Source organism: Canis aureus, chromosome 11, assembly GCF_053574225.1.
Source record: "Canis aureus isolate CA01 chromosome 11, VMU_Caureus_v.1.0, whole genome shotgun sequence".
In the NCBI taxonomy this organism is placed as follows: domain Eukaryota; kingdom Metazoa; phylum Chordata; class Mammalia; order Carnivora; family Canidae; genus Canis; species Canis aureus.
This window is the reverse complement of record NC_135621.1, coordinates 63,948,715-64,151,105: the sequence shown is the minus strand read 5'-3', so window position 1 is coordinate 64,151,105 and position 202,391 is coordinate 63,948,715. Positions and strand designations below refer to the sequence as shown.

At 37.3% G+C, this 202,391-nt stretch overlaps 4 protein-coding genes, 2 long non-coding RNA genes and 2 pseudogenes across 24 annotated transcripts; 3 read left to right on the top strand and 5 right to left on the bottom strand.

The window, feature by feature from the left end:
• Nucleotides 1–1,420: 1,420 nt before the first annotated feature.
• Nucleotides 1,421–33,513, bottom strand: C11H2orf74 (chromosome 11 C2orf74 homolog). 4 transcript variants are annotated; one of them, XM_077915541.1, is made up of 5 exons: nucleotides 3,621–3,781; nucleotides 3,332–3,547; nucleotides 2,964–3,077; nucleotides 2,690–2,867; nucleotides 1,421–1,921 (listed from the first exon to the last, which is right to left on the bottom strand). In XM_077915541.1, the coding sequence occupies exons 2-5, from the start codon at nucleotides 3,424–3,426 to the stop codon at nucleotides 1,745–1,747; spliced, it is 564 nt and encodes a 187-aa protein (XP_077771667.1). In that variant the 5' UTR covers nucleotides 3,427–3,547; nucleotides 3,621–3,781; the 3' UTR covers nucleotides 1,421–1,744. The 4 variants fall into 4 exon arrangements, with proteins under 4 accessions (XP_077771667.1, XP_077771666.1, XP_077771668.1 ...); XM_077915540.1 differs by having other exon boundaries at nucleotides 3,332–3,525; nucleotides 3,621–3,780; XM_077915543.1 differs by lacking the exon at nucleotides 1,421–1,921 and adding an exon at nucleotides 1,975–2,419 and having other exon boundaries at nucleotides 3,332–3,525; nucleotides 3,621–3,783.
• Nucleotides 4,014–38,914, top strand: LOC144324224 (uncharacterized). The gene is made up of 2 exons (XR_013389741.1): nucleotides 4,014–4,497; nucleotides 37,927–38,914. It is a non-coding gene; the product is annotated as an uncharacterized LOC144324224 (long non-coding RNA).
• LOC144324468 (U6 spliceosomal RNA) lies at nucleotides 17,144–17,243 on the bottom strand (annotated as a pseudogene).
• On the bottom strand, nucleotides 38,513–96,123 carry SANBR (SANT and BTB domain regulator of CSR). 5 transcript variants are annotated; one of them, XM_077915516.1, is made up of 21 exons: nucleotides 95,988–96,123; nucleotides 88,795–88,953; nucleotides 84,138–84,324; nucleotides 83,233–83,326; nucleotides 81,059–81,297; nucleotides 77,240–77,298; nucleotides 74,872–75,032; nucleotides 72,109–72,195; nucleotides 71,888–71,998; nucleotides 69,687–69,810; nucleotides 65,523–65,675; nucleotides 58,952–59,097; nucleotides 58,080–58,179; nucleotides 56,818–56,850; nucleotides 55,846–55,945; nucleotides 46,028–46,119; nucleotides 44,362–44,390; nucleotides 44,210–44,283; nucleotides 43,452–43,540; nucleotides 41,472–41,563; nucleotides 38,513–40,366 (listed from the first exon to the last, which is right to left on the bottom strand). In XM_077915516.1, the coding sequence occupies exons 2-21, from the start codon at nucleotides 88,942–88,944 to the stop codon at nucleotides 40,330–40,332; spliced, it is 2,157 nt and encodes a 718-aa protein (XP_077771642.1). In that variant the 5' UTR covers nucleotides 88,945–88,953; nucleotides 95,988–96,123; the 3' UTR covers nucleotides 38,513–40,329. The 5 variants fall into 5 exon arrangements, with proteins under 5 accessions (XP_077771642.1, XP_077771641.1, XP_077771643.1 ...); XM_077915515.1 differs by lacking the exon at nucleotides 95,988–96,123 and adding an exon at nucleotides 92,291–92,423; XM_077915517.1 differs by lacking the exon at nucleotides 95,988–96,123 and adding an exon at nucleotides 85,001–85,058 and having other exon boundaries at nucleotides 88,795–88,931.
• Nucleotides 92,570–109,480, top strand: LOC144324225 (uncharacterized). Its single transcript, XR_013389742.1, has 3 exons — nucleotides 92,570–92,822; nucleotides 106,346–106,551; nucleotides 108,010–109,480. It is a non-coding gene; the product is annotated as an uncharacterized LOC144324225 (long non-coding RNA).
• PEX13 (peroxisomal biogenesis factor 13) lies at nucleotides 95,705–129,822 on the bottom strand. Its single transcript, XM_077915538.1, has 5 exons — nucleotides 129,663–129,822; nucleotides 108,802–109,496; nucleotides 108,164–108,289; nucleotides 95,988–105,664; nucleotides 95,705–95,912 (listed from the first exon to the last, which is right to left on the bottom strand). Exons 1-4 carry the CDS (start codon nucleotides 129,752–129,754, stop codon nucleotides 105,366–105,368), a joined length of 1,212 nt encoding a protein of 403 aa, XP_077771664.1. The 5' UTR covers nucleotides 129,755–129,822; the 3' UTR covers nucleotides 95,705–95,912; nucleotides 95,988–105,365.
• On the top strand, nucleotides 129,362–200,487 carry PUS10 (pseudouridine synthase 10). Of its 12 annotated transcripts, none has more exons than XM_077915533.1 (20): nucleotides 130,002–130,389; nucleotides 130,492–130,727; nucleotides 130,891–131,185; nucleotides 134,525–134,665; nucleotides 137,567–137,830; nucleotides 138,568–138,654; nucleotides 170,368–170,402; nucleotides 174,537–174,648; nucleotides 176,742–176,803; nucleotides 177,087–177,132; nucleotides 179,276–179,340; nucleotides 180,673–180,758; nucleotides 181,836–181,961; nucleotides 187,843–187,899; nucleotides 188,769–188,845; nucleotides 188,939–188,994; nucleotides 190,039–190,156; nucleotides 193,997–194,139; nucleotides 196,735–196,834; nucleotides 198,978–200,487. In XM_077915533.1, the coding sequence occupies exons 4-20, from the start codon at nucleotides 134,540–134,542 to the stop codon at nucleotides 199,014–199,016; spliced, it is 1,599 nt and encodes a 532-aa protein (XP_077771659.1). In that variant the 5' UTR covers nucleotides 130,002–130,389; nucleotides 130,492–130,727; nucleotides 130,891–131,185; nucleotides 134,525–134,539; the 3' UTR covers nucleotides 199,017–200,487. The 12 variants fall into 12 exon arrangements, 11 of the variants coding, with proteins under 11 accessions (XP_077771663.1, XP_077771657.1, XP_077771661.1 ...); XM_077915529.1 differs by having other exon boundaries at nucleotides 130,854–131,185; XM_077915531.1 differs by lacking the exons at nucleotides 130,002–130,389; nucleotides 130,891–131,185 and adding an exon at nucleotides 129,363–129,920.
• On the bottom strand, nucleotides 142,280–154,535 carry LOC144323143 (annexin A2 pseudogene; annotated as a pseudogene).
• Nucleotides 200,488–202,391: the final 1,904 nt, after the last annotated feature.

The following is a 202,391-nucleotide window of genomic DNA, read 5'->3' as shown; positions in this document are numbered from 1 at the left end:
TCCAAACTCTTTCTGTGAGGCCAGTATTACCTTGATCCCAAAACCACACAGAGACCCCACAAAAAGGAGAATTCCAGAACAATATCACTGATAAACATGGACGCAAAAATTCTCAGCACGACACTAGCTAATAGGATCCAACAGTACATTAAAAGGATTATTTGCCACGACCAAGTGGGATTTATTCCTTGGCTGCAGGGGTGGTTCAACATCTGCAAAGCAATAAACATGATACACCACATTAATAAAAGAGAGGATAAGATCCTCTCAATAGATGAAGAAAAAGCATGTGACAAAATATGGCATCCTTTATCAAAATCCTCCACAAAATAAAATAAAATAAAATAAAATAAAATCCTCCACAATGTAGGGGTAGAGGGACATACCTCAACATCATAAAGGCCATCTATGAAATATCCACAGCTAATATCATCTTCAGTGGGGAAAAACCGAACCTTTCCCCTACAGTCGGGAACACAATGGGGATGTCCACTCTCACCACTGTTGTTCAACAGAGTACTAGAAGTCCTGGCCTCAGCAATCAGACAAGAAGAAGAAATAAAAGGCATCCAAATCAGCAAAGTAGTCAAACTTTCACTCTTCACAGAAGATAGGATATCTGTGTAGAAAACTTGAAAGACTCCACCAAAAAATTGCTAGAACTGATACAGGAATTCGGCAACGTTGCAGGATATAAAATCAATGCACAGAAGTCTACACACTAACAAGCAGCAGAAAGAGAAATCCTTTGCTTTGGCTTCTCCCATCTGACAAACACTCTTCCTTCGGCTTATATTATCCAATGCTTCCATTCGTTAAGTCCCTGCTCTTCACACAAAAGCCCAGACTCAAGGACTTCTCCCAACACCAAAGGGTGTCAATACTCTTCTTTTAGAATTAGTCACACCTTTTAATTGTATCACCCACTTATTCTCTCACTCAACATTTATCGAGTGTGTGTCATATGTATGACCATGTGCTAGATCCTGAATCGAGTGTTATATCTTCTGCTTTTTATCTCTCTCGTAGCCCCTTGTACTTTTCACACGTTTACTGCAGTGGTTTGGATGATGCTTTAATGGCTTGTCCTGTCACATGCCACATAGGGACAGCAAATTTTAAACTACTGAAATCAAAAATAGTATAAACGTAGGACTTGCCTAAAGTACCAGGATGTTTTACTGATGGTGGTAGGTTGTTTTCTGTAAGTAAACAGTACTAAAAGCAGCTGTCAGTACTATTAGGGTTTGAGGACTGAGCTCAATAGGGATTATGTAGTAGGAGATCTTAGTCCTTGTTATTGGAAGTTTCTATGACAATAGCAGTAATGTCATTTGGTCATGAATACCTGTGATGAGAGCATCAAGAACAGGTACTATCTCCAAAGTTCCCCTTAAATATGATTTACCTAACAGACATCTGCACAAACACAAATAACTTTATTCACATGTTAGAACAGTGTTTGAGTAGACACTGTTTTAAGGACACTTAATACAATCAATTTCTTGAACTCAGATTTGAGTTTTCAAAAAAAACTATATTCAAACTCTGGGTATTTTACTCACAGAATTTTGCATGTAGCCCACTTCTTTCTGCACAAAGGTAAAATACTATTTGTATTTGCTTAATTCCCCATATTTTGCTGTTTCAACATGATCTTGTAACCCCAGTCATTTCATTGTTAGTCTAAGCTTATATTTCTTTCACTCTCAGCTTTTTTTTTTTTTTTTTTTTTTTTTTGAGCTCATTTTCTCTCTTTATGTTCTCGAGTATAGCTTCGAGGTGCCGGGGGGTATTCCTTTCCAAGGTCCACAACAATTACTTCCCTAGAAAATGTCACTCCTTTTAAAGGTCTTTTCTGGTTTTCAACAACTGAATGAGTTTTAGTGAGAGGTATGGGTGGTTTTTGGATATCGTCATCCTGTAAGAGAATGGAACAAACAGTATAAATGATCAATTTATGAAGGCAACAAGTTCCGCTTTAAAAAACATTATATTTTTAATTTCGTTTATATTCTAAATTAAATATAGAAACATTGTGAGAAACAGAAGATGTGTTTCTAAATGACACAGGAAAGCAGTGATAATCCATCACGATCTCATTTTTATATTTCTATGGTTATAAAAGAGCCCCCTGAACCATCGTTCTGCCTCTGGGCATGGGCCTTGTGTTGAGGGAAGATGTGAACTGTTCCTATCATAGGGTCCCGACAGGGAGCTCAAGAAGGTCCGGGCAATCTTTGTGTGCTATTGTACAAGGAGCCTGGAACCAGAACAGGGACATGGGGTCTGATCCTGATCTTGGCCACGGTGGAGGAATGACCTTGCACAATTCATCCCATTTTCTCATTTGTAACATGAGAAACCTGGATCCCTAGATGATCTCCAAGGACTCCGCCAGCTCTAAAATCCTAGGATTCTGAGAAAAACAAAATGAAGGGGAATCATTAAGACCACCACAAATGTAAGAGTGAAGAATGAGCAAGTATCTAGATTTGGATGGAATACATGACTAGTTTAATAACATGAACTAAGAAGAATGGTTTCGATGATTGCAGACATTGTGCTCCTTCTAGAAACAAACTTAAGTTTCAAGCAAGACTAGCTCATTGCACCTAGCCAAATTATTTACTACCTTTTTAATGAAAGGAATTCTGAACTGGACCTTGGGAGGAGAAAAGCCCATTACCTCTTCGCCATTCCCTTTAACATTCTTAGGCTCTTGCTTCTCTTTCATTTTGTCTTCCTTGTCCTCCATCTCCTCTTTGTTTTCTAAAGGTGTGTCCTCCACGTCTTTACTCCGTCTCTGGACAAGAATGCCAGGCCTTGTGGGTGCATTCAAGTCTATGATTTGTGTTACGAGAGTCCTAGATAATCAGCAGGATTTTAAAAATTCATGCATGTTAGCCACCATTATCACACCCCAAAATGGCTTTCTATCACATTCTATGATACAGACTTACTTTTCTTGGTCTCCTGTATTGTTTGTCTCCACATTAGCAGCAGCTACACATTTTTCACCTCCATTACCATCTATACAAGGAACTTTTTCTGTCTCTTCAACTTTGCTTTGGGAACTGAAAACAAATAAGTAGAAAATTCAGAAGAGAATGGTTGTGATTTACTTGGTAGGGAACTTCACTCTTTTTTAAAATTTTTTTTTGGGAACTTCACTTTTAAACAGGAAATTAGAACTTCTAAAATTCTGAAGTGGAAAAAGTAAATAGCTATAGCATTATTTGCTCTATTTTAAATTGATTTATATTATTTCTAGATACATTTGCTAGTGTGACTTGAAATCTGATCCCAATTTATCAGCATGGATTTATACCATTTATATAAAAAAACCACCAATAAAAGGAAGATGCAAACGAAGCAAATTAGAAGGAGGATGAAGAAAGTGATTGCTGTGGTTTCAAAGCTCATAGGCTTAGCTAGAAGACTTGTCCACTCTCACAATCACAGGTTGTACAAATATTCTTTTCCAGCTTAGTTTGAATGTAGTTTTCTTGTTCTTTAAGTTTTCTAGAAACAGAAGAATAAAAGGCTATTTTTCGTTGTTGTTTTTTTTGATCAGCTTCATAGAAAATGCTGTGCTTGTTTCGATGAAGTTGACTCACACTGGCTAATTTCTCTCCATAAATGTGGTGGGGTCTGAGGTGGTTAGAGGGGAGACTGAGCTGGGACACGTGTGATCACTCAGCTCATCTCCCCTCACCCCAAAAACTATCAGAATCCAGAGGAAAGGAATTGGAGCAGCTGGAGCCAAGCCCAGCTCCCTATTCTTCTCTCTTCAGTGACATCATAGAATCATAGAACGGTTTAGTTAGAAAGACCAGAGTGTCAGCCCAACCCTATCTGTTGCCTGGAGTTAGGAGAACTAAAAAACTCTCCTCTGGGTTGCCATCTCGCTGTCCTCTCCTATCAGAGGGCTGGGGTGAAGGCCATGTGGCACCATCCTGGCCACTCTTCAGATGAGGATTTTCTTCCTGCTTTCCAAACACCAGGTTTCCTTTCTTAACCCGAGCCTGTTTCTCTTACTGCTTCTTTCACAGACAATGAACAACTAGTCCCACTTCCTTTTTTAAAAAAATATTTTATTTATTTATTCATGAGACACACACACACACACACACACACACACAGGCAGAGACACAGGCAGAGGAAGAAGTAGGCTCCACTCAGGGAGCTCGATGTGGGACTCGATCCCAGGACTCCAGGATCACAACCTGGGCCTAAGGCAGGTGCTAAACCACTGAGCCACCCAGGCGTCCCATTCCCACTTCCTTCTTATGAAATCCCTCTCAATAGTAATCAACTTACCTCCTAATGGATGCTCTCCAAACTAAAGAGCCCATTTCCTTCTAATACTATATCACTGGACCCACTTCCTGGACAAATAAGCAAACTGGTAACTCTAGGAGCCGTGGCTGAGGAAGCAGGAGCAGAGCAAGATGAGCAGAGTCAAGATGACCCCACTTCCAACCTAACTTTCAGGTCAGTGAGTGATGCCCATGACAGGAAGGGGGAGGGAGGAGCTAGGGTTTTCTGAGAAGCAAAGGAAGGTACAATAGAAAATGGTAGCTGCTGCAAACCACATCTTAAAAATGAGAAAATGAGCTCTGGGGGTCTCTGGGCTGCAGCCAAACTGGCTCTCTTTCAGAAGGGCAAGGACTGTGGTGTTATACCTTTGGATACTCCACCAGGTCAGGACCTACGAATCCCATAAATGTTGAATGGATGGGTCTGTGTGTGGCATGTATGTAAGCACAAGTAAGAGCTTGTTGGAGGGCTCAGGCCATGCCTGATTTTTACGAACATGTCAACATCTGAGCCACTCCTGGAAGAGTGAGCAGAATTTACAGATGCCTCCTCAAGGCTCCCAGATGAAGACTCAGAATCCATCTCATTCTCCTTACTCTATACTGCTGCTAGACTAAGACTTTTAGGACCCAAAACTTCCCATGTCTCATGTACACATAAAGGATTTTTCTGAGAGATGGGAATATTTTAGATCTACTGTTGGCTACACAGATCTAGATGTATGTAAAAAACCCCGAAAACTGTATCCTTAAGACTAGTGTATCTTGTGTCATCTACTGCATGGATATTATACTGAATAGAAATGGAAAAGGGGCCCTATCCCCATACTGAGTTTGAGTACGTGTGGTTCCATGAGTAGTGCTGGACTGCAGTGCACCGCTGCTAGTGGGTCCTGTCTCCAAGACTATTTACCAGACACAGTCTGAGGCCAGAGACCTTTAGCAACAAGTAAGGGCTCATAAGACTATCATAAGGGCGTTCCTTCCCTGAATATGACTTGGGAATCAATGTCTTAAATTTATTTATAGTTAACATAGTTCTGAAAAGTGGAAGGTTATCCGACTTTGCTCCCTAAATCACATTTTAAATGCACTGCTGCACTGTAAGTCTGTGATACCATGATATTCAAAGATGGGTTCCAGAGCCTAACAAAGTACACCTGGCACATAGGTGTGTGCTCAAAATTATATGATGGTGGGAAATTACAACCAATTCTACTGAAATAAAAAATATTCTAAGAGAGTACTATGAACAATTAAATGCTGACAAACTGAATAACTCAGATGAAATGGAAAACTTTCTAGAAACACAAAACCTGTTAAGACAGAATCATGAAGATACAGGAAATCTGCATAGAACTATAAGGAGACTGAATCAATAATCAAAACCTCCCAACAAAGAAAATCCCTGGACCAGATGTTTTCACAAAGGAATGTTATCAAACATCTAAAGAATTAACCAATCTTTTTCAAATTATCCAAACAACTGAAAAAAGGGAAACACTTTGTAACTCATTCTATGAGGCCAGCATTACCCTGATACCAAAGCCAAAGACACTACCAAAAAAAAAAAAAACAAACAAAAAAAACAAAACTAAACTAAAAGACTGATATCCCTTATGAAGACTAAGGCAAAAATCCTCAACAAAGTACTAGCAAACTGAATTTAGCAGCATATTAAAAGGATTAAACACCACGACAAAGTGGAGTTTATTCCACAAATGCAAGGATGATTCAACATACAAAAATCTATGTAATACACCACATTAAGAGAATGAACAGGAGAAAAACATATGATCATCTCAACTGATTCAGGAAAGGCATTTGGCATCATTTAACATCCTTTTCATGAGGAAAAACATGAAACTAGGAATAGAAGGAAACTACCCCAATATAATAAAGGCAATATATAGAAACCCGCAGCTAACATCATACTCAATGGTGAAAAAGTATTTTCAAATCATTTGTCTGATAATGGATTAATATCCAGAATAAATAAGGAACTCTTAAAACTCAACAATAAAAAACAACCCAATTCAAAAATGGGCAAAAGACTTGCACAGACATTTCTCCAAAGAAGATATGCAAATGGACAGTAAACACATAAAAAGATGCTCAACATCACTAATCATTAAGGAGCAAGTCAAAACCACAATGGGATAACCACTTCATAGCCATTAATAAAGCTATTATTAAAAAGAAAAGAAAACAAGTGCTAGTCAGAATGTGGAGGAATTGGAACCCTTGTGTATGGTTGGTGAGAATGTAAAAATGGTGCAGCCCCTGTGGGAAGCAGTATGGCAGTTCCTCAAATAACTAAATACAGAGTTCCAAATGACTCAGCAGTTCCACTTCTGGGCATCTACAAAAGGTAAGTGAAGGAGGGACTAGAACAGATATTTGTGCACCCATGTCCACAGAAGCACTATTCACAACAGCCCAAAGGTAGAAACAACCCAAGTTGGAATATATTATTCAGCTTTAAAAAGGAACGAAATTCTGATACATGTTACACACAGATGAAGCTTGAAGGCATGATGCTAAGTGAAGGAAACATATTGTATGATTCCACTTCTATCAAGTACCTGCAATAGTCAAATTCAGAGACACAGAAAATAGAACCATGATTATCAGGCTCTGGGCTGAGGGGGGACATGGTGGGCTATTGTTTAATGGATATAGTTTAAACTTGGGATGATGAGAAAGTTCTGGAGACAGATGGTGGCGGTGACTGCACAGCAACATAAATGTCCTTAAGCCACTGAAATGCATACTTAGAAATGGCAAAAAAAAAAAAAAAGTAAATTTTGTATTATATATATTTATCACAATTTTAAAAACTGACTTGTGGAACAGAGGAAAGGGAAGCCACCTGTAAAGGGGCCTGGTAAAAAGCTCTGGAAAAAGAAAACCAGCACATGGAAATCCTGTTTCTATCTCCACTCTCTTGCTCAGTTTGTTTCCCCTGTGAATACCCAACGCCGACCTCAGCCCTTTACCTTCCCCACCTCCCCACCCTGGACTAGCTCTTCCATGATTCCATCACCAGCCACTGGGCTCCTTCTTGCTTTCTCGCAGCTGTCACTTCAGCTCAGTGATAACACCATGTCACCTGCCTGCATCCCAAACTTGTGCCTTGTGCAGCTCCAGCTGCAGGCCAGCTGGGGAGTGGCAGGGTCTTTCACACTCTTTGTATGTCCTACCTCCTGCCCCATTTATTCCTCATCCTCCAGCTCCCAGAACCCTAAAAATGTCCCTCCTCTTATCAAAACCTGCTTTCTAATCCTTCAAACCAATAATGCCCAATAGACACTAAAAGTTTCTCCATATTGGTATCTTAACAGGATGTAAAAGCAAGACAGAGCAGGCTTTCAGAGTCTTTGGAGCAAGGAGGACTCCTCTAGTGCTCCTCGCATCTGCCATGTTGGGGTCAGATATCCACTCCTTCTAGGGCCAGCGGTCTGCCCTATCCCCCACTCCCGCCTTCAGGCTCCTTGTGGGGAGTAGCCAAAGTGTAGGCCTTGCCGGAGGCCGAATCTGCAGCACCCTGTGTTCCAGCTGGGTACATGGTGTGTGCGAGTCCCCAGCGACCTCCCCAAGGCCTTGACCCATGCAATCTGGTGATCTCCTCCAACAAAAGCATGATCCCTGAATTACAGGATCACAGCAAGGACATTCAGGGGACCTACACATCACAGCTGCCTGAATGTGAAAACCAGGGGAGCACACAGGACCCAGGCCTGCCCATCAGAACAGTGCACAGTGCAGGAGTCAACATGTGATCTAATCAGCTCAGTTAATCTCCAAGTCAAGACAGGTGCAGAGCCTACCAGCAAAGAAGAGAGCAGGGTTGATTACAAATGACTCTGCTTGATCTAACCATGCCAGAAGTCTTGATTTTTTTTCACTGTGGCCTGGAAGCTGTAAGTTGTGTGAACTGATGCCTTTCCTTTTTGGCTTAACTGGTTTGAGTGGGGCTCATGTGTCCTGCAATCCAGGATTCCTGACTCAACACACTCCTTAATAGCCCCCTGGCTCCATTTATAAACCCCTTGACAGGGATCCCTGGGTGGCGCAGCGGTTTGGCGCCTGCCTTTGGCCCAGGGCGCGATCCTGGAGACCCAGGATCGAATCCCACGTCGGGCTCCTGGTGCATGGAGCCTGCTTCTCCCTCTGCCTGTGTCTCTGCCTCTCTCTCTCTCTGTGACTATCATAAATAAATAATAAATAAATAAATAAATAAATAAAAATAAAAAAAATATAAACCCCTTGACATAACTGATTCTTTTATTTCACCTTTCACAAGGCAAAGGACTGGGAAACAAAGAATCTATAGAAAAACAAATAGGCCTTATATGTACAAAAAGGTGCCTAGAGGGATGCCTGGGTGGCTCAGTGGTTGAGTGTCCTCTGCCTTTGGCTCATGGTGTGATCCTGGGATCCTAGGATTGAGTCCCCACATCAGGCACACTGCAGGTAGTCTGCTTCTCCCTCTGCCTGTCTCTCATGAGTAAATAAATAAAATCTTAAAAAAAAAAAAAAAAAGATGTCTAGGGTCAGTTATAATGAGAGAAAGCAAATTGGAACTACACTGAGATATTTTTTTTTACTCATCAGATTGGCAAACAATGAAATATCTGGCGATATGCTCTATATAGAAAGATGTGGGGAAACTGGTTTCATAGTGTTTATAATCATGGTAAATTTAACAAAGTATATATATAGTGATTCTAATTTTTAAAAAATATTATTATTTTTAAAATATTTTATTTATTTATTCATGAGAGACACACACACACACAGAGGGAGAGACACAGGCAGAGGGAGAAGCAGGCCCCATGCAGGGAGCCCAACGTGGGACTCGATCCCAGGTCTCCAGGATCATGCCCCGGGCTGAAGGTGGCTCTAAACCGCTGAGCCACTTGGGCTGCCCCAAAGATTTATTATTTTGAGAGAGTGAGCAAGGGGAGGAGGGGCCGTGATAGAGGGAGGAAGAGAATCTCAAGCAGACTCCCCACTGAACGTGGAGCACCTCCTATGCCCTGATCCTGAGATCATGACCTGAGCCAAAACCAAGATTCAGACACTTAACTGACTGAGCCACCGAGGCACCCTATGATTCTAAGTTTTTTAAAGTCATAAAAATACATGTGTTTCCTCAAAATGTTAACATTTCCCCAATGTCTTTCAATAATTTTTGAAAAGATGATTTTTTTTAAAATACCTATACACTTTTCCAGTTTATAGAAGCATTACAATTGTTTACTTATTGTTGAACATCTTACTGTTTTATAAATGGCATTGATGGTCATATTTATATATAAATATATTAATTAAACTCTGACAAATATTAATCTTCACTTTTATTTTCAAAAGTTTATTGGCTTCTGGCTTGCTTATTATTTATTTATTTATTTATTTATTTATGATAGTCACATCACAGAGAGAGAGAGAGAGGCGCAGAGGGAGAAGCAGGCTCCATGCACCGGGAGCCTGACATGGGATTCGATCCCAGGTCTCCAGGATCGCACCCTGGGCCAAAGGCAGGCGCTAAACCGCTGCGCCACCCAGGGATCCCTCTTTTATTTTTTTTATTTTTTATTTTTGGTTCTATCTTTTAAATCTTATCCACTTTGTTTCACTGTTTTAGGGCCCCAGATATCTTACTTTTAAAAAACATTTTATTTAAATTTTTAAATTTTTTTTAAAAAAGGAGTGGATCATGGGCACATCTGAGAGGGTGGACCCATGAATTTTTTTAACTGGGCCAAATCACAAGTACTTCTAGGACTAGGCACCAACACCTGCAACTTGCTACAGTGATAGACCTTGGCTTAGTGATAGCCTTAGCAACTAATTACATTTAGTCAAGAATAGTTTTCTGCCACCAACACCAATCAAAATTCTTTGTAAACAACCTATACAAGCATTCCCTTTTTGTCTTTAAAAACCCCTGACTTTTGGTGACAGACGGTAGCTCTATTTGTGGTGAGCATAGCATAACCTATAGACTTGTCAGACCACTATGCTGTACACCTGAAAACTAATGTAACATTTTGTGTCAACTATACATCCCTGAAAAATAATAAAAACATTAAAATTCCTTAATTTTGCTCCCTGGGGGGGACAATATTTGTGAAGCTACAAAATCTGTGTACACTGAAATTTGCAATTCTTTGATCCCAAACAAATGCTTTTGCTTAATTATTAGCCCCCTGACAATTTTAGATTGAGAGTCTATTTTTCTACTGGGTTGCTGTTAGATATGTTTTACAATGAATATTTAATATATTTACATTCATAAAAAAATGATTCAAGAAAAAAAGAAAGAAAAGACGTTAAACTCCGGTCACAAAAACAAGTCTACTAACCTTTTGTCCACAAATTTGGAATCTGCCAAAGAGGGATCCACAAACATTCTGTGACCATGTCCACAGGAGCCAGGACCCCCCCAGCGCATCCTGGGAAGAGTCTCACCTGAATCCGAACACCTGTGCGCTCAAGTGCATTTGATTCCTAAGGGAAAATGGGTGTGCGCATGCTCCCAACAGCCCCTTCCTAACTGGAGATGGGTTGTGCAGACTCAGGAACCTGTGTGCCCACAGACTCTCCACAATGAGTCGAAAGTGTTCGCTGCTGATGTAAAAGTATTTTCAATGGAGTTGCAGACAGAGGTGCGATTAGGGTGGATTTTAAGAGTGAACAAGAATCAGGAGAAGCAGCAGGTGTATCTCAGTGGCCTTCAAACTAGGCTAAAGACTTTCCTAAAAATGCTCTTCCTGAGAGCATGCCTGTGTTGTGGGCAACACAGCTTTCCCACTGCAGCTTTCACATCACCTTTCTCCCTTTTTACAAAAGAAAGGCATTGCTCTCTTCCTCCTCCTCTAACGATGGCGCATTGTCCCAGGGTGTCAAAATGTCCAGTGAGGATGAGCAGCAGGGCAGGTCAAAACATTGGTATGGAACTGAGAGAGCAGTAACTCCAAGAAACTATTTTTGAAATCCTGATGTTTTCTTATTCTTTGCTTTCAACCAGATTGAAGGAGAACCTAGTTGTCAGTCTGCAGATGATAATGTGATGATAGGTCACACAATGTCAGTTTTGGCATTCAGAGCCCAAAGAAATGACTAATATTGCTATAACAAAATCTCTTCTACTTCTGTCTACTTAGTTATGTGAAGAAGTTTCTTATCACATATAAATGAAAAACCAGGATATTATTGATGCTGAGCCCCGTCATTCTGAGCAATGAGTTATCCTCAAGAATTAAAGCCAATTGAAAAAAGTCCATTCATTTCATTAAGATAGCATTTCCAATAAAATTTTACTTTAATGTGATTTTTATCAGTTGTATATTAATATTATAATAAATCCACAAGTCATTAACTTTTAGAGACTTCTGGTCATAGGAAAAATTTTAATTTCAAGTACTTTTCTTTTTCAGAGATGTATGATAGGGTAAATGAATAAAAGACTTTGAAGCATAAAATATATTATATTAGGATAAATTTTTGTGAGGGAAATGATTTAGAACTAGGAGTTAAAGTAGAAAAGGAATGATGTAAAATTTGTAGAAGACTTAGTGGATGATGAGTATCAAGTTCTATTTAGATTTATTTTAAATAAAAGATTAAAGATTGATGGGACTGTTAAAACACAAATATTTACAATATTCTGGAAATTACAGCTTTTGCAACTATTTAAACAACATAAAAATTTTTAATGTTAACTTAAAATGTGCCAAGAAAGTACATAACTTTACAAAATTCTAGGGTGTAGTAAGCAATAGACTTTGAAGACTACTACTAAGGAGCTGTCCTTTCAAGCTTGGCTGTGACAGAGGATACGGAAATAGGAGAGTAGCTGAAGGATAAATGTAGGGTCAAGAGAGAGATGTTATAAAGCATGAGATTACGCATGCTTATGGATGGGAGTGTAAGGGAGGAAAACTTCTTTACTCTTTAGCATCTCCAGCTGGGTCCAAGAATTAAACTGATGTAAAACAGATTAGCAGGAGAAAGGCATACAAGTTTTATTTTCACATGTTCATGTGGGCCTTCACAAGAGAATGAAGGCCAAAAGAAGCGACCAGACCAGAAAGCTCTTAAGAATACATTTGGGAAGAAATGACAAGGAGTTTGGGCAACAAGCAGAAAATTGTAGGAAAGTGACTAGGAGTTAATGGGGGGAGAGGCAGCAAAACTAGTGGAAGGAGAGTCACTTTAGTAAGTTGGTAGAGATGTGTGTCAACATGGATTCCCAGTCTCTGGTGATAAGGCTGCTTTCTTCTCTGTTACAGGGAGGGTATCTTTCTCATGGAAGTTTTATGTCCTGTTTTTAAGTAGATAAAGCTTGGTCGGAGAGCCTTTCCTGCATCTGCTGTTTTTCAAGTGCCTTCAGCTCAAAATAAAATGTCAAGGTGGCATTGGTTGGGGTAGCATGTTCTGAACTCCCTCAGGAGTGATCTGTTAGAGCTGATGCAGGAGAAGGAGTGAAGTTCTTAGGAAAGTGAGAGACAAAGCCATCCAGAGCAGAGGCAGAGTGGCTGACCAGTCAACTTTGGTACAAGATGAAAAGGAGAGGGTGGCTGCAGGTGTAGGTAAATCATAGACATGGTGGAAGGAGATGAAATAGTCTACCTTTTTTTGATAGGAAAATGGAATGAAATAGGGCATCAGCTGAGAGGGGTGTGGGCTGTGAGAAGTGAGTGGTTACAAAATGTTAAAAAGCAGAAGACGAATGTATGCAAGCCTAAGCTTATCTGAAATCTACATTTATAAACTTCACAGACCACCAAATGTTTTTGCTTTACAGAAAGGAATAGTAGTTAAGGTGATTCAAGGTGTTCTTACCTAGAAAAAAAATTAAAATGAAAAAAATTTTAAAGATTTTAAAAATTTATTTATTCATAAGAGACAGAGAGAGGGGGTTGGGGCAGAGGGAGAAGCAGGCTCCATGCAGGGAGCCCGACTTGGGACTGGATCCTGGGTCTCCAGGATCAGGCTCTGGGCCGAAGGTGGCGCTAAACTGCTGAGCCACCCGGGCTGCCCTAAAATGAAATTTTTTCCTATTATCCAACCTTGTAAAAATATTATGACCATTTTCATTTGGCTTTAACATCTTGAAATACCTCACAAATCTCAAAAAGTCATTAATGTTTGATATATATTGTCACCTCTGAGTCTGAAAAACTATCCTGGAATACCAGAGAATCATCACTGCCATTTAGCCACTGTTTTCACATACTTTATATCAATTTGAGAAAAAGTATGGCAGTCACATATGTCAAAGAATGGTAAAGGGCACCTGGTGGCTTAGTGGTTGAGTGTCTGCATTTGGCTCAGGTCGAGTCCTGTATTGGGCTCCCTGTGGAAACCTGCTTCTCTCTCTGCCGTCTGCCTCTCTGTGTCTCTCATGAATAGATAAATGAGGTCTTAAAAAAAAATAAAAGAATGATAAAAATCTTGTTATACCAGAAGTAAATATGGATGAAAATTTATTTAAAAACTCTCCTAAAAGTGCTTTGCTAAAACCAAATTTGCTTTGGTTTCTTCACTGAAGTCTTAGAGTGGTTTTGAATATTTAAAAAATCGTAATGGGGGCACCTGGGTGGCTCAGTGGTTGAGCCTTTGGCTCAGGTAATGATCCTGGGGTCCTGGGATCAAGCAAGCGCTGCATCAGTCTCACCATAAGGAGCCTGCTTCTCTCTCTGCCTCTCTCTCTGTGTTTCTCATAAATAAATAAAATCTAAAAAAAAAATTGTATTGGTTTTTGTAAAAACAATAGATTTTTGTCAAAACTGGTCACTTGACAGCAATTATATTTCCTTAGTTATTAACACATCTACAACGTAAAAAATAGAATACTGAAAAATAGAGCTACTTATGTTTAAAACTGTAATCTTGCCATAGGAATACATTCAATACCTTATATCTCAGGAGCTCTCTCCTAAACACCAACTGATTAAAATATAAACTTCCAAAAAAAAAAATAAAATAAAACATAAACTTCCTTTTTCATGATGTAGACTTTTTATCTAAAATACTAAATCAATAGCAAGGAAGAGCATAAAAGGCTTTCTTTAAAAACAAAACTGAAAAACACTCTACAAATACTCCTACTAGCTGAATCCTGAATTTCAGATCCTCCATTTAAGTAGGAAATAAAAAAAAAACCCCAAATACCTTGTTATCTAAATTGATTTGTTCCTAGATCTCAACTAGTCAATAGCAGGAATTTGGATAGCAAAGAAACGATTACAAAATTTACTTGAGTTTCTGGATCTTGAGTTTGGATAGCAAAAGATGCCTTGAGCATTTTTCTCCACACATATACACAATGTGGTTATGACCACTTTATCAGAACCAATATGCATCATGCTTTTTCTTTCTCCTCCCTCATCCCCCAAATCTTGTCAATCATGTCCTGCAAGGTAGCATCTCCTAACTCAAATCTACTTTTCTCCATCATTCTCATTTATTCCAACAGTGTCCTAATGGTCTCCCTGCAAATCATGTTATTCTTCAATCCATTCTTTACACAGTAACCAGAGAAAAGATTCTAGAAACTTTCATCATGGCTCTGCCCCATTTAACATCCTTCAGTGGCTCACCATTCCCTTTAGGATCAAGACCTAGCTCTCCAGAGCCTCAACCCACACCTTTTTCTGCTACCTCCACTCTATTCCAAGCACATTAAACTTGCACTTATCTTTTCCAGAGAGAGCTGCATCCTCTTACCTTCAGTGTTTTATGTATGCTGTCTCTCCTTCCTGGAACAGTGTCATCCCAGTTGTGGGAAGAGCTCCTACCTCAACTTTCAGGCTAACATGTTATTTTCTTTGGAGAGTCTTCTCCTGGCCTCTCTTTCCACTACCCAAAGTGTAGATTAGTGGTTTCTTCTCTGAATTCCTTTTGGACCCTCTGCTTCCCCTAGCAGAACAGTTTACTCTGTGATGCATCTTATCCATACCTCCCTAAACTCACTAGGAGCATAGTTACTATCACCAGCTCTTAGCACAGTATCTGGCACACGATATATACTTGATAAATCCTGATGAAGAAATAAACAAATATTTTCAATAAAATTAGTATCACCCAGTCCACAAACTCAAATACTCATAATACATTTATTTTTTCCAAACAATTGCTTAATTACTCACAAGCCCTTTTAGCAGAAAGCCCATTATTTCCCACTGTGGAAAATTCCACCCATACATTGCCCAGATACCCCAACATTGGCCAGATACCCCAACATTGCCCAGATACCCACCCCAACATTGCCCAGATACCCCAACAGATAACCTATTCAGTCTATAGCAGGTTCTGTTGTCTTCTTATTTGGAGTCTGATCACTGGCTAATGCAATAGTTTCTCATTATCTCACATTGTCGATTTTGGAGACTGTTCCCACTCAACCCAAAGGACAATGTTTGTCCACTGCTTACTGATGATGCCTTTGCTTATCTATATCCCTGCAGGGAGGTAAGCCCTTTGAGGGATGACAAGCTAAGCTTGTCAAGGATGTTCCACAGTTGGCCTCCCAGGGACCCACTTACAGCAATCAACCACAGCAGATCACACACAGCCTTGGAGGGCTGGGTCAGGATAATAGTGTATCTGGATTCCAGAATCTCATTTCTTAATTTTTCTCCAATGAGAACTAGTTTCCAAAAAATGAGGCAGTTTTTTGTTCGGTTTGTTTATATCAAGACAGAAAAAGTTTGGCTATGTCTTCCTTCCAGGATGAGCAGAATCCATGTCCTTCTAAATAAGGCTTCCTGGGGCACCTGGGTGGCTCAGTTGGTTGAGTGTCTGCCTTTGGCTCAGGGTGTGATCCCAGGATCACACAGTCCCTGCAGGGAGCCTGCTTCTCCCTGCCTATGTCTCTGCCTCTCTCTCGGTCTCTCCTGAATAAGTAAGTAAAATCTTGAAAAATATTAATAATAATTTAAAAATCTTTAAAAAAATAAATAAATAAGGCTTCCCTCAGTCAATCTCTATCCTAGCCTGTGCTGTGAAAGAAAGGAAAAATACAAATTTGATCTTTAACAGAGCACCTTTCTGGTAGGGCACCCTAGTTTGTCAAGAAAGAAGAGACTGGCTTAGAAAGACACTGATCTAGGGCACCTGGGTGGCTCAGTGGTTGAGCATCTGCCTTTGGCTCAGGTCATGATCCCAGGGTCCTGGGATTGAGTCCCGCATTGGGCTCCCCACAGGAAGCCTGCTTCTCCCTCTGCCTATATCTCTGCCTTTCTCTGCGGGTCTCTCAGGAATCAAAAAATAAAATCTTAAAAAAAAAAAAAAGAAAGACACTGACTCATTTGGAAGTTTGGGAATTTGAGTATATCCTAACTTTGCAACCAACTAATTGGTTGACTTTAGCCTCCCTATGTCTCAATTTCACCAGCTGAAAAAACAAACAGACTCTTTAAGATCCTTTCCAGATCTTTAGAATTCTATACTTTCAGTATTTTTTAAAATCTATTTTGTTGGGATGCCTGGGTGGCTCAGTGGTTGTGCATCTGCCTTCTGCTCAGGTCATGATCCCGAGGTCCTGGGATCGAGTCCCACATCAGAATCCTGGCGGGGAGCCTGCTTCTCCCTCTGTCTATGTCTTGGCCTCTGTGTGTGTGTCTCTCATGAATGGATAAATAAATAAAATCTTTAAAAAAAATCTATTTTGTTGAAAGACACCTGGCTGCCTCAGTCAATAGAGCATGTAGCTGTTGGTCATGGGGTTATGAGTTCAAGTCACACAGAGATTACTTAAAAATAAAATCTTAAAAAATAAGTAAAATTGTGGTAAAACATACATAACAAAAAATATGGAATGCATCCTAATGTGAGTCAACCTTGCACAGGGTCATGCTAATTTCTGTATAATTCCAGTTTTCACGTAGGCACTGCCAGAACAAGCACAATATGGAAAGACCTCTTGTGTATCTGGGTTCTTTTGTTTTTGTATGGCATGATGTTTTTGTTACTTCTATTGCATGTTCAAAATATTTTAAATCAGGACGCCTGGCTGGTTTAGCGCCTGCCTTCAGCGTAGGGCGTGATCCTGGAGTCCCAGGATCAAGTCCTGCATCAGGTTCCCTGCATGGAGCCTGCTTCTCCCTCTGCCTATGTCTCTGTCTGTGTATCTCTCATGAATAAATAAATAAATACTTTAAAAATATTTTAAATCTATTTTAAAGCAAATTATGTTCCTACACTGGATAATTTTTAAAAATATTATTCATATATTAAAAAGTTAAATAGGAGAGAACCTGGGTGGCTCAGTCGGTTAAGTGTCTGACACTGATTTTGGCTCAGAATATGATCTCAGGGTTGTGAGATGGAGCCCTGTGTCAGGCTCCATGTGTTTAAGATTTCCCTTCTTTCTCCCTCTGCCTCCCAGCCCCGCTTCCCTCACACACACTCTCTCGTAAAAACAGTTACATAAATTTCAGTAATTTCTTAATTTTATATGGTGTCTGTTTATTAGCCAAAGACAAAAAAAAAAAAAAAAAAAGCATCCCTTGTTACTATTTTCAGAATCAATTGATTTCACAAGTAAGTATGTAATGGTGATCCATGTAAAGATGATATCAGAACAGGGCAGGCAGCAGGTCATGGCAACCAAGGACAGCATTGGTAAGGGTGGCAGGGGCCACCTAGTGGGGTCAGGGGATTGGCTCATACAGGGAATTAAGAAATAAGTAAATATGTTTCATGGTAGCCAGATTTATCACTGACTGGGAAGGAAGATATAAAAACAAAAAAGGAGATGGTAGCCAGATTTATCACTGACTGGGAAGGGAGATATAAAAACAAAAAAGGAGAAAATTAGAATGAATCTTGTAGTATTAAATTGGATTTGGAATTACCAATATGAATTAATAGTTTACAATATAGGTAGATAGTGATACAGATATAGAAGTTAAGATACATACTTACACTTCCTAGCTCTGTCTACAGAGTGAGCCTGGAAGCAGAAACATCAAGGTACAAATGAACACATCTAGACTATGATATTGGTTTTTAAATACCTTTCTTCATTAAAAGGAACCAATGTTCCTTGAATAAATAGCTAATTCCAGAGGGGAACAGGGTAAATACAAGTTAAGCTTAGAACATCCTGTGCCAGGAAGTATGGAAGTCCTCAAAAACAAACAAAACAAAACAAAAAACAATGAGGCCCTGTCAAGAAGACATAGGATCTGGTTGAAGGGGTTCCCATTGGCCAAATCTGAGATAATTATAATATCATAATAATAATTACACATTATAACCCATTTAATTAAATAGAATTTATGATATGAACAAGTGAATAAAGTACGGGGAGAAGAGACAGCTTTTTCTTACAGTAGAACAGAATTAGGAAGAAAAAACCCATTTGGCAATTATCATGGTAATAATTAATTCAAGAAAGAATGAATCATCAATGGATTCTAATACCAGTAGATAAAAATCAGATGAGAATGAGATATTTGTATAGTTTCAAAGTATTTCCACATAAAATATTTATTAATTACAAAGATGAAAATAACTATGGAGATCATGAACTGAGCAGAAGGCAAGATGCTTAATGGACTGAGCCACCAACGCACCCCACCAGCCCAAGACTTTCATTAGTTTGTTTCCCTCTCTCATTTCTCACTGTAGCAGCTTTGTCCTTCTCTCTTGGTTCTCCTCACAATTGCAATATGGTTTCAGCAGCTCCAAGCATAATGTTCTGAGATTAAAGTATCCGATAGCTTCAAGGAAAAGAAGAGTATATCTCTTATTCATGCCTATTTTTATTTTATTCATTTGTTTACTTGTTAAGTAAACTCTCAGCGGGGCTTGAACTCATGACCCTGAGATCAAGAGTCACATGCTCTACTGACTGAGCCGGCCAGGCACCTCCATGCCTGTTTTCAAACATCAGAGAAAAATTTCCCAGAACCTCTACAACAGATATTTTCTCACTTCTCATTATCCATAATCGTGTGCCCATTCGTAAATAAACCACTGGTAAGGAAGATAAATCACCATTAGTTTAGACTCTACAAAACTCATCTTCTAGGACTAGTGAAGGGCCAGCTTTCCTTAAAAACGTTGGACTACTTAATACCTAAACAAAATTAGCAAAGAAGTTAGGGAATGGCTGCTGGGTAAGCAACCAAAATTATCTGCTATTATGCTTCTTAATAGAGTTGAATAATCTTTAAATATTTCTTTAAATATCTCTATTTTCAAGTATACAGGAAAGTTAAAAGAATATACACTATATATTATAATTTTATGAACTTGCTTCACAACATTCAGGTATTCAGGTATTTGATTTTTCTGGACCTAATTACAATAAGTTAAAACCTCCACTCAGTCCACTCACCCCTTTGATTCACATAAATCTCAGTGCTGGCTTCCCTGACATATAATTCATTTGTCTGGTCATTGGCCTGCTTCCCAAGCTCAGCATTCACTGAGATGTATGCACACCTCCATCTGATCATCAACCATGTGGTCCAGTAGAGACCACGGTCTAGTTTGAAGGGAATGGGAAACAGTGACAAGATGAAAATGTACTTCCCACGTACATTGACTCTAAACATTGAAAACAAAAACTCCAATGTTTACATTATTATGATTACGTAAATATTGTTCACTGAAGCTCCAAATACTTTTCTGTGATTGTACTTTCTTATCCCTCGTTCCAGTGCATAATTGAAAGATCTCCTTCATGTCTCTCCTCTGGGGCCCTTGTGTTTTGGGTAACCACACCTTCCTTTTCCTTTATGAGTCTATTATATCCACAACTTCCTGAGAAAGTATGTGTGGGAGGTAAACTATGAGTCACGGACTGATTACACTCTGCTGTCACACTTGAAGTTTAACAATTATAGAATGCCAGGTTCATGCCATTTCTTTCTTTCTTTCTTTCTTTCTTTCTTTCTTTCTTTCTTTCTTTCTTTCTTTCTTTCTTTCCTTTCTTTTTCTTTCTTTTCTTTCTTTCTCTCTTTCCTTCTTTTCCTCTTTCTTTCTTTCTTTCTTTCTTTCTTTCTTTCTTTCTTTCTTTTCTTTCTTTCTTCTCTTTCCTCCCCCCCCCCCCGTTTTTTTAGAGATTTTATTTATTTATTTATTCTTGAGAGACACAGAGAGAGGCAGAGACATAGGCAGGGAGAGAAGCAGGCTCCTTGCCGGGAGCATGATGCGGAACTTGATCCCAGGACCCTGGGATGACAACCTGAGCCAAAGGCAGACACAACCACTGATCGACCCAGATGCCCCCATCCCTATATTTTGAATTTAAAATTTAACCTGATTCTTTTTCTTTTGTGGAGGTTTCTAGGATCTTCTCTTTATCTATGGCAGTGTGAATTTCACAATGATATATCTTGTTTTTGTTTCTTTGGCATCACTTTTGTTTTTTATTATAAAAAAACACAAGAGGTTTGTTTTTGAGAGAGAAAGAGAGAGAGAGAGAGAGGCAGATGGAGAGGGAGAGAGAATCCTAAGCAGACACCACTCCCAGTGCAGAGCCTGATGTGGGGTTCCATCTCATGACCCTAAGATCATGACTTGAGCTGAAATCAAGGGTTGGATGCTTAACTGACTGAGCCTCCCAGGTGCCCCAAAATGAAATTATTAATATAAGACAACTCAGAACCAGGGTGAGGTATCAAACTCATATGCTAAAATTCCAAAAGCAGAATACCATTAAATGTGAAACACATGATAAGACTGTCAATATATACATAGCACATACAGAGATCTGCCTGCAGTCACTGCTTAATCTTTAAATACATTTCACTGATACAAAAATATGCAATTAAATTTCTACTCTTCAAAAAAAATAAATTTCTACTCTTCAGTTGTCCTTTTCTTGATATATATTTAAGGAGTATTAAAGATATGAACAAAATGCATCAAAGTGAGAGTCTGCTAAGCACTCTCTGCTTTACTCTGAACAACTGTGCACTATACCTTGAGAAAAACTTGTAGCCCATTTCTAGCTAAGACTGTGGAAGACTCTTCTAATTCTTTTTCAGTCAATTTATTTTTTTAATAATTTGAGAGAAAAATACAAAAATAGCTCAGGAACCAAATCACATTTTTATAATATCAAGTTCATTATAAAAATGAGCTTCATTATTGATTCTATAATACTTCAAAGAGTATATATATTATTCACATGTCCTTTTCTGAATGTTATCCATTTTTGCATTACAAGCTAAGGCTCCTTACTTATGATATTATTATATGTCCAAATCCAATTCTGAGGGCAGCAGAGCAAGTTGATGGCAAATATGTATTCCCAAGACTTAAGTCTTCACCAAACCTTTCACTAGCTTGGAATTCTATGGGTTGGGAGGGTAGGAGGGAATCAATTATAATTTTAAATCTCATCATCAGTGAGATTTTTTTTAAGCTGTTTTTTTTTTTGAAAAACCTAATAAAATATATTAACCTCTGACAAAATTTATTAAGAAAGAGAGAAGGCAATAGGGAATATTAATTAGAAATGAAAAGGATCCACGAATGGAGGAATAGGTGTGGCCATGTGATTGAGGTGAAAGCAATTCAATGTGAGCAAATGTCATGTGCTCTACAACCAGGCCTGTCCCATAAGAATATCTCACATGTAGGGTACCTGGATGGTTCAGTGGTAGAGCATCTGCCTTTGGCTCAGGTTGTGACCCTGGGGTCCTGGAATCAAATCCCACATCTGGCTCCCCACAAGGAGCCTGCTTCTCCCTCTGCCTATGTCTCTGCCTGTCTCTGGGTCTTTCATGAATAAATAAATAAAATCTTTAAAAAAAATTAAAAAATAAATAAAACTAACAACAACAAAAAAGAATATCTCACATGTAAACCTCCGCTTTTTCACTTCTCTGGACTTGCAATAGATAAGCATTGGCTACTTAGAAGCGATGTTTTGAAGAGGGTAGAACCAGAAGATGATAAGAATGTGGGTCTTGAAATTACCAATAAAGGAAGCTACCTATCAACAAGAAACATCTATTTGGATTTTATTCAAATGAAAGGTAAACTTCTGTGTTTGAACAATTTTTGGGTTTGCAGTTAGCATTACCTTAAACTAGAAATTAGTAAATGATAAACATAGTATCTCAAATTAGTGGAGGAAAGATGTCTATTAGTACACGTGCTTATTATTATTTTTTTTAAAGTAGATTCATACCCTGCATGGAGTCCAAAGTTGGGCTTGAACTCATGACCCTGAGATCAGGACCTGAGCTGAGATCAGGAATCAGATGCTTAACCGACTGAGCCATGTAGGCGCCCCTCAATACTTGTGGTTATTGATACCATGGGTAACTGGGTAGTCATTTGAAAAGAAAACCGAAGTTAGATCTATACTTCATAAATTATACCATGATAACTTTTAAATGGATTAAGTCTTAGATGGGCAAAATAAAATCATGCAAGTTGTAGGAGAAAACACACGAGCATTTTTTATAGCTTTAAATATATAAAGTCTTTCTAAATATGACTCAAAATTTAAAATCATGAAAGATTAGATTGGTAAATTTGAGTAGCTTAACACAAAACTCTCTGATGGCCAAAAGACACCATATACCAAGTGAAAATACAAATGATAAATAGGTAAATTATTTGTAATTCATATTGGGCAAAAAGCTACTATCCTTACTACATAAAGAACTCTGAAATTGATAAGAAGACCCTAGCAATACAATGAAAAAATGGGCAAAAAATGTGGGCAGTCACTGCAAAATAAATAAGATATATGAAAGATGTTCAACTCCTCTAAAAGAAAAGAAATCTGAGCTAAAATTATACTGTGATACCATTTTTCACCTATTAGATTGTCAAAAATTCAAATGTTTGACAATACTCTGTGAGGCTATAATGAAAACAGGTATTTTAACACATTACTGATGAAACTGTTAGATGTACATTTGAAGAATAATTTGACAACAGCAAAGTATTAAACTTTTGACCCAGGGACTCTACTTTGAGAAAGTTATCCTGCAGATGTACTTGCATGTGAGCAAAGTGATGCATGCATTATAGCTATTCACTGCATATTATTTGTAACACGAGGTTGGAAACTACCCAAATGTGTATCAACAGAGGGCTGGTTAAATAAATTATGGTACATCTATTCAATGAGATGTGACACAATTGTTAAAAAGAATGAAGAAGCTCTCTATGAGCTCTATGGAAATGCCACAGTCTGGAATAAGATACTTATAATGCATATAAGCATAAAGGATTGTATCCTTCAGAATATAAAGAAATCCTACAACATCAATTTTTAAAAACTCAATAGAAAAATGGGCAAAGGATGTGGCACCTGGGTGGGTCAGTAGGTTAAGCATCAGACTCTTGATGTTGGCTCAGGTCATGATCTCAGGGTCATGAGATCAAGCCCCGTGTTGGGCTCTGCGCTGAGTGTGAAGCCTGCTTGAGATTCTCTCTCTCCCTCTCTCTCTGCCCCATCCCACTTGCATTGTCTCTCAGAAAAGAAGAGAGAGAGGGAAAAAAAGAAAAATGGGCAAAGTATATAACAGGCAATCTTCAAAAAAGGAAACAAAAATGGCCATAAAAATGTGAATGTATGCTCAATCTCAGTAATAATAGGGGCATAAAAATAAAAATAACAAGACAACATTTCATATTCTCACTGGGCTTGTAAAAACTAGTCTTTCAGTATTGTGGTAACAATTCACAAATATTCAGACCCTAATGTAGAAGTGGGAGATCTTTGAAGTTAGGTGTGGTCACAGATGGCTTATTTTGGCCAATTAAATGTGAGCAGAATTGATGTGTGTCACTTCTGTGCAGAAACTTCAGCAGCCAGAGTGTAAGCCCTTTAGTTCCCCCTGCCTCCTAGAAGCTTGTGTCAGGTTGGAGGCCCTGCTACCCATATCCCTGAGTGACTCTAAGGAATAGAGCTTCCCTACTGACCCACACTGTACTTGTAGCATGAGCAAGAAATAAGATTTGAATTAAGCCACTGAGATTCTGTGGTTGTTGGTTACTGTGGCACGATTTAGTTATCCTGACTGATATAGTCTTAATGCTTGGTGAGGAAATGGAACAAGAACTCTCCTATACTGCTGGTAGGAATGTACGCTGGCATAGCAACTGTGGAGAAAAGTTTAGAAATGTTAGTGGACACTAAGGTTATTTTCAGTTTTTCTTTTAAAATAATGCTGCAATTAAAACTTTCTTTTTGCTATTAAAACTTTTGATCATTATCCTTGTGCACACATGAGTTGAAGAGTATGCATGTTGTCAACTTGACCAAGCTTTCTTTTTTTTAAAAAAAGATTTATTTATTTATTTATTCATGATAGACAGAGAGAGAGAGAGAGAGAGAGAGAGAGAGAGAGAGTCAGGGACACAGGCAGAGGGAGAAGCAGGCTCCATGCACCGGGGAGCCCGATGTGGAACTCGATCCTGGGACTCCAGGATCGCGTCCTGGGCCAAAGGCAGGCGCCAAACCACTAAGCCACCCAGGGATCCCCTTGACCAAACTTTCTAAACTTTACTCAACACCAAGAATTAAGATCTTGTTCATATTACTTAAACATTTTCCCCCTCTCAATTTTTTAGAATTATTGTAGACTTCTAAATGCTTGTAGAACCTGCAGAATAAATATACAAGAGCATACCTATGAGATTAGGCAATTTTGGCACTGAAGAAGGGCATCAACTTTAAGCTTTATCTGAAAAGTAATATTCCTTGTTCTTTTTCTGTTTTTCTTCCTTTCTCTCATTTGCCTTCTAGGATTCCTTATGTACTTTACCTATAATTTCCCTTGTTAGTTATTTTTCCAATATTCTGTTTCCTTCTACAAACAATATACACATGAACACTTGGTAAGGAGGCAAAGTATAAAGTTTAATGTGCAATTTAATTTAAGCTATGGTTTCCTTGTACTTTTAGTGCCACCTTATGGCAGTGCTCTGGTGTCAGAATCTATACTTTCCTGATTTTTTTTTAATGCTTCCAAACACATTTGTGGCTGAGATTTACAGTGTTAGTCATTTTCATCTTAGGGCTCCTGGCTGGCTCAGTGAGTGGAACATGAGACTCTTGATTTTGGGGTTGTAAGTTTGAGCCCCACATTGGGTATAGAGATAACTTAAATATGAAATATTAAAAAAATAAATAAAGTTAGATAGATAGATAGATAGATAGATAGATAGATAGATAGATAGATAGATAGATATCGTGTCATATAGTATGGTTTTCAAACCATCTGACAGTCTGCTATGGTGACTCTAGGCCTACCTGCTCCAGAACCACTGTTAGAAAGTCTTTAACATTGATCCAACAGACAAAGCTAGATGTCATTTAACAAATATTCAGTTCCACTACTTATTACTTATTGGGAAAAAAGTCTACTTCTTCCATGACTATATGCCTACTTATGGTTAGAAGAATGAATACACTTTAGAATATATAAATAAATGCACTTTGGAGATCCCACCAAGAACTCCTGTTTGTTCCTGATGTAAAATAATTTTGACAGTTGCCTACATCTCTTGTTCAAGTTTTCTCTTAATTTTTATTTTATTTATTTATTTGTTTTTTTGTTTTGTTTTTTTGTTTGTTTGTTTGTTTGTTTTTAAGGATTTTTTTATTTACTAGAGAGAGAGCAAGAGTGAACAAGTGGTAGGGGCAGAGAGTGAGGGAGAGAGACTCTCAAGCAGACTCCATGCTGAGCGTGGAATCTGATGCGGGGCTCACTCTCAGGACCCTGAGACCATGACCTGAACCAAGCTGAAACAAAGAGTTAGACATCCAATTAACTGTGCCACCCAGGTGCCCCTCTCTTAACTTTTAAATTCTCATAATTTTCATGATCAATACCTTCTGGTTGGCTTTTTTTTATTTGGGAAAATATACTAACCACAGACCAGCATAGAGTCTAAAACAACCAACAGCTATACCTGCCATTCAAAATTAATAGATAGGGGGACACCTGCATGGCTCAACGGTCAAGCATCTGCCTTTGGCTCAGGGTGTGATCCTGGAGTCCCAGGATCAAGTCCCACATCAGGCTTTCTTCATGGAGCCACCTCCTCCCTCTGCCTGAGTCTCTGCCTCTCTCTCTATGTCTTTCATGAATGAATAAATAAAATATTGAAAAAATTAATAGATGGGAAGATGGCAGAGTAGGAGGACCCTAAGCTCACTTCATTAATGGGTACAACCGGATAACACTCACATAAGTGTAAATAACCCAGAAAGCAACCCAAAGTCTGGCAGAACAAATTCTACAACTAAAGGTAGAGAAGAGGCCACACCAAGAAGGTGGTGAGGGTGGAGATGTGGGGGGACCTAAATGAGTCACAGGAGGGAAGGAGAGTGCCCTGGGCATGAAGAAGGGAGAGAAACAGACCTTCACCTGGGGAAGACAAATGCCCACAACATTTGGCTTTGAAAACTAGAGGGGCCAAGTTTCTTGAGTTCTTACAACCAGTAGGGCATAAACCTGGAATTTAAAATATCAGTGTGCTCAGCAATGACAGAACAGAGGAAGCCAAGTTCCCACCCTTAAAGAGACAGCACAAGAAGCAGCCCATAGAGATATAGCATAGGAGCAGTAGTTTGAAAAATGCCTGGTGTATGTGGGAGGCAGAGCTATTTACAATAAATGAAAATGGAGTAAATAGTAGGCTAGTGGAAGCAGAAAAGCAAGTAAGTGACCCGGAGGGCAGGATAATGGAAAGTAATCAAGCTGAGCAGGTGAGGGAAAAAATTTGCAAAATGAGAATAGACTCGAGGAACTTAGTCACTCCATCAAGTGTAATAACATTCACATTATAAGGATCTAAGAAGAAAAAGAGAAAAGAGGACACAACATTTCTTTGAAGAAATAATAGCTGAAAACTTTGCTAATCTGCGGAAGGAAACAGATATCCACATCCAGGAAGCACAGAGATTCCTCAACAAAATCAACCCAAGGAGGTCCACACCAAGCCATATTGTTATTAAAATGGTAAAAGTAGTGATAGAAAGAGAGTTTTTAAAGAAAAAAAAAAAAGACAATTGCATACATGGGAAACTCATAAGGCTATCAGTGGGATTTTCCATAGAAACTTTGCAAGCCAAAAGGAAGTGCCATGATATATTCAAAATGCTGAAAGGAAAAAAAAATCTGAAGTCACAAGAACTCTATCCAGCAAGGCCATCATTCAGAATAGAAGGAGATAGAGTTTCACAGGCACACCAAAGCTAAAGGAGTTCATGACCACTAAACCAGCCCTGCAAGAAGTATTAAAAGGGACTGTTGGAGTGGAAAGGAAAAACCATAAGTAGGGATGAGAAAAGTAGGAAGCACAGAAGCAATAAAAATATGTCTATAAAAATCAGTCAAGGAACTTACAAAATAAAAGGATGTAAAGTATGACATCATGTACATAAAACGTGGGGTGGAGAGGAGTAAAGAATGAGTTCAAACTTAAGCAACCATCCACTTAATATAGACTGCTATATCCAGAAGATGTTATGCACAAACCTAATGGTAGTCACACATCAAAAACCAGTCATAGATATGCCAAAAATAAAGAGAAAAGAATCCAAGTATATCACTAAAGAGAGCCAGTGAACTGTGAGAGAAGAGAGCAGGAGAAGAAGGATCAGAGAAAAAAACAAACAAACAAACAAAAAAACAACCACAAAACAAGTAACAAAAGGGCAAATACATACCTATTAATAATTATTATGAATGAAAATGGACTAAATGCTCCAATTAAAAGACATAAGGTGACAGAATAGATAAAAAAAAAAAAAACAAACTAGCACACCCATTTGTATGCTGCCTACAAGAGACTTATTTCAGACCTAAATACACACGCAGATTGAGAGTGAGGGGATGAAGAAACATCTATCATGCAAATGGATGCATACAAAAGAAAGCCAGGGTAGCAATACTTACACTGGACAAAATACACTTTAAAATAGACTGTAACAAGGGACAAAGAAGGACACTATATAATAATAAACAGGACAATCAAACAAGAAGATATAATCATTGTAAATATTTATGCATCCAACATAGGAGTACCCAAATAATAAAACAGTTAATAACAACATAAATGAACTAATTGACAGTAATACAATAATAGTAGGGGAATTTAACACTCCACTTAACTCAATTAATAGATCATCCAAATGAGGTCAGTAAGGAAACAGTGGCTTTGAACTGGACTAGATGGACTTAACAGGTATAGCTAGAACATTCCATCCTAAAACAGCATAATACACATTCTTTTCAAGTTCATATGGAACATTCTCCAGAAGAGACCACATATTAGGCTACAAAACACATCTCAACAAATTCAAAAAGATCAAAGTCATACCATGCATCTTTTCTGGCTACCACACCATGAAACTAGAAATCAACCACAAGAAAAAATTTCTGGAAAGAGCAAAAATACATGGAGGTTAGATAACAGCAACTAAACAATGAATGGCTCAACTAGGAAATAAAAAAAATATATCAAAAATTACATGGAGAGAAATGAAAATGAAAACACAATAGTCCAGGGGCACCTGGGTGGCTTAGTTGGTTAAGCATCTGCATTTGGCTCAGGCCATGATCCCTGGGTCCTGGAATCAAGCCCCACATCAGGCTCCCTGCTCATTCTCCTTATCCCACTGCCCATCCTTCCTGCTCATTCTCTCTCTCTTAAATAAATAAATAAAATCTAAGAAGAAGAGGCAGGAGAAGGAGAAGGAGAAGGAGAGGAGAAGGAGGAGAAGGAGAAGGAGAAGGAGGAGAAGAAGAAGAAGAAGAAGAAGAAGTAGAAGACGAAGACGATGATGACACAATAGTCCAAAATCTTTGGGATGCAGCAAATGCAATTCTAAGAGGGAAGTTGATAGCAATACAGACCTACCTCAAAAGCAAGAAAAATCTTAAGTAAACAACCCAACCTTACACCTAAAGCTAGAAAAAGAAGAATGAACAAAACCCCAAACCAGCAGAAGGAAGATAATAATAAAGATTAGAACAGAAACCAGGAGCTGGATCTTTAAAAAGATCAACAAAATTGGGACATCTGTGTGGCTCAGTGGTTGAGCCTCTGCTTTTAGCTCAGGGAGTGATGCCCGGATCCGGGATGGAGTCCCGCATTGGGCAGCCTGTGAGGAGCCTGCTTCACCCTCTGCCTGTGTCTCTGCCTCTGTGTGTGTGTGTCTCTCATGAATAAACTAATAAATCTTTAAAAAAACCAACAAAACTGATAAACTCTAGCCAGACTCATAAGAAGAGAGAGAGAGAAAGTACAGAGGACTCAAACAAAATCAGAGATGAAAGGGGAAATAACCTACACCATGGAAAAAGAAAGGATTACAAGAGAATATTATAAAAAATAATATGCCAACAAATTGGACAACCTACAAACATAGAACCTACCAAAACTGAAAACAGGAAGAAACAAATTTGAATAAAATGATTACCAGCAATGAAATTGAATCAGTGACTGAAAACCTCCTAATAGGGACACCTAGGTGGCTCAGATGGTTAAGCATCTGCCTTCAGTGCAGGTCATGATCTCCAGGTCCTGGGACTGGGCCCCATGATGGGCTCCCCACTCAGCGGGAAGTCTGCTTCTTCTTTTCCCTCTGCCTCTCCCCCCACTCATGCTCTCTCTCTGTCTCAAATGAATAAATAAAATCTTAAAAAACAAAACAAAACAAAACAACTCCTAACAAACTAAAGTCCAAGACCAGATGGCTTCACAAGTGAATTCTACCAAACACTTTTTTTAAAAAATTTTTATTTATTTATTTTAAAGATTTTATTCATTCATTCACAGAGACAGAGAGAGAGAGGGAGGCAGAGACACAGGCAGAGGGAGAAGCAGGCTCCATGCAGGGAGCCCAAGGTGGGACTTGATCCTGGGTCTCCAGGATCACACCCTGGGCTGCAGGCGGCTAAACTGCTGTGCCACTGAGGCTGCCCTTTTTTTATTTTTTAAAAAAGATTTTATTTATTTATTCATGAGAGACACACAGAGAGAGGCAGAGACATAGGCAGAGAAGCAGGCTCCATGCAGGGAGCCTGCTGTGGGATTTGGTCTAGGATCATGCCCTGGGCCGAAGGCAGGCGCTCAACTCCTGGGCCACCCAGGCATCCCTCTACCAAACATTTAAAGAAGAGTTAATATTTATTCTTCTCAAACTATTCCAAAAAATAGAAAAGGAAGGAAATTTTCCAATTTTATTTTATTAGACCAGCATTACTCTGATACCAAAACCAGATAAAGACTCTAAAGATAAAGAGAACTATAGGGTAATATCTCTGGTGAATATAGATGCAAAAACCCTCAACAAAATATTAGCAAGCCGAATCCAACAATACATTAAAAAAAATCATTCATCACGATCACCTGGAATTCCCCGATTGCAAATCAATCATTGCGATACATCAGATCAATAAGAGGAAGGATAAAAACCATTTGATCATTTTGATAGATGCAGAAAAAGGATTTGACAAAGTACAACATCCGTTCATGATGAAGTCCCTCAACAAACTAGGTTTAGAGGGAATATACCTCAACATAATAAAAGCCTTATATGAGAAACCCATAGCTAACATCATACTCAATGGGAGACAACTAAGGGCTTTCCCCTAAGGTCAGGAAAAAGACAAGGATGTCTACTCTCACCACTTATTCAATGCAGTATTGGAAGTCCTCACCACTACAATCAAACAACAAAAAAATAAATTAAAGGCATCCAAATTGGTAAGGAAGAAGTAAAACTTTACTATTTGCAGATGACAGGATACTATACATAGAAAACACTAAAGACTCTAACAAAAAACTACTAGAACTTATACATGAATTCAGGAAGGTCCCAGGATACAAAATCAACATAGAGAAATTCATTGCATTTCTATACACTAATAATGACATAGCAGAAAGTGGAATTAAGAAAACAGTCCCATTTACAATTGCACCAAAAATAATAAAATATCTAAGAATAAACTTAACAAAGAGGTGAAAGACCTGTACTCAGAAAACTATAAAAGAAGTTTATAGTTTTATAGTTATATTGATGAAAGAAGTTGAAGATAACACAGATATTCCATACTCATGCATTGGAAAAACAAATATTGTTAAAATGTCTGTAGTACCTAAAGCAATCTATAGAATTAAGGCAATCTTTATCAAAGTACCAACAGCATTTTTCTTAGAGGTGGAACAAACAATCCTAAAGTTTGTATGGAACCACAGAGACCTCAAATAGCCAAAGCAATCTTGAAAAAAGAAAAAAAAAAAAAAACCACACAAATCTGGAGGTATCATAATTTCAGACTTCAAGTTATATTACAAAGCTGTAGTAATCAAAACAGTATGGTACTGGTACAACAACAGACCATAGATCAATGGAACAGAATAGAAAGCCCAAAAATAAACTCACAATCATATGGCCAATTAAACTTTGACAAAGGAGGCAAGAATATACGATGGGGAAAAAGCCAGTCTCTTCAACAAATGGTGTTGGGAAAACTGGACAGCTATATGCAACAGAATGAAACTGGAGCACTTTCTTACACCACACACAAAAATTAACTCAAAGTGGAGTAAGGATCTAATTGTGAGAACCAAAACCATAAAAATCCTAGAAAAGAGCACAGGTAGTAATTTCTCTGCCATGGGCTCTTATAACATCTTTCCAGACAGATCTCCTGAGGCAAGGGAAACAAAAGCAAAAACAAACTACTGGGACCATATCAAAACAAAAAGCTTCTGCATAGCAAAGTAAACAATCAATGAAACACAAAGACAACCTACTGAATGGAAGAAGATATTTGGAAATGATATATCTGACAGAGGCATAGTATCCAAAATATATAAAGAACATATACAACTCAACACCAAAAAAATTAATTCTTTTGAAAATGGGCAAAAGACATGAACAGACATTTCCCCAAAGGAGACATACACATGGCCAAGAGACACATGAAACAATGTTCAACATCACTCACCATCAGGGAAGTGCAAATCAAAACCACAATGAGATATTACCTCATACCTGTCAGAACAGCTAAAATACAAAACACAACAAAAACAAGATTATATATTAACAACAATACTGGAATTAAAAAAAAAAAGAATAGGGCAGCCGGGTGGCCCAGTGGTTTAGCGCTGCCTTCAGCCCAGGGCCTGATCCTGGAGACCCAGGATGGAGTCCCACATTGGGCTCCCTGCAGGGAGCCTGCTTCTCCCTCTGCCTGTGTCTCTGCCTCTCTCTCTGTGTCTCTCATGGATAAATAAATAAAATCTTTTTTTTAAATAAATAAAATCTTAAAAAAAATAAAATAAATTTTAAAAAAGAATAGATGGAAATTTATAATACTGAGGTTGTTTGGGCTCATCCTACAACAATATGTTGATTAGAATCATAAGAAAAAAATGAGGATCCATGCTTACTCTGGCATTTTAAAATGTAAGAACGGTGCTTGAGACACTGGGCACCTACATCAAAGGGAACAAATAAAACAGAAATTGTTTATACTGGTGGGAAAAAGTTAAAAAACGTGAACACTGCCATGTTTGTTTCAAATATTTTATATATATATATATATATATATATATATATATACATGTAGATATATGTATATATGTATACATATAAAAAATAACTTATTAACAGAGCATAAGAGTTGGTTGTGGAGTCAAGACCAACAAAAAAAGGCAGTGAGAACATCTGACTGCTAAACTGTGGCAATGTTGGGAGTGCAATACAATTTAGAAAAGAGAGTTTGGCAGGGTCACGGAGGAGGTGAATTCTGAGCAGGGACTTGAAACAAGGGAAAAGTTCCCGTGGGAAGCAAAACACAAAAGAGCAATCTAGGTTGGGGAAAAACATGAACCAAGGTCAAAAAAGCAAGTACAATGTGCTTATTTCTAAAAGTCATGGGGCACCTGGGTGGCTCAGTGGTTGAGCATCTACCTTTGGCTCAGGTCATGATCCCAGGGTCCTGGGATCGAGTCTTCCGTTAGGCTCCCTGTGGGGAGCCTGCTTCTTCCTCTATGGCTCTGCCTCTGCGTCTCTCATGAATAAATAAAATCTTAAAAAATAAATAAATAAAAGTCCTTCATGTGACCTAATAATAATGCCTGGCATCTTTCAAGCACTTACTATATGTTAGGCCTCATTCTGCGTGCTTTACCTGTATATATTACCTCATTTAACACAGCAATACTGTCATCAAGAGCACCCTGTTCAGATCATTCTTTTCTGTTGCCCTTAGACAAGTTGCCATCTCTGGGTCTCAGTTTTTCCATCTGTAGAAAAAGCGGAAAATAGATTGTCCTGTGCATGGCTATATGCAGACGCACAAGAAGAGATTACGTAGAAAATGATATACCTAATTAGGATAAGTTGAAGGATAAATCATACTGTGTTTTTTGGTTTTGTTCATTTTGAGGTTTTTGTTTTGGTTTTTTGAGGAACTGCCAGACTGTTTTCCAAAGTGGCTACACCATTTTGAATTCTCATCAGCAGTCTATGAGCATACCAATTTCACCACATTTTCTGCAACATGTTACTTGGCTCCTTTTTGGGTATAGCCATTCTACTGAGTGTCAAGTAGAATCCCATTGTGGTTTTGATTTGATTTGCAATGCCCTGAGGGCTAATGATGTTGAGCATCTTTTCAAGTGCTATTGACTATTTATCTTCTTTGGAGAAACGTCTATTCAAATCTTTTATCATTTTAAAAACTGGTTGTCTTTTTAATGTTGAGTTGTAAATGTTCTTTGTATATTCTGGATATAAGTCCCTTATCAGACATATGATTCATAAATATTTTCTCCCATTCTATGGGCTTTTTACTTTCTTGATTGTATCCATTCAAGCACAAATGTTTTTAATTTTGAGTAAATGCAATTTGTCTATTTTTTCTTTTGTTGTTTGTGCTTTTAGTGTCTTATCTAAGTATCCATTGCCGGGCAGCCCCGGTGGCGCAGCGGTTTAGCACCGCCTGCAGCCCAGGGCGTGATACTGGAAACCCTGGATCAAGTCCCACGTCGGGTTCCCTTCATGGAGCCTGCTTCAACCTCTGCCTGTGTCTCTGCCTCTCATTCTCTCTCTGTGTTTCTATGAATAAATAAATAAAATCTTAAAAAAAAAATAAGCAATTAGCAAGATTTAAAAAAAAAAAAAAAGTATCCATTGCCAAATCCAAGGTTATGAAGATTTGCTTGTGTGTTTTCTTACAAGTTTTATAGTTTTGGTTCTTACATCTAGATTTTTGATCCATTTTGAGTCAACTTTTTGTACTTAGTAGGAGGTAAGGATCCAACTTGATTCTTTTACATGAGGCTATCCGCTTGTCCCAGCATCATTTGTAGAAAAGACTATTCCTTCCCAATTGAATGGTCTTGGCACTGCTGTTGAAATTAATTTGCCACAGACACGTGAGTTTATTTCTTGACTCTCAGTTTTGTTCTGTTGTTCTGTCTCTCCTTATGATGGTATTACAATGTCTTGATTACCATAGCTTTGTAGTAAGGTTTAATAACAGAAAATGTGGATCTTTTGGTTCTTTTTCAAAATTGTTTTGGCTGTTCTGGGTCTCTTGAGTTTCCACATGAATGGAAAGTGGAAATGAATGGAAAGAAATTAGCCTATCAACTTCTACAAAAAAGCCAACTGAGATCCTGATAGGAATTGTGGTAAATCTGTAGATCAATTATTAACATCTTAACAATATTAAGTCTTCTGATCCATGGACATAGATGTCTTTACATTTATTTAGCTCTTAATTTCTTTCAATGATATTTTATAGTTTACAGCATATATTTTTCCTTTAAAATTAAAAAAGTTTACAAATTTATTCCTTTTTTTGCTACTGGAAAGGGAATTGTTTAATTTATTTTTCAGGTTTTTCACTGCCAGGGTATAGAAATGAATCTATTTTTGTATATTGATATTGATTTTATATCCTAAAATCTGGCTGAATTCAATCGTATGTTCTATTGGGTTTTTTTAGTGGATTTCTTAGGATTTTCTACATACAAGGTAATTTCTTTTGTGAATAGATGAAGTTTTACTTCCAATTTGGATGCATTTAATTCCATTTCCTGGCATGGCAAATTGCAAATAAACAAAAAATCACCAAAATATCAAGTAATAATGTCAGATATGTTCAGAAATAAGCTATGATGATGTGATGAGAGTGACTTCAGTAACTACTTTAGATTGGGCACAATGTCTCCCGTGAGGAAATGACATGTAAGCCAACACCTCAAATATAAGAGCCTTCTAGATAGTCGGAACAGCAAACATGAAGGCACTGAAAGGTGAGAATGAGCTTATTTTTTGGAGGACAGGTAGACAATGTGACAGGAATGTAGCAAGCAGGAGGTTAAAAGAGGTCGGGAGGCACCTAGGGGCTAGGCCATGTAAGACTTTGTAAACCTGAGCGATGGAGGTTGTATTTTAATCTAGGCTTGATCGGGTGTACTGCTGGAGTGTTGGGCAGGGAGTGATGCAATCTAATCCACATTTCAAAATCACTATAGTTGCTTTGTGAATAACAGGTTAGAATGGAAGCCAGAGAATTACTTAGGGGGCTACTGTGGCACTTCATGTAAAATATGTTAATGACTTGATAATGGAGATGGAGAGAAGCAAACAGACATAGGGTATGTATGTGACTTCCTGTCAAACTGGATGTAGGGAGTGAAGGAGGGAGAATTAAGGAATAATTGCTGAATATCTGGTTTGTGCACTGGGGTGGGTGGTAGTGCCATTTATTGAACAAGATTGGGCTTGAACAAGCAGGGAGTTGGGAAATGGTGTTGAGGATATATGTCACAAGTCCCGTTTTGATATGTTAAGTTGGAGACACCAACTGGTATTCCAAATACAAATGCAAGTAGGCAGTTGGATAAATATGAATGGAACTATAGGCAGTGAGCTGTTTTCAGCCTGAAGGAGTTGCCAGTGAGGCAGGAGGCATTCCAGGAGTGTTTTAGGCAATCCAAGGTAATTACTGTTTCAAGAGGGTGTCGTAATGTGCTGACAGGCCCAGATTCCAGTCTGTGGGGTTACTTCATCTCTCTGAACTTTCTTCCCCACCTATAAAATGGAATAATACCTGATTTGGGTGTTTACCTGTGAGGCTAAAGGCTAAAAGACATAAACGAGAGCTAGCACCATCCTTAATATATATTCAACAAATAGCAACTATTCCTCTATACAGTTTGATAAGAAATGGCCTTGTTAGCCAAACTAGCTATATTTTCTCAAGAAAAGATAGATCTTGGAAGGAGGACTGCTCTAAGACCATCTGCAGCTCATACTTTCTCTCCTTCAGTCAACCTCTGAAAACAGTACAGGTCACTACCAATATCAGGAAGTAGTTTTCCTACCTACCTCTTCCCTCAAATGCTGTTAACTTTGTCTAAATAATGCCAAGAACTTTAATATATTTAAGTAACACTTGATGTCATAACAACCACGAAAGTATTAGGTGCCTCTTTTCTTTCTTGCACTAAATACACCCTCACACTCACACACATCATTCTTAGCAATTCAAATTATAAGAGGGATATAAAACTCTCATCCTAAAGAATTTGAGGCTATGTCCAAATACTAAAATAGCAATGCAACAATAATAATAGTTAACCTTTATGGAAGGCTTACTATTAGCCAGAAAGTACTTTCCTAATTGTTTCAGATCTATTAAGTCATTTAATCCTCTAACAATCCCATAAGGGTGGGAATATGATCACATCATCTTCCCCAATAGATTAGGTTTATTTTTTTTATATATTTTTTAAAGATTTTATTTATTTATTCATGAGAGACACAGAGAGAGAGAGAGGGGCAGAGACATAGGCAGAGGGAGAAGCAAGCTCCCTGCAGGGAGCCCAATGTGGGACCCAATCCTGGGAATCCAGGATCACACCCTGAGCTGAAGGCAGACACTCAACTGCTGAGCCACCCAGGTGTCCCAACAGATTAGATTTTTTTTTAAATTTTTATTTATTTATGATAGTCAGAGAGAGAGAGAGAGGCGCAGAGACACAGGCAGAGGGAGAAGCAGGCTCCATGCACCGGGAGCCCGATGTGGGATTCGATCCCGGGTCTCCAGGATCACGCCCTGGGCCAAAGGCAGGCGCCAAACCGCTGCGCCACCCAGGGATCTCCAGATTAGCTTTAAATGAGAGTGGGAGAGCTAGCCTATTTAAAGTGAATTGCCTAGGTACCCTAGTACCTTTTACCTAGGAGGCACAAAAACATGAGATTCATAACTGTTGCTCAATGAATAGCTGAAGGATAGCTGAAGAATTAATCCCAGGTATTAGATGTAAAAGGTAATTTTTTGTTTTTATATTAAAATTTGCCCTTAGCAGATTAGTTGAACAGGGCTTTGTCTCAGCTTCCAAAGCAATTAGTGCATCTCACGGTATCTGGCTGAATGTTCTGAAGAGGTAAAATTACACACCATGATGCAATAGTATGGAATAAGCTCCTGCTACCAGATGATCTTTTCTGCAATATTTTATCCCTGAAGTATTTGGCTGAATCTTTATCAGGATAACCTCATTAATTTTTTTTTTTTTTTTTTTTTTTTTTTTTTTTTTTTTTTTTTTTTTTTTTTTTTAGGATAACCTCATTTAAAACAGTTTTAAGGGAGGCCTGTGTGGCTCAGCGGTTAAGTGTCTGCATCCAGCTCAGGTCATGATCCTGGAGTACAGGGATCGAGTTCCACATTGGGCTTCCTGCATGGAGTCTGCTTCTCCCTCTGCCTGTGTCTCTGCCTCTCTCTCTGTTTCTCATGAATAAATAAATCTTAAAAAAAAATTTAAAAAGTCTTAAAATTTATAAAGTATACCTCGTGATGGAGCTCATTTTTTTCACGAAAGCATGTGCTTGGGGCACCTGAGTGACTCAGTGGCTTAAGCATCTGCCTGTGGCTCAGGTCATGATCCCGGGGTCCTGGGATCCAGCCCTGTGACGGGCTCCTGCTCAGGAGGAGGCCTGCTTCTCCCTCTCATCCCCACTGGTGCTTTCTCTTGCTATTGCTGTCACTGTATGTCTCTCTCAAATAAATAAAATCTGAAGAAAAAAAAAAAAAGAAGAAAAAAGATACTTAAGAAAAAAAGAAGAAAAGAAAACCTGTGTTCTAAAGCTCACCTAGACTTTTTCTGAGAGGATGGAATGATTCAGATCAAGGAATTTTTCAAACAACTTTTGTCATTAACATTTTATTTCAATTAAAGAAATGTGAATTCAGAATTAATGTAAGGTAAAAACCTTTCCAAAGTATTTGGCAAAGGAAATACTATTAAGAGTTTGCTTAAAATGTTTTTGGTACCTGTGCTATATATTACAGACATTAACAAAATAAAAAGCATATTCTGAAGAAAATCAAATTCTGAGAAATTCTGGTTTGTAAAAATCAATTCACTGGTACAGTCCTCCTAGGGGAGAAGCAATTTGCCTTTTTATCATCAGTTAAAAATCTAAGGAGCATACGTCCTCTTCTAGTTGTGACCATTACCACACTCTACAACATGTACAAGCCTAAATCCTTTTAGCCAGAGAATACAGTAAAAGAAACAGGATTCTGGTATTTAACAGAACTTACAGATCATGTACTATAAAACATTTTCTTTTGAAAATAAAAATTTTATAATCTATTTAAAAAATATCAAACAATTGAAAAATATCTAAACTGGAACAAAATTTGCAAACAGAAGTTAAAAAAATTTGGAAAAGCCATACACATAACATTAAATAACATCAAACTTCATTTATCTTTTTTTAAAGCTTCATTTATCAACTAAAACAACTCAAAATGATTTCTGTGTGTTGAGTTTAACACTTCAATGTTTCAGTAGAAACTGCCATTCTGTTACACATTATCAAAGTCCATTTCCTAAATAATTTGAAGAAATTCCAATTATAAGACAAATGAAGACTGAAAATAGAAACAGTGCATCTTAAAGGTTTTCAGAAGCCTACGTACAAGTAATTTCCAAACACATAATTTTTTTATATACTTATGGTTTGGAACAGATTTTCCCTGAGCACTCTTTCCGCTTGGTTAGAAAAATTAAAACATGATCTATAAAATAGAATTTAGTTTGATTTCTATTGAATGTATGCCATTTTTCACCCATCATATGTATTTGGGAATGTTTCCTTCTAGACATTGCTAAAGTAATAAGTAACTATAACTGTTTGAGGGGCTATTTGAATGGCTTTAGAAATATGGTTAAGTTTTAGAGCCCTGAGAACTGCACAGTGGGTGTTTCATACAACCAAAATGCTTTACTATCCTAAAACTATAACAATTATGTTAACAAATTCAGAATGGCACTAGTGTCACAGAAGAAGACGTAATCAGTAATTTCTGCTCAGATAACCGATAGGTAAATCGAAAGAAAAACAAGTTGGATTAACATTGTGCTTTCTATGGAATAATGCTGAAAAAATTAACCCTCCTGCCCAACACAGGAAATACCTCACACCTTGAAACTTTATTTAACGCAGTCTTGAGATCTGTCACTCCTTAATATTCATGCAAACTTAAAATCAGCATCGATGGGAGTTTCGTCACACAAGTTACAGTTTCCAATGCTATCCCAAGATTTACAGCCCAAAAGACATACTATAATCAGTGCACATGCACAGCTGTGTTCCCTTAAGTATTTAAGGTCTTAAAAAGTCTTAGCTACTTGAGAGTGTAGGCCTCTTCTCTTTCAAATAAATAAAGGGTAACAAATAAGAGGAGTCTTAACTATGCAGATTTGTAAGTACTAATTTTCTACATAGCCTAGCAACACGTTAAAGGAAAATCAGATTTAAGAAGTTTCATATTTACAATTAGATTTCAGAAGATCTAACTATACATTTCCCTCAGCATTATCATTTATGCGATTTGCAAGAATAATAAAGAACTTGAAACATTTAGAAGTCATTGTTCTGAAGATCTTCAAGAAGTGAGCAACTTCAGATATCCAGAGGTGTGTCTTCTCTCTTTTTAGTTATAGATAAGGTGCTTTATGCAGGACGCCCTGGACCAAAACGGCTTTTAGACCTAGATTTTTTTAAATAGAAAAGAAAGGTCAGAGGTGCTTCTTAAACAGTAGGAATTGGCTGCTGCTTTAGGTTACACCTTTGCTTTGACAGTATCAAAGTTTAATGAAACTTCATGTAGCCCCATGATCCATTTTTAAAAACTCTTGGAGTGAGACATATTTTGGAATTCAGATTTTTTGGGGGTAGGGGAGATAACATGGTACATATATCATATATCATGGATTGGAGCAGTACCGTATAATCACACACATTAATGCTTTTTTTTCAGTTTAACAAACGAACATTTATATTCAGTGAGATAAATAAAAACTATAAATAGCATTGCAGTAGCTTAGTTTGGGTTTGAGTTGCCACAAATTTATAAAAAAGTCTTGTTGGATTTCTGAGCTTTCTGGATTTCACAATTGCTGATAAGGCATTTGGCTATGTAGTATTAATGATCCAATCTCAATAACTGTTAATCTTTAAAAGAAAACTTGTGATGTAAAATGACAGACAATCCAGTAAGTTAATTTTATTAAGAGAAATAAGATAAAGAATAGGGAAGACTTAAATGTTTTAAATATATATTACCTATAAACAGTATAAAATTCTACGAATTCACAGGTCCAATAGAGCTTACATTCCTATCTGCCGCTAGCTTAAACAGGGCTGATTCAATAAACAGAAAACTTAAAAATACTATAATTTTGTGTTTACGACCTTTTTAAGCCTTAGTTTAAGTTAAAATCTGGTCCTGATTAGTATCCTGATGATCTAATCCTTGAAACAAAACAAACTCCCAATTTTGTACTACTAGTGTTCACATGATTTTTCCCTAAAAAAACAAAATCACAGGGAGCCTGGGTAGCTCAGTTGCTTAAGCAGCTGACTCTTGGTTTCAGCTCAGGTCGTAATCTTGTGATCTCAGGGTCCTGGGATCGAGATCCACTTGGGGCTCCCTGCTCAATGAGAAGTCTGTGGGAGATTCTCTCTTGCTCCCTCCCTCAGCAGCCCCCACCCTGCTTGTACATGCTCGCTCTCTAAAAATAAATACATAAATCTTGAAAAAAAGAAATCACTTCAAAGCCAGTGACATTCTGAATTTATTTATGCTGATTTACCTTGTATTTTTTTCTGAGCTGCTCTGCCGTGCAGTGACTGGCACTGAGGCCTTGATTTGCGCTTCAAGTCTGGAATAAATACCTCCTGCAAACTGCAGAGTAAAGGGGCAAAATGAAGTTGTTATTTTTGTGTAATCAATAGAAGCTCTGCTTTACTAAGATGGCATTATTTTTTAGCTTAGAAGTAATATTATTTTGATTTTTAAAATTCAGGCTCTTTGAATTAAAATTTATGTGAATAATTTTACATCCAGTAAGATTCACACTTTTTAGTCACACATTCACACGTTTGAAGTTTGACAAATGCATACAGTAATATAACCATCATTACAATGGAGACATACAACAGTTCCATCACCTCACAGAAATCTCCTTGTGCCTCTCATAAGTCAACTCAATTTGCCATGATAAGCTCCTGGCAACTCCTTATCTGTTATAAGTCCCTATAGTTTTGTATTTTCCAAAACACTATTTAATTAGAATCATACAGTCTGAAGCCTTTTCAATCTGGCTTCTCTCACTTAGCTTAATATATAGGAGCTTCATTTATGTTGCTGCTATATTAGTAGTTCTTTCCTTTTTATATGTACCACAGTTTGTTTATTCATTTGCCAGGTAAAGAACATTTGGGTTGTTTCTAGTTTTTGACAACTCTGAGTAAAACCACTATAAACATGCATGAACTGAACTCTGTGGTGAGTAAATGTTTAATTTCATAAGAAACTGTCAAAAGTGATTTCCAAAGTGGCCATTCCTTTTTGTATCTTTACTAGCTTTATGTGAGAGTTCCAGTTGCTCTCCATCTATCCTGGCCAGCATTTTTTTTTTTTTTTTTTTTTGACATTCTAGTTGGTATACAGTGGTATCTCATTGAGGTTTTAATTTACATTTCCCTAATGACTAATCATGTTGCACCTTCCTTTTTGTGGGCTTATTTGCTATCTGTATCCCTTCTTTCATAAAGCATCTGATTAATTTTTTGCCCATTAACTTGTATTGGAATGTTTTGAGAGTTCTTTATATATTCTGGATACAAATCCTTTATTTTCTTATAGATTATAGCTTATCTTTTAATTTTCTTAATAGTGTCTTTCAAAAAGACCATTCACATTTTGATGACGTCCAATTTGTCAACTATTTCTTTTAGACATCATACTTTTGGTGTCACAGCTAAGAAATATTTGCCTAAGCTCACAAAGATTTTAGAAGTTTTAACATTGTATGTTAACTATATTGGAATTACAATTAGGGGATCCCTGGGTGGCTCAGAGGTTTAGCACCTGCCTTCAACCCAGGGTGTGATCCTGGAATCCACATCAGGCTCCCTGCATGGGGCCTGCTTCTCCCTCTGCCATTGTCTCTGTCTCTCATGAGTAAATAAATAAAATCTTAAAAAAAAAAAAAAGGATTTATAATAAAAAAAAAAAAGAAAGATTTTAGAAGTTTTGTAGGGAAGTAAGTTTTTTTTGGGGGGGGAAGTAAGTTTTTAAATAAAAGAATAAGGGCAAGAGTAACTGTAAATACATAATACCATACTAACGTTAATATATATAGTATTATGATTAATAAATAATTTTAGTAAGAACATAGGTATTTCTTGTCATTTTTATTAAAATATCTTATTTTAGAAATAACATCTAAGCACTGCCTACAGAGTTGAGTGAAATCAGCAGCTTCCAAAACGTCACCTTCTGAGTAGTCAGCATTTGGTCAGCAATGCATGGTTAATCTACTCTTGGTGTGATATTACACTTTTAGTAAAAACTACTTTATTATGTGTATTAGAGAGGACCTATGGACCATGGATAATAACACGGAGAACATTTATGTGAGAGAACTGGCTAACTGGGACAGAATATACAAATATATTTAAATTTGTTTTTTTGGATTTTGCCTAAAACATCTTTATACTCCTCATGATGAAAGTAAAGTAGGAAGGTATATCTAAGCAAGCACAGTACACTACCACGTAATTCTTACTTCTTTTGCTTCCTTTGACTTTACTCGATCCAGATCACCCAGTCTCATCTTTATTAGGTGCCCTGTAATTTCAGACATCCGCCGCTGATCTGGAGGTAAAAAATAATAAAACTAACTTTTTATAAGGATGTATATATAACTTTTATTTCTTAACGAACACTTCAATTATCAAGAATTTATGAAAATACCACTAGATACTATTTTAGACATATACACTTATCTTTGAAGAACTTCAGGCAGCAAGTGGCCAATGGCTCATACATAAGATAATGCTGCTTTTAAGGTTACTGTAACCCAACCTAAAACATGATATTCAGTCATCTTTAGAGTGCAAATAGTGGGCAAAAGTCAGTCTGACACTTTCAAACCGCAGGTGCATAAAATAGTACATTATCTGCTAGGATTGTCTACTAATAAAACTCTGGATGAGGGGCACCTGGGTTGTTCAGTTGATTGAGTGTGTCTGCCTCTTGATTTCAGTGCAGGTCATGGTTTTAGGGTCATGAAATCAAGCCTCGCATCAGGCTCTGCACTCAGCAGGGAGCCTGTCTGGGATTCTCTCTCTCCTTCTCCCTCTGCTCCCCTACACAAACACACACACACTCTGGTAGATTCCAAAGGGAATGCGTGAATTCTAGGCCTTATTCTAGTTGGAATAAGCAAGCTTTTTAAGCTATTCATCATACTTCATAAAATGAAACATTCCCATCATTGTCATTTATACCTAATTTGTATGTTATGTACACATTAAAACGTACCATCTTCCCTTTGTGCATCCTGGTTGAATCTTAAGGATCTTGTGGCATCCCATTTATTCTTCTGCATACTCACACTATTAGAAAAATTAAACAAAAATCAGCATTGATACTTTAAGAGTGGGTATCTGACTGGATTAAAGAGCAATACTCACATGAAAGGAGACACATCTCTAGAAGTTGACTAAAAAAGAGTAGACAACATCAAGGTCCAATTAGAACACATTTACTGATTAGTGTTACAGTTAGTAATAAACAGCAGTTTACATTTACAGAGTTCAAGACACTGTACCAAAAGCATTACAAGTATTATTTCATTTAAGCCTTGTAACAACCACATGAGACAGCTGCCATATTTACCTCTATAATGAAACAGGTTCAGAGAAATTAAGAAACTTGTCCAAAGAGATACAGGCCTAGAATTTGAACCCAGCTATATTTGTCTGACCTGGAAGCCCCAGCTTATGCAATCTTCTAGAATTCACCCATTCATGTGTTTACAGTACTTCACATGCAGATGAAAATAGAACCTATCCAATATAATTGTGTATAACTGGTCTCAACTCAGCCTTTCACACATTTTTGGAATCCGTGGTTCCTCTTTTTGTCAAATGTGGTTATTACTGTGCTCTTATTCCTACTAGGGCTTTTTACCTCTTCCTTCAAAGGTAGGGGAAATAAGAATCATTTTAAAAGGTCATTAAATATAATTTATTTTAAAATTATGAAGTCAGGCAGCCAGGGTGGCTCAGCAGTTTAGCGCCGCCTTCAGCCCAGGGCCTGATCCTGGAGACCCAGGATCGAGTCCCACATCGGGCTCCCTGCATGGAGCGCTTCTCCCTCTGCCTGTGTCTCTGCCTCACTGTGTGTGTGTGTGTGTGTGTGTCTCATGAATAAATAAATAAAATCTTTAAAAAATAAAAAAATAAAATTATGAAGTCTACTTATCTCATTTCAAAGTCTATCTTATATTTGAATAAGTAATATTCATTCAAAATTCAAAAGTTACAAATGGGGTCCCTGGGTGGCTCAGTCGGTTAGGTGTCTGCCTTAGGCTCAGGTCATGATCTTGGATTCCTGGGATTGAGCCTTATGTTGGGCTCCCTGCGCAGCAGGGAGTCTGCTCCCCTCCCCCTACTTGTGTGTTTGCGTGCTCTCTCTCTCAAATAAATAAATAAATAAAAACAAATCTTAAAAAAAACAAACCCAATTTCAAAAGCTACAAATAACACATATAGTAAAAAGTCTCTGTCCCCAGGGCTCCTGGGGGGGCTCAGATGGTTAAGCATCTGTCTTTGGCTCAGGGTATGATCGCCGGGTCCAGAGATCAAGCCCCACATCAGGCTCCCTGCTTGCTCAGTGGAGAGTCTGCTTCTCCCTCTCTGTCTGAACCCCCTTCCCACTGCTCTCTCTAATGAATAAAATCTTTAAAAAAAAGTCTCTGTTCCCTATTCAGTTCCCTTCTTTAGAGCTAATGAATCTTTATCAACTTCCTTTGCAGTTTTTTGGAGATAATTTATGCACTCATAAGGAAAGACATAGATTCCCCTACCAGTTGCTATGCAAATGGTAGAGTATGGCAATATACATACTGTTTAGGACTTTCTTTCTCTCATCTATCAATATATCTTAGAGATCTTTTTTTTTTTTTTATCTTAGAGATCTTTAATCTCAGTTTATATGGAACTTCTTTGTTCATTTTTATACTGCTAGCATTCCACTCTGGTTTATTTTTACTCTTTTTCAGATTTTTCTTGGCTGTATTTGCCTGCTTAGTTCCCAATATGAACTTTAGAACAGTAATGGGTAATTTAGAGCTACCTTCTCTGATGCCTTCTCTTTCTTCTGACCACAGGGTGAAGACATCTGCTTTTTTGGTTGTTTTGTGAACTTCTTTGGCTTTTCCTTTTTCCCTGACAACAGAAAGTCAGTGTTATATCTCACATACTTTTTCAATGCACTTGTTACTTATAAACAATAAAACAATTTTTAAAAAACCATTGTTTCTTAAAACTAACAAATTATTTCTAAATAAAAAGTAAATCTATGGAGAAGTCAAACTGAATATACTTTTACAGGGGTTCATTTTAATTATTTTTCTTTCTACTTGGTGAAAACTTTTGGGGGAAAAATTAGAGCAATAAATTCAAAGTCCAAATGAAACTAAATGTTGAAAATGTTGGGAAAAACTATATACATATTTCTCTGAATCTAATTTGATAGTGGAGACATCACCTAATTCCAAATTTTTATATATATATATATATATATAAAACTAACTCAGAAAAACACAGTTTTGAGAGTGGAAGGAGTGGAGAACTCACACACACAAAAAATCTCTAAAATGTCTTTTGCTTGGGGAGGAGAAGGGGCCATGAGGATAAAAATGGAAGTAGGACAGAAATGATCTTGGGAGGAAGTAGATTTGGGACAAATTGTATTCTGGACTAGTGCATTCCTACAATCAATAGTCTGAATTTATTCTGGCTGACAGTGTAGGAGGAGAGGAATAGCAAAGAAGGAGGGGAAAGAGGCATTTCTCTAAAGTCAATGTTTGAAGGTAAGGATTGTATATCAGATCACCGGTTTCCAAACATCAATAATTTATAGACCACCTGTTTAGTTTTTGCTCTATCATTTAAAGATTTTATTTATTTATTTACTCATGAGAAACAGAGAGAGAGAGAGAGAGAAGCAGAGAAACAGGCAGAGGCAGAAGCAGGCTCCATGCAGGAAGCCTGAGTGGGACTCGATCCAGGGTCTCTAGGATCAGGCCCTGGGCTGAAGGCAGCGCTAAACTGCTGAGCCATCTGGGCTGCCCTTGCTCTATCATTTAAAACTTTGTATTACTACCACAAATGGAAAACCCGTGAAATGTGCTACAAGGAAGATAACCCTGAAGATTCTGAAAGAAAAACAAAACAGGGATGCCTGTGGGGGCTCAGTTAAGCATCTGGTTCTTGATTTTGGCTCGGGTCATGATTTCAGGTTCGTGAGATCCAGCCCTGAGTCAGCTGAGTGCGGAGCCTGCTTAAGTTTCTCTCTCCCGGGATCCCTGGGTGGCGCAGCGGTTTAGCACCTGCCTTTGGCCCAGGGCGTGATCCTGGAGACCCGGGATCGAATCCCACGTCAGGCTCCTGGTGCATGGAGCCTGATTCTCCCTCTGCCTGTGTCTCTGCCTCTCTCTCTCTGTGTGACTATCATAAATAAATAAAAATTAAAAAAAAAAGAAAAAAAAGTTTCTCCCTCTGTCCCCCTCCCCCACTCATGGTCTTTCTAAAATAATAAAATAAAAACAAAATAGTATTAACAATCTAGAGAGATTTACTTGCCTGCTGGCAAGCCTGAGTCCCTGACATGTGTTTGTAGTTAAAATGGGAAAAAAACAAGTGTTATAAAATTGCTAATAGACATGATAGGGTAAGATCTGATAATGGATTGTGAAGACCAATTCCTTCCAAAGTAGCCAATGATAGAAACAGAACAAAAATATTATAAACTATCATCTCTAGGTACTGGCAAATAATCAAAGGAAGGTAGAAAGGTGAGTGTTTATATTTAAAAGTGCATAAGGTGGGGAAGTAGATGAAGGGTGAAACAGGGCACAGGGGTTAAAGAGTACACTTACAGTGATGAGCACTGAGTACCATATAGAATTTGCTCAGTCATTATATTGTAAACCTGAAACTAATATAACACTGTATGTTAACTATACTGGAATTAATTTACAAACTTAAAATATGCATAAGGTGAGAACTGTGAGTTTATAGCTTTCTGCCTGAGGGCATTTCCCAATACCTCTAGCCAAGGGAGGAAAATTACAGCCTTATGAGCTCCAGGGAAAAGATGATAGAATTCAAAGCAAGAGAAGCTGGAAATTTAAAGGGGAAATTTTGGAAGAAAGTCACAAAAGAACGTCTTTTGTAACACAAAAGAGATCTAAAACATGACTATAAACTCTGCCCAAATAAGTATTAAATCATCAAAGTGTTATGGGAGTCCCAAGGAAATCTAGCTAAACAGGCAAGCAGACACTAGGATGGAACTGCAAGACAGAATTGCTCTTGATGAGAGGTGAGAATTTCTTGTGCCTTTGACTAAATGCTTTCCCAAACTGCATAGAGCTCAAGCTTCCAACTTCAGGAGCCTTACTGGAAAAACAACTAGAATTCAAAGGGCAACCCACAAAGCAAGGAAACCACTAAGCAGGTAAGTTCCCAAATCTGAATATAAAATCTATCCAAAATCCTGCCTGACTACTCCACAAGGGAGACAGATTTTGCAATTTGGGTCAGGCAGGTAGACTTCCTACTAGGACAAAAAAAAAAAAAAAAAAAAAAAAACAGGCTGGTATGACCCTGGGGGTCAGGCTAAAACAGTAGCAGTTTGGGGGCACCTGGGTGGCTCAGTGGTTTGATCGTCTGCCTTTGGCTCAGGTCATGATCCCAGGGTCCTGAGATGAAGTCCTGCATTGGGTTCCCCGCAGGAAGCCTGTTTCTCCCTCTCCCTCTTTGTTTCTCCCTCTGCCTCTGTTTCTCCCTCTGCCTCTGTTTCTCCCTCTGCCCCTCTCCCTCTTTGTTTCTCCCTCTCCGTTTCTCCCTCTGCCTCTTTGTCTCTGTATCTCTCATGAATAAATAAATAAAATCTTAAAAAAAAAACAAAAAAAAAACAAAAACAAAAAACAGTTGCAGTTAGCAGCCAAGAAACACTTGTGCAGAGGCACACATCATTCACTACATACCACAAGGGAGACAGATTTTGCAATTTGGGTCAGGCAGGTAGACTTCCTACTAGGACAAAAAACTCAACAATCCTCAGAACAAAATAGATTTCAGAATTGCACAGATAACCTACCAAAAGTTACAAGATGAAGAAACTGAAAAGTATGAATCACTCAGAAAAGAAATAGTCTATAGAAACTGATTCTGAGAGAGCTTATATACTGGATTTAGCAGACAATGATTTCAAAGCAACTATTATAAATATGTTCAAAGAGAAAATGGTGCTATTGAATAAACACATAGGAAATATTTAGTAGATGGTCTCAAGAAAAAGTCTGAAATGGTAGAAGATATCAGTGAAATATGGAGTTAAGCATTTAAATTATCCAATCCAAAAAATAAAGAGAAGAGTGAAGAAAAAGAAACGAAACTTCAGAAACCTATGGGACAATATCAAAAGGCCTAACATACATGTATGGGAGTTCTGGAAGATAAATGAGAGAATGGGACAGAAAAAATACTTAAAGGAATAATGATTCTAAGTTCCCCAAATTTTGTTTAAAATATTAATTTGCAAATCCAAGAAGCTCAACAAATATCAAGGAAGATAGCACAAAGAAAAGCACACTACATATACGATAGACTTCTAAAAGTAAAAAATAAAACCTTAAAAGCAGCAAGATAAAAAGAAAGAGCACATTACACATGGGAGAACAATTATATCAATGAATGACTTTTCATCAGAAAACAACAGAGGCCAGAAGACATTGGAGTGACAGTTTAAAAAAAATAACTGTTAAACAATTATTCTATATTGAAGAAAACTATACTTAAAAAACAAAAGTGAGGGGTGCCTGGCTGACTCAGGTGGTAGAGCATACAACTCTTGATCTTGGGGTTGTGGGTTCTGGCCCTACATTGGGTATAGATATTACTTAAGAAAAAAATCTTTTAGGGATCCCTGGGTGGCGCAGCGGTTTGGCGCCTGCCTTTGGCCCAGGGCGCGATCCTGGAGACCCGGGATCGAATCCCACGTCGGGCTCCCGGTGCATGGAGCCTGCTTCTCCCTCTGCCTATGTCTCTGCCTCTCTCTCTCTCTCTCTCTCTCTCTCTGTGACTATCATAAATAAATAAAAATTAAAAAAAAAATCTTTTAAAAAAGTGAAATTAAGACTTTTCAGATAAATAAAAACGAAAGGATTTATTGCTAGTATACTTGCACTATAAGAAATAATGAAAGTTCTTCAGAATAAAAGAAAATAACATCACATGACAACTCTAAATACATTAAATATAAATAGAATAAGTGCTCTAGTCAAAAGGTGAAGATAATCAAACTGGAAAAAAAAAGCAATTTCCAACAACATGCTACCTACAAGATATATACTTTAAGTTAGAAAACACAAAGAGATGGGGATCCCTGGGTGGCTCAGCAGTTTAGTGCCTGCCTTCAGCCCAGGGTGTGATCCTGGAGTCCTGGGATCGAGTCCCACATCGGGGTCCCTGCATGGAGCCTGCTTCTCCCTCTGCCTGTGTCTCTCATAAATAAACAAATGAATGAAATCTTAAAAAAAAGAAAACACAAAGAGTTTAAAAATAAAATGATAGCAAAAAGATATGCCATTCAAACACTAAAAAAATCTAGAGTGATTATATTAATACCAAACAAAACAGACTTCAAGACAAGCAGTTTTACTGTAGACAAAGAGGAATACATCATAATGATAAAAGAGTCAATTCACTATAAATGCATGCCTAATCACAAAGCTATAATTGTACACAAAGTAAAAACTAGTGGACTGAAAAAGAAAAATATGTAATTTACATATTGATTTCAATATCCTCTTTTACTAATCAATGGAACAAGAAGTCAGAAATGAGCAGTCAGAAAATGAGCATCATTATAGAAGATTTGTAATAGACAACCAAACAACCTGTCTTGACCTTTATAAAAGACAACCAAACAACCTGTCTTGACCTTTATAGATCACTCCAACAATAATGGCAGAATTCATATTCTTTTCATGCACATGTGGAACATGTGTCAATAAAATGTAAGGGATGAGAGTGCCTGGGTGGTTCTGTCAGTTAAGCGCCTGTCTTTGGCTCAGGTCACGATCCCAGGGTCTTGGTATTGAACCCCACATTGGACTCTGTGCTCAGTGAGGAGTCTGCTTCTCCCTCTCCCTCTGGCCTGTCTCCTGTTCATGCCCTCTCTCGCTCTCTTTCAAATCAATCAATCAATCTTAAAAAAAATGTAAGAGATGAAATCACATGGAATATTATATTATATTATTAATTTAAAAGTATCTGGGCAGTATGAAAATATCTGGAAATTAAACAACATACAACTACATAACACATTGGTCAAACAAAAAATCTTAAGGGGAATCAGAAAATATTCTGTATTGAATATAAATGAAAACAAGATGGCAAAGTCTGTGGGAAATAGTTAAAGTAGTGCTAAGAGCAAATCTTATAACTTCAAATGTTTATATTAGAAAAGAGGAAAAGTAAAAAAACCCAATGATTTAAGGTTCTACCTTAAGAAGCTAAAAAAGAAAAAAAGGAAATTAAGTCCAAAATAACTACAAGGAAGGAAATACTAAATACAAGAATGAAAATCAATGAATTATAAAAACAGACAAACTATAGAGAAAATCAATAAAACAAAAGCTGGTTCCTTGAAAAGATCAATAAAATAAAGTGTTAGCTAAACTGATCAAGAAAACACAAATAACCAATATCAACAATGAAAGAAGGACATCACTACAGATCCTTCAGACAGAAAAGGATAAGAAAACACCATAAGCAACTTTACGCCAATAAATTCAACCTGGATAAAATGGAGAAACTCCTTGAAAGACATAAGTTATCAAACAGATTCAAGAAGAAATAGAAGACTTGAATAATGCAATATTACAGATACTAAATTCACAATTTAAAACCTTCCCATAAAGAAAACTCCAGACCCAGATGACTTTACTGCTGAATTTTAACATATATTTAAGAGGGGAACAATACAAATAGTACACAAGTTATTTCAGAAAAGAGAAGTGAGGGGAGCACTATCCAACTCATTTTATAAGATCAGTATCATCATGGTAACCACACTTGAAAACATCACAAAAAACTAAAAATAAGCAACTAATATTACTTATAAACACAAAAAATCCTTAACAAAATAACAGCAAGTCAAAGATATTAACATATAAAAAGACAAATACCTCACAACCAAGTGGAGTTTACCCTAGAAGATTGGTATAACACTTGAAAAATCAATGTAATTCATTGTACTGATATATGGAGAAAACCTAAATTCATCATCTCAGTAGATGGAAAAAAAGTATTTGACAAAATTCAACACCTATTTATTATAATACTTCAGCAAATTAAAAAGGAAAGAGCTTTCTCAACCTGAGAAAGGGCATTTATCAGAAACCCAGAAACCAACCACTAAACATTATATACTTAATGGTTAAAGACTGAATGCTTTCCCCCTAAGGCAGGAACAAGTTAAGGATGTCTGTGTTCATCACTTCTGTTCAACATGAGGTCCTACCAAGTGCAAAAAGGCAAGACAAAGAAATATAAGGCATACATATGGAAAGGAATCTAATAAGCAAAGAAAAATTAAGTGAAATTAGCAAGGACACAGGAAACAAGGTCAACTGGAACAAATGAAAATTTTCCAACTGAAAAACTAACAATTTTTAAAAAACCCACTTCCATTTATAACAGCATAAAAAAAGCACTTAGGAATAAATTCAACAAAAGATGCTTAATATCTGCATATTGAAACAATAAAACATTGTTAGGAGACATTAAAGAATTAAATAAATGGAGAGATATTCCATATTCATGGATTGGAAGACTTGCCATTGTAAAAAAAAAAAAAAGTCATTATTTCCAAATTGATATATGAATTCAACACAAGCTCAATAAAAATTCCAACAGTATTTTTTTAGAAACAGTGACCTTTACTCTAAAATGTATAGGAAATGCAAAGCACTTAGAAATACCAAAATATTCTAAAATAAAAGAACAATTTTGAAGGACATATATCACCATGTTTTTTTTTTTTTTATATCACCATGTCTTAAGAATCACTAAAAACTACAAAAATTAAGACAGTGTGGTATTGATATACTGATGTAAAATAGACGTATGAATCAATGGAAGAGGACAGAGTTTAAAAATAGATCCACATGTAAATGATCAGTTGATTTTTAAATAAAGATAATCCAATGGGAAAGACCATTCTTTTCAACAAATGGTTCTGGAAAAACTGGCTATGCCTATAGGAAAACAAAAGGAAGACTGACCCTAAACTCATACCATATACAAAAATTAACCTGGAAGGAATCACAGATTTAAATACAAAAGCTAAAATCATACAATTTCTAGAAGAAAACAGCAGAAAATCTTTGTGACTTTGGGATAAGCAAAAATCTGTTATTAAAGCATGAAACATAAAAGCAAAACTAAAACATTAGAGTTCATGAAATTAAAAACTTTGGGTCTTCAAAAGACATCATTAATAAAATTAAAAGGCAAGTCATAAACTAGAGGCAAATATTTGCAAAATACATGGACTTGTATCCAAAAAATATATAAAGAATGCTTATAATTCAATAGTAAGGCAAATAATCCAACTAAAAAATAGGCAAAAGATCATTTAAACAAACATTTCATTAAAAAATATATAAATGGCCAGTTAGCACATGAGAAGATGCCTAGAAATATATGCTCAAGAATGACTAAAGTTAAAAAAAAGTAGTAATATCAAGTACTGGTAGAAACATGTAGCAACTGGAACTCTCAAACATTGCTGGTGAGATGCAAAATGGTACAGTCACTTTGCAAAACATTATGGCAGTTTCCTATAAAGTTAAACATACACTTACCATATGACCCAGCAATTCCACTCCTAGGTATCTACCCAAGAAAAATAAAAACCTATGTCCACTTGCATGCAAATGTTCATGGCAGCATTATTCATAAAAGCCAAGAACTGGAACAACCTAAATATTCATGAAATGGTGAATGGATAAACAAACTATGGTATATTCACACAATGAAATCCTACTGTGCAATAAAAAGGAACAAACTACTGACACACCCAACAATATAAATGAATCTCCGAAACATCACACTAAGTGAAAGAAGCCATACACAAAACACCAATGATTTCATGTACAGGAGACCTGAGTAAAGGTAAATCACTGCAGATTAATAGTTGCCTGGGGGTGAGATTGGGGAAAGGGAACTGAGTGTAAGAGGTAAGAGATAATTTTTTGGAGTGATGTTCTAGATCTTGATTTTGGTGGTTACCCAACAATATGCCAAAATTGATCAATATGTACACTTAAAAATTGGTGAATTTTATTTTATTTTATTTTTTGGTGAATTTTATTACATATAAATTCTACTTCAATCAACTGTGGGAAAAAAACCTCACATAAAACACAACAGCATTTTCTCCTTGACTAAATATAATTTTAAAATAATTGATAAAGAACTGTTTTTTAGGGCAGCCCCAGTGGCCCAGCAGTTTAGTGCTGCCTTCAGCCTGGCATGAGATCCTGGAGACCTGGGATCGAGTCCCATGTCGGACTCCCTGAATGGAGCCTGCTTCTCCCTCTGCCTGTGTCTCTGCCTCTCTCTCTCTCATGAATAAATAAATAAAATATAAAAAAAAAAACCCAAAAAACAAAAAACTTTTTTAATAAGAGGATTCAACACATGAAGGAAAATTATGAAAAACTTGGAAAAAAGACAAAGGGAAAGTTGCATGTCCTTTTAGTGTCATATTGGAGGACAGTTTAAAAGGTCCATGCGGGGGGATCCCTGGGTGGCGCAGTGGTTTGGCGCCTGCCTTTGACCCAGGGCGCGATCCTGGAGACCCGGGATCGAATCCCACGTCGGGCTCCCGGTGCATGGAGCCTGCTCCTCTGCCTATGTCTCTGCCTCTCTCTCTCTCTCTGACTATCATAAAAAAAAAAAAAAAAAAAAAAAAAAAAAATGGCTCAGTCGGTTGAGCATCCTTTGGCTCAGGTCATGATCCCAGGGTCCTGGGATCAGCCCTGCACTGGGCTCCCTGCACATCTGGGAGCCTGCTTCTTCCTCTCCCTCTACGTGTGCTCTATAGTTCTCTGTGTCAAATAAATACATAAAATCTTAAAAAAAAAAAAAAAAGGCCCATGTAAGAATTATTTCTCAAAGAAAATGTCATTGTGTCTGACTTTCCTATCTATTGTTGATTGAAAGCTCAGACGCTGTGAAGTTTTATGTTAACTTGCAGATTTCTGTGTCTAATAGAAATGCAAATGATTTCTGTTTAGAAGAAAAGATAACCTCAAAGGTGATCGGTTTACTGCCCTGTAGGACATCAATTTTGTATCTAACTTGCAGTCCTCTTTAAAATCCTTTTTCAAATGCCTATGAATACTAAGTCTTAAAATGTTCTTTGAACCAATTGTCCTTGCTATTTCTCTCAAAAAAGAGCTCAAAAATTTTGATCCAAGTTCATTCTGTAATTGTAGTTCTCATTTAAAAAAAATCATACTCATTACTATTGTATAATGCTTCATTTGAGTGTCACTTCAAATAATCTCAGGCACACACTGATTGATGTAAGTCATATATTTTGGGAAACCCATGAGGTTACACCTGAAATGAAAATGTGGAGGATTATATCTCAATATACTGCACTTTTTAAATAACTTTGTGATTATTCTGTGTTAGTGCCACGGTTAGGGAAACTTGATGGAGCGCCCCCTTTATTTTTTTTTTTCCATGTTGTAGCCTACCATGTAGACTTACAAAGCTAACTTCTCACTCCTTGCATTAAAGCCTTCAGAATGCTACCCCTTCATAAAAGCGAAACTTCATTTTATCTTAGAAATCAATCAGTACTTTGTTTCTTGGATATTTCTTCTTCATCTCCAACTTCATCTTCAGTGACTTCAGACCCAGTGGTATATTCTTCTTCTTCTGAAAACAAGGATTGTTGTTTCTGAATTAAAACAAAAAAAAATCCTTTTAAAAATGTAGTACTAACACATCTCTCTAATGGACTCTCTCAAACACATTTATCTAAATTTATTTTGGATGAATGAGCCAAACAAGATCTGAGGATAATCAATGCCTAGTACAACATAAGAATTTCTTTTTTTTTTTTTTTTAACTTAAGAATTTCTACATTTAGGATAGGATCATATTACATTAAACATTTTAAAATTATTTCCTTCACATATTCTAGCAGAGTCATGGGCACATAATAGGTCCTCAGCATTTGTCAAACTGCACCTCTATCACTCAACTGAATGTATGTCCCTTGATATTAAGATTAAATAAAAATACAATAATTGCCAATATTAATGTAGTCTCATAAGCAAGCACAGGTACACATTTCCTGGATAAATGTTGCCCTGGATTACTCAACCCTATCTGTATCAGCTTCCTGAATCTACCCACCCACCCTGCTTTCTGTTATCACTGATCCAAATTCCAGTTGATTCTTGCAAAAAATTGGTGGCAGATGACAGAGTAATGGCAAATAGGTAAAGAAACAAACAAACAAAAAGCAACCAATCAACCAAACAACCAAATACCTGGAACTTAATAGATTTGTTGCTTTGTTCTATGTCCTAATGGGTCTTAAAAACAACTTTTAAAAGTCATTAGGGAGACTTAGGGAGTATGCAACCAAACAATGGAGTATCTGTTTTAAACAATGGCATTTTCAGGAAGTGCAAAATTGTAGAAGCTGAAAAGGATAATTGCAATGAACTAAAATCTGTAAAATAAGATACTGATAAGATTCTATTAAACTAAACTTTAATTCTGAAAGAGATCCATGAAAGTGGAATATAGTTCCTTACTTACCAGTTGCAGAGTCCAGTTTTTCAGTGACAAAAACTATAAGAAAAAGGAATAAAGAGATTAATAAGTCTGCATCCACCCAGATTGGAACTCCTTATTTTCATGTAGAGACTGTAGAAGAGCTGAAAAAAGCTGCAAGGATAGCTCCCTTCCAGGTTAAAACATAACTTAAAACTCAGGCTGAAAATGATGTGTTACAAATTTTTTATATTTGCTGCCTAGAGAAAGATGCATATGTTTACCAAAAAAAAAAAAAAAGAAAAAAAAAGAAAAAAAGAAAATCAACACTCCCCAGTATCATTTCCAAAGGATGAGTATATCACATGCAGAGATAACTTATTTTTTTAACTATTTCAAACACTTTTTTATAAGATTTATTTATTTATTTGAGAGAGAGTGAATGCTCACACATGCATGAGCAGGAGGAACAGAGGGAGAGGGAGAGAGAATCTTAGGCAGAGTCTGTGTGGAATGTGACACAGGGCTCAATCTCATGACTCCAAGATCATGACCTGAGCTAAAACCAAGAGTCAGATACTTAACCAACTAGGCCACCCAAGTGCCCATTCAATCATTTTTTAATGTTCACATTTTATTATAAACTAAGGAACCGGATTATATATGAATAGTCAAAAAATCTAATCTGTAATTTTGTATATAATTCACAAATGAAAGTTAATGACTGAATATTTGTAACCATTTGGCTTTTACAACGCATTTTACATGGAATATGTCACTTTGTCAAGTAACTGCTACCTCACCCAATAAAAAGTTAGGAAGTTCACAGGCAAGCAGAAATTCCCTGGTTGTCAGTAATAAGAATCAGGGGAATCAAAGCTATCCAACCATTTGAAAAATATTTGTTTTCAAAACTTGCAAAAACTAAGTGCATTCCTGATTATAATTAAAAAACAAATTTCATACCAAAAAATGTTTATAGAATTAAGAGTGGACAAAATATCTCATTCATACTGTCTTCAACCCTCAAATCACTACTTGTCCATAATAAAACCTCTGAAGACCATGTTATATTTTTTCCCCAAATTTAAGCTGATTACTTAAGTTATTAGTTGAGGGCAAGGAATATGTCCTATTGCCCTTAGAGTCCTACTAACTCAGAATAATACCTTGTTATGATCAAGTAGTCAATAAGTGCTTATTAAGTGAAAATTTCAATTTCAGTTTAAACCAATTATGTTTCTGTCAAAGATTAAATCCATCAATTGTTTTTTATCAAGAAAGAATAAGTGAAACAAGTTACTCACAGCGTTGAGCTCCCCACTTTTGGGGCCCCATGGTGTATTTGGCTCCAGTAAAACATCACAATCTAGACCCTTTTCATCACAGGAAACAACCCCAGAATCACTTGAAAGAAAAAGACATTTTACGGAGAAGTGTTCAATTTCATTAAGAAGTTAAATGCAAATGATATCTTTTTTATTGCAAATATTTTATAAATCGCTCTTTAGAAAAACAGTTCTTGAATATAAGGTATGCTACCTCAACATATACATTTCTTAATTCATCTAATGACTTCCCTAGCAGAAGACACTCCATATAGAGGAGCATCACTGCACTCCAAGCGTGACACTTGCCAGGTGGTGAAATGGGCTGCTATGACTGGAACTTCTGTGAAAACAGCCTTCGTGAAAGGGTCTCCCAGCCCCTGACCTGACAGCCTACTGCAATTGAAAAATGACAGAAGTGACTTCAGAAATTATTAAATTCAAGTAATTCAAATTTACGCAAAGATGACCTACCTCAACCACTGGGTTTTTTTCTAGTTGTATTAATCAAGCATTTAGGAAGGGCTTAAGTAACTTGGGAAAAGAAAAAACTCTCAAAAATGGAATTGTACGTCCCAACCTTTCAATCACCAGAGACCTTTTTTTTATTAGTTTTTCTTCCCCTTGGACCCTCAATATTTTGAAGTATTTTTCCTATCAAATAAACACCTGCTTGTTCTTAATGTAAACTAACATATAATTTCAGCAAGCTTTCTGAAATGATAGAATATCTGGAAACTGACATTATTGATTTGGGGAAGCACTAGAGTTCGGAGGATTCTGAAATGGAAAGCACCGAATAAAGCTGCAGCACAGCATTTCCCAGCACTGCCCAACCACACCCATCTCACCTAACTGTATCTTTAGTATAAGGTACAACAATGACATCTTTATGTTTGTGCAGATCGTCCAGAATTCTAGCAGTTGGACAGGACAGCAAATCTCTACCTTCACCTTGATCATGAAGAGCAACAGCGTGTTCCTTCACTTTACAACCCTGTCACGTAAGAGACACTGAGTTAGAGAGGTAGATTTGTTATAGAAATATTCTTTTAAAGAGGACTGTATGTTTTTGTTCTTTTCCCAGCCATAACATCATATCAACCATTTTACAACTTTTTCTCAAGAAAAAAAATAATACAGTTGATTCTTGAATAACATGGGGATTAGGGGTGCTGATTCCCTACATAGATTTTATTTATTTTATGTATTTATTTTAGAGAAAGAGTACATGTGCACGAGCTGGGGAGGGACAGGAGAGGGAGAGACAAAATCTCAAGCATGGAGTCCAATCTCAGGCCCCGAGACTGTGACCTGAGCCAAAATCAAGAGTCGGACGGTTAACTGACTGAGCCACCCAGATACCACAAAATCCGCATAAATTTTGACTCCCCTAAAACTTAAGTACTAATAGCCTAACTGTTGACTAAAAACCTTACTGATAAACAGCTGATTAACCTATATTTTGTGCTATACTATTATACACTGTATTCTTAGAATAAAGTAAGCTAAGGAAGAAAAATAGTATTAATAGTATTAAGAAAATCATATTCTCTTATGGAAGGAAGAAATATATTTATCATAGATCCACGCAGTTCAAACCCATACTGTTCAAGGGTCAACAGTACTGATACAGGAAAGACCATGAAATATAAATGTATACCTTACCAAACAGCCAAGAATATTCATATTACTACCATCCACCTTAAGAAACAGAATATTGCCACCACTTTAGGAATTTCTATGGGCCCATTCCTGATTGTTAACTCCCTCCCTTCTCCCAAAAGATAATCTTTATCCTGATTTTTACAGTACTCGTTCCTTGCTTTTATCCTTTTACCACTTAAGGATATATCTCTAAACTTTAGTTTTGCCTCACTTGTTTCATTTAACATTATGTTTTTATGACTCTATCAATTACTGCATGTAAAAGTAATATTTGTTTTAATGTATATTATTCCACTGTATGAATATTTACAACTCATATATCTATTTTATAGTTGATATGTGGGTTGTTTTCATTTTGCAGCTATTACAAATAATATTGCTGTGAACATTCTTTTACTTTTCCTGGTGCAAAAGTGCTCATGTGTACCAAATTATATTACTATCAGCAGTGTGTGAGACTTGCTACTCTACATACCCACTAAGATATTTTAATCTTCGTCATTCTGGTGAATGCGTAGTAGAATCTCATTGTGCTTTTAATTTGTATTTCCCCAATTACAAATGAGGTTAAGCTCCTTTTCTTATTTATGAGACAGCTAAATGTCTTCTTGTGTTAAGTTCCTATTATTTTCTTATTGATTTGTAAGAGCCAAAAAAAATCTTAATACGAACCTTTTATGGCTATGTGTTGCTAATAATGGTCCTAGCTATGCGTTTGTCTCCTCTGTTTAAGTTTGTTTAATGTAGTTTAAAAATCTCTTTCTGGGGCACCTGGGTAGCTCAGTAGTTGAGGGTCTGCCTTTGGCTCAGGTCATGATCCTGGGATCCTAGGATCAAGTCCAGAGTCAGGCTCCTCACAGGGAGCCTCCTCCCTCTGCCTGTGTCTCTGCCTCTCTCTCTGTGTCTCTCATGAACAAATAAAATCTTAAACAAATAAATAAAAATTTCTTCCTTAGGGCATCTGGCTGGATAAGTTGGTAGAACATGCAACTCTTGGGCACCCCAGGTGGCTCAGCAGTTTAGTGCTGCCTTCGGCCCAGGGCATGATCCTGGGGACCCGGGATCAAGTCCCGGGTCAGGCTCCCTGCATGGAGCCTGCTTCTCCCTCTGCCTGTGACTCTGCCCCTTTCTCTCTGTGTGTCTCTCATGAAGAAATAAATAAAATCTTAAAAAAAAAAAAAAAAAAAGAACATGCAACTCTTGATTTTGGGTTCATGAGTTTGAGCCCCATGCTAGGTGTAGATTACTTAAAAATAAATAAATAAAATCTCTTTCTTCAGGGTGTTATCTTTTTCTTATAAAAAGATTTATTTATTTGAGAGAGAAAGAGTACAAGCATCAGGGAGGGGCAGGGGGAAGGGAGAAGAAGGCTGCCTCCAGCTAGGGACTCAATCCCAAGTCCCTGGGATCATGACCTGAGCCCAAGGCAGACACTTAACTGACTGACCCACCCAGGTGCCCTATTTGTTTTTATTTAAACCTCTTTGTTATTTTTTTAAAATTTATTCATGTATTTGAGGGAGGGAGGGGCAGAATGTGACAGAGAGAACAGACTGGTCAAGGGAACAGACTCCCTGCTGAGCAGGGAGCCTGACACAGGGCTCAATCCCATGATCCTGAGATCATGACCTGAGTCCAAATCAAGAGTCAGCTGCCTAACCAAATGAGCCACTCAGGAACCCCTTGTCATTTTTCTTTTTTTAAAAATTTATTTATGTATTTATTCATGATAGACATAGAGAGAGAGAGAGAGGCAGAGACACAGGAGGAGGGAGAAGCAGGCTCCATGCCGGGAGCCCCACGTGGGACTCGATCCTGGGACTCCAGGATCGTGCCCTGGGCCAAAGGCAGGCGCCAAACCGCTGAGCCACCCAGGGACCCCCCCCTTGTCATTTTTTATAGTTTATGATTTTCTACCAAAACTTTCCAAACTTGGCTTCTATCAACTTAAACTAGTAATTGTATTTATTTTATAGTTTCTGTCAATAATTCCAAGGGAGGGAGAAGCAGACTCCTTGTTAAGCAGGGAGCCCGATGCCAGGCTTGATTCCAGGATCATGATCTGAGTTAGATCCCAACTGAAAGTGTAAGAGTGGAAATGTTATTCATTACTAACTCCATTTTTCCAGATCTTGGACCCTGACTATTACTCAAAATTCTGATAGGGCACCTAAAGATCAGCCCAGCCTCTTAGCTACTTTTTTTCACACTGATATTTGTTCTCAGGAGCAAATACAAATGGCCCTGAGCGCTGGCTCCCTTAGGTTTTCTATCATTTCCTGTACCTTAACACTAATTCCTCATTATCTGATTAGCTTTTTGAGGCTTTTAATATAATCTTTATATTTCATCCATCTTTTTTAGTTGCCTTTGATGGGAGGATTGGTCTGAATTACTCAGTCTGCCATTACTAGAAATATAAACCACCATATAATTTTAGATTTCTATTTAGATTTCACTTAGCCTACGAAATCACGTCAATCAATATCTATGAGGTCAGATATAAGATTTATCATACAGTTTAATTACTTTTTATTCCTCAACCATCTCACAGTGAATGAAATATAAGGGGTTAATTTAACCAGAAAACAGACAATAGCAAGACAAAGAGTTACAACTTTTGGAAGTATCGTTTGAAAAAATGTGAATACGATAGTTAAAATAGAAATATCATAACCACAAAGAAATGCAACGATTAAAAATCATGTTATTGCAAAACATAACATAACCATTAATTAAACATTTTAGGCCTATCAAAGCTAATGCCATTTTGCTTAAAGTGTTATACCCGATTTAAAGAGCTTTGTATGCAAAGCATCTACCTAATGTGTGTGTGTGTTTTTTTAAAGATTTTATTTATTTATTCATTAGAGACACATAGAGAGAAGCAGAGACACAGGCAGAGGGAGAAGCAGGCTCCCCACAAGGAGCCGGATGCAGGACTCAGTCCCAGGACCCCAGGATCATGCCCTGAGCTGAAGGCAGACGCCCAACAGCTGAACCACCCAGGCGTCCCCCTAATGTTAAATACAAACATTATGTAGGAAAAAAAACAAAAAAACAAAAAAAACAAACATTATGTAGGTAACCTATTAGCTCACCAATAAAATTTCTGACTAACAGAAGTTGGTAATTGATTGAAAATATAACAAACTACCTTCCAGCATTAATCCCATGATCCACCATTTCAATAACAACCATGCTAATAACCCAAATTCCTTGGCCCTAAATCTCATCATACCCATCTGGCAAAACCCCAAACTGGATGAGCTCAATGACCCATTTCCTCCATGTTTGCATTCAAATAGCTTAGTGTTACAGGAGAGAATGACATAAACGGCATGTTGGATTTCACTGTAAATTTATGATTACCAATCTCCAATGGGCTCTCAAATTGCTTAATAAGCTATAACCTTTCTCTGGAAAATTCACTCACATTTTCCAAAAAGACTATTTCAAACCTTCGATACTTCCTTCAAACCTTAGAACCATCCCTCTTTCCCTTCATTCTTAGCAGATGGTTTTACCTCCTACTTTATAGAGAAGAAAAAATGCATTAGATTGGAAAATCTTATCATCCAAATGACAAAAACACAATTTTACAAATATCCTCAACCATTCTACTTTTTCTTTACTGTTACAATAGAGGAACTCCCCTTCCTCTTGTCTAAATTAATACTGCCGCATGTGCTTATGATCCCATCCTACTCTGCATCCTCACAATTCTATACCATCAACCCTTTCTCAATTGGATCCTTCCCACTCACTTTTAAAAAGACCTCTCCTATTAAAACAAAATAAAGCAGAAACAATAAACAAATACCTATAATGTAATTATTGATCTAGCACTCCCATCAAAACAGATCTTTGCACATGAATTCCAAATTGTCAAAGTCAAAGGACAAATTTCTTTGATTATTTTATCTGACCTCTTCGCAGCATTTGGCCCCATGGACCACTTTCTCTTGCTTCAAACACTACTCCTTTGATTTTCATGACAACATCCTTGGTTTTCCTCCTATTATTTCTGCTACTCCTGATCATTGTCTTTTGTAGGCTCATGCTTTGCTATCCAGCCATTAAATTCCGGGAGTTTCTCTAGGCTCCGCTGTAGACTCTCTGTTCTTCTTATGCTCACATATCCCTGCTGGTTTCAGTTCTTACTTATTTGCAAGAAGACTGAAAATTATCACCTCCAGGTAGCCCATTCTCTGAGCCCCAAAACCCATATATCTAACATTCTTTGCCTGGCTGCCTCCTAAAACATCTCAATCTCAAAATGTCCAAAACAGAACGCATGAGATTCTCTCCAAACCCAATTCCCTTCTTGTTCCCTTCTCAATAACACTACCAGTATCTAGTAGCACAAGCAAGAAACTGAGTTATCCTTGACTCCTTCCTCTGTGATAAAACAATCAAGCCATATTATCTCCTAAATACTGAATTAATCTCTACAACCCTAAGCCAAGCTATCATATCATCTCTCTCTAACACTACTTGGTAACTTCTCTCATACCTGACTACACTTAATATTCCCAAGCCACTCTCCACACTGCAACTGATCTTCAAAACCCAAAATAAAGAGAAGACATGGCCTACCAGGTCCGGCCCTTACATGGTCTAACACCTATTTACCTTGCCAGCCTTTTCTTAAAATATGTGTGTTTTCTATAACAGGAAGTTTCATTTAGTCTCTCTCACCATGTACCTTTTGGCCTTGGTATTCAGACCGAAGTGCTCTTTCTCTTACATACTCCTATCCACCCTTCAGATTTCAACCAAATACCAACTCCTTGACTTCAATGCCCAGGTCAGACCAGCCTATTACTGACATTTATGGCCCTGCATACTTCTTCAAACATTTTTTTCTTTCCTTTTGATACTACTGCATGAACTATAAGCTCCATGAAGGAAGAAACTAATTTTACAGAAATTACATTATTCTCTGCCTTGCACAGTGTGTGACACAACTGTGGTGCTTTATAAAGAACTGTTGCATAGATGAAGAGGAAGAAGGGCTTTAGGTTCTTTTCCATCACTGGCAAGTTTAATTACATAACATTTTCAAAAGTGTTAGTGATCAAGAACTTTAACTTACAGCAATACTCACATATTGTACCAAGATATATGTGCAAGGATGCTCATTACAACACTGTAATAACATCAATCTGGAAACAACCTAAATGTTCACTGATAGGAGGATGGTTAAATAAACTGTGATATATGCATGGCTTAGGATATTACAAAACAATAAAAGAAATGACAGAAAGATAACTTAGGTATATTGCTGATTGAAAAGGGCAAGTTACAGAATAATATGAACAGTATTATCCTATTGCCAATATAAAAAATTTTGTGCCTGCAATGTATAAAACAAAGTCTGAAAGGAAATCGTTAACTGTGGTTACCTATAAAAAGAGATGCAGAACAAGGAAGTAGTGTAGAGAGGGACTTCTACTTTTAACTATATTTTTGTATTGTTTAAAGTCTTTTCTACATGAATGTGTCACCTTTATGCTTTAAAAACAATGAAAGGGGAAAAGATTTAAATAAATAGTGTTAGTGGGCACTGTAACTACAAAAGGGCAACATCCAAAATCTACCTTTGGAGGGGCACCTGGTTGGCTCATTGCTCTTTGGTGGAGCATGAGACTCTCGATCTTGAAGTTGTAAGTTTGAGCCCCATGTTGGTTGTAGAGATTACTTAAAAAAATAAATCTTTAAAACAAACAAACAACAAAAACCAAAATTCACCTTTGTAAGTTGAGTGGGATCAAACCGAAGAACCTTCTGGTTACAGCAGGGATAAATACCAGTGCCAATAGTATTTAGTGAACTTGTTGTAGTAGGATAAACCACTGTTTCTGAGTGATATTGACAATGTGAAAATTCTATACAGAGAAAAGCCTGAATAGAAGAAATATATAAAATTAGAAGAAATATATAAAATCAATTATTATTTCTACAATAAAATTATACATCTCAAAAAACTTTACTCTGGACTACATAATGTATGTTCCATTTAAATAACAGGTACAGAAAAGGCAAATCTCTAGAGAAACAAAGTAGATTAGTGGTTGCCTGGAGCTGTAGATAGATTGGAGAATTACAGCAAATGGACACAAGGGACCTTTTCGGAATGATGGAAATGTACTAAAATTGGATGGTGGTGATGGATGAACAACTCTGTAAACTTACTAAAAATCAGTGAATTGTACACTTAAATGAATGAATTTTTTTAAAAGATTTTATTTATTGGGATGCCTCAGTGGCTCAGCGGTTAAGTGCTGGCTTTTGGCACAGGGCATAATCCTGGAGTCCCTGGATCGAGTCCCACATTGGGCTTCTTGCATGGAGCCTGCTTCTCCCTCTGATGTGGGACTCAATCCCAGAACCCTGGGATTAAAACCTGAGCCAAAGTCAGATGCTCAACCACTGAGCCATCCAGGTACCCTACAATGAATGAATTTTATGGCAGGTGATTATACCTCAATAAGGCTATGAAAAAAGCAAAAACAAAACACTTTACTAAAATTTCAGATGCATTAAATTGATCTTGATGTATATCTGATTTTATAAACAGCTAATCAAAGATTTTTCCAATGAAGAAATAAAATAAAATTTGCCTCATTTGATTATTCTTTGACATATTCCTTTTAAAGATTTATTTATGTATTTATTAATGAGAGACACACAGAGAGAGGCAGAGACCTAGCAGAGGGAGAAGCAGGCTCCCTGTAGGGAGCCCAATGTGGGACTTAATTCCAGTAACCTGGGATCATGACCTGAGCTGAAGGCAGATGCTCAACCACTGAGCCATCCAGGTGCCCCTCTTTGACATATTTTTAGAGGTAAATATTTAGAACCAATGCTAATGAAAACTATGTAATCACTTTGAGTCATTGGTGAAAAAATTTATCAAGTTATAACAATAAAATAGTTTTCAGATATGTTTATAAATGGTAAAATAAAGAAAAAAACGAAATTAACAAATTTTTAAAAAAGATTTTATTTATTTATTCATGGGAGACAGAGAGAGAGAGGCAGAGACAGAGGCAGAGGGAGAAGCAGGTTCCATGCAGAGAGCCCGATGTGGGACTCGATCCCAGGACTGCAGGATCACACCCTGAGCCAAAGACAGATGCTCAACCACTGAGCCACCAAGGTGTCCCCAAAATTAACAATTTTAAGCACTGGTTTTGAACATAAAAGCAGTAAAAGATAGTCTATAATTCAGAATTCTTAGTTGTTAGTTCCAATTATGATTTTCAAAGTTTTTGATTAAAAATTTTTGAGTCTGGGAGAGCCTCGGTGGCTCAGTTGGTTAAGCAGCCAACTCTTGACTTTGGCTCAGGTCATAATCTTAAGATCCTTAGATTAAGCCCTGGGCCTCATGTCAGGCTTTGCATTCAGCAGGGAGTCTGCTTGGGAATTTTCTCTCTTCCTCTGCTCCTCACCCCCACAGTCTCTGTCTCTCTAAAATAAATCTTTAAAAATTTTTTTGAGATAAGAGCTATAAGGTGCACACTCATACACCAAATATTTGGATATGAACTATTTTATGAGTTTATAAACTCTCTATAATAAATATAGTAAATCAAAATTCCATTTGCTATAAAGAAGTGAAAAAAATCCCTCCATATTCTGTTCTGACATGCTAAACATATCAGATTTTAGAAGCTTAATATTCTTGATGATTAGTGATACTCTATTGTGGGGAGGACTACTACATACCTAATAAGGCTAAAAAAAAACACAAAAAAACAACAACACAGAAACCTAACCTAACTATGAACAGTGCTAGTGAGGATGTGGAGCAACTAGAACTCTCATATATAACTGGCAAGAACGCAAAGTGACTCCAGAACTTTGGGAAAATGTTAGGAGAGATAAATGTTAAGCTTACATTTATCACACAATCCAGCAATCCTACTTCTAGGTAATAACTTAAGAGAAATGAGAACCTATCTTCACATGAAAAGCTGTATAGAAATGTTTATAGTTGCTTTTTTCGTAATGGCCCTAAACTAGAAATACTATAAAGTCCCTTGCCAGTGAGTGAATAAACATTCTGTGATACATTTATACAATAGACTATCTAGCACTAAAAAGGAATAAACTGACACATAAAACAATGTGGATAAATTTCAAATCCATTTGCTATGTAAAAGAAGCCAGATTCAAATAGCTAAATATAGTATGATTCTTTTTATACGACATTCTGGAAAAGCCAAAACTATAGGGACAGTAAATAGATCAGTGTTGCCAGAGGCTGGTGTAGAAGAAGGGACTGAGAAGGTGCCCAGAGGAATTTCTAAGCTGAGGGAAGTGGCTTATGCTTTGACTGTGGTGGTATTTATATGACCATATGCATCTGTCAAATCTCATAAAAAGGATGGATTTTATTGTATAAGGATAAATTTTACTATTCGGATATTTACCTCAACAAATCCAATTTAAAAAATTTGGGGGATTGGTAGTCCATTTGTGGAAACTTAAATAGTTTGAAAAAAACTCACTCTGATGGTTTTGATAAGCTGCTCTTCCTTCCACCTACTGAAAGTTGTTAATCAAGTGAGAGATGAAAATTCCTGGGCGCAGGGAGACATTAGGGATTCATAAAAAATTTTATGTAGAACACTCTGGATTTATACCTAAGACTGATTAGGAATAACTGTGACCTACAAAGATCTATTTATTCTCTAAAAGGATTTATTATAGGTACCTTCAAATAGCAAGCTTTCTTGTGCTTTTATTAAAGACTTCACTTATGAAAAAATGAACAAAATCTTTTAACCTTTTTTTGGGAACACAACTGCTACAGTAAGAACAGAACATACCAATAGTACTGTATCTACAAAGCGCTTCTGAATTTCTAAAGAAATTAATGGGCTAAGAGAGAAATAGTTTAGCTTGAAATAACTGAAGGCAGTAAGGATTTTGTTTTTTTTCTCCTCACTGAAAAAACAGATTTGGTCACTTAAAATCTGTTGGTTTTCTAAAAAATAAACAAGGTATGATTATTTCAGCTATGACAAAAGGAAGATGAAGAGAGACAAAGTCAGATGCAAGCAATGTTTAATAGTATCATTGTTCTTGGCACTAGTTTTGTTAAAAAGATGTCAGATACTGTCCAAATATACTCAAACATACTAATTAAGCAGCATATATATTTTTTTTAATTTTTTAAAAATTTATTTATGATAGGCACACAGTGAGAGAGAGAGAGGCAGAGACACAGGCAGAGGGAGAAGCAGGCTCCATGCACCGGGAGCCCAATGCGGGATTCGATCCTGGGTCTCCAGGATTGCGCCCTGGGCAGGCGCCAAACCGCTGCGCCACCCAGGGATCCCCTAAGCAGCATATATTTAAAAAGCCTGCTACACAGGGCATCTGGCTGTCTCAGTTAGTAGAGAATGTAACACTTGATCTTGGGAGTTTGAGTCCCACATTGGATGTAGAGATTACTTAAAAAGATTTTATTTATTTGAGAGAGAGAGAGCACAAGCAGGAGGAACAGAAGAGGGAAAAGTAGGCTCCCCACTGAGCAGGGAGCCTGATGTGGGGCTTGTTCCCAGGACCCTGGGATCATGACCTGAGTTGAAGGCAGATATTTAACTGACTGAGTCACCCAGGAGCCCCTTAAAAATAAAATCTTAAGGGAAAAAAAAAGGCCTGCTATGATTGCGTGAGAGCAAGATATTAAAAAGAAAGAGGAGCACCTGGGTGGCTCAGTAGTTGGGCGTCTGCCTTTGGCTTGGGGCACAGTCCTGGGGTCCTTGGAGTGAGTCCTGCATCGGGCTCTCCATGGGGAGACTACTTCTTCTGCCTGTGTCTCTGCCTCTCTTGTCTCTCGTGAATAAATAAAATCTTTTAAAAAATAAATAAATAAAAGAAAAAGAAAAAAAAAACCCTCACCTGATAACATCTTGAACAAGTAAGCCAGTTGACTGTACCCCACAAGCGCCAATAAACATCTCTCCAAGATTTTAATTCTTCAAAAAGACTATTCAAATACTCATGAACATCCCAAGTCTTATCCCTGGGGAAAAGAGCCTCAATTATTATATTATTTCACAAGCAAGTAACATAAACAAATTATTTTAAGCAAATGTTTTTAAATTTGTGGGTTATTTATAGAAACATCTCCCAAATGATAGCTGTGGGATGGACTATACTGAGCAGTAGAAAAAATTTCACTTGGGAGTTTGTTTATTCCTTTTTTCTGTGGACAATAGAAAAATATATGAAATATTAAATGCTAAATTATTTTGCTAAACTAGATAAATTATTTTGCTAAGCTATATTAAATATGGTTTGAGCAGGTTAATAGTTGGGACTTAGGCTTACAATACTTTATTCTGATTGTGCATACTATAAAATAAGTTACAAAATCATTGGTGATTCTAAACATTTCTTTGTATTATTTTCAAAAAGCATTCTCAAGTAATTGAGTAACACAATAATATATAATCAGGTCTTGGTAACACACATTTTTTAAGTTAATATAAACTTAAAAAAAATAGCTAAGGCTTAAAACCCTACTTGCAATGTCTATGTGTAACTCAAGTTCCTATTTTTCCCAAGTCCCTTAATAATTTTGAACTTTTGCTATCTTTGTCCTTAACATAGCAAAATGTCATGATGCTATTACAAATTGCACAGGCACATGTTTTAATTAAAGACAACTGAAAAAATGTCATCAACAAATGACTTACAGGAAAATACTTTAAATAAAACAAGAAAAATGGATGCTGAAGTCAATATCAATTTTTTTCACATAGTTAATAATTATTGCTGTCAGAATGGAAGTGCTTTCCAAAAGGTGAGATCAAGTCTCAAATCAAAAAAGTATAAAATCCCAGGTTTATAACTAATGAATATTGTATGAAGAGAAAAATGAAACATTTTAAACATGACTGTTGGGGGGCATCTGGCTGGCTCAGTCAGAGGAGCATGTGACTCTTGATCCTGTGGTCTTGAGTTTGAGCCCCATGTTGGGTGTAGAGATTACTAAAAAAAAAAAAGCTTAAAAAATATTAAAAAAAAAAAAAACCTAAGCATGACTGTGCTAGAGTCAAATGTGTTTATCTTTGTTTTAATGTTTAAAATAAGAAACTTAACATTTATACTATTTTTTTCCTTTAACAAAAGTGCTGTACATTTTTAACAGAAAAAGAACAAAATTAAAGCATCCATAATATTATCACTTAAAAGTAACACTGCAGTTTACATTTTAGTGGTTTTAGTTTTATGACCTTTTTTTCACTTAAGTCATCGCTAACAACTTGCTACATAAGAATATATACTCTTACAACATTATTCTCAAAGGCTGCACATTAAAAATTGGCTAGACATGTATAGACATATATTAAAATATATATATGTATACACACTTCAAAAAATATATATATACACACACACACTACTGCATGGATATATTTTATTTTAGTTCACTTTATCATTTGGATGTTTCCCTTTTTTTCCTATTTAAACAATATAGCAATAAATATTCTTCTTGAGAGCTTTCACAAATCTAGCATTATCTCTTTGGATAAATTCCTAGCAGGATGATATTTTTAGAGAATATATACATTTCAGAATTTTTGGTTTTCTAAGATATTATACCAATTTATGATACTCTTTCCCCCAAATGAGAATGACAACTGGTTTTGAATTTAAAGCAGAATAAAATAGAACTATATCTTAATGGAATACTGACAACGTATGAAGAATAAATAGATTATGGAATATTCAATTTTAAAGACAATTTCCTCATTCACCAAAATTTACCTGAAAGTAAATCTGGTTCTGTTAAATTCAGTATGTTTGTATAAATAAAATCAGATAATGAAACGAAATCATTTTTATGGCACTGGCCAGAATATCTTTCAAGATTAATGCACACTCACTTTTACTATTTTAAAGTTTAAAAATATCATGAAATTTACTCAGTAAACAAAATACAGCTTTTATATAAAATTTTTTTTGAAAGTATCTAAGTCAAAGCTGAATCACATTCTGAAAAAAATGTTATTCTATTCCTTATAAAACTAGTTAAAGTTTTAGAAAAACACTGGTAATTCACATTTAAAAGCTGTATTTTATTTTCACTGCACCTTATGTGAATGTAGATAATATTTCCATGTTGATCCACATTGATTTTTCCAGGAATGCAAGGAATTCTTCTTTCTGTTTCCTTTGTTAAAAGTTTTTTACACAAACAGCATCTATAACACAAGAAGATACAAAAACACCCAAGTAGAAAAGTTTAAAGGGAGTAAAATTAAAGAATTCAGCTATATTGTATAGAATACCAAAGAAAAACACATTACTGTACCTGTATAATGTTGCTGCATTATTCCGAGAATCTGGGTTCAAGTATTCAGGATCAAAAAGTCTCTCGATCTTCTTACAAAAAAGTTTACTATTAACAACAAATGACCAAGAAATTAATTTTCTATTGTTTATATTACTAAAGTTACTTGATAGTGATGAAAATAAATACTCAGTTACCTGCATATGTAGAAAATAAAATTAATAAATCCTTGGGAAGACTCTCTTTGGGAATTTATGATATATTTATAAGTGTTTTAAGTAAATAAACCTAATGATAAGTGCTTAATCAAGAATGTATTTTTATAAGAATATTTGTTTGGAATATTCAATATTGAAGAACTTGAAAGCTTAACAATCCTGGATCTACCAACAATTTGATATATGATCTCTGGCAACTACTTAACCTCTCTGAACCTTGTTTTCTCATCTATAAAATGGGGTTTATAATTCCAAACTCACAAGGTTTTATGAGGGTTAAATAAACAGTGTTTTTAAAGAGTGCTAGATATAGCATTAAGCATTCAATATATGTTAATAAAAATTTTATTATTATGCACAATGTGACTAAACTTTAAGTCTCATGCCATTAATTCCAACTGTATATCCTGAGGCCAGATCTGGATTTAGGATATTAATCCCATTTTATGTATTAAGCTCTCAGAATTCAAATTACTACATACTAAAAAAATACTATAAAGCCACTGTCATTAAGATAGTGTGCTACTGATGTAAGTATAAACAAAGAAATCAATACTAGACAGTTACATGCAAAAATAAAAACTGGATCACTTTCTCACACCATACACAAAAAACCTTCACATCGATTAAAAACCTAAATGTGAGACCTGATACCATAAAACTCATAGAAGAAAACACAGGCAGTATGATTTCTTTGTAACTTTTTTATAGATAGCTCCTTAAGCAAGGGAAACAAAAGCAAAAATAAACTATTGGGACTACATCAAAATATAAAGCTTTTGCAAAGCAAGGAAACCATTAACAAAACAAAAAGTCAACCTATTGAGTGGGAGAAGATATTTGCAAATGATATATCTAATAAGGGGTTAAATATCCAAAATATATAAGGAACTTATATAATTCAATACCAAAAACCTCAACTCAATTAAAAAATGAGCAGAGGACTTGAATAGACACATTTCCAAAGAAGACATACAGATGGTCAACAGCCAAAAGATGCTCAACATCACTAATCATCAGGGAAATGCAAATCAAAACCAAAATGAGATATCACCTTACAAGTGTCAGAATGGTTAGAATAAAAGACAAGAAATAAGTAAAAGTAAGGATGCGGAGAAAAAGGAACCCTTGTGCATTGTTGTTGGGAATGTAAATTGGTGCAGCCACTCTGGAAAACAGAGGTCCCTCAAAAGATTGAAAATAGAACCACCATATGAACCAGTAATTCCATTACTGGGTATTTGCTCAAAAACAAAACAAAACAGGGAACCCTGGGTGGCGCAGCGGTTTAGCGCCTGCCTTTGGCCCAGGACGCGATCCTGGAGACCCGGGATCGAATCCCACGTCGGGCTCCCGGTGCATGGAGCCTGCTTCTCCCTCTGCCTGTGTCTCTCTGCCTCTCTCTCTCTCTGTGTGTGACTATCATAAATAAATAAAAAATTAAAAACAAAAACAAAAACAAAAACAAAAACAAAACAAAACAAAACCCCACATTATGGGATGCCTGGGTGACTCAGTGGTTGAGTGTCTGCCTTTGACTCAGGGCATGATCCTGGGATCAAGTCCCACATCTGGCTCCTGCAGAGAGCCTGCTTCTCCCTCTGCCTATGTCTCTGCCCCTCTCTCTCTGTCTCTCTCATGAATAAATAAAATCTTTAAAAAAATAAAAAACCTACATTAATTTGAAAACACATCTCCCATATACAGTCACCTAATTTACAGTAAAGTTGCCACTGTAATTTAGTGAAGAATGTCTTGCAAAGAAATCTCACCCCGTTCATGATTTCAAATCTATCTACTCTTGTATTTCTATTTTAAGCTCTGACTTCTGACCTAAGTTTCAGACTTATATATCCACCTATCTCTGCTATCCTACCTGGATGTCCCTAAAGCATATTAAATATATCAAATAATCTTAAGAACTGAACCCATCTCTTGATGCCCCCGTCACCCCAATATCTCCTCTATTGATGGCACTATAATCCACTTAATTGCTCAACCCCACACTAGGTTTAAACTAGGTAAAATTTTCACTTAGTATAATGCCCTCCAGGTCCATCCATGTTGTCACAAATGTCATCCTTTTATGGTTAAGTAATATTCCATCTGAAAACATATATGTATCCCTATGTGTATTCATTATTTACAATAGCCCAGATATGGAAGCAACCCAGGTGTGCACTGATAGATTAATGGATAAAAAAAGATACAGTACATGTATATATACAGTGAAATATTACCTCTTTGCCAAGACTTAAACAGTACCTAAATGATATGACCACTGCTGACCTCATCTCCTACTATTCTTTCTCTTTATAATAAGGCCTATCTTAATTATTTTTAACATACTTCAATAACACAATACACTCAATATATACATTACACAAAATAATTTAAGCACTAATTTTTATCTAGAGCCATTTGCTCTGGATACATTTTATTTTACTTGCAGTAAAATAGAAATATTTCTAAAAATATTCTAAAAATAGAATATATCACTAAAATGAAATTCAAATATATTCCCTCTAATAGGGACACTTGGTTAAAATTAAATTAAGAAAATTACCTTCGAAATTTATCTTTCTTGTCCTTTAAATCATCAACTTCATTGTGTGTGAAAAGATCAGCTATACGTGTAAGAAGATTTGCATTAATACAGTTCATGTTGCATGGGGTAGCTACTATGGCATTCATATTTTTGTGGCAATACTGAATACATTGTTCAACCTAAAAAAACACATGATAGAAAATGAATATTGAAAAGAGTAGCAATGAAAGATCATGTCATGTCATGATGTCATGTCATGTCAATAACCTTCTTGGTTAATCTATACTATTCCAAAGTGAGCCAACAGGCCATATTTGTACAAACACATACAGAGCTAGGAAAATAATCTTCAGTTTTCTTAGCATACTTTAAACAATAGTACAATCTTTCATAATTGCGGCAGATATAAATCTCAGTCAACAAACTCAAGTATACAAGGTATGTGGCTTCCAATCACTAGACCCAGTGGCAATATGAAGCCTCTACCTCTGAGTGGCTGAGATATAATTTTAGTCACTTTAGGGTTTTCTCAGTTGTGTTGTGCTTGCTTTCTGATTTTCTTCCCTTCTCCAACCTGAGGTATATTTACTTACTTTTTAAGGTAGACTTGGGTTTTGAGGGAAAGTGGTGCTGGCTATTCACGTATTTTCAAAATATTTTGTTTATGGCATAAAAAATATGCTGTAGGGCTTAGACTTCAACACTCAAAGGTTAAGGACGCTTTTCATCTCTGCTTTTTTCTGTAACCCTTCCCTGAATTAATGCCAACAACTAAATGGGGAGCAACTAAGGAAGAATATGGAGAACTAGTAAAACCCCAATTAAACAAATTTCACATCTGTTAATATAGCAAAGAAGTACTCTGCTTTAACATAAACATATATAAACATGTGAATAATTAAATAAAAGGAACAAATAAATCTAATGTAGAGCCTGATATGTGCATATACATATTGCGTTTTTACATTTACCAATTACTATTAAGCAACAGACGTTAGCATCTGGTTTACAAATACACGATTATAGTAATAATTAGATATTTGTTTTTAATTCACCGAATTATAAATGAAAGACACAAATAAGTAAAACTTGCCTAAAGAAATTACTTAGAAAATATATTCCATTAATTTTCATTTAATTTGATTTTAGAGCAAAACCTCTCTTGCATCAAAGCTAATTCTGCTTAGTTTCATCTAATTTAATAGTTATTCCTTGCAAGATAAATTTACTTTATAGGCATGATATACTAATGGTACATAATAGTCTAACCCCTTTTCCACAGAAAAAGAGCAGTTGATTTTTTTTTTTTAAGAGCAGTTAATTCTAATGGGATTGTAAGCAGAAAGAATTAGGAGTCCCTAGAATAAGAAAGATGAGACAAAACTTTCCTAACACAGGAGAAGTCATTTTAGGGCCCACGCTATTTTCTGTATCTGTGTCCTACTTGCCCAAGCACACTTCTTGCAGAACCTCCTAGGAGGTGCCAGAGTTACAAAGAAATACAAAGACCTCAGTAGTTAAGGATTTTAAGGGAACCAAGGGAATGTAAAAACAGTTTCCATCAGCCTGGAAATAGCCTGACCATGTAAGAGACAACAAATTGGTGGTAAATGCTCTGCTGTTTCCAAAGTAAGGTCGGCCATGCATTCCTTAACAGAGATACCAAGATACCACACAGTTGATGCTCATAACCCCTTCCCCTCTTCAGTTACCTCTGCTTTATTATCATATTAAAGTCTCTACCCTAAGAAGAGCACAAGCTTCACTAAAATAGCATAGGTCGCCTGTATCTTATGACCCATCTTTACTTGCAATGACAGAGCTCCTCTTTATGGATATTTATCCTAAACCCTAAATAAAAGGAACTGCTCACCCCTGCTTGGGAAGTAATGGAAGTTGATTTTGGAAGTTATTCCTTATTTGTTGCAAATAGTTTTCCTTTGTGTGACAACTCTACCTGATGTAGTCTCTATCTGTAACTAAGGAGGAAATTCCTTTTAGTTCAGTTACAGAATCACACTTTTGAATTAACAACTATTTTAGTAAGATGTCTTAAAAATTTCTAGACACTTGAAGAAAAAATCAAGTTGTATGTTAAATTAAGCACAGGTGAATAAGAAAGCTTGGATTTTTTTTTTTTTTTTTTTTTTTACAGAGAGAGGAGGGGGGAGAGAGGTGGGGGGGAAGGAGGAGGGAGAGAGGGGAAGAGAGAAAAAGAGAGAGAGAATGAATCTTAATTAGTCTCCATACCCAGAGTAGAGCCCAGCGCAGGGCTCAATCTCACAACCCTGAGATCATGACCTGAGCCAAAATTGAGAGTAATGTTTAACTGACTGTGCCACCCAGGCACCCCAAAAAAGAGCCTGGATATTTTGTTAATACTTACCAATGAATCCATTTTCAAAAACTCTGAAGAAATAAGAATTGAAATGACATTTCCTGGCTCTAAAAAAAAGAAAAAAATTAAATTCTCCTTTTGATTTGTACTTCAACCTCCTCAGAACAGGCTCCTTCTCACCTTAAAGGAGGATGTTACATTATAAGAGCAATTTATTATAACCATACTACATCATATATCTTAGATACATGAAAGAAAGACAATGTAGTGTTAAAATACAAGGTACAGAGTATAGTTTTATACCAAGTAAAAGACTCCAGTTTTTAGATACAGGTATAGGAAAAGCACATAGTAAATCTGCGCTGGTATTAGATTTATATCAAGTAAAAGACTCCAGTAAAAGATAGGACACATGCAAACTTTTCTCCTTACCTAAATCACAAAAAAAATATAATTAAAAGTGAGACTATAATTCATTACATTAAAAAAAATCATAGTGAGAAACTCCTTTAAATGATTAATGAAAGCACTTGTTAGTAGTGAAATTATTTCAAAAGTAGTAAAATGCTTGTTGTGAACAAATATTTAATTTAAAAATTCTGAAAGATAAAATTTACTATGGTTGAAGTACTAAAGTTACTTCCTAAAGGCAGGCTGAAGTGAGCCTTGAGAGGCCTAACCAGGGAAGGGGAAATGCCAACTGACACTATTATTTTGGTAAACCTAAGTCATCTCCTGTGAGATATGTTTAAGAAAAAAAAAAAGCTGTGATTTTTAGCATTATAGTACTAAGACAATTCTTCTAAATAAAGGACTATGCAGACATTGATTAAAATAAGTAATCCTAATCTTTATTTAAGTAGTATTTCGGGATCCCTGGGTGGCGCAGCGGTTTAGCGCCTGCCTTTGGCCCAGGGCGCGATCCTGGAGACCCGGGATCGAATCCCACGTCGGGCTCCCGGTGCATGGAGCCTGCTTCTCCCTCTGCCTATGTCTCTGCCTCTCTCTCTCTCTCTGTGACTATCATAAATAAATAAATAAACAAAAATATTAAAAAAAACAAATTACCAGACCTTCCCCTTAACAATTGCCTTAAGTAAAATTCTAAAAAAAAAAAAAAAAAAGTAGTAGTATTTCTAGGTTAAATAGCAATGGTGAAGGGAGGAGGGAACTAGTGAAAAATCCCTCAGGGAAGTGTAATATAGCCCATTCCAGCTAAGACTCATCATCTGCATTATTAGAGATTTAATTAAGCATTTTGGTGGTTTTCCTGGTTAGAATAAAGATTGTTTTTATTTATTTATTTATTTATTTATTTGTTTTTAAAAAGATCTTATTTATTTAGAGAGAACGTGCACACATGCACACACACACAAGTCGAGGGAGGGGCAAAGGGACATGGAGAGTGACTCTCAAGCAGACTCCTGAGTGTGGAGCCTAATGTGGGAATTCAATCTCACAACCCCAAGATCATGACCTGAGCTGAAATAAGGAGTTGGAAGCTAAACTGACTGAGCCACCCAGGTGCCCCCAAAGATTGCTTTTATAAAAATTTATGTTTGGGGCACCTGGGTGGCTCAGTGGTTAAGCATCTGCCTTTGGCTCAGGGCATCATCCCGGGGTCCTGGGATCGAGTCCTTCATAGGCTCCCTACTTCTCCCTCTGCCTATATCTCTGCCTCTCTCTGTGTATCTCTCAAAAAATTTTTTTTAAAAAAATTTATGTTTGTAGCCATTGATATAAGGTCAAAGATTACAGAATGATTGGTTTTGCTCCACTTCTTTTATCTTTACTACATGTATAAATATGCTGGATCAAACAATATTTATTTCTCTTTACATAATTTGATTTATTTCACATATACATATCATTTCTGGGTGATCTGGAATCTCCAGCCTCTGGCTGAAAATTTTTATTTAGCAATCTTGTAATTTTATTTAAGAACGACTAGAAACTTTTTTCCATTAAATTGGTCCACTACAATGTAATGAAATATATATTTCTTCAGGAGATTTTTATACTGTCACTATAGATTTATTTACTAATAAAAAATTAAAAAATATTTTGGTGCTGCTTTCTAGTGTACCAAAAGACTTCATTAAATCACAGTTGTGATTTCCTATACAAGTCTATACCCAACTAAAGATTACTAAGAAATTACCATCCTTTCATCTAGAATGCTGGTTCTTAAAACTTTTAATCTTAAGACGCTTTTTTGTTTAGATAGGTTATTTTATCAGTACTGACCATAAAAACAGGGAAAAATTTCAAATACTTCTCAATTCTTTTTAAAAGAATAATAAACTCATTACATAGTAACATATTTTGTGAAAAGTTATATTTTCCAAAATACAAGTTAACAAGAAGAGTAACACTGATATTTCTTGCAAATTTCTTCAATGCCTGACTTAAGAGAAGGCAGCTAGATACTATATCTGTTTCTACATTCAATGTGTGGGTAGTCTTCTCTTATGTTACTCCCAACTTAATGATTGGTAGTTTCTTTTAAAGGTTAGTTGTAGGGATCCCTGGGTGGCGCAGCAGTTTGGCGCCTGCCTTTGGCCCAGGGCGCGATCCTGGAGACCCGGGATCGAATCCCACATCAGGCTCCCGGTGCATGGAGCCTGCTTCTCCCTCTGCCTGTGTCTCTGCCTCTCTCTCTCTCTCTCTGTGACTATCATAAATAAATGAAAATTAAAAAAAAATATCTAAAAGTTAGTTATAACAGGATCTGAAGTCAAACGAACTTTTCCTGTTCTGTTATCTTAAAGTCAAAGGATTTATCTTGCACTTTGAATGGATCTTTAACCCATACATGATTTTAACAACATGCACTGATCATTTGAAAAATATTGATTCGCTGAGTTATGTGGACCTTCTAAATGTTGAAACATTTCATTGTAAAACATATATTTAAAAAGTCACATTTTAGTATTACCACTAGTCTCATCAGAAAAGTCTTCAAATATGGAGAAGCTGTCAAGCATGTGGAAGCAGGTACAAGGTTTCCTAACTCTAACTCTCACGTGAAACCTTGAATTTTGTTATTGACAATAGATATGGTCAGTTGTTTCCCTTTAGTAGACCAGTCTCTTAATTCATTTTCAAGAAAATATCTGCCAAATGCCTAAGTCTGAAAAACCATAATTTGCCTATCATTCTTTCAAGTAAAAATGGCTTTCTCTTTTTAAAAAGCAGCCTGTTTAGCTTGCAATACAAACAACTTCACATGTGCTTTTCCTCCAGACAACCATCATGCTTCACTGTGCAGCAGAAGTGCATTTCCCATGTCATCACACAGAACATGAAAAAGATGCATACTCAGGGGTCAAGAGTTAATAAAATTAATAATTTTTACTGTTTTCTTAAGGACATTCTTAAAGTGAGAGTGAATTTTTTCTTTTAGTTTTTTTTTCCTTTTAATCTATGAGCATATGGTATTGAGGAATAGGGTGACTACTAGTACAGTTTGGTGCCCTGCCCTGATGTGTGCTAAAGCTCCCACAGTTTTATCTTCCATTACTTCTGTACCATCTGAACAAGTGTCAACACAGAGAAAAAGACAATAACACTTTAGTATTATAATGCAAACCGTCTTGACCTTGTGAATCCTGTAAAATATCTCCAGGATTCCAGAGGTCCATGTACTATACAGTGAGAACTGCTGATCTAGAGACCTGTCCACTTGTCATACATTCACTACAATCTACTAAAAAAGGATGAGGTATCAGTTTCCTAAAAGGTGGTAACTAATCTCAGCACAGATACTAATGTCCAAATAATTTTCCACATTGCATGTTTGGCCTGAAGCAACTAACAGGTGACACATAAATTTCACTACAAAATAAGCAATAGATTGTCTTTTACCTAAAGTGGGCATCTCACAATCTTTATTCTCCTTAGTGTTCCTTTTAACATATTTTATCAACCAGTTGAAAATGTGAACGTCACAATGAACTGAAATGTCCACCTCTTCCCAGCGCTGGGCATCCATAGATAAATATTCAGCAAAGTACTTCATTTCTGATATCAAAAGATCTCGTGGGCAAATAAAATCTTCTTTCAAATTTTTTGCTTCATCGCATACATGGATCACCATGTTTGGCCTTCATAAAAAATGTTACACAGAAATGAAATTATTAGAGTTTTAGAAGAGGAGCCAAGAATACTGACATTTATTGGAAGCACGAGAACAAGATTTTTGGAAGTTTTGACCATACATCAATTTTATAGGGTTTGACATCCAGAATTTTTCATTGTCTTGCTAATCTGATCTATATCTTAGGTTTTGACTAATTTTATTTAAGCTATTAAGCTTATTAAGCCCAATAACTTAAGAGCGTAACAAAAATATTTTACTATAGGACTCTAATTTACATGGCTTAAAGTTTATTTTTCAATAATAATAAAATTAAAAAAAAATACCAATTCACAAAAAAATTAAATAACACATTCTAATTCTTGTGAAGAACATAAAATGGCACTTTTACATGGTTATGGGTATGATGAGTAAAGACTAAAGACTAAAATTTTATTACTAATAATTAGGAATAACAGTTAAAATTATTCATTAAAGAATCAAAACACTAGCATGGCTACTTAGTTATTTTTAACAGCAAGAGAGTTTGTTTCTAAGCATTCATCAAATATAAATTAGTAAATATAGTAAAAAGGGCTCAAGACTACAATGTGCATATTAACATATTTAAAAAACAATTTAAGAGTAAGTTCAGATAATGCATCTGAAAGACTGCTTCAAAAATTATATACTCCTTGCATTTACTTTCCCTTGAAAATTATACCACCTCAAAAAAAGAAATATTAGTGTGATCCACAACTACCTTCACATCATTACAAAACAGAATAGAGACACACTCTCCTACAATAAGAATTTAATGTGTTCAATGGAATTCCATAACTTTCTAGTACAAAAAAAATACATTTGAAACAAAATTGGACTACCAGAAAAAGGATTATAAGCTAATATTCTTGTCAAAGTCAAAGGAATTTAAATAACTTCATAAATTGTTCTTCCAAAGAAATTACAGTCAAAATATAAATAGGTAATGGCTGTTATAATGAAACATAATGGTTCTGTGGCTTTTGGGTCCACAATATGAAATACTAGATAATTCCAGTAAAAAAAATACCTGATAAATTTTTGTGCTATACAAACAAAACTATCCATTAAAAATCTATGTGAACAAATTAAAAATCATTGAACTATATACTTCAAAAGAGTAATTCTTCTTATTGTGGTAAAATGCACGTAACATAAAATCTGTCATATCAGCCCTTTTACGTGTACAGTTTAATGGCATTAAGTACATTTGCATTGTTATATGATCATCACTATCATCCATCTCCAGAACTTTTTCAAAAGGGTAAATTTTATGATATGTGAATTATATATGAATAAAACTGTTACAAAAAAACCTATCGGATCTGAAAATACAGAAAGGAACTTTCAGATATGAAAATACTCTGTATCTTCATTTGAGTGATGGTTACATGTATGGTAAACTCATTTGTTAAAACTCATCAAGGTGAATACTTGAAATATGTCTAACATATTGTATGTAAAATATAAAACAATCAAAACTTGCAATATACTGAAAGGTGTATTCTAATTTTTAAGTGTTTCTATAATGAGAATTATATTTCAATGGCTCTAAAATATACATCTAGTTTAATAAAATTGGAGAACAAATGGCAGATATTTTTCTTTAGGTTTTAAAATTTGTTTTTCAAACTTACTTATTCGTAGAGGTTACTCCTAATATTTACAAATATGAAAATGAATTTTTAAAATGGAAAACTGTAGTCCAATTTAATTATAATGTGAATAAGCCATATGTTTACCTATCAAGCACTGGCATAGTTCAACATATAAACTATTCTGATCCTAACAATTTCAACAATTGTGTATTGTGAAACTCCTAAATTATGGTAACTGATATATACAATCACCAATCATATATTTTATAATTTAAGGTTGATATTCATATTAAATCTTATCTAGCAAAGAACCAGCCTCCTACCCTTCAGATTCTTCAGTCTTTTCTCCACCATTACGAGTAGTACAATTTTCACTTTCTGAAGAACAATTCCTTGTGGAAGCTATACTATGTCTTCCTTAAATACAGAAACAAACACATACAAAAACAAAGGGGGAGGTTAGCATGTCTAGCTGAGAATGGGTTTTTACTTACTGAATGGTTATACTGTAAATGCATGGTTTCCAAGGCTAGTTAAATGGTACTTTGTTAGGTGGCATTTCCCTTAATATTTCTAAAGGTATATGTAAGAAACAGTACAAAAAAAGGATCACACATTGCTAACATTACACTGAAGATTTAAGAAATGATATGGTGTGAATGGACAGGGGTCAAATGTTCAAAAGCCAACAGTATAGTTCTCTGTTCCTGAAGCAAATTTTTATACCAGTATTCTGACTACTGCTGCTGAGATTCAAATCATTCACTACACTCAGAATTTCTAAAATCAGTTATTATTTCCAATGTAACTGCAGAAAACACATCTTTTCTATCCTGCCACTGTGTCATTTGAAGCCTCTGCTAACTACAATAAAAGTGTAGATAACACAAGAAGAAAGCAATATTTTCTAGGAAAAAAAATTAAGTAGAAAGTATAGGTCAAATCTTTTTGAAATTTATGACATAACTAGGCTAACAGATTGTAGTAGTAAATTTTGATATAGTAAAAAGCTTTTTATAGTGATCGTGTTTTGACCTGCATATTAACATTACAACATTTTTCAAATATAGCAAGGACACATTTCTAAAATTCAGAAAGAGACAAATCCTAATAGATTTTCTAGTAATGTTTACATTAGCATTTAAATAAAGAAAAAAAGGTTGATTGAAATGCATATTTTGTAAAATTATCATAAGGACAAGTATTGCATTTTGTTTTCAAACCTGACCTGTTTTGGAAATTGCATCTTGACCAACTGGAGTCTCCTGAAAGTCTCCCTGCATGTCAAGAAGGGAGGATTTGATATATGTGGCTAAAGTTTCCACAGGACTCTCTCCAGCAGCCATTAGAGGACTATACTGGTTATCAACAGGCGAACTTCCACTGCTCTTCAGTTCATCAAACCTTTTTGCACACTGTAATGACATAAAAGGAAGGAAATGCAGGTTCCTCTTAGTTAAAAAATAAGATTATTTTCTTGCCTTCTATTTGATATTTTTCTATAATCATTTTTTACAAGCGAATTCTAATCTGCTGGGTAATTCCTAGAAAATTAGCCACACTTCAATATACAAAAGCTTCTGACTTTTTTCTTCTTTAAAATTCAGAGTAAACTTTCTTTTTGAGAGAGAGCATGGATGCATATGTGCAGAGGGTGGAGGAGATGAGGAGCAGAGGGAGGGGAAAAGAGAGAGAATCTTAAGCAGGCCTGCAAAGCCAGATCTCACAACCCTGAGATCATGATATGAGCCAAAACCAAGAGTTAGATGCTGCCACCCAGGAGCCCATAGAACTTTTTAAAATACGCTTTAACCCAATGGCACAATATGTTTATGCTGTGATAGGAAAATGAAAAGCACCTTTACAACCATATTCCCCCATGGTTTGTATTTATTATCAGTTGACAATTGTAATAATCTAGCTAAACACTTGGCTTTTATTTTTACATTAACTGAGTTTCCACCAGGAATCAGACCAAATATCAACCTTCATTAGAAACCAAAAATAATCTATTTTGTGACACTAGATTTTCTTTATTTAAATAATGAAGACTTTAGGGGCACCTGAGTGGCTCAGCAGTTGAGCATCTACCTTTAGTTCAGGTCATGATCCCAGGTTCTTAGAATCAAGCCCCACGACTGGTTCCCACCTGAAAAAAAGTGGTGATGAATGTCTGGGCAAATCATGAAAAACCAATGTTATAACGTTATTAGAAAAATGTAATGATTCATACATTATATCTCAGTGAGGAGCCTGCTTCTTTCTGGGAAATGTTCAACCTCTTTAGGAGTTAAGGTAAATTAAGTAAATTAAATTAAAACTGAAATAACACTTATTAAAAATATATATAAATAAGAATTTTGAAAAGACACACATACATAAATAATACATGACATAAAAAGTACAGGGATCAAGACTCAGCTAAGGTGACTGGAATATAACACTGATGGCCCTTTTAGTGGACAATATGTAAGAAAAGTCTTAAAAATGTATTATCCTCTAAGGAAAGAACAATAAGATATTTTACAAGTGTTATTTGTAGTAGCCAAAAGTTGGAAATAATAGCCTACATTCAACAAAAGGGGCTGGTTTTAATAAATCATGAAATAGCTCATAGCTTGCAAAAGTCTATTAATTGATACACAAAGATGTTTATAGTATGCTATGTGAAAAAGCAAGCAGCAAAACAGTACATTTGTTGTATGTCCATCTTAAGAATTCTTATATGTATAGAAAAGTATCTGGAAGGATATATACAAGGTGCTAACAACTTACTTTAGATATTATTCTGATTTTTCACTTATTTCCTTTGTGTGTGTGTTCATTAAGGACATGTTTTGTTTAGTAATAAAAAACAATTTAGGGATGCCTGGGTGGCTCAGTTGGTTAAGCATCTGACTCTTGATTTCAGCTCAAGATCTCAGTGGCTTCACTCTCAGCAGGGAGTCTGCTTGAGAGTCTTTCTTTTTTTAAAAAAAGATTCTATTTATTTGTGAGAGAAAGCAAGCAGGATAGAGAGAGAGCATGAGCAGGAGGAAGGTGCAGAGGGAGAAGAAGAAAGACTCTCTGCTGAGCAGGGAGCCTGATGTGGGGCTCCAACCCAGGATCCTGGGATCATGACCTGAGCTGAAGGCAGATGCTTAACCCACTGAGCCACCCAGGCGCCCCAGCTTGAATTCTTTCCCTCTGCCTCCTCCTGTGTGCACATGCACATGCCTTTTCTCTCTCTCAAATAAAAAAAATGTTTAAAAAACTATTTAAAATTTAACACTACTTACATATAGTCTTATTCACATTTAGTTGTATTTTAGTTAAAAAAAAAATAATTGGGTAAATCCGAATACACAGTGAATATTAGATGATATGATAGTTATTGTTAATTTCTTAGGTTTAACCATGGTATTGTGGTTATGAAATAACGTCCTTAATTTAAGGAGATGTATGCTGTAGTCTATGGGGTGAAGTGTCACAGTATCTGACACTTTTAAGTATCACAGAAAATTACATAGATCAAGCAGATACGGCGTCTATATAAGAATACAGGGGTGTACTACTATTCTTTCAACTTTTCTATATGCTTGAAGTTATTCATGATAAAAAGTTAGAACAGTAGTTGAATTCATGGGTTTGCCCCATTTTAAAACCTAACAAGTTTCAAAACTTAACCAAAAGGTTTGAAAAAGCATAAATTAGGGAGTGATAATATATACTAAAAAAATAAGTTCCCTTATCAATTCACAAAGCCTATAACATAACCAAGGACAAGTAATTTTTTGTGGGTATTGGTTTTCTCAGCTGCAAAAGAAGATGGTGGAACTGGTTCATTCACTAATTCCACAAGTATTTATTGAGTGTATATGATGGACCAGGGTAAGGGTGAACATGCTTAAAATCTACTGGGGAAAATCAATAATGTTATTTCTACTTCTAGAGAACTCTGAGGTGATTCACTCATTTTAGTTCCTGTTAACAGCAAAAATTCTGAGGTCAGTGTTTCTCAAACTAGGTTTTATAGATGAATTACCAGAAATCAAAGAATTCCCTGTAAGAACTTTTAGATTTTAAGTTTTGATTTTGAACATAAAATAAAAATCACCTGATTCATCAGGATGACAGAGTATTTCAGTGCCTATCCGCTTTTCTGTTTACAATTAAATTGTACCAGGAAATATTTTAATTGTCTAAGGCTAATTTTTAAAAAGAGAAAGATAGGGAAGGGACCAGTAGAGGAGAGAGGCATTGGTGTCAAGGGAAGGCAAGTAACATCATGATAAGGCCTCCTAGTAGGTTAAAGAGAGAAAAGTGGAAAAAGAACGAAGTCTATGAAAGGCACGTGGCAATACAGGCTGAATACAAAAATTTTTGTGCCATAATAGACCATACAATATTTCCTTTATAATCACCAATTTAATTTCAGCAAAACACTATTACTTACAGCATTAGGTAAACATTTTTAGTTTGAATTTTGTTAGTTTTAGTTTTCATTTGTGTCTGTAATTTGTAAATTTGGTTTAAGGGTGTATGGGTGTGTTTATACCTAGTATTGTTAGTGCACATTTAATTTACATTATAATAAAAATAATTTAAGTCAACACTGGGAGTTTTCAAGTTTTTTCCTTTAAAAAGGTCTGTCCAGGGGATTCCTGGGTGGCGCAGCGGTTTGGCGCCTGCCTTTGGCCCAGGGCGCGATCCCGGAGATCCGGGATCGAATCCCACATTGGGCTCCCGGTGCATGGAGCCTGCTTCTCCCTCTGCCTGTGTCTCTGTCTCTCTCTCTCTCTGTGACTATCATAAATAAATAAATAAATAAAATTTTAAAATAAAAATAAAAAGGTCGCTGAGTGAAGTAAGTCAGTCGGAGAAGGACAAACATTATATGTTCTCATTCATTTGGGGAATATAAATAATAGTGAAAGGGAAAATAAGGGAAGGGAGAAGAGATGTGTGGGAAATATCAGAAAGGGAGACAGAACGTAAAGACTGCTAACTCTGGGAAACGAACTAGGGGTGGTGGAAGGGGAGGAGGGCGGGGGGTGGGAGTGAATGGGTGACGGGCACTGGGTGTTATTCTGTATGTTGGTAAATTGAACACCAATAAAAAAAAAAATAAAGCAAAAAATAAATAAATAAATAAATAAAAAGGTCTGTCCATTATTCAAGTTTGAGAAGTATAGCATTAGGGATTTAATAACATATAATTTGATTAATAAAAATTTCATCTACCCATAATTTTACAGTATCAGTTCTGTTAATTAAAATTACATATTAGTGAATTTTCAGTTGTTACATAAACAATTGAATTTAAACATACTAGGTGGGTTAATATATAATTTATGCAGTTTGTATCTAGACAAAACATACCATATATGCACATTCAGTATTTATGCATATGAATATGTAAAACTCAAAATTTTTTTCCTTTCTTAGTAGCTGTTTATTTTTTGTATTTCAATTTCCTGATTTTAATTCAAAACAATTATATGATATTCTTCTGAGGTAAGGCACAATGATACATAACATTGAACTCCTGCTACTGAGACTTATGATCTTATCTACTGAACTATTTTAATCTGCCTAACAATTATTTGGGGAATCTTAAGTTTTCCTGATCTTGTTCGTTTATTTTCCATAACTATGTAAGGATGAGATGCCCAAATCTTACATGATGAGCACTCTTGGCTCCAAATTGTCTTATCATATCACTTTCTGCAGGATCCATAATTATTGACAATAAAACTCTACTGAATTTTTTATTGGGACAATGAAACAATCCACTGCTAGCTATTTTATTCATAACTTATTTTCCGTTTCCATATAAGTAGCTGTTTCTTTAAATTGATCATTTTCAGATTTTTCCAGGAGAAATCTGGGGGATGGTTATTTACCTCTTTGGGTGTTAATCCAGGTACAAGCCTTGCCACAGTTTCCCAGTTGATGGTCTGATGGATCCCAATTAATGGATAAAGAATCATGTCCAACACCATTTGGTTGTTATTGTTCAAGAAATTGTTGTTCTCTGAATATCCACGACTCATCTTTTGGAACTAGAAATAGACAAACAGACATATTTATACCTGAAATCCAAGTTTTTCCTGATGATTATAAATCATTTATAATTTATTCCTAAGAATTTATGCTACCTCTAAAGGAAAAATAAAACTGACCTAAAATGAACAGAATATACAGCTCAAATTTCTTCAAATATCATATCATTTGAATATTATGGATTGGTGGATGGATAGATACATAGGATGGAAACATGAAAAAAAGTATAATAAATGTGATGTGAAAAAAAACAAGTTAATCTAACATTGTAGGATAAGCATAATCATTGTTATTGTGCCACGTGATTATTATAAATGGTGGGACATTCTATCACCAATTATAATTACTATTTCTGTACGTTTGAAGTAAGTTTTATTGAAGTGTTCTTCTTGTCTTCAGAAAAAACATGACAATTGATCTGGTAAGATTTCATCCTTACAACACATCCAAACACACCCTGCCACTCAAATATAAAAAGCCAAAGCACCTACACATGCATGTGTGCGTGCGCACGTGCACACACACGTGCACTCACTCCTGCATGGTGGAGGCTTCCCTTGCATTGTCACCTGGATCCCGACCCACCACATCCTCTAGTTCAATTCAGGAGCCCTTGAATAACATATCCAGCTACCAAGGGTGTCCAAGATGTTCAGGCCATGGAATCACCAAGAAAAAAAGGATCTAGGGGTGCTTGAGTGGCTCAGTCAGTTGGGTCTGACTCTTGATTTCAGCTCATGATCTCAGGGGGTAGTCTGCTTTTCTCCCTTTCCATTTGGGCCAATCCCACCCCGCATGCATTCTATCTTTCTAAAGTATATAAATAAGGGGTTTCTGGGTGGCTCAGACAGTTAAGCATCTGCCTTTGGCTCAGGTCATGATCCTGGGGTCCTAAGATTGAGCCCTGCGCAGGGCTCCCTGCTCATCGAGGAGTTTGCTTCTCCCTCTTTTTTTTTTTTTTTTTAAGATTTTATTTATTTATTCATGAGAGAGAGAGAGAGAGAGAGAGAGAGAGACAGGCAGAGGGAGAAGCAGGCTCCATGCAGGGAGCCCAACGTGGGAGTTGATCCCGGGTCTCCAGGATCACGCCCTGGGCCAAAGGCGGCACTAAACCACTGAACCACGGCACTGCCCTCTCCCACTCCTTTTGCACACCCACCCCCTATGCTCTCTTTATCTCTCTCAAATAAACAAAATCTTAAAAAAAAAAAAAAGGCTCTAGATGGCTTCCCAAATCAATGTAGTTCAATAAACATTTAGTGAGTCCAATTATTGGCCCAGAATTGGAGATACAAAAATAAATACGGCATGGTCCCAGTCCTCAAGGAATTCATGGTCTGGTGAGGGATACTAGCAGTCAAACAGATAACTTTAACATCATCTGCTGAGAGCCAAAGCAGAGGGGAGCCATGGGGGAGTAAAGAACACATAATAGTTGTTACTGAGTACAGCTGGCCCCTGAACAACACAGGTTTGAACTGTGCAGGTCCGCTTATACCCAGACTTTTTTGGCCACACCACAATACTGTAAATGTATTTGCTCTTCCTTATGATTTTCTTAATAATATTTTCTTCTCTCTGGCTTGTAAGAATACAGTATCTGATACATATACAAAATATGTGTTAATAGACGTTATCAGTACGGTTTGTGGTAAACAGTAAACTATTAGTACTTAAGTTTTTGGAGAGTCAAAAGTTATACAAGTATTTTTTACTCTAGGTGGGGTCACTACCTTTTAATCCCTGCATTTTCAAGGGTCAATTTAATAATTTTAGTTTAACAAAATGTAGTTTAGTAATTCTGAAACACTTCCTTGAACCCAGTTGAAAACAGATTTTACAGACAGAGCTTTATTCTCCACCTGGATGCCCAGCACATCATAACTTTTCATATTACACAATTTGAGATGTATGTTAGAGGACATAGGGTATCTTATAATTTGTTTGGACCTCAGTAGAAAATAGTCTAATACAGAATTCAGGGCGAGGACTTGGGTGCTGTTTTTTCCTTCACTTACAAAAAGATTCATTTAAAATTTCTAAAATATTTATTGTTGGGGGCACCTGAGTGGCTGATGCTCCTCTCTCCCCTCGGTCTACCTCCCCACCCACCACCCCTGCTCATGCTATCTCACTCACTCTCTCAAATGAATAAAATCTTTTAAAAATTTATTTAAATCATAAATATTTATTGTAGCCTGCAGTGTGTTGGCATCTATTAGCTAATCAAAATATTGTCCGTATCAAATACTTAAACATTTTTATGTATATTTCAAATGTGATACTCATTTATAATATACGTGGCATTCTTATAAATTCCCTTGGAATAGCTTGTCACAGTGCACTCCATTCCGGGAAAAAAAAAAAAAAGAAAGTACAGACTTCTCAAAAGCTGCGGCACTTAAGAAAAAAATCGGAAGCTCAAATGACACTGCTACTAAATCTTAGTCCTATTACTGATAAACTATTTTCAACGTTAAGGTGATACATGTTATTTACCAGATATAAAAATTCTAATTAATGCACTAGCTTTTTAAGAAACTCCTGCCCTAAAAAAAACCACAAAAAACAAAACAAAAACAAAACCCCTCCTGTCCTACTCCCCCACTCCCACAACCTTGGTTTACTTAAATGCATTAGTAAAACCAGTTTAATTAAGACCAAAGAGAGGTCCACGACTGACAGGTGACTTTTCCTCTTGAAAAAAAAAAGAGGAAAAGGCTTTTGTAGACAGAGACTTTTTTGCTTGTATGAGGAAAGGTGCGGAACGAAGGGGCCGGCGCGGCGGCGGCGGCGGCAGGTCGGAGGCCTCCAGCACAGCAGCACAGCACAGGGGAGAGGACCGGGGTCATCCCGCTCCGGGGGGAGAAGCCTCGTGCCCCGGCTCCCCGACCACAGACCCGGGCCGAGGCAGTTGGCTTCCACCGGGAAGGAGAAAATAAAGCCACAAGTGACACCCGGGACGACCGCTCCAAGCCCGGCCACCCCGGCGCAGAGGCTCCCCGCGGGGCGCGTCCTCAGGTTCCCCCGCCCCGGGGCGCGGACAAAGGCGCCGGGCAGCGGGCGCGGCGGAGGGAAGGTGCGGGCGGAGGCCGGGCGCGGCCGGGGCTCCCTCGGCAGGTGCGCGGGCGGCGGGGCGCGGCGGGGCGGGGCGGGGGCTGCTCGCGGGGCGTGCGGGGGCGTGCGGGCTCCGGCGGGTCCCCGGGCCGGGCCGGCGGGGAAGGAGGCCGCGGCGGGAAGCCGCTGACGGCCAGCGGTGCCGCCCCCGGCCGCGCCCCCGCCCCGCCCCGCCCCCGCCCCCCGCCGGTTCCCGAGGCCCCTCGGCGTCTCGCTCACCTGCCCGGGGCCGCGGTGGCCCTCGCTGCGCCTCCGTCACCTGCAGCGGCCGGCACCGCCCGCGCTCGCGCCATGAAGCCTCCCGCTACGGGGCCCGCGAGCCCGGCCGCTGAGCCCGCACGCGCCGCCCCTCCCGCGCGCAGGGAAGCGCCGGCCGCCGCCCCGCCAATCACAGGCCAGCGCCGGCCGCCGTCCCGCCAATCACAAGCCAGCGCCGCAGCGGCGGAGCCAATGAGCAACGAGCTCCCGCGGGGGCTGGGGCGGGTGGCCCGAGAGCGGCCGCGGGAGGCTGGCGGCCGCCGCGCCTCGCCTTTGCCTTCCCCTTCCCCCTCTCGCTCTCCCTCCCGGGCTTGTCGCAGTGCAGCGTCCCCACCCTCCCGGCGTCTTGTCTCTTAGCAACCGCATCCTCCGGGCCGGGTCCTAGGTGACCAACTCTGAATCCAGAAGAAATGGAAACACGGGAGAGAAAAGAACTAGTATAAAGAATGAATGAAACAGTTGGCGGTGCAGGTCACTTGAGCACATCACCCGTGTAGGTTAGGTGGCATGGGAAGGTTATCACCTGAGGGACACCAAAAGTACCTGGGTGAGGCATGGGCCTTATCAGGAGGCATCTCTTTAAAAATATAAATGGCTCTGGGTTACAAATTCAGTTTTCATTAACATTAATATGTTGCGCACGTGTGTTGCTGGGGCGAATACTATTACTGGGAACCCAGGAAGATACACACGGTTCAGTCTTGTAGGGTAAATACTACGTGGCAATTACTTTTAATTTCCACTTGCAATGTGTCTGAGAATCAAAACTCCATGTTAGAATCAGAAAGGCCAGTAAAAGGGGCATCTGGGTGACTCGGGCTGTGACTCTTGGTTTCTCTTGGGTTGTAATCTCAGAGTCTTGAGATCAAGCCCCTCCTGAGGCTCCTCGCTCAGCAGAGTCTGCCGGAGATTCTCCTTCCCTCTCCCTCTGCTCCTTCTCCTGCTCTCTCCCCTTCTCTTAAAAAAAAAAATCTTAAAAAAAAAAAAGGACAGGGTGTTTGAGGTGCTCAGTGGGTTGAGCATCTGACTCTTGATTTCTGCTGGGGTACTGATCTCAGGGTCCTAGGGTCAGCCCCCTGGTAGGCTCTCTGCTCTGTGGGGAATCTGCTTGAGATTCTCTCCCTCTCTTCCCCCCCCCCCCCACCCGTGCTTGCTTCTCAAATAATTAGTATAATAAGATCTGATGATTAAGTGACTAACTGTATGTCATGAGTTTTTCTAATTATATCACCTCTGACTTTCTACAAATCTTTTACTATTTTTGTTCCACAGAGACATTGAAGTTAGGCAAGTTCTGCATTTAGGTAATTACTTAAAGAGAAGCTATTTGCCTTCTACTTTTCTTTCTCCTAGGCTTGACCTCAGTTGTGATGGTGGTGAGCCAGTTTAAACCATGAGGATTATAAGGACTCATGAGATTGCAGAGCAAGAACGTAGAAGGAACCTTGGCCCTGAATTACCTTGTGAAGTGAAGCTGCCTAACAGCTCCTAGATTGCTTGTCTACCTTTAGACTGTTACATGTGGAAAAAAGTGTTTATCTTTCTTCAGCTCTTGTATTTTTTGGTCTATTACAGAAGCTTAGTGTAGTCCCTAAAAGGGGAAAAAAAAACTTGGTCCCTGAAAGTTGGTGTGCTACAATAACAAAGATCTAAGGTATGCACGACATCGGCAGGTATTAGCATATTGCAGGACTGAAGGCTGGTGACCTTTTACAAATATATTGGGAAGTGTTATTTATGTTAACTTGGAAGGCAGATTATCAAGCCTATAGCTCTGAGGAAAGCTTAGAAAAGGTCAGAATGCAAATTTGTGCTGGCTGACACTCCTTGCTTTTAGCAAGGTTCAATAAAAAGAAATGAAATCAGTTAAAAACCAGTTTGCAAGCAGAGCTAGAGAATAGAACTCTACTACTGGACCCCATTCATAACATTTCCTCTTGCTGTTGATCCACATACTATTATGCCATCTCTGAGGGATCAATTCAGGTACTTAATGTTTGAAGCTTTTTCTCATCACTCGCATCTTTTCTAGAGGGCCTTTACAGAATGACAGAGCAAGAAAGAATCCTTGAAAGATGGACTTCTTCAATCATTTTTTAAAAATGTATTTATTCATGAGAGACAGAGAGAGAGAGAGAGAGAGGCAGAGACATAGGCAGACGGAGAAGCAGGCTTCATGCAGGGAGCCTGATGTGGGACTTGATCCCGGGACTCCAGGATCACGCCCTGGGCTGAAGGCAGACACTCAACCACTGAGCTACTCGGGCGTCCCTTCAATCTTTTTTTTTTTTTTTTTAAGATTTTATTTATTTATTCATGAGAGACACACACAGAGAGAGAGAGAGAGAGAGAGAGAGAGAGAGAGAGAGGCAGAGACATAGGCAGAGGGAGAAGCAGGTTCCCTGTGGGGAACCTGATATAAGACACAATCCTAGGATCGGGGATCACGACCTGAGCCAAAGGCAGATGCTCAACCACTGAACTACCCAGATGCCCCCAATTATTTTATTCCAAGGTCAGAGAAAGTTTAAGTTCAAGGTCAAATACCCAATTCATTAGGTTCAGTGACCTTTGCCCAAGGAAGAATCTTTAGCCTTGTACAGATGTTCCTTCTGAGGCCTTTTATGCAGAATGGGTAATTTTACCTAAGACTTCCATCTACTTCCCCTCCTCACCAAGTCTAACCCTTTTATGTTCATAAGCTCATCTATCCTATTAGTTTTAGTACAGACTCAGTTGCTTTAACACAAACCCTAAATACAGTGGCTTAAACACAAAGTTTCTTTCTCAAATTACAATAAAAGTGGGTGCTCCAGAACTGGCATAGCTGCTTTGCCATTCCTGACACAGTACTTCCATTTCTAAGTCTGAAATGACTGCAAAGGAATTGTGGGACAGTCGTGTAAGGCAGTCAAATTCTTCACAGGGGGTAGGAAGGAGACAGGTAAGACAACTTCTAAAATTGGTAATAAATAGCAGGATGAGCACATTATTTATAAAGAAGGTAAAAACGGGTGCCTGAGTGGCTGGGTCAGTTAAGCATCTGCCTTCAGCTAAGGTCATGATCTCAGAATGCTGGGATCAAGCTCCATGTCCTGCTCCCTGCTGAGCAGGGAGTCTGATTCTCCTCTCTCTGCTCCTCCCCCCACTTGTGCTCACTCTCTCTCAAATAAATTTTTTAAAAAGAAAGTAAAAATAGAGCAGCAAAAAAGTTTAATGTGATCACTTCTGGGATCAGGAGTCTGGAGGGGATTAATTTATCCCCCCCTTCTTTAAATCACAATTTGATTTTTTAAAACCATGCAATTTTAGTAGTTTTATAGTTAAAAGTATAAGTAAATGAATAAAACATATATATGAAGTAAGGAAAAGTAGTAACTTCAAACAAGTTATTTATTCAACTAGGCAAATATTAAATACAAAAAATTAACCATAACAATCTAAAATAAAAACTTCAAGTGATACCAACATTGGCGAGGGAAGAGCCAACAGGGATAAACGGTTGCAGGAGAAAGCAGGGAGGATGACAGTTGGCCAACAATCTTGTGTTGTTGTAGGCCTCCAATATTGGTAACTTTCAACACTGGTAGAGGAAAATAAAATTAGGAGTTAGAAGTAACCAAACCAAGCATAAAAATAGAATGTATAGCTTTCAAACCTGAAGAAGAGGCAGCGTGCTCTACGGTCGCAGGTCTGTCTCTTGGGTCAGCAGTGTGTGGACCGAACAGACCCGGGGCTCCCCTTCTCCAGGCCGCCAACCGCCTTCCGACCTTTTCTCCAGGGCAACCTTCGGAGCCAACAGCCACCCTCTGCCTCCGGGTCCAGCCAAAATCCTATTTGGGGCTTAGCTCTTTGTTACTGATGAACCCTGAGCTCCCAGGAGCCTCGGAGCCAGTCCTCCGAGGCGGAGGCCGCCGTCCAAGCACCTGCGGGCGCCCGGCCCGGCCCCTGGGGTCCGCTGTGACCTTGAGGGCGCGGCTCCGAGGCCGAGGCCCCCCCTCGCGTGTAGCCTGAGCAGGAGCACGAGGGAGCCGAGCGCCTCCTGACCATGCATCTCCGTGCCCTCCTCCCGGCCGCGCCGACGAAGGGAACCTTCCGGAGCGCCCGCCCTGGGCTCTGCCTACCAGGCCCCGCCTGCCTTGCTGGCGAGGCACGATGACAGGGGGACCACAAGGTGGGCGACCGGCCGACTCCCCCCGCGGGGCGGCAAGGGTCCCTGGGGAAGGGGAGCCTCGGAAGCCCAGGGGCCTCTGAAGGGCCCCCGCGGCCCCCCTTCCCCCACCAGGTGCCGGGGCCTCTCCCTGCAGCCAGGAGGCAGCCCTCTCCCAAGCTACGGACCAAATGGACACAATAAAGCTTTTTGCAGCAAAAAGAAAAAACCTGGAAAAAAAATTATCTATGAAAAACAAAACAGAACCCCAAAGCATGGTAAATACAAAACTTGTAATAAGGTGGCAGAGATTTATGAAATAAAAACTGATAAAACCATGAGAAACGGGATACCTGGGTGGCTCAGCGATTGAGCGTCTGCCTTGGGCCCAGGGCTGATCCTGGAGTCCCGGGATCGAGTCCCAGTCAGGCTCCCTGTGAGGAGCCTGCCTCTCTCACTGATGAATAAATAAAATGTTAAAAAAAACTTTTTAAAAAACATGAGAAGTTATCAAATGGAGATTTTTTTAAAAGATTTTTTTATTTATTCACGAGAGACACACAGAGAGCAGAGACACAGACAGAGGGAGAAGCAGGCTCCATGCAAGGACCCCAATGTGGGACTCCATCCTGAGACCCCAGGATTACGCCCTGGGCTGAAGGCAGACACTCAACCTCTGAGCCACCCAGGCCTCCCATCAAATGGGAGATTTTAAATATACTCACTCCACTTAGAAGCAGTAAAGAGACAAATAAAAAACAAAAAACAATCAAATATAAAGATGAATTTAAAATATAAGTTCAGGGGCATCTGGCTGGCTCAGTTGGTAGAGCAGACTACTCTTGATCTCTGGGTGTAGAGAGTACTTTAAAAAGTTCAACCTAACACACTGTTCAATCTAACAGAATTCCCTACTCCATGTTTCCACATGGAAGTATTTCTCCAGAATGACAGTGCTTCTTTTTTTCCCCACTTACCTTCTCTCACTTCCTGCTTCTCAGAGTTTGATTAGGGAGTTTGGAAGATTTGTGCACATGTAGTTTTCTACCCTCTTCACTCTCACTAGATCACTTACCTACAGTGAACATGCTGTCCGATTTTTCCTGAATATTCTGTAAGTTGGGTAGGTTACTCTTACACTGGATGGATAATTGAATTCACGGAAATAGTAACAAATCCTATGCCATGGCCTCCAAACTAGCTTGAACATAAAGCTCACAGACAACAAGCTCCACCTGCCTGTGCAAGGTCTTCAGATGCATTGTCTCTCTCTCTCTCTTTTTTTAAGTAAGCTCTATGCCCAATGTGGGGCTTGAACTCATGATCCTGAGATCAAGAGTCACATGCTTGCTCTACTGACTGAGCCAGCCAGGTGCCCCTAATCTCTCATTCTTTTTTTTTTTTTTTTTTTAAGATTTAATTTATTGGGACTCATGGGTGGCTCAGTGGTTGAGCACCTGCCTTCAGCTCAGGGGGTGATCCCGGAGTCCTGGGATTGAGTCCTGCATAGGGCTCCCTCCAGGGAGTCTGCTTCTCCCTCTGCCTATATATCTGCCTCTCTCTCTGTGTCTCTCATGAATAAATAAATAAATCATTTTTAAAAAAGATTTTATTTATTTGAGAGAGAGTGAGCACAAGCAGGGGGAGGGGCAGAGGGAGAAGCAGACGCTCCACTGAGCAGGGAACCCGATGTGGGGTGGCTGAATCCCAGGACCCTGAGATCAAGACCCAAGCCAAAGGCAGACGCTCAACTACCCAGGCGCCCCTCCTAGTCTCTCATTCTTAAACATAATCAGGCAACTAAAGTTCAGCAGAAACCTGAGGAAAATATTAATCATGAAAGATAAAAGATTCACAACAGGGGATAAAAAGACTATCTAGGAAAGTGGAAACCTCAAAACAAAGAAAACCACCAGTTCAGACTTGTGCACAATGACTCAAGAAAACATATAGAGTGATCCCTTCTTTACAGTATATTTTTAATCTAATAGAGCCTGAGTGAACCTGGCCTAGATTATTAGCTGTACTTGCTTAGCTAAATCATGTGCAGAAATCCTTGTTTTCCTTCAAGCCCTGTCCTCTGTTCATTTGAGAACACACAAGTATTCTGCTTTGACCTACTTTTGAGCACTGAAGGATACTTAAAAGCAGGAAACAAGAAAAAGAAGAAAGCAGGGAACTTAAAAACAGGAAAGCCTAAGCAGCCCAGATTGTGTTACAGGCAGATATTGTTTTCATAACAGACACTTTTTAAAATACACTAACTGTGGATAAGCCTAGGTTTCCCAGGATTTGCCCAGGACTTTGCCCAGTGACTTCTCCAGAAAAGGTTCTCATAAATTCTCAGAGAAACTGGAGCCCGACTATGATCCAGTGCCTCTTTTCAGTTTATCATCTCCTGGGATACCTCATCAAACACTAGCAATACTGCCTTCTAATACGGGTAGGCTTCTGCATGCTAGTACCTCACTTTAATATTAATCATCTTTCATACTCCTTTATATTTTTGATAAAACAAATTATTTCATACAAACCCCCCCCCAGTATCAAGCAGGAGTGCAAAAATGGTTTGATATCAGAAAAATCAACGTTCTTCATCACATTACTATTACTGAAGGTGAAAAATCAAAAGACAATCTAAACAAATGTAGATTTAAATTAGCACTAACAGGGAACTCTTAGGGCAGCCCTGGTGGCTCAGCCGTTTAGCACTGCCTTCAGCCCAGGGCCAGATCCTAGAGACCTGGGATCGAGTCCCAAGTCAGGCTCCCTGCATAGGGCCTGCTTCCCCTCTGCCTGTGTCTCTGCCTCTCTTTCTCTGTCTCTCATGAATAAATAAATAAAATCTTAAATAAAAAAAGGGGGGAGACTTTTAATGAAAGATTAACTAGCATAAAACTCACAGCAAATATCACATTTGACAGAGCAACTTTAGACTCTTCAGGTAGAAAAAAATAAAAATGCCTGCTACCACAGCCACTGTCCAATACAGACTGGCAACCTAGTCAAAACAGAGAATGAGAAGTACAAGGATTGAAAAGGAAGAAATAAGACTGTCATTATTTGAATTTACATAGACAATCCAGGAGAATCAATATTAGAATAAGCATTCATCAAAACTGGAAACACAAGATCAGCACACTAAGTTCAATGTATTTCCTGTGCCAGAAATAAGAGGACACCATTTTCAAAGGTAACAAAATTTATAAAGTCCCTTGGAACTAACCAAAACAACAGAGACAAACAGAAAGCCAACAAACACACATACACATAATGTCCTAAATGGAGAAATTATGTTAATAAATGGGATGATTTGACCTTAGGTCAATTCTCTCTAAATTAACTTATAAATTCAATGTAATTCCAATAAAAATGTCAACAGCCTTTCTAAAAAAGCAAACTTGATAAACTGAAACTGTAACTTGAAAGAATAAAAATCCACAAACAGCTAAGGTAATTTTCACAAACTAGGACAAAATAAAAATTTAAAAAGTAGGCCAAAACAGATTCACCTGTTAGATATTAGGACATATTACAAAGTAACCTTAATCAGGACAGTGTTGGACTAGGAAAGGAACTGACATATATCAATAGAACAGAGCAGAGCCTCAAAATTTCATGTTTACAGGAAATTGGTATATAATGAAATGGGGGAAATATGTATTATTAGGTAGATGGTTAGAGAACTGGACTACAATCCTACTCCACATGCCCAGCAGACAGTCACAGGACCCAAAAGGATATAACTTGGTATCAAGGTCACTTAGCTTGACAGAAGCATATACCACTGTAAACATATCATGTAGAGGAAGGCATTCTCCTTGGTAAGCCTCATGTGCCACAGGAACCACTATCTTGTAAAAATCCTTGACAGTAGGTTCTAGGTCTCTGCAATGAGGAACAAGCTCAGTTACCAGCCCTACCTTACTCAGCGAAGTCTCAAAGCCTGTACAAGAGAAAAATGCTGCTGAGTAAGCAGCTAGCATTCCATCTTTATCTTGACTCAATAGACTTCCAAGGAAATTGTAGTAAGGAGAATGTAAAACCAAGATCATTTTCCCATACATAGAGAGAAGAGGTTTTGTTAACCTTTCTCCCTTAATGACTAGCTGGAGAAAAAGCTGGCTTCATGCCACATACTATAAATACTATAAATATATACTATAAATTCCCAAAATAAATTCCTATTAAAGACCTAAATGTAAATGGTGAAACTATAAATCTGATAGAAGAACAACCCCTAAAAAGCACAACTGGGAAAATTAAAGATTTCTATTCCATGAAGGACACCAAAGACAAGAATTAACAAATGACAAGACTAAGTTATTTGCAATGTCTGAGCCTGACAAGAGAATATCAGGTCAAGAATATTAAAAAAATTTCTTGTACTACATGATCAGCAAGAAAGGGAAAAACCTAACAAAAAAAGGGCAACTTATAAGTATAGTATTTTCCACAGAATGGAAAACCAGGATGACTAAAAAGCATATGCATAGCCTCAATAATCAGACAACGCAGATTAAGACAAAACACAGCTTCACACATATCAGATTAACAAAAATCAGAAAATGTCAAATGCTGCTGAAGATGCAGATAAAATGAATCCCTCACGTCTTGCTGGTCCAAGTGTGAAGTAGTACAACCACTCTTGAGAAAAATTTAAGCATCACTTACCTGACATTAAATATGCATATACTCCAAACCTGAGCCATTCTACTCTGGGACATATATCCCACAGAAATTACAGGGCAGGTTCATAGGAAGACATGTACAAGTTTGGAGAAGGCAGAACAGCTGGGAACAACTTAAGTATTTATGATTAGAGGAAAAGATCAGCTATGGTATGCAAATGCAATAGAATATGCACCAGTCAGAAGCATGTTATATAAGGTAACAGGAATAGGTCTTAAAACCTAATATTTTGTGGAAGTTACAAGCAAAATGAGATTTATACCACAGTATCATTTACATAGAAAACATATAATATATATAGTTTTTCAAGGAAATATATCTAAATTTTGGGAAAAGACCTGGAAGGATAAATATTAAATATAGTAGGGAATAAGGAGTATGGAATTGCAGGCAGGAGAGAAATAAAAACTATTAATGTGAAATAAAACAGAACAAAAGTGTAGCTTTTCTAGACCATTGATATTGGCTTCATAAAAAATATGATCAAGGACTGACTCATTCTGAACAACTTAGATCCTTATAAACTAAAACACCTTACATGAGTAGAAACACCATTAAGACTTAGGTTACATTGAACACCAATACAAAATAAATTTATTATTAAAAAAAAAAAGACTTAGGTGAAACATGATTTCTTTAAATGTGAAAAACTATTCACAGGGCATAATATATAACTATTCTACAGGATTTATGCATTTGCTGAGTTTAAAAGAAATAGTTCATTCTCCCAAATAAGATAAGCTAAATAAAAACTAATATGAAAGAACATTTCAAGGCAATGCTGAAAAGACAAAATTTCTTGTGTTGAATAAATATTCCAATGTGTTTTTTTCTCAGGCCATTCTCTCAGCAAAATAATTTTAAATTACATTTTGGGCAAAGTTATAAGTACAAGTGAATTTTGATTTTTAATTTAGTATATGCGGGATCCCTGGGTGGCGCAGCGGTTTGGCGCCTGCCTTTGGCCCAGGGCGCGATCCTGGAGACCCGGGATCAAATCCCACATCGGGCTCCCGGTGCATGGAGCCTGCTTCTCCTTCTGCCTATGTCTCTGCCTCTCTCTCTCTCTCTCTCTATCATAAATAAATAAAAATTAAAAAAAAAAAATAATAATAATTTAGTATATGCAATTCTGAAATTCTAGACAAGATATAAATCCTTTGTAACATTTTTACAGGATTTAAGAAGTTTTGATATACACAGAAAGATTTAGAAAACTTATACTTGCTGTAACATCATACTTTTGATTTTGCTTTTCATTTTTTAAGAGCACTCTCACATGAGGCAGATGTAGCAGCTATCTCCATTGTTGTCACTGAGGAAACTAAAAATTAATGTAGTTAAATCTTATAGTAAGTTCATAGTGGTATCCAGACTAACATCTAGGTTTCCCAAAACTTGAACTTGTGGTCTTGGTTTTTTTTTTTTTTTTTTTTTTTTGGTCTTGTTTTTATTTATAACCTTCTAGGTAATTTTTACATAAATGTAAATGTTATTTTTCTTTAAATCACAAAGAAATAGAAAAATTGGTTTACAGTAGTTAATACACACGATATGAAGAAAAAGATACTTTTTATATTAATTGCAATCTTGCAAAAAGAGTTAAGTTTATCTTCAAAAAATGTCAACCAAGCTTAATATATTTTTATTTGTCCAGTAAAAGTAACTTCACAATCTATTAAGAATGAAATTTTAACTGAAGAACAACTTCTGTTCTATTTTCCATTAAAGAAAGAATAAAATAAAGGACATCTGTATTCAAGTAAATATATAATTATGACATAATGACAGACTAAATCAAGTACCCAAAATAAAATGTTAAAATATGAAAATGTTTAGTCCTCTTACCTTTTCCGTTCTAAACTGATAAAATACAATCAGAAAAAAATAATTTACATGAAATCTGTTTTCTTACTGTGACTTGTGATTTACTGTTCCATTTAATTGAAAATGTTTTGGCTTCAGTCAGTAATTTTTGTAAAGTAGTACTTAAATAAGTTCCTGAAAATAACAATATTAGAGCTGTGAACATTACATCTCATCTAATAAATTATACTAAAACTGTAAAGATAAAAAAGGCTACAAAACTTCTCTGCTTATTCTAAATTCCTTTCCCAGAGTTCAAGTAGAAAAGGAATTTTTAGACAACAAAGTTACCAAAGTTACCTGTTAAAGTTACCTGTCGATAACAGATATCACAATTTAGTATACTTAGCCAAAAAACAAACACCTTAAGAAAAGTGAAACTGTTTTTGTCATTCATTCTGTGCTATACTCGTCTTATGTACCTTTAATCGTAGTCACAAATTCTGTCCTAGAGACTTGCCTTTTCTAACCTAAATAGTGCTGACTCAACGTTTCATCCCCACTTCACTTCTAGCAATTTTGATGTCTCAATCCAAATTTAATAATCTGTTTTATCGAAAATTATTTCAAGGACAAAATTTTCATAAATTAACAACAACTAAAAAGCAGAACCTCTAATTGTAGAATACAAATGTAAAATAATATACAAGAAACTTTATCTCAACTTGAAGAGTAAATAATATGTGGGTGTTAAAAAACAGTCCTAAGATAAATTTTACTTATTTTTTTTTTTCAGCATGGGGTCAATTATGACCAATTTAAATTATGTTACTTGGGGGATCCCTGGGTGGCTCAGCGGTTTGGTGCCTGCCTTTGGCCCGGGGCGTGATCCTGGAGTCCCAGGATCGAATCCCATGTCGGGCTCCCTGCATGGAGCCTGTTTCACCTTCTGCCTGTGTCTCTGCCTCTCTCTCCCTCTCTGTGTCTCTCATGAATAAATGAATAAAAAATTTAAAAAAATTATGTTACTTATACTGTCATTTCAAAAGACAGGTTCCCAAAAGCCTTTACTAAAATTCTATGCTGAGTATAGAATTTGGTCCTTACATGTTTTTGTGTGAACTGTTTTAGAATTACTAATTTGATGAACATAAAGTCTATAAGAAGATGAAAATACTCAATCAAAATCTGTATCAAATAGTTCCAGGCTTTAAATAATATCTGTAAATGTATTCTTGTACACCTGTATCCCTGACAGTATTATTTTGTAGTATGATCACAGCAAGTATATGGATTTTCCAATTTTGTGGGGGAAATATTCAGTGTACTGAAATTTAACTGCATTTAAAGTCATTATTAAACACAAAACAAGTCATATAGTATTATCATACACTAAATGACAATTCAACATTTTATATATAGTCTCAGTGGTAAAAACTAAACCTAAAAGAAATGTGTATGCAATGTGACACATTTTCAGTGTTTAAAGAACACCTTGAATATGGAATTTAAAAAGTAATTATACTAGGGAAAAGCAGAGAATCCATGAAAAGACTTAAATCATTACTGCTAGAACTGATTATTCTGTTATGTGCAAACTCAAAGGATTTGAGTCTTGGCTAGAGAAAAAGAAAACGAATCTTGCATATATTCTGATTTATGTAGGATGAAATCTAGGCATATTGTAAGGGGATAAAAAGTTCTATGATCCTCAGAAGAAATGGAAATAATCTGTAAGAAAGATAAATTTCAGCCTTTTTACTAGCAGGAAAACCTTTAAGGGTTAAATATCACTCTAGAATCATCTCCTTCAGAATACTTGTAGTGACCTTTGCAAGGTAAGTTTTTAAAAATACAATAAAATGTATCAATTGTTGGTAGGTAAAGACATATTACTGCCTAAAGCAAACCCAAGACTGGATATAACACAGATCATAAAATTTTTATTATTCAGTTTAAAGTTGTAAAAAAAAAAAAGGAGCTTTTTGCCTGTTCTCATATTTATATGTTATCGCTCGATTTCTGAGGATTCCAAATCAATTAAGCTCTAACTTTAAAAAGCATTAAAGACCCCTACTGTAGCAAACAGTGTATTCTATAGTTCATCAGTTTTACTTTCCATAAACATAGGATTTTAAAGAAGATGAAAATGACAGCAGTCTCCATAATCTTAAAATTTAGGTGAAACAAATATCCTCATGGTCCAATAACTTGTAAAATGTAACCAGGTCACTAGACCAACATACTAGTGTACAACTTTAATAATTTCTAGCAGCAAAACACCTGGAATAGCCATTAACAAATGTGCTCATCAGATTGTAGATTAATTTCTTTGTAAGAAGTAATTTTTAAAAAGTCTAGTTTGATTGCAGGCAAACATGAAAGATATCAAAGATCTTGTTTATCTCCACCTTTTCCAGTGGAATCAGGTGCAACTGGAACCTTATTAGTTTCAACAAACACAGATTCAAAGGCAGCTTCCTGTTCATCCAAAGAATCAGCAGCCGTGGCTCCTTTAATTAGTGTTGTGTTGGTAAAAGATTGTTGCTGCTTGGAAATTTTGCTGGATTCCACTGTTTTTCTACCTCTTCTTTTACCAAGAATTTTTACATAATTAGCAGGTATAAGTCCTGTTGTTTGACCATCAAGACTAGCCAGAAGCCAACCACGCACTTTGGGTTGCTGTTCTGATGGAAGAAAAGACAGCCTTGTCATTATAACACACACTTTGGAGTCCAACACAATATCGATAATAAAATATTATGTAAAATCTGTGTTATATTTACACACTAAAATATATAAACAAACGGTATAGGGATCCCTGGGTGGCGCAGCGGTTTGGCGCCTGCCTTTGGCCCAGGGCACGATCCTGGAGACCCGGGATCGAATCCCACATCGGGCTCCCGGTGCATGGAGCCTGCTTCTCCCTCTGCCTGTGTCTCTGCCTCTCTCTCTCTCTCTGTGACTATCATAAATAAAAAAAAAAACAAAAAACAAAAAACAAACGGTATATACATTCAAAATCAAATGATGAGTAGACTTAACAGTTCTAGGGTCGCTTCTTATAATTTATACTTTTTACTTTATACTTACTAAATATATTTTCAACTTTGAAGAACATGAAGTTTATATCAGTTGGACCAGTCATAGAGTAAGGAGATTCATTCTCCCAAAAGCTAAAACTAACATCAGTGTCTTTCATATTTTAAATTGAAATTTAAGAAATGAATTTCTCATTTCTTTTCAATAGAACTTAGAAGCAAGTATAGAAAATATATACCTTTATTCAGCCAGATTCTTTATATACTTTTGGCCAAAATATAAAATTCATTCTATGTGATTGTGATGAACCTTTTTTTTTTTTAAAGTAGGCTCCATGTTGGCATGACCTGAATTCATGAATCCTGAGATCAAGACCTGAGCTGATTATCAAGAGTCCAACACTTAAACAATTGAGCCAGCCAAGTGCCCCTGTGATGAACAAACAATTCCGAAGATAGTGAATGCTGTGGATTTTAATCCAAGATGAGGAAAAATAAAGACCTCAGTTATCTCTAGACATATGACAAAAAAGGTAAGGCAATACTTAAGCTTAAGCTTGAAGTAGGAAAGATTTACTTAATATATTCAATTTTGTATTTTGGTATTTTAAAGATACAGAGTATCTTTAAAAAGCTGTCTCTCATTTTAGTTCAGCAGTATAAGTCAGGTACAATATAACATTGTGTTAATACTCTACTATAGAGAAAAAAAACGCAAAATGAACCATATTTGTGACTGTTTTCGTTCTAAATGCTCAGATGTACGTTACGTGAGCAATGGAGAAAAGAAGCAAAGCTAAAGTGTTAAGAGGCATCATTAGTGGAAGAATAATTTTAGATATAAAATTTTCCTGAAATATTATATGTAATTGAAAGAAACCAGACTTGATCTTTTTTATACTTTACATTAAAACTAATTATTCTTATGAGTCCTAATTCTAACAATAAATCTTAAAATGGAATTATTCTTTTGAAATTCAAAATAGTTAACTGCTATTTTCACTAGAAGAAAAATATAATATTTAGAAACCTAGGTTTTATGTATGAGGGATGAAGCAGAGATTTAGCAAATTTGACCCAAATTTGTCAATTATTTATATAATAAACAATTTGCACACTGAAGGTATTTTTCCCCATATAAAAAATGATTACACTAATTAAAGGTTCAAGTTTCCATTAAAAGATCACATAGGAAACAGCCCAGGCCCTTACAAGTATAGGTTCTGAAGTCAGATAAACCTAGGTTCATAGTCCTGCTCCATCACATCTTAGCTTTGTGATCTCGGACAATTTAGTCATTCTGAGTCTTAGATTTTTGTAAATAAAACAGAGACAGTACAATAATAGTACCCACTTCATATCATTTTTGTAAGGGTTAAAAGCAGGATCTAAACTATAGTGCCTTGTACTATAAAGGACAGCTGTTACTGTCATTAGTATCTTTACCAACAAAATGTTATTTTTCCTAGCAAACCTGAATCCCCACAAACACACAACCTCCCCATCGCCAATTCATTAAAAATTTTGATCATCATTACTGGGGAAAGCTAAGGAAAAAAGCTATTTTGCCTGGAGCCATTAAAAACTATTAGTGTCCTAGTCCAAAAATAAGCCTGAGATATGTATAAATTTCTTGCTGAGATTCTTTAAAAATTCATGACAGTAATTCCTAAAATGTTCATGTTGGTGTTTCTGAAGTAAACACCATTCAAATAAAAAAGAAAGCAATACCAGTCCAAGCAAAGACTGACAGGGATACTTACATGACACTGGATAATTTCTTTGGGTTGTTAGATTTATTACACATAGTGCTTACCTCATGGTTTTTTGTCTTTTGTTTTTTTTTCCTCCTCATGTTTTTGTGTAGGGGTTAACAGGGCTTGGAATTCAAGTTTTGAGTTTAGAAGAGATGATATAAACAAAATCTTTCCCTATCTCAGTGAAATATTACTGTAACAACTCTGTTGGGCATTTCTCCTCCACACTCTCAGGTTTGGAAGTTCTAAACTGACACGAAAAGAGAAATTCTAGCAACTACTTCTGAGTTAACTAACAATGAACAAGATCCTTTGTTGCAGTTTTCAATACTACATTTACAAATTCAAAAAATTCATGGATAATTCCAATTTATTCATGTTTTGTTACCTTTGAGAGCTAAGTTTAGCATATCACCAGCACGGAAAGAAATTTCTTCTTCAGATACAGCAGCAAAATCATATTCTGCTCTAGCAACTACGTGGTCATCCTCACCACTTGCCCAGTTGGTATTGTCTACAAACCAAATTAAGAAATAAGAGTTATGACTATGATTTGTAAACTCCATAAATCTACTTCCCAAGAGAAAAGTACCCCCCAAAGTAAATTCTATAACACTGCATAAAATCCAACAATATGTTCACTACGATATCGATTGATTATGAACTTTCTTTTTCTTTAAGCTCAAAATTACAATTACCTGTATATTCTTATCCACTTCCCGGTCAGTAAGTTTTAGAAAGATAAGGGAATTATGTCCTATGTATCTTTGTATCCTCTACAGTATTAAGTTCAGTATATTGTAAACAGTAGTCAGGCAATGTGTACCGTTTTGTTAACAAACAATAAATAAATCCATAAACTTATTTTTGCTACATACTCATTTTCCAGTTTTCAAGTTCTTAACTGAAAATATAGCTGGATCAAAATATTAAATACAAAGGACTATGAAGAATGCTAATTTAATAAATCTATTCTTGAAATTTGAGATTGTTATGTGGTTTTTGAATGCATTCTTTTACTCTTACCTGTTACTTCATCATTATGGGTAGACAGCAGTTTCCAGATGAGGTAAGGACCACCAAGGATAACAGCAAAGAACAAGAATATTGGCCAAGATTTTGCTGAGTTAGCTGCTCTGTCCTCAGCACCAAGGCAAGCCACAGTTCCTTCACTTTCTGCCCATAGGTCCTCATTCTCAGAGCCTCTTCTTAAACCTATCATCCACTGTAACCGTCTATAAAGATACCTTATAGTCCTGACTAATGCAAAAGCTGAAAAAACCTTTGTGAAATGGATTTTTAATCGGGAAAAGTGATTTGCTACATCCAATACAGCCCTGAAACTGTTATAGACAGCTGAAAAGGTAGCATCCATCATCATACTGACGGAGGCAAATGCATGCACAATACTTTCAATGGACTGAAATGCACCTCTGCTGCTTTCTTCAGCTTGCTGAACAAATCTACTGGGTGGCAGATCATCTACCCGGAGGCGGTTATAGCCCAACCCATTATATCCATAACTATAAGGGCTATAATTTCCATAAAACGAATTTCCATAGGCACCATATCCTGAAGAAAATGAACTGTAAGCAGGCCTGAAAGTATTCACATTGCTGCTTCCTGTCTGCTGTGATGGCCTTGGAAGAATAGGTGGGGGCACTCTGGTAAGTGTTGGTTGTCCAGGTCTTGTCAATAAAGTAGGGCCCAAATCAGCAGATCTAAAACCAAATAAAGCACATAATAAATTCAATTCAAAGTAACTATAAAATACTTTTTACATATCTAGTGTTCATGACAGATTTGTTGAAGATATAAGAATAAGGAATAGTCTAATACCCACATGCTTACAGAATCTCAGTCTTTAAACAAAATGGACAAGTAAAATAGCTGACTAAATTCTGCTATTTTCTTGTTTAGTTATGCTGGCATTATTAGCAGATCTTCAATCTATTTTGTCAGAGTTAGTTACAACTATGTATCTGTCTTTGCTTGCACCTAAATGGTACTATCTTAATTACTTTTTTTAAAAAAGATTTATTTATTTATGCAGAGAGAGAGAGAGAGAGAGGCAGAGACACAGGCAGAGAGAGAAGCAGGCTCCATGCAGGAAGCCCGACGTAGGACTCGATCCCAGGTCTCCAGGATCACACCCAGGGCTGCAGGCAGCACTAAACCGCTGTGCCACCAGGGCTGCCCAATTACTACAGTTTTATAGGAGGTCTTAGCATCAAATAAAACAAGTCCTCCTACAATGTTCTTCAAGAGTGTTTTAGCTATTTGACCCTTTGAATTTCCATATACATTTTAGAATGAGAGCTTGAAGTTCTACACCCTCTCCCCCCAAAAAACCCTACTGAGATCGTCTGGGATTACACTGAATCTGTAGATTAATTTAAGTCACATTTTTATAATAGACTTTCAACTAACATTTATTAGCTCTCTAAAAGATTTTCCTCAATAATGGTTTTTAAAAATAACTTTATTGAGTCTCCATAATGTTTTATAGTTTCCATGTGGCAGGTTTTCTCTAAATTTATTCACATATATTTGGTATTTTTTGATGCTATTGTAAATGGTGTCTTCTAGAATTTCACTTTGATACTGTTATGTATAAATTATAGATTTCTTGAATATAGTCCTTGTATCCAGCAATCTTGCTTTTGATTCTTCTGGATTTTCAAAAATCTTAAGGATTTGCAATCAGATTTTATGTGAATAATGGTAGGTTTATTTCTTCTTTCTCAATTCTTACAGCTTGATATCCTGAATAGAAGTGATAACAGGGATTCTTGTCTTGTTCCTGATTTTAAAGGGAAAGTTCTCAATGTTCACCATTGATTATTAAGTTTGCTGCAGGATTGTTGTAAATTTAGTAGTTCCTTTTCTATTTCTATTTGCTAAGAGTTTTTTTTTCATGAATGAACACTGAATTTTATCAAATGATTTCTCAGCAACTATCATGATTATGATTTTAATTATGAATTCAATTTCTTTAGTATCATGCCACTTAAAATATTGTCTGTGGACAGGGCTAATTTATGAATCATATGTACTGATCTATAATGAGCGAAGTACAAATGAGATTGTTTAAGTAATCTGAATTGTTATATTTTAACTGTATTTTATAAAAGTACTGGCTATAAGTACAAATATTTTGAGAAGCACTTCTTTCTTTCTTTCTTTCTTTCTTTCTTTCTTTCTTTCTTTCTTTCTTTCTTTCTTAAAATATGATTTTATTTATTTATTTATTTATTTATTTATTTATTTGATGGAGAGAGAGAGACAGCCAGCACAGGCAGGAGGAGCAGCAGGGAGAGGAAGAAGCTGACTCCCTGGTGAGCAAGAAGCCTGACCCAGGACTCAATCCCAACACCCTGGGATCATGATCTGAGCTGAAGGCAGATGTTTAACCGACTGAGCCACCCAGGTGCCCTGAGATAGCACTGCTTTAATAATTACAGGACTATTCATCGTCCCTATTTGTAAATTATACCTTGCTTCATCCCCTAAATTTCTTCCCCTTCCCTTCTGTCTTTTCCGTACTTTTGTCTCCTTGTGCAAAAATATGTTGGATATTTTCTTCCTATCCTTCAGTCACTGCTATTCAAGAGTCAATCTACCACAAAATAAGTATCTTGTACTATAATGTAATTCAGTGAATTCTTAATGCCAATTAAACTAAATAGTGTCTCACTGTCAACGTTGCTTTACGTCCTGGCCACAGTTTCATTATCTTATAGACTGCTATTTCATTGTCTGAAAAACCACAGCCAGTCCATACTCTCAGTAGTTACAGAACATGCTCTAAGTCACTGATTCTCTCTGTAGCAATGTCTAATCTGTGGTTAAACCCAATGAGTTCTTAATTTTGGTTATTGTAATTTTTAGTTCTATATATTCCTTTTCCTTTTAATAGTTTCCAAATATCTGCCAAAATTCCTTATGTTTTCTTCTACTTCCTTCAACTTAAAAGTCCCTTTGGTAACTCCATTTTCTGAAGCCTATGAATCTGTTGTTTTACTTAGTTGCTATTGTTATCTAATGTCCTTCTGGGTCCTGTTATTTGGTTTTGCTCATGCATCAGACATACATGAAGAATTGAAGCAATAATTTGAGACTCTGAATGATATTCTCTTCCTCCAAATATATTTCCTTCTGGACACTGGTTTCTTAACTATCCTCTACTTCAGACAGGCTGTTATCAATCTATGATATCCTTAATCTAATCACAGGAACTAAGATGATTTAAAGCTGGGCTTATGTTCCTGTAAGGGCTGTCTGGTTCCTTTATACCCTCATACCTAGATGTATCTTTTCAGGGTCATAATACAAGATATGGGTAATTTTTCAGCACTTTCTCTTGGAAGACCACTAGACTCTAACCATGCTCCAAGAGTCTGTCAAAAGTGTTCTTCAACTAGCTTTTCAGCATCTAAACTGCTTCTTTTGGAATCACCAGTAGTAGTAGTAGTAGTTCTTCTCCTTCTTCTTCTAAGGATTTATTTATTTATTCATGAGAGACACAGGGAGAGGCAGAGACATAGGCAGAGGGAGAAGCAGGCTCCCTGTGGGGTGCCCAATGGGGGACTCAATCCCAGGGCCCCGGGATCACGACCTGAGCTCAACCTCTGAGCCACCCAGGCGTCCCTCACCAGCAGCTTTATGGGAATCCACTCTCACCTTTGTGGATTCCCATCTTTTTCTGGATCTGGGCTCCATAAATCGTTATCTTCTTATTTGCTCTATAATGCATTCAAGGAGATGTTCTTATATTCTTCTTAGCTTTTCTATTTGTCCTCAGGATTTTTTTTTCTAAATTACTTCTTCTGCCATCAGAAGTCCTTCTCACAATTCTTTGTCCATCATTATATAATAGCATCTTACATTCCTATACATGTCTGCCTCTTCTACAAGGAAAGCTCCTCATAGGTACAGGAGTTATCCTTGGGATTGGGTAACTTTTCATCACCTAGTACATTACATAGCATATTATAGGTACTGATACAAACACTATGCTTAAGTCTCTCTTTAGTGAATATTTAAAATACATATATCACCCAGACTATTAACACAGATTTTCTTTATATTTCCTCTACTATTTTATAAATTTTGATGAATATGTTAGTTTAAAAATTATAAGGAATTAAATGTAAATACTTAATAAGAAAAAAATGAAAGTTTCCCTCTTACTCTTCTCTGTTTTTTTTTTTTTTTTTTTTTTTATTTATTTATGATAGGCACACAGTGAGAGAGAGAGAGGCAGAGACACAGGCAGAGGGAGAAGCAGGCTCCACGCACCGGGAGCCCGACGTGGGATTCAATCCTGGATCTCCAGGATTGCGCCCTGGGCCAAAGGCAGGCGCTAAACCGCTGCGCCACCCAGGGATCCCTCTTCTCTGGTTTGAATGCTATTTCTGACATATAGACAAGTACAGTGTCCACATATGGTTTGTCTTTTGGTTACAACCAGCAAAATAAGAACTAAACAGGCCTATGACTTAGAGTAACAGAAGATGTGTATATTCAGTGCTGAATGTGCCAAAAGTCTTCCGACCTAACTTTTCATTTCGAAAAACTTAGATAAAAAAGTCGAAGGTACAATACCCACATTCCTTCTATCTAGATTCAACAACTGCTATTGTTTTGTCACGTTTTCTCTCTAGTTTTTAGAAAATTCTTGAACCATTGAAAGTAACTTGTATTTCATACAAAACCACATTATTTTCCCATCTCTAAAAATTAACAATTCCATATTATTATCCAATTGATATTCAACATCTATCCATTATCCTCAAAAGTCTTTAAATAGCTTTAAGATAAAATTCATATACCATGAACTCAGCTATTAAGTATAAAATTAAGTGTTTTTTTGGTATATTCACAGAGAATCAACCTATGTAATTCCAGAACATTTTCAGCATGCCAGAAAGAAATCCCAAATTCATTAGCAATTACTACTCATTCCCTGTTCTATTCCCAATCCCAGGCAACAACTAATCTAATTACTGTCTCTATAGGTTTGTCTATCCTGGTTATCTCATGTATAGTCAATTCTTGTTATTTTCGATAGTTATATTCTATAAAGTTGCTGTGAACATTGAATTAGCAAATACATAATCACTGCTCCTGGGGAAAACAATGCACTTCAGTACTATTCTTAGGTGCCATTTTAAAACAGCAAAATCACCAACAAAACATGGGATGTGAAAATGTGGCATCCATTAAAAGTGAAAAATGTGGCATCCACTGAACTGTGAAAAGGACACCTGTTTATAGAATAAAGCTGAAAACAAGAAGCCAGAGTGTTGCTTTGTTTAACCTCTGCTGAGAGATGACTCAGATCTTTTGCCATGTTTATGAACCAAAAAGCAACTGTATCATTTTATATTCCTACCAACAGTGCATGAGGGTTCCAATTTTTCCACACCTTTGTCAGCACTTGTTAATATTTATCTTTTTCATTTTAGCCATCCTAGTGGGTATGAAGTGGTATCTCACTGTGGTTTTGTTTTGCATTTCCCTGACAGCTAATGATATTGAATATCTTTTCATGGGCTTATTGGCCAGTTTTAGATCTTCTCTGGAGAAATGTCTATTCAGATATTTTGCCCATTTGAAAATTTGGGTTATTTGCCTTTTATCATTGAGTTGTAAGAGTCAAACCTCTTTTTCAGGTTGTTGTGGGTTTTTTTAAGAAAAATTCAATTAAGGTTTATACACTGCATTTGGTTTTTTCCTCATCTCTTTTAAATTAGAATTATTGTTTCTTTTAAATGCCTTTGACTTTTTGAAGAGTCCAGCCAGTTTTGTTTTAAAATGTCTTACATTCTGGATCTGTGTTTCCCTAAAATGTTGTTTTTCAGTGAGATAGCATGTGTGCAGAGAGGAGCAGAGGGAAAGAATCTCAAGCAGTTTCCTGCTGAGCATGGAGCCCAAGATGGAACTCAATCTCACAACCCTGAGATCATGACCTGAGTCGAAATCAAGAGTTGGACACCTAACTGACTGAACCACCCAGGCACCCCCTAAAATGCTCTTTAATTATATCTGTATTCTCTAGATTTTCAGTTAAATTAATCATTGCATCTAAAGGTTTAGTTAAGTTAACATTTTTGGCAAGAATAATTCATGGAGGGATCCCTGGGTGGCGCAGCGGTTTGGCGCCTGCCTTTGGCCCAGGGCGCGATCCTGGAGACCCGGGATCGAATCCCACATCGGGCTCCTGGTGCGTGGAGCCTGCTTCTCCCTCTGCCTGTGTCTCTGCCTCTCTCTCTTTCTCTCTGTGTGACTATCATAAATAAATAAAAATTAAAAAAAAAAAAGAATAATTCACGGGTTATGTTTACTTCATATTGTATCACATCACAAAAAGTGGAGTCAAACTTTAAAAAGGATCAGCTGACTAACTGTATTTTCTTTAGAGCTGTTCTAAAGTAGGAGCAATAATAGATAAAACAAAGTGAACAAATAGGCATATCTAGATTTATGGAATAGAAACTAAACAGAAATGCAAAATGATTACGGGACAAAGCTATGGGCCTACTCAATTCTGAGTCTGAAATCAGGCAGTGACAGCCAAGACTCAGGTTTCTAGGAAATAACAAGAATGAATAGTGCTCCACTCAAATGAAACTATTTCATTGCTTGAAGCAATGGGTTGGAATGTACTACCTTAGCTTCTAAAAAGAGATTATAAAGTTTGAGATTATTTTAAGACAATATTTTAAGATTTTTAGAAAGTTGCAGAACTAAGAAAGGTAGGACTCTGATTAAGGTCTCAAGCACAGGAAATGAAACAAGTAAGCAACTTACTGGCTTAATCTTTTTTTTTTTTTTTTTTAAAGATTTTATTTATTCATGAGAGACACTGAGAGAGAGGGGCAGAGTCATAGGTAGAGGGAGAAGCAAGCTCTCTGGGGGGAGTCTGATGCTGGACTTGATCCCAGGACCCTAGGATCATGCCCTGAGCCAAAGGCAGACGCTCAACCACTGAGCCACCCAGGTGCCCCTCACTGACTTAATCTTTGATATCCTTAATCTAAACTACTATTTTTATACGTGATTCTTTTTTTTTTTTTTAAGATTTTATTTATTTATTCATGACAGTCACACACAGAGAGAGAGGCAGAGACATAGGCAGAGGGAGAAGCAGGCTCCATGCAGGGAGCCCGATGTGGGACTCGATCCCGGGTCTCCAGGATCACGCCCTGGGCCAAAGGCAGGCGCTAAACCACTGCGCCACCCAGGGATCCCTATACTTGATTCTTATATGACAGGGTGGATGCTGAAGAAGCAGACAGAGGCAACAGGAATCCTACTAGACAAAAGTAAATGTAGAAGGGAAAGAAGAGGAAACAGAACTCAAAAATGCCTGTTCAAAACAAACATATCAAGAAGACACACAAGAAGAAACAAAAACACTAAGAAACCAAACTAACAAACACAAAAATTAGAATGAAAATTCAGCTTCTTGGGAAGATGGTGGAGGAATAGGGAACCCTAGTTTCATTTGGTCCCTGGAATTCAGCTAGATAGCTATCAAATCATTCTGAATTCTTGCAAACTCAAACGGATCTAAGAATTGCTATAATCCTATAAATAGAAAAGTGAACACTTTTTGCAAGGTAAGAGGTGCAGAGAAGTGAATCCAAGGCTATATATTGGGGGGGAAAAAAAAACCCACAGGGTGAGGGAGCCTCAGTCAACTACCAGAGAGTGATATAGCAGCAGAGCATAAAACTGGAACTTTTAGAAATTTGCTCTGGCTGTCATTTTAGACAGTATAACTCTAGAAATTTTATAGATTAGTTGTTTGGATGGTTAATTTACCCATTTGTGTGAGTTTGGGATCCAGCTTCATTTTTCTCCCAAAGGGTTAATAAGCATTTTTATTAACATCGATTTTTTTTAATAATTTTTTTTTTACCATTAATTTTATTGTCAACAAAATTTCTACTCTGGTTCTACTTCTGAATTGTTTCTTGTTTCACTGAATGTGTTCTCTCTTGATTCTCTGGATTTTGTTATTTCCTAATAAACCTGGTTTAACCTCCCCCTGCAAAAAAAAAAAAAAAAAAAAAAAATCTGCTCTAGTTGGGGGGACATCCCTGCCTGAAAGTGGAGTGGAATCCTAGGTGGGACAGTGCAGTCTCAGGATCTCTGGTTACAGAAAGAAGAGGGATGCCTGAGTGCGGCAGAGTTCCCAAGCTGAGAGCAGGGAAGCCAGCTGCAGTGAGTCCAGGAGAGGGCTTTCAGAAAAAGGCTGCCATAAATTGTAAACTGTGGCACTGCAGGTGACTGCTCTCCCAGCAGGGGCTCAGCAAGAGCCAGAAACTGGGGGGATACTCCCCTCTTCGTCCTGGAAGGAATGGCGCACCTGTGTTCAGCAAGAGTCTGTAAAGTTTAGAGACTTCAAATGGAATTGCATGCCTGAGATAAACATGCTCAGTCACAGACTAGGTGAGCAGAGTGCAGATGGAAACCAGGGAGACAAGAGTGATTGACTGCTTTCTGTGAAGGCTCACTGAAGAGCAGAGGGTACATATTTTCAATTCTGGGCCGGAGATCAGGGCACAGCCATTTTCATCTTCTAAAGCAAGAGGGAAACCTTTCAGGGAAAAAAAGCCACACAGAGCAATCTGAAGCTGCTTACACAGAGCCTTGCCACCTGGCAAGAGGGTGCAATACCGCTGGGGCAGAGACACCTGAGAATCAGCAAACAGGCCTCTGCTCCAGAAGACCAGCAAGAGCATTCGGCTAATAACAAGTTTACCAATCACACAGAATTGCAAAACCCCACTATATAGAATTTGGGGGTTTTTCCCCATGATTCTTTAGTCTTTTGATTTAAATATTTTTTTCTTTCCCCCTTTTTTTTTTTAAGGTTTTATTTATTTATTCATCAGAGAGACACAGAGAGAGGTAGAGACATAGACAGAGGGAGAAGCCAGACTCCTTGTAGGGAGCCCAATGTGGGACTTGACCAGGACTCCGAGATCACGACCTCACCACTGGGCCACCCAGGTGCCCCTCTTTTTTTCCTTTTCAACTAGTTTCCTATGTTATCAAATCTTTAAAAAATTTTTTTTTAATTTTTATTTTTACATTTATATTTTATTTACATATATATCCTTCATTTGTGGCTTCCTTTCGTTGTATTCAATTTTATTGTTGTATCCATATAAGTTTTTCTTTCTATATGATTTTGGGATGTAGTTTCTTCTAACAGACCAAAATACATCCAAGACCTAGTATATTATTCTGCTCTGTCCACCTGTTTCATTATATTCTCTCCCCCCCACTTTTTTTTTCTTTTTTGGTTCTGATCTCTTCTGATTTGTTTAGTGTATATTTTGCTGGGGTCGTGGTTGATACTTTTGTACTTTGTTCCCTCATTCATCTATTCTTCTCTGGACAAAATGACAAGATGGAAAAACTCACCCCAGGGGAAAAAAAGTAAGAGGCAGTACTAACTTCCAAAGACTTAATCAATATGGATATAAGTTGGAGCTAGAATTCAGAATAATGATTATAGAGATACTAGCTGGGCTTGAAAACAGCATAGAAGACACTAGAGAATCCCTTTCTGGAGAATTAAAGAATTAAAATCTAATCAAGTTGAAATCAAAAGGCTATTAATGAGATGCAATAAAACAGAGGCTTAACTGCTAGGATAAATGAGGCAGAAGAAAGAACCAGTGATATAGAAGATAAAATGATGGAGAATAAAGAAAATGAAAAAGAGAGATAAACAACTATTGGATCATGAGGGGAGGATTTGAGAGGTCAAGGATACCACAAAGCAAAATAGTATTAGAATAATTGGTGTCCCAGAAGAAGAAGAAAGAAGGGCAGAAGGTATATTTGAGCAAATTATAGGAGGCACTGAACCCCCCTCAAAATCAATAAAAACAGGTCAACACCTTGACATATAATACTGAAGCTTGCAAATTTCAAAGACAAAGAGAAAATCCTGAAAGCATCTCAGGACAAGAGGTCCTTAACCTACAAAGGTAGAAACATAAGACTTGCAGCAGGCTTATCCACAGAGACCTGGGAGACCAGAAAGGACTAGCATGATATACCTAGGGTGCTAAGTGAGAAAAATATGCAGCTAAGAATACTTTATCCAGCAAGGCTGTCATTCAAAACGGGAGAGATAAAAAGCTTCCAGAACAAACAGAAATTAAAAGAATTTGTGATCACTAAACCAGCCCTGCAAGAAATATTAAAGGGAATCCTTTAAGCAAAGAGAGCCCCAAAATAACATAAACCAGAAAGGAACAGACATAATATATAGAAACAGTGACTTTACAAGTAATACAATGGCACTAAATTCCTATCTTTCAATAGTTACTCTGAATGTAAATGGCCTAAATGCTCCTATCAAAAGACAAAGGATATCAGATTGGATTAAAAAAGCAAGACCCATCGATATGCTGTCTGCAAAAGACTCATTTTAGACCCAAAGACACCTCCAGATTGAAAATGAGGGGGTGGGGACACCTGGGTAGCTCAGTAGTTGAGCATCTGCCTTCAGCTCAGATCATGATCCCGGATCTGGGGATTGAGTCTTACACTGGGCTCCCTGCAAGGAGCCTGCTTCTCCTTCTGCCTATGTCTCTGCCTCTCTCTCTGTATCTCTCATGAATAAATAAATAAAATCTTAAAAAAAAAAAAAAAAGGGGCAGCCTGGGTTTAGTGCCCCCTTCACCCCAGGGTGTGATCCTGGAGACCCGGGATCGAGTCCTGGGTCAGGCTCCCTGCATGGAGCCTGCTTCCCCTCTGCCTGTGTCTCTGCCTCTCTGTGTCTCTCATGAATAAATAGGTAAAAATCTTTAAAAAAAAAAAAAGATGGGATGCCTGCCTGGCTCAGTGGTTAAGTATCTGCCTTCTGCTCAAGGCGTGATCCTGGAGTCCTGGGATTGAGTCCCATATCAGGCTCCTTGCATGGAGCCTGCTTCTTCTGTCTCTGCCTCTCTATGTCTCTCATGAGTAAGTAAATAACAAAATTTAAAAAACACATCGATAATTATACAATAACAGTAGAGATCTTGAAACACCTCACTCACAGCAATGGACAGATCATCTAAGCAGAAGATTAACCAAGAAATATAGGCTTTGAACAACACACTGGATCAGATAGACTTCACAGATATCTTCAGAGCATCCAACCTAAAGCAACAGAATACACATTCTTCTTGAATGCACATAGAACATGGTCCAGAATAGATCACATACTGGGTCACAAATCAGATCTCAATGGATATCAAAAGACTGGAATTATTCCCAACATATTTCAAACCACAGTGCTTTACTTATTTATTTTTAAAGATTTTATTCATTTATTCATGAGAGACACAGAGAGAGAGAGAGGCAGAAACACAGGCAGAGGGAGAAGCAGGCTCCACTCAGGGAGCCCGATGTGGGACTTGATCCGGGGTCTCCAGGATCACATCCCGGACTGCAGGCGATGCTAAACTGCTGCGCCACCGGGGCTGCCCCAAACCACAGTGCTTTAAAACTTGAACTGAGTCAGAAGAGGAAATTTGGAAGAACTCAAAAACTTGGAGGTTAAAGAGCATCCTATTAAAGAATGAATAGGTCAACCAGGAAGTTAAAGAAGAATTTTAAAAATTCACAGAAACAAAGGAAAATTAAAACACAATTGTTCAAAACCTTTGGGATGCAGCAAAAGGCAGCCCTAAGAGGGAAGTAAATAGCAATATAAGCCTTTCTCAAGAAACAAGAGAAGTCTCAAATACACAACCTAACCTTACACCTAAAGCAACTGGAGAAAGAACAGCAAATCAAGCCTATGCAACAGAAGAGAATTAACAAGGATCAGAGCAGAAATCCATGATACGGAAATAAAAAAAAAAAAAAAAAAAAAAACAAGGGAAGCAATCAATGAAACTAGGAGCTGGTTCTTTGAAAGAATTAATACGATCAACACTTATCAAAAAGAAAAAAGACCCAAATAAAATCATGAATGAAAAAGGAGACATCACGACCAACATCAAAGAAATATAAACAATTATTAGAACATCTTATGAGCAACTATATACCAAGAAATTAGACAATCAGGAAGAAATAGATGCATTCCTAGAAATATATAAATTACCAAAACTGAAACAGGAAGAGATAGAAAACTGGAACAGACCAGACAAACCTTCCATAACCAGCAAGGAAACTGTAGCAGTAATCAAAAATCTCCCAAGGGTACCTGGGTGGCTCAGTGGTTAAGTAAGGGTCTTGGGATCAAGTCCTGCATCAGACTCCCTGTTCAGTGGGGAACCTGCTTCTCTCTGCCTCTTCTCCTCCCTCTGTTCATGCTGTCTCTGTCTCTCAAATAAGTAAATAAAATCTTAAAAAAAAAAAATCTCCCAATAAACAAGAGTCCAGGGTCAGATGGCTTCTCAGGGGAATTCTACCAAACATTTAAAGAATCAGGGATCCCTGGGTGGCGCAGCGGTTTGGCGCCTGCCTTTGGCCCAGGGCGTGATCCTGGAGACCCGGGATCGAATCCCACATCGGGCTCCCGGTGCATGGAGCCTGCTTCTCCCTCTGCCTGTGTCTCTGCCTCTCTCTCTCTCTCTCTCTGTATCTGTCATAAATAAATAAAATATTAAAAAAAAATAAAGAATCAATACCTGTTCTTCTGAAGCTGTTTCAAAAAACAAAAATGGAAGGAAAACTTATCAACTCTTTCTATGAGGCCAGCATTACTACCCTGATCCCAAAAATCAGACAAAGAATCCACCAAAAAGGAGAATTACAGACCAGTATCCCTGATAAACATGGACGCAAAAATTCTTACCAGGATACTAGCCAATAGAATGCAGCTATATATTAAAAAGATTACTCACCAAAACCAAGTGGGATTTATTCCTGGGGTTTAAGGGTGGTTCAACATCCACAAAACAATCAATGTGATACACTACATTAATAAAAGAAAGGACAAGAACCATATGATCCTCTCAATAGAGGCAGAAAAAGCATTTGACAACGTAGAGCATCCTTTCTTGATTAAAACTCTCCACAGTGTAGGAATAGAGGAAACCTACCTCAGTATCATAAAAGCCATGTATGAAAAGCCCATAGAGATTATTCTCAATGGGGGAAAAATGGAGAGCTTTTTCCCTATGGTTAGGAACATGACAGGGATGTTCATTCTCACCACCATTACTCAACGCCATATCAGAAGTCCTAGCCTCATCGATCAGACAACAAAAAGAAATACAAGGCATCTGAATTGGCAAAGAAGAAGCCAAACTCTCACTCTTTGCAGATGACATGATACTCTATGTGGAAAATCCAAAAGACTCCACTCCAAAATTGCTAGAGCTCATATAGGAACTCGGCAAAGTGGTAGGATATAAAATCAATGCACAGAAATCAGTTGCATTTCTATATAGTTATAACAATGAGACAGAAGAAAGAGAAATGAAGGAATTGATCCCATTTATAATTATACCAAAAACCGTAAGATACCTAGGAATAAACCTAACCAAAGAGGTAAAGGATCTGTACTCTGAAAACTATAGAACACTCATGAAAGAAATTGAGGAAGACACAAAGAAATGGAAAAAATGTTCCATGCTCACGGATTGGAAGAAAAAATATTGTTAACATGTTTATGCTTAGAGCAGTCTATACATTCAATGCAATTCCTACCAAATACCACCCACATTTTTCACAAAGCTGGAACAAATAATTCTAAAATTTGTATGGAACCAGAAAAGATCCCAAATGGCCAAGGGAAAGCTGAAAAAGAAAACCAATTGTGGCATCACAATTCAGGACTTTAAGCTCTATTACAAAGCTGTAATCATCAAGACAGTATGGTACTGACACAAAAAGAGACACACAGATCAATGGAACAGAATAGAGAACCCAGAAAATGGACTCTCAATTCTACGGTCAACTGATCTTCAACAAAGCAGGAAACAATATCCAGTGGACAAAAGGCAGTCTCTTCAACAAATGGTGTTGGGAAAATTGGACAGCCACAGTGCATTTTCTTACACTACACACAAAAATAAACTCAAAATGAATGAAAGGCCTAAATATGAGACAGGAATCCATCAAAATCCGAGAGGAGAACACAGGCAGCAAGCTCTATGACCTTGCTAGAGAAGCTCTAGCTTCTTGCTAGACACATCTCCAAAGGCATGGGAACAAAGGCAAAATGAACTATTGGGACTTCAAGATAAAAAAGCTTTTTCACAGCAAAGGAAACAATCAACAAAACCAAAAGACAATCTACAGAAGAAGAGAAGATATTTGCAAATGTTTTATGAGATAAAGGGTTAGAATAAAAATCTATAAAGAACTTACTGAACTCAACACACAAGGAACAAATAATCCAGTCAAGAAATGGACAGAAGACATGAATAGACATTTCTTCAAAGAAGACACACAAATGGCTAACAGACACATGAAGAAATGCTCAACATCACTCGGTATCAGAGAAATACAAATCAAAACTACAATCAGCTCACACCACTCAGAATGGCTAAAATTAACAAGTCAGGAAACAATAAATGTTGGTGAAGATGTAGTGAAATGGGGAACCCTCTTACACTGCTGGAAGGAATGCAAGCTGGTGCAGCCATTCTGGAAAACAGAATGAAGGTTCCACAAAAAGTTAAAAATAGAGCTACCTTACCACCCAGCAATTGTACTACTAGGGATTTACCCCTAAAATACAAATGTAGTGATCCGAAGGGGCATGTGCACCCCAGTGTTTATAGCAGCAATGTCCACAATAGCCAAACTATGGAAAGTGCCCAGATGTCCATTGACAGATGAATAAAGAAGATGTATAACACACACACACACACACACACACACACACACACACACACAGGAATATTACTCAGCCATCAAAAAGAATGAAATCTTGCGATTTGCAACAACGTGAATGGAACTAGAGGGTATTATCCAAAGCGAAATAAGTCAATCAGAGAAAGGCAATTTTCACATGATTTCACTCATATGTGGAATTTAAGAAACAAAACAGAGAAGCATAGAAGAAGGAAGGGAAAAATAAAGGAAGATGAAATCAGAGAGGGAGACAAACCGTAAGAGACTTAATCATAGGAAACAGGGTTGCTAGAGGGGATGGAGTTAACTGGGGTGACAGGCATTAAGGTGGACACATGATGTAATAAGCACTGGGTGTTATATAATACTGAAACTAATACTAATACTTCTGAAACTAATAACACACTATATGTTAATTGATGGAATGCAAATTTAAAAAAGAATGCAAAATCATTCAAGGAAAAACAAATTTTATATAACAGTTTAACAAAGATTCCCAATATGTTTAAAATAGTAAATGAGCTCAATGAAGCAATAATGTCTATGAAATAAAAACTGAAATGCAATAAAAACATGTAAATATGAAAAAAAATCTCAAGGGACAAGGGTCCATTCTGGAAGAGATGGTTGACAGGACAAGAAGCTGTACAGAGCTTTCAAAAGACTCCTTGTGCTAAAGAGACAAAAACTAGAGTTCAGAACTCCTAAGGAGGACAGCCAAGGTAAAACCCCACACTTCAGATTAGGACCTTATACTAGTAAAGGTAAAATTGTATACATGAAATAGGCTAGCCCTTGTAGGAACTAAAACCACAGCTTTGAATTGGCTCAATTCTTGACTGGATTAAAGACCTTAGATTGCTAGTGATACAAGATGCCTGTCAAAGGCAAAACTCTCAGGAAGAAGACAGCATTCTAGGCCTCAAATTGCCTATACGATGTCCAGCTCTCACTAAAAAATAATTTGGCTTATATGAACACTAGCCTGTATGCAAAAAAAAAAAAACAAAAACAAAAAACAAAAAAGAACATCAGATAATACAGAGAGATCCGTAGGGATCCAGATAACGGAGTTATTAGGCAGAGACTTTAAACTATGACTAAAATAGTCAAGGAAAAAAGACAAGATTGAGATTTTTCAGTAGACAATAGAAACTATTAAGTGGGACCAAATGGATTTCTAAAACTAAAAAATTAAAATAACTAAAATTATGAATTTAATGATTGGTTCAATACTAGGTTAGACACTCTGAAAGAAGAACATCACTAAACCTGAAGAGAATTCAGAAGAAAATACCCAGAATGAAGCATGAGTAATAAAAGACTACATGCAGAAAGACTTTAAGGTATGGGCTGTACAGCGAAATACACAGTTCAAATGCAGTTGGAGTCAAAGGGATGAAACGATGATGGGCAGAAGCAGTATTTGAAGAGATAATGGCTGAGATTTTTCTGAAATGAATGAAAGACATCAAATCAGATTCAAGTATTGCTATGAATCCCACTCAAAATAACACAAACAAAATAATTCGCATTGAAGTCCAACAGAGTACAATCACTGAAAATCAAAAACAAAGAGAAAAATCTTTAAAGCCACCAGAGGAAAAACGAGATTACTTTCAAAGAAGTAAGAATAAGACAGAAATGGATCAAACTCTCAGAAAGCTTACAGAAAACTAAAAGGAAGCCAAAAAAAATGTAGGTCTCTTAATGACAATGCTGAGTTAGCAGATCTCTAGACTCTCTAGACTTACCCCTTAACTAAACAAGAAATGTCTTTATAGTCCAAAGTGTTGAAAATCATATAGTTACTTGTAGCAGAAAATATTCCTGATACAATGTTTAACAGGACTCCTGAAGAAGAGATGGGAAAGAACAGTGCTTAAACAATAAAGATATAATTAGTGAAAATTTTCCTGAATTAAAGATTGAATCCTTAGAGTGAACCTTATGGGTGCTGAGCATGAACACTATAGCTACTGAGCAGGAAGAAAAAATATACATGTCTGCATATTCACACCTGAATAGAGCATAATAAAGTTGTAGGGGACCAAGGTATCAGGCAAAATCTTAAAAGCTACTAAGAAAAAAATAGTCTATCTATAAAGGAATAAAAATTAGACGTAACAGAAAAATTTCCATAGCTATACATCCTGGATATAAAGCCAAAGAAGTACAGTACAAAGAAAGAAATTTAAAGACTAATTTCACCTAGATATATATATATATATAAAGAGCTTAAAATGTAAAAACAGAATTGAACATTGTATTTTAGAAAATAATCACAATTAAGCAGTTCATCCAGAAACTTATGGATGGTTCAACATAAGAAAGTTAACTGATACAAATAAACCACATTTTCGAATTTAAAAAATACATATGATTATCTCAATAAATGGATAAAAGTCATTCATAAAATGTAATACTCCTTCATAATAAAAATCTGAGCAAGGTAAGGAGATAGAAGTTCGAAAGGAAATCTATTAAAAACCAAAAAGCATAAGGGGTGCCTGGGTGGGCAGTCCATTAAGCATCTGGCTTCAGCTCAGGTCAGAGTCCTGGGATTGGAGCCCAGTATCATGTTAGGTTTTCTGCTCGAGGAGTCTGCTTCTCCCTCTCCTGTGCATTCTCTTTCTCTCTCTCAAATAAATAAATACATCTTTTTATAAAAAACCCCCCAAAAAAACAAAAAAAAGCAAACATCATATCTTAATAGTGAGACTTGAGAAGCATTCCAATGAAAGTCAGAAGCAATACAAGGATGATGGTTATCTATGCTAGCTTATTTGTAAATGATCCAACTGTCCAACATGGAACACAAGAGAATTTCAACTAAACCACCAGAACAACTTAAGTCTGAATTATGCTGGATATAAAAGATGGAAAAATACTTCCTTGAGATAGTTACATTATTTAAGGCAAAAAAGATTCAAATTCTCAAAAAGTTCCAATAAAAATCTCAGTAAGTCTTTTTATAAAGGGTAAATGTAACAAAGGCAATTTTGAAGAACAGCAATGTATGGAGGTTGTTCACATACCAGGTATCAAACTTATTAACTAAGACAGTGTGGGGGTGCCTGGGTGGCTCAGTTAAGAGTCTGACTTTTGATTTTGGTTCAGATAGTAATCTCAGGGTCATTAGCAGGGGTCCCTCAGTGGGGAGTTTGCTTGAGATTCTCTCTTTCCCTCCTCCTGCTTGTTCTCTCTCTAAAATGAAAAAATACAATCTTAAAAAAAAAAAAAAAGTGGTGCTAGCATAAGAATAGAAAGACCAATAGAACATATCAGAAAGCTTCCCAAACAGAACCCACACATTTATGAAAGCTTAATATGATGCAGATGGCATTATAAACTAGTATGGTATAAATTAATGATACTGGGGTATTTATCCCCATGGGGGAAAAAAAAAACCTATATTCTCTACTTTGCAACTGATTTTATACAACAGAGTCAGTTCCAGGGAGATTAAAGATATGAATGTGAAATGCAGAGTATTTTTAAAAAATAGAGAAAAAAAATTTTTTTTGAAAAAAATTTTCTTGATCTGAGGCAGAAAGGGTTTCTTAACCAAGACAGTAAAAACACAAACAATAAATATGAAAATTTTGGTTATATTTAAATTAAAAGTATCTATACAACAAAAGTGAACATGAATACAAATACAGCAAGAAGACAAGTCACAGACTGAAAGATATTGAAAACATACAAAAATAGAGTAAGTATGAATAAAGGACTTTTAACAAGTTGATAGGCAAATTTGGAGCCAATAAAAAAAGTGGGCAAGAAATATCAACAGAAAAAACTCAAATGGCTAATATTCAAAAAGATGCTCATAAAAAAAAAGATGCTCAATCTTATTACTAACCAGAGAGTACAAATTAAAAATGAAATATCTTTTCTTATCTATTAGGTTGGCAAATAAAGAACTAAAAAATAACATCAAGTGTTAGAAAGAATGTAGAGACACAATACTTTGCTAGGGAAAATGTAAACACTGGTATAAAACCACTTTGGGGAGCAACTTGGCAATAGTTAGTACTTGAAGCTAAGCATACCCTCCACCAAGCAATTCCACTTCCAATAACAATTAGGAAACACCTTGGAAATGAGGACAAGAAGAAAGGCACAAGAATGGTCACTGCAGAGGCACCTGGGTGGCTCAGTGGGTGTCTGCCTTAGGCTCAGGTCGTGATCTCACTGTCCTGGGATCAGTTGGCATTGGGCTCCCTGCTCTGAGGGAGTCTGCTTTTCCCTCTCCCTCTGCCCTTTGCCCCTGCTCATGTTCTCTCTCTCTCACAAATAAGTAAATAATCTTTTAAAAAAATCACTAGCGGTTTTTAATATGTAGCTAATACTTTAACACCTACAACAGAATAAGTTTGTTTTAATAGAATATCCTTTGGCGATTAAAATGAACTACAGATGTAAGTATGAACAAGAGAAACCTCAAAATCAGTATTTAATGGAAAAAATTTGCAAAATGATAGTTTGAACATAAAGTCTAAAAACACACTAAACACTATACACACAGATACACACACACACACACAAAACACAAAAACTGCTAAACTATAAAAACATAATTGGGCACCCAAACCACCAAATAGGGACAGTAGTTATAGCAGGAAAGAAGAATGGGAGGCTTAACACTTTCTCTAAGTTTTATTATTATTTTTTTAATCTGAAAAAAAAAAAATCTGAGGCAGATCTGGAAAAATGTTCTTAAAGCTAGCCTGAGTCCGCAAGTATTCCTTGTCTTAACACTCTACCAAGTTTCTATGTGTTTAAAATTCTCAACGAAGAAAAATGGGGGGAAAAAAAGGTTAATTTTACATAAACGGGACTTTTAACAAGATGCCAAGTATAAAACCTGTCTTCCCAAATTGCTGTTCAAGGTTTTAAAAAAAAGTCCAATGGCGGGGGGGCGGGGGGGGGATCCCTGGGTGGCGCAGCGGTTTAGCGCCTGCCTTGGGGCCCAGGGCGTGATCCTGGAGTCCCGGGATCGAGTCCCACCCACGTCGGGCTCCCTCTGTGTGTGTCTCTCATGAATATAAATAAATAAATAAATAAATAAATAAATAAATAAATAAATAAATAAATAAATAAATAAAACAAACCTTAAAATTAATTAATTTAAAAAAGTCAAATCATTCATAACACAGCAGAAAGCGTCGCCCTCCAACTTAACAGTACAATCAAAGCTTATTACTCGTGATGAATCTACCATTATTAGATTAAGCTGCTAATGTGTTCAAGTATCTCAACATTTCAACAAGGATTACAAGATCTTACAACACAGCAGGAATACACCCAGTATATGGGGGTGGGGGGTGTGTGGGGGGGTTCTCCCTCTGCCTGTGTCTCTGCCTCTCTCTCTCTCTGTGTCTGTCATGAATAAATAAATAAAATCTTAAAAAAAAAAGACACCGATGAGAAACAAACAAATAAATAAATAAACAACAACACACAGGCCTTGGAAAAGTGACCCACAAAGGCCATCTACATATAGGCCTCGGATTTAGGACTCCCGCTTGAAAGTTGCTTCTCCGGGTCTTTACCCAAAACGTCGCTCAGTTATGCAGAAAAACAACATAAAGTGCATAGACCTGGGTTCACAGCGACCTTCGGGGCCTCCACCAGCTGCCCGAGAGGCGCCGTAAAAGCCGGGCGGAGACTTTGCTCCCTCCGGGGCGACCTGGGGCTGGGCCAATCTCAGCCACTCACACCTGCCAAAGACCAAAAGTCGAACATTTTTTTCTAAGGGCCGAGCGGTTCTGTCGCCGTGTTCCGCTCCCAGGAAACTGAGGCAGGAAAGCCTCCCGCTTTCCTGCAGGCGCCGGGACCCAGGGAGGGTCCCCCTGAAGAGCGTCCCTACCGAGAGCCGCCCAGTCAGAGAGAGCCGTGCGGCCCCGGAGTGGTCTCTAGCTTAGACCCCTCGGCGCCCGGGCCCGGCGCGGGGGGAGGGGACACCTCCGCCCCACAACGGCCTCAACCGTCTCCTGCCAAACCGCCGCTCCGCCCCGCCAGCCCCGCGGCCAGAAGAATCCCACACTCACTGGAAAGAGGGGCCGGGGCCCGGGCCCGGCCCGACCCCAGGAATTCGCCGGGTCTCCCAGGGTTTCGGGGGAGGAGGCGGCTGGGAAGCCATCTCCTCCGCCACCGCTCGCCTCCCCGTCCGCGCTGGGACTCCCCAGGCCCGGGGACAGCAGCACCTCGCCAGGCACAACGGGCAGAGCACCGAGTTCTCCACCCCCGCCCACCCCGGCCGCCAGCGCGCCGCCTGCGCTACTCTGCCAGATGGCACCTGAGGCCAGGTCGCTGCTGCTAATCCACCGGGGGTGGGGGGGTGGGGGGGTGGGGGGTGGGACTCTCTCTCTTTTAATTTGCAATTATGTCCATTGTAAACCTGAAGGTAGGCGCTCATCGATATTTCTGGCAGCGGCTACAACGCCCTAGACATCGGAGTCCTATGGAGGCTTCTCTGGGACGCTGCGAGTTCTGTCCCCCGCACTTCTACCGCCCGCGGGGTTGGCAGTGGGGGCAAGGGGTTGTGGCGGCGGGCCAGGCAGCTTTTCTGGTTTCCGGTTTCCCCACAAACAAGAAGAGGCGAGAGTTCACTCGCTCAGCCCTTTGCGAGAGGGCCTGGTACTTTCGTTCCAAAGCTCTCGTTTCCTCGGGGAACAGAATTGCGTCACGCAGTAGGTGCGTTGTCTTTAGTCTTCCCCCGTTCCCTCTGGGGGACCGGAAGGGGTTAAAGCCCAGGCTCCCGCGTCGCGAGAGAAGGTGAGGCAGGAAGGTCTGGGGGGCGGGGCGGGGGCCGGGGGGCGCGGGCTCGGACGGGGCGCTGCAGAGGTGTGGATGGACCGGGTGGCGTCCTTCCTCCAGGAGCGGCCTCGTTAGCAGGAAGGGGCGAGCGGGAAGTTCCTCGGACCCGACCGCAGCCGGGGAAGGGCTCGCCTGGCCGGAGGAGAGACTGGAGGTTAGGCTCTGGATGCATTTCCACGCGTCTAGAGTGGATTTTGCAGCGGAGAGCGACGGTAGCGCGATGAAGTTGTGAGCGTCTCCTTCGAAAAGTGCACGTCCTCCGCCGCCGCCGGGAGACGAACCACACACACGCTTCGGTATGGAAATGAGCGTTGGAAGATCCCGGGGTGCGAGACCCAGTTTGGCCATATTGTGTGTGTGTGTGTGTGTGTTTTCACACGCCCTGCTCCTTCCCTATCTGTAATGAATGGCTTCTGTTTAAGTCCAAGAGGTGAAAAGAAAGTCCGCCGTCTCCTCCAGGTATCGCTGGCCCGTGGAGAACTGACTCAGACCCCGGTTCAGGATCCTGGCAGGTGGGAGGAGGTCCTGTTGCAATGACTGAGTTCCCATGGTTTATGTAAAGAAGCACGTAGAGGAGAAGCAAAAACAAAACAAAACAAAACAAACAAAACCGGAACGAAGGCAGCCGGCAGTGACCCACCTTAGAGCTCTTAGGGCTTTGCTTTCAAAGCTGGGACACCTCGTAGGGGACGGCTGATTTCTGAGGACCTAAGGAGTTCTTGCAGGGCCGCGCATCAAGAGGAAACCACCGAGTGTAAGGCAGAGCGCATTTCCTCCTTTTAGATTTTTTAAAAAAATATTTTTTATTCATGGGAGACACACAGAGAGAGGCAGAGACACAGGCAGAGGGAGAAGCAGGCTCCATGCAGGGAGCCCGACGTGGGACTCGATCCCGGGTCGTCCAGGGTCACGCCCTGAGTCCGAGGCAGGCGCTGAACCTCTGAGCCACCTGGGGATCCCGCATTTCTTGCTTTTACTGTCAACTTGTTTGAGAAGTCGCTAGATTGCTGCAAAGTGAAAAAGAGCGGGAGGGTTCGGAAGACCCATCACCGACACATGCACACCGAAGACTGGGTTTAGTCTTGTGTCATTCATTCATTCATTCATTCATTCATTCATTCATTCATTCATACCTCTTACGATTACTCAGGCCAAGAGGTTTCCGAATTCTCCGCAGTGTTGGGAACATCTCAGAGCCAAGAGGTTGTAATGTGTCATTTATTGCCTTTGCAGTGATAGCCTTCATACCAAGAGTATACCCCTCGGAGAAATAAACAGTCTTTGAACCAAAGGAAAGAAAGTATCCTTTTTTTTTCCCTCCCCAATTGAATTTTTTGTTTTTAAATTTAAGTATAGTTGACCCACAATGTTACACGAGTTTCAGGTGTAAAACATAGTGATTCAATCTCTCTGTAGGAAATCCTGTGCTCAGGCCAAGTGTAGCCAACTTCCGACACCGCCCTGCAACCTATCACAAATCATTGCCTTTTATCCTGATGACTTACTCCACCTTTGGAAGCCTGTGTTCCTCACTCCTCTTCCCTTTGGCAACCATCAGTTTGTGCTTTGTATTTATAGAGATCCGTTTTGTTTGTTTATTCATTTGTGTGTGTGTTTTGTTTTTTGGATTCCACTTAGGGGTGACATCACATGGTATTTGTCTTTCTCAATTTGACTTACTTCACATAGTGTAACAACCTGTTCCGTCCATCCATATTGTCCCAAATGGAACCGTGTTATCGTTAGGAAGCATCCGTTTCAATAATAGTATTTATCTTCAGCCCCCCAGGGAAATCTTTGAGACAAAGTGTTCTTTTTATTTTTATTTATTTTCTTAAAGATTTTTATTTATTCATTAGAGACACACAGAGAGAGAGGCAGAGAAACAGGCAGAGGGAGAAGCAGGCTCCATGCAGGGAGCCGGACGTGGGACTCGATCCCAGGACTCCAGGATCACGGCCTGGGCTGAAGGCAGGCGCTAAACCGCTGAGCCTCCAAGGCTGCCCCTCAAAGTGTTCTTTGTAAAAACTTACTCATGCACTTATTTATCAGGGAGGAAGGTTTGTTTCTCTTTCTGAGTTACAGATTAATTCTGGATTAAATGATATCTTTGGTCTTAAGTCATGGAAAGATGGAGAAAAAAAAATAAAGAGTGAGACAGAAATAGTTTCTCCCGGAGGGGATTGTAGTCAAGGATGTACTTTAAATGCTGATAATCAGTCCCTCACTGAGTTCCAATCAAACCAGCAGATTAGGGGCAGCCTGGGTGGCTCAGCGGTTGAGCGTCTGCCTTTCGCCCAGGGCCTGATCTAGGAGACCCGGGATCGAGTCCCACATAGGGCTCCCTCGCCTGCTTCTCCCTCTGCCTGTGTCTCTGCCTCTCTCTCTGTGTCTCTTATGAATAAAAAAAAAACAAAACAAAAAACTAGCAGATTAAATGGCCTGGCAGAAGGAATCCAAATCACTTGCATATAATGATGACCACATACAGCTACTTTGTAAAAGATGTTCTCCACAAACTTTGTGTCCTTTTGTGAGAATGCCCTTGAGCCCAACTTTAAGTAGGCAGCCCTAAATCAAAGCTTAATCCTGGTGTCTCAAAATTCTCACTGGCATATCCAGGCAAAGTCAGATGTTCTTCTCTTCCTGTCTGCTAGCTCCCACTCTATGTTTACCTGAATTGGAACTCTGTCAGAGGCAACCTGTTTTTTGTAGTCCTGGCTGCTAAACTGATTTTTATGGTGAAGGGTTCTGTAGAAGTATATACCTGCCTTCCTCATTATTTTGGGTCAAGGATAGACTCCTGATAAGTGGCCACAAATATTTAGAAACTTAAAGTAGTGGATTTTAAAGGGTTGGAAAAGACAAACTACATCTTCACTGTAAGAGGTTGGTAAGAGCTTCACCGTCCCACAAATTTTAAGCAAGTTTGTTCGAATTATGAAACTGCACAAATTAAAAGGCGCCACTGTTTTTATCTGTATGACCATAGTTATACCATACCACAATCATTATTTTATAAAATATTGCTAGCTCCTCATTTTAAAGTAATGTGAGCGGATTCATTAATCAGACCTATTTTTGTAAAACAGAATGATTAGGTAATTTGATTTTAGTATACCTCCTTCCTGGCAACAAGAGAGTTATATTGGATTTTACCCCCTTCTCTAGTTTTTGTTTCTAAGGATGTTTATTCAAGTTGCAAAAACTAACAACTTGTTTTAGATGATAATTACTCTAAATTATTTTGCATGTAATTTGTGGGGGTTTTTGGTGGGGGGAGGTTTTACTTGTGCATGAAAGGAGCAGATTTTTCTCATTTTGCTAATAGTTGGTTGTCATTTAGTTATCTCATCAAAGTATAATAGATGATTTTATTTCTACTGATCAATTTGTTTTAAATACTTGACTATTGGGGGGCCTGGGGGGCTCAGTCGGTTAAGCAGCTGCCTTCAGTCAGGTTATAATCCCTGGGTCCTGGGATTGAGCCCCATATCGGGTTCCCTTCTAAGCAGGGAGTCTGTCTCTCCCTCTCCATCTCCCTATCAGTCCCTTTGCTTGCGCTCTCTCTCTGTCAAATGAATAAATGAAATCTTAAAAAAAAATTAAATAAGTGAATACTTGCCTGCTTAAGTATCATTGAGACCATTAAAAAATATAGATGGACTGATTATTTTTTCCTAGCAAACTCATTTTTAATTTCTAATAGGAAAAGTTTATTGAATTTACTACTCAATTGTGTTCTCAACACTGAATGGTGCAAAATAACAAACCTTCACTCTGTATTCTTTGTTTTTATTATTCTCAGAGATAATCATTCTTGATTATTTTAATTGATTTTAGTTATATTGATATACTTTATCATAATCCAGAATGGTGAACTGAATTCCTTGATAATTAGAAACTTTTACCTGACCCATCTAGTAAATGTCTTTCAAGTTTATGTTTCAATATAGATATAGCGAAAGGGATATTATTGGAGGGTACGAAATAATGTTTTCAAATAAAATTAGTTTTTAATCCATAAAAGTGACATATTTGTGAAAGTAAAACACAAAAGATGTTCATTACTTTTACTTTTTTTTCTTTCTAGTTATTATTATTCAGTATGTTTCCACTGACTGAGGAAAACAAGCATGTGGCCCAGTTGTTGCTCAGTACTGGTACCTGTCCAAGATGTATTTTCAGATTCTGTGGTGTGGATTTTCATGCACCTTACAAACTTCCCTACAAGGTATTTTCATTTTGTTTCTAAAGAAAGTTTCTGTATTCTAAAATGAATACCTGTACATTTGAGGGCAAGTATCTATCCATAACTCATCATTAAACTTTTAAAAACTATAATAAAATAATTACTGATAATGGTAAATTTGGAATTTCCTTTTAGTACCGTAAAACTGTAAGCTCCTTCTTAAGTGATTATATCTAACATTTAATGTAGTGGGATCTTTGTGGTGTAAATCCCGAGTGTATTTAATGTTTGTATATACCTCTCCTAAAGAGTACACAGATAATCACAAAATAGTACTTCTAGCCAGTTGTTAATAAGATGTGACAGGAAGAGGAGGACAGTCCTGAGATCTTTTATTAAGTGGAAGCATTGTGGATTTGGCTGCCTTTTTTCTTTTTCTTTTCTGTATTATTACCATTTGTACTTACAAATAGGTATTTGCAACCCTCCAAAAGTAAATGCTTATCATAATCATTATTTACTGTTATTAATAATAGAAAAAATAATATAGAGGGTTCTTTGACATTTATGGCAATATACAGAGAGCTTTGACTATTTAACAGAATACTTTCACAAAAAATATATAACATATTCCTATAGTGACATTCTTTTTAGAAGCAGTAATTATATATAAGTAAATATATATACCTATATAAATAGTATGTGCACACACACGTACACTCAGTTTCTTACAATTTTTAAAAATTGCTCAGGAGTTAGCAATAACCATCATTTTCCCTATGTATTAGTTTCTATTATTTTGGAAATAATATCTAGTGTTCATATAACATTATATGTCAAGCTCTCATCTAATCCTAATAATAACCTATTAGGTAAGTACATACTATGATTGTCTCTATTTTCAGATGAAGAAACTGAGGCACAGAGAGGTTAAACAACCTGCCCAAAGTTACACAGCTATTAAGTGAGCAAGCTAGGATATGAACTGTCTGAATCCAAAGCCTAGAATTTGGAGCTAGAAGACATGGATTTGAATCCCAGTTCCAGCTTCAGTTTTCTCCTCTCTAAATGGGAATGATGATAACATCCACCTCACAAGATTTTAAGGGACAATATCTAATAAAGTATGTGAAAACACTTTGAAAACGGTACATATGCTATGACGATTAATATATATGTGTATATTCATTTATACACATTATGACTATGAAGTAATAAGACTGGTTTTGTATAACTCTCCTTAGACATTTTGCAGACACATTATATTATTCTATGCATTTGTTTTAATATTTAAAATATGTTTTAAGATTTTAAATATTATATAAAGAGACTTAGTGTTACCAGCATTTATTTGTATCATTTTATGTAAATAAACATGAAAATATTTGAAGACAATTTTTTTCTTGTAAATGTACTTAAATTTTCATCTTTTGTAGTCCTATAACTGTATGTACACATACATATACATGTACTATGTTATACTGCCATTATAGAACTTAGGTAATAAATATATTTGTGTGGGTCAAATATACCTATATGTGTATGTATATATTAGTATTTCTGTTAAAGATGAAATAGAGCTACTATCCTAATAAAATGAATTAAATTTGTTCGAGTGAAAGATTTTTTTCTTTAGAGTCAGTAAATTGTAATCTGAGTAAATTCCAGAAGGATATCTATTCAACAACTGAATAATAAAATCTGTATAATTTAGATAAAACAGAGAATAAGTTCTCTGAGTATTTAGATGGGTAGAATCTCTGAAATATGAGAATGGTTTCAAAAGAATTCAACTTTTAACATTTTAGTACAAACGGTAACAGAAATGGGGCAAACCAGAATGTAGCAAAGGGCTTCTTCCAATTAATGCATATAAATGGTTTTGGAAATTAATGGTGCCAAATTTCAGCATTACTGACATCTGTTTACCTTTGTTTAGTAACTTGTCTTGAAATTACATTTACTTAATAGATGTATAATCTCTAATTTTTCAGATTTCATGTTGAATAAATGTACAATGTTTTGTGATTGTGAAATTATTAAGCAACCTAGCAAGGGTGGAAATTCAGTTTGTATTTCTATTTGTTAATAAATAGAATTGAAGGAGGTTTTTTTTTTTTTTTTTTTTTGAAGGAGGTTTTTTTGATTGTTTTTGTTTTGTTTTGTTTGTTTACTAAAATTAGCAAGTGAATGACCTTCACAAACCAAATTACAGGCATACTTCAGAGATATTGTGGGTTTGGTTCCAGACCACTATAATAAAGTGATTATCACAATGAAGTGAGTCAAACTAATTTTTTGGTTTCCCAGTGCATATGAAACTTATGTTTATAATATACTATAGTCTATTGTGTAATAGAATTATGTTTTAAAAATGTACATACTTAATTAAAAAATAACTTATTGCTAAAAAATGCCATTATCTGAGCTTTCAGCAAGTCATGATCCTTGATCACAGATCACTATCACAAGTATAATAATGAAAACATTTGAAATATTGCGAGAATTACTAAAATGTGACACAGAGACAGAAATGCTGTTGGAAAAATGGTGATGATAGACTTGTTTGATACTTGTTTGATACACAAACCTGTCATTTCTAAAGATGCAATATCTGCAAAGTGCAATAAACTCAAGCAGAGTAAATAGAGTAATGCATGTAACAGATTTGTTAATGGCACCTTCTGCCTCACTTTCAGGACTTTAGCTTCACTAAGATATAAAACTCTTTTGGAAAAATATTCACACATGTAGGAGTTAGGTAATTCTCTTTTGAATTACCCAGAAAGCCAGTGCTGGCTAATAAAATTTATCAATTGCTCCAAAATTGCTAAAAATCAACATTGTGTAAATCTGCACTATATCATAATTTCACTTCTGTTTTCATCTTAACCTTTAGGGCATTGTCAAAGGGTTATTACTTTTTTCAAATTAACTTTCCAGGAGTTGCTCAATGAACTACAGAAATTTCTGGAAACTGAAAAAGATGAATTAATTTTGGAAGTTCCAAACCCACCTCCCAAGAAAATTCGACTACAAGAACTAGAAGATGGGATTGATAGGATTGATAATCTGAGTCAGAATGGAGAGGCAAAGGTCTCCAATATTGAAGATGGTCACATTGCTTCCAAGAATTCAAATTTAAATGTGTGCAATGTATGTCTAGGAATTCTTCAAGAATTTTGTGAAAAAGAATTCATTAAAAAGGTAAATAATCTTTTTCATTATATGTGCAATTATGTAAAATTTTTAGTCTTAAAGCTTAGAAGTCTTGAATCTAAAGTAACAATACTATTCATTTCAACATGCTTTACACCAATGCATCATTAAAACATTTCTTAATTCAAAAAAAAACAACAGGCCTACTATTCTCAAATTGCTTCTTTATTAACAAGAAAACTGAAAATTAATGTAGTAGGTGTCCATGTATTTCAGTCATGAGCGCTACTCAACTGAAGAACAATATAATGGTTTTTCCCTCTGCTGTTTAACATAGCTAAGGAGTTAGAGAAAAGCTCTTGGTCATACTTAGTGTCTTGAAAAGACAAGTGTTACAGTCTTGTGGAAGGTACACGATTGAATGTGGGATTGCCTTTTGTTTCTAGCTGACAGGAATGCTAAATTTGGCTTTATTTTGTTAAAAATATTTTTTAAATTATGAGGTGATCTAATAGAAAACTTTTGACATTCAACAGATTGTTCTGCAAGTGAGTCTTGGCTGTGTTGGCATCTCGTGATAACAGTCTTCTGGATCATAGTTAGCAAATATTTGATTTTGGGATGTTTATGAGAATTCTCAAAGGTGAAAGTTTAAAAGTGTAGTGGATCTCCTGGACCAAAAACTCATGTTATGAAGATTAGTGTAAAATTTTCAGCAATTCCTGAGAATTTATATAATACTGTCTTATGTAATTAAAAAATGCTTTTATGTAATACTTTTTTAGGTGTGCCAAAAAGTTGAGGCCTCTGGGTTTGAATTTACCAACTTGGTATTTTCAGTCTCCTTCCCACCACAGCTATCTGTAAGAGAGGTAAGACCATTTAAATGCATGAAACTATATGTGAAATGCATACTAGAAATATCTTAGAAAAATGGAGATGTAAAAATACTCCTTATCATATTATATTTTTCATTTTTTGTGTACTTATTGAATGATTGATGATTGAAAGCATGGCATTATAGCTGCTTAATAATGTTGAATGAATGGATGAGAAAAGGAATTATTAAGTTAGTTTATCATAGGACTGGTGGGTTTTTTTGCGTGTTTTTTTTTGTTCTTTTTTTTTAAGATTTTTTTTTTTTTTTTTTTTTTTATTCATAGATACAGAGAGAGAGAGAGGCAGAGACACAGACAGAGGGAGAAGCAGGCATCATACAGAGAGCCTGATGTGGGACTCGATCCAGGGTCTCCAGGATCACGCCCTGGGCTGCAGGCGGCGCTAAACCGCTGCGCCACCAGGGCTGCCCATGTCTGTGTGTTTTTGTTTTAGTTTTAGTTTTTAATATTATATCAGCAGGACTGACAATATCACATGGTCAGTCTTCTGTAGAAGTTAAATAAAAGCATAGTGCCTTTGGGCATGAAAAACAACCCAAAGGCCAGGAGTCTTCTAAAGGAATTGAAAGGTAGAGATTTCAGATAATTTCTCTTGTTTTCACCATGTAAAGTGACTGGTTTAAGTCACTTTTTGAAGACTTAGTAAAGAAAACAGTGTTCCTTATGCCATTGAAAGGATTGTCTTTTTTTTTTTTTTCTTTTAGGTCCTCATTCTATAGTATATATTCATTAAGCTTTAGATCTGGATGAGGCATGTTGGTTAGAGAAAGAGATTTGTAGGGGTGCCTGGATGCCTCAGTCATTAGGGTGTGAGAAAGAGATTTGAGGAGAACTTCAGAGATGTTTTGGGGTAGATACATCCATGTTATAATGGTCTGGGGGTAGGGTTATTTCAGTAATGCCGAACCTACTTATTTTCTGGAGTAAAATATAGAAAGGGGGTACCTCTTTTAGTCAACAGGAAAAGGGAGAGAAGTAGCCTCATGTTTATTTTAACTTTTTTCCTTTGTTAAGTGATAAAAATAATAGTAGTCATTACTATGACATTCTTGTGCGTCGAAAATGACATGAAAATGTAAAATTATCTTACAGGGAAAATGATCTTTCTAATTTCAAATTACAACAATGAGTTCTAAATATATCCATTTATATATGTAAGGTGTCTTTTCCCTAAGAATCTGAAGACTTATCAGAACATTATATCTCATACCGGGGATCCCTGGGTGGCTCAGTGGTTTAGCGCCTGCCTTTGGCCCAGGGCGCGATCCTGGAGTCCCGGGATTGAATCCCGTGTCGGGCTCCTGGCATGGAGCCTGCTTCTCTCTCCTCCTGTGTCTCTGCCTCTCTCTCTCTCTCTCTCTGTCTATCATAAATAAATAAATCTTAAAAAAAAAAAAAAAGAACATTATATCTCATACCATCACTTTCTTTGGGTGAGCAAAATATGTTGGAGCAAATAATAGGTTTTTTAGCCTCCAAAAAGCTGAAGATTGACTTAAGACCTGATGAAGCTGGATGAATGAAAGTGAAGAGCTGGGAAGTGAAAAAGAGTAGAAAAATTTTAAGTAATACCTCTGTCAATAACAAGATGACTGAACAAATAAAGGGGATGATGATGATGTACAGAGGTTTATAAACACATGAAGTCATTTCCTAGTCAGTCATCAAAGCATTTCTCATGAATAGGTCATTTTCAGGATCCAATTTTGGTAGCAAGAAACAGACTTCTGAAAGCTGTGACTCATTAAAAGTTGCAGTGTTTGAGTAACAAAAATAGAAATAAGCATATTTTCTAAGTGTGGTTATATATCTTACCACCAAACTCTTCCTTTTAGACTTTATATATATATATATATTTTTTTTTTAAAGATTTTATTTATTTATTCATGACAGACACAGAGAGGCAGAGACATAGGCAGAGGGAGAAGCAGGCTCCCTGCAGGAAGCCCGATGTGGAACTCGATCCCAGGACCCCGGGATCATGACCTGAGCTGAAGGCAGACACTCAACCACTGAGCCACCCAGGTGCCCCTGGAACCCAGATTTCTTTAGCAAATTGTGTTTATGGCTCACTTTGTGATTTTTTTTCATTATTATATTTTGTACAATGCATCTGTGTGTATTTTCCTAGGAACTGTCTGATCTGGTTAGGACAATTTTAGATTGAATACTGCTAGAGAGGAGACAAACAAGCAGATTAACTGATATATCCCTGTTAGACATCAAGTAAGACATAGCAGAATAAATGGAGACTCAGAAAAGACAACATTATGCAATCTAGGTAGGTGTAATACTTAGAGGCTCCAAAGTCTTTATAACAGTATACAAAATTTGAATGATAAAATAGAGATTTATCGGGGATCCCTGGGTGGCTCAGCGGTTTGGCGCCTGCCTTCAGTCCAGGGCGTGATCCTAGAGTCCCGGGATCGAGTCCCGCATCGGGCTTTCTGCATGGAGCCTGCTTCTCCTCTGTCTGTGTCTCTGCGCCTCTCTCTCTCTCTCTCTCTCTCTCTCTCTGTGTGAGTGTGTGTGTGTGTGTGTGTGTGTGTGTGTGTCTCATGAATAAATAAATAAAATCTTAAAAAAAAATAGAAATTTATCATGACCATCTTGATGACTTTCTTGATTTCGGCTCCCCACTTGAATGTAACAGTGGAAGGATGTCTTTTTAATTAGAGTCAGATTTGATAAAAGGAGAGAGAGAATAGTATGATATGGCAAGAAATTATATACCTGCACTGAGATCTGAGATCCTGTGAGTGAAAGGATGCTGAACACCATCTAGAAGAGAATAAAAAAGAGAAAAATGGGATAGATACAGAAATGGTAATGTGTTGTATGACCTTTAGCCAAGGGAAAAGGTGATGAGTTGCAGATATAAGATAATCATAAAGGTTAGTGTTTACAGTAGTATGAGGGACTCCCATTATCTAGGCACTTGATGGAAATCGCATTGGTTAAAAGCACATTGACAGCTTTTGAATTGGAATAGTGTCTTCTAAAATAATGGTTCTCACACTCTAATATGCATAGGATTCATTTGGAGAGTTTCCCAGGCCCCTTCCTTAGAGATTCTGGTACAGTAGGTCGGTGGGACCCATGAATTTGTATGTCTAACAAGCTCATGGGTGATATTGGTACTTCTATAATAAAGGAGCACACTTTGAGAACTGCTGTCCTAAAGGATAATGGCAGAAATAATCTCATCTAATAATAATCTGATAACTTTTTAAAATTTATGTTCCTAATAGGAAGAGAGAAACAGGCATAATTAGAATATATCCTACACTTTTTTTAGAGTAAAAATTCCATTTATTCATCTGTTTATTTTATTTTTTTTAAAGATTTTATTTATTTATTCATGACAGATGCACAGAGAGAGAGAGAGAGGCAGAGACACAGGCAGAGGGAGAAGCAGGCTCCAGGCAGGCAGCCCGATGTGGGACTCCATCCCGGGTCCCCAGGATCACGCCCTGGGCCGAATGCAGGCGCCAAACCGCTGAGCCACCCAGGGATCCCTATTCATCTGTTTATGACACAATATACAAGAGACAAAGTGTTTCACATCCACTTCCAATTCTTTGGTATGTTCATTTCTTTGGCTAAAAGGAGAGACTAGACATGAGAGGCAGGCATTGCTTAGGCAACCAAAATAAGGATGGGGTGGGGCAATGCTAATGTCATCCTTACAGGAATAGGTACAAGGGGTCTGTTAGTTACAAGATATTTTCTAGAACTGTTAGCTGGAAACAAGGAACACCATTCCTGGATGCTCATGCCTTCATAGGCCTCAATCATTCCCACCACACAGGGACAGCAGTGCTTTCTCGCAGTCGCCCTCATGTCTTGCTGGATGTAGTCGTATGGGGACTTTCTGTACTTTCTCTGAATTCAGACCTAAATTTCAACAAGGCCACTTCACTGCAGAAGATCATGATAGATCATGATTTAGGATTTTATCGAGAGTCCCCTTATCTTTCTTGGAGTCATATAGTCAGTCAGCAAAATAGAGCACCTTGTTCTGAATGTACTGGAACTGGTTGAGGAAAGCATTTTCCAGGGCTCCTTTGACCTCCTTCTTGATACTCTTCAATGTGTCATAAGGGCTGTAGCTCTTGTACCTTTCAACTACTTTCTGGAGGTGACACACACTTGGCACAGTTGTGATGCTGATCCACTTGGGCACATCAGTTCCTTTCCTCTTCGCTCCAGTATTATAGAGATCCCAGGAGTCTTGGTCAGTCAGTTCATAATCAATGCCAGAGTCATCCTCTGCTCTTCTACCATTAGCAAGGGCAACCATCAGCTTGTGGAAGTCACTAGATGTGTTAGAAATCATGTCCTACAGATAAGTCTTGTACATTTCCTTGAGGACTCTGTTAATTTCCTGAAGATTTTGGTTGGTCCTTGAGCATATGATCTCAAAGAGTGAGTCCTCATCAGTCCCCAGCCCTTTCATGGAGGTTTTCAACTCTGAAGCATCATAGTGAGCAGGTGTTTTCAATAGGCCCCAAATCACAGTCCTCAGGTGGCTGGACAAGGCTGACTTCAGGGCTGATGCAAGTTCCTTTTTGATCCTTCTTTGGTAAGTAAAGGCAGTATCCTGTCTCTCTTCATTGCTGTGGGTGCTCAAAATGTTGACAATGGTGACCTCATCCACATCTTTGGTCCTGATGGCCTTTTCAGTGCCAGAGCATCATGCTCAGCATCAAAATTGGTGTATGCTTTCATCCACCTGTATGCATTTGGGGGCATGGAATGATCACCCTCCAAGCTGAGCTTGCAGAGAATTTCATGAACAGTAAAACATTTTGAAAGAAGCTGGGCTGGGCGCCAAGAGCTACAAGTGCCCCCAGTTTTGGAGCCTTTAGCCTTTACTTTGATAGGTGTCAAACGATGCAAAGAAAAGGCAGTTAGAGAAAAATGGCAGAGGAATCTGGGCTGGAAGGTAAATTAAAAGGTTTGTGAGGTTCAGAAAAAGTGTAATTCAGACTTTAATTAAAGCCAAATTATCCCTGTGTTGCCTGGGTGGCTCAGGTGGTTAAGCATCTGCCTTTGGCTCAGGTCATGATCCCAAGGTCCTGGGATCAAGCCCCATGTTGAGGTCCCTGCTGAACAGGTCTGCTTCTCCCTCTGCCCCTCACCTGCTTGTGCTCTCTCAAAAATAAATAAAATCTTTAAAATAAACAAACCCAAATTATCCCAACCAACAGAAGAAAGTTTAAGGATAAAAATACATCCCTATGAAGAAGAAATTGAGGCATCTCTCTCTGTGTTTATATAAACATTTGTATTTATATGTATTTACTTGACTTTTTATTTTGGAAAATATAAAAAGTAGTAAGACTAGCCTAGTGAGTCCCTGTGTATGTGTATCATCCAGCTCCGATTGTAATTTTTTTTTTTGCCAAATTGAAATCAGTTTCCAAAAAAGATACAGAAAAAATAAAGTCAGAGCAATGCAAATGTAAGAAGGAGGCTTAGTTCTGTAATAGCAACTGGAAAATCAAATCTTGAATGAGTAGAGCCTTGTAAGAATTGCTAAGGAAGAGTTGGGGGTGCTTTAAGTTATGATTACAGCAAGAAACAAAAAAGGGGATGTATTTGGAATTGGTACTACTGATGGATAATACAGGGAAAATGAAACTTCTGAAGTCTTACTTTGGCTTCTATCCTTTTTTTTTTTTTTTTTTTTTAAGATTTTATTTATTCATGAGAGAGAGACAGAGGCAGAGACCGAGACACAGGCAGAGACAGAGACACAGGCAGAGAGAGAAACAGGCTCCATGCAGGGAACCCTATCTGGGACTCAATCTTGAAACTCCAGGATCATGCCCTGGGTGGAAGGCAGACACTCAACCGCTGAGCCATCCAGGGATCTCTGCCTCTATCCTTTTTGTCAAGGAGAATGATCTTCAACCTGAATGGGTAGAATGATCATTGATTGGTGAGGGAGACTGAAAGTTCCACGTGGTGAAGCTTCTCTAAATGGATTCAGGTATTTGGGACTAGATAAATGACATTCCAGGATGGATTCAGAAAGAACTTGCAGTTGTTCATGATCTTTGAGAGCTTTAAAAGGTAGCGGAAACTGGAGACAGAGAAGGCAGTTCCATTTTCTACAGGTGGTTTTGTTAACTACCAGCTGGTGAGCTTGACTCTAAAACCTTGGCAAGATATTGAGGATAAGGAGCACTTGGTCAACACACTGAGCAGACTCATTAAGAACAAGTTATGGGGATCCCTGGGTGGCTCAGCGGTTTAGTGCAGCCTTCAGCCCAGGGCGTGATCCTGGAGACCTGGGATGGAGTCCCACATCAGGCTCCCTGCATGGAGCCTGCTTCTCCCTCTGCTTGTGTCTCTGCCTCTCTCTCTCTCTCTCTCTCTCTCTGTCTCTGTCTCTGTCTCTGGGTCTCTCATGAATAAATAAATAAAATCTTAAAAAAAAAGAACAAGTTCTGTCTGCATCATTTCTTCCTTTTAAAGATTAGCAGGACTGGTAGAGCAGGGAAATATGGTAGCACCAATGTGACTGGAATTCAGCTAGTCCTTTGAGCAGGTTTCTTTCTTATGTTAACTTCTCGAACGTGGCAGGATACATGAGCAGAATGTAAAGACAATTGGGTGGGTTGACCTGGCTGGCCATACCCGAAAGGAACTGCTTAGTAACTGATTTCAAACTGGACAGTGTTTCTCCAAGTGTACTCTGCAGATCTGAAACTCACTTGGAGAAAGGTGTTGAAAGCGGATTGCTGGGCTCAACCCAATTATATGAGGCCTTAGAAGCACCTTTCTTGGCTGAGGTCAGGGTCAGAGGAAGATGTGATTATGAAAGAATGGTCAGATGCAATGTTGCTCGTTTTGAAGACAGTGGAAAGGAACTACGGGATATGGGTGGCCTATGGAAGCTAGGAAAGGCAAAGAAATGTATTCTCCTAGCCTAGATTCTCCAGAAAGGAATGCAGCCCTGTTGACACCTCGGTGTTAGCCCAGGGAGACCCGTGGTGGTCTTCTGACCTAAAGCACCGTAAGATAATAAATGTGTGTGTTAAGGTTTTATTTATTTGAAAAAGAGAGAGAGAGAGAGAGCGCACAAGTGAAGGGAGAGGCAGAGGGAGAAGCAGACTCTCTGCTGAGCTCAGAGCCTGATGTGGGGCTTAATCTCAGGACCTCAATCCCAGAGATCATGACCTGAGCTGAAGGCAGATGATTAATGGACTGAGCCACCCAGGTGCCCCATGAATTTGCTCTTCTTAAATATTTAAGGGGTTTTCTGCTGCAGAGATGGAATTAGGTGAGGAAGTAATTTTCAGCTTTATGGAATTATGCAGAACAGGATAGACTGTTTTCAGGGATGGTGTTGTCTATTACCAGAATATTTAAGCCAAGGCTGGGTGACTATTTGGCAGAGATATGTAGAAGGAATGTATACACTATATAGTTGATTAGACTAGAGACTTTGTTCAGCTTTTTCAACTCCAAGATACTATATAGTTTTAAGAAAAATATTTATTATATTTGTTATTCTTTGTTACCTTATATTCGTAATTGAGTCTTCTAAACTATACCACATTAATGCCACACTAAAATTATTATTTTTTCACACTAAAATTATTATAGAATGAATGACCCAGACTTATGCTAATATTAGGCTAAACTAACATTTATGGGAAAAAAACATTCTGTTAAAGCCCAATAAAAGTAAACTGTTAGTCCTACTGTTATTTTAGGTTTATCTTTACTAGTATGGTCCAGTAGAGGGCAATATTGCACTATCAGTTTGACTTTTTGGTAGTGTGTGGAAACAGTTTTCTCACTTTATTGACTTTAAATGGATATAGTGTCTCTTAAATGTTACTTTGGTTTTGTGAAACACCTACTTCTTGACATGCAACTTGATATAGTTGGAGTTTTATTTGTCAAATCAAAACTTTTTCCCTTTCATTTTTATAATTGTATCTTCCTGCTTTACACTAAGTACTATAAATTATATGTAGCCCTAGAAATCTAACCAGAAATAAAAGCAGTACCATTTCTGTGGTAACAGTTTATATTTACAAATGTTTTTCTTGAATTCTGACAAAAGGGGGACGCCTGGGTGGCTCAGCGGTTGAGCATCTGCCTTTGGCTCAGGGCGTGATCCCGGAGTCCTGGGATCAAGTCCCACGCTGAGCTTCCTGCATGGAGCCTGCTTCTCCCTCTTCCTATGTCTGTGCCTCTCACTCTCTCTCTGTCTCTGTCTCTCATGAATAAATAAATTAAATCATCAAAAAAAAATTCTGACAAATGGGTATTTAAAAGACTGGATTTGTTGAAATCACTTTGACTTCAGGTACAGAGACTACACTTCCAAGTTCATATTGTGTATGCAGGCTCATTCGTTACCCAGACTTTGATTTAGCATGTGTATTTTCAGCTTTTTGTTCATTTTCAGTGACATCTCAGATTCTTATTTTGTATAAGCACCTTGCCTAAATCACTTTTTGTTCTTTCTCACCTATCTTTTAAAAGCACCTCAGGGTTCACTTTGGCCAACAAACTTTTTCTGAGCTTACTAAGAAGTGTTCAGAATTTGTAGCCCTAGTTTTCATTAGGTTTGTTGTGTAGACCTTACTTCAGTTCCTGTGTGGTCCACTAAATCACGCAGAACATATTTTTATAAGGTTGCTGAATGAGACACTGAAAAACAGGCAAAATTATAGAGATCACTGTCTCTGGCTGTTAAGTATCTTTCAGTGGACTCTCCATGAATGGGGTGGGGGGACAGTAACCTTGCTATGTTTTGGATATACTGGCTGCAATTTTAAAAACGTTTTAGAGGACATGAAGCAACTTAAACCTATCTTCCTTATAAAAAAGTAACTCTCAAAGCATGTCCCTGTGAGCACAACACCAGTGTATAAAGGTCTGCATCATTAGAATCACAGAATTATAGATCTGCAGGAGACCTTGGTGATCTAGAACAGGGCTCCCAGCTTTTTATGGTACTCATTGAAAAATGATGATAATGTATATGGCTGTGATTTGTCAGAGCTCTGAGTATGCCCCAGCCTCGGTGTAAATCCATTCAGAATCTCTGATGAAGAATCCAGGAGTTCTTAACTTTGAGTTTAAGGTGATCCCCTTTTAATTTCTGACCATTCAATGAATCCTCTATATCTGTGGTTTAGAAAGAAGATATGCTTAGATGATTTTCTTTTTCAGCCTCAGATTGGGACTATTTCACTCATCATAACACTCATCCTCCTTTTTAGAAGAGAAAAATCAAAGCTCATGTAATGTGGCATATTGGAATTTGGATGTGCCTCCTTGATTTGTGCTCTTTTTTGTTTTTAGACCATAGCATCTTTTCACCTTATATTCTCACGTGTTTTTATTTACCCGATTGCCTTGGCTCTATGGGCATTGCCTTTTCTTAACTATTACATTTATTAAGCCATACACTCAACATAAACAAGGATCAAAGGATCACCAGAATAATGAATCCAGTCAAAGATGCTGCATCAGGAGGAACATGAGACTAGACATGGTAGTATGTTCAGGATTCTATTATATTACTCAGTACATAGCTGGCACCTGTGTTCCAAGAGAGAAAAGAAGAGTAACATGCAATTCATCAAACTTTATACAGAACCCCAGTCCTGGTTAGGATGGGCGAATCAGTTGTCCAGCTGTCAAGGAGTCACAGCAGGTATTGAAGAAGCCTAATAACCCATTATTAGGGAAGCAGGCACAGGAGAGCCCAACATATAAAACAAAAACCTAATCCTGAGGTTACTGCAGCATGCAACAAAGAGGAATGGAACCTGTTCTTGGGAATGAGATGCCATGGTGAAGCAGGACTACGAATAAGACTGATTATAAAGCCCACCACAAGGGCACCTGGGTGGCTCAGTGGTTGAGCGTCTGCCTTTAGGTCAGGTTGTGATCCCGGGGTCCTGGGATCAAGTCCTGCATCAGGCTCCCTGCGTGGAGCCTGCTTCTCCCTCTGCCTGTGTCTCTACCTCTCTCTCTCTCTCTCTCTGTCCCTTATGAAAAAATAAAAATCTAAAATTAAAAAAAAATAATAAAGCCTACCACAGTAGCATAATATTGAATTTAGGAACAGTTGGTGGATATTCAAACATATGTTTAAATACATGAATATGCATATATTTACTTCCTAGCTTTGTTTTTTTCTTGGCCTGAACTAGCTAAGTATAGGTTGCTGTGACTTATCAACCCAGGTGGATAGTTGAGAGGTAGCAGGGTGCAGTAAGAACACGAGGCAGCCTTAAAATTTTGAAGTTTATTGTTTTAATTTGGATAGTCTCATCCTTGTGAATTGTTATGCTTTTGCATCTTTAAAATTTATGATAAGAAATATAAGAAATACAATAAGGAATAGAAGATAAAGGAAATCATTTTTCTTTAAAACTCAGTTTCCCCATAAGATACAATATATTATCACATTGCTACTTACCAACTATTGAGTTCCTTATCAAACTTTTTTCTCATTAATTTTAGGACTTTGTGGCCTAGTAAACTAAGTTTCAGAAAAAGGGAAGTTCTAATTTAGGCTCTGCCTATTTCAGATTTGGGTTTCTCTTATTACATAGAGAAGTAATGTCAACTATTTTTTTCTTTCTGATATCACCACCATATTTTAGGCTTAGTAATTCAAACCTACTAAATTATTATTTTTATATAATTTGAAATATATTTTTATATATGTAATATTTATAATTTAATCATCCTAACCCCTTGAAGTTGGTGTTATTATTATCCCTATTATACAGGATGAAATTGCAACTCAAGGTCACATTGCTAATAAATAACAGACCTAGGATTTAAAAATTCACCTGTCCAACTCTAAAGTTTATGCTGTTGTTTATTGCTATATCCTACTATGTTGTGATTTGATAAGATTTCAAAAGTGAGTTATTGTGTTGCTATATTTACAGGAGAGACTTAGCCTAGGTTTTGACCTTGTGGAACCAGAACTTATATTTTAACAAGAATGAGGATAAATCACCAGTTGATTTGGTGATTCTCTAAAAATATGGCTTTAAAAATAAAATTATAGGAGTGTCTGGGTGGCTCAGTCAGTTAAGCGTCTGTCTTGGGCTCAGGTCATGATCTCAGGGTCCTAGGATAGAGTTTCCCCCTACCCCTCAGCAGTGAGACTACTTCTCCCTCCCCTCCTACCCCTCTCCCTGCTTGTGCTCTCTCTTTCAAATAAATAAATAAAATCTTTAAAATAAAAGAGTCCCCAAAATTACATTTTTAAAGACTTTCCTACCACACTCATACTCAGATTTTTTTTATCAGATGACTGGAGTAGATGCAGAATAGGTTTTGCATCAAATATTTTATTACACTAGATCTCTTAAAATAGAGGAATTTCCAGTCATTTTTGTGAGGATTTTCCTTTGATCTTGGGAAGATTGGTACACCTGGGTGTGAGGTAGTGGGTTATGATGTTATAGTCCCTTAATAATTGGGGAGGGGAGTGACAGTAAGGTTTTCAGCCAAGTCACAGATATGTCCAAATGTTCAAGAAGAGGGGCTGGTGGAAGGTGCCACCCTGAAGTCAGACTCATCCAACTTCATTATTGACTTGTCTGAAACCTCTTTCTTAAAAAATAGTGCCAGTACTTACTTTTCTTCCCTTTTTTTTTCTTTTCTTCCCTTTTAGATAAAGGAAAGATGAATGAAGTAGTTTTAGAGTAGGTCAGTTAAAAAGTGTTGATTAATGGTAGTGCTACAGCTGTTCCTGCTTTTTTAAAAAATATTTTATTTATTCATGAGAGACACAGATTGAGAGAGAGGCAGAAACACAGGCAGAGGGAGAAGCAGGCTCCGTTCAGGGAACCTGACGTGGGGCTCGATCCCGGGTCTCCAGAATCACGCCCTGGGCCGAAGGCAGGCGCCAAACCACTGAGCCACCCGGGCTGCCCAGTTCCTGCTTTTTTTTTTTTTTTTTTTTTTTTTTAAATCGGTTTTTCTGGGTGCCTGGGTGACTCAGTGGTTGAGCATCTGCCTTCAGCTCAGGTTGTGATCCTGGGGTCTTGGGATCAAGTCCCACATTGGGTTCCCCGCAGGAAGCCTGCTTCTCCCTCTGCCTAAGTCTCTGCCTCTCTCTCTGGGTCTCTCATGAATAAATAAATAAAATCTTAAAAAAAAAAATAGGTTGTGTTGCTTAAAATATTGGAAGTTATCTTTACAAATCTTCCCTTTTAAATAAAATCTGCTCTGTTTTTCTTCACTGATATTAACACAGAATCAATACTAATAGAATCCTTTTTCTAGAGTAGATACCATTCAAGGCCCACTTGGAAATGTTTATCTGAGAAATTTTTTTCTAAGAAAACTGTCTTTCTCCTTGCCATTATTATTATTTTAAAATTTTAATTCCAGGGGCACCTGGGTGGCTCAGTCAGTTAAGCATCTGCCTTCAACTCAGGTCATGATCCCAGAATCCTGGGATCAAGCCCCACATGGTCAGGTTCATTACTCATGGCGTTGGAGGAGGGATCTGCTTCTCTCTCTCTCTCTCTGTCCCCTCCCACTTGTGTTCTCTTTCTGTCTCTTTCAAATAAATAAATAAAATCTTGATTTTTTTTTTCTTTTTAGTTCCAGTATGGTTAACATACAATGTTGTATTAGTTTCAAGTGAAATACAGGGATTCAACAATTCCATACATAAACCTAGTGCTCATCACAAGTGCACTCCTTATTCCCCATTGTCTATTTTACCCATTCCCCCATCCACCTCCATCAATTTGTTCTCTAGAGTTCAGAGTCTGTTTCTTGACTTGCCTATCTCTCTTTCTCTTTTCCTTTGCTTTTTTGTTTTGTTTCTTAAATTCCACATATGAAAGAAATCTTTGTCATTTTTATCATGCATAGTTATCCAATTTTTTAATGCTATAAACATTTTTCAACAAATTTGGATACTCTGATTATTTATAAAACTCATGTAAAAGACTTTAGTTGGACATTGGGGTGTCATTTCTCAGTGCTACTTCCTTTTTATTGCTTTTATATTTTGGTTTAACTATTATTAGAGATCAGCTGGATGTATGGCAGTCTCTACAGAGCAGTCACTAGCAGAAGGAAGAAGTCAAATTTTTTTATTTTAAAACAAACATATAATATATACATGGCAAATTAAAGAGTCATATATTGTTTTCATTATATCATAGTTTAAAAGCTATTCATGTAACTGTTGATGTATTGCTATGATTGAAACTCTTGATGGTTTTTTCAGAGATCTGCCTGTCTCTGAAGTGATTGTTAAAATGTTACTGTGAGTATTTGGGCAGACATAATGTCAGGGGAACTAACTTGGGTGGGGAAAAAATAAAATGGATTTTATTTAAATGTAGTCATGAAGCATGTAAAAGGAAATGAAAAAATGAAATAGATGCAAAGATGCCAAGACAGGTAGCTCTTTTATGCTTCTATTAAGAGTCATAATATGGTTTCTTTTCAGAATTCAGTTCACATCTAGGATTTGTTTTCTTTGAAACTAGAATGTTATGATGTGTAATGATTATATGATATTCATTTGGTATTATCACCATAAATTCACGTTAGAAACCATGAGATAGTGATTTTAGTGAGACCTGCATCCCATTTCTGAAAGCATCTCAGAAATCCTCACCTTATCAAGGAAGTGGGCATGTAGACTCAAGCCCTATTAAGTAAATCAGTAACCAGGCATGAGTGGTAAATTGGTATTTCAAAAGATTTTTAAATATGCAGACATGTATTCAGGACACTTCTGTTGGATAGCATTCTTATTCATGATGTAATTAACCTGAGTTATTTTGCAAATAGGATTGAAATGTACTACAAGTATCTTCTGAAGAGCTTTTAATCACTCACTACAGGTATAGAGTACTGAATAAGAGTGCGTGTTTGTTTGGATAAATGATATTCTGTTAGCACATAGACTTTTTTTCCTGAACTTGTGATATAGTTTGTTGATTGGTTAACATGTTGGATATCTTAGGTAAAGTCTTATTCCCATTTGTTTGGTCTTTCATTTCTCATAGTTTAAGTAGTGAGCTTATAGTAAACACAGATTATATGATGAGTCCTCGAAGTTGAAATCTACCTTAGAGGGGTGCCTGAGTGGCTCAGTCGGTTAAGTGTCTACCTTCAGCTCAGGTCGTGATCCCAGGGTCCTGGAATCAAGCCCCGCATCAGGCTCTTGCTCAGAGGGGAGCCTGTTTCTCCCTCTCCCTCTGCCTGCTGCTCTGCCTGCTTCTGCTCACTCTCTCTGTCAGATAAATAAATAAAATCTTACCAAAAAAAAAAAAAAAGCTATCCTAGAGTAGAAATATTCTTTTCTTTTTTAATAAGTTTTTATTTTTATATTCATCAGTGGTTAACTCTGGTCTTCTCCTCTCACGTAAGTACTGTCTTTGCTCGTAAAACTAGAGTTTAAATGGGCCTGATTTTGAACTTTATATAATAATGGAATCATAACATGATAAATCTTTTGTGCCTGGCCTCTTTCATTTGATATCATTTTTGAGAGATTCATCTTTATTGCTATGTGGAGCTATAATTTGTTCATTTTCATTGCTATACAGTATTCAGCTGCATGAAAATACTGCAATTTATTCATGCTGTTATAAATGGATATTAAGTTCATTTCTGGTTTTTGGCTATTTCCAACAGTAAAACCATAAGCATTCTTGTAGCCGTATTCTACACGTGCAGACATAGAATTGCTGAGTCATAAGGAATACATTTAAATAATATAATCTGAATTAACACTATGATTTACAGCCTACTAATCAGCTTTATTAGCTCATTCCTCCTAAATCAACTTAATGACAACAGCCTTAACTTTTCACTCGTATTTTCTGACTCCCTGTCAGTGCCCTTATTAACATTAATGACATGACTTCTTCCACTAATACCCATAACCAGTCAGTTTCATCTATCACTAGATGAAAGAATCACTAACCTTCCTTAAAAACTATATATTACAATACTATTTATGCCACAGATATTCTTAATGACAACTTTTACTGCTACAGAATTAATCTTTTATATTTTATTTGTAGCAACATTAGTTCCAACCTTAATCATTATTACCCTCTAAGGAAACCAAACAGAATGATTAAATGCAGGACTTCATTTTATATGCTAGTAGGATCAGTCCCACTTCTCATTGTCCTAATCTTTATCCAAAATCTTATAGGTTCACTGAACTTTCTAATAATTCAATACTGGACTGAAGCTAGTTCTTGACATAATATTTTCTTAAGACTAACATGCCTAATAGCATTTATAGTAGAAATACTTCTCTATGGCCTACACCTCTGATTACCAAAAGCATGTTTGAAACCCCTCGCTGTTGGATCCAAAGTTTGTGTAGCCATACAACTCGAACTAGGCAGCTACAGAACATTACGAGCTACAACACTAAACCCCCTAATAAATTACATGCATATCCTTTTCTTACATTATCCTTATGAGGAATAATTATAACCAGCTCCATCTGTCTATGGAAAACAGACTTAAAATTACTCATTGCATATTCCTCTGTCAGCCACATAGCACTAGTAATTGTAGCCATTCTTATCTAAATACCATGAAGTTATATAGGAGCTACATCTCTAATAATTGCCCACAGCTTTACATTATCAGCACTGTTTTGCCTAGCAAATTTAAACTATGAACAAATTCCCAGCTGAACTATAATTCTAGCTCGGGGATTACAGACTTCTCCTTCTACTAATAGCATGATGACTTCTAGTGAGCCTTACCAATTTGGCCTTACCCCCAACAATTAGCCTAATTGGAGAACTATTTGTAGTTACATCATCATTTTCATGATCCAACATTACCATTATGCTAAGGAATTAACATTGTTATTGCTACCCTATATTAGCCATAACATCATGAGGCAAATATAAGTGCCACTTCAAAAATTTTAACCATCATTCATATGAGAAAAGGCTCTCATAGCCCTACATTTACTACCCTTCCTACTTTTATCACTTAACTCACAAATTATTTTGATGTCCATCTATTGTAAATATAGTTTAATAAAAACATTAGATTGTGAATCTAATAGTAGAAATTCAAAACTTATTTACTGAGAAAGTATGTAAGAATTAATTCATGCCTCCATGTATAAAAAATATGGCTTTTCAAACTTTTTTTTCTATTTTAAAGATCTTATTTGAGAGAAGCAAGAGTGAGTGAGCACATAAATGGGGGGAGGGGTAAAGGGAGAGAGAGAAGCAGACTCCCCACTGAGCAGGGATTCCCAATTCAGGCTCGATCCCAATACCCTGAGATCATGACCTGAGCCAAAGTCAGATGCTTAACCCACTGAGCCACCCAGGTGCCCTGTTTTCAGATTTTTAACAGATAGAAGTAATAATCCATTGGTCTCAGGAACCAAAAAATTGGTGCAACTCCAAATAAAGGTAATAAATCTATCGACATCTTATACTAAGTGCACTATGTTAACTTTACCAATCATAAAAATCTAAGATGTATAAAAGCATCTATATCCATACTGTGTAAAAATTATCATCTATGCCTTTATCCCACAATAGTCATTTACTCAGGCCAAGAAAAAATTATTTCACACTGACACCAAATAATCAAACCTTAAAACTATTGCTTAACTTTAAACTAGATTATTTCTCGGTGCACCTGGGTGGCTCAATTGGTTAAGCATCTTCTCTCACCTTGGGTCATGGTCCTGGAGTTCTGGGATTGAGCCCCACATTGAGCTCCCTGGTTAATGGGGAGTCTGCTTGTCCTTCTCCCTCCCCTACACCCATCCTTGTGCTCTCTCCTGTGTGCTCTCTATCCAAATAAATAAATGAAATCTTCAAAAAAAAAAAAAAAACTAGATCATTTCTCAATAGAATTTCTACTAGTAGCACATTTTGTTACATGGTCAAGTATAGAATTCTCTGTATGAAATATACATTCAGAGCCCAATATTAACCAATTTTTCAAATACTTAACATTCCTTATTACTAATCTAATCTTAGTCACTGCCAGCAACCTCTTCCAACATTTCATCGGATGAAAAGGAGTAGGAATTATGTCATTTCTACTAATTAATAATACACCTGAACAAATACAAACACTACTGTCCTCCAAACTATTCTATATAACTGCATTGGAGATGTTGAATCTATTATATCAATAGCATGATTGCTATTCAACGTAAAGTCATGAGATGTTCAACAAATTTTTAAACTCAACCTTAACTATGTTAATCACCTATTAATTGGATTTTCTGAAGCTATAACTGGCAAATTTGCCCAATTTGGCCTTCACCCATGACTTTCCTCAGCCATTAAGGGCCCTACACCCATGTCAGCCCTACTTTATTCAAGTGTCATAGTTGCAGCAGGTGGAAACTAATCTGTTTCTACCCATTAATAGAAAACAACAAAGCCACTCAAATATTAACACTGCCTAGGAGCTATCACCACATTATTTATAGCAATCTGTTCTAACTCAAAATGATATTAAAAAGAGTGTTGCTTTTTCCACCTCAAACCAATTAGGCCTAATGATATTAACTGTATTAATAGTATTAATCAACCATATCTAGCACTCCTACACAGTCCTGCGTTACAGTTTTTGGCTATTACGAACAAAGCTGCTCTGTACAAACTTTTATTTATTTATTTATTTATTTATTTATTTATTTATTTATTTATTTTTAATAGATTTTTTATTATTTATTCATGATAGTCATAGAGAGAGGAGAGAGAGGTAGAGACACAGGCAGAGGGAGAAGCAGGCTCCATGCCCGGAGCCCGACGCGGGACTCAATCCCGAGACTCCGGGATGGCACCCTGGGCCAAAGGCAGGCGCTAAACCGCTGAGCCACCAGGGATCCCCTGTACAAACTTTTAAGTATAATTCTTTGTGTGGATATATGTTTTCATTTTTTCTGGATAAATATTATAGAGTGTAATAGCGAAGTCATATGGCAGGTATATATTTAATCTAATGAGATACTGCCATTCAGTTTTCCTAAGTGGATTTACCAGTTTACGTTTATATTCCTGCTGTAGTTATGTGAGCATTGTAGTTGCTTCACATCCTTGGCAACCCCTGATATTGTCACTTTCTTACATTTGAGCCAATCTAGTGGGTGTGTAGAGATTGTGTATCTATTTTTCTAATGACTATTAATGTTGAGCATCTTTTCATGTAGTTAATTGCCATTCATTCTTCAATGTGAAGTTTCTTCTCACATTCTCACATTTGACTTTGTCAAATCTTTTGCCCATTTAAAAAAATTGGGTTGTCTTCTTTTCATTGAGTTGTAATAGTTCTTAATATATTCTAGATCAAAATCCTTATTATGTATATATGTATTTTTTATGTTTTTTAATGTTTTTTTTAATGTATATATGTATTACAAATATTATCTCCCATGTTGTGGCTTGTTCTTTAGTTTTCTTAATGATATTTGTCAAAGAGGAGAAGTTTCTACTTTTGTTAAAATACAATTCATCAGCTTTTTATTCTTATGGTTCATGCTGTTCATGTCCTAGCTAACAAATCTTGTATACTGCAAGTTTGCAAAGATTTTCTATGATGTTTTATTCTAAAAGTTTTCTTCCTTAAAGCTTTTATGTTTATAGCTGTCTTTTATACCTCAGTTAATTTTTAAAAAGATTTTATTGATTTACTTAAGAGACAGAGAGAAAACATGAGTGGGGGATGGACCAGGGGAAGAGGCAGAGGGAGAAGGAGAAGCAGACTCCTCACTGATCAGGGAACTTGCAGGAACCTGCAGGGTTTTTGATCCCAGGAACCTGGGATCATGACCTGAGCTGAAGGCAGATGCTCAACTGACTGAGCCACCCAGGTGCCCCCTGAGTTAATTTTTTTAATGTACTGTGAGGTAAAAGTTGGTGTTTTTCTTTCTCTCTCTTTTTTTTTTCAGTACCCTCTGATGAAAAAAACCCTTTTTTTTAAAAAAAAAAAAAAGTATTTATTCATGAGCAACACAGAGAGAGAGAGGCAGAGGAGACAGGCAGAGGGAGAAGCAGGCTCCATGCAGGGAGCCCGATGTGGGACTTGGTCCTGGGACTCTGGGATCACCCTCTGACCCAAAGGCAGACACGCTCAACCAACTGAGCCACCCAGGTGTTCCAAAAACCTTTCTTTCTCTGTGATTTCTTTGCTACCTTTGTAGAAAATAAGCATATGTGTTTATTTACATATGTATTTCTTTACTCCCTGTTCAATACCACTGATATATTGGTACATCCATGTATCAGTAGTATACTATCTTGATTACTACATCATTATAGTGTATCTTGAAAATAGCATAAATCTTTGAGTATATTCTCTTTAAAATTTGCTTTGGTAATGCTAGGTCTTTTGCATTTACATACAGATTTTAGAATTGTCAATTTTTTTTTTAATTTGCTTAAATTTTGACCGGAATTGCATTGAATTTTTAGATAAACTTGATAAGAATTGACATCTTGAAGGCACCTAAGTGGCTCAGTCAGTTAAGCATCTGCCTTCAGCTCAGGTCATGATCCCGGGGATCTGGGATCGAGCCCACATGGGGCTCCCTACTCAGCAGGCAGCCTGCTTCTCCTTCTCCCTCTGCTATTCCCCCTGCTTGTGCTCCCTGGCTCCTCTCTATCTGTCAAGTACATAAATTAAATCTTAAAAAAAAAAAGAAATCTTGACAATATTGACATCTTGACAATATTGTATTTTCCAATGCATGAATGTGGTACATTTCTTCATTTATTTTGACCTTTAATTTCTTTCAGCACTGGTTTATAGTTTTCAGTGTACAGATTTCACACATGTTTTAAAAGTTTATCCCTGGGATGCCTGGGTGGCTCAGTGGTTGAGGATCAGCTCAGGGCGTGATCCTGGGGTCCTGGGAAGGAGTCCCACATCAGGCTCCCGGCATGGAGCCTGCTTCTCCCTCTGCCTATGTCTCTGCCTCTCTTTCTGTGTCTCTCGTGAGTAAATAAATAAGATCTTTAAAAAATAAAAATAAAAAACAAAAACAAAAGTTTATCCCTAAGAATTTCATCATTTTGGGTTCTCTTAGAAGTGGAATTCTATTTTTATTGCATTTTTTCAATTTTTCATTGCTGGTCTGTAGAAATACAGTTGATTTTTTAACCTTGTGATCCGCAGTTTTGCCTAATTTTTTTATAGTTGTAATAATTTTATTGTAGACTTAAGATATTTTACAACATGATAATCTTTTTTTATTATAAATTTAGTTTCTTCAGTTGATACTGCTCTTTTCAGGTTTCCTACTGTTTCTTGTGTCATTTTTGGTAATTCATATCTTTTAAGGAATTTGTTTCATCTAAGTTGTCAGGTTTATTGACATAGAGTGTTTCATAATATTTCTTTATTGTGGTATCTTATTCCCTGATGATGGTCATTTGTGTCTTTTCCCCCCTGTGATCAGGCCTGCTAGAGATTTACCAGTATTATTGGCCTTTTTCTTATGACCCTGAGATCATGACCTGAGCTGAAATCAAGAGTTGCTGCCCAAGTGACTGAGGCACCCAGGCACCCCAAACTGTCAGTCTTTCTGTCTTTTGTGCTTGGAAATTTTAACAACAAAAGAATATTTTTTGTTTGTTTGTTTCTTGAAGTTTTGGTATACTTTGCTTGTAAAACCATTTGAGAGGGTACAAAGGTAGATCTTTATTACTTCTTCAGTTTCTTCAGTTGAAAGTTATTTGATTTTATTCCTCCTTCTGGAGTCAAATTTTAATTATTTGTATTTTCCTTAATTGTCCATTACATTCAGATAAGTAGTTCTCCAAGCTTGGTCTAGGGACCTCCAGGGTCCTTACAAGGGATCTATGAGGTCAAAGATATTTTCATAATAATATATAATTGCCTCTTCATTCTCATTCTCTCAGTAGTATGCAGTAGAGTTTTCCAGAGGCTATATGCTATGTACTGTTGCAGCAAATTGAATATAGAAGCAGATGTGAAAATAAAACTATCTTTTATTAAGACATGTTAAAGAGAATTGCAAAAATGTATCATAATGCCACAATTCTCATTAAATTGTTTTGTCTGAAAAATATAGTATTTTTTCATGTTTATGTTAACATGTAATGGATTTATTACTTTTGTTATTAATTTCAAATGAATTAAATATTTTAAAAATTCATTGTTTTAATTGCTAATATTTTTAATTGCTAATATTATAATTATTAATAGATATAACCAGCATAAAAAAAGCTATTTTGGTCCTCAAAAAATTTTAAGACACTAAAGAGTACTGAAACTAAACTGTTTGAGAACCACTGATCTAGATTTAAGAATTTAATTTTTTTTATAAAGATTTTATATTTATTTATTTATTCATGAGAAAGAGAGAGAGAGAGGCAGAGACACAGGCAGAGGGAGAAGTAGTCTCCATGCAGGAAGCCTGACATGGGACTCGATCCTGGGTCTCTAGGATCACGCCCTGGGCTGAAGGCAGCGCTAAACCGCTGAGCAACCTGGACTGCCCAAGAATTTAATTTTTTGAGGATGTATGTACTCTTCTGTAATACTTGAAATCTTTGAATAGAAAATTATGTACAGGTATATATATCTGCATCTGTATGTACACATACATTTTTGTCTTTACATATTTGTTGTGTATCCTTGTGTGCTTATGAGCAGAACCCCAACTTAGATGAAAGAACTGGCTTCATTGTCCACAGGCCAAGTTTCCAGAAGTGATTGATTGATTGATCTATCTATCTATCTATCTATCTATCTATCTATCTATCTATTTATTGAAGATATATTTATTTATTTATTCATGATAGACACAGAGAGAAAGAGGCAGAGACATGGGCAGAGGGAGAAGCAGGCTCCATGCCGGGAGCCTGACGCGGGACTGGATCCCAGGACTGCAGGATCACGCCCTGGGCCAAAGGCAGGCGCCAAACCGCTGAGCCACCCAGGGATCCCCCTACAGAAGTGATTTAGACTTGTGAGCTGGCAGGCTTCAGATAGGAAGCCTGGATGAAAAGAATAGGGTTTCCCAGCCCCAGCAGGAAGGGTGGGAGACTCCCTCAGGGAAGTTGTTCTCATAGACCAACTGGTGGTTGTGCTGGATTTTTTGAAACCCATGTTGTGCTCAAAGTAAGAATCCAGAAGTATCCCTAGATTGAGGCTTCATGGTCCAGAGTTTTGGCCACTGTAACTCCTATGCCTGGTATGTTTTGGGGGGCCTGCAGTCTATGCATACCAGCCATCTGTGCTCAGTGCACTCCCTTCTCCAATTCCACTGAGCTGGACTATTTGATCTTCTTGTCTATAAGGACTGTTCAGAAGCTTCTGCCTTTAACAGTACCCATGGAGCTGTTGCAGGGTCCAATTCCCTGGGCCCAGTACCTCCTACCTGCCACCTGTGCACCAGAAGCTCCTTCTGGGAAGGGTATCCAGCACAGTGTGAAGCAAAGAGTTTCTGGCTAAGATTAGAACCAGGAACAGGGTTATAGCCTGGTAAAACCTCAGGTTACGTTTTCAGGAAATGGACTGTTGAACAAAAGTTAGTTTGAAGGCAGTGAGATCCCAGACTAGAAAAAAACTTAATCCTGCTTGCTGTACTTTTGAAAATCATTCCCTTTATCCTGAAGTGTGTGTAGGCAGGTCAAGCAATTACCTGGATTTTTACAGTAGCCTCCTAGGAGCTGTCTCTGCTTCCATGCTTGTCCCTTATCACTTTAAAAAGTAAGTCAGTTTAAGTCCTTCCTTCATTCTCTCCATCAACCTCAGAGTAAAATCAAATTCCTTTAATTGCCTCCAAGAGCTTATACTGGCCCTTCCCTAGTACTGTACCTCAGTTCTTTGATTTCATCACTTGTTTCTCTCTTCTTCCACTGTTGGCTGAACATTGGTCTCCTCGCTGTTTATTCATGGGACACACCAGACACAACTGCCTCCACAGCCACAGCTTTTGTTTGCTGTTCCATCTGCCTAAAATGTCTCTTCTTCAGATATACTCATAGCGTATTCCCTCACTGCCTTCATTTCTTTCTTCAACAGTGTCCTTTTTGGTGAGGCTTTCCCTGGCTACACTCTTTGAAGTTGCAAATCCCTTCTTCCATTCCCCATTCCTCTTTCACTTTTCCCCACTCCATTTATCACTTTACACTGCATTTATTTCATTAAGATAGTATGTGACTTAATTTACTTGTTTTGTTCGTTTCCTCATTCTTGGCTATTAGTTTTACAAGGGTAAGAGTTTATATCTGCTTTGTTTACTAAGAGATGCCTAACACACATGGGCATGCACAATTACCTGCCACTGGCTGTGGTTACTCTGAACCATATTCAGCGTGTCTTGTCCACGCTGTGCAGGTCTCCCCAGCAGTAACAGTGGCAGTTTATATGTACACAAAGGTCAGAGTAAAAGGAAGAAATGGTGAATAGGAGGAAGGAGGTCCTACCTTCTCTTCTATCCCCCAGGGGCCCTCCCACTTTTTATCTTTGCTGAACAAACAGAAAACCTTTGAGGTTGAGATAATATACAGTGGAGAAAGAAACAGAGAAAATTATGTTCCAAAATAAATGACAGTGTATTCTGTACTTTCTATCATGTTATTTTAAAAGAATAAAAGAAAATGAGGGGGAAAACCCCAAACCTTCTCCAACTATGTGGTTCTAGTACCTTTTTTGATTTCTGTTGGTGTTTGCTTATACTAAGATGCAGTAAGTGATTTTCGAACTTGTTTGCTTCTATATCCTTCTCCTCCAAAAGAATTTTGAGAAAATATGTACGCCCTCACATATTTTTGAATTGACATCTAAAATATTTCAATTATAAGTCGAATTGGTAGTAAAGCATATCACTTTTAAAAATGTTTCCATTGGGGCAACTGGGTGGCTCAGTGGTTGAACGTCCAACTGCCTTTGGCTCAGGTCATGATCCCGGGGTCCTGGAATTGAGTCCTGTTTCTCCCTCTGCCTGTGTTTCTGCTTCTCTCTCTCTCTCTGTCTCTCATGAATAAATAAAAATCAAATCTCAAAAAAATGTTTACATTGGAAGGAATTCATGGGGTTGGATTTTCTTTAAAAAAACAAAACAAACAAACAAAAAAAACTTGAGCCCATCTCTCTCAAACAAACAAATAAAAAACCAAAAAAGGTAATGGAAATAGAATAAACAAGATTAGGGCAGCCCCAGTAGTGCTGCCATCAGCCCAGGGCCTGATCCTGGAGACGCGGGATCAAGTCCCACCCACGTCAGGCTCCCTGCGTGGAGCCTGCTTCTCCCTCTGCCTGTGTCTCTGCCTCTCTCTCTCTCCTCTCTGTGTATTCTCATGAATAAATAAATACAATCTTAAAAAAAAAAGAATAAACAAGATTGGCCTAATGGTAACTTGAAGCTGCTCAAAGAGTGCATGGGAATTCATGTATTATTCTTTCTACTTTTGTGTTTATTGTTTTGTTTTCTTCCTTTCACATTAGAGATTTTTACTAAATGCTTAGCGATCTTTGTCTATTCATTGTTAAGCATGGGGCATTTAGAAAGTGATTGAGAGTTATGTCTATGCCGAGCAGGATAGTGGGGCTTGTTGACTGGGTTTTATTGGAGGAGAACAGGTGGTAAACTGACTTTTTACATGGAGAGACCTATGTAATTTCTGAAAGTTTTCCCCTCAGAAACCATCCAGTTTATCCAAAGATGAATCTTCTAATCTTCTGTCCAAAGAGTTATAAGTTTGGCTGCCTGTTTGCCCAGTGCAGGTAGGAAAGGGAGCTGCAGGTCTCTAGGCAGACTAGAAACTCTCACTGAACCCTCCTGTTTTCCTTTGCAGGGCTTTCCTCTGTCTGTCATCTTGCCAGGGGCTTCTGAGTGTAGAAACCTCTAGTTTGGTTTCCAGAGTAGAAATCTCCTCCTGATTGGTGTCAGGGAGAGGACTGGGGGGTCTGTCCATTCCTTCCACAAGCCATTAGCCATTCCCTCTGTTACCAGTTTCACCCTGTGTTGTCTGGCTCCTCCAATCCTCGGTTTTGCTGAGTTTGCAGAGGCAAGTATTTCCCTTAAGGATCAGCTTCCTGGGCTCTGCCACTTTCCACTCCTGCAGTCCCTTTTTGTCTTTCATATATGCAGAGTTGGGGTGATAAGTAATTTTGTTGTTGTTGTTTCATTGTAGATGGAACTATTTTTTCTGTTTCTCATTCTCCATCTGATTTTGAGATGATTTTTCAAAGGAGGTACAGACAGAAAGGGCTTTAGTCCACCACCTTGAAGTCACAAGTCTTTATTTTATAATAACAAATTACTTTTGCATATTTAAAAAGTAATACCTAAATTTAATTTTTTTAAATTTTTATAAATTTTTTATCCCTAGGAATATACCTAGTAGCAAATCAGGTTCAACACACAGAATGATTTCAGCCTTGTAGTTTTCCTGTGATAACTCGGAATAATTTTTAAATAGTTATCTTCATAGAATTCTTGAGTTATTTATTGAAGAGACCTTTTTCAACAATTAATAGATCTCAGCAATTAACAATTAATTTGTCTCTTTGGTATTCTAAAAGTTAACATTTACTATTAAAAAATGTTTTTCTGGTTAGTAATTTGGAAGCAAAATTGTATTTGACTTGACATTGAGCTTTTGATACACTGAAGTCTCTTGAATCTGCAAAGTTACTTTACGTTAACCTGTATGTCAGTGAGAATGCTAGTTCTCTAAAATCAAATTCTAGGAGGAAGAGTATTTGCATCCTCAGCCACACCCAGTGGCTAACAGATATTTGTTGAGATGTCTTTGTTTCACTGTTAACTCCAGAGTTACCTGAAATTCAGTTGCCAAGTCACCTTCTCATTAGCATATGACACTAAAGGACAAGACTGAACCATATCTTTATTATTAAACTTTTAAATTTGAGTATATTTGACACATAATGTTACATTAGTTTTAGGTGTACAATGTAGTGTTTTGATGAGTTTATACATTATGCTATGTTCATCGCAAGTGTAGCTCCCATCTGCTCTGATACATCTCTCTTATGACATAATGATATTATGTATGACCATGATATAAGACTATATTCCTTATACTGTACCCTTTTTTCCTGTGATTTATTCATTACATAACTAGAAGGCTGTGTCTCCCACTCCCCTCCACCTATTTTACCCATCCCTCACCCTCCTTCCCTCTGGCAACCATCAGTTTGTTCTCTGCATTTATAGGTCTGATTCTGCCTTTTGTTTCTTTATTCATTTGAGTGTGTGTTTTTTGTTTTTTTAGATTTTACATGAGTGATACCTCTCTTCATGTCTATCCCAGAGCCTTTTTTTAAAACATTTATTCATGAGAGACACAGAAAGAGAGAGGCATAGACATAGGCAGAGAGAGAAACAGACCTCCTGTGGGAAGCCTGATGCAGAACTGGATCCCAGGACCCTGGAATCACGCCCTGAGCCAAAGGCAGATGTTCAACCAGAGTCACCCAGGTGCCCCTATCCCAGAGCCTTTCATTCATGGAAGCTGTTCTGTCTTTTCTGATCCCGCTTCCTACCTCCATTCCTACCCCACCTTCCCACCCCCACTGAATTTCCTTTTGTGATTATTTCCAATTGAATCCTTCAGAGCTAGGCACACATCAGCACCTAGAATATTGGAAAATACAAGAGAAATTTTCTTTCTTAAAACTCACAACTTAGAGAATTCCCCTGGGAACTAGGTCATTAGAGCTGTACAACCTAATTTGGCCCACAGATTCATTCTGTCTTTGCTGATTTGTTCTTAGTCTTCCCCTCTTGCATGTCAAAAATAAAAAGTTCAATCTTTTTAATGCTATCCCAAGGATTGTATTACCAGCAGTAGTAGGAAAAGCTGGAGTGAGAAGGATTTATGTCTCACTCCATTTTTCCCCCCTGAACCCTATAGGGAAAGATAATGTAGAGGATATGGGTGGGTTTTCAAACATAGCTGATAAGTTTCATTCATCAGAAGAGATACCCAGACTCAGTCTGTTAGTCATTACATCAGACATCAGTGACCCGGGAAAAGAAGAGTGAGGTTGGGATCCCTGGGTGGCATAGTGGTTTGGCGCCTGCCTTTGGCCCAGGGCGCGATCCTGGAGACCCGGGATCGAATCCCACATCGGGCTCCCGGTGCATGGAGCCTGCTTCTCCCTCTGCCTGTGTCTCTGCCTCTCTCTCTCTCTGTGTGACTATCATAAATAAATAAAGAAAAAATATTAAAAAAAAAAAGAAGAGTGAGGTTGAGGCAGCCAGGTGGTAGGGGTAGGAGACATGAGCAAGGAGTCTTTACCTCAGCTAGGTGGTAGAGACCAGCAAAGGTTATAGGATTGCATTCTCTTCCCTCCTCTCTTACCTACCTCTTTCTGCCACCATGCCTGCCACCAACCAACCCTGACACAAAGTGAGGAGCGGGCTTTGGTGAGGCAGATGCTCATGGTTGTAGCAGGCTAGGGGACAGGGAGGGAAAGAAGGAAAGGTTAGGGAGGCATCCTGGGCGGGAAGAAGAAGGGAGAGGTACTGTTGTTACTGACCTTGTTGTTTAGCATAATTCCCAGTTGCCTATTTGTGTGCCAGTAGAATAACTAAATGTATGTATGTGTATGTGTAGTTGTTGGGAAAAGAGAGAATAAGGAGTAATACCTCTAGTTGATCACACAACTATTGTCATTTTCTTGTTGGTACAAATCTATACTATCTCTGTTATTTATAAATGAGTCCAGGAGATGTGTAGGGTTTGAAAGATTTTTAGAGTTTTAAAAAGGGCATTAGTGGTAATTTAGAAACCTTGGTATCACTGCTGGTCACCAAGTCCTGGCAGTCTGTCTCAGTTATCTCTCACAGCTTTGTACTCCTCTGCATTCCTACACTATATATTATCATATATATAGGATTATATATATATATACACATATGTGTGTGTGTGTATATATATATATATATATGTATATATATATATAAAATAATGAAGTAATTTGGTATAAGAGCTATTTTTTTTTCCTGAGCCAACGCATAAGGAAAAATGATAGTATGCAGATGATGCATATATTGTGACTTGATGAATTACAGAAGATCAAATGTCAAAAAAAGATCGAATGTTGTCCATTCTTTGTCCAGCCGTGGGACTTTGCATGTGCGTAAATGTGGCACTTCTTTTGTTATGGTTTCATTCTTTGGAGTCATGCCTTAGCTTGGCACTTAAAACTTGCTGACCTTTCCAGTTTCATCTCTAGTTGTTGAACATCTACTCACATTTATGCACACGTTATAAATACCCTAGGCACCAGCTTTTACTGAATTGTAGCCCCCCAACATGCCATTTTTAATGCCTCTGTCTCTCTATCCTTTCTTCCTGCCACCTCTGCTTAAATCAGCCTCAATTTCTGGTACTACTGTTACACACTCTCATTGTTTGGTGCTTGATGAACCCCCATCTCAGAACTCTATGCTCTAAAGCCATTCCCAGGCATAGATTTTCCATGGTTGTGTGTGTGTGTGTGTGTGTGTGTGTGTGTGTTTGTGTGTGCGTGTGCATGCATGATATACAAGAGTACACAGCACTTTAGCAAGCAGGTTATTCAACTGCTCTATCTAGTACTTGCCTAGAATCCTCCAGCAAAGTTACAGCAGAGTCCAGGATTAAGTTGTGTGGTTCCTGAATTTTCAGGAGGTGACATGCTGCCTTTGGTACCAAATTTGATTAAACTTGATAACTTTAATGCCATTTGGTTCTGTTGGGGAAGAAGAATTAAATTGCTTACTCTAGAGAATGATTTTTTTCCCACTGACTAAGGAATAGAACATTTATTAAAATTATCTTAGGACCTGAAAGAGAGAAATGTACTTTTCTTCCTCAGCAGAAGCAGGTCCAGGACATTATTAGCACGTAGTAAAAATTGAATAATTGAGCAACACTGACTTCTTTGGGATTCAGCCTCCTAGCCCCTGCTGTGTGATTAGTTCTGTCCAACCTGCTGGCATGCTTGAGCAGAAAGCCTGCGGAGGATTAAGAAGGAAAAACCCTTTAGCAAATCTCAGGTACTGAAGACATTTGATTTAATTTTATATGTTACACATGGTAATCTGGTTTCCCTTGGCAACCTCCAGTTCTGCCCTACTTTATAATCAGAGGATGGCAGGACACTGCAGATTTGATGGCATCACCTGAAAGTGACTGTAGAAAACAGAATTTGCCTCAAAAAAGGAGAGAGAAAGGTCACTTAAAAAAGGACAGAAGAATCTTCACCCTCTTAAAGAAAGGACAGATAGCTCTCTGTAGCTTACATACCCATGAGGATTTTGGGACTTCTTATAGCAGAGCAGTTTGGGAAGTGAGGGAGAGGATTGTAAATTTCAAGTCTTGTAAATTTTTTTTTAAGATTTTATTTATTTATTCATGAGAGACACAGAGAGAGGCAGAAACATAGGCAGAGGGAGAAGCAGACTCCCTGTGGGGAGCCTCATGTGGGACTCAATCCCAGGACCTGGGATCACAACCTGAACCAAAGGCAGATGCTCAACCGCTGAGCCACCCAGGCATCCCAAGTCTTGTAAATCTTTTAAGGGATGGTAATTTTATTGCAGTTAAGGTTTTAATTTTAAAAATGACAGTAATAGGTAACTATTTGTTAGGTACATGCCAGGAATCTTACTTGATTCCTTACATATACAAGTTTGTTAAATCCCCACAATCTCCCTTCAAGGAGAATATTAATATCCCTTTATGGATAAGAAAACAGATATTTATTGATCTCTTAAAGTATGGAGGCTGGAGGAAGGTGGGGTAATATTGACTATAAGGTTTCAGTTTGGGGAGATCATTCTTCACATTTTTTTTCTTTAATCTTAACGTCCTATAAGTCTTAATAGCCTCTATTCTAAAACAGTTATACTGGGGATCCCTGCTTCTCCCTCTGCCTGTGTCTCTGCCTCCGTCTCTCTCTCTGGGTCTCTCATGAATAAATAAAATCTTAAAAAAAAAAAAAAAAAAAACCAACAGTATAGTAATTCCTACTAATGGTGACCTTTAGCCATCCAGAATAGTTTAAGTTACATTCATCTTAGTCAAACTCTTTCATTTTACCCAATAAGAAAACTGAGTGCTGGGGATCCCTGGGTGGCTCAGCGGTTTAGTGCCTGCCTTCGGCCCAGGGCATGATCCTGGGGTCCTGGGATCGAATCCCACGTCAGGCTCCCTGCATGGAGCCTGCTTCTCCCTCTGCCTGTGTCTCTGCCTCTCTCTCTCTCTCTCTGTCTCTCATGAATAAATAAAATCTTAAAAAAAAAACTGAGTGCCAGAAATTTAGTAAAGCCTAAAAACCAGATCTCCTGACTCCTAATAATTTGTGTATTATTATACCATGCCCATATCCTTTTTAAAGAGGGCTTGAGTAAATGGAAGGAAAGAAGGATGGAGTCTTTTAGTACTATCAGTGGCATTAGGTTGAGCTACAAAGTAAACAAACTACTGAATCAGAAGGTACTGATGAGATGTTTAGGCATTGGGAACAGTTCTAGTTCTTATTTGACCAGTCATTAATTTATTCTGCTTGGCTCATGTCTGAACAACGTAATACACTTAAGAATTCCAAATGATTGCAAGTCTTTAAGTGTCTAGTGCCCTACTGGTCATTTGAAGTTAAAAAAAAAAAGGACAGGATTCTACATATGAACCACAACATGTATGTGTGTGTGTTGGGGGGCATATCTTGAGGTAGATGTGAGCAATAATGAATGGCCACATTTGTGAGAGGTGATGCAGAGACTACATACGGTATTTTATCAACTTACACATGTATGCTCCTGTCATGTTCACAAAATGCTATATACTGAGGTAGGACATGTCATTAGCTCTCTGTAAAGTGACAGCTTTGGGAGCCTATTGGCAAACAGAAATCTTCGTGTCACATACTTTACTATGTAAAGCATTTTATATGAATTTAACCCTTATAACTGTGATGGTGTTACTGTCTCCATTTTAGCAACTTTTTTCAGTTTTTGATTAATTCTTCCCAGAACATTTTCTCTAACATTTTATATTGAGAATTTTTCAGTATACAGGAAGGTTGAAAGAATTGTACAGTGAACACCCATACACCCAGCTAGATTCTATAGTCATTACTATTTTTCTATATTTCCTTTATTATAGATCTTGTCATCAGTTTATCCATCCACTCATCTTTTTGTTATATTCTGAAGTGAGTTACAGATATTGTTACATTTTACTTCTAAACACTTACATGTGGATATCATTAATTAGAGTTAAAAATGTGGTAGCCCTATTAAAACACAAAACTGAGGCCTTCAATTCTGTTTGGGGGACATAGTATATCCTAGGTCACTTTTGGCCTTCGTCTGTGAAATAGGAAGATATTTTAAGAAAAAAGTAAGTTACCTGTGTGAAACACTTATACCTCATTAATGAGATAGAAATCTGTAGGGAGGAGGAAGATACCCCTGTTGAGTTCCTAGGCCACAAGCAACCCAGCACTGAAAAGTGGCATCTTATCTCATTTCTGATTTTAAATGACAATGAGATCATTGCCACATTTCTGAACATTAACTCCTCCCCTAAAGAGGAGAGTTTGATTAACAAATTTTTAAGTACTTTAGTAATGATACTGGAACTTCATTTCAATGAACATTTTCCTCCTTTTCTCTTTTTCCGGGTGTGACTAAATTGCTTACAGCATGCTACATCGTTGCTGGTAAAACAGGAAATGGGGTAAGTAATTAGGTAGGTAAGTAATTTAAATTGATCATTTAAATAAAAGCTACCTGAATCTTCAAGTACTTTTACTACTACTATCTCTTTTAAAAGGAAGTTCACTAGCTCCTAGAGAGATTAACAGAAAAAAAAATTATTTTATGAATTTAGGTGTCAACCTTGTTTAATCAGTTTATTTGAATGGCATATTATTGATATTCTATTAAAGTGGATTCATTGTTTTGTAGATTTAAATGAATGTAAGTACATATTTTATATTTATACATTAGGTGCTTATATAATGTAACTTGGCAACCTATTATAAAAGAATAAATTTTATACTAGTCTTATAAATTAAATTATAAAACTACACTATGAAAGATAAAGTAAAATCCTACTTACAGCAGAACAACAGTGAGTTTATCTGGGTATAGACAGTCCACAGTCCTTTATCTGAAACTCTTGGGGACCAAATGTGTTTTAGAATTGAGAATTTTTTTAGATTTTAGAAATGTATCTGGTATGAAATACCATATTTAACATACCCCTTCCCTCCATGGTTTGAGGTGGTACTCCATAATCAAACACGTTAATATTTCTGCAGTGAAACATGAATATTCACACTAAGCCTGTTACACAAAGTATCCAAACAGCCTCACATGTTCAAGTCAGTGTTAGGTTGCCAACTGAGTTAAGAAAAAAATCTTTAATTTTCCAGACCTTTTTGGATTTTGAAACTAAATATTCTATACCAATATAAAAAAGGGGCCATGTGACTACTGGAAGATTCCTGTGTACTCTGGAGAGAAAAGCACAGAGAGAAGTATAGATTTCTGTATTATAATCTTGTTTGGTTTTAAAAAGTAATTGATTTGGCTTTTTTGTTTATTTTCGATTTCACATCTGCTTTTCTGAAATGGTAATAGCAGCATATCTATCCAAGGTTTTGGGGTTTAGTTAGGTTATGTTAAATTAGTCTCAAATGCTTGTGATTCTGGCATAATAAAATTTGATCCTATGTTTGAGAAATTTCTTAGCATAGCCAAGGCATGTTTCCAGTTCTCATCGACATTGGTTGTGAGTTGCTGCTGTATTCTTTATTGAAGAATTTCAAACTAAGTTTAGCTCTTCCAAAAGATCCTGTTTGATATAGAGATACTGGCACAGAAAAAATAGCAAGTACTAATCTTTTCCCTCAGTATCTGTAGTTCATTCTACATTCAAAATATTGTAGAGAAGGACACACCTGGGTGGCTCAGTGGTTGAGCATCTGCCTTTGACCCAGACCATGATCCTGGGGTCCTGGGATCGAGTCCCACATCAGGCTCCCCCAAGGAGCCTGCTTCTCCCTCTGCCTGTGTCTCTGCTTCTCTCTTTGTGTGTCTCATGAATAAATAAAATTTAAAAAATATATTGTAGAGGAATTGCCATTAAGGAATTCAAAGAATTTAGAAATTCAAAGAATTTAGATTCAAAGAATTTAGAAAAATTAATTGTGCTCGGATATTTTGATTTATCTTTCCTCTGGAATGGTTGTCATGTTGTATCTATAGCAAAAGTGATTGCAGTTGGTATCCTCATCAGTAGTTACCTGACAGGGGAGAGAGGGAAATGTAGTTACTGACTACTCAATTGGGACTGAATTTACCTCAGTGACTACTAACTCCTCTAGGACCATCAGGGATATGCTAAGGACCTCTGTGAAAACTCCCGAAATTATATTAGAAAAGTTAGTAAGGCACATTGAATTTACAGGATTGAAAATCTGGCATTTTGGGATGCCTGGTGGCTCAGTGGTTGAGTGTCTGCCTTGGGCTCAGGGCGTGATCCCGGATCCCCAGACCAAGCCCCACATCAGGCTCTCTGCGGAGAGAGCCTGCTTCTCCCTCTGCCTGTGTCTCTCTCTGTGTTTCTCATGAATAAATAAATAAATAAATAAATCTTAAAAAAAAAAAAAGGGGGAAGAAAATCTGGCATTTTAAGTGTTAAATTTTTGTCTTGTTTAGAAGGTTAAGGTTTCCAAGATGTCTATTAACCTCTTTCTACTAGCCCTTTTCTCTGGAAGGAAAAAATACCTATAGTTTTGTTTTGTTTTTTAAACTGGACTAAGGTGTCTAAATATATTTCAAAGACTATGAAGGATTTAAAATACCAGTTTTCTTAAATACATGAATAATGTTTTAACCCATATTTAGCATTTTTTTAAAGATTTTATTTATTTATTCATGAGAGACACAGAGAGAGAGGCAGAGACACAGCCAGAGGGAGAAGCAGGCTCCATGCAGGAGCCCAGTGTGGGACCTGATCCCGGGACTCCAGGATCACACGCTGGGCCAAAGGTGGCGCTAAACAGTTGAGCCACCCAGGGATCCCTTAACCCATATTTAGGATTGGTTTTTGCTGCAACCCTTTCACTCTCTAGAGTCTAAAGAATGTTTAAATAGTTTTCTATCCTTGTGTTTTCTATTTCAACTTTTTATCCTTTAAAATGTGTTCTCATACATTAATTACTTTTCAACTGTGATGCTATTTTATGCAAATATCACTGAACTCTTGATACAATATCAAGATAGTCTTTTAAAATACTTAAAATGGGTCAGCCCCAGTGGCCCAGCGGTTTAGCGCCACCTTCAGCCTGGGGTGTAATCCTTAGAGATCCGGGATCGAGTCCCACATCAGGCTCCCTGCATGGTGCCTGCTTCTCCCTCTGCCTGTGTCTCTGCCTCTCTCTCTCTCTCTCTGTCATGAATAAATACAATCTTTAAAAAAATAAAATAAAATGCTTAAAATGTTTCTGATAGAGAATTAAGAACAGTTTAAGAAGCTCAAACAGTGTTTCAATAAGTTCTTGAATGTAGAGAGTAATTTGATTATTTGTCAGATATAGGGTTTATCTGGGTATTTCATCATAAACTACAATACCAAAGCATATGAAAGCATTCTGTGTAACCAGTTATATACTCTTAGCTGGATATAGAATATGTACATCAACTATTTGTTAATTTGTGTTCTTAGAGGAAAGTCGACTTTATATATTTTTTAGATCAATTAAATTTAGCCATTAGCTAACTTACTTTTTGTTTTCTACCTGCAGTTAGTAGTGACATTTTGTCTTCAAGAATTAAATTACAATGAATATTTGATACAAGTAGTCATTTCTGTGAAATTGGACATAGAAAAAATGATTCACAAGTTGGTCCTACCATCTCTTTTGTTAAAAGCAGACCTATATATAGCCATAAGACCGATTTGTCATTTTAATTATTTGAATGATGTGGACTTGTTAATTCATTAGTGATATCATAGTATTCTCAGCATAGCAAAGCAGTTTTAGTAATATCATACCATGCATGTTTTTCTTTCTTTTTACTTCAATTACTTCCTTTTTAAATATTTATTTTTGGTAGGCTCCATGCCCAATGTGGGGCTTCAACTCATGACCCTGTGATCAAGAGTCACATGCTCTACCAACTAAGCCAGTTAGGCACCCTCTTCAGTTCCTTTCTATAACAATTTTAGGTTACAAACTAAAACCTAGAGATCATAACTGAGACTCTCCCAAACCTATTTGTTGGTTCATGAATAGATTTGGGAGGAATGTCAGAATTTTATTCAGACATTTTTCTTATGTTAAATTGATAAGCGTTTTAGCACATTGATACTTTAGGATTTAATGTTTCTTCTTGGACAGTTAAGTATAGCTTTTACATTGACTTCCCAAAAGTAAGCCACATTATCAGGAAGAAAGTAGATACAAACCTTTTTAGTCTGGATGAGATTATTGTAATACACAGTGTTGTTTCTGAGTGATAAACAATCCCTTCTGTTCTACCTTACTGGCTTCTGATGTGTAAATCCTGGAATCTGGCAGTGGTGGCTCAGAAATACTCCTTAGTATACTTTTGTCTTTGGAGTTTGAAAACTGTTTTATATACCATATTAAAAAGCTGTTTTTAGATTCTACTAGATTATAAGGTCCATGAGCTGAGGAATTTTTGTCTGCTTGTTCTCTGCTTTCTATCTAATGTGTAAAATAGTGCCTGGGACATAGTAGGCAATCAATTAATATTTTAAAATAATTGCATAAATTCTTGCCTTTATTAGAAAAAGTGAAATTTTTCATGTCAGTGAATTAATTTTTATGTTATTCAGAAAGCAGAGTCTGTCGCTGGGAAGAAATGATATAGTGCAGCTAAAAGAAGCCTACAAATGGATAACTCACCCCCTGTTTTCAGAGGAACTGGGTGTTCCCATTGATGGAAAGGTATTGGGTCATTAACATCGTCAATTTCAATCTCTGGTTTTACCAGTTTTACTTCATTATATGGCAGAGTATTGATTAGCCAAAAAAAAATCTTCTCTTTAAATAACTCAATGGAGAATTTTTAAGCTTTTAAAATATTAATTTCCAGCCGTCTTAAATTGAGAAAGATTTTATTTTTTTAAGACTCCTTTGTGATCTAAGACACTTATGAGTGTAACAAATGTTGTGTACCCTAACTGACTTTAAAAGATTAGAATTAAATCTGAGCCTTTAATATGTTTATAGTTTAATTGGAGAGAGACATATACTGATAAAAAGCAATATATAAGTAACTATGAATAAGTATAGAGTCAACTCTAGACTATTTAAATTTGGTTATCTGTGGCTAATCTTGTTTTCAAATATAATCAATCAACTACAGTGAACATGGGTTCAATTTCTCCCACCTTGTTGGTATCTCAAGTCCCTCTATTTAATTTTAGGTAAAGACTGCCTTTGAAACTAGACCACTTAACCATCTCCCCTGTTCCAGAATGGACCTTGCCTCAGTCTCCAGAATGGACTGAATTTTAGGCATGTGGAAACAGGATATATTCCCAGCTCATCTTAAATTAGATTTTAATAGTATAGCCTCATTGCTTCATCACTGTGCTTGAAGGAAATTCCATGACTATCAGACACACCTCTATTCAAGTAAAATCACAAACCCATCTTTCAAAGATAAATAATTTAAAAATTTTTTTCACCATTCAAAATTATATAGCTCTGTTTCCCTCTGTTAGTAAGAATAAATTCTGTCTTTTAAACTGAATACTGACAGAATAGAGAATAAAACCACTTCACACATATATGGAGGGGAAATGAGGTAATGAAAGTACTTTGGAAATTAGAGAAGTCATTGATGCAAAATATTTTTACCTCAAACTTCAGTTTTGAAGTACAAGTAATTTTACATGTCAAACCAGTGAGAACAGAAAATAGAAAACAAAAGATGCAACAGTGGTCTAATAGATTCACAGTGAGTGAAGTTTTCTTGAGTAAAAGCAGTGTCTTTAATTTTACTTTGTAAATTAGAGAGCAAAAAGAAATTTAGGTATTCAGTATTGTGATTCTAGAGTAGCTAATATGCTTGTTGACAATCTAATGCAATCAGTATATACAGAAATAATAAAAGATAAAATTGTTACATGGTATGGCATTTATTGTTTTTCTCAATGTGGAATTTTGTTCTCTATGGAGATTAATATATATAGAGTATGAAATTGTGCTTTTTTTTGTATGCAAGGATGTTCATTGTAGAATTTTTTAATAACAGAAAAGTTTACAACTTAAATGTCCAACAGTCCCTAGAGTTGAAAAGATGAAAAGATGTCCACAACATAATCTTCACTAAGTAAAGCAATTTTCCAAAAGTATGTTTAATATCCTAAGAAGTATATATGTTTATGTTTATATTCATAAAAATGCCAGAAAGAAATACACCAAACTGTTACTACATTCTACCTCAGTGGTGTGGGATTAAAACTCCATTCTGTTTGATTATTTTATAATTTGTATGTATCATTTTTGTAATAGAAAATTAAGAACTCTCTTTTGAAACTCAAAGCCACTAGGAAGTTTGAGTTCTTAAAGCATCATAAAAAAATAAAAATAAAAATAAAGGCTCCCACAGAGATTTTAATTTTAAGCATGTGTATAAAATGCTTTTGCTTTGCTAATAATTCTAATCATAGTATTAACAGGAATAATTTTTCTTTCGGTTATCTCTTTCCAGTTCCCTGAATTCTCTTTCATCTTCACATCAAATTCATATACATGCACATAAATCATTACAAATTTATTTTAAATTTGTTAGAAAAAATTTTTTTTGGTAGAATCACTAGTGATTGAGCTATAGAAGTAAAAAAACAAAAAACAAAACTATTTCCTTCCCCCTGTCCTGTGAACAAGCTGATTTGAGAACAGTAGTATTTCCAGTTTTCCTTGTCACTCTTTCTGAGCCAGTCTTTGAGAGTCAATTTCTATTTCCATTCATAAGTGGTTAGATGTTGGTTTCCTTTTGCTCATTTTTAAACTCTCTTTATAATTTTTAGAGCTTGTTTGAAGTAAGTGTGGTCTTTGCTCACCCAGAAACAGTTGAGGATTGCCACTTCCTGTAAGTTGCTACTAAACAACAATGTCAATTGTATAACAATGTTAATGCTTTCTGGTTTTCATGAAATAGTATTCCTCTTTGTAGTGAGCATATCAGAATTTGTCATGTCTAAGGTTTAAAATGTGCTAATATAAGGGTGTAGGCATACCAGCACAGCTAGTATAGGGATTCATTTTGTCTACTCCTGATATCTTGAGTTTCATATATATATGAAATATATTTGAATTACATTCACCCCAAAATAAATTGATTGACTTTTTTTATTAACTTGAATTTTACTTAGACGTGCGATATGCCCAGAGTGCTTCAAGCCAGCAAAAAACAAACAGGTAAGGATTCCTTCTTTTTATTCTTTATTGAGTTTTGTCTGAGCTGAATATTCAAATTAACAACAAAATAATATCCGTTAGAAATGCTGGCAGTGTATTATACTAAGAATCGTTCTTTAAATATTTCTATTTGCTACATTTATTTTTTTTATTTTTTTCAACTCTAAACACCTTTGCCTCTAGCTAGGAAGTCATAACACAAACTATCTCATATTTGTGTCACTGTCTGGCTTGTTTCCCTGGTGTTAAATTTAGAAGCAGTGTTTCAATGATGTTACTGTTACCCATTTGGGGGAAATTTGACTTTTAGGTTTTAATCTCAAAATTACATCATTGTGGAAAATCCATGTTAATTGTTAGCATTCCGGGGATCCCTGGGTGGCTCAGTGGTTTGGCACCTGCCTTTGGCCCAGGGCGCAATCCTGGAGTCCCGGGATCGAGTCCCACTTCGGGCTCCTGGCATGGAGCCTGCTTCTCCCTCTGCCTGTGTCTCTGCCTCTCTCTGTCTCTCTCTCTGTGTCTATCATAAATAAATAAATAAATAAATAAATAAATAAATAAATAAGTAAATAAATAAATAAATCTTTAAAAAAAATTGTTAGCATTCCAAATTTTGTCTAATATTCATTTTCTAGGAATTAGTATTTAAGAAATATAATCCAAAATAAATTATTTTACTTAAGACAGTCTGAATTAATATGGCCAATTTCAGGCTACATTTGCAAAAGGTCATTTTATTCTGACTTTCCTTTATTTGATGTGAGCTGGTCTTGAGCATGTTAATGAGCAAATTAGTTAGCATGTACTTCTAGTTTCTACTATGCCAAGATAGAATGGCATGGCAATGATCATGGGAAGCTTTCATGCCACAGATACTTAGCTGGTTTTATGCAGAGACTCAGGCATTCTTAGTTTTACTAATATCCTTTTGGTTGTTAAAAAATATAGAAGTTCATTGCCAAAGATACATCTGTTGGTCTTTACTCTTGCTTTGACTAATTGCTGAGCCTTTTGGAACTGGGAATGGGGCAGGAGGTGGGGGAGTGGGTGAGAAGAGTCTGTAACATTTGTCAAATGCCCTGTGCAGAAATAATTACAAATACAGATAACGCCTAAAGCGCTGCTTCCCACCTTTCTCACATCATGGTACACCTAGAACATTACCGTGTTCGTTTGGTGCCCTGAGGGTAACAAATGAAGTTGCTCTAAGTTGGAAGCAATAGGCTGGGAGTTCTTGCTGTCCAGGCCCTGCTCCTCTGCCTTTGTGAATTAGAGGGCTCAACATCTTGAGCACAACTACAGCTTATTGCTTTACCATGCCATTGAAAGGCTCTGTCTAAATGACCTATAGCCATATTTATATTGAAGATCTTATTTCAGTTTTTGTTATCTTTGAGGAAATGCACAAGTATCAGCACCAAATAATAGAATAAGGAAATTTTTGTCAAAGCATGAGACACCACATCATTTGGCCAGTAGTGTAGGTGTTTGTTGCTGGAAGCAAGTTAAATGACCTTTTGAGATTCTTTCAGGCTTAAGATTTCATATCTTAACAAATAGGCACTAATTTTTCAGTTTTAACTCTATATTTTGGGGTTTAGGAAATCATTGATTTGTTGATAAACTCTTGAAGTGCCTACATTGTGCCTCTTTATAGCCAAGTGTAATTTCTCAAAACAGAAGAGACAATTGTGATTTATCATAGTAAACTATGTATATATGCACTAATTTCTTCTAGTATATCTACCATGTGGTTTGGCTTTTCTATCTTAAAAAGTCCAGTGTGGGTCATTTGTTGTAGATGAATTTGTTTAATTTTTCTGTGGCTGGTGAGTAATAATGAGTCGCTAGATGCCAGGGCAGGCTGGTTGGCTCTATTTACTTCATAGCCTGGAAACCTGCTGCTAAATTGTTCTTCTAGATCTACCTGGTATTATGGACATAGACTAAATTGGAAGGAGTTGTGGGGAGAATTGACAGTATGAATGCTTATGTTTTATTTTCTTGAAGCTATTAAGTATTTGTCTCCTGTAAGTATGGTTTAAAATGATGTAATTTCTCCAACCATGTTCTGTGTTTCACCTCTGATGTTTTCTTGTCTGGGTGATAAAATGTCTTTTCTTATCATTTTTACCTTATATAGTCAGTGTTCACTAGAATGGCAGTTATGAAAGCGTTGAATAAGATAAAAGAAGAGGATTTCCGCAAGTAAGTAGAAGTATAGAAACATGGAAGTATCATGGAATTTTTGAACAAAAGGAATGTTAGAGATAATCTGGATTATCTCTAAAACAAAACTGGATGCATTTCAGGGGTGACAGTTGTGTCTTAGTCATTGTTATATCCCCACTCCCTGGCACGGTACCTGGCACATAGTAGTGTTCAATAAATGTTTGTTGAACTGGTATTTGAATTTATAAATCAAATCCAAAGAGAGGATATTAAGGGAGTTGACTTGCCTAAGATATCAACTGGGTAGTAGAGTGGACTTAGAGCCAGAGTTCCTGACTCTCCAGCCCAGAGCTGGTCCCAATACATCCCTCATCCTGCATTTTGAGTATTATCCATCTCCAGAAGAGGGAGAAAAAGACTCATGAGTTCTTCACTTGTTAAAATATGCTGAAATACAATAAACCTTATATTTTAATTCTCATTGTGTTCATTTTATTTAATAAAATATTATCATAGTTATCCTTCCAGAATATCCTTGAATAAATTTCAAACAATGAAGTTATGAAGAAGGTTTTATTTATCTTACTGACTAAAAGCAAGTCTCAGAAAATGGAAATACTTCTATTAAATTTTAGAAAGTAAAGTTAGCTAGTCTCTACAAGCAATAGTTTCTGGGTTTCTAAGTGATTTCTTTGCTAAGACATCTTGGGAAACAATGACATTTTCAAGCCGAGCATTTGGAGTAACTCCATATCTAGTCATTTATAGGTAGACTCCAGCCCATGGCTTTGGAAGTTCCCAGACGGTAGCCAGAAAATTAAGCTATACATTGCTCTTTCCTGTCTGTCTTCAGTTGGATGGAAGTTTCTTAGCTAAAAGGTCAGAGTCTGCCACATTCCACTTTTTCTGGCCCTGAGGTCATAGTTGGAATGAGAAAGAGAGAGAGAGAAAAATGGTGGAGACTATCCCCCTAGGTGGGACTTACTCCTGTGAGTAGTTAATCAAATGATTAAGGGCTTTGTAAGCTGGCACCAAGTGTTCACAGATAGCTAAATGGCTAATCCACTTCATAAATACAAGGTATTTTTCTCAAATCTCAAGGCTGTTGGAAATGATCATCTGGGAACATGAGGCCTCCTCAGTGAAAGGTGGTAGCAGAGCCCTGATTTACTTAGTGCCACTCTCATGTATTAAAATGTATGTGAGGCTGGAAGGATGCTTATGATTCCGAAACTTAAAGGTAGGGAGTGGCTTGGTCCACGAGAGACTTGGGCTCTGTGCATCTCAGACAATGCTGATTCATCCTAGTTATGTGGTTCGATATCATGTCTGGAAAATAGTAGCTGTAAAATTTATTTTGTTTTGCAGGCAGTTTCCTTGTCCTCCAAACTCACCAAAGGCTGTATGCACTGTTCTTGAAATTGAGTGTGCTCATGGTGCTGTTTTTGTGGCTGGTAAAACATTTAGTCTAGAATATACTTACACTGTCAACTTACTCTCCTTTCTGAAAAACTCAAGTGACTTCTCCTCTGTTTCCTTCTTATTTTCATTATTAGGTTCTGACTAGTTAAATTGAGGACTAGGACTGATAGCCAAGCTTACTTTAGGTCTTTAGGTGTTCTTAAGGCCCACTTAAGTTCTGTTCTTTAAAATGCCATGCCAAAGGGAAATGACGCTTCTCGGGTTTTAACAGTTTCCACCAGAGATGGCCAATACCCATAGAAATATGGGTAGATGCAGAGACCCGAAACTGATCAGGAGAAATGTAGCCATAGAGAGCATGAAAGCAAACTTGAAAAAATAATTATATTATCTGCAAAATGACTGAAGACTGAGCTTCTGCCTTAAAAAAAAAAAAGGTTACATTGACCTTCCCAAGAGGTAATCTAGCAAATAGTTTTTGTTTTGAAAGCTACATCTATTTCACAGTAATAACTGAAATGAAATTGCTCTCTAGTTTCAACTATAATACCTTGGCCCATGGTAATAAAAGCTACCTGCCATTAGTGCAGCTTTATTCATAAAGCAGTGAGTCATATTGTTAGGGTTGTGGTGTTTTTTTAATTACAAAAACTTCAAAATGTCCTGTATTTGAACTCTTCGGATGTTTTATCACCAATGAGTATTACATTAAAAGTATTATTAATCAGGTGTGAAAGCAGTAGTTGCTGTTTTTTTTGTTTTGTTTTGTTTTGTTTGTTTGTTTTTTTTTTTTGTAATGATCCTTGGTGTGTTCTATATTATAACTTGTTCAGTCAGCCAATCAGATTAATAAATTTATTGAGCATTCCTTTAGAGCCCATTTGATGATTCATATCATATCTTTAGCCATCTCTTCTACTGTTATCTTAAATCTTTTAAGTATTTATATGTGTATGTGCTGGCTTCCCAAATTAGATTGTAAGTTAGTTGAAGGCTAAGCATTGTTTTATATCATGGCACCTAGGATATTGGCACTCAATAAATAGTTGTTTTATCTTATTGTGTTAATTGTACCGTTCCATCCAGGCTACCTTATGTTTCTTTGGCAGGGAGATACAATAAATATTCCAGGAATCTACCACAGACTCCTTGGATAATTGATGGAGAAAGGAAGCTGGAATCTTCAGTGGAAGAATTAATTTCAGATCATCTTTTGGCAGTATTCAAAGCAGAGAGTAAGTGTTATAATATTCATATTTTAAACACATTATAATTCATGAATAGATTTCTTGGGGGTGGCAGGAAGGATTTCTAAATTTTGTAAATCACCACATCTGGTCTCCTTGCTTGGCAGCTTCCCATGAACAGGGCTCACCGTGTCCTAGCACCTCTGACTTAGGCTGGATTTGAGCCAAGTTTTTCTTTCCTTTCTCAAGATGACTATTCTTTCCTGAGCAAATTCAAAACCATTGCAACTATTTTAAGTGAGGGTACTTGAGCTCTGACCTTGGGACACCTGAGACTTGGCCTCTTTTGGGGGAATATGAGGAAATTAAAACACACCTTCCACATGTAGTGCTTGTTCAAAAATAATCATTGGCAGATGTGGAGCTTCCATCTTAACTGCTCAACTGTCCTGGGATAAAGTTCAAGATTAGAGAAAATAGATCAACAGCTATCATTTTACAAAGATTTAATGATAGTATGTTGTATTTTAATTTTCCAGGTATTAATGAGCCCAGGTTTGTGGGATGAGTCAGATACTGTCAGGTTTATTTTCTTTGTCTCAATAGGGTTGTCAGGTCACAGGCAGCATACATAGATGTGATTTCACCTAGGATTAGACTAGAAGAAAGAGGCTAAGATTTGAGTTGCAGAAAGTCATGTTGTACATCAGGAAAAACTGTAGGCAGTAAATAAAGATTTACTTGGAAGTGGGTCTCCTAGCCTAATTAGAACACCTTTTTTGAGGAACCAACTAGATATCTACCCTTCTCTCTGAAACACCTTAACACAAGCCTGCTTTAGGAATGGCAAGCAGATGATTGAGAAGAGATATGGTTGTTGTTCCTTCCAGCTCTCTGGCTTGTCAAGAGGAAAGAGAAGCGCTTTAAACTACATCCTTCTTATAATTTGTTGTTGCCTATTGGGTTCATGGACCCTCTTTTTAAGGGTCTTTAAGAATTGTTTGCTGAAGGGATCCCTGGGTGGCGCAGCAGTTTGGCGCCTGCCTTTGGCCCAGGGCGCGATCCTGGGGACCCGGGATCAAATCCCACGTCAGGCTCCCGGTGCATGGAGCCTGCTTCTTCTCCCTCTGCCTATGTCTCTGCCTCTCTCTCTCTCTCTCTCTCTCTCTCTGTATGACTATCATAAATAAATTTTTAAAAAATTTTTTAAAAAGTATTGTTTACTGAATAAAGAAGAAATTAACCTAGCAACCTAACATTTTCCAAAATCTAAGCAGTCAAGACTCTAGGATATTGGCAGGAGCTTTTACCTATTTAATATTTACATACTGGTTATCTCATAAGCATTATCCAAATTATGAAGATGTGAAAATCAAACTTTAGCCCAAAAAGTCTCTTCCAAACTCTTTTTTAGGTCCCCCTTACTCTCTTTCTATAAGATGACTCAAGAAAATTTCAGTTTTGATTATTTGGGTCCCAAGGAAGCCCCCGTTATCAATAGGGCTGTTGGGAGGCTCCTAACCAGCTGTATTTTTCCCCCTTGAAATCTTTCATGAAGTTAGCGTGGTTTCATTTTCCATTTGAGGGGGAAAAAATTATACCCAAACTGAAAATGAAGCAAACTGTGTATTTAGCATCTGTAATTGTGTCTTAAATTTATTAAGAGCTGCTTGAGAAAAAGCAGACCGCTGAGCCTCTGTGCTAACTGGCTCCTTGTTAGGGGATAAAAACCTGTTGTTTGAAATGGCTGATCGGTAGCATCAATTTGCTAAACCTACGTATCTCAGATATATTACTTGTTATTTCTGTGGTTCATGTTTGACAGCTCTGGGAAGATGGTTCTGATTGTTTTACCTCTAATGGTTTACAGCTTTGAATATAAGCAGTATTATATGAAGTACTCTAGCTACTTTTATAAAGATTCCTTCCCCGTGAAGCACCTGAGTGGCTCAGATGGTTGAACGTTCGACTCTTGTTTTTGTCTCAGGTCATAGCCTCATGGCTGTGGGATCGGGTCCTGTGTTGGGCTCTGTTCTCAGTGCTGAGTCGGCTTCAGATTCCCTCTCCCCCTCCCCCATGCCTTCTCTATGTCAAGTAAAGTTTTTTAAAAATACAAATTAAAAAATAAAGATTCCTTAAGATACAAATGGGAAATACAAATTTGTTTCTCAGTCACTTTTAAATGGGTACATCATATTATCCACTAGCTAATCCCCTAGTTAGTGAGTAATAAACTTAGACACACTCTCACAGTAAATGTGTCAAAGAAATTTTCCCCTAACCCATTTATTATTACACTTATTGAATGAATATCTGTCATGTTATTTCCCTGCTGAAAACTTGCCAGTGACTACATACAGGATAAAAGTCCAAACTACTGAACTTGATCTTCTGAGTCCTTTGTCCTCTGGCCTCTGCTCATTTGTCAATCCCATCATCTGTCTGTCCTGAGTATGATGGCTGCTACAGACCAGCTGAACTGCTGATAGTTCCTGATTCTTGCACTTGTATTTTTAGATATTTTTGAAATATCTATCCCTTTGAGCCTTTTGCTCAGGATTAGGGAGATAAGACAAGGCATAATGTGAATTTAGAAATCTCAACCTAGACACTTGGGTGGCTTAGTCCATAGAATATGCAACTCTTAGTCTCAGGGTTGTGAGTTCCAGCCCCACTTTGGTGTAGAAATTACTTAAAAATAAAATCGTTAAAAAAAAAAAAAAAAAAAAAGAAAGCCAAATTTTAAACATATATTTCCTTTTCTTTTTTTAATTTTTTAAATTTTTTATTTATTTATGATAGTCACAGAGAGAGAGAGAGAGAGAGAGAGGCAGAGACATAGGCAGAGGGAGAAGCAGGCTCCATGCACCGGGAGCCCGACGTGGGATTCGATCCCGGGTCTCCAGGATCGCGCCCTGGGCCAAAGGCAGGTGCTAAACTGCTGCGCCACCCAGGGTTCCCTAAACATATATTTCCTAATACTCCTTTTAATTTTGTCATCAGCTAATATTCGTAATTTCACAGGAATAAAATGTTAGTTACTCCCCGCCAGAAGATTTCTGAATGTAGTGTCCATATTTGAAATATTTTTCTAAGAGATAGAATAAATGTCTCTTCTTCCTTTGTCTGGATTTAATGTTTCTCTGGACATATCAAGAGCTCAGCTTTCTGCAACTCTTTCTTACAAATGAGCTAGGATTTATGGAAGTTTTCTGGGCTAATTTATGAACTGGAGATTTCTGATCTAATTTAGCTGTCATTGGTAGACTTACCTCTTTGTGTCCTGTTCATTCCCTTCACCCCTACCACTCACAGGTTATGGCTCAGTCACTCTGGATCCCTTGGTTCCCTAACATTATGGCTGGTTTGGAGATGGAGGTGGGCAGGTTTAAGACAGATTGCAGCCCCAGGCAGTCAGTATCTTTCAGCTTCCCAGATGCCATTCTGAACTCTGCATTTAGCTATCCACCCCTAGTTAGTGCTGCTCTTGAGTCTGTCGACTCTGACTAGAAGCTAACTGATGTTACTATGGATTTTATTAACAGCTTAACAACAGAGTGTAAACATGGAATAGAGGGTTCTTTGGGACTTAATATTTCATAGAATCCTACTCTTTGCCTGGCCTAGATTCTCTACCTTGAGAAGAGCCTGACCCTATGGCTTTCATGGCTGCTTGCCTGGCCAGTTCTCAAGTGTTAATGCAGCAGCCCAAATTCTAGGCCTACCCTGGGTATCTAGTCCTTACCTAACCAGCTCTGGGCTGCTCCTTTCTGTGAGACCCATAGCTTTGGGCCCTGTGGGCAGAGAGGAGCCCACTTGACCCTGGCAGTACATGGTAAACAACAGCTCAGAGGTTGTTTCTCTAAAGTGTTGACCTTGGTTTACAAAAGGGATTTCTTAGAGGTGAAAGAAGAATGAAATCCTACTTTCTTCACAGCTAAATATCTTATTAGAAAAGAGAGCTAATCTTCAGTGTCATTTCATAGAACTTTTCAAGCCTGTTAACCTTTGTTTTTCTAAAATCTACCTGGGACCTTTACATATAGACTCTTCCCTTGGGGAAAAAAAATGGCTATCAAAATAATGTTCACTCTCCTTCCACCTTTCCCATTTGTCCCTCACAGCTATCTTGTTCTTCGTCATCTTGTGCCTTCCAAAGTGGCTGGACCATTGAGGAATAAATTATAAACCTCATTGCTCATGCTGCAGCTGAGCTCTTAGTACGGGAATGTTCCTGTATGCTTCCTGTCCTCACCTACCCACTATATTACATTCCTTACCCTTCCACAGATAGTAAGCCCTATGAAGATAAGGGCTGTGTCCATCTTGTTTGTCTCCCCAGGATCTAGCAGAATGCCTTGCACATACCCACTGTAGATATTTGTTCCTGAATGAATAAAACAGGATGTGAATCTGAGTTCTAGCCCCCAATATATGTGTTCAGAGATCTTACACCTTGCCAAACTCTAATGACTGACCAGAGTTCTCCAAACATCCCAGCCTTTTCTAATCCCTGCTCTAAGAAAACTGGTCTTGCTTTCCCTGTGGGCACAAGTCTAAACTCTTCTGCCTGTCTTTGTGGTGGTTAAGAGACTCTAGAGTGAGACTGTCTGGTTCAAATTCTGGCCTCACCACCTACCAGTGATACGATCTTAGGCCAGTTACCTATCCTGTCTGTCTCCTTTACTTACAAGTATAATGATAGTGCCTACCTCATAGTGTTAATGTGTATGAAGCATTTATAATAATGCCTGCTTGTGGTAATGTTTGCTATGGCAATGCTGGTGAAATCATCAGTTTTGTATCTAGAGAACACTGTCAGGATGGATACCTGGGTGGCTCGGGGTTGAGCTTCTGCCTTTGTCTCAGGGCGTGATCCTCGGGTCCTACATCAAGTCCCACATCAGGCTCCCTGCAGGGAGCCCTCTTCTCCCTCTGCCTGTGTCTCTGCCTCTCTCTCTCTCTCTCTCTCTCTCTCTCTGTCTCTGTCTCTCTCATGAATAAATAAATAAAATCTTTAAAAAAAGAAAAAGAGAACACTGTGGTGTAACCCCTCTCCTTTTTTATATACCATTTCCCATTCTAACATTTGCAGCATTTTAGTCTAGGATGATCCATCTAGCTTAGAATGAACACTGGTTTTGTTGTAGTCTCACCTTAAGTTTGTTTAATATAAAGAATTTGCTTTAAAACCCTTTTTTCACTCCTTTTCATAGAGTTTAATTCACAAATAAATGATTTTCCTTTGTTTTGTTTTAAGGAAAAAAAGATAAAATGATAGATTTTTCACTATAAGCTTGTGGCCAGGGTTGTAGTGGAGCTTTCCTCCAAATAGTACTCTCTCCTTTTGACTTTGAGATGAGATGATGGCATCAGGTGATAGCTAAGGTCTGGCTTTGACATAAGGAACAGCTCTGCTATTTAATCATGTGATCTTGGGAAAAGTACTTATCCCTTTGGAAGCTTGGTGTTCTTTTATTTAATACCTATATCTTAAGATTATAATAAGAATTAAATGAAATAATGTATGCAAAATTTTAGCTCAGAGCATAAAATAAGTGCTCATTAAATGGTGTTTCTTATTATCATTGCTATTTTTATTAGAGATTGAGATTAGAGGTGGGATGACTATCCCTTGGAATTCTCCTGTAGATTGTTCAAGACAAATTTTTTTTTAAAGATTTTATTTATTTATTCATGAGAGACACACAGAGGCAGAGAAACAGACAGAGGGAGAAGCAGGTTCCTTGTGGGTAGCCCAATGCAGGACTCAATCCCAGGACCCTGGGATCACGACTAAGCCAAAGGCAGACACTCAGCCACTAAGCCACCCAGGGGTTCTGACAAATGGGGTTTCTACTAAAGGATGGGAATGAAAGTCTTAGGATTATTATGTTACTGATTATTTTTCTTTATCTGCTTTGCAAAGGTTTTAATTTTTCCTCCTCTGGAAGAGAAGATGTAGATGTGAGAACATTAGGAAATGGTAAGATTGCAACAGCATCACTTGACTAGAACTAAATTTCAGACTGTCATCGTTCTCAGACAGCAGGTTCGCTGTAGTTGCTTAGTTAAAACCAAAGTGGGCAGAGCCCACGGCTTCTCCCGGTGAGGAAGCTTTGTGGATTGTGGAGCTACCTTTATAAATTATATGATTATATTTTAACAGGATTCATTTCTTAAGAGGCCATCCTTACTGTATACTTGTAGGTTCTAAGGGACTTTTATATGCATTAATAAGGCAATGCCTGAGTTTTTCCAAAAGTTTGCTTATTAATTGTTCCATTTGATAACATTTCAGCAGTACCAGTACAGTTTTCAAAAATGCACATCTTCATTTAAAAAGTGATTCTGCTCTCTTAGCCTTCATTTCTCTCATTTTACATTGTTGCATTACAAAAAAAGATGATGAGAGTTAATCCTGAGCTTGAGATTAATAGTCCCTTTCTGTTATGGAATCACAGCTTTTCCATTTCACTAGTGGATTAGGCTTAGGAGGATGGAGTTCAGCTTGGTTGGTATACCTGGGCGTTGCTATATGTGATAACGTTACCTTAGTGTAACCAAATCAATTAGCGGTTGTTTGGATTTTATTTTGTAATTAACACAGGCTTGTTCATGGACCTTTGGGAAAGCAATCATTTTCACATATTGCCAGTACTGGAGTTTAGCAGCCCCCAAAAAGCCGCTTGATTCTTTCACACATTCTTCCCTCCCCCAGATGTAGTCATGTCACTAAACTTTCAGTCCTCTAGAGCTCAACTCGTTTTTTCACACCTCCTAACCCTCTTGCATTAGCCCAAATGTTAACTCCATCAACACGTTTCTGTTTCATGACGGGGTGTGTGCTGCCAGGAAGGCCCTTTGCAATTGAGCTGGTGAATCCTCATAGAGTACATTTCACTTCACAAGAAATTAAGGAACTTCAGCAGGTAAACCACTTCATGACATGGAAATCGTCATGTTTCTGCAACTCTATAACTGAACTAGAGTTGCTAATTGTTTTTCTTTTTCTGCTACTACAGAAAATTAATAATTCATCTAACAAAATCCAAGTCCGTGACTTGCAGCTTGTCACAAGGTAAGGGTAGACCCACTGGAGATGATCTCAAAAGGGAAGTTTTGGTTGCAGATCATATATCTGTTGACGGAATTGTATCCAGAATATACAAAAAACTCTTACAACTCAATAATAAGAAAACAACCCAATTAAAAATGAGGGAGATGATTAAGTGGACATTTCTCCAAAGAGGATACACAGTTAATGAATGAATACATGAGATGCTCAATATCATTTGCCATTGGGGAAGGGCAAATCAAAACCTCATTGATAGCTCACTTTGCCCTCACTAGGATAGCTATAATCAAAAAGAAAAAAAAAATGTTGACAAAGATGTAGAGAAATTGGAACCCTTGTATATTGCTGTGGGATTGTAAGTGTGGCCACTTTGAAAGACAGTTTGACAGTTTCTCAAAAGGTTTAAACATAGAGTTACCATTATGACCCAGCAGTTCCACTTCTAGCTATACACCCAAGAGAAATGAAAATGTACATGCACGCAAAGACTTCTATATGAATGTTCAAAGTAGAATTATTCATAGTAGCAAAAAAGTAGAAACAACTCAAATAGCCATGGATAAAATACGGTATCTCCGTAGAGTAGAATATTACTCGGTAATAAAAAGGAATAAAGTACTGATACATAATCCAACATGGATGACCCTTGAAAACATTATGAAGTAAAAGAAGCCAGACACCACACACCACATATTTATTATTCTATTTTATATGAAATATTCAGAGTAGGGAAATACAGAGAAAATCATTTAGTGGTTGCCAAAGGCTGGGGGAAACGGGGAATGGGAAGTGACTACAAATAGGTATGGAATTTCCTTTTTTAGGGTGATGAAGTATTTTAAAATTAGATCATGGTGATAGCTACACAGCTCTGTAAACACACTAAAAATCACTGGATTGTACAGTTAGAACAGGAATTGTATGTAAATTTTATCTCAATAAAGCTATTTTTAAAGAAAGGGAAATTTGGGGTAAGACGTGTGTATCCTATGCATTTAGACAAACTTTCTTTTATTGTTTTTTTTTTCTTTTATTGTTTTTGTTTAGAGAGGCAATAGGACATATGAAAGAAGGTGAAGAAGAAAAGACCAAGTCCTATAGTGCCTTAATATGGACAAATAAAGCCATACAGAAGAAAGACATTGAATTCCTAAATGACATAAAGGTAGTTAAGTTCTCTCTTTTTATTTTATTTTTAAATTTCCATAAAAGAGTCCTTTCTCTTTTACTTTATTACAAGCAAGTCATACAGCATGGGCTTTGGGGAATAAGACCTGCTTTCAAATCCTGGCTTTGCCATTTACTGGTTGAATGGCTGCGCAATTCATCGAGCCTGAGAGGCAGCACTGCTAGTGACGAAGAGCCTGCCTCTAGGCACAGATCACTTGGACGCAAATCCTGGATCCCCATTTCATAGTTGTGTGACTTTGGACAAGTTGCTTAGCCTCTGTATGCTTCAGTATTTTCATCTATAAAATTAGTTAGAAGGATGAAATGAGTTTAGTCATATGAAGCACTTAAAGCGGTCTCTGGTACCTAGAAAACCTTAGTAATGCTATTATTTCATTTGGCCGTATGTAAAAAGGAAAATAGAATTGGTCTAATAGAATTGATGCTAAGATTAAGTGCATAAATAAAACATGTTATTAGAAGGATAATATATATATATTATAATAATATATATATTATATAATATATAAGAAGGATAATATATGCACAGCACAAATACTTTGGCACCTGCTAAATTTTCCTTTACAGGAGCATATCACTGTCAAGGATCTGCCCATTCATTTGCATATTTCTTCCCCACCTGTCCCCACCTCTTCCTGTAAAGGTAATTTACTCTGAAATGCAAGGAATGAGCATAAATGGGCACAGAGATGTGTGAAGTTATCACAACATTGTTTAAATGAGCAATATTTTGTAATAATCTAGATGACCTACTAGAGGGGAACAGCTTAATCTTATGGTTTATCTGTATGATGGGCAATTGCTACCAGCTGTTAGAAATTATGTAGTAGATGACTATTAATTGACAAAGGAAAATGTTTCTAAGGGATGCTAAGGGGGAAGAAAACAAGCTATGAAGAGTATATAGAGGGTGATATATTGTGATTTAAACACACACACACAAGTGTGTGCACATATATATGTCTATGTAGAAAACAAACTATATGGCAAAATATACCATAAATAGGGTTTATCCTTATTAAAAATACAAACCCCCAATACAGAAAAATAGACAAAGGATATGAACAAGCAGCTGAAAATGAGCACCTCCAAATGGCCAAGAATCATTTGAAAAGATGTTCCACTTCTGGATTGAAGGAACAAGACATCACTTTAGCCCTCCCACTGGTTGGCATGGAGGAGAATGCTGGTCGGATACTTTGTCAGTAGAAATGTAAAGTGTTTAACGTTTTTGGAAAACAATGTAGTGATGACTGTAAAAATTGAAAATATACTGGTCTCCTACCCAGCACTTTTATTAGTGGCAGTCTGTCCTGAAGAAATAAAACTCCAGTGCATAAGAATATGTGCACAAGGATGTTTACTGTATTCAAAGTGGCAAAATCAACAACACAACTAAAAACGAAGTGAGTTTCCTTCAAAAAGGAAAATGGCAGAACCAGCTGGAATATTATAAAGCTATTAAAAAAATTAAACAGCATGTGCCCCCATTTCATTTATGTTGTTGTGTGTATATATGCCTAAAATTGTTGGAAAAAAAGGATGGAGCTGGGTCTACATCTATGACTTACAGAAACACCCATGACATTATGAGAAAGAAAGTGAAATGCAGAATAGTGTTTATAGTATGAGTGTTTTGGTGAAAACATATGAGTCATTCACCCCCTTAGACAAATCCATCTCTAACCAGGGGGGTGATCAGATCACCCCCTGAGGGCCTCCAGTTCTCACGTTCTGTGATTCTATATCAAAAGCTATTGGCTTTTGGTCCATTACCTGGGACCTCTAGGATGATAGATCAGCTTTAGATAGATACCTTTAAAATTGCGAAACAAATATCTAAACCTCTGTTCCATCATAGTACAAGTCATTCTAGAATGCTGGGAAGAAAATTAACTCATTTTAAAAACAGATTCAGGGGCGCCTTAGATGGCTCAGTCAGTAGAGCGTGTGACTCTTGATCTTGGAGTCATGAGTTTGAACCCCCACATGGGTGTGGAGCCTGCTTAAAAAAAAAAAAAAGATTCATCATTTGGAGGTAGCCTAACTCAGAGCTAATTCAGAAATAATGCTGAAAGATGATTTTTGTAGGTACAGAGTAAGCAGTGAAAGGGTCTCTTTTAATGGTTCACAGCCCAGATAGACTGATGGGACTAGCTGACTTCTCATATTTTTTTGTGTTGGGGTTAACAGTATTTTCTAATATTCCTACTGTCATCAAAAATACAAAAACTGAGTTACTGTCCCATTTTGAGAAAGAGCCACTTCAAATTTATTATGTCTCTTCTAAGGGCAACCTACTTCTAAGGAAAAAAAAATCTTTTGTGTATATGTGTATGTGTTCCTGAAAATTCAGCAGAATGGGGCCAGCAGAGTGCACTGTTAGAGTTATGGTTTCCTTTTGTCTACTGAAAACAAAACACGCACAGGAGTGTGTGCGGATTGAGTGTTATGTTGGAAGCCCGGTGGTGGGTCTGCTGGCTCAAGTAGTACTTCCATTGACTAGTTCATGGTTCACAGTACTGGGAGTGAGTAGCCAGAAAGGGAACAAGGAGAAGAGCACTCCTTAGTCCTTCATTTAAAGCCAGCTATTTCTGTACTTTATAGCAGAGGCCGTATCTGTACAGATTCCTTAACAGCTCAGCCTTGTCCTTTTTTTTGTCTTTTTTGGCCGGAGAAATGTCAAACCTTATGGAGACAGCCTATCTCAGCAGAACAAAGTGCTTCTAAAATCAAAGAATGAAAGGATCATAAAACCCGTGAGTTAGGAGGGGCCGTTGACTCACTGCTATGATCAAAACAGTCACACCATTTCAAGTATAGTCTTTGTCAGAACTTGCTCGTCCTTTCTTAGTGGAGAACTTGATATAGGGGAGACCAGACTGAAATCCTTCTTTTCTTCACATGGCTGCAGGCACTCCCAAATCATGTAAATGAGGAAGGAGTTGTTCCAACAAGAAATGGCAGAAGGTTCAAAGTTCTTACTAACCTCCATTTCTCCTTATGCCCAATCTCTATTTTTAAGACTTGGAACCAGTTGACCTTTTACAATATCAATCTCTATTTCTTAATTTATATCATGTGACGAAAGGAAATCTCTAATTATAAGAAAAACAAGCCTGTGCCCCTAACAAAATCTGAATTGTAAAAAAAGGCACGCAGTATTATTATTCTCAAGTAACTTGAAATGGGCTTATCAATACTGAGAGTTCCTGGTTTATTGTACACACTTCTTTGTAATTATTATAGTGATGTAACCGTTAATTTTCCAGATACATCTTTTCATAAACAACAAAAAAATAACCTTGTAAGTGGGTGTATGGTTGTCCTTAAAACATGCACACTGCCCATACATACCAGGGATGCTGAGGTCTCACCTACAAACAGCCATTTCTCACCTCAACTTTTCACCCTGTTGTTAGGTCATCTGTTAGGTTATGGGGAGAACAAAGAACAGGTCTTCTAGAGGACCACTGTTAAAGGACAAACTAGAATTCCAGGGTCCTAATCAATTTAATTAATTAAGTTTTTAGAGCAAAAGAGATCTTGGGGATCATTTGCTTCAAAGCCTTTTGTAAGTGGCATACTGGGGCCCAGGAAATGAGTAACTAGGGCCTAGGTTATGAGAAGTTCCACAGAGCCTGAACCATAGGGAATGCAATTTCTTTTAGTATTGGTATCTACCCTGACAGTGAGAGATGAGGCCCTCCAAAGAAAACATCTGTGGTAGGCCATGGATGACAGAGGAGGTGCTGAGAAGGCTTCCCTGGGCAGCAGAGCTGACTCCAAGGTTGTGTAACCCATCCTCCTCTAGGACTTAAAGATCGACCAGAAAACACCTCTGCGGGTCCTTCACCGGAGGCCCCTGGCTGTGAGAACTCGCATCATTCACTCCATGGAGACACGCTATGTGGATGAACATCATTTCCACCTCTATCTGAAGACTCAAGCCGGGACGTATCCTTTCTCCTTCTGCATAGCAGTACTTTAACCAGAACCCTGTTGGAGGAGTTCCCGCTGCCCTAAAAAATAGGTGCAACTTGATCTAGGAATGATTAGGGTAAGGATTAGGTTGGAGAAGAGTCCTTTTTGGGGGGGAAGAAAAGGGGGTTCCCATTTAATTTGTATCTTTCAAAATGACATCTTAAACCATGAGGCAGCCAGTAGAGCATGAACTTTAGAATAGTCACAGCGTCTCACACAATGCTGACTGCATAGTAAGTACTCAGGGAACAGTTTTGATTGATTCATTTATTGATTTGTGTCTTTATACATTTTGCAAGTCACATTTTCATTAACACATTTGGGTCCTTTCAGCATTTTGAGCATTTGCCCCAGATCACCAAACGCTGATAGATGGGAGTGGCCCTACTTTACATACTGATCTTCACTTTATTTGGTGGCTGGCCCAAAACAAGAGAATAGTCCAGAAATGATCGCTTGTTCATATCATGCCCTGCTTCGTGTGGTTTTGTATCCAAGCTGAGTTGTTGGTTAAAACACATCAGGCAGTTGCCAGAGTCTTAGCTCTAGTTTACTTTTCAAAGGTGCTCCCAATATTTGTTTCTTGGTTTTATATTATTTAGTGATCCAATAGGATGAAGTGATAAAATACTTCACTAGTATAACACTAGTGATGTGCTTATGGGCATATTGCAAAAAATGTCATTTTAGTCACCAAGTAGCATTCTTACCATGTTGCTGTAATCAGCTGTCTCTCCTCCATCAACCTCTTCTCCCTTCTTCCTCCCCATCCCCATGCCACCCCACCCCACCCTATCCCAGAAGTGACCAGGATTTGCTAGGCTGAAATAGGTAGATGTTATTTACTCTTAAAATAATCTCTTAAATTTTTGGTGCAGATCGAGGGATGATTTGTTTGGACTGCAGTAGACAGACCTTTGTAGCTTTGTTGTTTGGAGCACATTTGCCTACTGTAGATGGACTGTGGATGGAATTTCAAAGAAATCATAGATTTTTTTTTAACCTAATTCCAGCTTTCATCTTAGTGTGCCAAGGTGAAATGTAGTGGGTTTTTGAAGAAACTAATATATTTTCAATCTTATTAAAACATTATTAGGGCCAACTGTGTATGTCTCTTACTGGCATAGCCAAGGAAAACTCTCTGGTAAGCGTTAGATACCATGTGGTTATACACAGAAGTATGTGAGGTTTCAACATATATTGCTCATAATGCTGAACCAGTTCATTTGACTTACACCTCATCCTTCTGGCTATGAATAAGAATCATGCTGGCCCTTTTAGCTGGTTGTTCTGGACTTTTTGGTCAACTCCCCTCATCACTGCTACTCAAAAGTAGCATTCTTGAAAGAAAAAGAATGACAATTGTTGAGTAATTATGAGTTTAGCAAAGAAGGCAGTCACTAGATAATTATATCTCTTAAGCTTGAGTTAAAACATTTGGTGAAAGCAGAGTATACTTTCAGAAAATGAGGAGGACATAATATTTATGGTGTTTTTTATCATCTGAAAATAAACTTGTTTTTCCTACTCAAATTAAATTTTTATACCAAGTGCCAGCTTGTAGAACATAACGTAATGCTGAATGAGTTTTTACTGAATGCTAGCAAAATTATATCTTGGATAAATATTTTCAAGGCTGTAGTAGAGTCCTGTGTAAGAAATGTTAATGTAATCTTAATAATTAATTGTAGGATTAGCCATTGACTTCAAAATTTGAAGATCTATGAGGGAAACATGAAATCGTCCCCTTAAAAAAAAAGACTGAATTCTCTTGCTAACCATGCAAAAGTTGCAAACAGCTGAAACTTCGGTCCTTTGAGAATTCTCCTGAAGGGCCTTTATCAGTGACTAAATAAATATCCTCATTGTCCCTCCCATCCTACTGCTATTGTGCCACTGGGTCACATTACTAGGAAACTGTCATTGAGGTCACTCCATGTGTGACCCTGTGGAAATCTATCTTCTGGCAGATGACAGCTTACATTATTGAAAAAATGAGACCAAAAAGATGACAAAATGGAATTTGTGGCAAAGAAAAGGTAGCTAAGGTTTTTTTGTTTTGTTTTGTTTTGTTTAGTATTGAACTACAGTTAATTTTAAAAATCCATATGCAAAGTCGCCTGGTTGGCTCAGGCAGTGGAGCATGGGACTCTTGATCTCAGGGTTGTGGGTTCAAGCTCCATGTTGGGTGTAGAGATTACTTTTCAAAAATCTTTTTTTATTTCAATTTTTTAATTTCAATTCTAGTTAAAAAAAATTTTTGTTAAATCTTTAAGAAAATTCTTATCCAAACCTTGGCACTTGGAGATGAGCTAAAGAAAAAGAAAGTCATGACTCTTTGTTAAGTTTGATGTAAACACAGGTGCCAAGTCCTGCTGTTGGCTGCAAGGCTGATAGGAACCAGTTTGCCAAAGCTTATTTTTTAAGACACACATCACAGGTCACAGCTCAGAAATAACCTCTCCTTTGTAACATTTCTGCTTGTCTGTCATTTCCCTTGTACCTATCAAATCTCACCAAAGTTAGTGCTGCATAGCTATCTCCATTGTTTCCTTAAACAAACCCCAGCTACATTAAAGAGTTTGTACATGGAGACTTTGGGAGAACCAAGCCGAACATTGGCTCTCTAATGAATGTGACGGCAGACATTCTTGAGCTGGATGTTGAGGTAAACCATTTCATCGTGGAAGTGCCCGCTTGAACATTGAATTCAGCCAAGGTTATACTTTTGGGCATGCGGGGGGTGGGGGGGCGGCATTAAGCCAAATAGGTATCTATCTCTACTCACCTTAATAGGTATTTGAAAATGGTCAAAATCTCACAGTAGCATTGTATTGGGGGAGGGACTATCTTTGCAATCTTTATCTTCTTAAAAAATACAAGATCTCTTTGTGATCCTTGCAAATCTATAGCTAATTTACATGTGGCATGAGATCTTAAACCCTTAAACGGAGCAAGGAAATGAAACTTAAGAGCCCTTCATATGTCCTTTGGACTCTACAGAGTTCATTCTCATACCTATTTTGTCTTATAAAAAATTTAAGGCAGACTACTCAAAAACATACATTCAGGACAGGGATAGAAAATGGGACGAGCCAATGGTTATTAATAAAAACAGTTCAATAAGGGACCCCTATGATGTGGTACAAATTCTCTGCTCTTACAGTCTGAATTGAAACAAGGTTAAATTCTTAAGTATTTAGAAGAGTGGATTGAATAGGTCCTTCAGGCAATTCTCCATAAATATTTTTTTTCCCATTCGAGCATCGATAGGTATTGAGTCACAAGTTGTGTGTGCTCCCTGATGAATACCTGAGGAGGAATGGGGCTCCTCTCCCATGCCTCCCCACCAAGAAAAAAAAAATTAGGAGACTAGCATTTTGCACTTCAGGTTAATATCAATTATAAAAAGAATTAGGTATAGTTGCCTCATACGAAAACAGCTACGGTAATCACATGATCACTGGAGCATTATCAGCAATTCTCTTGAGTGTTTTCAGATTAGATTTTACACAGCCCCTGCAGTACAGCCATTGCTAGCACCTTCAAGGTTGCAAGGAGCCTTGCAGAGAGACTGTTATTTTGAGAAAGAATACCTAGTGTTAAAGAAAATCTCAACTGCATTCAACTTCCTTGACCTTAATTCTTAGCACAACTTGGGAATGTCAGTCACAGGCCAATGTTCCTTATTCCTGCTTGTCCATTGGAATCACCTGTAGAATGTTTTAAACTTCCCCTGCTCTCCGAAAAAAAAATAAATAAATAAAAAAATAAACTTCCCCTGCTCTCAACACATACAAGACTGTGATCTGAAATATTTAGATTTTAGGCATGAGAAGCAACCCGTTAGCTTATATATAGGTGTTCAGTATGTGGCTATGTTCTGAAACAGAACCAAAATATCTTCTTGGGTTTCTAAACGATACACACACACACACACACACACACACACACAAAATAGTTATTTGGGCTTTCCTAATAAAACTTTCCTGATTCTGGTAGTGACTCATAGATTAATTTTAAAAATCACTTTTGGTAAATCATTTTGGGTTTTAAAATTTAAGTCTCAAAAAAACCCAGAACAAGACATGGGTGCAGCGGACTTTTTGGAACTTCTCAAATTAGGCATTCTAGGGTAAACTACTTCTAAAGCCTAGGACGTGATTGTTTATGTGGAGAAAAAAAGGTAGCCTACTACTGTAATCTCATTATGACTTAAATCAAGGTTTTTCTCTAGAAGAGCCAAACCAGATGAGTAGAGATAGATAAACTTGATTTTAAAAGAAACAAAAATTCTGAAATGATACACAATGGTCATTTATCCTTTTCTAGTTCCAGGTGATCTTTCATACTCATTTACTTTTCATTTGGTTGCTAAGTTACAAATAACACCATACATAAGTGTATAGACTACTTGAGTGTTAGTTCAATGTAAGATGGGAAAATGAAAATGAATGAAAGTTGCTAAGAGTTGAGGGAAAGTTGGTGTTGCTTCCCAAATTTGCTTGTTACTTTACTCATAAGTAATATTTACAAAATTTAGATGCACTCTAGTCTCTCTTATTGGTCAAAAGGTACAATTGATAACCAGCTGAGTGACCAAATACTCCGTGAATTCAGAAACAAACCTTGGGCTCAAGAATCTCAAGGCCTAGTATGTATTTTAGAGTGTTGAATTGTGGTATTCGATGACTTTTTTTCAAATGCACTTTCTTCTGTTGCCTTATATTAAAACTATTAAGTGTATGCAGTATTACAGCAAATGCTTACTAGAACAGTAATGTTTTCATATCTTGTTTTCTTCCTTTTAGTCTGTAGATGTTGACTGGCCCCCTGCTCTGGATGACTAGCATTCAAAATTGGAAACACAGAGTAGGGTTTTCGTGGCATGATGTGGACCTCCATTCAGCATACACTGTATAATGGCTCTTTACTCAGCATTACAGTGTCTTGGAAACCATTTGGATCATGTTGATCTACGTATTTTAAAATTTGTTGTAACATCTCAGGATCTATGTATGTGTATATTTTCTGTTAAATGTTCTAAGGATGTCTTATGATTTTTCTTGTTCCCTCTCCTCCACATGCCAAACTATGAATAATGAAAACATTCTCTTAATTCTTTCATCTAGAGAAGTACACAAACAGGATACATTCTCTAATAATCTGAGAAGCTATAATTTCTTTTGGCAGAATTTGCCTCCATAAGACATACCACCTTCAAAATCATGTTCTAAATTTTTAAAATGATCTTGATAGAAGTTCTATCTAGATTTATACAGCACAGTATCCTATAATATTCTAAGGTACCAATGCAAATCTAACATCATTAATGTTTTTCCCAGTAAGCTTTAAGCAAGCTATTACCAACAGAAGTACTTTTTGATATAATCTGTTACAAATCTTAATGACTTCAAGTTACTGTTTTGACAACTTAAAGATATCAATACGTTTCCTGGGGAGGGAAAGTGAAACCGTAGGAATTGAGGCATACATCTTTTAAATAAGGAGACACAAGTGCCTTCAGTAACTTCAAACCCAGGGATAAGATTTTGAAAAATTAAGATTGCTAAACAATCTGCTGTTATTCGAGTGCTTCAATATATTATCCAATTTCAAACATCTTCATCAAGTGGATAGGATATTATCATTTCCATTTTATAAATATGAAAACCAAAGAATGAAAGTTAAATGATTTATCTAAAATTGTTAGTTACTTCCATATCAGGGGTTAAAACTGAAGTTTCCTGGTCTCTAGGGTCCTTTCTTAATAAACTTTGTGAATGAGCACCCACTGTGTGAAGGAGGCACCAGAGAATGTCACTTAAATGCACTAACCATGAGAAATGACTTTTGGAATTTATATACCAAATCAAGGAGCTTGCCAAAAAATAGCCCAAGTATACTTCATATGACCTTATATAATTACCATTTGTTAATAAGTTCATCATCAGTTGGTACTATGAAGAGGAAAAACATGAAATAAGCCAAACCTAAAGAAAATGGATGGGTCATTAAAAGAAACGTTTCAACAATTTAAAATTTCAGATTTAAGTGTAATTTCTATCACCCTGATTCAACTATCTGAGCTTATTTTAGAACACATGTGACTTGAACAGTATTGGATGATTGTTGTCCCATCTCTTCATTAAACATGCTTCATAGATACCAAGATGTATTATTCATTTTAGAAATCAGTAAAATTATTTAATTGACATGAAGTTTCATATATGAATACTAGCAAATAATAGTTTCACTATTTTCAATGCCAGAAAATGAGAAAGGGATAATAGAAATAAACTTCTGATAAAAAGGTAAGAACTTCTGTGTGAAGATTTCTTCATTTCTGGGGAAGTTTTGCTACAAAAAGGATTTAAATAATTTGGGAGATAGTCTTTTGCATGTTTGTTTTTGGCTCAGCTTTGAATTTAGTGGAATCTGCAAAATGGAAAAATTAAGAACTTCCTTAACAGAAGATTTCTATTTCTTAAATTTCTATTCCTGACATTATACAAAATTTCAAGCAAACAGTAAACATTAGCTGTATATACTTTACTTATTCCATATGTTCATATATTATGAGACACAGGTTGTTAAAAATCAATGTAGGTCTTTGTTTTACGCAGAACTGGGAACATTAATAAAAGTACTATAGTTTCACTTTTGCCTATATAAAATTATATATATATATATAAATTATTTTAAAATTAGTTTTGTGATCTCATGGCTTTATTTTTAAATTTTTCTTTTCAAATTTTTATTTAAATTCTAGTTAGTTAACATAGAGTGTAACAGTGGTTGCAGGACTAGAATTTAGTGATTCGTCACTTACATATAGAACACGCAGTGCTCATCATAACAAGTGCCCCATTCATAGCTTTATTTTTTTTTATCAAAATTCTTATTTAGTCGTCAATAGCACTTGGAGAAAAGGACCCTTTTTAACTTCTTAGTATTTCTTTGTCCCAAATATATTCTGTGATTTAGCTTAGGAAAAACATCAACTCAACTCTGAATACCTGGAAAAGTAAAAAACAAAAACAAACCAAAAAAAGCTGGGGGGGGGGGGGTGGAGAATTTCCTAAGTAAGATAACTGGTTATATTAAGAAGTTATATGAAATAAACTCAGAAGTTAAATTTCCATTTCCAAAGAGAGAAATATCTTACTTAGGCTGATCTCTTTTTTTGAAGCTTTATTCTTGATTTTTAAGCCCAAATAAATGTGAATTTTGATGCAAGCTTTTTTGATTTTTAAAAATGGTAGTACCCTTTTGGTGCCTGAGCGGCTCAGTCAGTTCACTGTCTGACTTTGATTTCAGCTAAGGTCTTGACCTCAGGGTAGTGAGTCTTTAAAAAAAAACAACTCACTTTTTTCTTAAAAAAAAGGTACTTTATTATGGAAAAAATACTGCTTTTATGCTATTCATTTAACTTTTTTCATTTTGAAATAATTTTCAACTTACAGGAAAGTTACAAGAAAAGTACAAAGAACCTTTTCTCCTCCGAACCACTGAGCCAGTGATGCTCCATTACCTCGAACACTTGAGTGCATAATTTCTACAAAGAAGAATACTCTTCTAACTTGTCACAATAGAACTATCCACCCAGGAAGTTAACACAGATCTTACAACTGTGTATCCAGACCCCACTCAAGTCTCACCAGTTGTCTTAACAGTGACTTTCATAGGCAAGGGATCACAATTAGCACATAACCGTTACGTCTCTTTAGTCTCCATCAATCTCAAAGTTTGTCTTTCCTTGACTTTGAGTACTTTAACATTTTTGAAGATTTCAGGTCAGTTATTTTGTAGATCGCTCTTCAGTTTGGGTTTGCCTGATGTTTCCTTATTATTAGGTTCAGGTTGTACCTTTCTAGCACGAGGATACCACATAAGAGGTATAGGTATTACCTTTTTTGCATCTTATCAGGTGCCATACAATTTTGATTTGCACAGTTTCTGATGACTGGATTTTAATTGAAATTCAATTAGCCAATATATAATACGTCATTTGTCTCAGATGTAGTGTTCAGTAATTCGTCAATTGCATATAACACCCAGTGCTCATCACATCATGTGCCCTTCTTAATGCCCATCACTCAATTACCCCACCTCCCCACCTTCCCCTCCAAGAATTCTCAGTTTGTTTGCTAGTGTTAAGAGTCTCTCATGGTTTCTCTCCCTCTCTGATGCCTTCCCATTCAGCTTTCCCTCCCTGCCCCCCT

Excerpts from the sequence above, each read along its gene's own strand:
- C11H2orf74 (XM_077915541.1), bottom strand. The coding sequence starts at position 3,426 with ATGAGCTTTGAAACCACAGCAATCACTTTCTTCATCCTCCTTCTAATT. Across the intron at positions 3,078-3,331 it reads GTGGTTTTTTTATATAAATG|TTCCCAAAGCAAAGTTGAAG; the intron begins GTATAAATCCAT and ends ATTTGTTTTCAG. Across the intron at positions 2,868-2,963 it reads AATACAGGAGACCAAGAAAA|GACTCTCGTAACACAAATCA; the intron begins GTAAGTCTGTAT and ends CTGATTATCTAG.
- SANBR (XM_077915516.1), bottom strand. The coding sequence starts at position 88,944 with ATGAGTCGTGGATATTCAGAGAACAACAATTTCTTGAACAATAACAAC. Across the intron at positions 83,327-84,137 it reads AGATGCAATTTCCAAAACAG|GAAGACATAGTATAGCTTCC; the intron begins GTCAGGTTTGAA and ends TCTGTATTTAAG. Across the intron at positions 59,098-65,522 it reads ATCCCACTCAACTTACAAAG|GGTTGTAAAGTGAAGGAACA; the intron begins GTGAATTTTGGT and ends CTTACGTGACAG.
- PEX13 (XM_077915538.1), bottom strand. The coding sequence starts at position 129,754 with ATGGCTTCCCAGCCGCCTCCTCCCCCGAAACCCTGGGAGACCCGGCGA. Across the intron at positions 109,497-129,662 it reads GGCCCCGGCCCCTCTTTCCA|ATCTGCTGATTTGGGCCCTA; the intron begins GTGAGTGTGGGA and ends ATTTGGTTTTAG. Across the intron at positions 105,665-108,163 it reads GCTAAACTTAGCTCTCAAAG|AACAGCAACCCAAAGTGCGT; the intron begins GTAACAAAACAT and ends TTCTTCCATCAG.
- PUS10 (XM_077915537.1), top strand. The coding sequence starts at position 134,540 with ATGTTTCCACTGACTGAGGAAAACAAGCATGTGGCCCAGTTGTTGCTC. Across the intron at positions 190,157-193,996 it reads AATTCCTAAATGACATAAAG|GACTTAAAGATCGACCAGAA; the intron begins GTAGTTAAGTTC and ends ATCCTCCTCTAG. Across the intron at positions 196,835-198,977 it reads TTCTTGAGCTGGATGTTGAG|TCTGTAGATGTTGACTGGCC; the intron begins GTAAACCATTTC and ends TCTTCCTTTTAG.